General features: G+C 42.2%; 11 protein-coding genes across 27 annotated transcripts in view; 6 read left to right on the forward strand and 5 right to left on the reverse strand.

The window, feature by feature from the left end:
- Window positions 1–22,839: 22,839 nt before the first annotated feature.
- pex5la (peroxisomal biogenesis factor 5-like a) lies at window positions 22,840–111,396 on the forward strand. Of its 4 annotated transcripts, none has more exons than XM_029121369.2 (15): window positions 22,840–23,387; window positions 62,015–62,119; window positions 72,061–72,172; window positions 74,772–74,984; window positions 76,223–76,346; window positions 77,066–77,159; window positions 77,478–77,507; window positions 79,097–79,192; window positions 94,524–94,640; window positions 96,802–96,945; window positions 98,625–98,695; window positions 101,691–101,909; window positions 103,940–104,102; window positions 106,522–106,679; window positions 106,989–111,396. In XM_029121369.2, exons 1-15 carry the CDS (start codon window positions 23,367–23,369, stop codon window positions 107,188–107,190), a joined length of 1,869 nt encoding a protein of 622 aa, XP_028977202.1. In that variant the 5' UTR covers window positions 22,840–23,366; the 3' UTR covers window positions 107,191–111,396. The 4 variants fall into 4 exon arrangements, with proteins under 4 accessions (XP_028977202.1, XP_028977203.1, XP_028977205.1 ...); XM_029121370.2 differs by having other exon boundaries at window positions 101,691–101,900; XM_029121372.2 differs by having other exon boundaries at window positions 103,940–104,131; window positions 106,989–107,129.
- A 537-nt stretch (window positions 111,397–111,933) lies between these two features.
- usp13 (ubiquitin specific peptidase 13) lies at window positions 111,934–147,047 on the reverse strand. 2 transcript variants are annotated; one of them, XM_010871303.4, is made up of 21 exons: window positions 146,723–147,047; window positions 145,004–145,129; window positions 141,995–142,055; window positions 139,992–140,113; window positions 138,992–139,134; window positions 137,903–138,087; window positions 136,685–136,779; window positions 136,290–136,495; window positions 135,954–136,025; window positions 135,231–135,324; window positions 133,607–133,732; window positions 132,193–132,346; window positions 131,338–131,512; window positions 130,937–131,025; window positions 127,211–127,333; window positions 126,217–126,237; window positions 124,545–124,688; window positions 118,217–118,386; window positions 115,944–116,148; window positions 114,943–115,027; window positions 111,934–114,675 (listed from the first exon to the last, which is right to left on the reverse strand). In XM_010871303.4, exons 1-21 carry the CDS (start codon window positions 146,831–146,833, stop codon window positions 114,579–114,581), a joined length of 2,604 nt encoding a protein of 867 aa, XP_010869605.1. In that variant the 5' UTR covers window positions 146,834–147,047; the 3' UTR covers window positions 111,934–114,578. The 2 variants fall into 2 exon arrangements, with proteins under 2 accessions (XP_010869605.1, XP_010869604.1); XM_010871302.4 differs by having other exon boundaries at window positions 135,219–135,324; window positions 146,723–147,046.
- Window positions 147,048–150,136: 3,089 nt separating this feature from the next.
- ndufb5 (NADH:ubiquinone oxidoreductase subunit B5) lies at window positions 150,137–152,062 on the reverse strand. Its single transcript, XM_010871304.3, has 6 exons — window positions 151,917–152,062; window positions 151,227–151,312; window positions 151,085–151,151; window positions 150,870–150,931; window positions 150,534–150,640; window positions 150,137–150,365 (listed from the first exon to the last, which is right to left on the reverse strand). The coding sequence occupies exons 1-6, from the start codon at window positions 152,032–152,034 to the stop codon at window positions 150,245–150,247; spliced, it is 561 nt and encodes a 186-aa protein (XP_010869606.2). The 5' UTR covers window positions 152,035–152,062; the 3' UTR covers window positions 150,137–150,244.
- A 225-nt stretch (window positions 152,063–152,287) lies between these two features.
- On the forward strand, window positions 152,288–154,923 carry mrpl47 (mitochondrial ribosomal protein L47). The gene is given in 7 exon segments (NM_001303992.1): window positions 152,288–152,427; window positions 152,562–152,710; window positions 152,952–153,012; window positions 153,126–153,222; window positions 153,758–153,888; window positions 154,346–154,441; window positions 154,702–154,923. Coding segments are annotated over 7 exon segments (777 nt in total). The 5' UTR covers window positions 152,288–152,296; the 3' UTR covers window positions 154,814–154,923.
- Window positions 154,924–157,496: 2,573 nt separating this feature from the next.
- LOC105011348 lies at window positions 157,497–166,213 on the forward strand. 2 transcript variants are annotated; one of them, XM_010871307.3, is made up of 7 exons: window positions 157,497–157,544; window positions 157,983–158,087; window positions 159,328–159,364; window positions 159,476–159,852; window positions 161,317–165,718; window positions 165,863–165,947; window positions 166,081–166,213. In XM_010871307.3, the coding sequence occupies exons 2-7, from the start codon at window positions 158,080–158,082 to the stop codon at window positions 166,149–166,151; spliced, it is 4,980 nt and encodes a 1,659-aa protein (XP_010869609.3). In that variant the 5' UTR covers window positions 157,497–157,544; window positions 157,983–158,079; the 3' UTR covers window positions 166,152–166,213. The 2 variants fall into 2 exon arrangements, with proteins under 2 accessions (XP_010869609.3, XP_034149858.1); XM_034293967.1 differs by lacking the exon at window positions 157,497–157,544 and adding an exon at window positions 157,749–157,835.
- A 153-nt stretch (window positions 166,214–166,366) lies between these two features.
- Window positions 166,367–176,334, reverse strand: actl6a (actin-like 6A). Of its 2 annotated transcripts, none has more exons than XM_010871309.3 (14): window positions 176,156–176,334; window positions 175,510–175,586; window positions 174,937–175,111; window positions 173,283–173,383; window positions 172,775–172,872; window positions 172,331–172,425; window positions 171,489–171,595; window positions 170,645–170,734; window positions 170,400–170,461; window positions 170,017–170,131; window positions 169,851–169,931; window positions 169,552–169,647; window positions 167,523–167,609; window positions 166,367–166,959 (listed from the first exon to the last, which is right to left on the reverse strand). In XM_010871309.3, the coding sequence occupies exons 1-14, from the start codon at window positions 176,178–176,180 to the stop codon at window positions 166,879–166,881; spliced, it is 1,290 nt and encodes a 429-aa protein (XP_010869611.1). In that variant the 5' UTR covers window positions 176,181–176,334; the 3' UTR covers window positions 166,367–166,878. The 2 variants fall into 2 exon arrangements, with proteins under 2 accessions (XP_010869611.1, XP_010869610.1); XM_010871308.4 differs by having other exon boundaries at window positions 171,474–171,595.
- A 505-nt stretch (window positions 176,335–176,839) lies between these two features.
- On the forward strand, window positions 176,840–197,858 carry LOC105011350 (guanine nucleotide-binding protein subunit beta-4). 4 transcript variants are annotated; one of them, XM_010871313.5, is made up of 10 exons: window positions 176,840–177,065; window positions 189,502–189,592; window positions 189,891–189,929; window positions 190,630–190,736; window positions 192,475–192,538; window positions 194,431–194,593; window positions 194,770–194,836; window positions 195,049–195,250; window positions 196,386–196,602; window positions 196,758–197,858. In XM_010871313.5, exons 2-10 carry the CDS (start codon window positions 189,536–189,538, stop codon window positions 196,862–196,864), a joined length of 1,023 nt encoding a protein of 340 aa, XP_010869615.1. In that variant the 5' UTR covers window positions 176,840–177,065; window positions 189,502–189,535; the 3' UTR covers window positions 196,865–197,858. The 4 variants fall into 4 exon arrangements, with proteins under 4 accessions (XP_010869615.1, XP_010869613.1, XP_010869614.1 ...); XM_010871311.5 differs by having other exon boundaries at window positions 176,841–177,065; window positions 189,464–189,592; XM_010871312.5 differs by lacking the exon at window positions 176,840–177,065 and adding an exon at window positions 185,357–185,637 and having other exon boundaries at window positions 189,464–189,592.
- A 2,653-nt stretch (window positions 197,859–200,511) lies between these two features.
- mfn1b (mitofusin 1b) lies at window positions 200,512–218,684 on the reverse strand. 5 transcript variants are annotated; one of them, XM_010871315.3, is made up of 18 exons: window positions 218,611–218,684; window positions 217,697–217,828; window positions 217,442–217,577; window positions 216,765–216,927; window positions 215,703–215,827; window positions 215,379–215,487; window positions 212,334–212,441; window positions 211,826–211,979; window positions 210,070–210,137; window positions 208,083–208,204; window positions 207,532–207,658; window positions 206,993–207,097; window positions 206,702–206,804; window positions 205,072–205,298; window positions 203,903–204,070; window positions 203,332–203,528; window positions 202,463–202,597; window positions 200,512–201,969 (listed from the first exon to the last, which is right to left on the reverse strand). In XM_010871315.3, exons 1-18 carry the CDS (start codon window positions 218,615–218,617, stop codon window positions 201,900–201,902), a joined length of 2,256 nt encoding a protein of 751 aa, XP_010869617.1. In that variant the 5' UTR covers window positions 218,618–218,684; the 3' UTR covers window positions 200,512–201,899. The 5 variants fall into 5 exon arrangements, with proteins under 5 accessions (XP_010869617.1, XP_010869616.1, XP_010869619.1 ...); XM_010871314.3 differs by having other exon boundaries at window positions 217,697–217,833; window positions 218,611–218,683; XM_010871317.4 differs by having other exon boundaries at window positions 218,493–218,663.
- A 5,457-nt stretch (window positions 218,685–224,141) lies between these two features.
- palm1a (paralemmin 1a) lies at window positions 224,142–266,227 on the forward strand. 4 transcript variants are annotated; one of them, XM_029121739.2, is made up of 10 exons: window positions 224,142–224,562; window positions 239,605–239,638; window positions 242,167–242,247; window positions 250,157–250,278; window positions 252,262–252,373; window positions 254,092–254,113; window positions 254,274–254,348; window positions 254,843–254,920; window positions 262,197–262,328; window positions 263,677–266,227. In XM_029121739.2, the coding sequence occupies exons 1-10, from the start codon at window positions 224,558–224,560 to the stop codon at window positions 264,273–264,275; spliced, it is 1,260 nt and encodes a 419-aa protein (XP_028977572.1). In that variant the 5' UTR covers window positions 224,142–224,557; the 3' UTR covers window positions 264,276–266,227. The 4 variants fall into 4 exon arrangements, with proteins under 4 accessions (XP_028977572.1, XP_010869621.1, XP_010869622.1 ...); XM_010871319.4 differs by lacking the exon at window positions 254,843–254,920 and having other exon boundaries at window positions 224,143–224,562; XM_010871320.4 differs by lacking the exons at window positions 254,843–254,920; window positions 262,197–262,328 and having other exon boundaries at window positions 224,144–224,562.
- A 3,191-nt stretch (window positions 266,228–269,418) lies between these two features.
- Window positions 269,419–285,623, forward strand: misp (mitotic spindle positioning). Its single transcript, XM_010871322.3, has 6 exons — window positions 269,419–269,527; window positions 270,034–270,243; window positions 280,822–283,240; window positions 284,457–284,719; window positions 284,930–284,968; window positions 285,063–285,623. Exons 2-6 carry the CDS (start codon window positions 270,226–270,228, stop codon window positions 285,150–285,152), a joined length of 2,829 nt encoding a protein of 942 aa, XP_010869624.2. The 5' UTR covers window positions 269,419–269,527; window positions 270,034–270,225; the 3' UTR covers window positions 285,153–285,623.
- Window positions 285,624–287,374: 1,751 nt separating this feature from the next.
- map1sa (microtubule-associated protein 1Sa) overlaps window positions 287,375–288,358 on the reverse strand; it is a 29,704-nt gene continuing 28,720 nt past the window's right edge. Inside the window, exon 7 of the mRNA XM_010871325.3 lies at window positions 287,375–288,358. This exon is cut by the window's right edge and continues 2,549 nt beyond it. The gene's annotated coding sequence lies outside the window, so the exon portion shown is untranslated.

A 288,358-nucleotide genomic window follows, 5' to 3' on the forward strand; every position in this document is an offset into this window, starting at 1 on the left:
TTAGTATCTCAATCTCTTTATGCTCATGACACTAACCCTAATACAACGGAGCACCCATTGAATACTGTGCTGTCCAGCATTGCATTAAAAACATCCCACATGCCTCCTTTGACCTCCATCTAATCCATAATATACCACATCATACAAAATGCCCCAAAAAGTTAATGTGTGCCCTGTAATTGTAGCCTAGCTCAAACTGCCTGCTTCCCAAATGTCCTCGTCACGCAGTGGTTCTCAACGTTTTATGGGCCAGCGCCCTCTATCCATTATCCAGGTCCCCCATCAAATAAGATGTAGGCTAATTGCCCTGAATATTTATTATTGTGATGATGAGGATGAGGATGAGGATGATGATGATTATTGTTGTTGTTGTTGTTGTTGTTGTTGTTACTATTATTATTATTGTTGTTAGCACATCATTGAATGACAAACAACAGATTTATGGGTTACCACTACAATAACTAGGTGTTGTTAAGAATTTTACGTGTGTCAGAATCTCTGAAGGTGGACAAGGCTTTGGTCCGAATGAGGATTTAACATAAAGATTTATTAATTGAAAATGATAAGTCAGAATTCTTGAAATACACTGCAGCAATCAAATACTTGTTTTAACTCTCAAGCTTCCACAAATATTTCCCCCGAATGAAGATTAAACATTGGTTTTGTTTCTCACGCCACAGGGGTGGTTACTTTTCACTGTCGTGAGTAAAACCCATCCTTATTGGCTCTTCGTTGGCATGGTGACATGTTGGACGAATCTCTTTGTTTTCGCTGTCCAATGAAAGAAGGGCATGCTCTAAACTCTTCCCCTTTGGGGTTATTTTCGGTCACAGATCAACAGGTTCTTGCATACAGATGTGAAATCTTAACAAGGTTACAGTCATTTACATTCTATTGTCCTAACCTAGACTCGAACATCAGGGGGCTGGAGACAGAAGATTTCATTTGTATGTTAATGGTTGGGTTTTAATCCTGTCTCTCTAAACAAGACAGGAGAAAAGTCTGAGTAAGTGTAAGACAAAAGGTGGTTTTGACCTATTCTTCCCAGAGATAAGGTGTGCATAGAAAGTTATTGTATTCAATCATTTTCCTAACCTGACTGCAGCGTACAATTAAAAAAAACAAAAACATAAAAATACATGGTTATTAAATCAGCATTATTTCAACTTAATTTATCTCAACAGTGTTCACAGTGTATCCCTCAGAGAAATGAACGCTTATAAGAAAAATACATTCTTCCACGAGTGATACCAAGAAAGAGATCATCCATTTTCCAGAGTTTACACAGTAAACGCCATGTGGGTGATATTTAATAGATGATACTCTGATGTCCGGTTCCCGTGAAGGCAGCACGGAGCTGCGCCACAAGAAGCTGACAGAAACACTGAAGAGTTACGATACACCGTCTCGTCCAGTCGCAGTGGCGTAACTGTCAGGTTTTAATGTTGCAGACCACAGTTTTTTGCAAGTAATTGAAACTTCAAACTCGTGTTGTGAATTTTTGGTGTAAACTCGCCTTAAAACAAACGTGCCCAAGGGCACCTCAAAGCCCCCCCTTTCCAAAATATTGCTTCCAGCGCCCCCCGTCATCCTCTGAACGCCCCCTGTAGGGTGGTACTGCCCCCGTTGACAAACACTGATGTACAAGAATGGGTGAGTTATGGTAATTTGATATCGGCAAATATCTTGGTATATCGTTTTAGATATATTTTAAATGTATGTCCGAGGTACAGGAGTCCTATCTATGAAATATAAATAAAAGTGGTATTATTTACTTTTGGATGTGTTCTTTGTATAACTTCCCTTGAAAATACATTATTATATTTTTTGCAAAAGTGTGTACTGTGAGATTCAGTTATTAAGCAACAAATGTATTCATGAGTTTGTGTTTTAGTAATGCATTGCTAGAGTCTGGCACCATTAGTCCCTTTGTAATGGTTTACTGGCCCTTGGATGGGACAGAACATAAAAAGGAGAAGTTAACCAGTTACTCTGGTAGGGCTTACCTGGCACCCCTGACCGAAACCCATGCTAAAAGTGAAGCAGACCATTACAACTGTTTAAAATAAATAAACATCAATATGAATTAAAGACATGCCAATCTGGAAAAGGTTCTGACCCCAGCAAAACAATAACTAACTTGTCAAATGTAGTCAAAATGAGAATTGGTTTGCAACTAACTAGACGTTAAATAACGACAAAAAAACAACAACAAAAAAACTGTAATATTAGGACTGCTTCCATTTCAACTGGCACTGGTTAACCATTTGAAATACATTATTTTTATCTTTGAACCTAAGTTTGGTGCAACTTGGGAATTAGGGGTAGTAGTGGGAAATAAATCAATATTTTCTTTATATTGAAGAAAAGGCTTGAGATGGAAACCTACATCAGAATTGACCAAATTGCACCACCTAGCTGCTACAACAGAGGGCTTCAACTTGAACAGATGAAAGTTATTAAATTTGCAGGGCCACTCTTTTGATCAGTATTATTGCCAAGTTATCACAGTGCACCACAGAAACAGACCATTTATAGACAGAAACATGAAATCACTGTTCTTGCCCTTTATCATTTACGATACTTTCCAAGAATGGCCAACATTTTGCAGTTTCCCATAGTACACTGCAGTTTCCTGAAGGGCCAGATTGAGAGGATTCTGTCAGTAATGTTTTCAATTGAAAGTGTACTTGCAGTGAAGGAAGTACTTGGTGGTAATATTCAGGGACTAGTCCCATTTAGACTTTGTATTTATGTAAAATGTAATGGCGTTCATAGGTTAGTTGGACAAAACTGGGAGACTGATAATTAAAAATAATAAGTACTAGCCTGCTGTAATGAACAAGTTGAGTGACTGAGAGGCTTAATGAAGTTAACTTTGCATTTCTACCAGGAAAACAATCAAAATCTTTATTTTAATGACCACTTAAAATATACAGTATAAGTAACACAAACTGTCAGTATCTAGCGAAATGCAAGTAATTAGAAGTGCGGTCAAATGTCCTAAATTACAGCTATTAGAATGACGGAGAGCAATTGTGAAAGCAATTCTGCATGTTTACCGTATCTTCTAAGTCCTATTCGCGCACACAGGTTCGGTTAGGGCTGGAAACCAAACCAATTTATTACGTAAATAATAATCACATAGGCGCTTAAACAGGTTTCATACATACAGAAATAACAGAAAATAAAATGTTATGATTCCATTGCTCCTTCTAAGCTTAGTCCGTTCTGGCAAGTGCCTTATGGAAATTAGATCTTGCAGTATTGCCTGTGCAAAGACAAATCTGGTGTTTCACTCTGGCCAATTGAGCGAGCCTCGTTTCCAGGCCAAATATTTATCCCTGACCCAGAACCGCTGTGTCTTGTCATACCTGGTGTTGCGGGCATGGTCTGAACCATCCAGATAAAAGTCTCACCGACTGAATTACCTTTGATGTTAGCAAACCCAGCCGACTGTTTGATACTGCTGCAGGGCGTGCACGCGTGTGCACACAGACATACACAGACACACACACACACACACAGTGCTGATCAAGACATCTCCAGCCTGGTCTGTAATTCCCGTTGTCACTCCACATCTGTCGTGGTGAAGAGGTGCTGCAGGGGACAGAGGGACAGTGGGTGGCTGAGGACCCAAAGAACTGTCCCCATCAGACACGTTAAGCTACAACAACTGCATCTGTCTTGACCGCCACCACGTCTGTCTTTTTTACACATCACAGTAAGCCAATCCGAATGATTTATATTAATTTATATTAATTTGTCTATTTTTAACCAGGAAGCGCATCTAGTGTCAATTGCTCACAGTGCAGATTTTACTCAGTAGCTTTTTTCTCATGGCCAAACCAACTCACAGACTGGTGTTGGTTCTGTTTAAAAACCTATAACTACTACCAGACTGGTACCATATATAAACCTATAACTACTTCCAGACTGGTACATATATAAACCTATAACTACTACCAGACTGGTACCATATATAAACCTATAACTACTTCCAGACTGATACATATATAAACCTATAACTACTACCAGACTGGTACCATATATAAACCTATAACTACTTCCAGACTGGTACATATATAAACCTATAACTACTACCAGACTGGTACATATATAAACCTATAACTACTACCAGACTGGTACCATATATAAACCTATAACTACTTCCAGACTGGTACATATATAAACCTATAACTACTACCAGACTGGTACCATATATAAACCTACAACTACTTCCAGACTGGTACATATATAAACCTATAACTACTACCAGACTGGTACATATATAAACCTATAACTACTACCAGACTGGTACCATATATAAACCTATAACTACTTCCAGACTGGTACATATATAAACCTATAACTACTACCAGACTGGTACCATATATAAACCTATAACTACTTCCAGCCTGGTACATATATAAACCTATAACTACTTCCAGACTGGTACATATATAAACCTATAACTACTACCAGACTGGTACCATATATAAACCTATAACTACTTCCAGACTGGTACATATATAAACCTATAACTACTTCCAGACTGGTACATATATAAACCTGTAACTACTACCAGACTGGTACCATATATAAACCAATAACTGCTACCCGGCTGGTCTTGGCTCCATATAAAAACCTGCTACTAACAGATTGGATGAATTACAGCCTTCGTTGATAAACCAGTTGAGCTTGGAGACAATGGAAAAAAAAAGGACTTTTACTCAATATGACAAGCTTGAATCTAGTAGGTATTATAATCACGCAGGATTCATTCCAACAGCCGGGCATGGCCTGTGTCTTGCACCATCTCTGGCTTTCCCATGTGCAGTGTGTTTATGTTCTAGATGTTCTGGTTCTATGTTCTGTTTGTATCCCTTGTGTTCATGGCTTTCACCTGTGTCCTGTTAAGTTTTGTCACTGGTGCCCTGTTTAGTCTTGTCACCTGTGTCCTCTTCAGTCTTCTTATCTGTGTCTCATTTGCCTCTCATTACTTCCCTATTTAGTTTCCCAGGTTCCCTGTGTTTTTGTCGGTCGTTGTTTTCAATTGTTTTGTCTCGTTGGAGTTTAGTCAGTTGTTATTGAGTCTGTTGATTATCTGCCACGTCTGTTGCCTGTGTCCTGCTGCTACCCTGCCCAGCGTTACGTTCATGATTATCCAGGTACATTCAGAACCTCGACGTGGTCTTTGCATTGAAAGCACGGGATTAATTCCTTTCCTGTAGAAACGTATTAGAAAAACATCCAATATAAAAGTCAAAATGTTTAAGTACATTTTATACTTCAGCTTCTCTGCTGCAGCAGCAAATACTTTTGATGTTGACTGTACCTGCTATAATCTGACGTTTGGTTCTTTAGGTTGTCATTCTTGACTTGGGTCACAAACTGGGTCAAATGCTTTAAATGTTCAATACCGCTTTTAGTAATGGAGGTAGGAATAAAGACTCCTGCTGATGGAGCAAAAAATTAAGAAAGACCTAACAAAAGACATGTATTTCAGCATTTTTCCTTCGACGGGTGTCTACCAGGAACTTCTTTTTATTCTTGTAAGGCATTGGGCACGCCATACTTTGTCTTACATCACTAGACAATGGAACAATGGACTGAAGACAAATCTTTTCTCCAATAACGTGTTGGAACTCTGTTCCTCGTTCTTCTTGAATTAGAGATGTGAGGAAACTTGACGCCTGGATTCTTTTTATCCTTGAAGTTAAAGGCAACATCTGCTCAAGGCAACATGAAGTCTTGGTAAGTTGTTAAATTACTCATCAGAAAATAAATGTCGGTCCTGAATATTTCCCTCGCTAAAGGTCACATACTAAAATAGTAACAGTAAAAATGCTGTGCAAGATGTTTGCAAATGACGTGAAAGACCTTCAACCATGATATCTGAACACTGATCGACTCCCTCAGGCAGCAAATTAGCATGTTATCACAGACGTTGACCTGTGTGACTTCCTGTTTGGATGTGCGAAAAACTAGGATGGCTCAGCGCGGAGGCCTAGGAGGAATGCTTGCTGAAAACTTCAACTCTCCTCACTCTGTTGAGAGCAAGCAAACAAGTTTATTTACATAGCACAATTCATACATAGAAGCAATTCAATGTGCCTTACAAAGAAAAAGAAAATATAAAAAATACAATAGCACAAAAACAAATACTCAAATGAAACAATCAAAACAACATCACACTAATAAAACATAGAAGAGTCGTTGCAATAACTTGACAAATGTTTTTAATGCATATTATATACATGTACAAAAAAGTGTCAAACTGATATGTACACTAATAACCACTAATAAAAGCTGAAAAGGATCTACTTAAATTGTGCCTATAACATTTGGTCTTAGATAAAACAAAAGTAGGCACATTTATAAATAGGCACTTTGGGAGGATTGAAGTACCACTGTGCATTTTCCCACTCTGCCGACCTACGAGCACAGAGTGAATAGCTTGTTGATGAGTCCACTGCAACACAGTGAGTCTTTTGACCTGTGAGCCAAATGGACCGGGGTGACAAATGGTGCTTCCGGAGAGTTCACTCAACACTGGAATTGTCCTGCCAGTGGCATGAGGGAGGGGTCATGGTTGGCCCCACCCAGTGTGTAGCAAAATAAATGGAAATCGGGGGGGGACCGCTTGGAAACAATTAGTTGGTCCAGACAAGCCGCGGAGATAACGCTTTGATGTAAATTACATGACTGGTATTATTCCCTTGTCTTCATTTTTATTGTCTGTGGAGTAAACAGTCATTTCTAATTTCAACAGGATTCTGTAATTGTTGTTTATGTTTTGATTTTCCATTACCGGCTCACAGTGATTATGACAGTAGAGCTAGCCATTTCCTTCCGTTAGCGGAATCTCGACTATGGCCGAGCAGGAAGTTATGGCTTTACAGTTGTAGTCTTTTAGCAAGAGGAGAAATCCTGAAACTTTGTGGATTTATCAACATATCCGCTGATAGGAACACCGTTAGCAAAACAATATATATTTTAAAGACTACCTAGGAGTGTAATATCAAAATTGCATTTCAATGTATATTATTCACTCAGTGCTACCAACAACCTGACAGTAGCACACAGTGACGTTCCCTCAGTGGCTCACCTTGCTGACTCTTAACTGGCAGCAGCCCAGATCTCAGCATGAACCAATCACCTTTAGGACACCTTTAAGACTTCATCTTAAAATAGCAGGGATTTTCTTGACAAGATTGTATCAATTCAAAGCAACAGATTACAATGGTAATGTTTCTAACAACTCTTCTACCAATGAAGGGAAATTAATCACTCATCACATTTCTCTGTGTACATCCCACACTCACCAAGTAGTGCACTTCTTTTGATTAGAGTCCAATTGCCGTGTTAGAAATGAGTGGACTATACTATAGGGAACAGGCTAGGGTGCCAATGGGGACGCACATCTCTTGTTTGCTCTACGCAAAGAAAGGCGACGCTCTAATTGCCCAGTGATGAGATTTGTTTAAAAGAAATGCCTATTCACTCCCATTGTCACCCTATTTACTGCTGTTGCCAGATCTTGGCTTGAGACCGTAGTCAAAGTAGATGCAGATGAAAAGGATATGAAAGCCCTTATGTTTGAAATGCAGAATAATTAGACTGCATGTTTGTCTGTGTATGCAACCATACGCTTGTTGCCAGAGAGATTAGCATTTTGGAATTGTAATTCAATTCCGACATTTCATTGAAGGTCTGTCCCTCCCAGACCATAGATTCACAATGCTGTGCGGATGTAATGAAATCAAATTTGAGTTAATTAAACCGACACAATTAGATCTGGAAATGGAGGTGACTTTACCACGCAATAAAATATCTTCTGATGCCACATGTCAATTAAGGCAGTGTCTTCTGTTCCCTGAAGCACCCTGGAGAGTTTGAATGATCCTCCTGGCTAAATTATTAAAATGGATTAAAAGAGTACACAGACAAACCATTCTCTGTTGCAGACAATAGACAGCGGCTTTCTGTTTCGTGGGGAGAAACTGACATGCTCAGCCCCAAAAGGATTGTAGGGAAAGAAAGGTGTTTAACTGCTGCCCTGCAGAGGCAGTATAATAGAGTTAAACTGCTCCCTCCATACAGAGGCAGTAGAATAGAGTTAAACTGCTGCCTCCCTACAGAGGCAGTAGAATAGAGTTAAACTGCTGCCTCCCTACAGAGGCAGTAGAACAGAGTTAAACCACTGCCTCCCTACAGAGGAAGACTAGCAGGCCATTTTTTGAATTTTCCACTTTACTGAAACAAATTGTTGACAAGAAACAAGCATATTAATTTCTTCCTTTTTACTAGTGATGTTAAGGTATTTATACACCGATCCGCTTTAACATTATGATCACTGACAGGTAAAGTGAATAACACTGATCATCCCGTTATCATATATTAGGCAGCAAGTGAACATTCTGTCCTTAAAGTTGATGTGTTAGAAGCAGGAAAATGGGCAAGCGTAAGGATCTGAGCGAATTTGACAACGGCCAAATTGTGACCAAAACAAAGAAAACGATAAACCCACCCCATCACCTACAGCCAAGGTATCTCTCAGGTATCTGTCACCATAAAATACTCAGATCAGCCATTACATTATGACCACTGACAGGAGAAGTGAATGACACTGACAATCTTGTTATCATGGCACCTGTCAGTGGGTGGGATATATTAGGCAGCAAGTGAACATTCTGTCCTCAAAGTTGATGTGTTAGAAGCAAATGGGCAAGCATAAGGATCTGAACGACTTTGACAAGGGCCCAATTGTGAAGGCAATACGACTGGGTCAAAGCATCTACAAAACTGCAGCCCCTGTGGGGTGTTCCTGGTCTGCAGTGGTCAGTACATATCAAAAGTGGTCCAAGGAAGGAAAAGCGGTGAACCGGCGACAGGGTCATGATTTTGTGGGGAGTGAAGGCTGGCCCGTGTGTTCTGATCCAACAGACAAGTTACTGTAGCTCAAATTGCTGAAAAATATAATGCTGGTACTGATAGAAAGATGTCAGAACACACAGTGCTTCACATTTTGTTGCATATGGGCCTCCATAGCTGCAGACCAGTCAGGGTGCCCATGCTGAGCCCTGTGACCAATGCTGAAAGCACCTACAATGGGCAGGTGAGCATCAGAACTGGAGCAATGGAAGAAGGTGGCCTGGTCTGATGAATCACGTTTCCTTTTACATCACGTGGATGGCCGGGAGCGTTGCTTACCTGGAGAACACATGGCACCAGGATGCACTATGAGAAGTAGGAATGCCGGTGGAGGCAGTGTGACACTTTGGGCAATGTTCTGCTGGGAAACCTTGGGTCCTGCCATTCATGTGGATGTTACTTTGACACATGACACCTACCTGAGCATTGTTGCAGACCATGTGAACCCTGTCATGGCAAGGGTATTCCCTGATGTCATTGGCCTGTTTCAGCAGGATAATGTGCCCTGCCCCAAAGCAAATATGGTTCAGGAATAGTTTGAGGAGCACAGCAAGTTCAAGGTGTTGACTTGGCCTCCAAATTCCCCAGATCTCAATCCAATCGAGCATCTGTGGGATGTGCTGGACAAACAGGTTCGATCCATGGAGGCCCCACCTCGCAGCTTACAGGACTTAAAGGATATGTTGCTCATGTCTTGGTGCCAGATACCACAGCACACCTTCAGAGGTTTAGTTGAGTTCATGCCTCGACCGGTCAGGGCTGTTTTGGCGGCAAAAGGGGGACCTACACAATATAAGGCAGGTGGTCATAATGTTATGGCTGATCGGTGTGTATGCATTCTTAGACATCAATCGTCCATTTGATCGTCCTCCAACTGAAACCTAGTTATCTTATCACTGGCTTCAAACACGTGTGGTCTACCACTACACATTCCATTGAAGAGCATGAGTCCATTCTATTCATTTGAAATTCAGTGAAAATCCTTGTCACACTGACAAAAGCCACACAAGGACAAATACAAATAGCTGAGTCATTACCAGTCCACATCTGTGACTGACAGGGGATAAAAATGCAATCCCAATAAACCTCACATCACAGCGTGAGCTTAAACACAAACCACACATTTTCATATTCCTCAAATGAGGTGAGTGCGAAGGTCTTGGAAGGTCGCACGTAATTGGCTGCTAGCTCATCCCATGTGTTGATGGAGGGGAGATGTACCGCAATCTCCAACGACTCTGTAATGTATATGACCCCACCACCCCACCCCCAGACACCTTCTAATTTACAGTTTGTGCAACAAACTAATCAACTGCTACGACGGAATTAGCAGTGAATTACCCTCTGCTATGCTGAGTCACCTGAGTTATTTATTTTTTATCAAGAGCGACTTACAGGTGCCGCATATATTTTAAGACAGCTGGGTTGAACAAACACACAACTCAGTATTGGATAAATGCAGTGAATCAGCAAACTAGAAAGCAGACAAGAAAAATGACAAAGTGTGGTGGTGGTGGGGTATGGAGTTATTTTAGATACACTATGAAAAGGCAGAGTTTCAGAAGTTGGGTTTACTGTATACTCTCTGTATGTCAATGTCTTACAGCTTTTCCGCCTGTACTTCAGAGTGCTGATGTCCATGAAAATGTATACCTCAGCCCGCATGTGTGTACGACTGACGGTTACAAATGTGAAGGAAAGGAGACAGGACACCAAAAAGAAATAGTGCGCAAAGGTTAAAGAACACATCCACATAAGCTTCTGATAGGCTACTTTAGTCTGGAGATGAAGTGGATGAAGAAACGTTTGTTGTCAGCCATGACCAGGATCTACACATTCCTGATTTAAAAGGCAAGACTGTTGATCAGCCCTTCCGTGAGACACAGTGTGAATACAGACCCTGAGCTTTTATACTCTCCCTTCCCTAAATCGCTACTCTTCAATTCTAAGCCAAATGTTAGGCACTCTAGATACCGTTGGAGGTTCATTGGGTTCGAAAGGTCATAACGTATGCGGCGTACAAAGACAATGGAGGCGGCCTGGGTTAAGTGGGGCCGCGCCAAGTTTTACTTACTAGTACGTTCCGTGACATGTTAAAGGAATCTTCGTGAATATATCTTAGTATTAAGTAGCAGAACATTGAACAGAGAGCTCAACAATCTCTCCAGGACTTTAGCGGCTGAATTTTTACAATAAATAAATCAAAGCATTGTACAATCTGTGTCAAGACTGGTAGCTTTTTCTTCAGGGCGGCCAGAGCGTGAAATCAAAAGACTTTTACCGATGCATCTTTTCCGACACGGTCTCCGTGATTTGTAATAGCCGGTGGACGCCAGACTTGGCGCCGCAGAGAGGAGTTGTAGTGAACTTCATGCCTCGATAACGCAGTATCCATCTCATTCATCAGATGTTCCCGCAGTCCGTCTGTCTGATGCACAATACCGGTGTACACAGAGGCACTCTCATTGATTGTGCTCATCACACGCATGGTTATCTCCATTAACATCACGCCTGGATCAATGTCTCATTTCTGACTGGATTAGTTAAAAGGCTGATATTGAATCCACTTGTACATTTAGCCAACGGCAATGACTTGATGTCTCGGGTGTTATTTCACATTGCGAAATTGCAAACAAACGCAGAGCGTAGTAATTACTATAGAAAGTTTAACTTTCAGATGCACGCGAGCTCTTACTGTGTACGGGTTGGATTCAGAAGTCTGACTTTGGGCTGCGTTCAGACAGGAAGCACACGTGATTTTTTTTTTTAAATGTATTGAGGCCAATCAAATTGTTTCTGAGAAAGGTCTGATGTGAAAATGTCCAATGAGATTTCATTGAACATTTCACACACGACCAATCAATGGAAATAGACTCAGTACTGGAGTGCCTGTGCAAACAACCGTAGCGTAAAAATATGTTTTTAGATGCTTATTTGGGATGGATTCAAATCAGGCCATTTAACGGAGTGACACAGTAACGCTTGAAAACACTGTTTCGCCGTGTTCTTTCGGAAATCTCACACAGCGTGTTGTTCTGTATTGAGGTGGTACTCATACACGTTTTCATACACACCTAATGAAAGACTGAGCTTGGAAGGTAGGCCTATTTCGCAGCGGCCGGCAAACCCTGCCAGGCAACACACATTCTAGGGACGTCTGTGAAGTTCACGCTAATAAGCACAGTGTCTGACAACTGAGTACTGGAGTCCAAGGTCCTGATGACTGAGCTGCTGTGCCCAGTTACATCTCAGTGGACGCAGGTGCTGCCAACTTGGTGATTTTTAGATTCCAACGTTTCTGCACCGTCTTGGGAAATTACTGGTATCAGCGTGTCTTGTCATGCAGCTAAGCTTAACAAAATTAAGTGTCAGATCCGTCCCTAATTAGAATAATACAACAATTCTGACTGTTTACAGATTTTTTTTTCAGGTGTGCTCAGATTTCAGCAATTACAAAACACAAACAGCCAGAGATCTGTGGGAGGGGTAAATGTGTTATCTACCTCACCACATGCATGGCATTCACACAGTCTGATTGATGCTGGACAGACACCTCCGTGCGCACACACACACACTCAGACAAATGTGTGCAAACATGCTCTTGAACACAGTGAAACACACAGGGTGAATTTGGATGGCCAAATGTTTGTGTGAGTGGTCACCATTGGGTAGCTTCAAGTCCACCACATTTATGGAGGACAGAGACGTCTGCATTTTGGATGTGCTGAGACTGTGCCGGGGAGGGGCTGAGACTGTGTCGGGGGGAGGGCTGAGACTGCGTTGGGGGGGGGCTGAGACTGCGTTGGGGGGGGGGGGGCTGAGACATTAATCCATTTCTATGGGCAATCGGAGGACCAAGGATGCATTCCCGCTCTATTTGGAGTGTCATGGCAAAGGTTATGAATACCTTTTGTACGTGAGATTGCAAAAACTATGTTTCACTTTGTCTTTGTGGAGATTTGTGTGTAGATTAATAGCTAACATATACAGTTGTGCTCAAAAGTTTGCATATGCATGTCTTGTTTCTTAAGGGATTCACATTCAACTGTAGGTCATCACAGAAGGGCACAATCATTAAACAAAACATGGCAACAAAGGAAAAATTTCCTTAGTTCTTAATACTGTGTATTGCCCCCTTTAGCATCAATGACAGCGTGCAGTATTTTGTAATAGTGGTCTATATATAGTATATATAGTATATATAGACCACTATTACAATATATAATAGCGGTCTCAAATTCTTGCAGGTGCTATAGCTGCCCATTCGTCTTGGCAAAATTCCTCTAGGTCATGCAAAGTCTTTGGTCGTCTTGCATGAACTGCCCGTTTGAGATCTCCCCAGAGTGGCTTGATGATTTTAATGTCAGGAGACTGTGATGGCCACTCCAGAAACTTCACCCTTTTCTGCTCTAACCACTGGAGGGTCAACTTGGCCTTGTGCTTAGGGTCATTGTCGTGCTGGAAAGTCCAAGAGCATCCCATTCCCAGCTTTCGTGCAGAAGAATGCAAATTGTCTACCAGTATTTTTTGATTACATGCTGCATTCATCTTGCCATACATTGGTAAGATGCAGCCTGTATTTCTCCTGAGGTTACCTGTGGGTTTTGTCTTTGTATCCCAAACAATTCTTCTGGCAGTTTTGGCTGAAATCTTCCTTGGTCTACCTGACCTTGGCTTGGTATCAAGAGATCCTTGAAATTTCCTCTTTTTAATTAATGAACAGTACTGACTGGAATTTGCAAGGCTTTTGATATATTTTTATGTCCTTTTCCATCTTTATAAAGTTCCATTACCTTGTTATGCATGTCTTTGGCAGTTCTTTTCTACTCCCCATGGCTCATATCTATCCTGCTCACTGCATCCACGTGAGTGCTAACAAACTCATTGACTATTTATACACAGACACTAATTGCAATATAAAAAGCCACAGATGTGGGAAATTTACCTTTAATTGCCATTTTCACCTGTGTGTGTCACCTTGTGTGTCTGTAACAAGGCCAAACATTCAAGGGTATGTAAACTGTTGATCAGGGCCATTTGGGTGATTTCTGTTATCATTATGATTTAAAAAGGAGCCAAACAACTATGTGATAATGAATGGCTTCCTATGATCACTATCCTTTAATTTACGGAAAAGAAAATTGCACGATCAGTTATATTTTCAAAATCAATGCCAAAAATGTCACAATTCCTGCCAGGGTATTCAAACTTATGAGCACAACTGTACATTCATTTGCAATGCCTGAATAAGTCAGATTGACTGGTAACAGTTGACGAACATATTCGCAGATTCTCCGTTCTGCCGAGACACAGGAGATGAGCAATGTTTGGGGACTAGTGCCGTTCAGCTGTTGAATTAGCAGTAATGGGTTGGAAGTGTCTTGATTTGGGGAGTTTTTTCCTGTTAGTCTCTATGGGGCAGATGGCTGACCGTTGAGGCCCAAGGCACAGGGAAAGGAGACAGAATGACAGAATGTTTCCCAAAAATGTTTTAGTCCCTATAACTAAACCATCAATCCCTAGACAAAACATGATGCTAATTGACATTTGGACATAGGGCCCCTGTGTCTGATCCGTCACCTCTGATCTGTCCTGCTCTTTGGCACAATGAAACGGGTGCCTTGAACTTCATCCCAAATGTCTTCCTGTTCCCTTCATATAGCGCAGTGTTTTGGAATAGAGCAGTGCCAAAGAAAATAACGCAAGCACAGCCCTATAAACGGAGTAGGGTGCCATTTAGACCTGGGTCGTCACCTCATCGGTTACTGCTGGTTGAACGTACCTGTTCTGCTGTACCAATATTGACCGATGATAACGAATCCTGATTTGGCTTTATTTCACTCATCCATTCTGCTCTGGTTCATTGGGAACAATCAATGTCTGGATTACAGACTCCGGTATTGTTCGATCAATGAGAATCAGACGCCGTGGTCATGGAGAGTAGCTGTTGAGTCAGTGATATTTCCAGCGTAATTGGCTTAAAGTTGGACTTCATCAATACATTCGTAACAATGTACCTTTATCTTATTTTAGACCCTAATCTGAATTTTGATAATAGACTGCAAATTCACATCTAATCTTATCCCAAAATATAATTTCTCAAGAAACCCCTTCTCTCAGCCATTGACTTTGCTCTCAGTTCTACCAACGACAACGTCTAATTACAGGCTACACCAATTCAAAGGTGGAAAAAGATCAAAGTTAACTGCCCGTTAAATCACCTGAGTGTCTCTGAGGCATAATGTGATTGTGGCCGTGTTTTTAAGGAGGGGAGGCCTGGTTAATGAGGCCCTCCTAGCAGATATCATAATGGGGATGGATCTGTCTGGCTCAGAGGGTGTGATATCGGTTTAATGGATGGCCCTCAACTCTCTCTCAAACTTCATTAACAGTGTGGCAGTTGGCAGAGTGTTTCTGCTGCCTGATGTTTCTTCTCGATTCACAGGGTTTATGCACCGCCAAAGGCAGGAATGGGTTTAAGTGAGAAATGGCATTGGGGGGACTGGGAATAACAGAATGCACTCAAAAAATCCTCTGAGATCTTAAAAAGTGTATATGGTTGTTATGGAATACTTGGTTGTTGTTGAATAATTGCTTTTTTGAGGTGAATCAAGCACAAAGGAAACTCAAACCAACAGTGTTCGTCTGGGATGATTTTAGGCAGGAGACTTTTGTAGAAATTAGGTTAATTGGAGCGTTGTCAGCAAAACTCAATCATAATTTTACAAGAACAAATTGGAAGCCAAAGGACTGGAACCAGACAAGGTTGTGACCATGTGAATAGTTTCATTTATTGAGCATCAATGATGCAAGAAAAAAAACTACTGTGTGTGTGTGTGTGTGTGTGTGTGTGTTTGTGTGTGTTTGTGTTTGTGTGTGTGTGTCTGTGTCTGTGTGTGTGTGTTTGTGTCTGTTTTTCATCTGTATGTGCTAGTTTTTGTTTTTTTGTTTAGTTTTTTATGTTCTGTTTGTGTTTATGTTTATGTGTGTTGTTTTTGTTTATAAACACAAACATCCATTCAGATTTCAATAATAATACCAAATTAATACATTTTATACACTAATAATGTGTCTGGATGAGCGTGTGGCCAGTTGATCAAGGAAGTCAGACAGATCCAGTGTTTAGAGTCAGGTCAGGTGTTCCGTAGAGTCAGGGTAGGTGATCAGACAGGCCCAGTGTTTAGAGTCAGGTCAGGTGTTCCGTAGAGTCAGGGTAGGTGATCAGACAGGTCCAGTGTTTAGAGTCAGGTCAGGTGTTCCGTAGAGTCAGGGTAGGTGATCAGACAGGTCCAGTGTTTAGAGTCAGGTCAGGTGTTCCGTAGAGTCAGTGAAGGTGGTGAGACAGGTCCAGTGTTCTGCAGTCTGACAGCTTGCAGGTAGAAATTGTCTCTGAGCCTCTTTGTAGGAAATCAAATGTTTCGGTTGACCAGTGGTAGGCAATTGAACAGTGTGCAGGTGTGTGTGTGCGAGCCTGTTTGTGCATGCGCACTTCAGTGTGTGTGTTACTGTGTATGTGTGACTGTGTATATGTGTGTGTGTGTGCGTTCTGAGGGTGTGAGGGAGGGCTAAGTCTTCCCAAACTAATTATCCCTTTGTGACAGTGCTGGAGGGAGGTCAGGGGAGCCTGACAGACTGACAGGCCCCTCAGTGATTGGCTCTCCCTGCTGAGGGGATCAGAGTGTCATAGCTTCTGCCAGAACCAGGTCCACTGAGGAAAACCAGCTACGATGCATGGACTGTCTTTCTGTTACTCTCTGTTTGTCTTTATTTCATTCCCTCCCTCTCTCTCTTTCTTACTCCATCTCAATATCTCTTAGTCTCCCTCTGTGTTTTTTCCTTCTCCCTTCTTCGACATGTTTCCCCACCTCTCGTACTGTCTTCACGCACAACTTCCTCACTCCATCACTCTTTCATTGCTTATCTCCCCCTGTTTCTCTCTTCCATCATTCTGTCTTTCCCCCTCTTCCTCTGTCTTAGTAGATGTTCTCCAGCGTCAGATCGATTGATTAATTGGTTATGCCTTGTATTGCACCTTGATTTGTGTCCAAAGGCTAGTGATAGTTTGCCCAATGGTCAGTTGTTTACTTTTACTCATAGCCAGGCGTCGGCGTTCTGAGTACTCTGATGATGCACCTTCATTGAATTGCAGTGTGTTGTGTAAACGGTCAATTTCACTGGTGTTTAATGGTTCCACATCGAGCCTCATCAAGGCTTTTGATATACAAGTCATTGGTAGTCATTTACAGACACAGTGGTGAATGAAATTAGACAGTCTGCAATATATTGACTGATGTGTGAATGTCTTACCGTGTCATATTTTCCTAGTTAACATAATAAACGTTCAAAACAAGGACGAGGTCTAAGCCTGCATTGTTTCTGGGGATCAATTAATGTGGGTCTAACACTGATCCGCAATCCTTTTTGTTTAACTAGATGCTGAAAAATGTAAACAATGAAATATTTTAAATGAACGTAAGAAGTATGAAAACAGAAGTGTTAAAATCCCACCCTGCAGCCCACCATCTTTACCAGTCTCCCAAAAAGGATTTTGCTGTTTGTCTCAAAATCACTTAGCCACTGAGCTACATTTACAAACAAAAACATTGCATCAAAAAATGCTTGTGATCATTATTGATTTCATTCATCCATCCACATTACATTTGCATGAAGTATGAATGAGGTTCCAAACGTGCACGTCTCTTTATCTGAAGGAATGTGCTGAGACCTATGAATTATGGATACCCTGCAGTCTACAGACCGCCAGTAATGAAGCTGTAAGAACAACTGGATAGACTTAATATTTAAAGACTCCAGATCCTTTTGTGGACATGTCATCAAGGCATTAAAGATTTAGTCGTTACAGTCGTCCCAACATCAGAGTGCTTGGAGGGGATCTTGAGAATGTAAGGGTGTGTCCTGGTTTCATTCTGTGACTTTTTGCCGGCGACACTGGCAGGCAAATTGTAGTCGGTTGAGCTGCTGCAATGTGCCGAGTCATTACTTTGAATATTTTCAAAATATTCTAAACAAGAAAAAAAACTGTTTATTTATTCTTGTTCCTTGACTTTGACAAAACAGCTGAAACAAAACCTGTGACCAGCTAATCTCTCTTATCACACTGGGTCAATACGGCTTCTCTTCTGATTTCACCACAAAACACACAAATGTTTCATTCCCAAATACTTTCATTTTTTTCAGTCTCTGGACCGCTTTTGACTGAATGCCAAAGCACTGCCTGTTTGAACTTCCTGAATTACAGTGATAGACAGAGGAAAGATGGATATTGAGCCTTTGCGTTCTGTTTACTTGGCTGCTCCCATAATGAATAATGAATAGGAAGGAAATCTAAGCTATATTATCATGGTAATCAAACTGTGCGGGTGGTTTCAGATGTGTCAGTACAGTCAGCACCCCGATGAATAAACTAAAGCTACACATTCTTTAACAGTCTCCCATGACAACATAGCCTACTCATCTGGATTCAGGTCAATTAAGATTTTTTAAAATTTATTTAATTAAATTCTGAGACTAAATTTGAATTGGCAACGCCCCACAGGAAGCATTCTTTGAACTTGAACTGAAGGAGAATGATAACATTTGGAACTGAAATTAGTTCATAAAGGCAATCCTTGGGGAAGATGGCAGTGACAAGGGTTGCGGTAGATTTCTGAGAAAATCCGGGGATTCTGCTAGAATGAAGGTGAAGCTGGTTTCAACATTGCTGTGCCATGAGAACGGGTAGTTTGGACTGGGCTGAGCTCAAGCTGCCCTCTAGTAAGGGATGGCCGACCAAGAGACGGGGGTGGGCGTGGGGGTGAGCAGAGCCTGAAGTTAGGAAGAGAAAACTCTCCCGCTGCTCCATAGGGGAGCCTTATAGTTATGGTGACACCAGAAAAATGAAAGGTTTGACCACCAAACCGGCTGAGGCATTCTGGGTAGGTAGATTGCCAGGGTTTGGTGGCACTAGCAGGCAGCATTACTAACAGTGAATTGCAGTAGCCCAAGCTTGTGCTGACAGCTTCCTGGATTTGTACCTGAACGGCTTCCTGTGTGAAGTGAGGTTGCATTCTGCAAGCATTGTGAAGAATGAATCTGGGAGAACATCTCCCAAGGAAGATCAATTCCGTCTTGTCACGGTTGAGCTTGAGCAGAGATGGGAGAAGAGGAGACGGCCCAGATCCAAGCCCTGGGGGACACCAGTGGTGAGAGCCTGTGGAGTAGACACAGATCTTCTCCATGTTACGTGGTCGAAGCGACATGCCAGGTAAGATGAACCTGAGACTCCAAGTCCCGAGTGGGTGGACAGCAGGATCTGACGGCTCATAATGCCAAAGGCAGGAGCTATGAGGATGAGATCAGAGGAGAGCTTCAGCTTGGGCAGTGCACTGTGCCTCTGTGAAAAAGAGAGGAGAGCAGTCCCAGTTGAGTGAACAGTCCTGAAGCCTGACTGGTTAGGGTCAAGGAGATGGGCGTTCTGCGAGAGATGGCAGGAGAGTTGTTCGAATGCAGCATGCTGACGTATTTGTCAATGAAAAACCAAAGAAATATTGGTTTTTGAGGTCAGAGGGGTCAAGTGTGGGTATATTGAGAAAGGGCATGACTATTTTGAAGTCAAAGAGCCAGACTGAGTCTACCACAATACACTAGTATGTAGCTAGCCAAGAGGAATCCCATAAGACACTGTGGTATTTTTGTGCTTGCGCAATTTTACTCTAAATAATTGACAGGTGTACCTAATGATATGATGTTGTGAGACGTGATACATATACAAAACAAAATACATGCCCTAAATTATTTTTTTATTGATTCTTCTAATAATTAGAGGCATTTGTAAATCAGAATTTCAAGATTGTTTTACTAAGTGGACCACAAAAAACATCATTTATGTCAAGAGTACGTTCCAAAGTCGATGTGTTTATTAGTTGATGCCATAATCTATATTTTCTATGTTTTCTCCCACATACAGTTCACCAATCCATCTCAAATATGCTGGTCTTTAAAAACAAACCGACACAACAAAAAGATGTGTTCTTTACTGTATGAAACACATATTCAGATCAATCAAATCTAAGTTGCAGTATGTTTCATTTCATTGCACTGTCTATGATGAAATCCTGTGTCAGTTTCTTATTGATGTATTTTTTATATGTGCCATTTGTTTTAAACTATGACCAAAGACGAACAATGTTCACTCCCACCCATCTTGTGATTGGCTTGTTTGTTAAAACCGTTGTTTTCTCCCCTGGCCAGAAAGTGTTCAGTTAGGATTGAACCTCTCTCTCAGGTAGACGGTGCTGGACCCTCCGTAACGTAATCACCCCTCTCTCAACAACACCGCTGGGTGTGAAAGTGTTCAGTCAGGATTGAACCTCTCTGTCAGGTGGACGGTGCAGGACCCTCCGTAACGTAATCACCCCTCTCTCAACAACACCGCTGGGTGTGAAAGTGTTCAGTCAGGATTGAACCTCTCTGTCAGGTGGACGGTGCAGGACCCTCCATAACGTAATCACCCCTCTCTCAACAACACCGCTGGGTGTGAAAGCATAGGCAAACAAGAATGATGGTGGGTGGGTGGGGGGAGTGCAATTTCCTGTCCAGCAACAAGGAGAATATAGCCAGAGGTGTGCTGATAGAGTGAAATACTCTTGTCCCTATTGGTTTTGTTTGTGCTACTACTGGGCATCTGTACTATGTACAGGTGGATTTTTTCTGCCCATGAACATAACAGACAAAATAGCAGGGACTGTTACTTTCTTTGACAAAAGGAGATTTCTGTCCTCGTAAGATAATGCAGTTACATTCTGAATGGACTGCATAGAGCTAGCTGGTAGCAATCTGGCTCCATAGAAATGGACCGTGAAAACAATGTAATTTAATTCACCAATCTCGCCCAATAACACCATTATATCCAGCAGCTATTATGCATTGAAGAAGCATGGGTCTAATTGTGCATGAACTGGCAATCATTTATTCATACTGAATTCACAGTGTACTATGCTTTGGACATAAATATTGAAGTGCAACTTGGACCTGCTTTGCAGTATAAAATTAACCAACTTTGTTCAAACCGTTAAACCACACCACAGCTTTCAGGCTAACTGAACTGGGGGATTTAATAGAGTTTTGCATTTTTCATTGGTCTTATTCGTCACATGAAAACTATTTATATCAGTGATTGATAACGCACTTCCAGTCTTTCTATTTTTACTTTATATTAATAACCCTTGAATTGATTTACTAAGTATTAACGTCTTTCATTACACGGCTGTGCAGGAGGTTGATGTGTTTGGTCACGGATATTTCACTACTGCTGCTTCCCCGACACTAAATCACCTGGACACACCTGTGCTTTTACTTCGTACGGAGATGGTCATTAGGGGAGATTGTTATATATCTATGTATTTATAATCTCTATTTAATATTGATAAACTGTAAGAAATTAAATTTGCATTTTTATAGCTAATTAATTCCATTAATTGTTGGTGATGAGGGCTAGTCATCACGTAGCCAGGGTTTGAGTCCTGCTTGTGGATTAGCCCAGTGGTCCTGGAGAGGGCATTGCAATTGGCCAGCACTGTCTGGGTTTGGAGTAGAAATCGAATGTTTTTCCTGCCGTTATTGCGTTCTAGCGACTCCTTGTGGTGGATTGGGCACCAGTGAGCTCAATCGCGGTAGAAGGCCAGAGGGTGACCTCCTTCTGGTGCATAAGGATTCCAGTCTAAACTGCCAGGTTGAAGCAATGAAGCGAGACCTTAATCATCTATTGAATATCAGGAAATTGGAGAGAAAGTGTTGTTCATGCACCTTTCAACTCATATGGTTTGACTAGGTCATTGTGTATCCGGTGTCAACTCACATGTCACTTCACAACCTCAGTCAACACAGATGTGTTACTGTGGATTCATTCTGGCCATGTTGAACCCTGTTAATAAACCACAATGTTAGTGAAGGGTTCATGTGAGTGATAGTTTGGCAAACCATGTGAATGTTATATCATCTTATTTAATATAATGCAGATTAAGATAACTGCGTTATCTGTTTATCAAATAGCACTGTCGCTGATATCAATTACAACTGTGGCTTGCATGTTTTGGGGTATCATTCATCGCTACCGCACAATAGTAATTGGTAGCCTAAAGCCATTGCCCTACATTTCTGTTGTTTTTATTTCATGTTGATTATTTTCTTGTTACTCCATTGCAGCACTGATTAGTGGGTACTGATGCCTTATTATCACTACAGCCAGTCCCACAAAAGAAAACCTCCAGCCTTACTTCTTAATTGGGCAAGAGAGACATCTCCTTTTCTGGTATGCGGGGCCTCAGTCCACTCTTTAGTTTACATAATCACGATTACCTTGAAGGGAATCGTCTGCTTTGCATAAATCCTTTGTAATTCTTCCCACCTCCACTAATTGGACAATGTACCTTACATAGCTGAGTAGCTGGCCAAAAATAATGTTGGCCAAGCAATCTTTTTATTATGACTGACACCCACTTATCCAGCATTACTTTAGAGTGAAGGGATGTGTCACTTAATGTCTATTGGAAATGTCTAGCAAGCTCCTTGATTGGGTTGTGCTCTTGCTAACATCTTTGCTCACTCCATTGTAAAGCCAAACTCTGCCTTCTATGGTGTTTTTCCTATTCACTGCGCATTAACTTCTGCTTGCTCTTTGGAGCTTCGTATAAAACTGAAAATATAGACGATGTAGGTAGAAAAGCTGTGTGTGGAATATGAGTAGAGAAATTATAGCAATTACCTCACTGTACCTCACTGTGCAAAAACTGCCTCAGTCTAAAAACTGCCCTAAACTGCCCCCAAGTTCAGCTTGTGCTTCCCGCAGAACACGTGAGACCAGGAGGCGGCTCCAGCGAATAGAGACAAGGAAGGCTCGGGGATTTGGCGATGAGGAGAGAGGAGTGCTGTACAATGAAAGGATGAACCCGAAAATCGTTAAAACAATTATTAAACGACAGTCGAGAGGCGGGGAGTGGTAGTTTCCACAACGATGACACAACACGGCAGGTTTTACTCCACTGACTAAATCCTGATTAGCCGAATCCAAGAACCCTGACGCTTCTGACAGCTGGGTGAAGATTTCTGGGCGCCTCGCGTTGTAGGGGGTCTGGTAGAGAGTACACTTATTTCGCTTATGCTGGCGACCTCAGTTAAAACAGACAAAAAAATACATGTAAAAAATTATTGCGTTTCAGCACTTGAAAGGAGGACAGCGCCTTTCTTCGACGCAGCCTTCAGAGACTCAACTAATGCCGGAACTTCTGAGCGAATTGAAACACTCCGCCTCTTGTGCAAGAACTCATCGAACAAATGAACACTTCCAATGTAGCTTACTGTACCTGTACTGCAGCGCATGAAATAGTCTAAAATCCATCGTCAGAGAATCAGCTGTTCACTTTAAGCTCAATATGTACCAGGGGCATTTGCAGGTAAGATTTGTTGTTGTTTTTTTAAATTAATGAATAGATGCATTTGATGTGTATGGGGGATATTGAACCGCTTAGCTTACAGTAAGTCAACAGTATAACGTTGTTTATCCTGTACAGCCTAGTTAATGTGAAGGACATATCTACACCGGGGATATGAGGTAATCATGGGTTACTAGGAGACAAGATGATCTCTGTGCCGTGCTGTCACGGAGAAAATAACTTTCAATTTGCCGTTTTATTTGAAAGCATTCATACTGAAAGCGAGTAAGTTTTTTTTGTCCCGTTTACATTAATGAATAACGCGTGATAGACGAAAGACTAATTACATGATCACTTGAACTGCATAAGATAATGAAGATGAAATAAACAAGAAACAAATTAAGTCATGATACACAGTTACACAGTTAAGTCATGATAAAGGTGTTACGCTGGGAATAACTGACTTCCGGGATCATTTTATTATATGTTTAATGAGCTGTTCATTGAACAATCTAGAAAGGAGAGCACAAGGTATCGTAGACTAAAGGGCATTTGAGCAAGTGGAAATGCTATAACTTCCCATTTAGATTAAATCTGTGCGGTGCATGTTTCCAACCTAGAGGAAAGAATCTGTCCCATGAGTATATTTTATGCATGTCAAAATAAGAGGATAATTGCGACAGCAAGCGTTCCGATTATGGACACGTGATTGGAAAAAAATGTATGGGATATACTCTAATCTGTCGACAAACTATAGGAAATAGAATATTAAATGGTCAAGGTGAAGTGTTCATTTTTTGGACACTTACACGATCTTGTATGGAAGTGTCATCGTCGTAACAAAACGATTTGTAAACTTGTCATGACGTGATACATTACATTGTTTTAGATAGATGAACAGTAGTAAGTTGATAACATTTTTCAAATGTATTAAACAACCCACTGGTAACATAACAATCATAGTCAGTTCTTACAAGAGCCCTTCACTGCAGAGCATACAGCATTCAACACCAGTTAAGTATTTCATATCAGTGTATCATATATTACTCAAGCAGATGTGATCTGACACACGGGTAGAGAAGCCAAGTTTTTGCTGTTAGAGAGTTAGAGATGGCAAAGACATAATGTTGAAAATATTAAACACTAGCCCTTTGATCTGATCTCTGAAGCCAATAATAATGATGTTATCAGATAATTTCCTTACTATTTCCATTCAGGATATTGTCACTGATACATATGCTGTCAGAAGTCAGTCAAACTATTGTCATGTTTAATTAATGTATAGAGGCCATTTCATCTTTAAAATAGGACAGAAAAACTGATATATCCTCCTGATATACTGTACAGTCATGTAAATGCATTTCCTTTTTGTCATTTCCAGATTTGGAAATATGGATAGGTATATTTCATTACCTCATTTAAAAAAAGGACAAGTAAAGGTAACCTAATTTGACAAATTACACAAATCAAATATATTTGCAATCATCAAAAATCAACGGAAATGTGGTTTATAGTGCGGAAAAGGTAATTACTCCCCTAGCTTCAATAATTGTTGTTTCCCTTATTGGCTGAAATAATTTCATACAGCCATTTGTTGTACAACTGTCCTTCAAGTCCCCCACAACATTTAGATTGCGATCTGGGCTATGACTTGGCCGTTTCATAAACATTTTGTCTATTTGAACCATTTTTTTGCACCTTTGCTAATGTGTTTTGGGTCATTGTCCTGTTACAAGATCCATGGTCAGCTTCAGCTTTTTAACAGATGGCCTCACATCTTCCTCAATAATTATCTAATACAATATGGAAGTTATGTTTGGACCTCTTGTTAGATTACACATTCTAATGTTTTTCTAATAATTTGCACCTTTTTTGGTGCACCTGATTCCAATTTCAGACGTTTTATGTGATGTTAAACGTAGGGGTGTACTAACCTTTTACGCATGTGGTTGGAATTTAATCCAAATAAGTGAAAAAAACTCCCAGGAAGTGTACTCACTTTTTAACATGACTGTGCTATACTACTCATTGTATGAATTAAAAAAGTAGTTAAATCTTCTAGTTTACCTGCCGCCATTAAATGTGTACGTCAGTCTTGTCTATGAGTGTTTGTGCTGTGCGTTTGCATGCACATTCAAATTTGCATGCATGAAAGAGTGATATGATCAGCTTATTCCAATAATACAGCACATAAATCCTACAAATAACTAAGCTTCTGTGCAAGACAACCAATTTAATGACAGTTATCTGATTCTCTTTAAGTACCCCATCTCCTGTCTGCAGCACAATTGCCTATGGCTTTGCTTTTCACAGATCATAGTATGCAATATAATTGAATACGCTTTCTCTCGATTGTGGAGGTAATTTATCTCCCAGTGTTACGTCAACACACACGGGACTCTTTATCCGTCAGTTTTGGAACTCTTTGCTACATCGCACAGCTTGCCTGTGTAAGGGAGACATTTTGTCTTGACAGTGATAACACCATTCTCTTTCAGGCCATTTGTCATGTTAAGAAGCAAACTGCATTTTTCTAGTATTCTTTACTGTCTGTAGTATCTTCTAATCATACGATTTATGTGAACTCAGTATTCATCGCTGAATAAATTGCGGTGCCTGGAAGGTAAAAACAAACACCCAAAATGTTAGCAAGTGAGACAGTGTCATTTTAAAAGCCGGTTCCATTTCAATTCCAGTCAATATAAAGAGTTACACTAACATTCTGAATCCAATTCTCCTCAGTGATTTTCAGTGAGGAAATATTTCAGTTAGAGATTTTATCTTAATCGCTTGTTTGGCATAAAAGTGAAATTGACCTACACCCTGTAGATTATGCTGAAAGGGGTTTTTCGCCCCAGGTTTGGGAAATAACATCCCATCATGCTTAGGGTCATGTGTAAAATGCTGTGCAGTCTCAGGCTAGAAGAAGAGATCTGCGAGTGACTGATGTTGGACAATGTGCCAAGACCGTCCTGGTCACAAGACATCAACTCAGCTGAAAACTTATGGGAGATTCCATAGTGACACCAAAGACAGCATTTTCAACTAGCCTCAACAGAATGGTGTCACAACCCCCATTTCATTTGATTTGCTTCATTGCCTGTACTGAATCATATCACCTAAAAGGTACAATTTAGTTTGAGGCAGCGTTTTCCCAATGCGACACCTTTTATTTCCAGAAGGTGCAAGGTGTTTCAACTGTGATTGCCAGAACAGTGTAGAGAGTTGAATGCATTCTGGGTAATCTCATTGATTGGGATGAACCGAGTTGCCTGGCACAAATCTGATAGAATCCCCTTTCTCAACCTCTCTGGCCCCGGTTATTTATAAGCAGACTGATTCATGAGAGACGATATATCTCCATCCATATTTGAAGAAACACCTCTGGGTCAGTGAGCAACATCTACAGTATGCCAGGCGATAATAAGCAAAATGTGTGTTTACCCTTTTGTCCCACCTGAATAGCAAGTCTGCACTCTTTGAAACTCCTCCAAATACTTTTATAAAAGCTACCTATACGATGTGTTAGATATGTTTTTTTAACCAAATTATTAATCAGAACAAAATGCTGTCAGTTTCAGAAAAGCTCTTCTGAGGTCACTGTAAATGTTTTTTTTTCCCCCCTGAACATGATTTTTGGATTACTTTGATCTGTTCGTCAAATGAAATTTAGCATGAAGTTTAGAGAGGTAGCAGTCGCGTGGGTTGCCAGTTCTAAACCCAGGTCTGATCGACAGTGAGATTCAGGAAGGGACTACATCAGTTGAAGTATAACAGACCATTCAAAGGTTGCTTGCATCAGCATCCCAGCATTTGTTCTTCTGTGGTTGGGTTCCACGTAAACAATAGATTAAATCGCTCAGCTTGGTCTCATAGACAAGAGGTAGCATTATCAACGGAAATTCAGGACACATTCAAATTAGTATAATAAGTCAATTATACAGTCACAACATGTGGGACAATTGTGACCTGCCGTTTTGCTTGGCTGTTGACAGAACTTTGACTCCAAAGGGGGAAAATTGTATGGATGCCTAACCTCAGAATTTGTAACATAGAGTGTGATACATTTAGCATATTGCAAAAATGTCGTAAGTTTAGCATGAGGTATCGTGGATATTTCCAATTCTTTGCATATTTGTATGACCGCTATTCAAGCACCCTAATGTAATGTAAACAATACTAAATAGAGTGTCTCGGAAATATGATTACAATAAAAAAAAAAACTGCTAGGTCAGGTTTGCCCCAAAACACTGGCAATATAAGTGTGTTATATGCAGTGAAGATGAAATAAACACTGAAGAAGACTGTTAAACTGAAACGCATGGTTGTCTTGACCCAGAGACACTGACAATAATCAAAAAGCTTGATGATGTTTGCAACCTATCACAACTCATCACACTTGAAAACAAATTAGTAAATACATATCAGGGTTTTAAGTGTTAACTGATCTTTGAGCAAAATCCTTTAATCAGTTAAAACCCATTGGAAACTAAACAGTAAAGTTTTTGTCTCCTAGTATTTTTTATTACTTTGGAAACTAAGCCATAATACTTCACAATACAGACTCTTGCTGGTAGCAAATCTTGATATTTATTATAACAAAAATAAAGTGGATTTAAGGAAGTGAAACATTGTTAAAATTAATTTCCTCCTGATCCTCAATAATTTTGACATTTTGTAGATACAGTACTTGATAGCAACACTGTAGATACAGTACTTGATAGCAACACTGTAAATATAGTACTTGATTGCAACACTGGATAGAGTACTTGAGAGCAACACTGTAGATATAGTACTGTAGATACTTTCTCTGCTGGACAATATAGTACTACAAGAATTGTTTGAGCATACTGTGCCCTCCATACAAATTTTTTTTTACTCTTGTTTATGCCAAAACCTTTCATTTCAAATCAAAGAATTACACGTTAAGATTAAAATAAAATAATTTAAAAAATATTTGGGGTATTTGATGGCACATTGTGGGGTTAGGAGTGTACTTATTTTTTCCACACCATGAAATTGCATTACTGTTGATTCTTGATTAATAAATAATTGAAAGTATAATTTTCCATGTCAATCCCCAATTTCCCCCTAATGCAGTATTTAGTGTTTTTTTCAACATTAGTCAACTAGCTTAAAAAACAAATATTGTCCCATTATAAATAGATTTTGATGGCACAATCACTATTGAATGCTTGTTTTCTTGCATGGAGGAACATTTTATGATTTTTCTTGACCCAGTCTGTTATTTTTCACTGATTTGACACCGATGGTAAGAGGGAGAGTGCAACTTTTCCATTCGTTGATGGATACGTCCAAAACATTTTCAACATTGCATGAATACTGTAAAACACTATCATTCTACAATTAATACAGATATGAGATGGACTCTTTTATTGGTCTTTGAAGTTATGTCATTAGCAAACAAATGGAGTGGATTTAAAACTGAAGATAGCCTCGACCAGGCAAAAAGTTTCCCCTTTTTGGAACTGAAAAAACCCAATTTACTATGGCCGTATTTTTTGGATCATTGTCTCGCTGTGTTTTGAAATGTGAGTTCGTAGGCATTTGCTTGTATGGGAGGAGAAGAATTTCTGTTCACTTCAGAATTCCTCCTGCTGCTGCTTTCACCAGTTACATCATCTGTGAAGACAGGTGATCCAGCTCTTAGTGGCAGCTGTACTGCCCAAGTTACAACACTCCCTACACAGTATTTCACAGATGAGGTGGTTCCTTTTCTATCCACATGTTCCTCCCGTCATTACTCCGGTACGTGTTCGTCTTTGTCTCACCTGTCCACACAACATTTCCCCAGGACTCCTCTGGCCCTTTTAGGTAGTTTTTATTCCATACAATGTAGCCTCTGCAGTTCGGCTGGTGAAGTCTTCTGCAGTTGCTTCTGACTGACCTCCTGGGGTGTTCCTGATCTGCCAGACAGTTCTGTTTTTACTTCATGAGGAGCATCCCTGGGTCATCCTCTGAAGGACACTGCTTTGGCCTACCTGCTAGTGATTGCTGATTGCTGATTGCTGAGCTCAGCAGTACATTCATTCTTCTTACCGATGTTCCGAACTGTTGTTTTTGGCAGTATTTCAAATGATTCAGCCCTGTCAGCCTCGCGACAGCCTCATTTCACTGACTCCTCTTTGGTCCTAATGTTGACAAGCACCAATGATTCCAAAAACAAACCCCTATGCAGCCATAAACAAGATTCCTTGCTCCAAACAAATGGACGACCATAGATGTCTAATTGTATTTATATCTTATATGGACGTGATGGACAGTGATGGCCTGGTCTAGTCAGCGAGCACTGACCAATTCTTTGTTCATAAGGATAAATACCGCCACCTTGGTGTGTGTTTCTTGTAGGGGCAGTGCTTCTACCACCTCACCTTAACCTGGAATGACTTAAGGAAACATTATTTAAGTAGGTCACTGATTCCATAAACCTATTGCTGTTGTGTTACAAAGGCAGTTCCATGAGCTCATTATTTTCCCATTGTTTTTCATTGTTCTCGGAGGTTAGCGTGTCCTTGTGTTTTTAGAGGCAGGTCTCCATTGTATTGCCATTTCCTGTTTCAGAATTCCCCCTCAGGCTGCCACTTCTCTGATTTCCTTGTCCAACTGTCCGACTTGCCCCTGTGACAAGCCTGTCCCTTCCACTCTGCCAGAGGGCGGTGATCAATTGCTCTTATCCATTTATCTGCCCCCGAACCCTCTGGTGTGATGTGATAGGAGAAGTGTTGTGGGGGTGACCAATTACCACACAGACCACCAGACACATAGAGCAAGCTGCAGTGGGCTGCAGTAGCCTAGATTAGCTAACACAATACAGTATGTAATTTAGTGAAATATTATCACAACTGGACTGCACGGCTAAACTGTCTCAGAGGAGCATCTCTAATACCAGGGGGAAATGATGTTGTTTAAAATTGGAACTGTTCAGCGTGATGAGTTGGATCAGATTCATGTGGTCTCTGGCGGGAACGGAGGCCTGTGACAGGCAGTGCTGTTCCCCCGGTTCGCCACAGCGGATTCTAACCTTTTGGTTCAGAAAAAACATAGAGTTTTAATGGTGTTTAGTGTCTCCTGGAAAGCAAGAATAAGAACATCTTGTTCTTCATGTCCTTTGCCAGACGGAGGAGAAACCTTCTGCAAGGTTAAATTGCATGTTCAAATTCCTCACTGAGGATCCTAAGTCTTCTCCCTTCTAAAAAAAAAGTGTTTACAGGACATAGGGCCATGTTGCCAAGCAGACAGATTATATAGAACCGGACACATAAGCATGAATATCAGCAGCAGTGCTCAGCCATCCAGTCACAGACCTATTTGTTTTAATCCGGGACGTAATCCATGCCTCAGTATCTTCTGGATCATCTGGTGCGACTCCACTGGGGGATTGTTTCAGTGGCTGAGGCCTGGAGCTCATTACTTCTCCTCCCGTCCCGTTGACACCTGCCCGTGTTCGATTCTCCTCCCGTCCCGTTGACACCTCCCCGTGTTCACTTCTCCTCCCGTCCCGTTGACACCTGCCCGTGTTCGATTCTCCTCCCGTCTCGTTGACACGTCCCCGTGTTCGATTCTCCTCCCGTCCCGTTGACACCTGCCCGTGTTCACTTCTCCTCCCGTCCCGTTGACACCTGCCCGTGTTCACTTCTCCTCCCGTCCCGTTGACACCTGCCCGTGTTCACTTCTCCTCCCGTCCCGTTGACACCTGCCCGTGTTCGATTCTCCTCCCGTCCCGTTGACACCTGCCCGTGTTCACTTCTCCTCCCGTCCCGTTGACACCTGCCCGTGTTCGATTCTCCTCCCGTCCCGTTGACACCTGCCCGTGTTCGATTCTGACAGCGGTCCTGAGACTATGCGAGGCAGGTGGGCTGCAGTTCGTGCGGGGCTTCCCGTTAGATGTCTGTGTGTGACTGTCAATAAATGTGTGTGTGCATGTTTCTGTGCGTGTTTCTGTGTGTGTGTGTGCATGTGTGTGTGCGTGTTTCTGTGTGTGTGTGTGCATGTGTGTGTGCGTGTTTCTGTGTGTGGGTGTGTGTGTGTTTCTGTGGGTGTGTGTGTGTTTCTGTGTGTGTGTGTGTGGGTGTGTGTGTGTTTCTGTGTGTGTGTGTGTGTGTGCGTGGGTGTGTGTCTGTGTGTGTGTGTGTGTGTGTGTGTGCGTTTCTGTGTGTGTGTGTGTGCGTGTCAATAAACGTGTGTGTGTGCGTGGGTGTGTGTGTGTCTGTGTGTGTGTGTGCATTTCTGTGTGTGTGTGTGTGTGTGTGTGTGCGTGTCAATATATGTGTGTGTGTGCAAGTTTCTGTGGGTGTGTGTGTGTTTCTGTGTGTGTTTCTGTGTGGGTGTGTGTGGGTGTGTGTGTGTGTGTGTGTCTGTGTGTGTGTGTGTGTGTGTGTGTGCGTTTCTGTGTGTGTGTGTGTGTGTGTGCGTGTCAATAAATGTGTGTGTGTGCATGTTTCTGTGTGTGTGTGTGGGTATGTGGGTGTGTGTGTGTTTCTGTGTGTGTTTCTGTGTGGGTGTGTGTGCGTGTGTGTGTGTGTGTCTGTGTGTGTGTGTGCATGTTTCTGTGTGTGTGTGTGTGTGCGTGTTTCTGTGTGTGTGCATGTTTCTGTGTGTGTGTGCGTCTACAGTACATGAAAGCAGCATCCGGCACCTCCCTTGCTAGCGGAGGCGCTGTGTGATGTCAGTGTGAACGGCTCTGCACGTCCGCCTTTCAAAACAGCCTGATGCCAACCACCTGGACTGCAATGCACTCTGGGAACTCTCCGACCTGCATGAAAGACCACTGTTGAACCTTTCAGACCTGCACCACATTGTAGAGCTCCACATAGACACCTACTAGTATTTTTAAGAGCCTACTCAGTATACATGTACATAAGACAGACGTGGTGGGCCCTTTTACTGGTAAAATTGTAATATTCAGAAAACTGTGTATGTAAAACCCACCTATCTGGTGTTGAAAGCAACTAGCAACTGACTTGAAGCAGGTGGATTTTAGGAAATGCAGACTGGAAATAACTGTGCTTTGGGTGTACCTATATTTATTTGCATGGAATATCAGCCAACTGAGACAACTTCAGAAACATTTGGAAAAACAAATAATTTGTGCATTATGGTGTGAAACTAGGAGACCATTTGAAAATGCTTGTATTATTTCTTTTCTTCATATCGTTTTATGGACATGACCCTGAGGGAGTCTACTTCAGACGTTCACCGACTGGTTCATTTGTGTAACTGCTTTCAGTGTTGTGTGTGAGGTTGTGTGTGAGGTTGTGTGTGAGGTTGTGTGTGGTAAGCACAGCCTAGCAGTGAGGGGAGGATAACGACACGCTTGATAGAGCTATTAGCTACATATGGTATTGAGCTGAACCCATAGGATGATCACTAAGTATTAGTAGTCAGCATTTGGTCAGATAGGACAGATAGATCCACTCATGGCTCTGTTTGGAAAAACATCGCAATGAGTAGTTTATGAATGATAGCGCAATGTCTGTCACTTTCAGTACTCCGACTCTGACAGGACCGTCCCTTTTAGAGTGGGGAATCTCCTTCATATAAACTGTTATAGTACGTAATCCACTGACAAAAGCTGACTTGCGTTATGATGCTGAGAAAGGTATGATGAAAGGCACGAACATTTAGATTTTCTCACGATTTGCGGGAAGCTTTGCTGACGTGGTCGTAAGATGAGTTACGTTGTTCTTTTGAGTGAACTGCTTATGATGTTCGTCTCTTCAGGCCACAGACGCATTACAATACCCAGCACAAAACCCATTTGATGCAATCAGTGGTTTGGTGGCAAAAGAAATTAGGTGGGTAAACTCTGACCACCAGTCAAAGAAAGCTCTCTGCAAATACATATTGGGTTAGGTAAAATCAAAGAGGTGGGCAAACTGCATTTAGTTGTATTTTGCCCCCATTACAGAACTGGACACACTTGACTAGGGGGACTCAACTCTTACCCTGCGAGGTCCGGAGCCTGCTGGTTTTCTGTTCTACCACATCATTAATTGCACTCTCTGGGTATCACAGGGATAAATAAGTCCCTGATTAGGGGGTTGCAATGAAAAAACTAAGTGGTACTGGCTTTGAGGTCCAGAGTTGCGTTTGAGGGCACTAGATTATGCTTAAACAGTTCTCAGAGGGTCAAAATATGAAGGATCTGGAAAACACTGAACCCAAATAAAAAACAACATAAATACAGCTCTGGAAGTAATTAAGAGACCACTGCAAAACTTTCTTTCCTTTCCAAAAAAGTGGAAAAGGAAGGTTTTGAGTGAGGAACAGAAGGGTTAAAATGAAGAGATCACTGAAAATTGGAATTCTGTTCCTCATTCAAAACCTTCCTTTTCAACTTTTTTGGAAAGGAAAGAAAAAGGTGCAGTGGTCTCTTAATTGTATCCGGAGCTGTATGTGGGTTCCAGCCACTTATATGTTACATCACATCCTGTAGTTTGATTGCCAAATTATCCAATCAAACTACAGATTCACTAAACATGATGCCTAAATTCAAGTCAAACACGACCATGCACCTGATAAAGGGCTTGGTAATCTCTATATCAAGACTAGTCCTATTTAGGGTAATTCAATTGTATCAACATACATTTGGAAAGACAAGTAGTATTTAAAGTATTTTTTTTAAATGTAGAAAAAGAGGTATTTTTTACAGTCAAATATGTTTGCAATTACTTCAAATAGAAGGCTTGGATCCATGCCACAATTAGAAAATACATGTATTTGATCCCAGTTCTGACGCTGTTGAGAAGGCAGGACATAACTTTAAACACATATAGCTAGGAAGACTGACGATATTCTCATGGACTGCACAGATAATCTCTGGTGGACAGATTCTCTCGGACAGATTATTAAACAGTGAGAATCTGTCAAGAAGCACCGGGGTTCCCAGGGCCAGATTAATCCAGGGGCTTATCGGGGGCCGAGGCACACAAGGGGCCCAAGAGGTAGAGAAAAAAGCGTGTACACGTTCCTGCAACCAATACTTGGGTAGTTAGGATTTAGGCAGCATGCGAGACAAACACAGAACATTTTGCTTGTTGCATTGTTACCATAGACATAAAATATAATGTGTGTAGTCCCCATTAAGCCATTCATCAAGGTCGGCCAGAGCATACATTTTTTCCTACATACACGCTTTTGTGTTGGATTTCCTTTGAGGTTCCATACCCAGCATTTCATGACATGCTTGCCATGAACTCACCCCAGTGATGTTATATAAGACTTGAGGTGGGGATTTTCTGACCTCCACAACGGAAGATATTGTTAACCACTGCTTTACTGCGGCCGTGGAGTACCGACAGGAGGTAAGCGGTGATGAGACAGGCGTTTTCATCCCATGCCGTGCTTCTGTGGATCTGTGACTAACAAAAAGTGACCTTTACAAGCGAGATAAAGATGAAGAGGTCCCGCAGATGTTTTCCAGTGATTGTGACTGGTGTCGCTAGGATCCGAACATGTTCCATATTGGTTGAACTAAATTTGTTATCTTGGATTCCACATTCCCATGTCTTGAGGCAAAACAAATGGCCCTATCATTTCAAATGATAATAATTTCCACTCTGCCTCAGTCCATCTTAAATGAGCTTGGCCCTAGAGAAGGCGGCGGCTGTTCTGGATCTTGTTTATATCGGATTCATAATGGGCATGTATCGTTCCCAAAAACAGTAACATTTCTCAGTTTCAACATTTGATATGTTGTCTTTGTATTATTTTCAATTAAATACAGGGGTAAATGATTTGCTCATCATTGCCTTGGGTTTTTATTTGCATTTTACACAGCGTCCCAGCTTTTTTGAAAACAGGGTTGTACATGGACATTAACTTAGGGAGTATTTAATAACACATACATTTACTTAGGGGATGTGAAGTAAGAACCGCGTTTGGCTTTACCATCAGTACCAATTTCTGGCGACCCCTGAACATGCAGGTGGTGAATGTACAGGTGAGCTTACATTCACCGGTAAGGTCACCAGTAATAATGCCTGGTAAGGTCACCTGTACATTCACCACCTGCAAATTGGTACTGATGGTAAAGCCAAACGCGGTTTTTACTTTACATCCCCTAAGTAAATGTATGTGTTATTAAATACTATAACAATGTAGTTCTTAACATTGACATATTTAATTTCTGGAGATAAGGAAATTCTCCAATTAAAGAGCCTTTAAAACGTGACCACTGAATTTATATATATATATATATATATATATATATATATATATATATATATATATATACATAATCTATAATTAAATCTATAAGTGATGGTGTACATGATAACTAAGCTGTAATAAGTCATGGAATTGAGCTCCGGTCCTCATTCTGCATTAAGCTCCTTTCAGGGCCAGTAACAGAAATGTCGCAGGTTTGAATCCCTGAACACACAAGGTGGAAAATCAGTAAGGGTGCCCTTAAACAAGGCACTAAGAAATGCACCTGGAGACAATTTTCCACAGAATAATTAGTCTGTGGAGCAAGTATGGATTCCTTCGCTATGGATGTCCCAGTGGGCTTTGTTGCATACGCTAGCTTATTTTGTCCACGTAGACTATTTGCCATGACCACTCAGCCACCCATCTCATTCCAGAAATCTAGGCCAGTCCTTGGCATTGCTGCCTATCTGTTAGATGGTAGAAGGCTAGATCATCCATCTATCCGAGCCACCCATTCATGAAAGTCAGCCCCGGTAGTGAGGAACTAATTTTCCCCAGAACCGGGCCACTCAGCTCCAGGAGGAGAACATATGTCCTGCCATTTGGGGACTGGTTTTGTATGGAATATGGCTTGGGGCACATAGACATTTTATTCAGAGTGGCAGTGAGGTCCCTGTGTTATGCCATGGCTTTCAAACCTCTCACTAAGTAGTCAATACTACCCAGTGGCCTGAACCGACACCTAGCCCAGTGGCCTGAACCGACACCTAGCCCAGTGGCCTGAACCGACACCTAGCCCAGTGGCCTGAACTGACACCTAGCCCAGTGGCCTGAACCAATACCTAGCCCAGTGGCCTGAATCAACACTTAGCCCAGTGGCATGAACCAACACCTAGCCCAGTGGCCTGAACCGATACCTAGCCCAGTGGCCTAACCAACACCTAGCCCGGTGGCATGAACCGACACCTAACCCAGTGGCCTGAACCGACACTTAGCCCTGTGGCCTGAACCAACACTTAGCCCAGTGGCCTGAACCAACACTTAGCCCAGTGGCTTGAACCAATACCTAGCCCAGTGGCCTGAATCAACACTTAGCCCAGTGGCATGAACCAACACCTAGCCCAGTGGCCTGAACCGATACCTAGCCCAGTGGCCTAACCAACACCTAGCCCGGTGGCATGAACCGACACCTAACCCAGTGGCCTGAACCGACACTTAGCCCTGTGGCCTGAACCAACACTTAGCCCAGTGGCCTGAACCAACACTTAGCCCAGTGGCTTGAACCGACACCTAGCCCAGTGGCCTGAACCGACACCTAGCCCAGTGGCCTGAACCGACACCTAGCCCAGTGGCATGATCCAACAGCCGGGGAACAGGGCAGATAATTGCAGGCCAAAATCGGGCAAACTACAGACACTCATGTAATTAACATGATGCCTGACACAACACTTGGAGGCTTCTCATAAGCATTGCTGTGATCAACAATAATGATAAGGAAACACATTCTGCTCATCCCCCTGCTGATGAACAGAACTCAGACCATCTGGAAGAAGAAATGGCTCTTGACAAACGGTAGATGAAACAACAAACAGAGGCTTCTGTGGCTTATTTCTCCCCCCAAATGAATTTCTATGTCTCTATTTGCCATGTAAACCCATCATTCTAGTGTCAAAAAGGGGGACATCTGTGATGTTAAGATAAGTGCTACTTGTGGATAATGATTCAGCACCGCTGAAGCTACCCCATTGTATTCCTCTGTTTGGGACAGAATCTGAATAAGTCATAGAAAAGTGTCCCCTCGTGGAGGAACCAAAGAAGGAATTAATATCAATTGATGTCTGCGTTGATCAAGAGTTTGTCTAGTGAGGGTCTAGGCAGGACAGTGGCGGATGTGAAATATGTCTGCATAGAGCTGTCAAGACGTAAGGCAGGACAGTGGCGGATGTGAAATATGTCTGCATAGAGCTGTCAAGACGTAAGGCAGGACAGTGGCGGATGTGAAATATGTCTGCATAGAGCTGTCAAGACGTAAGGCAGGACAGTGGCGGATGTGAAATATGTCTGCATAGAGCTGTCAAGACGTAAGGCAGGACAGTGGCCCTGTTGGCAGACTATTTAAAGGGGATTCATCGCTGCAAAGAAATGCTCTCTGAATGAGAAATAATAGGAGGGGGAACATAAAAAGGATTATTTTCATTTCCGAAGCAGCTCCCTGAGAATTCAGTATCTTCTCACACTGTACTCTCACTCCGCCTCTATCGCCAATTACTGCTTCTTAAAAATATATACGCTCCGATGCTCATTGCACGGTGGTGCATGTTGGCGAGGGCACGAATGGTGGGTTGGTAGCGGTTCTATAAATACCAGCTCACCTAATGGTTTCTTGGGAAGCCATTATGAGTGACGCAGCCGAAACAACAGCTAGAGTCCTGAAAGGGATGTGAACCTGCGTCTGGACAGATGGGCTGTATTCAAAGTTCAAGGGTTCGCCAGCTGATAAGCCCAGAGGGAGGCTTTGAACTCCCTTGTTAGCAGGGCAATGTCCTCACCCTGGCTGCCCCTCACACATTTCCCTTGGGTCCCATCTGCAGCTGTGTGTGTGTGTGTGTGTGTGTGTATGCATGTGTGTGTGTGGTGGGGACATGAAGTCTATACAAAGATAGTAAAACCTGAAAAATCTGTCCACACAAGGGAAAATGTGATTTCCGAGTTAAGGGTTCAGTTCAGGCATTACGGGTAGGGTTTAGGGATTGGTTGAGTTAAGGAATAGGTTGGAGAAGTTTGGGTAAGGGCCAACGTTATGTTTAGTGCTAGGGAATAGGGAACATGGATTTCTGGCTCTTAGGTCCCCACAAGGATTGAAAGACATATATGCATGTGAGTGGTATTAGAGCAAAGTTTTGACTTTACCTTGTCTTATCTGTTGTGCTATGCCTTTAAGAACCAGCTCATATTACTCTGGAACTGCCCTGATTGTCTTTCTCATATGAAGCCTGAACAGCCATTTGTTTGTGCCATATTTCACCTGAACAGCCCTGTTAATTTATTTCATTTTACACCTGAACCGCCCTGATTGTCTGATATCACACCTGAACAGCACTGATTATCTGAGTCATATTACGCCTGAACAGCCCTGATTATCGGTGTCATATTACGCCTGAACAGCCCTGGTTATCTGTGTCATATTACACCTGAACAGCCCTGGTTATCTGTGTCATATTACACCTGAACAGCCCTGGTTATCGGTACCAACAATGACAATCAAGAGTCTGGCCCAGGCTGATAGTAAGTGGCAGGCCTGTACGGATGCAGCAGCCAGTGAGGTACTGCTCTCTGTCAGCGGTCATTGGCAGCCTTGTGTTGTGGACCACATTTCATGAACCCTTAGATGTCTACCATGAATCGTAGAATTAGAAAAAAGTATCATCTGGAATCAGCCGTGACTGTGTGTGTGTGTGTATGTGTGTGTGTGTGTGTTTGTGTGTGTGTGTGTACGGACTGTTCTGGGATGAGCTGGTTTCTGTGTGGTTCTTTTCTTGTACCAGCTGACAAGAGAGAACACAGAGAGAAGGGTGTTCATGAGCATAGGGGTCAAAGGGGAGACATTCCATGGCTCCTCCCCCAGCTGGGGCCAGGGGGAAGAGCCATGGAAAGACAGCCACAGGCATCTCCATTTCACACACACAAATGCACATACAAACAAAATAATGCACACAGAGTATTTGTTGATGGATTGGAGTGGTACCATTTCATGATCAGTCATCAAATAAATCTTAATGTTTTAAGTTTGATGTTTATTTGTATGTTCATCAACCTTTGCAGACTAATTAATTGAGTAGAAAGCACTTACTATTAAACAGTGTGGTTTTTTCACTACTAAACAGTGTGGTTGTTTCACTACTAAACAGTGTGGTTGTTTCACTACTAAACAGTGTGGTTGTTTCGCTGCTTAACAGTGTGGTTGTTTCACTACTAAACAGTGCGGTGCTTTCACTACTGAACAGTGTAGTTTCTTCACTACTAAATAATGTGTTGGTTTCACTACTAAACAGTGTGGCGGTTTCACTACTAAACAGTGTGGTGGTTTCACCTAGCTCTTTTAAAGTTTTTGCACTTACTGTGTCGCTCTGGATGAAAGCATCTGCCAAATGACTAAAATGTAAAGGTAACAACCCAATTTACAAAATGAGCTACTGAACAAACCCTCAGGTCTGTGAGTTAACCTGTCAAATGTAACAGTTTATTTGTGAGTTTTAACAATAATTTCACAGGTTAAATCATATGTTGTTTTAATTTCTTAAAACAAGTGATTTGTGCTAACGGTGCTACAGTATCGGGCCCAATTGTAGAAGGTGAAAGACAACCAGGGCAATGAAGGAAACATAGTTTCTAGTAGGCCGATGCATTTGGGAAACGGATGTTTCTCTAGGGCCGACGTTTCTCACACATGATGAAAGGGGGAACAAAACATCTGGTGACCGCTTACGTTAGCTGCTGTAGCTACTTTCAAAGACAACCCGGCGCCGGGCATAAAAGTTTAGTTTCATGTTTAAACAGCGACAGCCTTTCTAGCCAACCACTACCGTCTGCATTGTTGTGGGAACGGTGTTACTGTTCAGCTGTGCACACTCAACGTTCCCCGTGCACACTCAACGCTCCCCGTGCACACTCAACGTTCCCCGTGCACACTCAACGTTCCCCGTGCACACTCAACGCTCCCCGTGCACACTCAACGTTCCCCGTGCACACTCAACGCTCCCCGTGCACACTCAACGTTCCCTTTGCACACTCAACGTTCCCTGTGCACACTCAACGCTCCCCGTGCACACTCAATGCTCCCTAGGCAGACAATGCTTGTCCTCTCTGAGCCACCCGCATGGTCCCAAAGCCATCTGTCATGCTTTCGCCTTTTAATTGGGAATAGTTGGCTTGTTTTACTGTGGTGACTTATCCATGTCACAGTGAATAGGCTGGCTGGGTTTCCTTTATAAACACCTGGCAGCAATAGTTAGAATCCTGATTTAACGTATTATCTCTGAAAATAGCAAAGTGAGGTGGGACTTTCGATATGTCTATAGATTATGTGGTATCTTTAACAGCTGTGCCTTCAGGGGTCTTTAATCTTTCAATGTAATGTTGCTGTGTCAAAGGAAGGCATAGCTGTTGCCATTAAACACTTCAACCTCAGCGTCTTTATACAGGTTTCAGATGGTCTAGGATAACCAATGGTGATGCATATTCATTTTTTCTTGTATAAGGGATGTTGAGGGACTTAAGAAGAAGCTTGGTGCTGTCTTGATTAAATATGTCTGGAATACATTCCGCCAAAACCCCAGCAGGCTTCCTCAATCCCATGATGCCTCATTACATGAGACAATTCCAGACATCTTCATATACAATGATTTATCATACACACTATCTCCTCATATATTATCTGCCACTTTAAAAATGCTTCAAGTGCAGTTTACAGCTTCAATTAAACTCTTATTGCAAGCTGTGTTACATCGTTCTTTTTAATATTTCATTTACTAAAATATTTTTTATTGCAGCCATCACCCGATAGTAGCAATTTGCAATTTACTGCCTTGCAGTTAAGCCGCGTCACACATTTGTGAACCCCAGTCATGGCATCTCCACAGTCCCAAGGAGTTGAGCAGTGTACAGTATGTCGGCTGTAACAGTTATTGAGTGGAAGACAACGTTTATTCACACAGAGGAATTGGATGAATGCGTAACTTTTCCAATGAAATCATTTAAATGCCCCCCAAAAAAAAGTGGTCAACCGCTTTCTCGCAGCAATATACAACGAACTTCATCCAGAAGGTCAATGAAGCGTGGAGCTAAACTGCAGTACCGCCCTGTCCCGGCACACATGGGTGGAGGGGACCCTTGAGATGGGAGGTGCGTGGGTTGAATAAATCCCGCACACCATTACCCAGTCAAAAAAGGAGGCTGTGGGAGAACCCACAGGAAGAAGTGGAATTAGAAAAGGTTATTGGGAGTAAAGGCACACACAATTGGGTGCAGTGACACAGTGAAACATAGGAATTCAGTGTGACATTTTCTAAATTGACCACACAATGTATTGTCAGTGGTCCATTCACCTCCAGCGCTCAGTACGATGTCACCTCATCATGTCTCTGTATGTGTGGTTGCCTCAATAAGATGGAGAAACTGTTGAATCAGTTGTCAGTAGTATGGTGTTGTTGTAGTGCTGACGCTATACTTTCACATTCAAAGCAAATTGTATTCAATATGAAAAGCATTATTTGTTTTCGTCAGTTTGGTTTTCATCTTAATCCAATTTGATCTTACTAAGAGCTTTCAACCACATATTCGCCGGATGCCAGCAGAGTTTCCTCGAGGGCATAACCTTTCCAGGTTTCATCTTGTCATTCCATACCTGTCTCCCTCTTTACATTGCACTGTACCGTGTCAATTAAAGCCTACCCTCCAGCATTGATATATCCACGGGCAGTTGGAGGAGCTGCCACGGAAAAGGTCAGTCACGACCGTAACCTTGCCAAGAAGTCATCTTGTCACAGACCAATATTATTTTCAACAGGAAAACAACAGCATCATTTATTAATCCCTCCATCCTAAATCCCTGCAGTGATATTCCATTTGATCCACCTGTCATGCAGTTGATATTATGCTGTAAAATCTGAGTAATTGGCAATTAAAAAGCAGTACTGCGCAAGCTTGACAAAGACAACACACTCAACTTTCATCACCTTGCTTCCTGCTTTTTTAATGGAAGGTTTGGCACTGATGAGAGACTTGTTAATGACTTGTTAATTTTTTTGAGGTTATTCAGTACTGGGCTCCTCTGTTGACTCAGCAGTAGCTTCCACCCTTTCCCAGCAGCATCCTGCAAATGTTATTTCGCCACAGCTAAGCAAAAGCTTTGTTGAATTGAACCATCACACAGGAAATGGTTTCTTCTGTAAATAAATTGCAGGTGAATCAACAAGCAATCTTCGCACATTCACACCCAAACCGTATGTCAATGGAAATTGTAATACTCAGAAATACATTGGGGCGCCTGTCTCTGCAAGCCGTGTTGGAAATGAAAAAGGATGGCGCTTGTTCGGTCACACAGCTCCTGCTGTAATCGGGGGCTTCTGTGGCCTGATCGTGGCTGAAGAGTCTCAAGTCTAGTGTGCCGCTGATGACCAATTTTCAAGTCCTCAGCGCTGAGTGATTTGCTTGGTTCGTGTGGCACAGTATTGCGTCAGTATCATGGCTCTCCATACAAAACCAGCGCCGCAACTTAACACACTCGGAGAAGCCTCATGCTACATCTTGTATCACTTACACCTAAAATCCTACTGACTTCAGATTTTTGGGGTAATTTAGAACAGTGCCTCATGGGCAAATAATTCTCCAATCAATTTCTGTGGGGCTTCTGAATGGCACTGTGGGAGAATCTATGAAATTATCACTGAACTAGCTTTTGCAGAGAGGTTTCCTGGATTTTGCATCGGAAAATAAAGCGTTGTGGGAAGATTAAACGTCTCAAAGCATTTTCAAAACATGTGGTTACTGTCTGGTGACGTCAATCGAGGAGAAATCCAGTTGGGTTGTTTTCTTGACAGCATCGCTTTGCTTTTAGCCACCAAGCATGAGTAGATCATGATGCTCAGTAGATGCTACGAGCCAAGCAATGTTGCCACTAGATGTTCATCAAATTGTTCATGACAGCCTGAGCCAATGGCTTTTGTTAAATTTTTTGCTCACAGTTAAATGTAGCTCAATGCGCTTCAGTGGATCTGGCATCTGTGGTGAAGGGCCTATTGGCATGCAAACATTCCCTGAAATAACAACTCTGATTGGCTGTAACTTGTCACCCAATATCATATTGACTGATAACGCTTAACGGGTGGAACTATATGATCTATATGAAAACAGATTTCCCGGGAACCCGGTATTTTATCTCTAAAGGTTTTATGACTGTTCAACTTTGAACAAAAGCCATCCCAAATTAATAATTGCAATAGCCCTGGTCAAAACATATGTTTTGTAATCAATCATGCTCATCAATAAACAAATGAAAGAAAATGTCCAAAGCTCAGTATTTAGTCGGAAACGGGCTGTTTCTTGATAAATTAGCGAGTAATCTCCACTGAACCATGTTAGCAGCTTACATAATGATTCAACGCTTGCGGCTGTATCTGACTGGCAACTTAAACGTTTAGATGGCGTTGGGCTTCAGTAGAAGAAGCTTGGCACATCCCTAAGTGTGCTCTGCAAATAGGGCCCTGTTGTGACCAATCTGGGCGCATTAAAACGATTCAGACTAGGATTAGGCTAGTTGTTGCTAAATGCCTTCCTGAAATGACATGCTAATGCCTTGTCAAGAGCCATGGAAGTTCACTGTTCAAGCACATCGACGCATTGTCATCCGCCATGTACCTAAGTGGGACTGTAAGTGAGTTTGCCAGGGGGTGACATTTTAATATATTAGCATAATTATGTGGGATGCTAATGCGCTGTTGGCTAACATGCTAATATGCGGTTGGTGATGAACTAATTAGCCTTACTTTGGCTGCAAAGAGATTCACTTATGGCCACAGAGATTTTTCTTTTTAGGCATGTCAAGAAGAATTTCCTGAGAAAGTCAACGGAAAAAGAAACGTGTTAGCCACAAAACACTCACTGGTCAAGACCAGACTAACCCAGCACACAGAGAGTGATGGTTCAGGAGATAAAGCTGTCATCATGGCATCGTGAATGGCGGCTGTTGTTGCAATCTGTTTTCCAGACATAAAACTTAGTGTGTGGCCTGCGATCATTTCTGGTTTACACAGGGAAGTCTTTCAGGATCAGGTCAGTGTTGCCCTCGGTTAACCACCCGGCTTGTTAATGCCACATTAAACGGCAATGATGCCAACGCATCTCCATGACCATCACCAAGAACCATACCCTATTGGGATTATCAAATGGGTTTACGGTAAGATGTTGGGGTTGTCGGCGTTTGTTTCTCTTTTTCACATAATTGGTGATTTCTCGTCACACTGGTCAATCACAGCATCTTGGGTGAGATGAGTCGACCTACACAGGTCCAACCTCCCATCATTTAATTGAATCGCTCGCCCGGCCCCCCGCCAAGATCAATGGTTCTGAAGGGGTTGTTTGTCTTCGGATGGATTTCTCATGATTGTGGCACAGGACTAATGAGCCACCCACCCCACCAGCTTGTGCACGTCAGTGCCGGCTCTTGATTTTTGGGCGCCCTAAACCAAACTGGATTTGGGGCCTTTCTCACCCCTAGTGGTTCAGTGGTTCACTACCAGTCGGGGGCCCTAAGCAACAGCTGATGTCGCCTGTGCCTAGAACCGGCCCTGTGTGAGCACACAAAACAAATTAAACACACACACAAAACACATACAGAACACACACATAGAAAAATACACTGGAGACACTACAGAGCCTCTGCTGTTTGGACTTCCAGACTGATAAGCTGATCCTTATTTCTTTCAGTAGGAGACCACTATAAAATAGCTCTACAGCAAGACACAGTTCATAGTACTCTTACACTGTACCCAACATGCAAGAAACTGGGGTATTAAAATAGGAAAGTAAATTCAGTGAGGGTGGGTGAATAGCTCTTTTATTAGGGGAAATATTTTGCAGCCCAGGCAGGTAACTGCAGTGTCTTTTAATGAAACCCCAGAGGAGTTATTCTGTTCCAAATGTTCATGGCGGGAAGCCACACTGCTAACTATTAACTGCCAATTCATCAGTGTTCAAACCGAGTGTTACATTTTGAACAGTTACAAATGAATGTCGAGAAGTGAAAGTCATTCAGTTTTCCATGTTGAGTGAGAAAGAAGCAAGAACTCACTCACGACTCTTCAAGCTGTGTGGAAACGCAGGCAAATAAAACCCAGTGCTTCGTTGACGATTATGATAATGGAAATAAAGAACCACCGAACTGATGGCAGGAAAACTAGCACACGGTCTACTTTAGGGATTTCCTTTCTTTTCAGGCATTTCATGTCTGCACCCCCTGACGAGGTTCTGAAATGCACTTTTGCTGGTTGACTGCTTATGATACATGCACAGTGAGACACATGTCATTGCTGCCATTGGGCATCTGACCGTTCGGACATCCGTTCGCGGGCATGGTGAGCATTACTACCTCCGATGGGCACGCGTCGTCTGTCCGTCCCAGGTGCCACCCGTCCATTCTCACCCCCCGAACAAAACACGTTGCCTCTGCTGTGCGCAGACCTAAACATCATTCAAATGCACTCAGGCAATTACATTTTGTCTTTTTCTCTGAGAGTATATGTAATTAAAAAAACTTAAATGTAAATCTGGAACCAGGAAACATAAAGCTCTAAAAAAATGGCCTTAGATTTTAGTTTTTACAGAATTCAGGAAGTAAATCTTAACAGGTTTTGTAGTGACCTCGTTAGAGCTGTTTATCAACCCAATTTGACAAGACATATTGTCAGATGTGTATTCCAGTACTTTCTCTCATACATAGTGAAGTCCTCGGGAGAAGCTACATGGGAGAATAAAAGCATGTGACTAAATAAAGCAACAACAAGAATATAATTTATTTGAACTATTACAAAGACAACAATATGTTTAAAAAGGCATTTTCAAAGGTCTGATGAATTCAATTAATATTTTCAAAGATGAAAACGCCATCATTATAGTTAATGTACATCTAAAGTGGGTCCAAAAGATTGCAGCCTGTGTTGTCGATCTGAATGTAAAACAACTTGTACCTAGGTCAAACGGTGCCACTCCCAGCCTTTTATGTAAACGGCAGGACAGATTTGACATGTAAATGACACTGTCAATGCAAATGAGTGGTTCTGCTGTTGACACATGGAGCTAAAAGCTTTTAAATGTCAATGTCAATCGTTTGACCATTTATTATTTAAAATTAAACAGCCTGGGAGCATTTTTCTACACTCACATGTCTCTTAGTTGTCTCTCAGAAAGGGAGGAAAAGATAACGAGCAAAACCTAAGAGAGTGAAAAGGAGGGCAAAAGTTAGAGAGGTTGAGGGACGACTTGATATCACGAGAAAAAGGGAGAGAAATGAGAAAGGGGAAGAAGGCAAGGGAGAGAGAGAGCAGAGACCGGAGAGAGTGATATGCCTGCAGTACTTAATCATTTGGTTCTGTCTAAAAATTGGTGGTCCAGAAACCTTATTGTGGTGATTCTGCAGATAGGTAAGACAGAATCAACCCAAATAGGGATCTGTACAGATGGCATGCTTTGCGTTGCTATGCTTGATGAAAGACTGAACAAACGGCGTACTTTAGAATACCACTGACTGAGACAGACTGAGCAATGGTTTTGTTTGATGTTTTCTGCGTAACCTGACTACTGACAACATCCTTCTGCCACTTGAAAATGGAGAAGGAAAACAAAAGGGGAGTCAGTTTCAGAGGTCCATATATACACATTCCCAGCCTTTTGGTTGGATGACAACAGCTTTGTGATGACATGCAGTTTTGAGTATCAATGATACGATGGATATTGGTTATGTTTACAGTGTGGTTCAGGCTCTACCAAGTTTGTTCACGGCAACGTGAATCTGTGATTGCACAACGCATTATTTTGCCTTTGAAATACAGGCAATGTTGGATTAGATTTAAAATGTTGTTGTGAGTCTGTATGATGTAACAAAAATATTTGTCTCAAATGTGGAAATACACTCAACTGGAGGTTAAGAAGTGCAGCTCCATTTCCACCTCATTTTGAGTGAAGTCTGCGCCAAGTCTGTCTTTTTATGGGTAGCCAGGTTTGTCAATGGAGAGGTATGGCAAGTTCTCCTGGGCTTTTGTGGGATCTGTTTGGGTTTCTGAGCGGCTGGCTAGTTCTCTCTATCTAATCCTTTCCCTCCCGGTGCCCGCTCTCTCCCTTCCATCCCTCCCATGGCCCTCTATCCACCCGCTCTCTCCCTTCCATCCCTCCTATGGCCCTCTATCCACCCGCTCTCTCCCTTCCATCCCTCCCATGGCCCTCTATCCACCCGCTCTCTCCCTTCCATCCCTCCCATGGCCCTCTATCCACCCGCTCTCTCCCTTCCATCCCTCCCATGGCCCTCTATCCACCCGCTCTCTCCCTTCCATCCCTCCCATGGCCCTCTATCCACCCTCTCTCTCCCTATCCATGCCTCTTCTGCTCTCTCCCTCATCTCTCCCATCATCTCTCTCTGGGTCTGTCCATATCTCCTCCTCCTCCCTCTCTCCTCCCTCTTTCTCCATCCCTCCCTCTCTATTATATACTGAGGACATGGTGTAATGTCAATGCTGCTGTGCATCATTGGCACGTCCCACAACAGTAAGTGGCGAGCGGCAGCCGGTCTTGCTTGCACAGCAGGATGCTTCCGAGGCCGCCGTCCATTAAGATGTCGTTCCGCAGAACCAGAACAGGAGCCAGACGAGGGATCAGCTGCCAAGCCCAGGGAGGTGGCGCTGATGCCAGCACAAAAGCTAATCTCCACAGCCCTGCTCTGCTGATGCTGTCTTCAGATTGTTTAATTGGCTGAAGACAGTCAAGGTAACCAGGGCTGCGCGGGGCGGTGTCTGGACCACCTGATGGCAGCAGGTGACTCACTGTGTGCGCGTGTGTATGAGTGTGTGCGTGTGTGTGAGCATAGGGGAGGACTGAATGAATACAACCTCAGGGCGCTGAAGTTCGACACCGTTCAGGCATCAGAGCGCTGACTGCGGTAAATATGTCGTGAAGTCACTGACCACGGTGATGTCATCGACAAGGTTTGTTAGGAACTACGATTATAAATGTTGCCACCGGGGGCAAACAGGGGACAGACACACTGTCGGCCTATAGGGTCCTGGTGGGCTTTTTATTAACATAAGTAGGCAGGCTGTGTATCATCAACTGAAAGCGAGCCACTGTCCCTCGGCTCCTGTGCTGGTCGAGCTGTGGCGAGGGCAGCAGGGCTTAACCGTCCTTCCTTCCCTCACCTCCTGTTCCTCCTCTTTTCACCCCCGTTCGTCTTTCTCTCCATTTGTTGTCTAGGAGTGTTTTTATGCCTCCCTGGTCACGATCCCGACGGGACACTGCAGAGGCAGGGCTAGCACTCCTGGGTGCCCCTGGAAGGTTGCAGAACATTCACACCCTCCTTGGGGGTTTTGGTGCGATACTGAGCAGGTGGGGTGGGCATTCGCACCATAATGTCAAGCATTACCCCCCCGCCCCCCCCCATTTCTTTTTTTAATTCAGTAGGTGTGCTGCGATTCCAACATGCAGGGATTACTGCCAAAACCTACAGCACGCCAGGTTTACTTTCATAGATGTTTGAAGACTTATGTAAACAACTTGAATGATACTCTGTCTGACAGTAAATGGCTAAATGCAGCTACTGCCTATCAAGACTCATTTTTTATAAAAGACTAGATATGGTTTCTTCTCTTATCCGCTGGCTGATGTTGGTGTTTACTGGGGGGGGGGGGGGGCAGGGGGATGGAAATAGTGCTCTTTCATGTTCACCTAAAAGATGTGATTAAATAAAATAGCACAGAAGGGTCCAAACCAATCCTCCCAGCTCCTTAATACTGGGCCCATGGAAGTTGTACGACAGCCTAGTGGCTTAGACGGCTTTTATTGTCCAGCTCAGCACTAATGGCCAGTAATGCACTGGAAAGCCTCCTCTGTCATGCACTTCGAATGAAACGTGAGCCACACATTTTATAGACACACAATGCATCAGAAGAGGTCCTGATAGGAGCATCTCCTGTCCAAACAGTCGGCTGGCCTGACTCATTTTCCACACCAATGACAAGATTCACGCCGTAAGTTCAGACGGGCCACGCCTCATCATTTTCACACCACTAGTCCCGTTGCCTACCAAACTGTGCTTCCCCTGAAATATTTTGGTTCTCAGCAAAGGTTACGGCTACTACCGCCGATGCATAAACACGCCTGTCTGGCTCGCTGTCGGATCATCGAGCAGCGTAGCGCGGTTGCCCGGTAACGCGGTTGCCGGGACGTCTGTGTCGATCAGCACGTGGGAAAGCCTGGGCCTTTCTACCGTGGGCCAGGGAGGCTATTGTGTTGCGCGGATCTGGGACAGTGTGAGTTGACGAGGTCCCTGACGAGAAGGAATTGCCGTTCCAGACTCAAACCCGGAGTAATCGGGTCACTTCAAGCGCGGCCCGTCGAGGGGGGATCTCCCGGCAGAGCGCTCTGCCTGCAAAATTGAGAATCGGCATGGCAGTAAGTAGAGGCCCTGGGCCAGTGTGTAGTGAGATATACTACTCTTTCTTGAAAACACTGAAGGCCCTCAGCGTTCAGAGGGTGCCCGTTAATAGGCGATTGGAGGTGGAAAGGCCGAAATTGTTCCAAGGAGGGACAAAACGGAGCGGATTGTGGGCAAGACTGAAGGGTTCATAATTAGGTTGTGTTACTGTGACTACACCCCACACACTTCCTGCCCTGTCTTCCAAACCTCACCCCCCCCCCAGATCATTTTATTTCTATAAATGACTAATGTTTGAGCTAAACTCCATTGAGTCAGGTAATAATGGAGTTGCCTTTCAAACATTCTGATGTTGGGTTTTTGAAGTGTCCCCAGGTCTGGTAGAATGCCGGAACTGTTGACAAAATGTCTGTATTGACAGCAGGCAAAAACGGTTTTAGAACCAATAATGTTGACATTACCAAACGGGCCAACCCAGCTCACGAAGTCATTATGCTGACAGTGTGTGTTCGCTGTACCATCTTGTTATATCGTGTCTAAAATGTGAGCTTTAATTCATGGCCTGTGTTGCAGTTGTTTGGTCAAAGCAAGGTCAGTTCTGTCCCCGTTTCATCCTCTCTCCTCTGATACCCGGAGATTAATAGGAGCTAGGAATGTGCGGCGGAGGCAGAACCGGGAGACTAATAAGAGTGTTGCACTTCCACAAGCCTTACCTGACAGGTCATGTTATTGTTCTCAGCTTGAGTCTGGCTGCGGGGCTCTCGGCCCACAACAGTCTCAGCCCACATCCTGTTCTGATTGGAGACCGCGGTGGCTCAGGTGGCGGAGAGGCTAAAATGAGGAGGTTTGCGTACTCGTCTTGTACACTAAGAAACATGGGCATTATTCAAGTGCGCGGTCTGGGCAGTTGTGTTGTACTGCTGGTTCAAAATAGGTCTTATTGTACTAAAGTACAAGAGTAGTGTTTGGTAAGTTCTGACCCCATTTTGGGAGTGACACCAACAACGCTCCTTGTATCCCCTCTAACCTGGTTGCCTATTTAGAACTAGAAACATACATCAGTGAACCTCAAAACGACATGTAAGCGCTGAGCTGGCTTAAGAGCAGCCGGTCATTCGTCACACTAATGTGTTTCCTGGTTCCCCCGCCTGCCTGCCTCCCCTCGTCTCAACCAACGATAACAACGACATGAAAAACGATGTGCGGCTGGGCATATTTTATTTTCTATAACACACCTGCTCCGGATCCTTTTAGGAAAGGGGATGACCGCGGCCTTCTCTGTAAAAATTGGAACGGATAAAACGGGATCAGACTGAGGTTTTCCCTGGCTTGGATTGCATTCCATTTATTCTGTTCTAGATGTTATGAGCTACCCTTTGTTCAGAAGCCCCCTGTGGTTGACATTGGAGGAGTTGGTTCATCTCTCTGGCCTCCTGGGTCCTGGTTAACCTGGTCTCTGTTGGTCAGTGACCTCTGTAGACACCATCATTTTGAGCAAAAATGGCAACCAACCATAAAAAAAAAAATATTGGGCCCTTATAATCACTAAAGCTAAAGAATTTAAACATGACTTGGCAAATGTTTAGGAGTTAATTCAGAATAATTAAAGTACACGCTGAAATTATTACTTGCATGTTTCTGCTAGACAGTGCTGGAGTATACTGTATATTTCTTTAAAAGATAATGATAATCACCACAGAACACAGTACCAATACTTATAACAGAGATACACTGATCAGCCATAACATTATGAACACCTGCCTAAAATTGTGTAGGTCCCCCTTTTGCTGCCAAAACAGCCCTGACCCGTCGAGGCATGGACTCCACTAGACCTCTGAAGGTGTGCTGTGGTTTCTGGCACCAAGACGTCAGCAGCAGATCCTTTAAGTTCTGTAAGTTGCGAGGTGGGGCCTCCATGGATCAGACTTGTTTGTCCAGCACATCCCACAGATGCTCGATTGGATTGGGGAATTTGGAGGCCAAGTGAACACCTTAAACTCGTTGTGTTCCTCAAACCTTTCCTGAACCATTTTTGCTTTGTTTACACATGGTCTGCAACAAGGCTCAGGTAGGTGGTACGTGTCAGAGTAACATCCACATGAATGGCAAGGTTTCCCAGCGGAACATTGCCCAGAGCATCACACTGCCTCCGCCGGCTTGCCTCCTTCACATCCTGGTGCCATGTGTTCTCCATGTTAGCGACACACATGCACCCGGCCATCCACGTGATGTAAAAGATAACATGATTCATCAGACCAGGCCACCTTCTTCCATTGCTCGTGGTCCAGTTCTGATGCTCACTTGCCCATTGTAGGTGCTTTAGGCAGTGGACAGGGGTCAGCATGGGCACCCTGACTCGTCTGCGGCTACGCAGCCCCACATGCAACAAAATGAGATGTACTGTGTGTTCTGACACCTTTCTATCAGTACCAGCATTTACTTTTTCAGCAATTTGAGCTACAGTTGCTCATCTGTTGGATCGCTCCCCACATGCATCAGTGAGCCTTGGCCGCCCATGACCCTGTCGCCGGTTAACCACTTTTGATAGGTACTGACCATTGCAACCGGGAACACCCCACAAGGGCTGCAGTTTTGGAGACCCAGTCGTATTGCCTTCAAAACGTATTGCCCATTTTTCCTGCTTCTAACACATCAACTTTGAGGACAGAATGTTCACTTGCTGCCTAATATATCCCACCCACTGATAGGTGCCATGATAACGAGATGTTCAGTGTTATTCACTTCACCTGTCAGTGGTCATAATCTTATGGCTGATCAGTATATAATGCAAATTACAGTAAAACGGGCGGGTTATATAGTAATATGTGAGGTTGCTCTCCCAATTGGGATGGGTTCACCAAATTCTGGGGGAAGAAAACAGCATAACTGACCAGCGACACCTCCCATCCATCAGTGTCCCCCCCCCCGTCTCAGTTCCATGGTGTTACGCTGCTATATTATTGTGCTGGGGGATATGAGGAATGCACTTTCTAACATTTGTCAGTCTCTTCCAGTTTTAAATTTTAGGAGGAGATGAGGTCCTGGTCCACACCTGCGATGTACCTGGTTTGGGGGGCCCATTGCCGTCCCTGTCCTTGCTCACCTGGTCATACTTTTGACCTAGTCTAGAATCAAATAGACTCTGGATTTAGCCCAGAGAAACGTATTTATTATTCTAATTGGACTCTTAATATCTCACCCAGCACAGCCAGAATAGGACTGGTCACCCCTCTGAGCCTGGGTCCTGGCATGGTGGTAATGGGAGAACTGTAAACTTTACAGGGATACTCTCTTTTTGCCACTTTCCGTCTCTACCTGTCTTTCTAACTCTCTCTCTGCCGTGGTTTGACAAGAAAGTAGCAAGTTAAGAATCCCGAGGAGCCCATCGATTTTCCTCTTACCGCTTCGAGCGGGCAAGACAAAACAGGGCCTATTATTTGTTGCCACAGTGCCTGAAAAAGGTTGAGATGTCGCTCTGTCAAGGGGACTGGAAAGTGTGGGATAGAGAGAGAAAGAGGGAGAAGATGTAGAGAATCAAGAAACAAACACGGCAAAGTGCTCAGCTAGAGCAGCTGCGACAGTGCATTGTGTTCAACGACAGGACGATGTTGTTGTTTCGTATCCATTTCACATGCTAACTTTGATATGAGCGATGTGACGGGCATCAGGATGTTGTGATATGACAAAATGCAAATATCAGTCATTCCCTCAGCTTCACGGGAGTCTAATATGCAGACAACTCATTGTTTTCTTTTAAGGAAGGATATGATATTGTGCTTCTTAGCGTCAATATATGAGAGGTGAGTTGTATCAAAGCGCCAGGAAGTGTAGTGTTTCTTTGATGGTTTAATTTTCTGCAAATTTGCTTGTGTCCTATATTTCAAACCAGGCTCTTGAGACAATATGTGTTCAAGCCCTTGTACCATTAAACTTCACATAAAGAGTCACTATATTCAATCATGACTGTAAACAGAAAATATCCATAACTCAGAAGGCTCTGTAATTAAATTAAAAACGTTCGCAAATCCTCCTGTTTTCCATGTCAAATTACATTTAAGTTCATTAAGCGTTCATTTCTTGGAAGATTTCTCCCGCCAGCAATCAGACAACCCTTTACTTAGGCTGAGGGCTACATTTCACACTTACAAGGCAAGTTTCGGCAGCTGTTTTGGAAGTGTCCTAGGGTCTGGGGGTACAATGTCTTCTGACATCAATATCCATTGGTAAAGCACAGATAATTGTCTTTGGCCCCTATCGGTCCCAGGAGTTGCTATACTCTCAACCCAGGTGTCTCAACAACAGCATGCTTTTTGCATGTCAATATTTTATATCAACCGAGGGCTGTGTTTCATGTTTCATGTTTGGTGTTTCCTTGAAGGCAGACCCATTGGCAGTGCCTAACTGGGTCGTGTCTAGCAATGTGTTCCTTGGTATTGGTTTGGACAGCTGCAGGCCTCAAGTGGGTTTGATTCAAACCAATTGACTAAGCTGTTAGTTTATTAAGTGTCGCTACTGCTTGTTGTGGAGCTGACGTTACACATCTACTGCGAGGTGTTTTCTAATCTGTAAGTCTGTGTTCTTTCTCACATGTATTCCGCTTGAAAGTCTCTCCTGACCGTTTGAAGTTAACGGGAATATGAATTTATATTAAAATATTAGCTATGTTCACACAAAGCCCAATAAAGCTGAAAACAAGCTGAATCCATCTAATCCCTCATATCCCTAAACACAGGTGCATTTTGTGACTCTCTGGCAAATGTGTTTCAGCTCTGGGGAGAGTTCTTCTGTTGCAGTGGAATAATGAATGAACTCAGCATTTCTAGGTTTAGGGTTTGTTTGCTTTTTAGCTTGGATGTCTTTTCCTGCTCAAGCTCTGTTGGGCCTTAGATAGAATGCCTTGACATATCAACATGAGAGATTTGGTAGAAAGGAGGTTTCAAATCTTAATTGGCTGCTACAATACACTCAAGACTTCAGTGAAGAGAGAGAGGTGGTCAGTGGTCCCTTTATATTTGTCTGTGATGCTGTTTTGGTGGTGGTTCTCATTAATATATAGCGCTGCTCCCTGTGAGAACTACAAAGACATTTGTGTATGGCGAACCTTTTGACAACTGAAAAGAAGAAAACCTGTGGAAAACCAGCACAATGGTATTAATACAAATACAATTATTTGGAAAATGAAAGAGTGAAATATTAAACAAATATTATTTTATTTACTTACCAAAATATCTTTCTGGCATAATTTTCAATGTGTTAGATTAGATTAGATTACACTTTATTATCATTAAACAGTACAAGTACAGTACAACGAAATGCCGGTAGCATCTAACCAGAAGTGCAAACAGAAGAGGGCAGTAATACATTTACAAGTAATAAGTATAGCGTATGTTACTAGTGGAATGCATAGATGTGCAATGAAGGCAAATACAGAGCAAATGGCAATTCGAAATGAGCAATGAAGGCAAATAGGGGAGGGCAGAAAATTAAGTGGCAAATGAATAGTGCGATGAGGCGGATCCAAGAAAAATGGGGTGATGGTTAGGGTAACTTTGATATCCTCCCGTCGTCACTTCCTGTGAGTGGATGCAGCGCGACTTTGACAGAACGAGTCCCACCAGCGCAGCAGAGAGAAGGTCGTTGCCATAGACCGTGTATGCCCGGCCGTGAGTGGGCGAGGACAACGACCTGGCAGAGAATGCCTGGCATAGCCACGCTCCTTCGCTCCGACTCCCCATTTAGGCAATTTACTCAGCTGCCCCGCCACCCTGCGGCAGCCTCTGGCCCACGGGGACATATTTCCCAAACCTCCCCACCCATTACGCAGCATTACCGTCCCCTACCCACTGAGGAAGTGTCACTTAATGGCGGTTGTAACTCCACAGTCGCTGGTCATCTCCATGGGGAAATACACAGGCGTCCGGAACACAGGGAGTTTAATGTTGTCCCATAATATGGCTCTGGGCAGGGGGCAGGTTAATTCCGTACGTTTTGGGCGTGAAAGCCGCAAGCTTTGTCTGCCGGGCAGAGACAAGCCGTGGCAGAGGTCGGCTTTTGCTGTGGGAACCCAACCGGTCACATTTGGAGACAGTATGTACCCACTGAACGTCAATCTTAAACCAGCCCTTCATTCCCGCCAGGACGCTCCGGAGGTCATTCCTTGTCACGTGTTGCTGACAAGACAGATGAGGGGATCAATAAACCCATTCACCACGGGGCCAAATTTTGACTTAAATGATCTATTTTATTATTTCAAAGTGGAACTCGAATCACATCATTCAAGTGAAATTCTAATCCCTCCTGCCCTTTTACAAGATATAAACCTAAGTACCCGTGAAACATTTAGTTTCAAGTCTCAAAATCAGACAAACAAAAGGGAGGGGCCTCTAGAGGTTCTAGAGACAAGATATACTGTTCCCATTAAAGCATCCTATCTAAGAAACACTGTGTTTTCTGCTACATAACAAATTATTTATCTCTGCTTGTTGCTAGCAAATAAAATCCATTGTGTCATCAAGGGAGAGCTAGTTCAATTCAGGACATCCAAAACACATTCAGGGAGAACTGGTGGAGCTTTCAGAAGCACCTCATCAGTATATTAGTGTTTCCTCCTATCCGTTATCAATGTGATTGATCTGACATTTGATCAGCCAAGGATGTCCCACATTACCTGCACTGTTCAACATGGCCTCCTGAACGTGTACACAAACAACCAGCTTTTAGCAAAGCTCTGCAGTGAAGGACTTAACTCAGGACCGAAGCATGAATCCACACAGACCTCACCATCCCGGCAATATGGAAAGGCATTGCTGTTTTGAAAACATGTTTCACACAGATTACTGGCTTCATTATCACAGCTAGGCACCAACCTGCGCGCGGAAAGGGAGTAGGGATTTCAGATGATGCTACAGTAACAGAATGACAGAAAATCCCAAAATGCTAAGAGGCTTGTGGATCATATTCAATATTTGTAGTAGCTGTAGAGCACCAGGGATGAGTGGTAGAGCACCAGGGATGAGAGGTAGAGCACCAGGGATGAGTTGAGATGCCACAGTCGCATCATTGCCATTGGTTGCGTCAGTCATGCAGTCCCCTGATAGGGGTGTTGAGGGCCTTTTTGGTCATTTACTTTCACTTTTTAACGTTAGGTTAAAACAGTTCCAGGTCCCAATGAATCTAGATTCCAGGTGCAGCCAAACTAACTGGGGCAATTTCCTTAGAGCCCAAAGTTGGATTCCTTTTCATTTTTGGGAGCTTGTCGCTGAGCCGTGGCCTGTTGTAGTGAAAAGATCCCTCAGAGAGATTACTGTAGTCTCATTACGTCTGCTTTAAGCATTTTCATAAATGTTTCATGGTGGCACACATGATGATGAGAGATGAACAATAGAGATAATTAAACCAGCCAATTCTGCCTCAGTCTCCCATGGCTCTGATTAGTTCAGAAGCCCAAAGAGCACTCTAGGAAATTAGAATAATGGAAATTATTTTAAGATCAGAAAAAAGCATTCCGTACTGTTACATTCTATTTGGGTCAAATTACTGTACACACTCCAGTATTTGGAATGTAATGGGGATAATTTAGCATAAAATCGACAACACAGAGTTGTGGGTTGCAATAGAAGAACAGTCGCTTCAGTCCCTGTGATATCCAATAGGACTTTTCATGGCTGTGTTTAGTCCCATGTGCTTTCAATAGTTTGACGAACATTTTGCATCAAGACTTTGCACACCATTTTGTGGGGTAGCTCAGGAAGCCCCATAACTCTCCGAAGATGAGCACCGGAGGCAGAGGTTTGTACTGGGATTTTAAACTGTCCGGTGGCAGAAGGCTTGTTAAAAGTCAGTCTGAAACGTAGCCGAGGGATCGCGTAAAGGGGGTTGGTGGGTGGGTGTGTTTGGGTTGGGGGGGGGGGGGGGGGGGGGGTCAAACGGCCAGCGCTGTCAGGGTTTGACGTGTTAGTGGTCGGTTGCCTTGTCTCATTACAATTTAGCTAATTCTTGTGGTGGCTTGGGCATCTGGAAGCTCAATCGTTCCAGACTTTCTGGTTGAGTGAGCAGCTTGATGGGAACCAGAGCAGCATAGGATATGTTTTGGAAGACACATCCATTGCCCATGTCCACTGGGAGTTGCTGCGATGAAGCCTGGCCTTAATCACAAGTTTAACATCAAAATACTGGGGACAGAAAAAGGGTTAAAAGAAAACATTTCAGTCTGAATCAGTTCAAGGCTTTGCCAGTGGCAAACATTTCAGTGAACACTGATCCAACACTGGTAGTACATTGAAACAGCAAAAGTAGCCATGTCATTAATTTATGTACTACATTCTATTATTTCAAATAGAAAATCAGCGCCATCGAAGTTCATGAACCGACCACATAGCCATGCCATCGAGAAGAATCCACCATATGGCCAATCTGAGGCCAAACACGTGTCTGTGCTTTACATCAACGAAGGCAGCATTAATAACAAGGGAGAGGTTCTATGAGTCTGGCATCAAGCTACAGCTTGAACATCAGCGGTGTGAATGCCCCAGAGAGGAAGCAGGCCCGAGTACCCAGAGTGCTCTAATAAGCTAACCCAGAGCCAAGCGGACAGTCCCAAAGGGACAGTCCAAACATCAGCAGAGTCTCCTAATGGGTGGCCAGAGGCAGAGTGTGGGGCATTGATTATGTGCCCGTCCGTGTGTGTGTGTGTCCATCCGTCCTTCCGTGTGTGTGTGTGTGTTTGCGTGTGTGTGGCCCTGTGTGTGTCCGTGTGTGTTTAAAGAAATGTGTGTCAATTCAACACAGCCGACGGCCAGGCCGCCTGGTTGCAACACCACCAGTTTGGACACGATGGAAATGTCACTTCTCATGCGGAGTGAACGTGTTCATCTCGTACCCGGGTTGTTTTGGAGTCCCGACCGTTTCCGTCACTGCTTCCCTTTACGGCCTCAGTGTGCATCCAGCAGGCGAGGCAAGGGGCCACCTGGAGCAAGTCTGGAAATGCAGCAGACAGCGGCTGTGCATTTACAAGGCTGTGCATTAACAAGGCTGTGCATTAGCAACGCTGTGCATTAGCAACGCTGTGCATTAGCAACGCTGTGCATTAGCAACACTGTGCATTAGCAACACTGTGCATTAGCAACACTGTGCATTAGCAACACTGTGCATTAGCAACGCTGTGCATTAGCAACGCTGTGCATTAGCAACACTGTGCATTAGCAACGCTGTGCATTAGCAACACTGTGCATTAGCGTAGGAGGGACAGTGCGCAATATGGCCGGACCCAGTGGCTGTACTTTAGATCTATAACACTCGGAAATGGGGAAGGCTGAGGTGGTCGTTGTGTTGATGGATAGTGCCATCCTGTATTGCGGGGAACATAATATATGAGAGTCTTTGTCTGAAATGTGTGCAGATGGAAGATAGACAATGCTCTATTGTGGATAAAAGAACGAGGAGTTATTTGTTTTGATGTCATTTATATATTCTGTGGGTTATATCACCTTGCCTTGGTCTGTTTTGTAAGTGATTGGTTTCCACACAGCTGGAAATGTCACTGTTTTCAGTTATATAATATATTCAGTTTAACAATACAGAACATATCCTCGAAACGATCTCCCCTCAGTTGAACTCCCCCCCCCCCCAGTAGAAGATGTATTTCAGCATTTTCATGAATTATGCATCCGTGTTAAATCATACTATTGAATCAAGGCCTACATTCACAAAGGGTCTAATCAATGCATACTGATCTGTATCAATATGAAACATATCATCATCACTTATTCACTACTAAGCATTGGAATAAGAAACAATGGAATGAGGACAATCCCTTGAATTTAGCTGGCACTGGGTAGCCCTGTGTTTAGGGCATCCGGCCAGGAATTGAAAGGTTGCTGGATCAAATCCCTAAACTGACAAGGCGGAAAATCTGTTTTTCTGTTCCTGAGCAAGACAGTTGGCCCTGATTGCTTGTCATGCCTCTCCAATTCAGAGGGTTGAGGTTAAATACAGTATAGAAGTAAAATGTTACTTGGAAACAAATATGCCCTTTTCCTCCGCTTGTTGTAGAATTGTGACATTGCAATGAACCAAGTTGTTGTAATCTGATTGAATACCACAAAGATATGTTATAATTATTGTAATATACAATGATATCCATCACCAGATAAAAAATATCCAACTAATAATTTTATTACTGAGACTACATCCATGGTCAGACCATTTTCAACAGTGTAGTTAAGTAAGCATTTGTTTTTCCCCTTTAGTTTTTTTTAACAAGATGTGCTTTCTCTCTCTCTATTATTTCAGAATAATGAGTTCGGTCTGGTGGCCAGAGAATTTAAAGTGTATTTACTCAGAAACTAAACAGCAATGTTTATTTACTCAGCCACCAAACACCTAATCATCTGATTAGGTTCTTGGCATAGCACATTTTCTGCAATAAGTAGCATGCCGGAGTTGTTACTTTACGGAAGGGGAGAGAGGGAAGGAGGAGGAGAGAGGGAAGGAGGAGGAGAGGGGGAAGGAGGACGAGAGAGGGAAGGAGGGGGAGAGAGGGAAGGAGGAGGAGAGGGGAGGAGGAGGAGAGAGGGAAGGAGGGGGAGAGAGGGAAGGAGGGGGGAGAGGGAAGGAGGGGGAGAGGGGGAAGGAGGGGGAGAGAGGGAAGGAGGAGGAGAGAGGGAAGGAGGGGGAGAGGGGGAAGGAGGAGAGAGGGAAGGAGGGTGAGAGAGGGAAGGAGGAGGAGAGAGGGAAGGAGGAGGAGAGAAGGAAGGAGGAGGAGAGAGGGAAGGAGGAGGAGAGGGGGAAGGAGGAGGAGAGAGGGAAGGAGGAGAGAGAGAAGGAGGAAGAGAGGGGGAAGGAGGAGGAGAGGGGGAAGGAGGAGGAGAGAGGGAAGGAGGAGGAGAGAGGGAAGGAGGAAGAGAGGGGGAAGGAGGAGGAGAGAGGGAAGGAGGAGGAAAGGGGGAAGGAGGAGGAGAGAGGGAAGGAGGAGGAGAGGGGGAAGGAGGAGGAGAGAGGGAAGGAGGAAGAGATGGGGAAGGAGGAGGAGAGAGGGAAGGAGGAAGAGATGGGGAAGGAGGAGGAGAGAGGGAAGGAGGAGGAGAGAGAGGAACAGGACATATCAACAAACAAAATTACAAATGAGGAAATATGATCCAAATTGCACACCCATGTAAGTGTTATTTTCGTTTCCAATCCATCGTTTATTAATTTTAGAAAGATTAGAAAAACATTAAGAAGCTATAACGTGCAAATACATCATTCTTTAGAGACAAACTATGGTAAAACTACTGGCAGAGCAGAGGGTCTTACTGCCATACATCATAGTTTGTGTTTCATTCATTACAGACACAACGTTTCTCTGCAGTTGTAATGTGACAGAACCCTGAAATGTTAGTTAGTGTACACTGTCCTATGACACACTGTATATGGACACAACACCTCCCTAACACAGTCCACAGATCCGCATAGGGCTTTTGTATAATGTCATGCTTCACAATTGCCCTGTGAGGTATGTGAAAATCTGGCTAAACGAGGATGCACTACAAATGTCCTGCTATGCATTTATGAGCCATTGTAGTCACATAGGCATTACAGTGCTGACCTTCTCTGACCACACATCTATTGGAGACACTGGCAACTCCAATGGCAGTTCAGTTCCGTGAAAGCAATTCACGTCTTTTGTTACATTTCTGATGGTTTTACAGTGTAGAATCAGGCAACAAAAAGAGTGGTTGAAAAAGGACGACAATGGGCTTTTGAAATCAATTCGAACCTTTTCATAACACCGCGTTGTATTAATCAGCCTGGCCCGGGGAAGGGGCGTGGGGGGGGGCCGGGCGTTACGTTGTTGCAGGGAAAGTCATGGTAGAGGTCCCAATTAAAAAAAACACTGCTAACTTCCGGTGTGTCTATATGTCTCATCCTTGCTCATGCAAAAGACCCGAATCGAGTTTAGTGGCCCACGGGGATACATCAAACAAATAAGAGATGGACTGGAACATCCCTCATGGTGTGATCCAGTCTGCATCTCGTTACTAGGAGACACTAGCTAATCTGAGATCCATCCGCTCTGGGTAAAAAGGGAACTATGCTCATCAGCTTAGCGTGCCCTCCCTGGCCACTGTCCTGGGTGTGTGGATGTGTTTTCCGTCGATGCTGCTGTTTTTATTTCTCCCAGATAGCTCACCCTATCGTGTAGTCCCGTCACCGTGAAGCGGAGCTGATCCTCCACCTCAGGGTAAAAACCATTGACTGAACCAATTGTCCTGACCCAAGTCGTTGTTGATTTCACCTGTTATAGGAGAGGCACGCTAGGGCTGCAGATATCACTGTTGCCATGGTGCTGAAGGAGATACCCAGTAAGGCGTCATCAGAAGGGAAACCCCTCCAATCAGTGACAACCAAGGTGGGCAGAACCATCGCAACCCCCCCCCCCCCCGACCTCTCCCCCCTGCTCACTCCCTCCCCTCCCTACTGGAGGTTACTTCTATGGTAAAATCAATGGCAAGGCTTTGAACATCCCATATTTACCCCCCACTCTTTAGTCTTACTTGATCTGTACTGCCTCACGATAGCAAAAAGGAAAAGTGCTGATGTAATTGCTTTTCTTTCAGCTGCTCATATGAGGTATAAAATGCATGCTACAGTTTTTCTCTCAGTCACCGACCAATGATGTAAACCCATTAAACATTTCATCTGCTGCCAGGAATGACATTTCTTAATTTTTTTAAAACTTTTTTTACTTTAATTGGAAATGAAAAATACTGCACATTGCTCAATTTCTTCATTGAGTCAGTTGACTTTTACCACTTCTGCCTAAGGAAACAATAACGGCATGTACCTCATCAGGTACTGTAATGTTGGCACTGTTGGGTCCTACCGGGCAAAATCTGGATCTCACTTTCCCAAGGCTGTTTTGGAAAAAAGCGCACACGATACAATGCAGATTTTTACACCTCATAAGCAGCTTTACTTTGCTAATGCATTTCCCCACTGCAAAGCCTTGTAGCGCAGCATTAGGCAACAAGATAACTTAAGCCCTCTGTTTGCCTGGTGGTGGTCGATGTTTTGTGTGCTTCATAGTGTTTCTGCACTTTGAAGCGATGTGGGAATGGCGCGATGTAGGAGACGCCATTGCACACTTCTGACTCGCCCCGAGCTTGTTGTGAGCGTGCGTGTGTGCACGTGTGTGTGAGTGCGCACATAAATAAGTATAGTATTGTGCTGTGGTGATAATGTTGTTTTGCATCGATCTAACTTATAACCTACAGTTATAACTTATAGGTTATGTACTATGAACTGTAGGTTATAAGTTAAATTGCTATTTGTTTGTTTTATTCAATGAAAATAATATTGAATAGATTATTATTTTTTTTGTTAGCTATATTTCAGTAAAACTCTAGGATTATCGAATATCGAGTCTATTAACATTCCAGTGTTTGTTGACTTTTCGTTCCTTGGACGTGTTTAAAACAACTGCCCTTTATAGCTTTTGGAGGTTTAAATTAAGCTCAACATTCTTGCTGAGTCATTCCATAATCAGATGGGATCTGGTGCTTATTTAGATCTGATTTATTTATTTATTATTTAATAGACAGGTGTATTAAAGGACTAGTACTATCTGCTCTCACTAATCAGAGAAGTACATTGCAAAACGTGACACAACTGCAAATTGTTACGTCCTTGGGATTTGTTATTACACACATTCAACATATGGCAAACATATCACAAACATCTCTCAACGCATATCGTCATGTCACAAAGCTAGACAGATGGCTGTTGTGAAGAGTTAAAAGACTGAATCCGTTCATTTGATGGAAGTCCTTCCACAAGGTCATCGATAACAAATTGGCATTTACAGCAATGACCTTATTATTTCCTGTCTACAACGTGGGGAGGTGGGGGGGGGGGGGGTGGGGTGCTGTCTGCCTCCCACCAACACAGGAGTATATTCTATTCTGCATACTGGCACGATCCTTCCCTCAAGGCGACCTATAGCAACACAGATCAATGCCCGACTAGAGTGCCTCAACCAGGTGAACAGGAGCCTCTATATAACAGTGCAGCATCATCAAATACCAGTTCCAATGTGTGCTTCCACAAGCTACCCAGCTGACACCAGAGCTTTCAGCCCGCTGACGTCCCTGAAGGAGGACTGGTTCAACAGCCCCCCCCCCCCCCCCCCCCCCCCCCCCCCGCCCACCCCCCCCCCCCACCCCCCAAGCCCGCCCCGCATTGTTTGTCGTCCTCAACAGGATTGTACATCCGTGTTGGTTATGTAACTGACCAATGTGACAGAGTGTTTCCTTCTTTAAGTACAGGTTGAAATTTACACATCTCCATCTAATTCTGTGTGTGTGCGAATCTACTGTGTGAGCTGTCTGCAAGATAATGTGCCCCCCGATGTCCCCAGGCAATCTTGAGCGGTCTCTGTCTCTCATTCACATAAACACACATTACAAATGCTCACCAGTTCTCTCTCTCTCACACACACACGCGCACACCCACCCACACACACACACACACACACACACGCACACAGCAGTCTCCTGTTCAAACCGCAGGTCTTCAGCAAGCAGCTGGTGCATATGTAATGTCTGAACAGTTTCCTCTGGAGTAAGAGTGTGGATTTGTAGGTGCATTCATGATCCAGAATTAAATATTAAAACCCATAGATTTTGTTTAATAGGATTTGTAGTTAAAAAAAACTGTTTGCAGACAAGCTGGGCCCTCCCGATTGCAAGGCCCATTATGGGACTCTTTTATGGGCCATTTCATAAGAATCTGTTCAAATGAACAGTTTATGCCTCACTGGTTTATTAAGGCACTCGATTCTGTAGCACTGTGAAGCACAGAGGGGCACAAATAGAGAATCCTTCTAGAACAGAATATAGAAGAAAGAAAAGATAGATTTTAAAGAAAAGATAAACAATAAAACACAGTTTTTGTTTACATTCAAAGGATATAAAATCCATGATTAATTTCATTACCCTCTTATTCTTACAGAACATTCTAGAGGTTAATGGAACTTGAGTCCAATGGAAAATTCCTCATTGCCTCCAGCTAAAACTGTCTATATTTTGGCTGTTATTATAGTGTATTTCACACTAATTTGTTGAGTCACACCAATTTATGATCGTGTCGTTACAGCTAGAAACTACTTTAGAAACTACTTTTTTCAGAAAATACTTCACCACCAATCTAGTGAAACTATCAACTTCTTCATGCTAGCCCTTCTGGTCTTTCAGAAATCATGAATGACTTTATGAATGGTCAATTATCCATCATTTGTTTTCACTGTAGTGGCAACAACAATGCTCTAATATAATGACCTTTCATCACTTCATACCAAAATATCCTCACTGTGCCAGCTCATGTGGACCTGAAGAATGAATCTGTCCCTAGGGCACAGAAAAAGATCTGCTGAAGATGACTAAGCCTGATGATGCTAATGGTGGTTACAAACACGGAGCGAGACATACTACATCAGCGTCCTCAGGCTGGCTGACGTCACTTCTCGACAGGAGATTACAGGGAAACGACGCAGGTGTGCTGCCACGTTGAAACACCAGCTCAAAAACCCCTCTAGCGTGCCACTCATTTAGCCTCCAGGTTATCACCCTCTGCATGACTTTTCACAATGAGACCTTATCAGAATACATTAAATGTACTGCTCCCCAATGCCTACTGCGCACAGACAAACGCACACCCCCACATGCCCCCCCCCCCCCAAGACTCCTGTAGGCTTACCCGGGTCAGGGTTACACTGACAACACAAACAGCAGATCTTTTGTAGCCGTGCCTGTGTGGCACAATTAGCAGTTTTTCCATTACATTATTTCTGGATTGCCCCGGGAGCGCTTGTGAACAAAGCGGGAATGTGATTCATTTTGCACAAGACACAGCGGAAAACAGCCCAAGGTGATGTGCCGAGAAATGGCAGCGTCCACTGTTACAAAAGGCGACGTTTGGAAGGGCGAATGTGGCCAAAGCTTTGGTAGATTGGTGGAATTCCATTCCCGATTAACTGTATGACGACCAGCCAGGAAGATGCGGAGGTCTCCGTCATGTTGTAAAAAATGGGTAAACCGTGCTAGATCATTAGTTTGAGTTATTACAGTAAGGGCTTTGATGACACTAGCCCAGAGTCTTCTAAACATAGTTTCTGAGCAGCAGAGGAAATATTACCCTGATCTTAGTCTATTTGCTATTTTATTTTCCTAAAATAAAGAGCCACCTTCAGTCAAAACCACCTAATTGACATAACCAGCTTTACGGGTTAACATGTAACATTTAAACTTCAGTAATTTAGTCGACACTCTTATCCAGGCCAAGTGACATATTGTTATTTTGGTGAAACAGTTTGTCCAGAATGAGACGTTAATGTTAAAATTATGCTTCATAATTCCCATCATTACCAAAGTGTGTGTGATTTAATGCTAAAACACTTTAGGTTTCGTGGCCGGGTCGTCACACAGACGTAATGTCGTTTCAGTGAGTTTCTGCATAATGCATCTTTTCGTCTGCAAATGTCCTCTGCCGAACATTACACAAATGTTATGGAAATAAATCGTCATTCGTTGCCAGATGTTCCTCACTGATCTTTGTTGGCAAATTTAGGACTGTCAACTCTTACGCAGGCACAAGCATCCATTAATGTCATTTACACTTTGTATCGCAGATCTCAAAGGGACTTCTACGATTAATGTGCATGTACTGCTTGCTACATCCACAGGGTAATCCCAGCGTCTCTATAATGGAAGCTTCGAATGGAGCATGGAACAGATGAATAATATTTTTCTCTACCGACATGCACAACCTACAGTGGATATAAAAAGTCTACACACCCCTGTTAAAACTAGGTTCTTGTGACGTAAATGAATGAGTCAAAGATAAATTATGTCAAAACTTTTTCCACTTTTTATGTGACCTATAATGTGAACAATTCAATTTAAAAACAAACTGAAATCTTCAAGGGGGAAAAATGAAACATAAAACATTACAATTACCTGGTTGCATACGTGTGCACACCCTCTTATAACTGGGATGTGGCTGTTTTCAGAATTAACCAATCACATTTAAACTCATATTAAATAGGAGTCATTACACACCTGCCATCATTTAAAGTGACATTGATTAATCACAAATAAAGTTCAGCGGTTCAGCTGTTTTCCTGACGTTTTCTTACTTGCATCTCAGAGCAAAAGCCATGGTCCGCAGAGAGCTTCCAAAGCATCAGAGGGATCTAATTGTTGAAAGATTTCAGTCAGGAGTAGGGTACAAAATAATTTTCAAAGCATTAGATCTACCATGGAACACAGTGAAGATAGTCGTCATCATGTGGAGAAAATATGGCACAACAGAGACTTTACCAAGAACTGGACGTCCCTCCAAAATGTATGAAAAGGCGAGAAGAAAACTGGTCAGTGAGGCTTCCAAGAGGCCTACAGCAACAAAGGAACTGCAGGAAATTCTGGCAAGTACTGGCTGTGTGCTACGTGACAACAATTTCCTGTATTCTTCATATGAATGGGCTATCGGGTAAGGTGGCAAAACAGAAGCCTTTTCTTATAAAGACAAAACAACAAGTTTGCAAAAACGTTCTTACAAGTTTGCAAAAACAAGTCCCCCTAAACCACGTGGGAAAATGTTTTATGGTCTGATGAAAACAGTTGAACTTTTTGTCCACATAATTCCAAAAGGTATGTTTGGCGCAAAAACAACACTGCACATCACCCAAAGAACACCACAACCACAGTAATGCATGGTGGTGGCAGCATCATGCTTTGGGGCTGTTTTTCTTCAGCTGGAACCGGGGCCTTAGTCAGGGTGGAGGGAATTATGAACAGTTCCAAATACCAGGCAATTTTGGCACAAAACCTTCAAGCGTCCGTTAGAAAGATGAAGATGAAAAAGAAGTTCACCTTTCAGCACGAGAACCACCCAAAGCACACATCCAAATCCACAAAAGCATGGCTTCACCAGAAGAAGATTAACATTTTGGAATGGCCCAGCCAGAGCCCAGACCTGAATCCAATTGAACATCTGTGGGGTGATCTGAAGAGGGCTTTGCACTGGAGATGTTCTCGCAATCTGACAGATTTAGAGCCCTTTTGCAAAGAAGAGTGGGCAAATATTGCCACATCAAGATGTGCCATGCTAATAGACTCCTGCCCCAAAAGAGTGCTGTAATAAAATCAAAAGATGCTTCAACAAAGTATTAGTTTAAGGGTGTGCACACTTGTGCAACCAGGTTATTGTGAGTTTTTTTTCTCTCTGTTTTTTTCTCAAAGATTTCAGTTTGTTTTTCAATTGAATTGTTCACATTATAAATCACATTAAAGGTGGAAATAATTCTGACATTATTTATCTTTGTCTCATTCTTTTACATCACAAGAACCTGCCATTTTAACAGGGGTGTGTAGACTTTTTATATCCACCGTAGCTAGGACCACTCTGTGCAGATACTGTCAGTTCATCTGGACAAGGACATCTGCCAAACAGCTAAAATGTAAATATAGATGTCACTCACAGGCACGTACACAGGTAAGGCTCAACCTGTGCAGAGCACATGCCCATTTGCTAACTAGTGCCCTTTCCAATTGATATGTGCCCTTCTCCCCTGGCGAGGCACACCGACATGCATGCGTCGTCCGTTTTCTTTCACGCATCACTCTCTCCGACACATCGTCCGTCCGTGTGAGCCGACAACTCCGCCCACTTTTTCAGATTCAACACATGCCCCTCAGAAGGTCTGTGTACGGTACTGGTCACTCATATGGTCAAATGTGCTAGCAGCACATGTAAATATGCTGTGCACTGAACGTGGGTTGCTTTGCACAGACTTGCTCCCCGGAGCAACAACAATGACACTTGTATACAACAGAAAATCAGGAAGGTTTCTAGCAGTGCTGGTTGTGTGTTAAACAAACTCCATTTTCACTTTGGTGACCGTGGAACTACGAATTAATGTAGACTACCATACCGATGACATGCAGAAAATGAGTGACACTGAGTTAGATTTCATTTAGGGTGTCTAGAATAAGCCAACCTTAAGATTGAAGTTGGAGCAAAGAATTTGAAAGCTTTCCACTATGATTTCATCATAACTGACTGGTGACATAACAATAGTGTAATTTGCTGTAGCTCTTGCTGGACCCAAGGTAGCACACATTCACCCTAAAATACCTGAGGTAGCACACATTCTCCCTAAAATGCCTGTGGTAGCACACATTCACCCTAAGATACCTGAGGTAGCACACATTCACCCTAAGATACCTGTGGTAGCACACATTCTCCCTAAAATGCCTGTGGTAGCACACATTCACCCTAAGATACCTGAGGTAGCACACATTCACCCTAAGATACCTGTGGTAGCACACATTCTCCCTAAAATGCCTGTGGTAGCACACATTCACCCTAAGATACCTGTGGTAGCACACATTCTCCCTAAAATGCCTGTGGTAGCACACATTCACCCCAAAATACTTGAGGTAGCACATTTTTTACCATGGGGGAGGCAAACTGTATTCACTCTGTTTGCACAGGTGCACAAAGAGCTGACAAACGCACTTCCACTCTGCCAGCCCGCCTTTTGATCATAGCCTTTAAAAGAATGAATGAGGGGCCCCACAAAAAAACAGACATATTTCTACGAAGACACATTATAGCAATGAATAAGTAATAATAGTGGGGTCCGTGAACAGAAACAGTTTGTTCCTCTGTGCCCTGCACATCTAGAAGCATTGTTTATGTGAGCCATCTGTGGTAATACTCAGATAGGGTTGATTCCCAATAATTATCCAGTGATCTTTTCATATTTTTGCCAAACTGAGGCTCCTCTTCTAATACAATATAGAGGGATCATGAAATGGTGTGCCAGGGGACCTAAAACTTTTAGAAAATGATTTGCTTCTCTCATTAGGGCTCATATTCTGTTGGCAATTATGCTGCAGAAAGTAGGTATTGTATTCCTTTAAAAAGCCATTAGTCAGGCTTCCTGACATAAGTTGGCTCCACAGAACACTTAGCTATTACAGTTTCAGAATCTTGGAACTTAACGGTTAACATACTTGTCAGGTAGCTTAACAGTTGGCAGCCTAGCAGATGGCAGCCTAGCAGTTGGCAGCCTAGCAGTTGGCAGCCTAGCGGTTAGCAGCGTAATGATTTGCAAGGTAGCGATTAGCAGCGTAGCGGCTCAGAACATTGGGCTGGTAACAAAGGTTTTTAGATCAAATCCCAGAGCCAACAAGGAGATCATATTTCTTGTCAATGGCTCCTGAGGCGCCCACTACGGCAGTCTCCACACCTCCCCCATTCGGAAGGTTTGAGTTACATGCAGAAGCTACGTTTTTGGCTGATCATTCAATTTCATTTGAAACAAATTTATAACCATTTGACAACCTATGATCGTGTCCAAATAGAAGTAGTTGAAGCGTCATAACCCCCTAAAATCTAGCGGAAAAAACGTAATACTGGTTCTTCCGCATTTCAGCATTCATCCTATAAGGACATTTAGAATCGCTTCAGATAAGGTCTGTGTTTTGTTTAGGCTTAGCCCAGCTCAGTGTTTTGATAACCGTGTAAATCTCATCAGGACAAAGTGACGTTTGTCAACACATTTGCTTTAATTAACACAAACAAATATATATATATATATATATATATATATATATATATATATATATATTTGCATAGGGATTATGACTGATACTATTTCAGTCAATAGTCCAAAACAGTTAGTCATACAACATGACATTCAGTTGTTATTCATGCAGAACAGGCAGTTGATTCCGAAGCTCTTATATTCTCTGCACTCTGTCGATAACAGCAGGGGGTGAATCAGGCAACTAAACTGACTTTCTTACAAAGCATCAGAGTCTCTGAAACAGTGCAGCACAAAACACAAACATGAATATAACTTTAGGTTACTGAATGTCTTTGTCGGTGTGAAACTATTATTCGAACACAGAAATTTGATTTTTGTGTATTTATTTCTGTGAGGAAGATAAAAGTCAGTAATTGAGGAATGTATATACATAAGTATTTTACCTCATGTTAGGTAAATTCCCTATTCACTATTGCCCCCAACAATTATAGAATTACAAATTAAATTGCCTCAGGCTTCAAGGCTAATGATATCACTGTTCAGACAACCTAACTGTACTGGAAATCTACTCTAGACATACTGTTAAAATATTTAAAACAAATCCTGCAGTTTACTTAATTAAATTAATGCAGTAAAAGAAGAATTCAGTTAAATTAAAGATGATTCATATTTTTTATAATCTTAAGTAGCTCCTGTTCCATAACATGAATATTGTTAAAATTCTAAATTAATTCAACATATATTTTTTAATTCATAACTGATCCTATCAGATTGACAGCAGTGTCTCCGATTTACAAGTGACGAGAAAGACTTTTACCAATCGACAAAAATAGTTGCTGAGATTCCCAATTTAATCATTCATGGTGGTGTCCACGTTTTCGTTTTGAATGTGGCTTTAAATGTCTGACAAGCAGCCAGTTCATTAATTCCCAGAAAGTACAGTTGGGAGAACATCTGTCACGGCCAGAGATACTGCTTGAACACATACGGCCAGGGTCAGAAAATCCCAGGCAGCACCTTCCATATCAAGTTGTTGCCAAGCCGTACACACCCTTATGAGTAGTAATTAATTTTGTATCACCTTCATTAACATTCTTCCTGCACACATAGCTCCAGAGAGCAAGGGATGGCAAATGTCATGTTTCTTCATCAGCAGCGCTATAGACACAAGCAGGCGGTGGTTATGGTGGATGTACGTCTTTGTCAGTTTTTATCAAATTTTTTCATTGCTAAATGAACCCGGGGCAACTACTTCTGGGTAACGATAATGGATTGGGATTTGACCTGTTTCGCCGCAGTGTTGGCCAAAGCTACAGCAGTGGCCCACAATGCCTCAAGGCCAGGGTGGTTAACTTTGGCACTCGGTTTGGGAAGAGAGAATAGACACTGCTAATTGCAGTTACTTGGGGAAACACGCGCAGGAACTCTCCTCAGCTAGAGTCTTCTGCCTAGACGGGCACTCGGACAGTCAGCTTATACATCTGCATAGCCACTGTAGCTCTTGACTGAGCTGTGGGCTATGAGCGAACGAGACAGGGCTACCATGAACTGGCGGGGGAGGTGGCGTGTTGGTGGGTCAAGTCATGCCATCGCTTAATGTGTGTATATCTTTCCGGATCTCTGTCTGGGCGGTAGGACTCAAATAAAAAACCTGGCGCGGTGATACCACCTGACAGCAAAGAGTAAAATGGCATGTCATGTCTGAGTTTGAGCCGCGTGATCTCTGTTTGCTCTTTCAGCTGGTGAGTGAGCAACAAGAGAGCCGCCCCCTGCTGAGCCCCTCCATCGACGACTTCCTCTGCGAGACCAAATGCGACAGAGCTGCCCGTCCAGTGACTTCGAACACAGCAGGTACCTCCGCGGACCGCCTGCTCAGACCGCCTGGACTGGGCCGCAGCGGTCAAGCCTTCACGCACTGTCCACTGACGCTGTGTAACATAGTGACGTAACACTGTGGCCCATTTCCGACAAAGAGCGGAGTGTGTTTCCAACAGACCCAAATTTAGATCTTTCTTTCAGGTGTGCTCACGTTTCACCCAGCAGGCTTGAATGAGGTTGGAGGACAGGCTGGGTTGTCGCGTTGCGGCGGTCTTAATATTTGATGACCGCATTGTGCCAAGTTGTGACACATTCTACAGTTGCGTGTTGTAATTACTAGCGTGCCGAACAAAGTCATGTACCTTAAAGCTTAGCCACAAAGCATGCTGTTATCGTGGCTGAGTTCAGAAGTTCATGTCTTAACGCCCTGCTGTGTCCACACGCTGAGTAAATGGAGATGATCCAAGATGGCATTCATTTAGATGATAGGTGTCCAGCTGAAGGTCAGTTGCTCCGCAGACAATGAGAATAAGGGAAAGCGACAGTGACTTACTTCTCGGTAATATCCACAGGTACAGCTGTACTCACACAAAAGTCTGTCACGAGCTTAGTTCCTGACAACAGGAATAACAAAAGTTTATGCTCAGTGACAAAAAAATTACGTTCTTGCCCGAAGGACCCACTGTTCCCAGTGGAGTATCTTCCCCTTACATAAATATATTGTCATCAGTTTTGAGCGTATTACAGTATGAAGACACGCCAAGTCTGCTTCTCCAGTAGGTATTTTTGTTAGACGTAGCAGCATAAGCCCAATCAGAGATATTTGACAGAAACAAATCACTGGATCAATCGGTTCTGATTTGTCAAACAAAGCCATTCTTTCGATGTATTCAGTTTTTTACAACAATTAAAAGATGGCAATATGGTTTGTTACGTTCACTTACTTATAGTAATGACAGTTTCAACTCGAGCCACTGGCTTGAAGTTTTGCATGTAGATTTCAAGATGGAAACTACTGATTTCTCCCTTCTATTGATTTGTGAAACACGAAACCCAGAGTCCGTTTCGCATTGTCCTGCCTCTGGGTTTAAAAACTCTGTGTTTACCCAACCACAACAATGGGAGTCAATCTAACAACTCAATATTGCAATCAAAACACTACAGTATAGATACAGTGCATGTCCCTTCATACACATACACATCAAATACTCAATCAGATACCAAGACTGTTCAAAGGAAATCTTTTCAAGGCAGCCTCATCATCTTAAGTTGACTCATGGGTACCGGAACAATTCATCAATCTTGGGCACGATGCTTTTCCTGTGACACAGACAACACTTGAGAAAACATCTCCATTCTCCCACAAGCCTACTTAGTCTGATTTCTAACTGCATTTATAATTTAGGGAGCAGAGAGTTGTCTTAGAGCGCCAGACGTCTCTTATTACCTACACATTACATTCAGAGGAGCGTGCCTGTTGTTGACAAGACGTCAATGATCGTGTCAGAAAGATGTGTGCTCATGGTGATCATACACACAGCTCTTATGCATTCATTAATATGCTACATTTACATGAACAAATTGGCCGCATCACACTTTATTCTGAGTCTCAGTTACAGAGACTGTCAACAAAATCTCAACAAACTATTGATAATCAACTGCTTGTTATGGTTAGGGTAATTAAGGTTAGGGTTAGGGTTAGGTTTAGAGTGAAGGTTAGGGTAATTAAGGTTAAGGTTAGGTTTAGAGTAAAGGTTATGGTAATTAAGGATAGGGTTAATACCTATGAGGTTAGTTTAAATGTTACACATTTTTGTTGTAGCCCAGGACAAGCACACCCATTTTAACTCAACGAGAGCCTGATAATTAGTTGACAAGTTGAATCAGCTGTGCTTGGCTGGGGCAACAATGTAAATGTGTACTGTTGGGGGTACTTGAGGACCGTAGTTGGGAACCACTGCTGTAGAGCATCTAAAGAAACACTTTTGGGACTCTTTAATAACATCTTAGCAGCAGACAGCTGAATGCAAGCACATAATTCTGAATATGTTAAAAGTTTATTAATTCACAGACTGTATAATGTACACAGTTAAATTGTACATTAACCTGTATGAAGACAAAAAAAACATTGTTGCTTAGAAAAGCTGCCCACTTTACTGGTCTGGTGACCTGGGTTAGCTAAAATAGCTTAATTGGCCAAACAAAGGAGCTCCCCCTGGGCCGCGTTAACTGTCCATACCGTGGTCATCAAATAATACTTAGATCAGTGAGGTAGAGAAAATCCTGTACCAACCAGAGGGTAACTGATGACACTTATACCCTTGACATCAAAATAGCTGGCAAACTTTGGATCTTCAGGGTGCGCCGAAAAGCGTATAAAAAGATGTCCATTTAGAACAAGGCTTGTAATAAATACCAATAAAGTTATGGTATATTCAATTTTAAAAAAGGATTCTGAAATTGTAATTTCTAAAGGATTTACCTTGACCAAAATGTATCAACCCCTACAAATAAAATTACATCAGTTATGATCAACAAAATAATTCCTATTCCCTTATTTATTTCCCTGCTGCAAGAAACATATTCAAGTTAAGACACAGTATCTGTGAACTAGTACGATGTTTCCCACCAGTTCTGTCGTCCACTCTGGACCTGTTGGACCTCAGCGAGCCCGAGGAGCGGAGAACCAGCAAGCAGGACAAGAGCCCTCTATCACTGCGTGGAGAGGGCCCGAAGAACGGGCCACACAGGAAGAGGACGACAGAGGAGACTGAGCTGATTCAGGTGGACGTGGAACAAACTGCACACAGCTCGCTCACTCCTGAGACAGCATCCCTAGACTCAGGTACAAACACCGGAGTAGATCGTTCACCACTATAAATTGACTTACAGAAGTGTTGAAGCTTCTTTTCTAAAACAGATATTTCTCAGCCAATTCGTTTTAAGCGATACGCAAATAAATGAAGGGTGAGAAAGGTAAAGAAAAATAGAAAAAAAAGAAAACTTAATATAATCAAAAACATCATCCGTAATAAGTCCTACTGTCCATTCAGAGTGATGTCCCTCATCATGATGGAATGTACAGCATGAATCCTCTTAAGGTCCAAGTCAAGAGCTTCGGTTTGGTTATTTAAAGTAAATATCTGTCAGTTACTGGCTTGTAAATATGTCCATTACCATGGAATCATCCTTCCTCTGCATATTGACTAAAGCAAATGTCACGATTTAGGTAAGGCAAGACCCCAGGCACAGAGTTAACAGACACAGACGGATTTCATGACAAAACTAGAGCAGGTGAAGAGCAGGACATCAGCAGGACATCAGCACCGGCGAGGCAGGGACCCCAGGCAGGGACATCGAGGCAGGGACCCTGGGCAGGGACATCGAGGCAGGGACCCCGGATGGGGCCTTCGAGGCAGGGACCCCAGGCAGGGCTATCAAGGCAGGGACCCCGGGCGGGGCCATCGAGGCAGGGACTGGGATGACCAGGCGGGACCAGCCTGGGAGGCTCTATAGTTCCGGGCTCCCCCAACGCTGTCTCCTGCTCGACCCCCTGCGCCGGCTGTTTTTAGAATGTTGAATCAGGATTGGTGTTGGCCTCTGTTCTTCAGTCCTCTATAACAAAATTGCCAAACCACAATCAAATGTTCATGTTCGAGATAATTTTTACCATATTGGTCCAACCCTGTGTTTTTGTTGGAAAAAACACACAAGAGGTAGTACAATGAAGGATCAGGCAATCGTCAATAATGAACACATCATCTTCAAAAACATAAAGAGGCAACAGCTGATTAAATTCCCATTAGCAAGTTAAGGAGGTTAGTAATTTACTCTTCAACTGATTTCTAATGATGCATAGCAAGTCAGAGGAGGCTTTGTCTTATTACTTCATGACAGAGAGCTTGATAACACCCGGTGCTGGCATTTACAAAACAAATTAAAGTTCCTGTCATGACATGATCCAGACAGCCGTGTATTTGCGCTTTGTTGTTGTTGTTTTTCTTTGCTTAGCTGCTTAAATTGCATTGCACAGCTATTTCTACTGCAGCCCTCCGATGTTTTAACTGTCACTGGTCTTCACAGTTAACACTGCACACCCTTTGGAGAAATGGGAGGAGCTCAACGTCCACCCTGAGGGAAATGGCTGCCGAAAGTGGAAACAAGACAGACGACGTTCATCAAAAAACTCCTCCAGTGAACTCCTGTGGTAAGAACCTTCCTGCAATGACTACAATCTGAGAAACCATTCTCCACCCACCAATACTTCAGAAAGGTTCTTCACTTTTATTCACTTGAATTCTGAAGTAGCTCAAAGAATGAGAGGATGTTTTGACCTTAGTGGTGCCCACATCCATACAGTCGCTGTTCTCAAGAGGGAAGCCTGTACCGGCACCCCCATGTCTTTCGCTGCATGTTGAAAAGGTCTTTTACACTTCAAAAGACATCCTCCGATTTTTATCAGCAGCCCTATTGTATCTACCGTAGACTGTTTTTAGAAATATCAAAAACCGTGAACCTTCTTTCAGCCAGTATCTCAGAGAAGGTAACCAAAAGGCACACATCCGACAGGTTCAATTCACTGCTAGTTAAAACAAATGGCACTATAAAGATTAAAACATTTTAAAGAAAGCGACGTGTGATGGAGGGGTGAGGAACACAGGCTGTACCTCCTTAAGTTAACCACATCACTCACAAAGAGTTCTCCCACCATGTGAGTCGGTCTGATTTGTAACTGAACTCCAACATCAGGAACTGACGTGAATGTGTAATACCTCTTCAAATAAATAGCCCCTCGCAACATATGAGTGCTGTTGCATAAAGCAGCGTCAAGACAGCTAAAGAAAGGAAACTGCCCTGAGATTCAACCGTTTGAGGGAGTAATGTATGCAAAATACATTACTTGATTCAACTGTCTTTCCTGGGCAGGTCCATAGAGTGCAAAACACAGCCAGAGCAACCTTCCAAGACCTCATTTGAATTGGATACCAAAACAGAGGCAGAACCAGCTCTAGCGTATCAAGTAAGTGCCTTTCTCATTCAGTCCGGAGTACTCATCGCAAACAAATGCTGTCTTCACCATCTGCTCTTGAAATCAGCAGTGTCTTGAAGTGGGAATCTTTTCACCCCGTAAAATGAATGGCTGTGATTAGTAAAGCGGTAGGCTTCTTTGTGACGTGAGAATGGTTCTATTTCGTTTGATGAAAAGTGATTGGGATGCATGCGAACATTAGTGGGCATTCCCGTGTCCTGATGGCAGTCACTGTGCTGTATATCCCTGTGATGGGGTCATGTTTTAACCCGCCACGCTGTGCTAACGCCTCATGTTCTTCCATTGCAGCTCAACCGACAGTATATTAGTGGAAGACATGTAAGCCCCTTCTTTGCTTCCTCTTCTATGACATCACAATACATTTGCACCAAGCCAACATCACCACAGAATCCAATTAGAGTAGCAGAAACGATGTGTCAGCCGTTGCTCCGGCGACAAGGGTACCCTTTAGAATGACAGAAGGGCCTGGTAGTTAAACTGGGCGAGTCCCACATTGGCTTTTGAAATTGTCCCTTTGTAGTACTGCGAGGTCCAAATGTCAAGCCCTCCTTATTGCTTGTGGTCTCTATACAGGTTTAGCTGACGGTTGTGTTCCTAGTCACCCATTATTAGATTAACAGCTCATGAATAATTCAGCATTATCACTCCAAGCCCACTAAGGCCAACAGTGTCCAAGTGACCAGTTAAGCATGCATCACCTTTCAGCATCCGTGTAAATAATAGATTTCGGTTTATAATAGATTTCCCTGTCCCAGAAGGAATTAAACGTTATAAAACACAGTATTTGTTCTACCACAGGGGGCTCAATACATCATCAACTGGCTTTGGTTTCTTGTCCACTTGGCAGTTAATTTAACCGGAAGAAGGAAACCTGTGTTGAAATAATATTTCACACGTCGGCCTGGGTTACAACAAAAGCTGCCTGGAAAACGTCAAAGACGACTAACATCCTGCACACCTCCCAACAGCTTCACTGTAACATTGTGACGGGATGTACTGTACACAGCGGCGTGTGGAACGGCCCGAGAAGTTTGGAGAGAAACCGCAGACACTGCCTGTTTTACTATTATCAAATCGTGTGACACGCCGGCAGCTAATCCTCTGGAGCCATTCATATCCACACACGCCGACTTCAATTAGGCCTCACGGAAATCAGGTCTCTAATCACTGGCAATGAAGATGAAAAATGTAACGTCACAGGTAATAGGCTGACACGAGGTCTTACGGAACCGATTACTCATCAGAACCCGACAGCCAGACGGCCTTGGGGGGGGGGGGGGGGGGCACCGTCATGCGTTCTACCCGAGGGCTACAAAATGGCTTCCCGCGTGGAACATGTGCTTAATTCAATTAATACGCCTCCATAATTGACTGCCTAGCCTCAGGCTTCAGACGCCGCCAGTTACTCCAGTAATCAGAATAGATCCAAATACAATCATGCAGCACAGTTCTTGCGACCAGAAAGTCCTGTAACTGTATAGCGTATCACACGTTTCTAAATGCAGCGCTTTTCAAAATCAGCCGTGGCTGGGTGCTACGACAACACTCTCATCATTTACTGTCAGAGTTATGCTAATGCATGGAAAGTATACCGAAGGTCATGCCGGTAAAGAACTAGAGCTAGACCCTGGAGAAGGGAGGATTCATCTGATTTTGACAGGAGGGTGAAGGGGACTGGGTTAGAGTGGCACTAATCACAGTCAGAAAGGTGTTATGGGGGCTGAGAGGAGCTGGCGGAGGCACTGGCCGTTCCGAGCCGTTCTAAGCGTGTCAGAGACTTCTAAGCGTGTATTTACCTCTACCGGTGAAGGCAAAGATGGCCGACTCAGCTGACCTTGCCCCCCCTCTGCCTGCCTGCCCCCCATTTTCCGTGTGTGTGTGTGTGTGTGTGTGTCTGTGTCTGACAGGGCCATTTGAGTAAAGAGCGGATCGGTGGCGGTGCCATCCTATCCAGAAACCAGTCCCTTGAGGAGGAGTTTGAACGGGCCAAAGCGGCCGTTGAGGTAAGCGGATGGGTTTAGCCAATCGGCCGTTCGCAGAAATGTGATTGTCATAGCGATTCACCAATGGGTGCTTTGAACCGTATCCAGCCACTAGAACCTCTGTCGAGCGCAGTCCAAATCTCAGCTTAAGCAACATTGTGAAAAAGAAAAAACTCATCCCTATGCTACTGCACGTGAACATGGCTCAGCAGCCATTGGAGGTTGGCCTTGGTGGGAGTGACTGTCATCTTATAGGAATGACCTTAATTAGGGTTTATCATGTCTCGATTTTAGCCAATCAAAATATTGCAAGGCGCGTCTCCAAACGGACTGGTATTGCATACAATTTATTAGGGCTGGGTGATATCCACTAAAATCTGCATCACGATAAGTGGACCCAATTACCACTAACAATTAACTTTGTGTTAAAAAAGGCTAAGTACAATTGTGCCATATTCCAATGCAGTTTAGACATTCTGTTAACTAGTGTAATTAACATGAAAAAGTACCTTGATAACGATATATACTGTTATCGATGTAATTGATTCCTCTTATCGCGATACATATTTTTATTTATATCGCCCATTATAAGGGACATTTGTTCACTGCATCCAGTTTTATACTTCATAAAAGATCTCTTTGTAATATTAATTGCAATTTTTTCTGTTCACACTGAGCTATAGTTTTAGAACTAATTAAGTAAGAATATCCAGCTAGCTGTTCACCCACCATCTTGGTTCTTCTAGCTGTCATGTCTGCCAAGCAGTGCCTTCTGCTCTGAGACGAGGACAGATGTATGGATTTGCTGATTGGTTCGAGTCACTAAAAACCCATAAGAAACAATGTTACCATACATTACATTACATACAGGAGTTGTTGACACTGTTTAACACCAAAAAGGTCCATAATGATGAAGGGAAACATTTTACAATTAATAATAAAATTGTTCTAATCGAATTACAAATACAAAACAGAAAATGATTGATTGCAAAGGTATTTACCTCCTTTAATCAGTATTTCCCAACAGGCACCATGGATGTGTCTTTGCTGGCTTTCATTTCTGAATACAGCAATTTCTGCTCATTATCTAACTCTGTCAAGTTCGAGGGGGACCTTTGGTAAGCAGCAATGTTCAACTCTTTCCACAAATTGTAAATTAGATTGAGGCCAGAGCTTTTGCTGAGCCTCTCACCAGTCTGAGGTTCTGCGTGCTCTGGATCAGGTTTTCTTCAATGACTTTGCTGTATTTTGCACCCAATGCTTCCCTCAATCCTGAACAGTCTCCCAGTTCCTACCTCTGAGAAGCATCCCCATAGCATGATGCTGCCACCATCGTGTATCACAATTGGAATGGTCCTGTCAGGATGAATGGCAGTGTTAGGCTTGTGCCAAAGTGTTGAAAATCTAAATTTTGGTCTTATCAGACCATATAATCTTCCTCCACTTGGTCTTAGAGTCTCCCGCATGCCTTCTGACTAGTGCCATAATTGCCTGATAATCAGGTTTCAAGGATGTCCTAACACACAATGTAGATACTTCCAAAAGTCTGGAATACTTTTGAGAGCCACATTACAGTAATAGTGGACATCCACTGTAAATAACAGTTTTTTTATAATTTAATCTCATATTCCTTCACCCCATATGCTCACAACAAAGCGTATTGTACAATAAACGTATTTCGACTTCAGTACATTCTGTGTAGTCCATTCCTATTGCTCATTTTGTCTCTGTATGTTTTCTATCACAAGCAGCAGCTTTACAATAAGTGCAATTCTGGATATGTAAATGTACTCACCAAATAAAGGTGATTCCAATTTAGTTGTTAGCAATAAATACATCCATGAAAATAATTGGAATAACTTTGCTGTTAAGGCCCATAACTTTATGGCCCATAACCATCTGAATGAAACTGGTAAAATTGAACTATCTACCAAAAGCCCTCTTATCTCCGTTCAAAATTATATCTATTGTATCTGCAACTGTGGGCTTTCTTGTTCCGATGACAGGCGTTGACATCTTAATAATCCCTAAATGCCTGAACTCAGGTTCACTGAGAGTTTGACCTAGAAAATGTGCACGTGTTTCCACAATCTAACAATAGGAAGGTAAATAGGTCAGCCATTTTGGAGCCAGACATATCAGGTATCATAGAGGAAGGCGCAGTTGGAGTAATTAGAGATAGTTAGGCAGGTTCATCATATGACAATGTGACCATAAAAGCTTTTTAGCCCTAGTGCTCCCATCCATTGAAAGTGAGGAGAAACTATGTGAACAAGGCTATGTGTCCCATTAGTTATACCAGACAGGCTGCAATTTTTTGAAAACAGGGGAATGTCTCAGAACCTCTTCTGTGTTCTACTCATGCTGTCCCTGCCCACCACATTTTGTTCAAAGATGTTCAAAGATTATTGCTGTTAGTATCTGGTCCACAGTTTTCACCCTTGAAGGAGGTCCCTTTTCCTGAGCCAACATGTATATCATGGTCTACAATAACATGACGACACCTTCGTTAGATCCTGATATTGTTTTGGGGGTGGGGGGGTGATGATGGGGGTGGGGGGGTGATTAGGGGATGATGCAATCAGGGTGCCCTTTGCCAGGCCTACAGGGAGTCCAGTGGTCTCCGGTTTGCAGCGTACGTCTGAATCTTTGATCACTGCACCTAAAACTCCTCTTTCTTTACGGTAAAAATGAACCATTTGCAGATTTCATGCAGTCATCAAATGCATAGGATTTGTATACAACTATTAAATATGGCGTCTTTTTTCTTTTTAAATTCTGTTAATTTTCCCATTCACTCCTGTTCCTCTGAAACGGTGGGACCATGTATGAAAAGGGCTGTAATTCTTATTCAGTTCACAGTTTATGGCTGTAAATACCAGCATATTAAAGCTGACCATCTGTACTTCACCATGTAGCATTACATAGGTGGTATTGAAGGCTGCAGGAGGGTGTTGCACAGGGAGGCTTCTGGCATCTGTAAAGGTCAATAGATAATAGAGAAGAGATGCAGAGACGGTAAGAAAGTGAGTGAAGTTTTCCCAAAAAAGAGCGTTTCCTCCCACTCCTGGGTCCCAGCATGAGTGTTAAAGTCAGAGTAAACAATGTCTCGTTCTGAGCCTTCCTCTTGAACCATCTGGGTTAGTATATAAGTGCTGGCCTTGGGGCAGGTCATCCTGAGAAGTGATGAAACTCGGTGAGGCGGACAAAACGGGGGGGATCGATTGTTTTCAGTTTCCCAGGAGCTTCGTCTGAGGGCCTGAGCCACTGGCTGGCACTCAAAAGAACGTCTGATGTGAACAGTCGGCCATTTTGTTTTTCAGCTGTCAATATCAGGGCCCTGCAGTCACAGATCCCTACCCTAAGCAGGCGAGCGTATGCATAACCATTCATACTTACCCGTATGAGGTGGCTCGGGTGGCCAAAATAACTGTCTGTGACACAGATGCAAGCTGCCAACCTATTAAATTAGCTCAATGACTAAACGTCTGGAATACAGCAAGACAGAGCGAAGGCACAGAGGAGTGAAGCCTTAAATGGTCATCCATTTTATAATAGACAAGACGAGTAGTCGTGGATTTCACGCGTTTCACATAAAACCATTAAACGGGTGTAATGGAAGCGGGCTGAAAGCCTGAGCCCTTCAAATGCCTCAACTGTGCTTAATTTTGACAGACGCTGATAAAAAGTCTTGACCGCTAAAGCCGTTTGGGGACGGTGGCAATCACATTGGTCTGATGAAAGCACACCGGTCTTATTAAATAAAGAGCCTGATGGAAGCTACAAAGCCACCAGGTCAACTCCTGCTCCGAGAAGCAGTGTTTTGCCGCGAGGCAGAGATAGCGGTATCCCGGTTCTGATAAAAGGCCAGATCAAGGTAACCGTGGGCCATGTATTTGATTAAACCAGCTGGGGACAGACTCACCTTTTTACGACTTGATTTTCCCCCGCGGCTCTTGTGGTTGGGAGGGAGAGTGCTGATGATTCGGTCCTGAGAAAAAGTTACGGCAGGTCAGAGAGGAAGCTGAGTATGAAGAGAATCTCTCACTCGGAAGAGCATTGCAGTTTGAGATGGAAAAGACATTTGTCATACATGGTCCAGTGCTCTTGAATGCTGTGAACATTGTGGGACTGAGAAATAGGTCAACATCAAAGCGACTATAAATCATCTCTGTGCATACCATTGCATTAGAGATGTTTTCTATGAATTTCCATGGCTGTATTTACTCAAGCAGTGTAATGTCCTATCTTTTTTCTACACTACTGATCTTTTGACCAACGAGCCCTGAAAAATATCTGGTGTGAAAATATCTGATGTGCTTGGTCAGAAGACCAATTAGCGTATGAAAGAGCCTGATGAATCGGGCTGCCCATGTAAAGGCCTGATGAATTGGGCTACCCATGCAAAGGCATGATGAATTGGGCTGCCCATGTAAAGGCCTGATGAATTGGGCTGCCCATGTAAAGGCCTGATGAATTGGGCTACCCATGTATAGGCCTGATGAATTGGGCTGCCCATGTAAAGGCCTGATGAATTGGGCTGCCCATGTAAAGGCCTGATGAATTGGGCTGCCCATGTAAAGGCATGATGAATTGGGCTACCCATGTAAAGGCCTGATGAATTGGGCTACCCATGTAAAGGCCTGATGAATTGGGCTGCCCATGTAAAGGCCTGATGAATGGGGCTGCCCATGTAAAGGCCTGATGAATTGGGCTACCCATGTAAAGGCCTGATGAATTGGGCTACCCATGTAAAGGCCTGATGAATTGGGCTGCCCATGTAAAGGCCTGATGAATGGGGCTGCCCATGTAAAGGCCTGATGAATTGGGCTACCCATGTAAAGGCCTGATGAATTGGGCTACCCATGTAAAGGCCTGATGAATTGGGCTGCCCATGTAAAGGCCTGATGAATTGGGCTACCCATGTAAAGGCCTGATGAATTGGGCTGCCCATGTAAAGGCCTGATGAATCGGACTATACATGTAAAGGCCTGACGAATCGTGGCTACCCCCGGAAGGTGGAACAGCGTTTTCCAGCGGTTTCATTGACATTTGTCTGGCGTCCACTGCCTGTATATCTCCAACACACCACAGAGGAACCTGCCCATGCATAACATATACCACAGCTGTAGCTTTGTAAGGATTACCCTTTAACTCATGGTTCACACAACTACATCATGTCTTATTAACTACTGAGAGGAAAATAATCAACCACACACAACTACTGAATGAATCATTGAAGTTGGGACCCCGTTGTGCTCACTTGGGGGGAATACGCAGAGTTGTGGGTTTGATCCCCCATGGAGAAGCAGTAGGGTAAAATGTATTCACTCGTTATTTTTCATCACTCTGGATAAGTTACTTCGTAATAAATACGTTAGCCCCATGGGAATGTCTTTGATTAATCCTCAAGTTTGCTTCCTGTTCCTTTTTAACAAGGGATATGTGGCCCCAAGATTCAGCATCCACATAGGCCACTGTTCATTATCACGGCATAGCTCTCTGTCAGTCAGCTACTGACTCCACCTGCTCTTGGCGTTTGTGACCTATAATACATTAAACCTTGTTCAACTAGTAAATTAATGGCACATTTCACATGGTAGTTGAACTGAATTCAAAGTCTGTTTGTGCAGCTTACTAGTGAAACTATGCACTACTTTTATTGCTAAAATTATTGCAATGCACCTACCAAATTCTCATTTGAAACATTGATAACATCGGACTAATGTGATCTGACTGGGATTTGAATGTGACAATGTATCACAAGGTTCTATGGCAGTAGTGAACTACATCAGCTAAATGTGCATTCTGGGACTTTCAAACTTCTGTAACCCCTTTACCACAGGCTCAGATAAACCACAGAATAAATATAGTGTAAAGGAACATCACAGTAATGATTATCCTTTGTAATTAACTAGCTTGGAAAATAACTACTAGAGGACCAGGATATACTACAGATACAATGTATTAAAAGCAAATGATACACTGTACAAATACCATCACAACATATGACATTACAGTGGAAAACAAATAACTATTAGAGTTCACTCTTTACACTAATTTGGCACACTTCCTTGGACTTCAAACACTACACATTATCAGGGGTGTAGAATTAAGAGGGGACAGGGGTCATGATCGGTCTCAGCGCTCCGTTTTTCTATTGAGTCAATGGTATCATACCACCTTCGGTCGTTCCAATTCTTTCCGTTCTGAGTCTTTGCTTTCCTGTGCTGTTGTTTCATTTTCTTATTTTTTTTTAGGGATCGGTTTGTTTGATCGAATGAAAAACATTAAGAGAGAAGTTGAACCCGTGACTTATGTGTCATATGAACCGAACAACGCAGCGTCATCCTGTACGATGAAATTCGTATGACATGGCACCCGACAACTACGTAGTGGGAGTTAAGGAGAAGATCAAATATAGCCAGACAAAAGAATAATAATAATAAAGCAAAAATATACATAACACTCTATACTAGCAGCAGTTAGCATAAATCACTGGTGTTGCCCTGTACCCTGGTAAAGCAAGAGAGAAAATTCAGCAAATGTTATCATGCACTTTCCACAAAAAACTGCGAGGAAGGCAGAACTTCAGCAATTGAAAAACATGTCAAAAAAGAGCCTTCATCTTTTGAAGTCTGAACATTTAAGTAAAACTAAATTCAAAAGTATTTAAACCATATTTACTATATTTGTAAGGAATTATTCTAATGCACAATTCCAAGAGTATTACACTTGGAATTCCATGGAAAACTGAGGTTTGATTGTAATTCTACTTATAGATAACGCACATATAATTATTTTTTTACAAATCCTGCACAAGTGGGAGGTTAAAAACGGTTGTTAGTTTCCTGAATTCATCTTTATGTAAACTGCATTTTTCTTAAGGATAGCTTTAGTGTAGCGTAACGTCTTTCAGTGCAAATGAATTGGTAGCTTGGTAAATTATACTTTCTGAGTAGCTTCCCCAAGCACCTGTCTAGTGCAGAATGGAGTGATTAATTACCCTAAATGCAGCATTCATTTAGGGCTTCAGCTCAAGTTAAGTGCCTGCTTTTTTCGGAGGTATATTCAGCGTCCTGACGATTAATGAGGGTATTGTAAAATAATCATCTGGGCAAACTGGTTAAACAACAACCAATGTTTTATTCGGTTCTCCACTGAGGGCAGGTTATAGACTGCTGCAGTGTTTCCCCAAACCTCTTCTTGATAGTACCCCCTCACTAATTAGATCAATTCCAATACCATCACACCCAATTCGTCTAATTGAGAGCTCAGTGATTAATTAGTAAACCAGGACAATAGGGTGTTGTAAGTACTGCAGTAGATCTAATACTTGAAATGAGGCCGTGGCTTGTAAACACTGCTGTGTTATAGTGGTGGATCTCTATTAAGAGGTTCGGCCTAATGGGTGTCTCATGGTGACATGGTGGTTAGGACATCTGACTAGTGTCTGAAAGGTCTTTTTATTTTTTAGGCTGGACCTAGAAGAGCAAGAGCCGGCCTAGAAGAGCAAATGTCACTGACAGACTGACTGACCCTTGGTAAATAGTGTAGTGGTTTAAGATGTGACTCCCGTCACAGTCAAAACACATCATGTCAGGACGGTCAGGCACCAGTGGCTACAACCCTCAGAAGCTATGTAATAAGAAGCCTAAAATAAAACAGTTCTGGTGGATATTTGGATTTGTTTAGGATGGACAAAAACTTTGCTGGCTACAACCTTCAGTAGCTATGTTATAGGACGCCTAAAGTGAAACTGTTTACTGTTGTATTGCGACTATTTCTGGTGAATTATCTTGTTATGTCTTAGGATTCTCTCGTCTTTTCACTTGACAAAAGTCTGTTATCGTCACCCATATTGATGCAGTAATTATTGTATCAATGTCATTCACGAGTGGCTGTTAAAAGGGCCATAGATGTTATTTCTGGTGGAGGTAAACTTAATAAGAAACGTTTGTCAGTTTACACAATGGTGAGTGGTGTCTAACGAAATATTCAAACTTGGCGTGATGTTAATACATGACAAAATTATATTATGTCAAGAGGCTATACCGACACCTGGCAAGTGTACAGCTCTGTGGCGTAGTGGTTAAAGACACAGCCTTTCACGTGGGTGACCCAGGTTAGAATCAAAGGAGCGCAACAATGATCAACGCTTTTTATTGCAGGCCGGCTGAACTAGGCTTCCCTGGTTTCTTGTTTACATCTTGTTTACCATTACTGTTATTTTCACAGATTAATCTAAACCTTACTTTTTGTAAAAACTGAGAACACATTCTTAGTTATCAACAACCTCAGAGCAGTTAGAGTTAACTGTCAGAATGACAGGGTTTACACCTTAGAGAAGTTAGGATTAACTGTCAGAATGACAGGGTTTACACCTTAGAGCAGTTAGGATTAACTGTCAGAATGACAGGGTTTACACCTTAGAGCAGTTAGGATTAACTGTCAGAATGACAGGGTTTACACCTTAGAGAAGTTAGGATTAACTGTCAGAATGACAGGGTTTACACCTTAGAGCAGTTAGGATTAACTGTCAGAATGACAGGGTTTACACCTTAGAGAAGTTAGGATTAACTGTCAGAATGACAGGGTTTACACCTTAGAGCAGTTAGGATTAACTGTCAGAATGACAGGGTTTACACCTTAGAGCAGTTAGGATTAACTGTCAGAATGACAGGGTTTACACCTTAGAGAAGTTAGGATTAACTGTCAGAATGACAGGGTTTACACCTTAGAGCAGTTAGGATTAACTGTCAGAATGACAGGGTTTACACCTTAGAGCAGTTAGGATTAACTGTCAGAATGACATGGTTTACACTTTAGAGCAGTTAGGATTAACAGTCAGAATGACAGGGTTTACACCTTAGAGCAGTTAGGATTAACTGTCAGAACGACAGGGTTTACACCTTGGATTAGAACCAGCATCGTTTAGTTTAATGGCAAAACACTTTTGACCACAAATTTATCCTGCCGCTCCTGTATTTACAACAGCTGTGATATGTGCTTTTAACAACTGGCTATATTAAGACGAATGCAGTAAGCATTGTACACCTGATTTGATGCATTTGATAGACTTGGTTTTGATTTTTTGGCATATGATGCTAGTTTCTCAATGTGAAGAAATGCCATATCTTTCTGTGTCTACCAACCTGCAAAGTCAGTCTCACACTCTTGGACAAAAAAATAACTGCAACAAGATGAAGTTTTAAGGAAAAACTGCTGTAGGATAGATTACACTAAGATGTGTATTGCTGTCCAACTTTACAGTTTGGCTGAGACAGCAATTATTTTCTCCTCACATTGCATCAGCTGTATACAAATCTGTTATTACTAGATAAATTGCCTCATTTCAGTTGGGTAAAGCAATAATTGCATTTCAGGGACAAACTACATTTGCAGGTCTCTTCATTCATTCATTCTTAGTTCCTTCTGGGCCAAGACAGATATTATCTCTGACTGTACGTCCATCATTACATATGTTGGAAATAATGTATTTGTGAACTACTGTAGCAAAGCAATATACCAGGTTCATTTAAATGCTTCCTGGCATGTTTTGACAGGCCGAGAGTATAAAACTTACTGCCATTCGATTCAAATTAAAAAATTGCTTCAGAGCTAATGACATTAGAGTCACAGAGAGGGGCTTGTTTCATTGATACCTGGGATAAAAATGACTTTCTATCCCAATGTCACGTCTGGGAATGGAAATTCAGATCTGTGAGAAAAATTTCAAATAATGCACCCATGTGAGTAACATTGAAGAGCATTGGTGTTTCCAGATAGGATCTTTTGGTAATGGCGTAATAGGATAAATAATAGAATGCTTTACAAGTCACAGTTTTTCTCTCTATAGACATAAAATGAGTAGCAAGGCTTAGGTGTTGTACAAAGTCTTTCTCTTGTAGAAATATAATGAATTTGTTATTTGTGTGGGTTGTTCAACAGCAAACCGTATGTGGATACCAAATGTGTGTGGATACCAAATTTTTGAATTTCAACAGTTTTTGAGAAGAAGTGGTACATTATTTAAATAAAGTGCAAGGTTGCTAACACTTTTGGCCACGGCTGTGTACATACACTCACCTAAAGGATTATTAGGAACACCATACTAATACTGTGGGATGCACATCCAGGGCACGAAGCTCCCGTTCCACCACATCCCAAAGATGCTCTATTGGGTTGAGATCTGGTGACTGTGGGGGCCATTTCAGTACAGTGAACTCATTGTCATGTTCAAGAAACCAATTTGAAATGATTCGAGCTTTGTGACATGGTGCATTATCCTGCTGGAAGTAGCCATCAGAGGATGGGTACATGGTGGTCATAAAGGGATGGACATGGTCAGAAATAATGCTCAGGTAGGCCGTGGCATTTAAACGTTGTCCAATTGGCACTAAGGGGCCTAAAGTGTGCCAAGAAAACATCCCCCACACCATTACACCACCACCACCAGCCTGCACAGTGGTGACAAGGCATGATGGATCCATGTTCTCATTCTGTTTACGCCAAATTCTGACTCTTCCATCTGAATGTCTCAACAGAAATTGAGACTCATCAGAGCAGGCAACATTCTTCCAGTCTTCAGCTGTCCAATTTTGGTGAGCATGTGCCTCTTTTTCCTATTCGTAGTGGAGGTGAGTGGTACCCGGTGGGGTCTTCTGCTGTTGTAGCCCATCCGCCTCAAGGTTGTGTGTGTTGTGGCTTCACAAATGCTTTGCTGCATACCTCGGTTGTAACGAGTGGTTATTTCAGTCAAAGTTGCTCTTCTATCAGCTTGAATCAGTCGGCCCATTCTCCTCTGACCTCTAGCATCAACAAGGCATTTTCGCCCACAGGACTGCCGCATACTGGATGTTTTTCCCTTTTCACACCATTCTTTGTAAACCCTAGATATGGTTGTGCGTGAAAATCCCAGTAACTGAGCAGATTGTGAAATGCTCAGACCGGCCCGTCTGGCACCAACAACCATGCCACGCTCAAAATTGCTTAAATCACCTTTCTTTCCCATTCTGACATTCAGTTTGGAGTTCAGGAGATTGTCTTGACCAGGACCACACCCCTAAGTGCATTGAAGCAACTGCCATGTGATTGGTTGATTAGATAATTGCATTAATGAGAAATTGAACAGGTGTTCCTAATAATCCTTTAGGTGAGTGTAGGTGGTTGGTGACGAGGTTAAGCGCGGTCTTGTTAGTCTCTGTGGAACAGATGGCCAGTTACTGAGGATAGAAAGCATGCTGGCTCGTCTTCATAATGATTGACCTGTACTGCCAGCCTTCCCGCCGTCTGCTGGAGAACCTTTTTTGGAACACTGGATGGGAGGGGTCAGTGATGCTTCGTTGCCGGGGAGATATGTAGCACCTCGATGCAGGACGGCCGGTAGCCAGTTACACTTTCTGCAGACCAGACAGTGTGTTGCAATTTAGCCCCACAGCAGGAAGACTCAGACCAAGACCAGATGTTGCAACGTGATGGAGTTGAGAATGGACTGAAGCGTGAAGGCGGATCAGAATTGACTCACAGATATATTATTGGCAGCCCGGGGGTTGTTTTTGACGTTTTTGCTTTTACTGTTTTGAAAGTTTTGAATGTTTTGAATGTTTTGAATGTTTTGATTGTTTTGAATGTTTTGATTGTTTTGAATGCACCAGCCAACAGCCGCTAACGAGTCCACGTTCTGTGCTGGTGGTGTTGAATGCAGAGCTGAAGTCCACATTAAAATAAAGCATGGAACCACCTCTATAGCTGGCCTTAGGTCTTAAACACATTTTTTTCTATCATAGAAATACAATGAAAAGATCAGGCTTGGACTCAAACATATTTATTTAAAAGGAGGTGCATGCTCTACTCGTTATATGGTGGGTCTCAAAGAGGTATTTGCCTCCCTTGGAACAAGTTGAATATTGCTGTTCATCTAAGGTACCCATCTAAGATGACGGTGCTTGAGAAATTTTGCAAAGAAGAATGGCCAAAAATTGCTGTGCTTCCTTGTCCAAATAGACTTATGACTAATTGCTTCCAAAGGTGCCTCTACCAAGTATTAACCAAAGATAGTGAATACTTATGCAATCAATAATTTTCTGTTTTGTATTATGAATTAATTTAGGAGAAACCTGATTTGCATTATTTTCATATTATATACTTTTTTTTGTTTGATCAGTGGCAACAACTTCTAATTAAATCAGTTTTGATTTCATATTGTAACACAATCAAATGTGGCAATGTCTAAGGGGGTGAATACTTTTGTGGGCCAGCGTTTTTCTCTGCATTCTGTAGCTACATACACTGCTACCACAAGAGCTAGTTAATATAAATGCTCTGCAAGGTTACTGTCCCTGAACAAAATCAAGGCTTGCTGTCATTCACCAAATTGCCTCTCTCAAAGACGTAGTAATTTTAATCATAAAATGACCCTGGATCAGCGCTGGTTTAATTGAGAAATAAAGTGTAGTTGTATGACAATGATGATTGTTCTAACATTTTATGTGTACTTGCCAATTACTGTGAGAGCTTAAAAGACTCTATAACAATGTCTGTTGATAGAATGGCATTGGCAGAGCTGACAGGTGTAATAGATTGTAGGAAGCTTTTTATGGCAAATAGTGAACTCTTTACGGCTTTATGATTTAATGCAGTTAGCATTAAATGTCCTTTGGCTGATTTTACCATGACAAAATATCCCTATAAAATCATTTTCTCAGTGTAAAGAAAAACAAGTCCCACACTTATTTCTCAAACGAATGTGATGCGGTAATTATCTCAATTCCACAATTTTCCAACCGTCACCTGAACACCGTCTATGCCCTGTTTGAGGCCCCTGCTTTTGTTCAGGTCATACCAGAGACAGCCACTGAAGTATCACTTCATGATCTAACAGGCAATTTGCCTCAAAGCAAGGCGGCCAATTAGGTAGGTGGCACTCACCTCCGGTGGGAGAAGAAACAGAGTACTGACCTCCCGTCACATACACACACACACAAACAAACAGACACATAACTAACTCTGCCCATGAGGCACTTAAGCAGCGAGCTGCAGTGTCACGTACAGATGAGCTCCTCACTGCAGAGGACTCAACAGCGCACATGGGGCTGTCGTCTGTTTTCTTCAGTGTCTACATTTTGAGCTTCGTTGACAAGAGACAGCTAGGAATCATGGGCCCAGTCAGCTGGAATAGAATCCAATTTGGCCGATTAGCAGGGTACAGCGAGGACATAAAACATTTACTGAGTACTTTCCACTGCTTATGTAGGTTAGATCCTGTATTACAGCACAACTATTGTACATATTGCTGTTTTAGGGCGCAAAAGACTCCAGATTTTACATGGGTGTGCAACTGATGAATACTCTTGAGGGGTACCCAGTGTTGCGTTTTCTTCAGATGTTTTTGGGGGGTTAAAAATTTGATCGTTTCTGTCAACAGAATTTTTGTCCGCCTTGATTATTCAGATTTTTCTCAATCAAAACCACCACTGGTACCTGTGAGTTTTAAAGAAATGCTAAACGTCCTACAATCTCTGATTTAGAGTTCAGATAGGATGACCAAATTTATATCCCTGAACAATTCTGACATTTGATCCTATTCTCAGGACTGTCTGCTACGTGCTGGCAAGATTCTATTAAACAGAAAATACTGGAGGATGAAATGGGTGTTCTTCACTGGTGTTTCTCAAACCTCCCCTTTGGGACTCATTGCCTTTCCATGTATCTGAACCCTTGCAGAGCTATTGCCTTCACTCAGCTTGTAAGCAAATAATCAATGCCTCGATAAGCCAGTCAGCTGCCCTAACATACCTGATGTACATGTAGGTCATGAAGTACTTGCTAATTAGCTGATCATTTGAATCAGGTATGCCAGGGCAGGGAGAGATCTAAAACATGCAGGGCAGGGGGGCGCCCAGGAGCAGGGTTAAGAAAAACAGCCCCAAGGAGTGATTTGAAAACAACTGTTTACTGTTTCATGTTATTGCTCACCCCCAAGATGTCAAGAAGCGTCTCTCAGCTAAATAATTAGTCTTTTCCACCAATGTCACATCCTCATTGTAATGTCAGTAACCATTGAGGATGATTCTTTGTCTTTCCTTTAAACTTGCCAAGCTGGCAGCTCAAGGCAAATCATTTGCTATTGTGTTCGAAGATGAAAAAATTATTACATTCACATTGCACAGTGGAATCAGAAAATCTTGTCACCTCTTACAAAAATTATAATTTTCTGAACTTTCTCTCTGTGTTTGGAGTTCCACCTTTAATGGGACACATTTCTTCATAACTGAGAATGAAGAGACTTCCGTCCAAAAATCGGTATTAACATGTAGCTGTTAGCATGAGCCCTCTGCTTCACGACTGACGCAGTGAATGAGGCTGCGTTAATGGGTCTTGACCTCTGACGTGCCCTGTTGACCTGAACTCACGTTGAGATGTCACAGGTATCATCCAATTATCCTTAATTGTCCATTTAGCTGAAGGCAATGCACAGGGGAGCAATTAACCATTTGAAATGAAGCAAAAGATTGGTCTCTAGCTGGAGCTGTGAATCAAAGAGCAATCAGCTTATTTGGAAGCTTTAATTGTAGAATTTGTTTTGGAGGGAGTTTGATGTACCAGACTGAGACTTGTCAAAATGCACCCAATTTTTTATGCCTGCAACGTTTGATATTTAAAAGCCAGCACCTGGGGCCCTCAAACGGCGCTGTCTAGTGGTACATTTGCGGCCAAGATTTCAAACACAGATTGTGGAATATTAACGATGCCTCTGGGGTCAAGCCGAGGGCAGTGCCACTTGGCTCACCTCTGCCTGTGATAGACATGCTGTCAAAAGAGAACTGCCTTGTCTTGCGGCAGAGAGACTTGCGCTGCTCGTGTTGGGCTGGGCGCCTGAAGGCTCATGGTTGCCGTCCTTTGAATGCACACTCAGTGGAATGCCCTGGTCGCGCCAGCAGTTGGTTGTGAGCACACACACACACACACATACACACACATACACACACACACACATACACACACACACACACACACACACATACACAAACAAAGCCAATTTGTGAAGACGTCCACTCTCAGACATCAATCCATCAACGGAAATGTCAGCAATTGAAAGGTCAAAGCTCAAACTAATTTTGGACGTCACCTTTGAAAAGCAATAGTCATGAGTCATCAGAGGTCTACATTATACGACCCGCCAGCTAATAGGCCCTCAACAACCTTTCCACTGTGGGAGGATGCGGTTTTCTCAAGGTATCAAAGCTATCAGTCCTCTGCACACTAACCATCTCATCACCCTCTACCCTCCCTCCCTCTCTTTGGGTCTGTCACGCCCTCTTTAAACAAAAACGACGACGTCCCTCCGCAGTCGGACACGGAGTTCTGGGACAAGATGCAGGCGGAGTGGGAGGAGCTAGCGCGGCGTAACTGGTTAACGGAGAACGAGCAGGCACAGGTCCCCAGCAGTGTGTCACCTCACGAGAAGGTTACAGTTCTAACATTCAACCTCTGTGTTATCATGGTCCTGTCTGTCTGTCCCAGTCTCGTCTGCATGTCGTAGTCCTGTCTGTCTGTCATAGGTCTGTCTCTCGTAGTCCTGTCTGTCTGTCATAGTCCTGTCCAGTGCGTCGGACCGGGGGGGGGTGGGGGGGGGGGGTAGGTGTACTAGGTATATAGGGCCCTAATGTGTAGAGCAGCCCTAAAGAAAAGTTTGAATCTTGAATAAAGAGGGGAGGGGCCTTCAAAGACCGCCTATGTACAGGGCTTAGAGGTTTGTGCTACACCCCTGGTCCTGTCTTGTCTGTCGTAGTCCTGTCTGTCTTTCGTAGTCCTGTCTGCATGTCGTAATTCTGTCTGCCTGTCATAGTCATGTCTGTCTGTCATAGTCCTGTCTGTCTGTCATAGTCTTGTCTGTCTGTCATAGTCCTGTCTATCTGTTGTTGTCTTGTCAGTCTTTTATAGTCCTGTCTGTCTGAATGTCTTAGAACACATCTGTTTTCTTTAGTTGTGGACATGTTGTGCATGGGAAATATAGCCCATGAACACGATGATATAATGTTTATGATGTATGTCCTCATTTAATTGAGGGGGGGGCTTTTATGTTTGCAAGTGTTTGTCCCCCTTGGGAATCAAACCCACAACCATTGCAAGCACCGGTTGTGGGTTCGATTAATGTACACTGGCTCTCTAAATTATTCACCCCCATGGACTTTTCCACATTTTATTGTGTTACAAAATGAAATCAGAATAGATATCATTAGTTTTTGCCACAACAAGGTTTTCTATGCAAACAAGTCTATAATTTCAAAGTGAAAAATTAAATCAACACATTGTTCCAAATTAATTATAAATACAAAACAGAATTGATTGCAAAAGTACTCACCCCCTGTGCCATGAAAAGTGAAAGGGGGGTGAATACCTCTGAGAGCCACTGTAGTAAAGTGGACATACCATGATAAAGCCACAAATCCCACTAAACACTGCTTTCTGAAATCTCTTTGCTTTCGTTGTGAAAAAAAGTTATACATCTTCATGTCCTTAACAGTAATATTTAAATGAAAATAATATTTTAGAAGATCAGTGAGCTGTCTTTATGCCGGACTGCATGAGCGGAGCCGGCTAAGAAGAGCGAATGTCTCTTACTGAGTCAGTGAGTGAGTGAGTGACTGTCTGACTGACTCTTGTTAAATAGAGTAGTGGTTAGAGACATGGGCTCTGAAACAACAGGTCCTGTGTTTGCCTCCCGTAACAGTCAAAATGCATTATGCCTGAGGTTCAGGACAGTTCTACAACTTTACATAGCTACGTAATAGGCCTGACATAAAACGGTTCTGGTGGATATTAGGATTTTTTCAGAATGGACAAACTTCACTGGCTTCACATTTCACTTGTCTTTTCACTTGACAAAAATAGTCAGTTATCGTTAGTGATGGCCATTCAAGGCTTCATTACCGTTCTTCCAGCAGCAGGATATTATGCTAGCAACGCTAACTCAGATTTTCTTTTTCAAAATAAAAGCCATAATTGAACTATATAAGTTAATGTAGTTAATCTTGTCTGTACATTTTATGTTTAATGTCCGTTCCAATGTTATTCTTGTCTGTTCTTTTTCACAGACTAAATTGTTAACTATATTGCCTTATACATTTCAATTATGGCTTTTATTGTGATAAAGATAACCTGAGTGCTGCCAGCATAATATCCTGCTGCAAAAATAACACTAATGAAGCCTCGAATGGCCTTCACTAGTTATCGTCACCTATATGTATCTATGTCATTCACAAATGGCTTATTAGCTGTTAAAACGGCCAGTGGCTAATAAGGCTCAGCATGAGTGCTGTTAGGTGGTGTAGTGGTTAACAGCAATTCCTTTCATGTGGGTGACCTGGGTTAGATTTTTAAGAGGGCAGCCACAGTTAATACATTTTATTGCGGGCCAGCTGAACTAGGCTAGCCTGGTTTCTTGTTTAGTAACTGTTACTACTGTCTGAAAGAATTTGGCGTTTAACAAGTACAGCAATCCCTGAGGAAGTTTTCCTCAGTTTTTTTTAAAAAAATGAAACAACGCAAATAGCTTTGTTAGAAGACAATCAAGGAGCTGATGTTGCTTATCCTCCCTTTATATCATGTTGTTTCACCGGTATCAGGGCTACTACTTCCACATGGACAACCCTTACAAGGACTGGCCCAATGCGTTTGAGGAGGGTCTTCGAAAGTCCAAAGAAGGAGACCTGCCGAACGCCGTGTTGCTACTTGAGGGGGCGATCCTGCAGGACCCGCAGGATTCAGAGGTAAACAGGTACACGGGAGGGGCTGTTGAGATATACAGAACCAGGACGTACCCGCCTCAACTGCCATTCGGTGTGTTTAGACGACACACAGTGAAAAGGACATCACAAATCGTGTGAGTGGTGGACACTCAGGGAGCTCTGGGTGTCTGGCGCTCATCACTAGGTGGCGCTTCGGTGGAGTTTGCAGTGTTCTTTTTTGACGATAGCAACGTGAAATTTTCAAAATTTCACGTTTTCCTTTCCCAATTTACTGTAAAATCAGTGTCCTCTTAAACAGCCTCGGAGAGACAATATTAATAGAAACAGAAATCGGGGAATCCTGTTTCAAAAAAATACTATCCCAATGGAAGGATTTCCCCTCAGCGTGTGGATGGAACTAATGGGATTCCATTATTGCTTAGTGGCTGAGTACACTTCTGGGTAGTTTGTTGATATTTTACTGAGTAGTTGATTTATCGTTTTGTGCTGTGCTGGAAATTGGCTCTCAATGTCACAAAGTAAACCAGCATGGAGGTTAGCCTATGTAGATCCATTCCGTATTTCACAGGATGGACAATGACTCCTCCCGGGGTCGCTGAAGATTGTAAATTCAGCTCATTGCTGTCCGAACGCGCATGTCCTAGTATGATATGGAGATTAAATATGAGGTTCAAAAAGCCTAACTCCCAGTCACAATACCGAACTGTGACCTTCTGCTGTGTCCCATGCATGATTCATTGACCAGTAACTAAGCCTGACTCATCACATTCACCCAACGAATTTGGCTGCTTGCCCAAGACTGAGAAGTCCTCACCTCGATAATCATTCAAAGCCTTAAGTGAGCCATGTAAAATATTCCCCACAACCTTCTCATTTATTCATTAGCATTGGCAGGACATATCAACGGGCATTTTTTTTTTCAAAGTGCCGTCCACTAGGCAAGTTATGTGGTTATACATTGTGTAGCCGATAAAACTGCCCAGATAAATAGTCTGCATGTCGCCGATAAGTATTAATCGCACTTAGTGAACAGTCCTCAATATAAGAACGCACACTGTACTATCTGAAACTATCCTACTGGTGACCTTCGGATATAAATAATAAAGATTAAACTCCTTATACTCCTAGGTCAGATTGGATTTTCAAATCCTTATCTATTTCCAGAGGATCAGAATCGTGATGGGCCAACCAGGCACAACATCCTGATCCGTCCACATAGTAACGAGGATTACCAAATATTTGTCCCTATCTGCTGGATCAGAATCACATTTTTCAGTTTAAATTAACCCAGTGCTAACATTTAATCCTAGCCAATTGGAATAATCCAATCAGATAGCATTTAAAAAATATGGCCCTGAATAAGAAACTCTGTATACCTCAGGGAAGAGGTGGCCTTACTTTCCAAAGCTACCCTGGAAGACAAATCACTACTGGCCCTGTCAGAGCAAAAACCTTAAAGCTAATCACCTTGCCATTTTAACGCTGTTATATTGTGACCTAGCTTCAGTTGAACCTCAGTTTGTAATACGGCAACTGCTTGAGATGGTTCACAATGGCTCCTGACTGTTCTGGTGCTAACTGATTATGAGTTGACCGGTGCCACAGAACAGTGGAGATCTCTGCTTCTGGGACACACTCTCTCCTGACTGACTCCTCAAGAGAAGGGTGTTAAATGACAGCGATGCATATTGTCTCCCCAGGCTTGGCAAGTGTTGGGGACCACCCAGGCCGAGAACGAAAATGAGCAGGCAGCCATCGTCTCCCTCCAGAGGTAAGGGGATGCTACAGCATAATGTGGGATCATAAAGCTGTACCACAAATGTGACAGCGCACAAACCACAACTTCTCTGTTTCCAAACATTTCTTAGGCGCTTTAGAAATTGTCTTTCAAACGTATATAGCCATGTCTCAAGTGCTTTATAAATAGTGTTTCAGAAGTGTACAGCCATGTCTCAAGTGCTTTATAAATAGTGTGTCTGAAGTGGACAGCCATGTCTCAAGTGCTTTATAAATAGTGTGTCATAAGTTTACAGTCATGTCTCAAGTGCTTTAGAAACAGTGTTTCAGAAGTATTGTGCCATGTCTCAAGTGCTTTAGAAACAGTGTTTCAGAAGTGTTGTGCCATGTTTCAAGTGCTTTAGAAATAGTGTTTTAGAAGTGTACAGCCATGTCTCAAGTTCTTTAGAAACAGTGTTTCAGAAGTGTAGTCCCGTGTCTCAAGTTCTTTATAGTGTGTCAGAAGTCTACAGCCATGTTTCAAGTGTTTTAGAAACAGTGTTTCAGAGGTGTAGTGCCATGTTTTAAGTGCTTTTGAAATAATGCTTCAGTAGTGTATAGCAATTTCAGTCAAAAAATAATAATTTCTCTGAATATACTGAGGTCCATTTTCATTACCCTGTCAGAAGGCACAATCAGTAAATCAGGCAAACAGCAGATCATAAAGCAATTTGATTCATCTGAACTAGAAAGCTAGCTCTGTGTGCATCCACAGTTATAAATAATGAAATTGCTGATCCAATTAAACACACAATTTCATAAGATCCAAGTCTTGCTTTATAATCTGTGCAGATGAAGGCAACCATGCCAAATATCTTTTATTAATTTGGGTAAATTAATAAAAAAGCTTTTACATAATATTTTCTGAATGTCCAAGTAATCCCACCTAAACCAATATGAACCAAGTTGTAGTATTATACCCCAGATTTATTTTCTATAGTTCACTATGTTGACCTTATATGTGCCTCTACACATGTACAACAACCCTGTTTCCCAAAAAGTTGGGATGCTGTTTAAAATGCAAATAAAAACAGAAATAAAAAAGATGTATCCCTATATATAATAAAAAAGCACAAAGACATCATATCAAATATTGAAACTGAGAAATGTTATTGTTTTTGGAAAACTATATTCCCATTTTGGATTTGATGCCAGCAACATCTTTGAAAAAAGTTGGGACAGGGGCATGTTTATCAGTTGCTGTAGTTTTGAAGGTGTAAGGTATTCAAATGTTTGCTTAATGTAGGATTTCAGATGTTCAACAGTTAGGGGTCTCTTTTCATTTCATAATGTGCCAAATATTTTCAAAGGGTAACAGGTCTGGACTGCCGGCAGGCCAGTTTAGCACCAAGACTCTTTTACTATTTAGCCATGCTGTAAACAGAATGTGATTTGTCTTACATAAGCAAGGCCTTCCGTGAAAAAGACATGGTCTGGATGGCAGCATATGTTGCTCCAAAACCTGTATATATTGTCCAGCATTAATGGTGCCTTCACAGATGTCAAGTCACCCATGCCATGTGCACTAATGCACCCCCATACCATCACAGATGCTGGCTTTTGAACTTTGAGCTGATAAGAAGCTGGATGGTCCCTCTCCTCTTTAGTCCGGAGGACGCGGCGTCCATGATTCCCAAAAATAATTTCTAATTTTGATTTGTCAGTCCACAGGCCAGTTTTCCCACTTCGCCTCAGTCCAAAGTGATGGCAATTCTGGATCTTGTTTATATTTGGTTTCTTCTTTGCATGGTAGAGTTTGTGGATGCAGAGACATACAGTGTTCACAGACAATGGTTTTCGGAAGTGCTCCTGAGCCCATGCAGTGATTTCCACAACAGAATCATATCTGTTTTTAATGTAGTGCCGCCTGAGGGCTCGAAGATCACGGCCATCCAGATTCTCTGAATCTTTTTATGATATCATGTAAAAGAGATGAGGAGATCCCCAAAATCTTTGCAATTTTACGATGAGAAACGTTACTCTTAAATTGTTGCACTATTTCCCTGCGCAGACATTCACATAGTTGTGAACCCCTCCCCATCCTCACTCCTGACAGACCCATTTTATGTTACTGACTTGTTGCCAATTGACCTAATTAGTTGTGTGATATTCCACCAGGTTTAGGTTTTTAGCATTACACAACTTTTCCAGTCTTTTGTTGTATCTTTTTTGAAACATGTTGCTGACATCAAATTCAAAGAAGGCATATATTTTTCAATTAACAATAAATAATTTCTGTTTCAACATTTGATATGTTGTCTTTGTACTATTTTCTATTGAATATAGTGTTTATATGATTTGCACATCATTGCATTCAGTTTTTTTTTTACATTTTACAAAGCATCACAACTTCTTTGTAAACGGGGTTGTAGACCAGTTGATGTTTTTGTGGATTAGAGAAGCAAGAGGCAGATTGCCAAGTCCTAACCAGAAGGTTTCTTGATCAAATTCCTTATCCAGCAAGATGAAACATCTGTCGTTTTGTATTTGAGCAACACAGTTACCCTAACTGCTTTAGTAAGTTGCTCTGGATAAGAGCGTCTGCTGAATTACCAATAATGCTGTTTGTTATTTTGCAGCTGAACACCTGTCACAGTCCTTCATGAAACATAGTATTATATGTCTTCTTCTAATACCAATAAAACAAATATTCCTAAAAAAATTATGTACTATACAACAGCAACACTACATACTGCATTGTGTTATCTTTAAAGGTGGACAACAGCAACTGTAATTGCTTTGGCTATTTTTACACCCGAAGTAACACATTTACCCACTTGCTGTTGAATGCAACAGGGTCTCTGGGATACTTGACTGTCATCCCATGAAGGGAGTGGTTCTTGCCACCTGACTCCCGGCATCATTAGGTGCCTCCTGATGTTCCCTAGCTGTGGCTCGTCCAAATTCATGTCCGTAAAAACCTTTTGGTCCCCTTTGAAGTGCCCCCCCCCAGCCCCGTCACCCAACCGCCCCCGTCTCTGCATCATCAGGTGTCTGGAGCTCCATCCCAACAACCTGCCGGCCCTCATGGCCCTGGCGGTGAGCCTGACCAACACTGGCATGAGGCAGGACGCCTGCGAGGCACTGCTGCGCTGGCTCCGTCACAACCCCAAGTACCGGCACCTGCTGAAGGGCAAGACGCACCTGTCCGGCTCCCCGCCCTCCCAGCGTAGGATGTCCCGTGTCTCCACCGTGGGCAGGTACGAGAGGTAGAGTATAAGGCCTGGATAGGACAAGGTTAGATACCGTGTGTAGAGGTTACCACACGGTCGTGAATGTTCTTTGTTATAAAACCAGGTGCTTCGAATCCTGAATGGTGATTGGCCGATAGACGTGTTATATGAGGCTGTGTACCACGGGTATGACATCACAATTTTTTACTGCTCTCATTTTGTTGGTAACTGGTTCATAATAGCAATCAGGCATCTCAGGGATTTGAGGCGTAACGCCAATATACCACGGCTATGCGCTGTACCCAGGCACTCTTCAGTGTGTCGTGCATTAAAACAGCTGATAGCCATGGTATATTGGCCGTATACCATACCCATTCATGCTTTATTGCTTAATTGTTATTATTATTATTCTGGAAGTGTGATACAGGATGGGTGATAAAGGCCATTCAGGATTACACAATTAATATTGGAGTAGGATGATCTATCAGGGCACCTTCATTTGACAGCACTAAAGCTGATACCTTGCACTGTAAGTACATTGCAGTCACTCTATCTCCTTTCCAGTCTCTTGGTTTGAGTACTGTGACACTATTAGAGAATGGCTCATTGGTGCATATTTTATTTTTATGGTTTATGTCGCCCACTCAATTATTTTTAACCGAGTTGTTATAGAAACTAATTTATTTCCTTTATTTCCTTTACCTCCCGTCATCAATGAAAGGAAATGGTTTTGGTCTTTCAGTCACAGCACATCTGGGTGTCATTTTGATGTCCTTAAATTCTCTCTCACACATGTATTCTTTGTTAACAAAGCACAGTTTACGGGTTATGTTTGCTAATATACTGATAGAAAGGAATACTTTCTATCAGAATATACCCCTTAAAAGGATATAATTTTCTTCCTTGTTAAAAATCCTACTTTTTCATATCAAATGAAAATTTAAATGATCAGTTAGGAGCAAATATGACATATGTTTATACACTGAACAAAATTATGAACGCAACACTTGTTTTTGCCCCCATTTATCATGAGCAGAACTCAAAGATCTGAGACTTTCTCTATGTACACAAAAGGCCTATTTCTATCAAATATTGTTCACAAATCTGTCTAAATCTGTGTTAGTGAGCACTTCTCCTTTGCCGAGATAATCCATCCAACTCACAGGTGTGGCATATCAAGATGCTGATTAGACAACATGATTATTGCACAGGTTTGCCTTGGGTTGGCCACAATAAAAGGCCACTCTACAGGGCCAAAACAAAAGTGTTTCGTTAATAATTTTGTACAGTGTAATAAAAAGATCTCCATTACAAAAACAGATATTTATCAATCCATAAGCTCTAATTCCTGCTGGTTGTCATAGGCTCTTAGTCCTGCTGGTGGTCGTAGGCTCTTAGTCCTGCTAGTGGTCGTAGGCTCTAATTCCTTCTGGTGTTCATAGGCTCTTAGTCCTGCTGGTGCTCATAGCCTCTTAGTCCTGCTGGTGGTCATAGGCTTTAAGTCCTGCTGGTGATTATAGGCTCTTGGTCCTGCTGGTGATCATAGGCTGTTAGTCCTGCTGGTTGTCATAGGCTTTAAGTCCTGCTGGTGGTCATAGGCTCTTAGTCCTGTTGGTGGTCATAGGCTCTAAGTCCTGCTGGTGGTCATAGGCTTTTAGTCCTGCTGGTGGTTGTAAGCTCTTGGTCCTGCTGGTGATCATAGGCTGTTAGTCCAGCTGGTTGTCATTGGCTTTAAGTCCTGCTGGAGGTAATAGGCTCTTAGTCCTGCTGGTTGTCATAGGCTCTTAGTCCTGCTGGTGGTCATAGGCTCTTAGTCTTGCTGGTGGTCATAGGTTCTTAGTCCTGCTGGTGGTCATAGGCTCATAGTCCTGCTGGTGGTCATAGGTTCTTAGTCCTGCTGGTGGTCACAGGCTCTCAGTCCTGCTGGTGGTCATAGGCTCTTGGTCCTGCTGGTGGTCATAGGCTCTTAGTCCTGCTGGTGGTCATAGGCTCTTAGTCCTGCTGGAGGTCATAGGCTCTTAGTCTTGCTGGTGGTCATAGGCTGAGCTATGTATGTCTGCCCACAGCAACCTACTGGCTGACGTCAAGGAGTTGTTCCTTGAGGCGGCGCAGCACAACGCGGTCACGGACCCTGACCTGCAGACGGGCCTGGGTGTTCTGTACAATCTCAGTGCCGAGTTCAACAAAGCTGTGGAGGCCTTCAACGCTGCCCTGTCTGTGCGGCCAGACGTAGGTGGAGGGTGGAACCACAAAACACTGTAATCACACTCACCCCTCCACACGTGCAGACAAACACACGATCTTACACACACACACACACACACACACACACCCACACGCACATAAACATACATTGAAACAGACAACTTGATCACTGTCACAAATTCCCAAAATGCGACCCTCCCCAAAGACTGCCGGAGACAGGGAGACTTCATGCAAACCGAGTCACTGAAGCGCACCAAGCTGTCACACAAATCACTGAAGCGCTCTATCTCGAGCTAGATAGCTTTGAGCCGAGAAAACCCGTCTCATGAACTCCTGATTCAAACACACAGCACTATAATCTCTGCTCTGAGCAGCTCAAGTCCCTATCTTTTCACCCTGTCCCACAGCAGTGGGCATATAAGCACTGGCTGCTAAATCCAGTCTTTCTCTATTTGACTTGGTAATGCCCTCTCCCTTGCTGGGTCCGTGCCGCAGAATGCAGTAAGAGGTAGTGATAGCATACTGCTGGGATTGGAGCCGAATGCGAAGCCGCGTCGTATAGGGCCTCGCCACTGTATACGTGGTTCTGTCCCCGGGAGGGAGTCACGTATTCAAGGAGTGAAGGACAGGTGTAGTGATGTAACCAAACCGTCCTCAAAGGATCCTTGGAACTTCGCAGTTGCTTGTTTTCATGGGGTTTTCGCAACGGGAGTTTGAAGGATTTTGCCACAGTGCATATCAGCCCCATCATACCACAGTACCTACATTAGTCATTTATATGCCAACAAGCAAAGATCTGGTACATATATAGTGTCTGTGGATCTGCCCTTCACCTTCTCCACCTTCTTGTGGGCTTCATTTTGAGTTGCTTATATGTATTTTTTTGCCATCAGTCCACACAGCATAATGACAGCTATAAACGCATTGTCAGCTATTTTTTAAAATGCATTATTTAAAATAATCAACTTAAATATTTCTGTATCTCATACACTACCAGTAAAAATGTTGGATACATTTACCCAAAATCTACCCATTCAAGTGAATGATTAGGTGTGTGCAAACCTTTGATTGGTACTGTATTCAGACCCTTCATTCAGTATTTTGCAGAAACGCCTTTGGCTGTGTTCACAGCTTTGTGTCTTCTTGGGTTCCTAGGCCAGTCTTCCACACCTGGATTTGGGCAGTTTCTTCTATTCTTTCTTGCAGACCGCGTCTGTCCAGTCCGATGGGGATTTGCCCACAGAGGGTTAATGGGGTTCAAATCTGGGCTCTGGCTTGGCCACTCATGGACATTCACAGACTTTTCCCTGAAGCCACTCCAGCGTTGTCTTGGCTGTGTGCTTCCGGTTGTTGTTGTGATGAAAGATTAATATTCACCCCAGTCTGAGGTCCTGTGTGCTCTGGATCAGGTTTTCTCCAAGGACCTATCTGTATTTTGTTCCCTTCATCCTTCCCTTAATACCGACCAGTCTCCATCAAAGCAGAGAATATTTGCTGTGTCCTTCAGGCGGCTTATCATATGCCTTTTACACAAGACTGGCTTCCGTCAAGCCGCTCTTCCATGAAGGACTGATTGATGGAGTATTTCAGAAATGTATACCTTCAACATAATTCTGTTATTGGTCTGTGAAGAGTTCCTTGGACATGGCTTGGTTTTTGCACTGACATACACAGTGAAGTGTGAGACCTGTGTGTGCCTTTCTAAATCATGTCAAATCAATTGAATTTGCCACAGGTGGACGATAGACAGACATCTCAAGGATGATCAAAGGACACATTATGCATCTGAGCTCTATTTGAAGTTTCACCGCAAAGGGTCTTGAAGGGCCTGGATACTTATGTACATTAAATATTTTAAATTTTCAATAAATTGGCACAAATATCAACAACAAAAAATCACTTTGTCCTTATGAAGTAAGCTGTGTAGATTGGTGGCAAAAAAACTTATGTAGTCAATTATAAATTATTATTATTTAAGTCAACCCAACAAAATGTGGAGGGGACCTAATACTTTCCAAAGGCACTGTATGTATCCCATCTGAAAATACGTTGTTGTGGGGTCTTAGTTGTGATTTCAAACATGCCTTAATATTTTAGACAACTTGAACCTTATTTTACTTGCGAAACTTTACCAAATCAGACAGTTAGTTTCTGACTGGACCTCCTATTCCAGTCCAATTAGCATTAGCACAACAGAAGTCCCATTACTTAGCCTACATACACGCTATGAATTTAGCAAGTAGGCAACGAATCGTGAACAAATCGTCCAATGCACCGCATCACCTCAGTTGACAGTCAGTGGGATCACAATCTGTGACACCATCTGACAACTGTCAGAAAACAAACATCAAAACCAACCAGCGTACAGAGACCCCTGTTTCGCCCCCCCCCCCCCCGCCCACCCCCCCAGCGTTGACACCTGCTTCCTGTTTGTCCCCTTCAGGACTACCTGCTGTGGAACCGCCTGGGGGCCACACTGGCTAACGGAGACCGGAGTGAGGAGGCGGTGGAGGCCTACACCCGGGCCCTGGAGCTCCAGCCGGGCTTCATCAGGTCCCGCTACAACCTGGGCATCAGCTGCATCAACCTGGGGGCGCACAGGTGGGTGAGCGGCGGGTGTGGCGGAGGTGGAGGGTTGTGGGGTAGGTTTGAACCGGCTGTGGCTTTCTGAAACGGCAACGGGCACTGTGGAAGAGGCCGTTGAGACGGCAGAGTGGGCTGAGGTGAGGCAGGAGTACCATTGGGCTTTACAACGCAGCTTCTTAAGCTTTTATGGACTACTAACGTTAAAAGGATCAGTATTTAACTTAAAATTATTTATTTGAACCTTCATTCTAAGGTCGATAATCATATTTGCAGCTACTCACTCAAGTATTTTCTAACATTTAACCCCTTCTGCTTGTCTCAAAGGGAGGCGGCCAGTAACTTTCTAACGGCCCTGAGTCTGCAGAGGAAGAGTCGAAGTCGGCAGCTTTCGCACCAGCTCATGTCGGGAAATATTTGGGCCGCCTTGCGGATCGCCCTGTCCATGATGGATCAACCCGAGCTGTTCCAGGCAGCCAACATCGGAGACCTAGACCTCCTCATGAAAGCCTTCCACCTGGACATGTGAGCCATGCTGACGAGGTCGCTCCCTCGGAAAAGCCAAAGTGTACAAATGGAAAAAGCGCCGTTTTCTCCGGTCAGTGAAAAGTGTGTGGTCTTTTTTTTGTTGTTGCACAGACTACGAACTACCCAGTCTTCATTATTCCAAAGTACCTCTGCAGTCTTCTGGGTTACTGCATGTGCTCAGAGGAGAGACTATTTCGCAATGGATTTACACTGCAATTTGTGATTCCCCAGACGAGCACAAGGACGGGCAAAGATTGTATAACTAATGCCTTAGAGAACACAGCAATTAAAACAAACTTATTGAGTGGAACTGAGCGTGAGAGAGAGTAGCGCAGAGAATGCTGGTGTTGAATCGCGTTCGGGTTTGACAGGAGCGGAGGCCTCATCTAATTACTTTTCAGAGTGTTTGGATTGTCACTCTGACCTAAAGGAAGGATTTTTTTTTATCAATAAAGACTACACCATTAGCTGTGGGACTTTTAGGCTGCAAATCAATAGATCCTCTTTTTAGGGAGGAACAATAGTGCATGGAAACTTAAGCATTTTACTAAATGGATTCAGATGCACTTGCCTGAAACTAGAATCATTTTTCCTTTCTTGGAGTCTGCACTTTGAAAAACTAACAGATATCTTACTGAAATTTTCACAAGACAGATTGTAAAGCCTTACTCGAAATGCATGCTATACAAAAAAAATATTTATTTCTACTATTTTTATGGCAACCAATGTGCCATTTTTAGATTCTGTTTTTGGACTTCCTAGAATATTTGGAATCCTCTTAGTCCTTTATGTTTTTTTGGTGTTCTCAGCTGTTCACTTAACTTTCTTTACCTATTTTCTCTTCACCCTCGCTGGTTTTGCCCTCAGAGCTGCAAATGTACTTCACGTGTCAGAAAGTCTTCCTGCTGAATCTGCCATGTCTCTGGGATTACTTTCAAACTGTCACATGACTTTAAGGCGTCATAACCGTGCTAGAAAATGGATTCCCCCAAGGTAAAACAGTCTTTACTAGAAGAAAGCATCTTTGTGTAAAACGTGGGGTAATGCTTATGTAGTGGTAATGTTCAATGCTGCCCAAAGGCCTTTCAGAGTGGGTATAACATCCCATTAGCTAACATCAGTGTTCGGGTTAACATCGTTTTCACAGTGACAAAACAAGTAGTTGTTTGCTTATGTTTTAACCATTGGGGAAACTGGTAATGGTGATCGGCTTTACTGATGTCCCAGCAAACAAAACTGGGTTTACAGGATGTCTCCGGAACGGGGAAGTATGTTGTCCCCATGGTCTATCCATGGTCTAGCCCCCCTTTAAAAAGAGATTCCTACAAGATCAAACAAACGCTATCCCTTTAAGTGTGCTTAGTCTGTTGATGGTTTATTGGTCTAGAAGCGTCACAGATGTTACTCTGAAATTCAATCTTACATTGGTGAAACACAGGTCACCAAGCGACGGAGAGTATGTTGACATTTTCATCATGGTACTGATGCTCATTTCTGGAGTTATTTGAAGGTGGGAGTGCTTACATTTTCCATATTGGCCCTCACCAACAGAGCTACAGAATCATGACAAAGTAAATGACATACTGTAGATGGACACTGTCATTTACTGTCATTTACTTTTGTCATTCACTCTTCAGTGCCATTGCACTTCCGTGTTTACTGTCATGCCTGCTGTTAGGACGAGGAAATGTGTGTGATTCAAAGATCCAATGCTAAAGGTGGTTGTTCTATGCTGCCATTTCTAACTGCATAATTCCCCTGACTCAAAAGGAAACACTTTTCTTTGCTTTGATGGAATGCTATCACAGTGTGACAGAGAACCCGTCGCCATGGCGCTTTGATGTGATTTGTTCATATAGGCCAAGATGACTCTGTCAGAGGGGGAAAAAAAGAGACTAAACCTTTTTGGAAAGTTGTTGCTTTTTCTACTGAAAGCACTTTTAATTCGCCCTTTACTTTTATTGCCATTTGGGGAACGTTTTGGCACCTTGTCAGCAGAAATGCAGACATTGTTTACAAGGAAAGAAGGTCAGCTGGGCACAGAATTCAAATGCTGATGAGAAAATAGGAAACTGCCATTCACTTTAGCAAGGCCTTCAAGTCTTTGGTACTTTGGCATAGCATCATGATACAGGGGTCAGTTTCATTTAATACCGACACGTTCGGTTGAGACCGGCTTACGGAGGGCAACTGTAATGGAATCCTGTTTTACTATAGCAGTCCGCTGAAAATTCCTGTACAATTCAAAGACATACTCTTTCTGTCACTGTACACAAACTCAAGCTTATTGAAGGAAGGGTTCCCTTGTTGGCAACACTGAAAAACTGATTCATTTCTGTTCTTTTGTATTGAACCCATTACATTCAAATAGTCTGAAAATGCAATGGAGATCATTTTTCCACTCAGGGAAAGGGTTGGAACAAGTCCAGCAGCAAATGCCAGACGAGAAAGACATCAGTTACAGTAAGTCTTCATTCAATCACTGCGTCATTACGTTTCCAACATTAAGAAGCCAGAGGCGTTGTCTGCTCAGGCGTAGCACACACATGCACCACCACGAACAGGCTGCCATCTTGGTCTAGCTTTGAAGACCAGAAACGCGTCGGCGACTGTTGAATATCGAAAGCCAACTGGGTCAACGCGATACGGCGTCGTTTGCATTTGTTAATTAGTTTAGTCTGGAGGCCGGATGCCCTAAATTAGATAATGCGCATTTACACACACTACCCTTCACACACGCTACCCTTTACACACACTACCCTTTACACACACTACCCTTTACACACACTACCCTTCACACACGCTACCCTTTACACACACTACCCTTTACACACACTACCCTTTACACACACTACCCTTTACACATACTACCCTTTACACACACTACCCTTTACACACGCCACACTTGATAACCCCGACCATAAACCCACCCAGCGAACAATGGCGGTGGAAATCTGGATGTAAGGACGTTAAAACGCAACGTTTTAACTGCTTGGCCCCTTGACGATCAGCTGCTCGCTACTGACTCATGCAAAGGCAACTATGAACTCTACTCAGTAAGTTCAGGTGACTAAGTGGTGAGAACGGTTTTGATTAATTCCAAAGAGAATGATTTGCCGTGCGTTTTCCTCTGTCTGGGTGTCTCTTGCCGTGACTGTGTGCATGCAGCACAGCATTCGGTATTACAATTAGTTCATTGCTGAAAGCGGGATTTCCTCTACCTTGTGATTTCTTTCAAATCACTCTGATTTCTTATGGTCTAGTAAGCCTGTGCTTTATGCATTTTGAAAAAATACAATGTAGTTATGTTGATGTTTTTTTTTTTTTATACAAATCTATAGTATTGTAGAATCTATATTTGTTTTGCCTGGTGATAAAAGTCCCTTTTCTAGAACTGTTTACCTTCTCAGGTGTGAGGACCTAGCTATACCTAGCATGCAACAAAAGAACTCAAGATGGATCGCATGCTAGATCTTCTAAGCTTCATTCTGAATGCCCTTTTGATTTTATGCATGAATTGCAAACCATTAAGTACTTTCTTTGCCCCTTTATAAAAACATAATTCATGTTACCTGGCAATATTTCTTCAATGCACTTTTGATCGGCTACAGTTATAAATTGTTATATCTATCTATCTATATATTCAATATATATTGTACACAAGATACAATAACAAGTACATTGCAGTAAATTTGGCAAACTGTTTTGCTAAAGGATTTGGAACCTTTGGTGACAGTTGTATAAACTTTAACTCACAGATGTAAACAACCTTAGACCCCAACTCTTCGCGGTCAGCACAATGGCATTAGGCCTAGAGGAGGATGGTTGTTCAGCAGGGCCGGTTCTAGGCATAAGCAACCCCCAACTACAAGGGGAGAGGGGGCCCCAAATCAAATTTTGCTTAGGGCCCCCAAAAGGCTAGAGGCGGCACTGTTGCTCTGTATCCTATGTACAATACCTTTATCAATTCTTACCTTTTGGACTTACTCATTATAAAAGAGGCTTGTTCACTCTAGTTCATTTCTATAGCCGACGTTACAGGTATGAATTGAGCAAATTATATTTTGAGGCAAACGAGTGACTTAAAGAAATTAAATACTGAAATACTTTATAGTGTACTTAAAATGCATACTACTCTCCTGATAATCACTTGTCAAGCATTAACACCTTTCAAACAAACTGTACATGAAAGTTAGCCTATCTTTTAAAATAAACAGTTGTTATATATTCAAAGTGTTTGTGTCTTCAGATTTATTGTTGAATAGATGTATCATTGTCCACTGCATTTTGACCAGGTTTTGTGAATTCCATTGTTTCGTTGGAAAGAGTCTCCTATGGCTCTCCTTTCCTATCTAATAACGTCTCCAGAGCTTTTGTATCATTTCAACCCGTAGTACTGAATGTAGTGCACAATAGACAAAATAGGTCAGTTTTCTGGTGAGTTACATCACCCACCTGACAGCTATTGTGTATGAAATTACAATCTGCAAATGTTTTTATTTTTCAAATTTGCATATTAGAAATTTGCTGTTATATTAGGAATTTTGATCTTATGAAGATCTTGGAGTGCATATTTAAACCATTATTATTATTTAAAGTCTGCACTAAGGCCTGCTCTTCCTCAGCTTTCAGAGTAAAACAATTCTCTGAAAATTGGAAACTTGAATGTGAAATCATCATGAGGAACAACAACCAATCTGCACTACTTTCTCAATGACAATTAACAAACTCAGTTAAACAAGGGTCAAAATCATCAAGAAATGTAGTTTATTGAACTATCCAAAAATTGTACGTAGCCAGTGCCATATATGATGTTATACAGGTATTCACAAAGTTCATTACAATACTGGATCCTACATAAAACAATATTTGGATAAATACATTACAAAAGTCAACTTAAAATAATCTCTTCAGGGAAACTGTGTAATGAAAACTACACAAATGGCACAAACTGGCAAAAAGGCAAAGAAAATGTGAGTAAAAACAGGTAAAGTACCATTGAAAAGGTATTTAAATGAAATAAGAAAATCACGCACAGAAGTACAATTGTACAATCCAAATGACTAAATGTCAACTGCACATGCTGACAGTACCCAGGCGTGACACAAAAAGACAAACCATTACCTTTCACAACCTCAAAAGGCAGAGATAGAGATGAAGAGAATGTGTGATGGAGAGAGAGCAAGAGAGAGAAAGTGTGTGTGTGTTGGAGGAGACCGATTGAAGAAGAGCTGAGAAAGCAAAGAACTAGACATTCTCCATACAAATCAATCCACAGTAAAAGGACAATCTACCAGTCTTACTATAGCCAGAGTGACAGGAAAGAACCTAGATGAGGATAAATATGTAGAACTAGAATGCATAGATGTAGAATGCACAGAACCCCGTTTCACGGAGGACCGATACGACCAGTTATCTCACATAGAACATTGAAACCAAGGGCTTAAGGTAGATCTAACTATTATATGGGTTTTCCAATGGTCCAAAAACACGATTCACCCTGTGGCAAAAAGTATGTTAGCGTGTGTCCTACAACACTTTCCCTCACACCAAAACCAAAAGTGCATTATTACGACGCAAGGTTTCCAGGAAAACCTGTTTGATTGAACAGTGAGGGAAAACTAGTCAAATGAGGGAAAACTAGTTAGAAGGGTATTGATAAGCAACATCTCCTTGTCGATATGTAACTACTAAGCATACATTGAACTCTAGGCAACACTGCAGCTGGGGATTCCACAGCGTCATCAGACAAACTCTTCCTGTAAGAGTAGGCTCTTAAGGACAAAACGTACACATGCATTCACTCAAAGGTGTGACTGCTGGACACAAAAATCAGAGCAGGTGTACACAAGCAGAGTGTGTTTGAATAAAATGGGGAATACAGTACATTCACACACACACACACACACAAATATTTGCCAGTAGGGCCAGTTGTGTTGATATGCGTTTCATTTATAACGTCAAAGCAACAGAGAGGTTTCAGTTGCGGTGAGCACCATCAGGGTTAAATGCAGCTGTGCCCTACGTCTTGAAAGTACGAGAACACATTGTACAGTACAGTCTGCACCCAAGAGATGACATCAATGTCCCAGTGCGTATTGCTGTAATACCAAAACACGGATGGTGGTGTTTGAATGCATACATTCTGCATTAAAAAGTTAGTGGTGTATCAAATATGAATAGAAATATACGGTAACATTCAGAGATTGAGGGCTACCATAATGAGCAAACATTTACCTCAGGAGATAGTATGTTGTCTGTCCTTCCACAAAATGAAATTATATTATATACATATATTAGGCGAGCAACCAAATACCAACCAGTCTCTCGTTAGATTGCCGTAGTCAATAGCCATTTATTTATAAATACAGTATTATGAAAAAACTGGTGGTCTTTTATCCAATGCTTCCAGACTATAAGTCTCCAATGAATCTGAAAAATCTGAGGAAATATTATAGCAAAATGTATAGCTGAAATTACAGTCGGTTATTGGCTTCTATAATAATCTGGAAATGCCAGTAATATCAGTTTAGGTTATATGTTCCATGATAACTTATATATTTTTTAATCATGTTCTCTTACTATTATTAACCCATCTCAAAAAGTGCTTTCAGATTTAAAGAAAAACCTGTTCTCCAGGGAACTGAAATAAATCGTCCGATTGTCAATATGCCGAAAAAGACTTGATTCTCATAAACTCAGAAAAATAATCTGCCACATGCTAGTTAAAACCAGACAGAAAGCCAATTACACAATCATCACATGGCATTGGATTTTCCAACAATGATTTTACATATTAATGTACTCAGTGCCGAACACAGTGAAGCACTGTTTTTGAAATGTTTTTCCCTATTCTGAAACTAGCCTATGCAGGCGTTTCTCTCCATTCAATGCCATCACTTTCGATCCTGCATAACATCTTAAAGGTTGCTGATTCTCCAACGCCCCGTACTGTATGCAAAGCTCAGGAGAACTGTCATGTCTTTTGTCACATTTTGGTTGAGCGAGTTTTCAGGGCTTGCAGAGACGCGTGGTCGCTTCAGGACCCCACTGACACCAATACAACTGGCACAGGAGATGAAGACGTTCTGGTAGGCTGATACAATTAGGGGTGGAGCACTATAATGGCTGACATTGCACACATTCCTCTGTACAAACACTAAAAACAAATAACACCGTAATCACCGAAGCATACTAAAAGGACGTCGCTTTCCCTTTTTTGATCATTCTTTCGGTATTGACATACACTGATGTTGCTGTTGAGTAACTCCGAAGAGGTGAGGGGTTCCTCTTGCAATTTGGCTGGTCTGGGGTATGTTTTCTCTTCCTGTCCCTGGGTTGTGAGGCTGTGGTTCGCTAAGGTCAGAGGGTGGAGAGGCAGAGTTGCATCTATCTGCTAGACAGCCGACGATAAAAGTAAATGTATCCCAAGTCTTTTGGAGGACGTTCTGACAAACACACTTTGTGGTCATTGAAGATCACCCATCTGACGTTGGGGGTAAAAATAGAAGAGTTAACAGGTTAAAACCTTCTTCTAAATGCTACATTACAGAATACCAATTACAAAATAATATAGTCCATGTGTTGGCGCAGTGATTCCAAATGTGGCCTGTGACAGCCATCAACACATTTTTTACTAGCAAACCTAATTTAACTAGTCAAATGTATCATGATTGATCAGTTCAATCAGGATATGCCAGAACAAGATCAACAACATTCAGTGCAGTGGCTGGTGGACTCATGATAGACTTACCTTCCTTCTTTTTTTACGTGGCAAATATAATGACCAGACATCGTGGATGCTCCCATGTGACTGATGAAGGCAAAAAGTTCATAACCTGAAAGGAAAATGGAGGTCGTGCACAGTCACCACACAGCGCTAAACAGAAGAAATCCATCGTTAAGTCTTGTAAGGCACAATCACAACACAGCACTAAACATCAGCAGAAATCCATCGCCAAGGCTTGTAAGGCACACAATTCAGTATCATCATCCATCTAGTCCCCCTCTGATTCTATCCATTGAAGCAGGGCACATCTTTCTCACCTTGAAAGCATGCTTTCGGTACTTTGCCAAACTTTGGTTCATGACTTCCACATGGAAGTTGAAAATCTAACTTTTCTCCAGACAAAGCCACTCCCTTATTTGAAAATCAAAAGTACAATGATCAGCCATTACATTATGACCACCTGTCTAATATTGTGTAGGTCTCCCTTTTGCCGCCAAAACAGCCCTGACCAGACAAGGCATGGACTCCACTAGACCTCTGAAGGTGTGCTGTGGTATCTGGCACCAAGACGTAAGCAGCAGTAAGTTGCGAGGTCCAGAAAGTTGCGAGGTGGGGCCTCCGTGAAATCGGACTTGTTTGCACATCCCACAGATGCTCGACTGGATTGAGATCTGGGGAATTTGGAGGCCAAGTTAACAACTTGAACTCGTTGTGTTCCTCAAACTATTCCTGAAACATTTTTGCTTAGTGGCAGGGCGCATTATCCTGCTGAAAGAGACCAATGCCATCAGGGAATACCGTTGCCATGCAAGGGTTCACATGGTCTGCAACAATGCTTAGGTAGGTGGTACGTGTCAAAGTAACATCCACATGAATGGCAGGACCCAAGGTTTCCCAGCAGAACATCTGAACAATTTGTGCGCAATTCGAGTCCTTTTTCTAATTTCTGTCTGTCGTTTTGTTCGTAATGTTTATGGTTAGGATTGGTAAGGAGAAGCTCAGACTAAATCAGTCTCATCACTCACGTCCAGGTCCATCTTTGACACGGGGTCCTGAGGGGTCCTGGTCTGGGGACAGGGTGGAATCGCTGTTCGTGTTAGCGTTGGAGAAGACGTTGTCGTTGGGCTCTGTGGTGTCGGCCATGTCAGACAGTGCGTCGCTGGTCTCCTCATCCTCCTCCCTCTCGGGGTGGGTGAAGATCCAGTCCAGCGCACGCTCCAGGTTGTTGTTCTGGAGAAAAACAAGGTCATTATTCAGAACCCCTGTTTACTGGTAGTACTTCCTGGTTCTTGGACAGGTGGACTTCAGTAAATCCCTCTGAAAAACACAGTTCACTCTACCCGTTTATCAGTGTCTTTGTTCACGTAATGTTTGTTTCTTCACTGTTTCTTTGGTGTGTATCCGTGTATAGCAAAGCTATTAACTTAATTATATAGTGTTTACATTTTAGTGTTCATTATCTTCTACCTACGCCTAATATATTCAGAGCATGTAACATTTCTAACCTTCTGTTATGAACAGGGTTCCATGTATTTTAACTATTCCACCGCTAGCCCATCTGATTTAAAATGTTAAATAATTATACAGACCCTGAATAGATTAATCTGTTGAGTTGGTTAGGGCTAAAAATGTTCAGCTTCAACAAGTTCAGTCTTCATTGTGGTTATTTAGCCAGAGCAACTAACATCCAGAGCTCCTTATTTAGTGGGTACATCTTAAATAGCTCCAAGGGACCAGTCTGCTCCTGTCTGCTAGCTATGGTAGTTGGTTTGGCTAGCTTCCTGGTTAACTTCTAACTTCCTAATTGAGCAGGAACAGCATATAACATGTTCGACCACATGAAAAAAAATGTAACAGGGTTGGCATGAGAAAAGCACTTACATTATTCATATGGAATTTATGTTGGTTATGTCAACTGTGTACATTTTTTTGATGGGTTAATATTAAAACGTGGCTCTCCTTCACCCACGTGTGGCCGATTCCCTCATTTAGCCCTTAATCCAAAATAGAGGTGTGATTCATTCATGGCAGATGCCAGTGCCGAGAGCATGTGGGGAGAAACATCTGAAGCTGTCTAGGCAACCCAATGAGGTAAAACACTTCCTGTATGTTTACTGTCAGTTGATTGGCTATTATTAAACAACCGAGAGAACCCTTCTGCATTTTACACACCTCCTTTACCCATGAGGATCTTGGGCTTTTTTTTGTAAGAGAAAATCCTGAACCGAGATGTTCGGGGGGTAAACAAAGAAATCAGGGGTTCTGTTTTCACAGAACATATTCTTTATGCTGACAGGGAAACAGTGCTGATAGAGATTTTTAAAAGTGGCATTACTATTATCAAATGTAACATTTATATTTCATTTTATTTTCATTATTTTTTATGACCTTTGAGATTATTCTAAATTATGAAAAGCTCTCTACAATTATTATTATTATTATATTTTGTGGTGGTATCAATAACCCAAAAGAATAATACAATGCAATAACTGTGTTTTTCCTTAAGATATCAACAAGGTACATAAGGGGAATCAAACTAAATAATTTAGCAAGCGACTGTGATAGGTGCACTTATGACAAACATCTGACTCATAGACCTTTAAAAGCTGAGTATGACTCAAGCTACACAGTATTTCAAGCCTTGTGCTGGGACTACTAGTAGCTGTAACAGCATGTAGATCAGGGACCTCAAGCCGCCAAGGGGTTATAAAAATGTATAAATACGTATGTCAGCCAAAAGGTTTCTATCTGAGGAGATTCTCAGGCTCTCCAGACAAAGCCACTCCCTATCTTTTCTAAATCAATGGCACCGTGTCTGGCCATAACAGTGAGTAAATAATCAGATGGAGAAATACAACATAAATGTCTGAGAAATGAAGAAACCTAAAACATAATGTTTCCTTTGGCATTCTTTTATCTTTTTCTTCTATTTCAGGATGGACGCGCCTGTGGAGCGTATCCAGGGTCAAAATTATAGGTTTTTATAGTAACAATAAAACATGTCATCTTTTAACTTTAAACACAAAAAGTCACTTTTCAGTGATACTCATTAAATCACTCAATAATAAATAAATTGGGCAAGTAGTAAAGGTCTGCAATATGCTCTTAAGCAAGGAAAACAAATCTCTCACCACTTTCCTGTCTTACAAAGTTTGAAATTCTTCAAACATTTAATAATAAAACAAATATAAAACAGAGGCAAGGACCCATGAAATTACACTAAACATAAAAAGGCAGGCCTAGCAGGACAGACAGCAAACGGACGTGAGTGTGCAGGCAGAGTGAGGGAAGGACAGACCGAGGCTCTGAGGGCCTGGACGGTGTGCCGGCGGGGGAAGCCCATGGAGGTCAGGATGGCGATGCTCTCCTCCGGTGGCTGGTTGTCCAGCGGGGTGCCGGCCAGACCAGGGCTGGCCATGGAGGTGGCCGGCTCCATGAAGGACGGCAGGGCCAGCGGCTCAGCGAAGTCTGGGGGGGGGGGTCAGATGACAGAAAAGGCTCTACTACAAACATGGACAGTCCAATCAGAGAGCAGCCCGGGTGAGTAGCTGACAGCCACTGACACTTGGCAGTGCTTTGATAACATTTAGAAGTTTGTTTTGCTCAAAGCCTCAACTACCTTATAACCTCCAGGCAGTAATTTGGGATGGCACGGTACTGTGGTCAAATGGTTGAATCATCTAACCACTACATTTACCCACCAGTCATTTAGTAGAAAATCTTATCCAGAGCAACTTCATTTTAATGAGCTAGGTGGAACAAATCAAGCAACTCAGTAGTATTGGTAGGTACATACAGTACTACTCAACTAGTTACCGGCAGAGGTCATTGCTGGAATGGCACAAATAAAAACACAGAGGTTATTTCACAAAAGCAAAAGAAGAGGAGCGTGGCAGAGTTATTTTAGGTCTGGAAATAGGCAGAGACTGATATCTCAGCTTCAAGGGGAGATGGTTCCACCATTACGGTGAAAGGACAGAGAAGGTTTTTAACTGGGCAGATCAGGATTTTATTTCTTGCCTGAGGGTAGAAAGGGGAAGCACCATGGAAACGTAGCGGATGTAAGCTCCAACTGGAAGTCAGCTGAGTGTGTGGAGGAGAGGGGTGACATGGGAGAACTTGGGAAGGCTGGACACCAGGTGGGATGTAGCGGTCCCACCTGATGTCCTGTCCCTGGTGGGGTCAACCAGTAGTGGATTGAACACTGACCTTGGGGCGGTGCTGGGCAAACAGGACCCGGTTAGTCATTATGCTAAGATCAGGATTCTGGAAAAACTGTACCGGCAAGGCATTCAGAGACCCCCACCCGTAGTAAATCTAACCAAACATTAGCACAGAGTCTCCAAAACCACTGAAATGATAATGTTGCATATCAGAGGGCAACAAGACTTGCTGAGACCTCATGCATATCAAAAAGCATTAAGAATTTAGGAAGAACTAAAAGAAAGAAACAGATGGCAGCTTTAAAAGGTTACTACAGCAACACCACAACATCTTCACAACACATCAGTTCTCCATAAATGTTTGATGCTCCCATTTCAACGAGCTGTGGCCTAATTCATTTAAACAGCTTTTACACACCTGTGGGCCTTGACTGTGAGTGCTATTGTTAAATCACACCTTACACACAGACTAGATTGGTTGTACTGCGTGTGCGCACAAGCATTGCAAAATAAATGTAAGGGTGTGGACACACCAGCAAAAGCCACATGGCCTGTTCCTATTCAAATGGAAACGTAGCGTCGACAAGTGAATTTGGCAGTGGAAAGCAAAGCAGCGTGATTCAGTCTTGGGAAGCAGTTAACTAGTTCGCCGACATCTTTACCCTCGCATATACAGTTGTGCTCATAAATTTGCATACCCTGGCAGAAATCGGAAGTAACTGAGCAGGATAGATACTGAGCCATGGGGAGCAGAAAAGAACTGTCAAAAGACCTGCATAACATGGTAATGGAATTTTATAAACATGGAAAAGGATGGAAAAGGATATAAAAAGATATCCAAAGCCTGGCAAATGCCAGTCAGTACTGTTCAATCACTTATTAAGAAGTGGAATTCTGGGATCTCTTGATACTAACCCAATGTCAGGCAGACCAAGGAAGATTTCTGCCAAAACTGCCAGAAGAATTGTTCAGGATACAAAGAAAAACCCACAGTTAACCTCAGGAGAAATGCATGCTGTTCTGGAAAAAGACTGTGCGATTGTTTCAAGGAGCACAATACGACAATACTTGAACAAAAATGAGCTGCATGGTCGAGCTGCCAGAAAGAAGCCTTTACTGCACCAATGTCACAAAAAAGCCTGGTTACAATACGCCCGACAACACCTTGACACGCCTCACAGCTTCTGGCACTCTGCAATTTGGAGTGACGAGACCAAAATAGAGCTTTACGGTCACAACTATAAGGCTATATGTTTGGAGAGGGGTCAACAAGCCCTATAGTGAACAGAATACCATCCCCACTGTGAAGCATGGGGGTGATTCACTGATGTTTTGGGGGGAGCTCTAAAGGCATGGGGAATCTTGTGAAAATTTATGGCAAGATGAATACAGCATGTTATCAGAAAATACTGGCAGACAATTTGAGTTCTTCTGCATGAAAGCTGCGCATGGGACGCTCTTGGATTTTCCAGCACAACAATGACCCTAAGCACAAGGCCAAGTTGACCCTCCAGTGATTACAGCAGAAAAAGGTGAAACCTGCATGAATTTGTCCCCCTACCCAACACAAAACCTCGGCAAAATAGGCTCAATCGTTTGTGCTCCGTTTGTGGTGATTCCAATATGTAAGGGGGGGGGGGATATTTTGGCAATTATAGGTTATAGTCAATTAAGATCTACATACATGTTCAGTTTCTAAACGCCATTTCTCTGTATCATTTCAAAACAGATTTACGGTCCTCTTGAATTGCCAGTAGGCTATAGCAGAAAATCTTAAACAATAATTTTAATGAATGGAGATTACTACTTTATGTAGTGGCCGCCTTTTTAACCCTTGAACGCAATAGGCTACTTTTACCAGTTTAAAGTAACTGATGGTCAAAACAGCAAACGCGGGACGATTTCCCCGCTTTTGCGCTGGATTTACACCGGGCGCTTCTGCGGTGCGATCCGGTTCCGATGAGGTTTTGTTCCGTCCACCACGCGGTGTCATACCCCACCAGGAGCATTTCAGAAGCGGAGCGCTGCGAGCCAGCTGTATTGGTGGGATCATGATATCAACAAACTACGTTGCCTGTCCACCATTGATTCCTTTTGTTTATGTATTTTTTCCTTGATTTTTTTGGGTTCTACCATGAAGTTCTTCTATAGTTCCAGAATTATAAAACATATTGGTAATGAAGTAACAAAAGCTGAAAATCAGACAGTCTAACATTTTGTAACACAAACTAGGCCTACCTGAAAATAATCTGTACCTTTGGCTATGTAATTATTTCTTGATATAGAAAATCTCACATTTTAATGGGTTTTCAAAATACTGAGTGGCTCTATACAAGTAGGCTACTTGTCATAATCACGTAGGCCTCTTATGAGAAGGATAATTAGGTTAGAGTACTCACTTTCTCTATTTGAACTGCGACATGAACTATCCGTGCATGTCCACTATTCCGGTGCGCCTGCTGCCTGGGACGGATACAATTACATTTCTATGATTTGCGTCAAGGCGCTGTTGGGTTTGAGCAAACCATCTCCGGAAGGCAGCGCGGCTGTTTGAGCTGTTGCGGCGTGTGAAGAAGTTGGGCCACGGTCAATATTATGCAAATGAATCCGGGCTAACTCGAGGCGTTTATCCAATGGAAATATAATATTTCATAAACAAGAGATGGTCTTCCTTGTTGATCCTTCGTTGTACTGCAAAGACACGTGAAATATTTTTGCTCCATGTGGACCGTTCTGCTAACCAACTAGAGGAAATGCAAATTATAGCGGAGGACAAGCGAAATAATGCTTGGAGGATGGTGCAGATGTTGGTGTCTCAGGTCAGTTTTATAAGGTTGCTCTGTGTTATTAAGTGCGGTGTTTTTTTAGCATTGAGTTTGTTTTATATGGCAGCACCACAGAAATATGTTGCCTGATAGCATAGTGGTCATAACGTGTCTTTTTATTTTGCCACATGAGTGAGAATTTTGTTTGGGTTGGATTCATATTAAATTAAAAAAAGTTCACGAAGGGATGTCATTACAGCCAACCCCCCAGCTCTCCCCCAGAGCGGGGAGCTGCTTCTGGGACGCATTTGAAACGTGCCTCCGCTCATCTGGTGGAATCACAATCTTTGACTAGAGTGGCCGCAATCAACTCCCGCGGCCGCATCCGAGCAGGGCATAACGGTGCACTGTCCTGATGGAAATACATTACAAGCTGACAGTCTGCACTTCCAACTTCTTGTTCATCGTTCAATTTAAAATCCTGTGTACCGCCGTACAGAGCCAAAACTACAACACTTGTGTCACTGTTGAAATAATTATGGAGCGCACTGACCTAATTAAACATGTGCGTTCACAAACTCACTCAACAGCTCTCTTTGACGTAAAACCATTGTGTCACGCAAATTTACCCCTAGCATGTTCCTGTCAAAGTCACGTTTCCTTTTGCATTTCTTCTCCACAGGAGCAAGTTAATCATCAGAACATTAACAGATGGAAGTGTACATCATCAGCACACATGTGTAGCAGACGCAGGCAAGCAGGCAGACGCAGGAAAGCAGGCAGAGGCAGACACAGGCAAAGGCACACGCACGTACACACACTTGTGTATTTCTAGCTCTTCTTTTCGATGATTAGTAGAATAAAAGTGTTTGTAGCCCAACACAACAGTGGAAACATGTCTGACTAGTGTGTAAAAAAGTCCTGAATGCAGCATTTCAGGATTGCTGATCAGGTATCATTTATGTGGGAAAGCAGAAAGGCTGTTGTTGCTGTGACAACAATAAAGGTAACGATGCATTGCCATCTACCTGGGGGAAACTAAATATCCAGGAATATTAAGGTATGTCAACATAGAAAACTGGAGATAAATATTTTGTAACCTCCAGACAGCTCACTCGGAATTGGTGCAGTGGCTTGAGAAACTACTCATACTAAAGTGTTATTAGAAAGTAACAATTACATACAGGGACAGAGCTGAATAACAGATTATTAGAAAAAATTACTCCATTGGCCTTATAGAAGTTTTGTTAAGAAAAACTTGAATTTTGGACAAACTATCCCTTTAACAACCTGAAACTTTCTGTGGATACTATACAGTTTGTTGAGTTACAAAATGTTATTGTAAGCGATTCAAGCCCATGTGGATGGCAACCACTCCTAAACCACCCTAGAGAACAGAATGGATCAACAACACTAGTGACTCCCCAACACTGACCTAAATGATGGAGTGAAAAGAATATCTGCAAAGACTAGGATGTTTTTCAGGATGAAAAATAAACCCCACTGTATCTCTCAGAGGACAAACCTGCATTAATTTACTTTAGACCAGACAGTGGGAGAGGAATTCAGCAGGACAAAAAAAATAAAAAATAAAGGCAGAATCTTCAGTGGTGTTGCTTACTGAGAACAAAGTGAATGTTCCTGAATGGCCAAGTTACATTTAACTTCAAATCTATGCCAAGAAAAATATATGAATATTCCACAATCGAGGTGTGTAATGCTCTTAGAGACCCAAGAAGACAACTGTAATCAGAGGCAAAGTTGATTAGTCAAAGTAAACACGTTTTGTTTTCCCCTCTCCCTCATTGATATTACATGTGCTGCGACTCTAAGACCTGATATAGTCAAATCTGACAGTCAAGATTTGAAACAGTCAAATTAAAGAAAAATAGGGGTTTGTGTTTAATTGTTATACCTAGCAGAGAAGTAAAGAACAGAAAGAAAATGGAAGGCTTTCTTGGTGTTCAGTCTGTTGGCACTTCTAATGGTGGAGCCCTAGAGGATGTTCATTTCACCTATTCAAAAAAAGCTTCAGTTTCCATTTTTGGTCAAACTGCACAAAAATGGGGAGGGACCTACCTGAATTTGTCCAGTAAAATCTCGATAACAGATAATGGCTACAACAATGCAAATCTCAAATGAGAGATAATGACTATGAAAATGCAAATCTCAATGAGAGATAATGACTATGACAATGCTGAACCAGGATAGGAAAGTGATGGACATCTCAAGTTGTAAGATGCACCTCCAGTGGCAATGGAGGAAAATGGGTTGGTAAGTAACACACCTTGCTGTTTACTATCACCAGAACTTCCAACTGTCAGTACCTCAAGCTTTAGAATTTGACAATAAAACTATCGATTTATCTTCTCTGTATGCCAATTCAAGCCTGTACTTATGTTACACATTGTCAATTGTGCAAATATTTCAGTCCTTGAGATATCAACGAGCCTCAGGTCTTTCTCTCTAGGTCTGTGCGTGTGTGTTGTATCTCATGTAGGTTTGCAAAGGTCCAGAAAATTCCTTGTATTTGTTTGATTTCTATTTTTCCAGAAATCCTGAGTTAATTGAAGGAATCCCTAATTTCCAACATAATGACTCATAAATCCAGGAACCTTCCAAAACAGCCGGCCCGGCAAAGCAGGACGTTTGACAGGAAGTGTGTGGAATTTTGCAGCTCCAGTTTCACGTCTCTTACCAGGCTCCTCCATGTGGGCTATGATCCAGTTGAAGGCCATCTCAGGGCCCATGTTCCCTGTGTAGTAGACAGCCTTCCGACAGGCCTCCAGGGGGAAGCCCATCTCTGCCAGCTGCATGGCCGCCGACTCGTCTATTTCTGGGGCTGAGGATGAGTGAAACACCACCAATCAGAATCGGAAGCTGGCTAGCAACCGCCCTCTTCACAATCCTCACAGGCTCTGAGGTGGTTAATTCTCTTTGGGCCTCATTACAGGGGCCGACGAGGGACATGCTGTACCATGTCTTGACCTGGGTTTACCAAAAACAGGCTAGAAAAAAATAAACTGCCTGCTTCACCTACCCCCAAAGAAAGGATTTGCAGCTGGTTTTCTAACAGGCTATATTTTCACTGCAGTATTCATCACAGCTTCACAATCAGCTTCATTATCATTGCTTCACAGTCATACATTTGTTAAGAAATACAGTCGTGCTCAAAGGTTTGCATACCCTTGGAGAATTGGAAAATATATGTACCATTTGTAAAGAAAACATGAGTGAGCAGGCAAAACATGTCTTCTATTTCTTATGGGATTCACATTCAACTGTAGGTCATAACAGAACGGCACAATCATAAAACAAAACATGGCAACAAAGTAAAAAAGTAACTGACCTCTGTTCAAAAGTCTGCATGCCCTTAGATCTTAATACTGTGTATTGCCCCCTTTAGCATCAATGACAGTGTGCAGTCTTTTGTAATAGTTGTCTATGAAGCCCAGAATTCTTGCAGTTGGTATAGCTGTCCATTTGTCTTGGCAAAATGCCTCCAGGTCATGCAAAGTCTTTGGTCGTGCAAAATGTCTGCCAGTATTTTCAGATAACATGCTGCATTTATCTTGCCATCAATTTTCACAAGATTTCCCATGCCTTTAGAGCTCACACCCCCCCAAAACATCAGTGAGCCACCACCATGCTTCACAGTGGGGATGGTATTCTGTTCACTATAGGCCTTGTTGACCCCTCTCCAAACATAGCGCTTATGGTTGTGACCAAAAAGCTCTATTTTGGTCTCATCACTACAAATTACAGAGTGCTAGAAGCTGTGAGGCCTGTCAAGGGGTTGTTGTGCATATTGTAACCAGACTTTTTTGTGACATTGGCGCAGTAAAGGATTCTTTCTGGCAACTCCACTATGCAGCTCATTTTTTGGATATCTTTGTATATCCTTTTCCATCCTTATAAAAGTTCCATTACCTTGTTACGCAGGTCTTTTGACCATGGCTCAGTATCTATCCTGCTCAGTGCATCCACGTGAGAGCTTACAAACTCATTGACTATTTATACACAAACACTAATTGCAATTTAAAAAGCCACATGTGTGGGAAATTCACATTTTTACCTGTGTGTGTCACATTTTGTGTCTTTAACAAGGCCAAACATTCAAGGGTATGTAAACTTTTGATCAGGGCCATTTGGGTGATTTCTGTTATCATTATGATTTAAAAAAGGGCCAAACAACTATGTCATAATGAATGGCTTCATATGATCACTATCCTTATATAAAATACATTTTCTTTGCATGATCAGTCATATTTTCAAAAGCAATGCTAAAATGTAAATTTTTCTGGCAGGGTATGCAAACTTATGAGCACACCTGTACACTATATGTTTGGGAAGGATAATAGAATACTTACAATCTGAGGAGTTTGAGTTGTCTGAAAAGTAAAGAGAACAGGTAATTACTTCAAAAATAAATATCAGTGTAGCTATTGTATGAATAAAATCTGAAAATGTGGTCAAATAAACAGTATCCCTACTATTCAGGTCGCAGTCAAAAACATTTAACTAGTATAAACTTTTATGGATTGGGTAAACTTACTTGTAATGGTTTTCCATTAATGAAACGAGGTAACGTATATTAAATCAATATTAAATCTATAAAGCTTTTTGATGGCAAATGAAGCATTACAAGGAGAAAAACAACACATTTGCTTGATACTTGGAAATCAATCGGAAGTTGTAGAGCATTGTCTGATTCAGAAATATAATTAGTATCTGTAATGACTCAGGTCCAGGGATAGTGGGCCGGTCTTTATGATGTGATTTAAAGAGCTCACCCAAACACTACATAAATCATAAACACTTCATAAAGAAAAGGGAACAAGGATTTACACTGAGTAGGTAGGGCAAGCCTTGCCCTGATACCCATCCGCTAAAAGGAAGTTTTAACTCTTATGACCTGAATCATAGTTTAACAAAGTTGAGGCAGCTTCTACAAGCAGCAAGAACAAAGTGTTTTTGGGTCTAGGCTTGTACAGCACACCATGTGTCTTGTGCCTGTTAAAATATGAAGCAGGTACACAGACAGACAGACGCAGACTGTGGCTAAATCCATCCCAACAACCGCCTCCTAAAGAGGAACGGAGATTCAGGTCCCAAAGGAGGCAGAGGGGTGATACTAACTGAAGAGTCAGAGAAACAGAAACAGACGCACGTTTAACAAGATAGAGGAGGGGAAATGGACTGTTAACATCCCAGCTCCACGACATCCATAATGACCGGTGAGACAGTTGACAGTGTTAGATGGATTTAGCTTGTCCAGAATGCCCTGCTTTCCATAAGGACCAAAGACTATTGGTTCTACAGTCTAAACCCCTTTTCCCAGGAACACCTGAAATTGTCCCTCACCTCTGGTGTCTTCAGGAAGCACGATGGGCGGTGCGAGGTCAGGAAGCTCTTCCTCTCCTGCCTGCAGCCCAGTACCCCGGAAACGAGACAGGTCCAGGAAGTCTGGAACCTCTATGGATAGATCTGTGGGTCCACAGCAAGTCAAAGTTAGATGGACCTTGAAAAGCTGTCTTGAGCTGATATGATGGCAAGAGGAAGAGAACTTAAGGAAGAGAACTTAATAAGGTAGGACTTGTAGGAGAGCCAATGAACTCATAAAGCTAGACTGTTTGACAATAGTTATCTATTTGGTTGATAAAAACGAAAATATCTCAGAGGCGAGGGCGTAAATTCCATTGAATGGCATCCGTGACTACAATTCTGTTTCCAGAAAAGTTGGGACACTAAAATGTAAAGAAAAACAGTAGGCTATGATGTGCAAATCATTTAAACCTTGTTCAATGTAAAATAGTACAAATACAAAATATCAAATGTTGAAACTGACAAATGTTGTTTCTTGAAAAATATATGCACACTTTGAATTTGATGCCAGCAACACGTTTCAAAAAAGCTGGGACGAGGCAAAAAAAAACTGAAAAAGTTGTGTAATGCTAAAAGACGGCACTGCATTAAAAACAGACACGATTCTGTAGTGGAAATTACTGCATGGGCCCAAAAACCATTGTGTGTGAACACAGTACATCGGTGCATCCACAAATGCAAGTTAAAACTCTACCATGCAAAGAAGAAATAATATATAAACATCTAAATCATATATAAAAATCTAAAACCACCACTACCTGCTATGGGCCTGAGCTCATTTAAGGACTGAGGCGAAATTTGAAACTGTCCTGTGGTCTGACAAATCATTTAAAATTATTTTTGGGAATCATGGACACTGCGTCCACTGGACTAAGGAGGAGAGGGACCATCAAGCTTGTTATCAGCACACAGTTCAAAAGCCAGCATCCATGATGGTATGGGGGTGCACATGGCATGGGTGACTTGCACATCTGTGAAGGCACCATTAATATTGAACAATATATACAGGTTTTGGAGAAACATATGCTGCCATCCAGACAATGTCTTTTTCAGGGAAGGCCTTATTTCAGCAAGACAATGTCAAACCACATTCTGCATGTATTACAACAGCATGGCTCTGTAGTAAGAGAGTCCGGGTGCTAAACTGGCCTGCCTGCATTTCAGACCCGTCTCCCTCTGAAAACAGTTGCCGCATTATGAAATGAAAAATACGACAAAGTGTTGAAAAATTGAAAATGCCCCAAACTGTTGATCAGCTGAAATCCTATATCATTTTCAAAACTACAGCAGTTGGTCTCCTCAGTTCCAAAACGCTAGTATTCGTAAAGGAAAAGGTGACACAACACAGTGGTAAACATGCCCGTCCCAATTTTCTTGAAACATGTTGCTGGCATCAAATTCAAATCAAACATTTCTCAGTTACAAAGACATTTGATGTCTTTGTACTATTTTCAATTACATATAGGGATAAATTATTTGCACATCATTGCATCCTGTTTCATTTGCATTTTACACAGCGTCCCAACTTTTTTGGAAACAGGGTTGTAGTTAATATTCCTCAATCCTAGTTGGGGGAAAAGTCAGTACAAATTCAGGGCCATGGGAATGGTTCTGGTAGAGGCTAGAAAATAATAATTTGGGCAGTGGCAATGTTCTCATGGCCTGGTCTGATTCCCTTCATAAAATCGGTCTGTTAATTTGGATACAACCAAAATCAAATGTTTGCTGAGTTCACAGTTGACCGACAGTACAGTTTTTCCCCGACTGCTTACAAGCATCGAACAATACAGAAGTTAGAGTAACAAAACTTCACACAGTCAGCAAAACGGAAGTGTTTGTGAACCAAACTGTGAATAATTTCTCATTGCCTTCACACAAAAAGCACTTAATGAACACATTCCCCAAAAACTATTTTCTCATTCAAACTCAACCACCTACAAAACAATATATTCACAGCACATGTTTTCTCAAATGCTTACACACTGTTCTCAAAATGTTTAAAAACACATTTAAAACAGAATGAATTTCTGCAGTAACCAGATTGAAATATAAAGAGAATGTTTGATATTTGTTAACATTTTTAAATGCAGGGGAAGAAATGTGATTGGATAGAGAGCCACCGTGGATGTCCCAGGCCAGAGAGGAGCTAACATCACAATGTGTGCAGCACTGTCCAATGATGGTTTCCTGTTACTCAAACCACTCATTGGCCCCTGCAATACACAGAGACTAGTGATTATACTATACTTGATGATGTTTGTTTGTTTTTGTTGCAGCCCTGGAATTTGGGTACATTTGTTTTTTGTTTGAACTTTTTTTTAAATATATAATAACACGTACCATATGCAAAGATGTAGACAAAATAAAGGATATTCCTTCAAATTCCTGCATTTGTGATTCATTCTTGTTCCATATACTTTAGTAGTCCTTAAAGTGAGGTGTTTTTCTTATTCTATGATAAAATACTTATAATTAAAAAAAAAAAACTACAAAATAAAACTTCGTTATTTAGGTAATGATCACTGTTGTTAGTGTTTTTTAGGTCAGTGTGTTATGAGTGACAGTGTGTGTTTCTGAGTGAGAATTGTTGCCAGTGTTTTGGTGGAACAAGCTTGTTTTGAGACATGTATGAAGCGTTTTGGTGGTTTTTAGGGGTGAGATTAACTACGCATGTTGGTAATGCACACTGTGTGAAGAGTTTTGTTATTGTGGTTTAAGTATTGAGAAAAACTGTAATTACAGTGTGACAGTGACCTCTCCTGGGGGTCCAAAGAATTGACTTTATAATGTCCCCATTTGACAAGAACTATTCTAGAGTGACAATCCAGAAAGCAGGATTAATAGATTCTGCCAAACATTTCCAAATCCAGAATTATAAAAATTATGAAAAGCATAATCAATATTGCAGGTTTTCCTAACCTCATTGGTTATATAGATGTCATAAATTGGACATATCCCATTCAGAGACCATCTGAATCGAGCAAAGGTAACAATGTAAATTGAAAGCCTTCTAACAGCAGAAACATACTTCCGTGGGGTCACAACAAAATGCTTCTAGACTGGCCGTCTAATTCTGATCTTTTCGTCACTTATTGTTCTGTTGACCAACTGGCTCAGTTCTGAAAAAGATCTGATGTAAATGCAAATGCCCTAAAATATCAGAATTAACCTGCCTGTGTGAATGCAACCAATTAAACAATGATTTTTTTTGCCAGCACTGTCATGAAACCCACTCAGAAGTACTCTACATGGAAGCATGTACTCATGTTCACAGGCCTCCGTTGGCCTACTGGAATAGTACCACTTGGCATATTTTTCTACCGTGCTTCCTCTTTGACAGGGCTGCTGTATGGCGTTGTCACAAATGTATGCACTCTCCATCTCTACCATTATTTTTTTATGTCATCAAAATCAGGACATATTTTTATGTTGCGTGCGCACATCGGTTGTAGGATTAATCCGCTCTTCGCCTAATTACTTAAAGAAGAAGCAGGCTTTCTGGAACCGAGGCATCCCGAATGCCCTCATCTGGTTAATGGAAGCCAGAATGCTGAATTTGTTATGGTTGAAAACATCTCCCAAGAATAACACTTGGAAGAACCCTTCAGTTACATTTTTTAATTTCACAATGTTCAACAGACATCACTATGGTAACACTGCTGGGAAATGAATTATCATTCTGAAAATTCTGTTTTTGTCACTTACCTAATTTCTTTGGAACCCAGTCCACCCCGAAAGTGAACTTCTTAATCTGCATCACCAGATACTCTGGGAAGGAAGCAAAACGGGAAGTCCTGGAACAAGAGGGCAACACTTTAGGATCTCCTCTATATGTCTGGGGTAATTGTTGTATGCTTGATAAAATTGTAAAAGGGTTCGTTTTCGCTGTGGGTAATTCAATTTGAACAGGTATATTTAAATTTTGAAGTTAACTCTGAGGTCCAGATACTGGTTTTATCTCAGAGGGCTAGGCATTAACTTGCAATTACAAAAATCTAAGTCAGGAGAGAAAGATAGATACCTCACACAATGTTGAATCTGCAGCAGCATTCAACAGTGTGGGGTATTGATCTTTCCTCCAGTGATCAGACCATGTCCTTCCTTACTTGACTCCAGCTGACTTGGCCTGCAAAGCTGAACTCCAGAAGTCTGGGACATTCTCTGGCTCTGTGAAGGCCTGCAGGCACGCTGTGAATGGGATCCGGGCCCTCACAGGCTCAGGAGGGGCCCTCATGTTCTCCTCTGCTTCTTTCCGCTTGGCCTCATACGCTATCAGCTCCTCTGTCACACACACACAAACAAAACTATTGAATAACTATAATTAGCCGTTCAACGACATTGGAGCGTACACTCCGGCGTTTCTCAATTGTTATTTCGTACCTCATCTTGTTCTGAAAACCAAGTGGGTGAGAAAGGTAAAATGGTTCTCAGAAGGAGGCAAGGAGAGAGAAGATAGAAGGCAAGGAAAACAACTGAGCACAGGCTGGTTTTTTATACTGTGTTGCTTAAAAATCCACTATGTTCCTTTGAATGACAATTTAGAAGAAAACGTTTATGGAAAGTTTAGTCAAACCACATTCCCAAGTTTTTCAAGTAACCAGCTGGTCATGCTAATGTAGCTTCCCTAAAATGATTTTCAGTATAACAAGGAATCAATTTTCAGCTTCTATTTTTATTGTAGTTGTAAGGTAGAAAGATTTAGCGGTATAGATATTATTTGTTGCAGAAGACGACTAGCCTATAGTTCACTATGAAATTAGACTGCGGCTGGGCAGCTGTCATGTCTTCTGAGTAAATCTCATCACTGTTTGACAGGTCTGAAAGATTGTTGTTCTTTGTAAACACAGGTTCTTCCTTCCCTATCGACAACCCAGAGTAATTCCTTCATTTCCTTGAACAAAGGGAGTAATGTGGGGGCAGCTAGATGTCATGGGGGGGTAGGCGGTGGGGGGGGGTCTCACCTCTGTTGGAGGCGGCCTCCATGGGGGCAGGCAGCTGCATGACATAGTCCACCTTGTGGGTGTAGCGCACCCGCTTTGTCTGGCAACACTGCACCCGTTCCTCCACCAGGTGGCGGAACACGTCGCTGGGGTTCTCAGAGCCGGCACTGTTTCTCTGGATAGAACGGCACACATGAAAAGGACATCCTGGATACAATGAGTACATATATCCCCTCAGTCTGTGGTACTGAGATTACTGTCTAAAAACTGGCCAGCTGTAAATCCAAAACGGGCTACTGAAGAACATTCTGACTCTCGGTAACTGACTGAATGCTCGAACAGAGGTAATGTCTACCGAATCAGACATCTTCCAAATTAACACCAGAGGGCCAATTGCCAAAGCCTCTTCTCTTCCCATGTGGATAATTACACAGCGTTAAAGCGAGAAACACGGAAGGACAGGCGGGAAACTCAAACAAAAACACGTATGAAGTTGTTTATTTGCTACATTTATCCTGGTGGGAGTGGGGTCATCTGGGTTGAAACCTGTTTGTTGTATTTATTTAAGGTCTCGTTGGGCAATGGCTCCTGAATTAAACCCATGTGGCTTGTATGGAGTCCCATGGCAGCAGTGGTTCTATTCCAAGAGCCTACAGAAATACTCAGGTTGTGTTAATTTTATTTTCAACACCAACAAAGTATTCCAGCCAGCTGGCTGGTGGGTAGACTTCTGCCTAAACTTGCTGATGGAGGGTTACTGGAAGAGTCTGAATATTTCTGTCCAAGCAACTCGGTTCCTCACACAGACTAAGGACAGCTGAACATGCAGAGAAATTATACACTCAGCTAGCCCCTTTCCCTGGAGGACACGTATGGCTTGGTGTTATTGTTTGTAGTACGTCTAAATCTGACAGGGTTTTTTTGTTGTGTAAAGGGGACAAGTGCAGAGGAACTGCCCGGGTTTTGAGTCTGAGCAGGTTTCCTTGTGGACACCAGGTAGAATAGGAAGCGATATCTGGCCTGTGTAACCGATAGGGGAGGTCTAAATTTAACCCGGTTGAGAAAGTCACTTCAGAGCACGAGTGTGTCGGCCAAGGGGACAGCGTGCTGCGTTTCATCGAAAACAGTCCCGCCTCTGTTTTCCCCCCAAGGCCTCCCAACTGACCGCGTGTGGCAAAGGGTCAGAGGAACAATGACAGGCCAAAAAGCTTTCACGGTAGCCATTTCACGAAAGCGGGGATGTAACCTTTACCACTGGCATCACTGCAGGACAACAGACAAATGCACTGTGTGTAACATCAAGCCGAAAGGCCAGTGTCGATAGACATGCTCACTACATGGGAGATTTCATCATTACCATTTGGTCATTTTCATTGTATGACACAGCATAACACGGTCCGACTTATAGATACTGTATGAAGCCGCTAATACACACCTCCACCAGGTTGATGAGGTGCAGGAAGAACTCGTGTGCGTCTTGCTGTCTGTTGGAGGAGAACTCTGGATGTCCCCTACTGATCAGGGCTTTGAACATCTTGGGGGAAATTCCCTTCGGCTGGTGCTGCAATGAGAGCAGGTTATGACACACTGAGGGTGACCAGTAAACAAACAACACACGAAACTCAACACGTCACTTGTACCACGCACAAAAAAACAGGTCGTTCTCTAATAAATAATCTGATTTGAGCTACTCAACTTAGGATTTGGCTAGTCTCTGAAGAGGGATGTACTGTCTCTGTTTTCCATTCAATAATGAACAGAAAGTCTAGCAAAAACGATTACAATTTGAACACCAGTTTAGAATAATCCTTGAGACACAAGGCACGACATTAGGGGCAAGGAAACTATGAATGATTAAGAACCCAAGACAAGCTATGCTGGCATTTATCCTCAAGATCCTTTACCCACAAAACAAGCAGGCGTCAATGTGGCTAATCTAGACTGACTAGATCAGCAACAATTCCTGTAACACCGCTCATGCATGACCAGTAGGCACTCAGCTGGATGACACCAAGGCAGTAGAAAGGCCAGAACGGCACAACACTTTCTAGATGATAAGAGTAGTATTAGAATAGACAACATTTTATGTCACGGTCGGGGTGGTTATTGTAGGATTCTGGAAAGGGGTGGGGACATCTTGGCCATATTCAACTGTATTTATGCACATCCCTTCATTTTCAAAACTACATGGTAATGACGTAGAAGCAACAATGAATATTGCCAGAGTTCCATCCCCACTCCTCCCTCTCCATCCTCTCAGGCAACAGTGCCCCAGCTGTCGGTGTGCCCAAAACATGCTAAATCTGCATTGTTGCCACAGAGGCCTCTAGCCTTCTCCACGTTGCAAACATGAGGGTGGCCTCAGAGAAGACAAATCCTGCTCTGTAAATTAAGGCATCCCTTTTCCTCTATAGTTCAAAACTGCCAGTAGCCTCAAAGAAAACTCAGAGCTCATTCCATTTTTACAATCGAGAAATGTGTGCAGAATAATGATAGAGCGAAACAAAATGTCCAGGGGAAAGTTGTTTTTCTAAGCACTCATTCAATCTCCTCAGGACAGACTACGTAAACATAGTACTACTGTAGATCTGTCATGATGCGCCAGAGTACGTGACATAACTAGCAGCATCATTTCCTGTGTTTTGGACCAATCACAACTTGGTATTTGTTTAAAAAAAAAAATATATATATAATTTTCAAAAGGGGAGGGACATTTGGCCCCATAGACTTTGAGGCTTTTCAGTTCAGTTTCAGATCCACATCGAAACCAGAACTTAATAGTCCATCTGACAATTATTAATGCTAATACTTATTATTGCTCGTTTTTATAATGAGGGCAGTTGGAAACCAGTAATATTACATACTGGCCTGAATGCAGACTCCTCAATATCTGACACATGAATTCTTAGGAGATGAAAAGCTAGCGACTGAGTATTGATTCACGGGGAATAGAAGAGTATTTGGCAACCGCAAAACATATTTTTTCCAATTCTCAAAGCGTCAGCCTCTCATATGGCATGCTCCCATTAATATTAAGCTGGACATACCCAGTCTAATACCTTGTGTTCTTCTTTCATCACCTGTTCAATGAGCTCTGATTTTATTGGCGGTTTGGAGAACAGGCCTGACAGAAGCCCGTGGCCGAGTTTAGCCCTGGTGGAGAGATGAGGAACAACAACAACAACAACAGATTGGTGATACAGACAAATCAACACTGCCTGTCCTATTACACAACCTCACGTTGAAATAGCTGCACAGAGCAAAATAACTTGGTCAACTCAAACTTACAAATAAAACAAAAGAATCGGAGCAATGGAAGAGTTGAGAAACATATGGCTAATTACAACGTGTGCTTTATGACTAGCCACTTTAACAGCAGCTGGTGAAGAAACAGTCATTGGGCAACAACAGCTGTAAACAGCTAAGGTGGAATTGCATCAGATCGACACGGTGAAGGTCATAAACATCACTTTGCAATCTGTCTGTCTGGGTCACAGCGTCTGTGTATTATTGACCAACAAGTATCACCCACTTTAAGGCCCTTTTGGTTTTCATCAAGCCAGATGAATGGTTTAGTACATTCTCAGACATCAGATATAGCCTCAGCAGTACAAGCAGAGTTGGGTGGGTAAGGTATTTCAGTTATGGAACACAATTATATGAAAAATAAAGTATGGGGTTCTAGTTGAGTGCTATCATGAGGGAGCAGAATGACCCTATACGTATAATTTACATGATACTCATGATGTCATCAAACGCTACATAGCAATGTAAAGGCTCACATCTGTGTGTTGAAGTCTGTGGTGGGGTCAAGCGGTGAGTAGTCAAATATCCTCTGTAGATTTCCAACATACCTGGAGATTCAAAACAGGTCTCATATGGTACATTTGGTGAACATGCCCAGGTAAAAGACAACTCAAAATGTTTAGAGTGAAAATCCGAGACAGGCCTGTTCATTCATCAATGCAGCAAAATCACCCATCACTCAACACCCATCACCCGTTCATTACAACCACTTCTACAGGGTTGAGTTGGCCCTCCGTCACAGGCCTAGTGTTTTGTACGTCTAACCCCCAACCCCACCCCCAGAGACCCCCTCAGACGGTGGTTGCACTCACGCCCTCTGGAACTCTGGGATGCTGAAGAGGACCTGCATTGTGGTGCCCAGGTAGCAGCTGTTGCCCAGGTTCTTGATGCCCGTGAAACCCGATCCGTAAACCGCCTTCAGCTTCATGCCGGCCTCCTGGATGACCTCCCACTCGCTGACCCGCGGCCGTGCGTCATTGGAGTTGTCCGTGTTGTGGTGGCCATTTTCTGTCCCGTTCTGTCACATCAATTCAATAGAGAGGAGGGATTTTCAAAAACAGTCCGACAGGGACATACTGCAGACGAGCCTAAAACAGCGTTCTACGTGAAATGGAAGTCACAGTTGGAAACTGGTCACCGGAAACCACACGCGTGTGTTAGGAAGCAGGAACAACACAGCAGAATGACAGCTGGTGAATTTCTGTACCCGTTGCATCTGCAGCATGTCAATCCCAAAGTGTTGCAGGTGTTCAGATATTTGTGGGTCCAGCACCGCTTCCTCTTCATCGAACGAATAAATATCTGAGAGGCGGGAAAACAAGTTCAGCACACCGACTAGCCAGCTATTTGATGTTGCCATCTTTATTTTTTTTTACTCGGCATGTAATCCCACAACAACACAGGAACTGAAACGACTGTTGATGTTGAGGGGTTGGCAACTTTCTGTACACCAGGGATCCGCATCTCATTTTTGTTTTTTTTATTTCTAATTACAATTATTTCTTTACCTGGAGAGACAAAAGCACTAGTTGTCAATCTGTCACAAGGCAAAGTCTGTAGAATGGCTTAAAAACATGCAAAATATTATTTTTAGATTAGATTCAACATTACTGACACGGAACAGTACGAGTACAGTACAACAAAATGCAGTTAGCATGTAACCAGAAGTGCAAATAGAAGAGGGCAGGAAATTCATTTAGTATTGAATAGAGTGTATGTTACAAGTGTAATTTATAGATGTGCAATGAAGGCAAATACAGTGCAAAATGGCAATTCAAATGAGCAATGAAGGCAAATATGGAAGGGCAAAAAATTCACAAGTATATGTACAGCTCTGGAACCAATGTACCTTTTTCGTTCCTTTCCAAAAAAAAGTTGGAAAGGAAGGTTTTGAGTGAGGAACAGAAGGGTTAAAATTAAGAGACCACTGCAAATTCAATGGTTCTGTACCTGACTCAAAATGTTCCTTTTCAACTTTTTTGGAAAGGAAAGAAAAAGGTCCAGTGGTCTCTTCATTTCTTCCAGAGCTGTATATGCAAGTGGGAATGAATAGTTGTGCGATGAGGAAAATGCAAATACAAATGGCAATTCTGACTGTGCAGTTGCACCACAGCAATGTGTTGAATTGCAGAAAATTAACAATAAAAAAAAATGACATTCTAACAAGAGAACCCAACATTCTAACAAGAGAACCCAACACTGCCTGTGTGGGTATGGATGCTGGACCTCTGACCTCCAAGCTGATGTTAATTCATGATACATTTTCTGGCCCCGATCAAAGTTGCCCATGCCCAAATAACCTTCTGGATCAGTAAACAAGTTAAACATCAGTTTCTATTTACACATGCCCATCTTGTGTTTTCCCAGAATTCCTTAGTGCTTATGAGGGGTTATTACAGATTTTTTGTAACATGATGTAACTGACCTGCTCCATCTGGGGTGATGTTGTCCAGCTTGACTGCCAGGGGGAACTTGGTTTCTTTATAGTGTTCCAGAGCATGGCCGTTTCCTCCAGCACCGTCAAAGAACCACTTGCCACAAAGCACTGATCCATCCGTCAAGTTCAGCCACAGGTTCTCTCTCATCTCACACTTCTGACACTTCCAGCCGCTGAGGGACCACAGGGGGATCGAAATTAGCTAAATACCTTAACGGATATCTGTATTTTCTTAGTTTTCCATCACAAAATATCTTCAACATGTAAAAAAAATAAAAAAGGGAAGGACATTCTCTTTATTGAACACCAGTTAGAGAAAGTGGAAAAGAACCATAACAGTGCTTCATAATGCTAAATAATAGGGTTAACTTCCTGGCTGGGCAAAAGACACAGTAACGCTACAGAGATACTTGACTCCAGATGCTAAATGAAACTACTTGCAGATTTGCTGAGAAATGGGTCATCCAAGTCAACCCAAGTGCTTTGGTGTGTCCCATAATGGTTCGCAAACCTCAAAGAGTGACGCTGTTGATGCAGCTGAACACAAGTATCCCATCTGCAACAGTCATCTATATTTAGCTCAGTAACCTTTAGTCTCATCTACAGGGTCTCCCAGACGCATTCAGAACAATCTAGTTTTGACACCCTTCGTAGTTCAGCATCCACAGCACAGGACATTTACAGAGCAGTTGATGAAATGTCTACCTGTAGTCTTAAGCTCAACAACAGAAGGTTAAGACAGTGTAAAAATGTCATGGGAGGCATTCAAACGTTTTTTTTTTTTTACAAATTCACGGGACCAGCACAGCTGGTGGATTCTACAGGATCAGCATCCGGAAATTTTTGTTGGAGCATGGCTGCAGATTGTTTTCATTAGGTCTGAATAAATACAATATAACAGTAGCAAAAAATACCCGCTAAGAGTTCAACAAATAGCTTGCCGAAATTCACGATGACTGAGTTTATTTTTAAATTCTGTCCCGCCATCGTTCCCGACAGGCCATTTGGAACACAGAGGCCGGCCCCTCGTTGAACGGTTGCTGTGGTCCGTGCGTGCGCCCACATCCCTTCAGATACCTGGGAGGGATCCTCACGCCGTTGTCCAGCTGCCGGAGGCCCCGGGAGTGTTTGGACGTCTGGATCTCCTCCTCCCAGGAGTCATGCTCCTGTTTTTTGTAGGCCGACACGGCATTCAGCACGGCGTCACAGGCTATTGTCACCTGGGGGTCACAGGTCACACGGTAACCTTCGGCACTGGCACAATAAAGTCACAGCCACTGTCCACAGAGCATCGGTCATCATTGCTGCTCTGGGATCAGTTACTGTTCTTAGGTAATAAAGAATGAGAGGAAAAGCTGTGTTACTCTGATAGGCTTTGTGGGTTCAGGCCTAAGACCAGTGACAGAGGTACTGTAACCCACCGGAAGACGGATAAACGGATCCCATTTGATCAGCGATCTTGTCATGTTCCTTAAACTGTCATAATTATATGGTAGGTACCGGACTGTATTACATCTATGATTTTCTATTTCCCTGTCACAGATGATAACGTAATTATAATCATGCAACCTTTGATGATGTTAAAGAATTACTTTTTTAGTTTATACAAGTAATTCTATTTTTTTTTAAATCAATTTTAATCTGATATTGGAATAACTGGTTCCAGATTTGGTTAACATTCTTCAGGTTCTTTCTTGCATGTAATAATTTGATGAATGTAGTATAATTGAAATCCAAAATGTTGTAAAGTAATAGGTGGGAATTAATCCATTCTTAGACTAGTACTGACTACAGGGATAAAACGGTCCTGCATATTCAAGACATATTTAGTGATGAGATTAACAGAACTACTGCTACTTAGTACCACTAAAATCAACACACAAACAAAACGTTTTTTGCTAGCGGAAGCTCCTGTGATTAACAACACAGAACAACACGCACCCAGAAAAAGCACGGGATACCAATGGCAAGGGTAAAATATCAAGCACGGCATTGGAAAACCCGAATGGCAAGACGGGCAGCATCAGAACAATTTCCCCCAGCATGCACAGTGCACCGAGAAGGCATGGACACTCACCAGCGCTGGCAACTCCTCAATATTCGGTAGAGGAATCTCGTAGTGGTCTGGGAATATGACAAGCTTGGCTTCGTCTTCACACTCATATTCGTCTCCGTTAAAATCGCGGTTTAGTTCTAGATCTTCAAGAGAAGAAGCAGAAATTCAGTCACCATGAGACAGTGACTGATGAGTAAATGATTGGCCCGTTCCATTCAGTGGATCTTTTTACACTTAAGATTTAAGTTAGAATCCAGTCACTTCTGGAAATGCACACACTTGGAATATGTTAGATCTGTCATTTCTGAGGTCGTGATTTGTTAGAAGACAATGACAGGTATCCAATAATATTTTTATTTTTTTTGTGTGTGCACAGCCTTTTCCATGGAGAGTGACAATATCTCCCTGGGACATTTGTAGTTGCTGAACTCGTCGGTTCATGTTGGTTATATTAGGTAAGCCTAAGGTTTTGGAAATGTTTCTCATTTAAAAAATTTCAGGGGTACAAGATGCTGCTGCAGAACAGAGGTTAAACGTAATATAGTTTTCCCGTGTCAACAAGACAAGACGTTTTTTGAGGTCATGTGAATCTTACGATTTAATTAGATGTTGAAAATCCGAGGCAAATGATTGAGTTGGTAAGAGCATGTGTGTGGGAGTCCTTGTTCAACAATTTCAAATTATTTCACAGAAGAATTCACAGAAAACCCGGCAGTGCATAGGTGAGACAAATCAGAACATGTTTGTTCTGTCGTCAGGACATCCGAGATAGCGCTCGTAGAACCCTGTGTGTAGAACGTACTGAGTCCTTTATTGTTCCTGGAATGTCGTCAAACTTAATGCAGTCAAAATAATTGATGATGAATCAGCGAGTCCTGAATTAAAATAAACTGCCGCCCTTTCCTTGGACTCCGGTCCTCTCTCGCTCAATGTTTTTAATTTAGACAAACCCTCTTTACATGTCAGGGCAGGGTGGGCAGCTGGCCGATTGATTAGATCATCAGACTGGTACGAAAACGCCAACACAACATTACGTTTCAGCGTAGAGTTCCACGGCTCGTCCAACACAAGAAGGGATTTGAGAGAAAAGGGGAGAAATGTGTTTACGTCAGTCTGGAGGGACCGCTGTGTTCAGGCCTGCAGAGTGACAGATCACAACCAAGGGTGACAACAGCAAACACTGTCTTCCGCGTATGAAATCCGCACGGAGGGAGGGCGCTAAAACACTGGTTACCTAGCATAAGTGGACAGTGGAAGGTAGGAGAATGGGTCAGGGGTCGTGGGAGGTTGCCAGGAGAGATAACTAACAAGCGTTCATTTTTTTTGCTTTTTAACGCCAGCTATGGCCCACGGCAACCTGGCCGTGCCTGGCATGGGTCACCGAGACCAATGGCAGAAGTGTCAGCTGGGAGGTGGGGGGGGGAGGTTGACAGGGCACAGCAGCTGAGGAGGGCCGAGCGTCAGGCAGGGGCGGGCCGCTGTAAACCATCCCCCCTACATGAGAGGACGAGGCCAGGCAGAGCATGTGGCACTTTGAATTTAGAACGGTTACTAACTGCAAATACAAATAAATGAGCTAAATTTAGAGTTGAGCAAAAGGAAAAGGCCAGGTCTTTAGGGTTGGGATATGGGAATATGTCGCTTTAGGCAAAGTTGGTCCGGTTCAGGACCACTTCCAAACAACCAATTAAACACAATAACAGTGACACTATCAAACACGATCAAAAATTCCCAGAATAATCGTTAACTCACAGGGCATAGAAATGACTTGAATACTTTTAGCATATCAAAGCTTTCTTACAGAGAAAGTGATTATTTAGGTTAATGATAATATATTTACCAAATGTTGTTAACGCTTTAAGATTTGAGAGTTTTCCATTTCAAACTTGTTTTGTGTACACTGACACTTGACACCCACTACAGTGTAATTACAAAGGTGGACATTTTTATAAAGGGGGAAACAATGTACTGTAAATACGCCATGAGACAGAACTAAGAACACTACAGTCCAATGCCGTGGTTACCCAGAAACACTTTTCCATTTCTTCTTCGGGGGATGGCCCCTCCTGCAGCACCCGGGGATTTCTGTGGAAAACACAATCAACAGGAAGAAAATGTTACTAGCGGCACAAAATAAGTCAATCCATCAAAGCCAACTGGACAGATTAATGGATGAAAGTGCATATTCAGATGTGTGGCAACAGTAGAAAGAAACAGAACAACATTAATATCTGAATTAATATATAACCATGTCCTTAATAAAAACCAGAGTAGTCAGTATATTGTCGATATGTTAAATCCATAACTGGGCTATCAGCCCATTCCCCGAGAAATGACTGAACCCCTTAAGCACCAATCGGGTTTAGGTGGACGACCTATTATTCAATTGGGTAAGGAGGCATCAACATCAAACAGACAGGAAAAATGCTGACACACTGAAACCAACTGGATCATGGGAAACCAGCAGACAGAGAAGAGGCAGGAATGCAGCCAGCTGTTTTTGGACAGATCCAGGGATGGAAATAGAAGCACTTACGGTGGGCGGGGCATATCTAGGGTCAATTTGAAGCAAAAGGAAACAATGGCACCTACGTTTTTTTTTCTGTTGACAAATCAGAGTGCAATCTCTTTACTCTGATCAATTCTAAACATCTAGATTGTTCTGTGGCTGTGAGATTAAGGGAATATCTACATCGCTTCAATGAGTGCAGTGCAGGTTTGACTTCTCCCACTTCCAGTGTCCAATCCTAACATATTATTAGTACAGGCCTATGTCTGGGTGCCAGATAACAGCCAGATTCCCTGATAGCCTTCCGTAAGAGGATGTTTAAATTGTTCAGGGTTTCAGAGAGAGCAACCGTCTTACTGAAACTAAATGGGGGGGGGGGGGGGTGTCACATTAGGCAAAGACTGACCAGAAGGACCTGAACCAGGGGACGGGGGTTAATATTCATACCTCCCTAATGTGTCATTTGTTGTTTAATAACCAATATCTACTATCAAAACTCCGTCAGCCATATTCCAGGTTTGAAAGTAAGTGTTTTTGATGACATGGAGCTAATATCCCCACATACAGGCCATCCCCACATACAGGCCATCCCCACATACAGGCCATCCCCACATACAGGCCATCCCCACATACAGGCCATATCCACATACATGATACGATACACCATTCCAGGCAGAACACTTTGGCTCCACGGTGATACCTTTACAAGCAAGTGCCAAAAATCCCAGAATGCATCTTTAAGTTGGATGTAGCACATCAATTTGTGATTTTAAAAGCATCAGGCCTTCATTTTTTCTACCCGCCCAATCGTTGCAACATCCAATTAGCAATCACAGCCTTGCTTTATCGCAACAACTCCCCATCAGATTAGGCAGGTGGAACAGCGGCACTTCCACTGCACATCAGGCCAAGCCATTCAGTCCCTCATCACACTGCCCGTTCAACAAAGAAATCAATTTGCACCAGTCTCTGCTGAACCCCATGGCACAGTTGGTACACTGCTACCAGGATTTGAACACTGGTCCACAATGACAGAGATGTATAACAAGGCCCTGTAGTGACTACCGCGCCACTACAGGGCCCATAATGCAACATGTTTCTGCACGGACATTAGAGGTTGAAATCATAGTGTATTTTATTCTGTACCATTCTAATCATGCAATAATTAGCCTGACATCTTTGCAGTCCAGTCCTAGTACAAACAACTCCTGCCTCGTATCCTGTTCATTTTAGCGAGAAGAAATCATTAACTTCTGTCTTAAAGCCCAACTGGGCAGATAAACAAGAGAGAGCGCTGTTAAATTTTTATTTTAGTTATTTGGCAGACGGGCTTATCCAGAGTGACATACAGTTACACTATAACGCAGCTAGGTAGAACCACCACACAACACAGTAGTAGTAATTACAAGATAATTAAACAAGTTGCTATCAGCTAAGTCAGTTCTGGACAAAAGATAATTTATTGAAAAATGGCAAGTAGCATAAAGACACATGAATATCACTGTTAGAAGAACGAGGGGCAGGGGAAAGATGAAAGAAAAAGATTATGTCCTCTTAAAACTCAGAAAGATCTGCAAAAGTCCTGTTTCTCTGTCAAACCCCAACGGACATCATCATTGAGGGCTCCCACAATTTTAAAGTAGTCAATTGGGTCGGACATCCAGTGCTTAAGTCACATGACTCCAAACGTGTAATCCAATAGGGTAATCAGGAGGGACCAACCAATCAATGAAGATGGAAGTTCATTGCTTCAAACGTCATAATGAGAGACGGACACAGAAATGTCATGTCCATGTCCAGCCGGTCAATGATGGTTTCATATACAAAAACACCTGCAAGTATACATTTCACTGGACTGTTAACCCATCTGGTGTCCAGTGCATGGGATAGATAAACGTTAATTTGAACATCTGTCATTGACTGAACTGAAGACTGCACAAAGACGTGGTTGTTACCAGGGAACTCACAAAATAATAATAAAGTGGCAATATGACAATGAGTGATCAGTGTCTCGTGATTCTGTATTTTAATTTGATATTCACCAGAAACACATTTACATAACATCATTAATATTAAACAACGAAAACGTTCTCAAGCATTGCAGAACGGAATATGTTAACTAGGGCCGAGGTGATTCCTTGTTCTACATGTTTGTCCTACCTTTTTAATATAGAAACATGTCATGTTTAAACTGGTTGATTTTGTGGTGTCAATGGAGATTATGAATATAGGTGAAATGTCCCTTTAAGATCCACTAAAGTTTATCCAATAATTTCCTTCAAAGTTTTGTACCAAAGCCCTAACACACAAACTTGTTTCATAATTTCATAAAAAGTTTACCAATTACAATGCAAAACTGATACAATATTATAAAATGAACAAACAAGAAAAAATATTAAAACAAGCAAAGAAACGTGGCAAACAATATTAACAAAGTAATCCTAACAAAAGGAACAATTTGCCAACTGTGTATGGTACGGACATTAGGTGTCAACCAGTACAGGAGCAAAGGTTATGGCCTCACCTCTTTGACGTGCCTTTTAAGGTGCATATACACACTCTGTCCGGTTTTGCGATAATGTCTTTCCACGTGTTCTCTGCCGAAGCCCAGGAATGTGTTCATACACACATACAAGCCTCCCTCAGACTCCTGTGGACGAGAACAGTACTAGAACAAAATGTGGAAAAATAAACACACCCACAAAACAATTGCTTAAACACTTATTGTATTATTTTGAAATGTATATTTTAAGTGCAAGCATGTGCAAGTTGGTATATGGTTAATACACCACCGCTAAGGACTGTTCCACAATGCTGAGTGCCTGGATACAGTGCTTAGATGTGGTATATAGGAAATATACCACAAACCCCTGAGGTGCCTGCAATTATAAACTGGTAACCAACAATTTATAACAGTTTAACGTTCTATTTTTGTCATGTTTAATGTGGTACACAGTCTCCTGCAAATAAGCATTTAGGGTTTAAACCAAGGAGTTTATAATATGGACATTGTAATCCTGCCAGTTTGCTGACATTTCCATTCCTGGTGCTATCAATATGTTATATCCTTGAAGTGTACAGAGACTTTAGGGGTTCACAAAGGACTGTCTAGCCAGTCACAGTTTCCAGGATATTGGGATTTGTCAGCCAGGTAACCTGAATACGTTTCAGGTTAGGAACAGTGGAACTCCAGTTGGAATACAAATTGTATAAATGCGATTGCCTACCATCAGCAAACAAGCAACAGCCACTGACTATCAAGTTCTCACGTGCTCAAGAAACTGGCGGGACCTTTTCAACTGACACTCAAACAAGTTCGAGGCACAGGCCTACAGCCTAATTCTTACACAAAATTCATGTAATGTAGCATGTTATGTTTTAGCAACAATATATAATGGCATGTATTTTTAATGGTACCTTTATCTGCTATCTGGAGTACAGGCCCACAAAACTCTAATGTCACTCAGTGTGACACACGAGCTTCAGCGCGCGGATATAAATAACCACGCTGCAGTCTTCAGCCTGACATGATAAACTCCAGGCAGCTGAGTCACATTTAAATTGGTTCCGGTTAAGCAATTATTGATAATAAAATTATTATTTTTACGTAGGAATAGCAACAGCCAAACACATGGTAGACTCAAGACCGAACATAACGTTCGTAATAACGCGCCTGCGTTAGCCTCGAGGTATTAGGGTAACGTTGAAAGTGACTCGAATATTGAAATGAAAAGCTTGACAACAATTTAAAAAAACAATTCGTAATTCCACTAATACAAAAGCGTTTGATAGGTCCAATAAAAAATATTTATTGGTTGTGTGTGGCTGACGAATCCTGCTGTTAATATTACACATAGCACCCTGAAACCACACAGCTTCAGTGTGTAAGAAATGTTCAGTGTAGCTTACCATATTGCGGAAATAAAATAATCGTAAATACAATAACACAGCCCACACGTGTAATATATAAAGCAACGCTGACACAAAACACTCAGCAGGCTTACTATGACATGCTAGAGCCTTAGTGCCTTTTCACAAAGGCAATCCCATTTCACGGATGTAAACAACATTTAATTATTTAATATTGTCAGACTCGCGCTCAAGTTCAAGACAATTGTTCATGGAATCATTAGATCCTCGTGCCACTAAACCGCGTAGCTATATTCACGTGTGTTCGTGCAGCTTACGGGAATCAGGATGAGTAAGGACAGACAAACAACCCACCACATTGGGACACACTTACGGGAGAATCGTAGGAAAAGGCACATTCGCTCTTGAAAACCCTGTCTCCTGTTCTGGGAACTCTGATGGTGGGCATATATGGGACCAACAGCTCTCCTAGATCTGCAGCCATCTTCGCATTCCTGCTTCTCGCACCACAATGCTACGGGAGTCACTGGAGCAGGCTGTCAGAGAGATGATGCTATTTTTAAATCATTCCGTCTCGACATTCCTCCAGCGACGGGGGATATGACGATAAAACATCAACGCGAGGAACTCATAAACAAACACATAGAAGGCACTGACGTCTGCTAGGACAATTCTTACAAAAATTACACATATATTTATATATATTTATGTATATTTCCAATTGCCTCTCTTGTGCAAGAATTGTATTCCTGTGTTTAACATGACGCGCGTTCACTGAACGGTTTGACTCAAGGGGTCCCACCCTCTTAATTGATAAAAAAAAACACCCACATAAATGGTAACACCCCCTCCATTGTTTTCTCTGAAGATCGCAAATTAGACCACAAATTACTCCTCAGCTGCTGGTAAAGAGATTACATAAAATAAGTACAGCCACCTCTTCTGTTGCCTTCATGAACTAAAACTTGTCTTGTTTATTTTGTTAATCATTGTATTGTCTTCTTTCCAGCACTCACTTTTGCCAATTACGTATGTAGGTTTACCTATTACCCTATAATTTAAATGTTTCCCCCTCAAAGATTTTTCAATTGAACTGTTCACATTAAAAGTGGAAAAGGTTCTGACATGTTTGTCTCATTCTTTTACATTACAAGAACCCGGTATTTTAACCAGGGGTGTGTAGACTTTTTATATCCACTGAATATATATTATTTTCAATCAATCAATCAAAACCAATCAATCAATCAATCAAAATGTATTTATAAAGCGCTTTTTACAACAGCAGTTGTCACAAAGTGCTTTACAGAGACACCCGGCCTTAAACCCCAAGGAGCAAACAACAGTAGTGTTGAATTTCAGTGGCTAGGAAAAACTCCCTAAGAAGGTCGAATTTTAGGAAGAAACCTAGAGAGGACCCAGGCTCAGAGGGGTGACCAGTCCTCTTCTGGCTGTGCCGGGTGAGATATTAAGAGTCCAATTGGAATAATAAATAAATTTCTCTTGGCTAAATCCAGAGTATATTGGATTTTAGACTAGGTCAGAAGTATGACCAGGTGGACAAGGACAGGAACAGCAACGGTCCCCCCAAACCAGGTAATCCGCAGGTGTGGACCAGGACCTCATCTCCTTCTAAAATTTAAAATTGGAGGAAACTGAGAAAAGTTAGTTTGAGATGTGAGGTATAATCAAAGTAGTTTTTATTAATAACTTGGAAAAAAGGTCATTTTATTAAGATTGCAAAGGCAAACATCACATTTAGCTTTACAGGAACCAGTGGACATTTGCAGTCTCAGTGAGGAAAACGAAGCTGACTATACTAGAGAGAAACTCATATTCGATAATCTGGCAGGATGGCTAACAGCTTTTGAAGTGGTCAGATTTCTTCTTCCCCACTGGCATATCTGTCCACATTACTTCAACCAGTGTACTTTGGGCCTCAACTACAAATCACGTAGCATTATGAATAACAACTCAATACAATGTGTAAATCCGTCCCAATGTACAATTTACCCAAGATACATTGCCCTATTGATCCTAAATGATCGCCACACTTCCACCCTAACACACCTGACTGCAATAATCAATGGAGGATCTTCAGGTTAGAATGCAATTTGTTCAATCCCCAGTGTTTGGTAGGGATTATCAGAAAGTGTAACACCACTTTGACCCAGGACTGGAATTACACATCCCTTTAACTGAACTAGGGCTATGGTACTATCAAGTGCACCATGGATGGGACATGATTCATGCGTTAGGTCTGACCTGGTTGAAACTTGGTAGCTTGTCTACATTGGTTTTTGAGACTTCCTCTTGGGTGTAAACCAGGTGCTGGTATCAAAACAAATGTGACACCCTGTAGATTAAAGACCCAGTGCAGTATTATCTTTTTTTTGTCATTGTATTTGTCTAATAATTAACTTTGTGTGAAAATAACTGCTAAATGTTTTTTTCTTTATTTTCTTGAGCCTCGTTTGATTGTTGATATGTAAATTCTAGTTGCAAGGAATATTGTGTGTGAAGGAAACCAACTAATTCCAAAGGGCTCACATCATTTTCCTTGCTACTGTACAGCTCCAGAAAAAATTAAGAGACCACTGCACATTTTTCCTCACTCAAAACCTTACTTTTTAACTTTTTTGGAAAGGAAAGAAAAAGGTGCAGTGGTCTCTTAATTTATTTTGGAGCTGTATAATTTGTACAGTACAGAATATATTTTGGAGAGTCCTCATAAACCCCAGATACCAACGTGTGTGTTAGGGCCTGGTAATATTGCTTAAATATTGTATTTAGTACTTTTTATTTACAGTGTATACATACAGAATATGCTAAAATTATAGGATTATGTATGTTTGTAACATGTAGCGTATTTCTCTTGTATTTACATCATTGTTACTGCTCCTGCGGGTGGGGTTGTGGGACAGTTGCGCTCCTGTGTTTGAAGACATTCTGAATACAGCCCTGGCTGTAATGGTAGGTTATAGCCCACCCGGTTGCCCAGATAAATAGTCATTATAAAAATCTGATCAGATTTATCAGAAATATAAGCAAACAGCTCTTACACAAAAATAGCATAATCATCATTGGCAAAAACAATGTTTTATGTAGACCACATCGTTTAGCAACATTGTCAAGCAATGAGTAGAAATCCGTTTTTCCAGTCAAATGTGATTAACCTTGTTGACAACATTAACAAGCAGCACAGATTACTGAAGTGGGAAGGGTGAAGCTCCCTCACTCCTTTTACTTGGCCCTGTCTCAGGCTAGAAGTGGACATTTAACGCAAATTTTATAAATACATTATTTTCTAAATATAAACAAGTTTTAGTCTCAACACAAATTATATGATCATTTAGGTTACCTTTATTTAATATTTTATCTGATAGGTGTCTAAGATTTGCAAAAAATGTAAAGGTAGCAATAAGTGTTTTTCAAATAGGGATGTTTAAATGAAGCTTCACGGTTTTCTTGTCAGTGTAGTTTCCTCAAAGTGATGCCCTCTGGTGGACATTTGTGAGTGATTATTTTGACAAGGACACTACTAAGGATTAACAGGAGAAAAAGAATCATACAATAGATTCAGGAACAGGGTAATTACAGTCACCAACTAGTGCTAAATGGGAGCAATACCTAAAAAAATACTGACTATCACACACCACTGTGGTGTGAGTGGGCCATTCACTGAGTAAGGTTCCGAAAGTTCAGCCAAACTAGCATCCCTGTTAATGGTCTTTGCAATTAATTGTGATTATTTATATAAATACTGTAGAGGTCAAGAGAAAACACAGCATTTCAGAGTATAGACATACACTTTATTTTTGTCATGAAGAAAATAATTTACAAACAGTGATCTATCAACACAGGGTGGTGACAGTTCAGACTGGGTACACTGAGGTGCTTAATTGTCAGGTGTTGATTTGACACTGTGGTCGATCAGATTCTTGTCCAGCGTCTCAATCTGAAACCAGGGCCCATCCCCATTCATTCTCATGTGCTTCCGCACCTCTTGCTGTTTCAATCTGCAGATACAAAAAATGGGATTAGACGGTAAATACTGTGTATGACTACAGATTACTGATTTGTATTGTCAGTTTTGTCTGCTTAATTGCGTCCACCCACACTAGTAGGCAAACTTGTCGTAAAATTGTGGAGTTGAATTTAGTTGGATACAGCACTGTGACTCTCACCTCATCTCTGCCTTTTCAGTCTCGATATGGATCAGGGCCATCATTTTTTCATAGTCTTTCGCCGGGGAGTCAAAGAAGTTTCGAGTGATCCATCTGGTGATAGGATGCTGCAAGCAGGGACAGCAAAATCAGCTTAGCTAGTCTCTGTCCTGGCAACCCAACGGAAGGACACGCTTCTTTCTAAAGTCAGCTTAACAGAGTTCCTTCCAGTCTTCCAAAAATAAAAAACATCTGAAAATTCTAATTTACCTTTTCGGAGGGGTAAATAACCATCACCCAGACACTCTTTGGATTGTAATGAGAGATAAAAGCTGTTACATAAACAGGTCATAATACCTTGTAATACTCCCAATGCTCAGGTTCATAGCCTTCAGGAATTTCAGCCAGCTCAGCTTCACCTTAAAACAATAATAATAATAACAAAATAAAAATTATATTCAGTTTAATTTATGATTTCTTATTTCAAAACCACCCAAAAAGTGCAAGTGTCATTTTTCCGCTGGTACCACAAAACATGTTATATAGAAATGTCTGGACATTTGTACACATACCAACAAACACATTCACGGCTGTCACAATGACCGCAACAGGGATTCCGGTAAGGAGGATGTAGAATCTCTAGGAAGAAAATTGAGGTGTTAAGTTGAACTACAGTCGTCAATGTTATGGACAGTGTTCAATAATTTGACTTACCAATAATTTCAGAAACCTCGTATCATAGTAGCCAGTGGGCTTAATGACAAACATCTGCTTCCCGTGGCTTTCCCAGCGGACTGCCACTGCAAAGCAAAGTTTTCCAGGATGTTAAGCATGGCAACACATTGTTCTAGTGATCATATTATGCCTGTTGTATTACCGTATTTTTGCACCTCGGGTATTTTTGAAAATAGCTGCCAACCATTTACAGAAGAATTGTTCGGTGTAGAGTTATGTACAGAAATATGACTAGAATCAAAGTCCCCATTCTAGAAGGATTTGTTTGTTAAGTAAATTCTACGTTATTCTTATCAGATATACGAAATCAAAATACATGTGTTGTATGTGTATTCAATTGTCAGCTATAGTACTATACCCTAGACTAGGTAGGTCAACACACAAAGTTCAAAACATCTATCAATTAAATTACATTTGTATTGTCATTTTCAGTGCCGCATTATTTAGCAGGACAAACTTGACAGAACGATGGCCAACCTTCTCATTGTTAGTTAGCTAGACAAGTCATTAGTGATCATTAGTAAATACCTACAAATACGCTATCTGTGTAGCAGGAAGCTGAATTAGCTTGCTAGCCACACACAGAGAACTAGCCACAAGGTCACTACATGAAATGTCCACCACGAAGAAAGGCGTGAGGGATTTGGGAGGCGTTCGTTTGTCATTTACCTTTATCAGTGCGTATTGCAGTTCTACTGAGCAAGTTCGGCGCAAAATTTCCTGATTTGAGAGGATTTAGCCTGGCTGCAAAAGCAGCAGCAGACCGAAGAACACTCATGCCCACCATCGCTACTCAGGGCAGGCAAGATTTCTTACGGCTCTGTGATTGGTCCGTAAGGATTATGTGAAGCCATATTGGCCATTCTAGGTAAGGGAAAATAATATGAGAATAAAGGTTTCACAAAGGAAAATATTGAACGTTACATTTTCATTTTAAATATAATAATTCTGATATTTTTTGTAAATTATGCAAATAACCAATCGCATTGTAATGATATTTGGTGGTATTTCTTTTTGTGATGCATTATGGGTAGACCACTACATCAAAGATGGCTGCGACCTCAGCAGGACGTGTTTTGACTCTTTGCAGACAATTTCAAAACGCTTGTAGGATATCTACGACGTTATCAGCTCAACAGTCTACTGTCACTTTGACAAAAGGTCGGTCTTATCCTCACAGGTAAGAAATGTATTTTTTTTTCGTTACAAAGCCTTAGTTTCGAGCCCTTCATTTTGGTGAATGGATGTACCGCATTACAGTAGGATTACATAGTCGTTTGCCCGCTAGTAATCTTCTGTGTTTCACTCTGTTAGGTTACCATCTACGCTTCTAAGTTCAAGTTGGAGTTGTAATTTGGACCTTGCGGTTCAGTGTCGGCCTCTGCATACCACCATCAGCCGAAGAGGACTTGAGGAGTTTTTCGACATACCTGAAAACTGGGGGGAGGCAACAGTAAAGTCAGGTAAGAATTTTGAGCAGAATATCTCCTCTGAAATGCAGGTACTACATTTTAAATAAATGTAGTCCAAAGAAGGAACTGGTTTAAATTCCACACACAACACCATCACCTTGAAACATGGAACTATTGTATTTTTGTTAGGTGACTTCTTTCAGAAAGATAATCATGCAGTAACCATGACAACGGTCTTAAGTTTAGGCATGTAGCTGAATTTAACATTGATTATTTCCATAATTAACTGTAGGGGCACCATGGACTGCCAAGCAACTAAGGACAAAAAGTAATGAAGACTTGCACAAGCTCTGGTAAGTGGTGAATGTTGACAATTAATGAAAACCTTGTGCCATAGGAGCCTGACCTTCAGATTTAACACTAACCTTCAAAATGAATTTAATTTAAGTGTTTAATGCTCTCACAGGTATGTTCTGCTGAAAGAGAAGAACATGCTCCTTACCATTGAGCAGGAGTCTAAAAGGCAGGGACAACAAATGCCAAGTCCAGAGCGATTAAAAAAGGTAGACGGGCTTGTACACTCTGAGATTCTGGTTCAGGGAGTAAAGCTACCATTCATTTTCCCTGTAATATTTCACCAAGATTTCCAGTTACATGTTGAATAAGTGTGACAATCTCTGTTGTGGTGAAAAATAATGTAAAGGTTAAGCAATCACTTAAATCTTACTATATAGATGGAAAAATGCATCAGTCCATTGCATTTCCCGAACCGCTATGTGGGCAGAGCACTTATCACAGCACTTCATACCAGGTATAATTAACAAAAAGAACAGTTTAATTGAAGCACTTCACTGAATGGTCAGTTGAAAAACTGGTTCAGGGAATGCTTTCAGCATGGCCCTTAAATACATCAGTGATTCTATTAATGTGGTCCAGGTGACCGTGCACTATAAAAACATTCAATGAATGAACATTCAATAGCTGAAAAGGAAAAAAACATGTAAATGACAGCTGTCGATGGGTGTTTTTTAGATGAGTGTTATTGGTCAGAGTGACACCTTGAATATACCAAAACTGAAAAGATCTGTATCTCTTCAGATCGACAGGTCTATAAGGAGGCTGGACACCGTGGTGAAGGAGAGGGAAAATGCCCTCCGTCTACTTCAGACAGGCCAGGAGAGAGCGAGGCCCGGAGACTGGAGGAAGGACGTCTTCGGACGGATCTACTGGTATGGGGCTTCCACACGCTACACCGTCACCTTCAAACATGTCCGAAAGTATCCCCTTTTGCCATGACCCAACTGCTATCCCGCTACGTGACTTCAACGTGTAACGGGCAAACGAGGACTGTTGAAAACTGCATGACGTGTTGGACTGTCTTTGGGAAACGTGTCAAGGGAGAAGGAATTAACTGAGAAGCCAACAATTTTAGTTTTCATGACTTATTAATACTTCTGTGGCCTAGGCCGGTCGCACGGTTCATGTTGCTTCTGGTGCACATGTACTGCTGCAGCATGGTTTGGAGTAAGGCCTACTGCTCTTTTCAACAAAACTTCCCATCAATTTTAACTTTTTGGTAAAATAGCAACTCAGTCTATACAAATATTCAGTTGATAAAATAAGTAGGTGTTTAGGTAAGGTTGGGTGTTATTGCACACTGCAATCATTACTACTTTTTCCTTCTAGGTATCGGTTTAGAGAGCATGCTCTTCCCTGGTACATGAACCGGAGATACAAACGAAAACGGTTCTACACACCAGCATTTGTTGCCCCCCACCTAAGGTAATGTTGTTGACTACTTTTTTTTTTGTTGAAAAAACTACTTTAGGCAGAGAACTTCTACTTTTTAAATGTTTTTCTTGCATGAAACTTGAGACTCTGTGTTGATAGTTGTGAGTTGGAGGAAGTAATGTTTTGTTGCATATCCCAGCTCTCACTCGGACTACCTTTGGAGAGTGAAGTCACAGCCATGCTAAATTTTACTCTGGTTATAAAAGTCACAACACTTTACTGTTGTGACAAGTTGTCTTTGTTTCTTCCAGACTTCGTCTAGAGAAATACCTCCGTGCTAAGACCAGAAAGCAGAAAAAAGAGAGTGAAAACCAAGCTGTGCTCAAGGAGAAGTTTCCCCAAATGCAGGCCAAGTCTCAATGAGAGCTTTAATGAGGAATCATCATTTTCCTCACTTACGCCATTAACATTGGAGCTTGTGACTGTATTGAAATAAATTTACATCAGGTTTTGTATAAACAACTGCCTGTCATCATGATTTATTTAATTTACTTTTTCATGTTGTACTTGCCCTCATCAGGATCTATGCTTTGACTCTGGTTATGACTATATTCCATGTCATCACTTGAAAACTAAGTAATCAGTGTAACTTCTAAGAATAAATCGTGAGTGAATTATATTTACACTCTCATTTCTGGAACGCTGAGTTTTAGATAAATGTATCATTGCACATATTCTGAAACATAGGACAGAAATTAAGCCTAGTTCGGGACTAAGGATATCTAACTCAATTGAGATTTCCACTGAGTTTGAATGCTTATCTGGTTGTTTTCATTGCTTTTACATCGCTCAGACAATTGTGATAAACCTTAAGTGAACGCTGTCTAACGTCAGGTTTTAGTTATAGGATTTAAAGAGTCGTTTATGTACGATCAAGCCGAGACGACCTTGAATTTCTAAGCCATTTCATAAATGATCAGTGGTAAAAACCCATAAACAGTAAAACGCATAGCAAAAGTTGTATTTCTAATTACATTATTTCTCGTGGTACATTTACTTGACAATGGACTATATTTTTCAAAACGCGCCGAATTTGTCAAGGTAGCTTTGTGATGTCAAATGTAGCGGTAACTCGGGTAACCATAGTCAGGCTACATAAGGAGAGAAACGTCTGAAGGAGTCAAATGCTCCTAACGACGAGAATATGGTACGTATATAAACCACTCGTTTAAGGTGAATATTATAGTGAAAAGTAACTAAGTAAATTCAGTGGGACAATGCTGTATTCTATTGAGGTATGACGATGATGCAACCATGCCAGTGATCTATGCTGTAAAATATTACATTTGTTCTCTTTTCTTCAGCTATTTTTGGTCTCTGTGGCAATTCTCAACTGATTCCGGTTACTACCCCGACTAACATGCAGATAAACCCATAGGGCACGTGCCTTCGCTTTCGCCATCTTGCGTAAAAATCCTACAGACGCGATGGTCATGCGGGGCAAAACACAAAATCAGATGTCGACCAGCTCTGTACATTTAGGAACCGGACTAAACATACGTGAAACAATTACAGAAGCTAAGATCACTTGGCGTTGGTAGTATTTGACTTCGAGATAAACATTCCTGCGTTTTGTCTTACTTGTAATGCATATATGAATGCACAAACATATATGAATCCACAAACTTAAACAAAATGAACGTTTTTTTAATAGCCTTCTCCCTTCATTTATTTTTGAGTGACCCACGTGTAGTAGAATGTTTAGTTTATGTCAACCAATGAGAGTGGGACTTGTGCGTTCAGCGTCTCAAATAGAATCAGGTTCAATTTGAGCGCTTGGCAACGGAGACTCACTGACGCGTGAGATCATTTTAAATATAATAATTTAATAACAAGTATGGTTACATTTATTGCGACGCCAGCGCACGCAGCGTGACCGGTCTAGTCTGTTTTACGGATTATAGAGTTGACTTCGGTGAACGGAGAAGTTTCTCGGAATAGGTACATCAGAAATCCTTGCCTAAGTGAAGGGGGGAACAACTCAATTCTACAGATTTTCTGGAGGATAGAGGGTATAAAGCTATCGCCACTGTCAATCACAGTAGTCAACACTGTTTTGACAACACAATAGACAACACTGTTTTGTTCAACACCCAAGCTACACACCCAAGCTTGATACGGACAGATGCCAATGCAGACTACAACTGGTGGGAGGACTAAACTCGTAGAACATGTTGGGCAATTAAATTAGATTTAAAACGTATGATAGTCATCCACTATTTTCTATGTACAGCTTATATACTGAATGGCAAGTTCTCCAGAAACTGTTGTGGGGTTATTGAGTTCTGGGTTGGTTGCTTCTCTGTTAGTTTAAAATAAAACATTGTTTTTAAAAAATTTTTAAATACATTTGTTGTGGAGATTTAGACACTGTTTTTAAAGTGATACTCTTATGATATCATGCATTTTCTTGGTCTTAAAGCAGTGGTTCCCAAACTATTTCAGTTACTGTACCACAAACAAAATTTTGCTCAGCTGGAAGTACCCGCCCATGTTAATTTTGCTAGTAAACCTATGGGGTCAAGTGTTTAACATCTCACTCAACTAGGCTGGTCTTACAGGCTGGAGTCAGGTCACTTCCGGACCACTGCCTAGCTGTGTGGGCAAGCATATTAGCCAATTGTAGTGGGCCCAAATACAAAGAAGCACATAAGGCACTCAGGAAGAGTAGATGCCGCATCTTCACAGTGTGGACATCAGGTAGAGTAGATGCCGCATCTTCACAGTGTGGACCTCAGGAAGAGTAGATGCTGCATCTTCACAGTGTGGACCTCAGGAAGAGTAGATGCTGCATCTTCACAGTGTGGACCTCAGGAAGAGTAGATGCTGCATCTTCACATTGTAGACCCCAGTATTGCAGTATTAACTAGAGTAATGACTACATAGGACCGCGTAAATGGACCATGAATAGACACCCACACTTTTAATATTTAGTATTAATTACAAAATCACATTTGTTTGTGACATGTGCCTGTTAAAACCAGGATACCGTTGTGGCTTAATACGGAACAGATCAATGGAATGGGAAACTGCATACTTTCAAGGTAGATGATTGATGACCATTACAGAGATCTGTGGGTGAATCTAAAAAAAGGTAAAACACACAGTGTTTGTAACATGTACACGCACTCTGATTATGTCCTAATTGTCTGTATGCTTGGCTGTCCTTAACAAATGTAGAGAATACTTTTACACTACAAGAACCTTATTAGCAAAACATTTTGAAAGGATTGGAACTGTTCCCACGTTTCATAAATGGTTCAGATAGACATTCACTTTCAGTTTTAGAGAGACCATCGCAGGACTGGGCCTAGCTACTGCAGCTGACATGTCCCGGGAAGACATTGATCCACCAGAAAGATGTTTCTGTTACTGAGGAAGTAAGGTATGGCTGTCCACACTGTCCACTTAGACTGTATGGAAATTAGAAGAAGACAATTTCTAATTGCCTAGGACGCAGGAGTCAAGTGTGAGACCAGTTTACCAGAAGGTCTGTTTAAGGTCTGCTATTCTGTTGTGGTTTCCTCCACAGCCCAGAGACAGTGACTATAGGACCTTGTCCCAGTCTACAAACATGCCTTGTCTGTATGGTGAAAGACCCACTCCACTCTGAAGCTGTAAAGCCGTAAATGAAATGGTAAATTGTCCTTTTAATTTCATTTCCCAACCTTAATCCAACCAGGTGTTTTTAAAAAAAAAAGCCATTATTTGAAACGTTCACATTCTACAACCACCTGTACAGTGAAAGTTGGGATTCATCCGTGAAGAGAACACCTCTCCAAAGTGCCAGATGCCATCGAATGTGAGCATCTGCCCACTCAAGTCGGTTACGACGACAAACTGCAGTCAGGTCGAGACACTGATAAGCATGCAGATGAGCTTCCCTGAGACGGTTTCTGACAGTTTGTGCAGAAATTCTTTGGTTATGCAAACCGACTGTTGCAGCAGCTGTCCGGGTGGCTGGTCTCAGACGATCTTGGAGGTGAAGATGCTGGATGTGGAGGTCCTGGGTTACACATGGTCTGCAGATGTGAGGCCTGTTGGATGTACTGACAAATTCCCTGAAACGCCTTTGCAGACGGCTACTGGTAGAGAAATTAACATTCAATTTAGGGGCAACAGCTCTGGTGGACATTCCTGTAGTCAGCATGCCAATTGCACACTCCCTCAAAACTTGCGACATCTGTGGCATTGTGCTGTGTGATGGAACTGCACATTTTAGAGTGGTCTTTTATTGTGGCCAGCCTAAGGCACACCTGTGCAATAATCATGCTGTCTAATCAGCATCTTGATATGCCACACCTGCGAGGTGGATGGATTATCTTGGCAAAGGAGAAGTGCTCACTAACACAGATTTATACAGATTTGTGAACAATATTTGAGAGAAATAGGCCTTTTGTGTACATAGAGAAAGTCTTAGATCTTTGAGTTCATCTCATGATAAATGGAGGCAAAAACAAAAGTGTTGCATTTATAATTTTGTTCAGTGTAATTATGTTTGTTGTATATGGTAGGTTTGACTCCATTAGCGCCAACATTTGAGACACTTAATGTTTATTCCTATCAGGAGCAGAGCAATTCCAGCGCTGTGGATCCCACAAATGAAGAGAACTTTGAGAGCTTGGAAAGGCTTGAGCCTTATTCATTGTTTATTGACTTTCTGCAGAATCTGACTGAGGAGTATGTTCTTATGTTTTTGGTAGCGCTATAAAACTTAGAAAAAACAATAGTAAATGTGCTAGAAATATACATGACGTAAGTGTTTCAAGTTAATTGCCAATAGCAATTTTTATAATTATTCAAATAATTTAATTCACCTGTCTGATGACGGAACTGCACATCCTGATACTGACCAACACTTCTGACAATTTTTTTAGGCAGTGGAGCAGGATTTGTGACGAATTGTATGACCCGGTAAGAATCATGTTACCCACAATTCCACCAAATCTTTAACCCTTGTTCATACGCTTTTGAACAATGCAATATTGAACATTTAAAACATTTCTTCTGTTTTCCATAATACAGCTGACAAAACAACAGCTTGCAGACTTGTGTCTGAGGATTGTTCAGTTTTTATCAGACAAATTGATGGAGATAATCACCCCAGGGCTTAACATACTACTGAGCATACAGCATTCCTCCACATCTTCCAGCTCAGCGTCAGACACCTGCTTGAATGATGACCATACTAATGCTGAGCTGGGGCTTCCAGAACAGCGAGGCTGTCGAATGCTTTCTGCTAGCTCTCGAAACACGACTCTCTACAATTCATCCCGCAGCATGGAGCAAGAGGAGGAAAAAGAGTGTGAATTTAAACTTTTGAAGAGTGAGAGTGATTCCCTGCCTAAGGAGGTACACAGACCAGCCAGTGGTGGAAGCTACATTCCCGTGACGGCTGTAAGGTATGCTCCTTCCTTGTATTGACAGTAATGTCCTGAATCAATACTAGATGTACACTCACCTAAATGATTATTAGGAACACCATACTAATACTGTGTTTGACCCCCTTTCGCCTTCAGAACTGCCTTAATTCCACGTGGCATTGATTCAACAAGGTGCTGAAAGCATTCTTTAGAAATGTTGGCCCATATTGATAGGATAGCATCTTGCAGTTGATGGAGATTTTTGGGATGCACATCCAGGGCACGAAGCTCCCGTTCCACCACATCCCAAAGATGCTCTATTGGGTTGAGATCTGGTGACTGTGGGGGCCATTTCTGTACAGTGAACTCATTGTCATGTTCAAGAAACCAATTTGAAATGATTCGAGCTTTGTGACATGCTGCATTATCCTGCTGGAAGTAGCCATCAGAGGATGGGTACATGGTGGACATAAAGGGATGGACATGGTCAGAAAAAATGCTCAGGTAGGCCGTGGCATTTAAACAATGCCCAATTGGCACTAAGGGGCCTAAAGTATGCCAAGAAAACATCCCCCACACCATTACACCACCACCACCAGCCTGCACAGTGGTAACAAGGCATGATGGATCCATGTTCTCATTCTGTTTACGCCAAATTCTGACTCTACCATCTGAATGTCTCAACAGAAATCGAGACTCATCAGACCAGGCAACATTATTCCAGTCTTCAACTGTCCAATTTTGGTGAGCTCGTGCAAATTGTAGCCTCTTTTTCCTTTTTGTAGTGCAGATGAGTGGTACCCGGTGGGGTCTTCTGCTGTTGTAGCCCATCCGCCTCAAGGTTGTGCGTGTTGTGGCTTCACAAATGCATTGCTGCATACCTCGGTTGTAACGAGTGGTTATTTCAGTCAAAGTTGCTCTTCTATCAGCTTGAATCAGTCGGCCCATTCTCCTCTGACCTCTAGCATCAACAAGGCATTTTCGCTTACAGGACTGCCGCATACTGGATGTTTTTCCCTTTTCACACCAATCTTTGTAAACCCTGGAAATGGTTGTGCGTGAAAATCCCAGTAACTGAGCAGATTGTGAAATACTCAGACCGGCCCGTCTGGCACCAACAATCATGCCACGCTCAAAATTGCTTAAATCACCTTTCTTTCCCATTCTGACATTCAGTTTGGAGTTCAGGAGATTGTCTTGACCAGGACCACACCCCTAAATGCATTGAAGCAACTGCCATGTGATTGGTTGATTAGATAAATTGAACAGGTGTTCCTAATAATCCTTTAGGTGAGTGTATATAACAATTTAAATGTTCTTAGAGGACAGACATTGCCATCTACGTTTTCCATTTTATATAATTACTTGACGCTAAATAAATGAGGGACTTAAAGTAGTAAATGTACAGGCCACATTTTCATAGTTTCTGAGCCATAGTTCATTGTTTTTATTAATGTTATTATTTGTTTATATGAAAGTAATGATTTCTTTGTTATATTCAAGCTCTCAAACCTCTCTGTCTGAGGAGCAGAAAAAGGAAACCGATTCTGAGTGTCTCCACATCACTCTCTCGGAGGACACACTCATCAGCTTTGTGCAGGACAGCCTTGAACACTCCCTCTCCAAACTGATACGCATGTCTGATTCTTCAACCAGAAGCTCTGACTCTACAAAGATAACCCCTGCTGTCATGGAAGAGGTGGTTGAAGATGTCAAGTTGGCTGTGTCTGTGGCTCTTAGGAATGTCTCCACAAGTCAAACCTCTCGAGTGACACCTGGAAGAAGCAGAGACTCACAGACCAAGAGGTCGAGTTTAACAGGGCAAATTATGACGACAATCTCTGACACAATTATGTTTTTTATTGATGAGACTGAACAGGGATTGCTAAAGGATCTGACCAAGAAGATCAAGTTTCTTGCATCGCAAAGTGGCTTCACTGACGATTTTGATGCCCTGATAAAGAAATATGAGAACATCCACAAAAACATCGAAGCTGGTTCCTCCTGCAACCTCACATCTAACAGCATCCAAAAACTATCTAGCCTGGGGTTCCAAATGTCAGCAATAGAAGCAGTGAGTGGAGTTATTGACAGAAATGTCAGTAGTTTGACATTTCTTAGTTCAGTTGTTCAGTCTGAGTTAACCAACTATGATCCAAAGTCAGAGTCGGCTCTATCCATTGTCCGATCAATTCACCCTGGGAGCTCCACAGCATCAGTAGTTGTTCAGGCTTTTGTGACAGATATGAAGTCTTTGGCCAGCTCTAAAGAGAGTCTGCCAGAAATGAATGTCTGGTCTGCTGCAGTTCACACCTATCATAGGATCCAAAACCACTTGAGGGATTATTTCAACAAGCTTCAACCATTTGCCCCATTTGTCCCATCTAAGGAGAACAACACACATGCTGAACGTAAGGAGACAGTGCGTCTACCAGGCCTGGACAAGAAATATGGGCCTAGCAAGAGTGAGCCTCAGTTCCCAGAGTCTAATGTTGAGATTACTCTACGAAGGGCCCTAAGTGAGAACTCTAAACTTCTTTGGACACATACTGACTCAGAGGAAGACAAGCTCCTTCTAACAACTTGCACCAAAGAAGTTATCTCTGAGCTTTTGGTCTTGTACAACAGTGAGGTGTCAAACGAGGACCACCTCTCAACTACTGGGCAAAGAGGATCAGATGCTTCTATTGAGAGACAACAATTTGTAGAGGATGTTTTGAATCAGCTTGGGGATCTATCCCATTCCAGGAAATCATCCCTTTGTGGTTTCCCCTCTCAAATTAAAGACAATATCGACAGTAAAGCCACAACCTCGTTGACCAGTCTGTCTGATTGCTTCCAAAAACTCTCCAGCTGGGAATTTCAAGCATCAGCAATAGAAGCAGTGAGTGGAGTTCTTGCCAAAAAAGTCAGTTGTTTGAGCTTTCCAAGGTCATCAAATCACTCTGAGTTTACAGACACTGTATCAACTAAAACAATACCTTGCATTGAGAAAACAGAGCCTGGTCTATCTATTGTCCAGTCAGTTTACCCCATGGGCTCGGCAGCGTCTGTCATTGTTAATGCTTTTGTGACAGATATGAAGTCCCTGGTTGAATCTGCAGAAAGTTCCCCCACAAAAAGTGTCTGGTCTACTGCAGTTCACACCTACCATAGGATCCAAAACCACTTGAGGGATTATTTCAACAAGCTTCAACCATTTGCCCCAAAAAATATGGTCCCATCTGTGGAGAATGCTGAACGTAAGGAGACAGTGTCTCTACCAGGCCTGGACAAGAAATATAGGCCTAGCAAGAGTGAGCCTCAGTTCCCAGAGTATAATGTTGAGATTACTCTACGAAGGGGCCTAAGTGAGAACTCTAAACTTATTTTTGCACAAACTGACTCAGAGGAAGACAAGCTCCTTCTAACAACTTGCACCAAAGAAGTTCTCTCTGAGCTTTTGGTCTTGTACAACAGTGAGGTGTCAAACGAGGAACACCTCTCAACTACTGGGCAAAGAGGATCAGATGTTTCTATTGTGAGACAACAATTTGTAGAGGATGTTATGACCCAGCTTGGGAATATATCCCATTCCAGGGAACCATCACTTTGTGAGGTCTATAAGGCCACAGCCGACTCAACTAGTGTGTCAGATTGCGTGAAAAAACTCTCAACTGAGAAGTTCAATACAAATGCCTCTGATGCAGTGAGTGAGTTTCTAGTTAATAAGTCCACCAGTAGCTCATCTAGTCCTCAGCCTGCTTCTTCTGTAAAGGCATCCAGGTCTAGTTCTATTCTAAACCAGAGCCCCCTGCCAAGTGACAACTATGCAGATTCTGCTGCCTTTGGCATCATTGAAACATTTGTGGAGAACCTGCAGAACTTGGCACAAACCCCACAGACAGAGTGTAGAGGCTCTGACCGATTGGACAATGCACAGAAGCTACAGGGCAGGATCTGGTCTGCTATCACTAGTTCATATAACAACCTCAAGAACAGCATAAAGTGCTTCAGCATTTGCCATAAGAGGTCAGACATGCAGAGCAGAATCTCCAGCCATTCAGCCATAGATGCCACTGAACATCTTGGGGAGAACCTTTTTATGCCAAGCCATGGGCTGAGACAAGCTAGTATGCCTCACCTAATCAGTTTGAGTCGAAATATTGCTCTACACAGGGGTGCTAGCGAGAGTTCAAAACTTATTTGGACTGAAACCGATAATGCTTCTCATGAAAATAGTCACAAAGAGGATATTTCAACTACCTTGACCTCATCTGACAATCAGACATCAAATGAAGCACACAATATAGGGAGAACGAAACCATCTGATGTCAACAAGCTTGTAAATTCTGTTCTGTCTCAGTTGAAGGATATCTCCTTATCGAGGTCCATAGACATGTTTGAATATTCCCAAGATCCTCTGAAGCAAACCCCTCTGGTTAGTCCAGAAGGTGTTCAATCTTCCCACAATCTTTCAGCAAAGAGCCTTCAGAAACTCTCTAGTCATGAGTTCCAAGCCAAAGCTGAGCAAAGAGTGAGATATATTCTCTCTAGATCATTTAAGCTTATGGAGGAAGGCAAAACAGATACACACCTCCAATCTGTATCTAGACCCACCATCTCTACTGATATAATCCAAAACATGGTGAAAGACCTGCAGGAGCTAATCCAGCCCAGTAAATCAGTGGATATGGTATCAGGCACCTCCCTGCTCACAGCTGAGAAAAAAATCTGGTCCGTAGCTCTTAATATCTACAACAGTCTGCAAAGTCAGATTGACGAATATCTCATGAAAGATCTGCGAAGATCAAATACGACACTCAGTTCGATGCATATCTGTCCGCGTCAAAGCAGACCTGCGACGCAAAGCACCAGTCTCTGTCAACACAGAAGAGTCACACCCGTCGGAAAAGAAAAGGCCTCCGTGACCACTGAGCTCTTGGGATCCGTGCTGGAGGATATGGACAGCCAAAAGGCACGAAACAGCTTTTCTTCACACTCCATCTCACCAACACCTATTTCCACATCAAGCCAGTCCGAATGGGACTTCTCCTTACCCGGTGCTCCTATAGATACGGAGTTACCTGCTCAGAGTTCCGGTCCAATTGTAAGAAACACCATCATTGAGGACTTGTTTTGCACAGAGGATTTGCTCCCCCCACACTTTGTGGACAAAGTCAGACAAGCTGCTGGGGTCGTAGTGGACAGGATGGTGGGAGGTGTTAAGAACACCCAGGGATATGTCCATGTTGCTTCTCATCCTGACGCCCTACGATCTGCTGTTCAGAAATGGAGAAGAATAATTTCCACTGGGACTATAAACGTTTTTACATATGAATTTGTGTGTGAGGTTATAGCTATTCAAGACAGCGACAGTACTCCACATGTACTCCTAACACTGATGCCAGCCAGAAGTGCTTCTGACTCCATCCTTTTAAGTCTCAGATGGGGAAAGGAACAGTGCTTATCCAGGAAGCTCTCCTATCATCTCCTCCATATATTTGCTGAAGAGTCAGCGAGGGGCTTCCTAAAACAGTGGTTAGATGCATATGAAGATGTTGACCTCAATGTCTCACTCCAAAATGAACCAAGCAACTTAACCTGCATGATCATTCCTATTCAGCTCAATCAAAGCAGGCGAAAGGATAGTGACACAATGAATGAGCTCATTGAAATTATGGTTGACCGAATGATGGACGCCATCTCGGCTGGCTCAAATCCTCAAATCACCAAAGGCACTGCGAAATGTTCCTTGGAGTCCGGGGCTAGCATAGCTATCAGTGACTGTCTCAGCTTGTTGTTGGATATGATGAAGGATGACCGCAGCAATACTGGACAGCAGAGACCTAAATTCAAGGCCCAGAAGACCAAAGCCAGGTTGAACCTTCTTCCTAAGTTTTCAAAGTGCACCTTTAACTCAAAGGTAGAGTATTGTAAATATTCCATTAATCACATTGCCTTTAATTATGTTTATAAAATGTGGTCTTATCCTGAGTTATTTTGCCATGAATATACTGTACTTTCAGTGATAGGATTTTCAGTTAGTGTGCTCTTTTCCACCTGCAAGGTTTCCAAGAAAGTAGAACAGGACATCTGTCCTAAAGAGCCTTTGTGTCTGCCTCAGAACCTTTCCCACATTGTGTACTTTACAGGTAAACAAGGATTTTTTTTGGTCTTCTGCTACTCTGGACTAATTCATTCACCCCTAAATTTAGAATTTGTACTTTTTATTTTAATTGTTACATTGTTTACTGTTTGACATATTGGGTTGAATTTTTTTTGCAGAGACCATGACACCAGAGAGGGAAGATATTGCATCTTCTATTCCAGATGAAAAGAGGGGTCGTAAACCCTGACTTAATCAGAATCTGTAGTGTTGTAAACCGGCCTTTTAATTAGAATCTGTGGAGGTATTACTGAGCGCTTCTCCAAAACATTCTAATCAGAAGACATATGATAAATTCTTCTCATTAAACGACTGTTTGCGATCCCTTGGGTGTTGTTTGGTAACCAAGCACAACATGATAAAATCTAGATTGTTCTGCTGAAAAATATTTTACATAAAACACTATGTTAAGAAATCATTTTATTTTCCAAAGACAACAGCCAATCAAATATCAACATTGGTAAAATTAAATAAGGATTTAAATTGCAATTAATGTCTAGTGAGAAACTCAATGACAGCAATTCAATGACACTGTTAGGTCACCTCCAAGAACCTTTTTCACCAGCCTCGAAATGAAAAAGGCTTACAAATTACAGTCACCTGACAACACATTGGAGAATGCACAGACAATAACACTGCCCAATCGTTTCACACCTTTCAAAAGGTTTGATATAAAAAAATAAAAATAAAAATCAAGTTAACCATACAGAAAATGGAGTCAAAACGTTCTACACACTTCATAGCAAATCAATATTTGACAGTTTGTTATAGTCAATAGTCTGCATAAAATAAGAGTCAGACTATTTTTTTGTTTATCTACAAGAACAGCGACCGTCCTTTGGTGTTCCTGAGTCCACAGCATAAGGTTAACTAGACAGGTTGCTGGATGTACTGGAGGCAACCTTTTTGGCGGTGGATCAAGGACACTTCCTGTCTACACACTGCTTCCCACCCTCCTCATACTCCTGTTTCGAGATCCACATTTGCTGGAAAGTTCCCTTGAATAAAAAAAAATATAAAAATAAACATGACATATTGCAACCACCATCCCAAGAACAGAGTGCATTAGGTCGCAGTAACAGGCAACATTATTTTAGAAACATTTTGATATCCAACCTAAATCCTAGTGAAATTGAATCCAACGGAAATGCAACTTCTGCCCTTGCAACTCGCCTTCCCCAAACACATAGATCAGCAGTGTCAATGTTGTGCAAGTGCCAACAGGATCTGTTCTCAGCGACCCACCTGCAATATGAACTGGTAACTACCCAGCTACTGGTCCATCTCGTTACCCACTAATTTAGCACCCACTATCCCCCTCATTGCGGAACATTCACATTGTTTGCAAAATTTTGGATAGCCAACTCCAGCATCGCCTAGAATGCATCGTTTGCGGGCGAGCTAGCATCACAACAGCAGTTGTTTATCAAGGTTTGAGCATGGCAAATTTGTATGAAGGAAAGTCAACATATTACAATGGTCAAAGTTGGAATAGAAATATATTTTAATACATTTTTACATTTTACACATTCTACAAAAGCAAGTTTGATTGCAAACTCACCAGTGATGCGAGGATGGATCCTCCAATCCAGGCACTGAACCGGCGCTCCACTGTGGTGTTGTTGGCTATCAACTTCAGCCTCATACTCTGAACAGAGAGCAGAAAAGTTAGTCCTAGACAGGAATAATGTTTAGTAACATTAAATTATGCAAAGTTTTGACTTAATGATACAGTCTTGGAATTTTGTATGGGGCATATAGTACATGGCATAGTACAATTAGTTTAGTTTTTTCTTTGGCTTGACAGCTGCACTTTAACTACAAGTGGCCAAAAATTCCAGTACAGGTGCTGGTCATATAATTAGAATATCATAAAAAAGTTGATTTCAGTAATTCCATTCAAAAAGTGAAACTTCTATAATGTATACATTCATTCCACACAGACTGATATATTTTAAGTGTTTATTTCTTTTAATTTTGATGATTATAACTGACAACTAATGAAAACCCCAAATTAAGTATCTCAAAATTGTGAAAAGGTTCAATATTGAAGACACCTGGTGCCACACTCTAATCAGCTAATTAACTCAAAACACCTGCAAAGGCCTTTAAATGACCTGTCAGTCTAGTTCTAGGTCCTTGCTAAAGAGGCTGGCTGTTCACAGAGCTCAGTGTCCAAGCACATTAATAAAGAGGCGAAGGGAAGGAAAAGATGTGGTAGAAAGAAGTGTACAAGCAATAGGGATAACCGCACCCTGAAGAGGATTGTGAAACAAAACCCATTCAAAAATGTGGGGGAGATTCACAAAGAGTGAACTGCAGCTGGAGTCAGTGCTTCAAGAACCACCACACACAGACGTATGCAAGACATGGGTTTCAACTGTCGCATTCCTTGTGTCAAGCCACTCTTGAACAAGACACAGCGTCAGAAGCGTCTCGCCTGGGCTAAAGACAAAAAGGACTGGACTGCTGCTGAGTGGTCCAAAGTTATGTTCCCTGATGAAAGTAAATTTTGAATTTCCTTAGGAAATCAAGGTCCCAGAGTCTGGAGGAAGAGAGGAGAGGCACAGAATCCACATTGCTTGAAGTCCAGTGTAAAGTTTCCACAGTCCGTGATGGTTTGGGGTGCCATATCATCTGCTGGTGTTGGTCCACTGTGTTTTCTGAGGTCCACGGTCAACGCAGTCGTCTACCAGGAAGTTTTAGAGCACTTCATGCTTCCTGCTGCTGACCAACTTTATGGAAATGCAGATTTCATTTTCCAACAGGACTTGGCACCTGCACACAGTGCCAAAGCTACCAGTACCTGGTTCAAGGACCACGGTATCCCTGTTCTTAATTGGCCAGCAAACTTGCCTGACCTTAACGTTATAGAAAATCTATGGGGTATTGTGAAGAGGAAGATGCGATACACCAGGCCCAACAATGCAGAAGAGCTGAAGGCCACTTTCAGAGCAACCTGGGCTCCCATAACACCTGAGCAGTGCCACAGACTGATCGACTCCATGCCACGCCACATTGCTGCAGTAATTCAGGCAAAAGGAGCCCCAACGAAGTATTGAGTGCTGTACATGCTCATACTTTTCATGTTCATACTTTTCAGTTTGCCAACATTTCTAAAAATAATTTAGCATTGGCCTTAAGTAATATTCAAATTTTAGATACTGATTTGGGATTTTCATTAGTTGTCAGTTATAATCATCACAATTAAAAGAAATAAACACTTGAAATATATCAGTCTGTGTGTAATGAATGAATATAATATACAAGTTTCACTTTTTGAACGTAATTACTGACATATTCTAATTATATGACCAGCACCTGTATATTTAAGTTGACATACACCAATCATATTCCAGATAATTGTCCTACCTTAACATGGCAGTCTATTAAAGCAGTTTAACTATAATTTTCTGGTGACTGTGCAACCAATGGAAGTCATTCTCTTACACCGTGTTATACGACTGAGTCTTGCTCCAAGTTTGAAGTATTCCACGTACTGTTACATTCACCTCATCGTTTAGCGAACATCCCCCGTTTCTCATCTGAACTAAGAACAATACAAACAGAGAATGTTCCGGCACACTCACGGGAGGGGTTTTCTGAGAGAGTTCTCTAGTGAGTCGGTCTGTGAAGCCCTGGATCAGCGTGTTGCCGCCGGTGACCACCACGCTGCCGTAAAGACCCTGAGACAAAGGTCAAAGGTCAGGTCTGTGGAACCTCTTGGTTGAGGTGGTGGGGGGGAGGTAATATGGCCACAATATTGCTTTACGTGTCACTTGTGAATAACAACATTAACAGATTAATCACAGCTCACAATGTAAATAGACCTGGTAACCAATAGCAGTCAAAACAAGTAAAGCTATTGATCGTGACCGTGTGAACATACCGGCCGAATGTCGATGTCACACATTCCTACACTGGTGGTCACCACATGGCCGACTCCCAGCATGGTGTTGCCGGACAGACCCTGTGGAGGACAACATTTTAAAACACTTCATACAGGTCTGACCACAGAAAGGAACAAGGCCTCATGGCATTCTGGGTATTTTCACCTTGGCATTGGAGGGGTCGAAAAGGCCTTCTGGAATCTTCAGCCTCTCCGCTCCAAAGTCACAGTTGTATCCGTTTGGCAGCTCATAGTGAACCGTGGGCATCTGGGCTGCAACCCTGTCAAAACCAGGAAAACAATTAAACACAATGAGAAGTAAACTTTTAAGGCTCAGGTGTCAAACCGATTCCATGGAGGGCCTAGTGTATGTAGGTTTTAGTATTTTCCTTTCAATTGGTGCCTAACTGAACCAGGTGAGGGGAGATCCTAACTTATTAGTGACTGCAGACACTCAGCTCTCTGTGGAACTGGTTTGACACCCGTACTTTAAGGGGAGTCAACTATTCTATGGTTACTGTAGAATGGAGGAGATTACAGGGGACTTACTGTTCATCGTAAGGCGAGTCTGAAACCTGCAGCACAGAGGCTTGGAAGTCCTGGATCACAGTCTGGAGGTAGGACAAGAGAATATCAAAGGCTGTTGTGACATTGCAACTACATTTTTATACGATAAAGACACTGTCAAACTCATGTTTAGGCTACAGAGTCCTGCTGACAGAGCCTAGTATCTACCTGGGACTGTTTTGGACTTTCGGTTTACAATGGCGCGCACACACACACACACATCTTACATTACACATGTAGTTGTGCCAGGACCGAGTGACTTGAGGTAGTTTTTCTTTCTTCTTCCAGCTGGCTGGGGCTCCTTCGCGCACCGCATCCTACAGTGGAAAACAGTGAGGTGAGCAGCGGTGGAGGACACATTCTGTGGTGAGAAATTAACGTGTGGAGGATGAATGGAACTCTTGTCATTCAGGGCTCTTCCTCACAGGGGCCATTTGTCTTTAATGCCAACCCAATACATCTTTCAAAAGTCTTTTTAGTTGCATTGGACCCCAGGGGTGTTTTAGCCGACAACAGGTCCGAAAAATGGGGATCCCGATAAATGTTTTTATGTAAACAAAGATCATAATATACGCATTTCAAAGCAGGCAATTTGACATGCATATGGAATAACTTTAACGCAAGTTTAGAAACATTATAAACGGGAATTTCAGTCAACAACACCATTGTAGGGCTTTTTGAAAGGGATTTATCAAACGGATTGTGTCCATCCTAATTGAATGGCGATTGGATGTTCGTGCCATGCAGTTCATGAGGATTCAATTAGAAATAAATCAATACAACACACACAAAAAGCATTAAATATTACATGCAGAATCGTAAACAGACCCAAAATAAAATAATTGTATAATAGTTCATACTATGACAAACAAAATGATTGAGACAAAAAATGTATTTAACTCATTATGCAACAGACAGGTGGAGGAGAACCAACATGACATGAAATGTTAACATAGATATTTAAAATATCTGAGTCCTTTACTTACAACACCCCACCACCGCAATAGCACCAAAAAGTGAGATGTGGAATCTCTGAAATGAATGGTTTTGACTTACTTTAGCAGGTCTCACCTTTGATGCAATCATGTAAGGAGGAACTATTTCAACATTTAATTCCTGAAATAGCTCTCTACATTGCATGCTCATGAAGTCCCCCGCAAGAGGAGATTTGACAATGCCTGAAAGAAAAGACAGGGGGGGAAAAAACATGACATGCAAAGCTTGGGCGGAAATATTATTTAGCAACATTCTTTGGTTGTCGTCAAAACCAAAACACATATCTAGACCAAGTAGTGTATCACCTAATAGATTTTTTTCTCTTCACGTAATTTGAGCAAATACACAAGACTGTAACAATTCTGAAATGTAGTACACAAGAAAACAACCCCGAATCAACTGGGCCCCAATGTTGTAGAATGTCCTTGTCTGTCCTTCAGTGACCCTAACATAATACTCCTTATCCCGAAATAGCAATCCCTCTTCTTATAGTAACTAAAAATGTCTCCATTGATTTCTGGATCACACCATCCCATATCGCTTGCCAGTGTTGCCCCTAGTACCCTTCTCACTGCAGAAAACTTCGATGCGTTACCAAGATGGTGGACAATACCTCGTATTCTCAAACATCTACATTTGGCATAAGGAGATTGAATCCTCCCCCTTCCCTACTTTTTATGAAAGTTGCTACAGGAGACTCGAAGTGAATTTCGGGTTTTCACTGGACTGAAGTGTAAAAATCACTATATTTCTACTCACTTCCAGAGATATGATGGTTTTAATTAAATGTATAGGTCATAGTCTTCCAACGTTGTCCAATGTTGCTTCTTGTGACTCACCAGAAACCGGCCATAGTTCACTCGACCCTTATCAGACATAAGTCTGTGGATGTAGCCTGTAAAGAACAGACAGTTTACCTTGCTGAAGAACGTAACCATCGTGCACTGGAATGGCAGTTGTGTGTGTGGCCCCGCTGTCTAACACTAATCCTGTAGAGCGTCCGTTGGCAAAGCTGGGGAACTCTGAGTTAGGGAACAGAAGGGCCATTTCTACACAGTTGAGATCAGATGTATGAGATCAAATGTAAACCCTGGGGTCACCACAGCAATAATGAAACTACATCTCTCTTGTGAAAAACCAATGGTCACAATGAAACAAACCTGGAGGTAAAAGCAAACGCTTTCAGAACTCTTGAGAATGTCGGAGTCAGTTGTCTGATGATTGACCGTGATTTTATGTCACTTGACAGCTGTTTTATGAAGCCTTTCTTCGTCAACCTTTCAACAGCTTTCTGGCTTCATTTTAATTAACCCTGTAAACCAGGTTAACTGACCCTGTAAGCCTGGGTGGCGTAAGGATACGAGGACAGCACAGCCGTTTTGCACAGGAAGAATGCAGGAATGTTGTAATGTTCAAACATCAGCTCGGTCAGCTTCTCCCTCTTGGCTCGCGTGTTCCACTGCCCAGATATGAGAGAAAGAGGGGGAACTGAAAAAGAAACCCTTGACGACAACATTTTCTACAAGTGTCAAGATCATTAGGGCACACCGTAGAAAAATGTTTTGCAACTCAAAACTTGAACAAAAATGTCTTACATTTAAGTAATTCACCAGAAACCCTAAAACAAAGCAACTTGAAGTAAGGAGTTTCTACTGTTTAAGTGTAACTATTCCATAGCGGTTTGTTGTCATTTAAAATCAGGGTTGACACACTTTGGACACGGAGTTCACAACACAAGGCTCACATCTTCACAAGTTTATCACAGAACCTGCGTACATTTTAAGGTGTATGCATGATGGGCTATGTGTTATGTGCCTGTGTTACGAACAACCTGAGCATGATTCCAAACCGAAGGTGAGGCCTACTCACCGAGGCTTCTGACATGAGTACGGGATGCATGCTGGGCTCGGACTTGAAGTGCATTTTGTAGGTGTGGTCTAGGATGGCCTGGAAGCTGTCCCAGTCCTCGACTTTACAGGCGAGAGAAAACAAAAGGCATAGATGAACCAAGTCAGTCAAGCTACTTGATCATTATTAAAAATGTACCACGAGGAAATGTTACACAAGTAGGCCACAGTTGTAGTTGTTTCATCGTGTAAAATATCCTTCATTGATTATATAGGTCATTGACTATGTTGACATTTTAGTAATACAGCAGAAAATTTCATTTAGAGTGACTTACAACTAGTGCATACATTAACACATCTAGTAGGAACAACCACACATCTCAGTGGCAATAAGTACATTCTACTAAATCCAGGTACAGTTTAACAGTTAATCCTTAAATGCATGCATACGTCAATGTGACTGAATTATAATAGGGCGAAAAATTTAATCTCCGTTGCCGGGTCGAATACTGGAGGAAAAAAAAGTATGATGAACTTTGCTAATTTCAGCAAAGTATGCGAACAATGATCCAGGTCTGCTCCCTAAGGGGGTCTCAGCTCCCCTGGCGCCATTGCTCGGCGTCAATTAAGATCACAGTCACACTTTGCTCTAAATAGTGCAGCCCCCTGCATCATTCAGAATCTCACTACCGCCACCCACACTACCCAAATTGACTGCTCGACGGGCTTGGATTTATAAGAGATAAATGACCTGTTCAGGCATCCAATCTGCACCATGGACTGCCCAGGGGTTAGACAACCAACACCTCAACCATGGTGGACCTTAGTCCAGCCAACCATCATATCTCTACTGTATACAGGTCTTTATAGTCAAGCAGTTAGAGCTTGAGGTTGGTCAATCAATGAAATGTATTTATAAAACCCTTTTTACAACAGCAGTTGTCACAAAGTGCTTTTACAGAAAAACCCGGCCTTAAACCCCAAGGAGCAAACAACAGAAGTGTTGAATTTCAGTGGCTAGTAAAAACTCCCTAAGAAGGCCGAAATTTAGGAAGAAACCTAGAGAGGACCCAGGCTCAGAGGGGTGACCAGGCCTCTTCTGGCTGTGCTGGGATATTAAGAGTCCAATTGGAATAATTAATAAATGCATGTGGGCTAAATCCAGAGTCCATTTAAATGTAGCATGACCAGATGGACAAAGACAGGGACAGCAACAGGCCCCCCAAACAAGGTACTCCGCAGGTGTGGACCAGGTCTGTCAGGTCTGGTCACTGGACGGTGTGTCTTTGACCAATGCTCTTAAGCCCACGTATATGTAGAGCAAAACAAATATAGGCACCCCGTATTTATGTCATCCCTGTAGTTTATGACTGTTCATTTCAACACTATAATGCTGCAATTTGATGTTACAGAAAGATTCCCATGTCAACTAAAGAAATGCCAGCCGCCGACACAAAGCCAGCAGTCCTAACAAGGATCCCCTCTCAAAACCTGTAGCCACAGATACCGAAGGCGTCACCAAGCCCGGCATTCCCACACTAGTCCCATCTAGGGATATAAAACGCTGGAGGGACACTTTAGACATCCCGCATTTAGTCCAACAACATCTAGGTGGAATGATGTCAATCTAATGTCCAGTATGTCCGCGGTCACGTGACGGGCGGCGAGGGACTCACTCATGCCGTTTTTGAGCGGTGACATGACTTCCATGTTCTCGCGGGCAACTCTGAGCTGGTTGGTGTCGATGAAGTAGTTGGTACCCTGCTTCCCCTTATCGCCACCATCGGTCTCCATTGGAGTGCTTCCATCCTCCCTGTCCAGGGTCACACCGATCACTGTGGGGAAGTCAGCCTACAGGGCAGAAAGGAAAATTTATATTAATGTCCATTTAACACTGTCCACTCCACCTATGTGACACCAATCCTATGCAGGTGACTTTCTAACATGGGCCCAACTCAAAGGAATGGAGCAGAAACACTTTTTGAAGGATAACAACATTAGCATCTATAAAACAACTATAGCCTGGTCCTAAGCTTAGTGGCACATTCTTGACAACTTGATAATGACAGAGGTCGTCAGAGGCAAGATAGACAGGGAATGTCAGAGAACCATCTTGACTTTACTACCTAAACCCATGCTAACCGTCACGTGGTTGTCAGTCCTCAATTCCTGACATTGACATACCCTCCAGAAGAAAATGAACATGCAAAGATGCACAATTAATCAGGTCAATAGACTAGAACACTTACCTTGGGACAGTCTTCTCCAGCATAGCCAGCTCTCACTGTGTAAGAGCCTATGTCAAACACCAGTGCACCAACCTCATCTGCAGAGAGCATGTACAAAATAGGAAATTATAGCTGCCTTGAATATAAATTTCGGCAGTTTGGATTTACATCAATAAACTGTTAGATTAATACTGTACACTTGCCAACTAGTTACATATTTACTAAGAAAGCAGAAAAGATAACATGTAAGTGTATAAAATCTTAATGTATAAACGTGTTTACTTTGTATCAACCTGAGATCAACTAAGAACTAACTAGCTAACGCTAGCTAAAATAGCAAGTAAGCAAGGTGAGCTTAGCTAGCTAGTTAATTAAACTGCAACGACATGTTATGGTCCTGCAACGTCTTTTAGTTCTCTTTACTCATTAGTTGGCAGACATGCAGTCATTGTTTATTAATTACAAAGTAGTTACTAATGCACTAAACAAAACAGTATGCCTGTAGTTTATAGCCAGCTAGCAAGCTATATGCTAAATAATGCGCAAGTCTGCACAGCACTCGCTAACATGCTAACGTTAGATTCCGAACTAGCAAGCTTGTTGTAGCATCACTAAGACGCAGCATGACGCCTTATTCATTCATTTATATACTCAAATTCCCACTCACCGCCTCCATACACCCCGCCACTCATCCTCTCAAAAAAAATCGAAGAAACTGATTATCTGAATAATACGTTTAGGGGAATAGTTCGGCAGCTAGCTAAACGTTTAATCACAACAAAAGAAAAGCGTTCACGTGAACCAACCTAACCGGCGCCATTCAGCTTTGCTGGGCTATCCAATCAAACTTTGAAACGGCATTACTAGTTCCGCCTCTGTGCCTGACGTCAAAGTTAAGTTTCTATGAGAATAAGGGATAGTATTTTGGATGAGGGGTGCATGGACTGAATCGTAACCTCGAACAATCTTTGTCATTGTGTAAAATGTATAAACCAGTGTCTAGAAACGTGTAAAAATAGCCACGAAAACGTAGTTATCGTTACGTTCGTTTATAAGAGTAACTGGCTTGTGTATTTGATTGTGGCTGGAAGTCGCCATGGACCTAAATGGGCGCGACCAGAAAAATCTGAGTTGAGTGATTTCTGAAACCGTTGTGACTTGTGTCGGAAAACTTTTAATCGAATCGTTTCAACACAATGTACAGTAGTGACAGCTGCGGGTCAAAATATATATAATATGTTTAAGCCATCTAACACTCAAAAAGAAAGTTCTGCCCCTTTAAAAACACTATAAACACTACTCGCCCTCTGTTTTCCTCTTGGGCTCAACATCACACTCACTTAAACGCTCGTACTCTATTTCCCTCCCTCCCTCCTTATTCACTCACGCCCAGCCCAATGCATGTACGCATCAGTTGTCTCTGCATCACGGTTCTGCCTTGCAACATTTTAAATCGCTGAGCATAGAGGAAGAGCTGAAACCTCCAACCGTCTGTCTGTTTACAGTCCACGCACTTAATGACTTCTGTGGAAAATTCCTACTTCCTCTCCCACTCATCGATCAGCGCTGAAAAAAAGGTAAAAGTTAAACGCATTTCAGTATCAGTCCTGTTTTTTTTTTTATAAATGTGTGTATCAATTCATGGGTTAAGCTGTTTTTGCGGTAGGCAAGTCAGACATATCAGCTGTAGTGTGGCTTTATGTTGTGGGGTGTGTCTATATTTGTGTTTCTGTTAACAACATTGCTACACTGTTCTGGGATAATGCCTTGCATTGGGTGCACCAAAATATCAAATGAAATTAATCCCGGGTTAATATTTACAATTTAATTAGTAATTAGGGACCACAGGATTCAGAATGTGAACAAAAAAAATCAGGCTTCTCTAAGGTATACTTTTTTTTGAACGCGTCTTCACGTCAATAGAATCAAAAACAGTCATTTCAGAATTGCAATAACATTTTATTATTTAAGTAAAACATACGAGGAACATCAATATATATGATGTATAAATGAGGAACGCTGAATTTTGCATTTTTAAAGTTTTAACATTTTGAGTGCTAAAAATTGCACGACAATTTTACTTAAGGAATCCCTGATTTGAGCAAGTCGAAAAGTGGAATTCCCCTGGACTGCCACAATCATTTTCTCACTTCTCCGAGTCCATTTCCTCTAGAGCTTCCTCACTGAAAACAAACCCACACCCGTAGTTAGGCCTACTTCTAGTCATGGTAGTTATTGTGTCGTTAATGAAATAGATTCACTGCTCTTATGTTCTTAAAAAAACAGGGATAGTTTAAAGCATGCAACAACAGCAATTGTAACACTTATGTGCCTGTTATCCTAACACGTGGCATTGTAGAATGGTGGGCACCTGTCCTGCTCAATCTGGCTATAATTTTCACACTCATTGGGTGTGAGGTTCCGACGCGGTACGAAATATGTTATCACAGAAATGAAGAGGTTACTTCAGCGGGTTTCCACTGTGACATTCCGAGTTGACAGCGTCCACTGCCTAAAACCACAGAATCAGTGGGTCCCTTTAAAATTGTTTTATCCGTTTTCTGATAATGAACAGGTTTTCCTATCTACGATTGCGAGGGCAGGGCCAAATTTCTGCGTGGTTAGAAAAATACTACGTGTGCGCGTGCGTGCGTGAAATTAGTGTGCACGTCGCAGAGAGAAGCATTTTGTTAACAGTCACCGAGATGGTTCATCAGTTGGCGAGATGTTGGTGAATAATGGTTCCGGACCGCTTGTTTCAAATATGTACGGCTATTGTGCAGGGAAAGCGTGTGGAACTTCGTGTCAACATCTATTTTCCTCCACCAATATGAGTTGTAGAGAGAAGGGTGCTTGGCCAGAGAGGCACGTACGGTAGTTAAAGTCACTTTAGCACTCTTCAAGCGGACCTTTTTTCCTTTCAATGATCCATTATGCATAGCAGCTCTTCCCCTCCCCGGTCTTGTACCTTCTTGACGTCAGTTGCCATTTGTGAAGGTTGCCCAGGCAACGGCCATCCTCCCCTGGAGATATTTCTGGTGGATAAGACGGCCCAATATAGCCTTTTAAGGGGTTTACTGTTTGTACATGTTTTAATTGCCTTTGATAAACTGGCAGTGTTACATGTAGGTCATTGGACTCCATCGGAAGTGCAAAAAATGGGAACGGGTATAAAAATAGTGTCAAAAGCTATTCTGGCATGATATCCCCCAGTGCTCCTCATCTCATCTCGACTTTGGCACCTAGATACAGTATGTGTGTTAAGGGTTGTTTCAGGGTCCATTCCTCCAAGGGGGCTGTGTGTGTCCTACTGGTTATCTAGTTCAACGTGAGATCTGAACTGGTATTATTGCTTGCGGCAAGCTCTTCTTTCTGTGTTAGCTGTTGTGTTCCAGTAGTATATATTCGATTGAAATAGGCCTCATTTCAATGTAAGTTACTTCAGTAATCAACGGGAACTTTGGTAATAAAGGAAATCATTGCATCATCTATATCTTCAACAAGCTATTCAGTTAATTCACCAGTATAAGTGTAAACAGCACCCATTCCACCAGCAGGTTAGGATGTGTGCAAAAGGTTATCTGTCATGGCTGAAAGATAATAAATACCCTCTACATTCAGGTTGCTTGGTTTAGAGCTCCCGGGCTATATATAGCCTTCACAGCATCTTTTTTTTCAGACACCAAGCTATTGATGTTCTATTTTTACAGTATAGATTTGCTTCCACCCTCCTTTTGGTTGCCAAGCAATCAACTAAAGGACCTGATTGGAGAGTGATGTGCTGGTTGCTGGACACCTTGACTAAAATGTTGAGTTGGCTAATGAACTCTATCACGAGATGGCCTGGGGGTGGTCCACATCTTTTATGAAGCCCTTACAAGCACATGTACAAAGATGCCATTATAGTTCAGATCACTGACTTGATTGCCACTATCAAATTAAAGGTACAATGCAATGAGCCACCAAGTTATGAGTTCACATAGATGAATCTGAATTTGTGTTAGCTACAGACGTGCAAACATTTTCTTGTTTTTTTTTTTAAGGTAGGATTTTGCTGCTTCTGAATCTGAGCCACTTCCTTTCGAGTTTTTTTTCTTCACAATGTTTAGATATGGCAAGGTTAGCTCTGCCCAAGACAGAATATTGAAGGTTGCATTTTTGCATTTAGCCACACCCTGGGTGCAAACAAAACATGAATGTAAAAAAATGTAATTTGTCCTATGTTGTGTCACAAGGGATGTGACTAACCCCTCTCTATTCCGAGAAACTTCTGTATCAACCCTGATACCATTTCTGGTTTAACACTGGTCCTAAATCAGTCTTATATTTTATATGTTGAAGACTACTTTCCAATATAACATTAACAGTCTGCATTGTATTGCATTATACAAACCCGATTCCAAAAAAGTTGGGACACTGTACAATTGTGAATAAAAACAGAATGCAATGATGTGGAAGTTTCAAATTTCAATATTTTATTCAGAATACAACATAGATGACATCAAATGTTTAAACTGAGAACATTTATCACTTTAAGGGGAAAATAAGTTGATTTTAAATTTCATGGCATCAACACATCTCAAAAAAGTTGGGACAAGGCCATGTTTACCACTGTGTGGCATCCCCTCTTTTTTTTATAACAGACTACAAACGTCTGGGGACTGAGGAGACAAGTTGCTCAAGTTTAAGAATAGGAATGTTGTCCCATTCTTGTCTAATACAGGCTTCTAGTTGCTCAACTGTCTTAGGTCTTCTTTGTCGCATCTTCCTCTTTATGATGCGCCAAATGTTTTCTATTGGTGAAAGATCTGGACTGCAGGCTGGCCATTTCAGTACCCGGATCCTTCTTCTATGCAGCCATGACATTGTAATTGATGAAGTATGTGGTCTGGCATTGTCATGTTGGAAAATGCAAGGTCTTCCCTGAAAGAGACGACGTCTGGATGGGAGCATATGTTGTTCTAGAACTTGGATATAACTGTCAGCATTGATGGTGCCTTTCCAGATGTGTAGGCTGCCCATGCCACACGCACTCATGCAACCCCATACCATCAGAGATGCAGGCTTCTGAACTGAGCGCTGATAACAACTTGGGTTGTCCTTGTCCTCTTTAGTCCGGATGACATGGCGTCCCAGTTTTCCAAAATGAACTTCAAATTTTGATATGTCTGACCACAGAACACTTTTCCACTTTGCCACAGTCCATTTTAAATGATCCTTGGCCCAGAGAAAACACCTGCGCTTCTGGATCCTGTTCAGATACGGCTTCTTTTTTGACCTAATAGAGTTTTAGCCGGCAACGGCGAATGGCACGGTGGATTGTGTTCACCGACAATGTTTTCTGGAAGTATTCCTGAGCCCATGTTGTGATTTCCATTACAGTATCATTCCTGTATGTGATGCAGTGCCGTCTGAGGGCCCGAAGATCACGGGCATCCAGTATGGTTTTCCGGCCTTGACCCTTACGCACAGAGATTGTTCCAGATTCTCTGAATCTTTGGATGATATTATGCACTGTAGATGATGATAACTTCAAACTCTTTGCAATTTTTCTCTGAGAAACTCCTTTCTGATATTGTTCCACTATTTTTCGCCGCAGCATTGGGGGAATTGGTGATCCTCTGCCCATCTTGACTTCTGAGAGACACTGCCACTCTGAGAGGCTCTTTTTATACCCAATCATGTTGCCAATTGACATAATAAGTTGCAAATTGGTCCTCCAGCTGTTCCTTATCTGTACATTTAACCTTTCCGGCCTCTTATTGCTACCTGTCCCAACTTTTTTGGAATGTGTAGCTCTCATGAAATCCAAAATGAGCCAATATTTGGCATGACATTACAAAATGTCTCACTTTCAACATTCGATATGTTATCTATATTCTATTGTGAATTAAATATAAGTTTATGAGATTTGTAAATTATTCCATTCCTTTTTTACTCATAATTTGTACAGTGTCCCAACATTTTTGGAAACTGGTGTGTATATTATTCTTATTTTTATTATTATTATAATTTTTTTATTTTTTTTTTTAATCTAGCCTTAAGTCTTCCAGGTGTACTCTCATTATAAAGAGAACTGGCCTAAATCTCAGCACAGAAAAGGTTACAACACATTAAAACATCATACACAAATACCCTTTGTTTGAAACATCAAGTTACACATTAAGATTCATTGGGGAGGTGTGGTGGTGTGGTGAAGCTAGGAGTCAAAAACATTGACAAGCCCTCACCTCACTGAGCCTATTCAGACTACACAACAATTGTTGTGACAATTTAATTTAAATAGCATTTACATAACGTAAACAAAATGTTCTATTCACACTAGCAATGAGAAACATCCTGCAAAGATCACGCATGCAGAAAGTTGGCCAAACCCCAGACCTGAAAGGCCTGTTACCTTGTTACTAACCTAATGCTCTGTCAAACTAGTGCTGTGACTGGTGATCGTAGAATGCCAGTGTGAGATGTTTTCAGATGCTGTTTAAAAAAACAAACAAACATACACTTAGGTCCGAAAATATTTGGACACTGACACAATTTTAATAATTTTGGCTCTGTGCGCCACCACAATAGATTTGAAATGAAACAACCAAGATGCAGAATTTCAGCATTATTTCAAGGGGTTGAACAAAAATATAGTATGAAACGCATAGGAATTGCAACCATTGTCATACATAGTCCCCCTATTTCTGGGGTTCAAATGTAATTGGAAAAATTAACACAATCAAAATTAAAATTGTTATTTTTAATACTTTGTCGAGAATCCTTTGCCGGCAATGACTGCTTGAAGTCTGGAACGCATGAACATCACCAAACGCTGGTTTTCCTCCTTTGTGATTCTTTGCCTGGCTTGGTGATGATGTGGTATGCTTCGGCTCATGAGCCGTTCCAAGCCTTCTCCATACTTTTTTCTTCACATCATTCTGGTACAGGTTGATCTAAGTTTCTTCTGTCCAAAGAAATGCTGTTCCAGAACTGAGCTGCCTTTTTTTTTTTGATGTTTTTTGGCAATGTCTAATCAGCCTTTCTGTTCTTGAGGCTTATAAATGGTTTGCACTTTGTGGTGAACCATATTGCAGCGTAAGGATGGCCTGTTTCACTTGCATTGAGAGCTCCTTTGACCGCATGTTGTGGGTTCACAGCAACAGCTTCCAAATCCAAATGCCAAACCTGGAATCAACTCCAGACTGTTTACCTGCTTAATAGTTGAGGAAATAATGAAGGAATAGCCCACACTTGGGCAACAACCGTGAAACAACTTCTGAGTCAATTGTCCAATTACTTTTGGTCCTTTTAAAAAGAGGGGGCTACATATTAAAGAGCTGCAATTCCTAAACCATTCCTCCAGTTTGGAAGTGAATGCCCTCAAATTAAAGGTGAGAGACCGCACATTAAGCCCATATTTGTTATTTTACTGTAACTTGAAAATATTTTGGTGAACAGCCAAAATAGCAAAACTTGTGTCAGTGTCCGCCTATTTCCGGACCTAACTGTTTATTCTGTGTATGAAGACAGAAAAACATCAAACCCAGACTTTCTATGTCACAGCTCATTCCACATGAATCCACCTTGAGTGGGTCCTTGTCTTTAGACATTAGTGGCTGTAGAGGATGTACCCCTGAAAAGATTTCATAACAATAATCTCTCATGCAAAACAAGTCTCATCTAAATAAAACTATTGTACTGTAAAAACAGACATTGTCCCTAGTTATTGCCAAAATATCTTTAAACTCACTAAGGGAACCTAGCTCCTCCCCTTTGTGATTTATAGAGAGGTTACAGTGATGATGAGGGCCAACCCACTCTCATATAGAAGCTGCAGGGATGATGAAGAGGGTGAAGGGAAGAGGAAGGTCAGCCCACCCTCATAGAGGCTGCAAGGATGATGAAGAGGGTGCAGGGATGAGGAAGGTCAACCCACCCTCATATAGAGGATGCAAGGATGATGAAGAGGGTGCAGGGATGAGGAAGGTCAACCCACGCTCATATAGAGGCTACAGGGATGATGAAGACCACCCCACTCTCATATAGAAACTGCAGGGATGATGAAGAGGGTGCAGGGATGAGGAAGGTCAGCCCACCCTCATATAGAGGCTGCAAGGATGATGAAGAGGGTGCAGGGATGAGGAAGGTCAACCCACCCTCATATAGAGGATGCAAGGATGATGAAGAGGGTGCAGGGATGAGGAAGGTCAACCCACGCTCATATAGAGGCTGCAGGGATGATGAAGTCCAACCCACTCTCATATAGAGGCTGCAGGGATGATGATAGCCAACCCACTCTCATATAAAGGCTGCAGGGATGAGGAAGGTGAACCCACTCACATATAGAGTCTGCAGGGATGATGAGTCAACCCACTCTCATATAGAAGCTGCGGGGATGATGAAGCCCAACCCACTCTCATAGAGGCTGCAGGGATGATGAAGAGGGTGCAGGGATGATAAAGCCCCACCCACTCTCATATAGATGGTGTAAATGATTAAGGCTCACCCACTCTCATAAAGAGGCTGCAGGCATGATGAAAGCCAATACACTCTCGCATAGAGGCTGCAGGGATGATAAAGTCCAACCCACTCTTATAGATACTGCAGGGATGATGAAGGCCCACCCACTCTCATATAGAGGCTGCAGGGATGATGAAGAGGATACAAGGTTGAGGGTTTTACATGTTGATCTCCACACTATATTTTTTTAATCCTAATCCCCATAATGCATTTAGGAAAAAGGGATTGGCTGGGGTAATCTACTGCTGTGTGAATTAAATTAGACTTAATCTGACCCCATGCCATTCCAAAAGGAAACTGAGGGCTGTGCAACTTTCATCTCCCTTCATTGATTATAGCTCTTGCAGAGATGAGGAAGATTCTATCCCACTGTTCCCTTTCATTGGCCTTATTAAAGATTCATACTGTCCTAATGGAGAGGAATCCTGTTCTACTGTTTATCTCCTTAACAACAAAATGAGAACAGGCACCTTTCACCAGTGCTATAAAAATATTAGTGATTAAGAAATACAATATATAAAAGAATGAATGAATGAATGAATACAACATGAATCACTTGACACCACTTAACTGCAATTGGGGTTCAATGTTCTCAACCAGAAACTGTTTACACAAGCAGCCTAATTGTGATATTTTCCCTACTAAATGGTAATTTAGAACCAATCTGTTAGCTCTGAAAAAGATCTTATGTGATAATAACTGAATGCGGGAAAAATATCGGAATTGAGACGCCTGTTAAAAACAGCCCCACGGAAGCCAACACCTTTAGCCTGTAATAGTAAAACCTAAGAATGTGAATTGTAATGTTAGTATTGAACTGTTGTAATTTAACATGGCCATGTTTTGCATAAAAAGTGCACAAGTGTGGAGGACTAATAATATGACATTACCAAATTCCTCACATTAACGTGAATCACTATTTATGTACATTTAGTACACACTGATTTAAGTTGTGGTTTCCTGATACAAAAGCACTGTAAATTGCACGCCTTTATTACACACTTCACTTCCCAATGCTCAAGCCACGGCTGTTACATACAACGCAATGAAAGACTGTATGTCGTTTGTGATTTGAATTCCAACGGAGAATAACACTTCAAAACTATATAAATGTGTCCAGACTACCGCGATGGCTGTTCATAGATCAATGTAACTATTTGTTTCCTGTACGCTTGTTCTTTATGTTGAGGGGAGCCCGACAGACAAAACCATTTTCCTGTGGGTATAACAAAGCTATTGCGACACGATGGAGTTGCTCACTCTTGTACTAGAAAACCTGAAACGTATCTAGTAGAGCCAAATGACTGACACAAATCATGAAAATATGTTAAGAATACGTTTGGGCATGTTTTAGGAAGAAGTAAGAAGAAAATACACGACATCTCCGTGAATGCACCCCTCGGCGTAGGCTGTTGCCATGTTCCCAGTTTCTTCATGGGTGTGGTGATGAGATTGCTCGTGAAAATTTAGTCAAATCCTGGTCGAGTTGCGCGAGCGCCTGGCCCTTTAAATTTGTTAAATTGTCTTAAAATTAATACCGCTATCTTGAAATTTCTTGCACCGCTGAAACCATGTATGCTTTTTGAAAGCGGACTATTGTGACAGATTGGAACGACGTTGACAGTCATAGAAATCCAGTTTCAGGTAATAACGTGTGCTCTGGCGAGCTGTATCTCTTGGCATTTTCTTGCCTTTATTTCCTGCTTTGGGTAACCGTATACAATATGGCTTAACGTCGGCCTTTGTTTTGCTTGTGGTTGTGGAACATTAGGAGACCAATTGATACAATAAAAGCAATGTATTGGAAAGTGGTAATCTCAATAACTATTAACATTCATTTCAGTGCTTGTTGTTTTTGTCGCCGAGGCGTTTAATTATAAAATATTGTGTTATCGAAACGCGGCCTTGCACTGTCAAATTACCGGTTGACGGAAATAAACTAGCTTAATCTAGGCTAAAGGATTTAAGTGAAATTTGCACAAATATACCGAAGCCTTTTTCAGATGTGTAGAGCATGATACCACGGATATTCGTGTAGGCTATATAAATATATATATATATATAATGTATTATTGGTTATATATATAGATATAGATATAGATATAGATATAGATATAGATATAGATATACATTACATTAATCAATGTTAGGTGACACTCGAGCAACTTATACGAAGCTCGATTAAGTAACGGGTGCACATATACGTTAATTTGCTTAACCTTTTGTCTTCAAAATGCATGCCAACATCATTGACATGGATTTGGAGAATAGGATATCCAAATATTCATTTTGTTAAAGCAACACGTGTCCGAGATTCTGTCCGAAAACTGAACATAGAACCACAATTTTCTGTGTAGTAGTGTTACAATGTCGTATTCGACCATAATTGCATAAAGTTGGCACTTCCATGACCCCCCACCACCACACACACACACACACACTATTAACAGAGATTCCGAGGTCTGCCATTTTCTTACAATAAGAAACTATATTACTAACATTCATTGTGTTTACGTGCAGTATTATTTCAAGCTCCATCCTGACCATATAGGTTTAACAATGCCCCTAACCAGCTCACTGAGGTAATGAAGGGCTGTTAAGAGTGGAGTTACTATCGCCGTTATCGTAGCTGGTTAAACTTTGACCCTGTAACACCGCGTCCCTGCGTGCACTGGCAGGCAATCTACAAATCTAAACTTCACTTTTAGATATAGAATTGATCTTCTTTGTTGTCATAATTACACTGTATTTTTGATCAGCACTAACATTTTTGTAGATAACATGAAGATCGAGTTAATATCCACATGTCATATATTGAATGTGTTTACTTATCTGCACTTTGTTAGTGTAAATACTATATTAAATATTGCTTGTTTAGTAAGTCAATAGATACATCAGTCATTTTCTAAATGTTTGGAATAGTAATTCCGTAAACCAAACAAGTTGACACCTGGTTTGGCTGCCCGGTCTCCTTTCAATTTTGCTCACGTTTGGGTCATGTCCTTGTGTCTGCAGAGAGGTGTCGCCCTGTTAGATGTAGAACACAATACTGTACGTGTTCATAGGTCATCCCAATGTTCACAGCCTCAACTTCTCACATTCCCACTCACACAATATTGGTTAATTCCCCAAAGACTTCCATTTCATGTTACAGCATGACCGGATCAAAATTATTGACCAAACGTGCAAACCTTTACAACATTCTCACGAATGTTACGTTTCGCCACCTACAGTGGTTCAGCCAAAATGCTAAACCCTGTATGCTGATGGGCTCGAAGCCGTCATATCAGACATGCATCAAGGTTAGCATGCTAGCTTTTCCTGTAGACTGCCAACTGCCCAAATCGCAAACTGACGTTTTAGTAAGTACTATTTGTGACCTAGAGTGGTCCAGGGTTCTAAGTTGTTGCCCCTAGAGCACTTCTAGCGCAGCATGGGCTCGATTCCGGGCCTCTGCTATTTAGGAAAGCTCTGTCCCCTATTAATAAAGCATTAAGCGCCCAAATCCATAAAGTATGGATTCAGCCAGTAATACCTATTCACCAAGACAATGTTATTTTGACAAAGATCCAGTAATTCATATAAAGTAAGATCCGTTGCCAAAAGAACATGTAATCTTTAAAACAAGTGTAACTTTGTGACCTTCCCAAGATGGGTCGAGTTAATGGTCATGTGACTGTAGGAGGACATTGGGCTAAGGCACATACACTGGTATTACGGGGAAAACATTTGAACTGAAAGTGGGCGTGCTAATTTCAGACGTTTCGGTGGAGTGCGTGTCAGGAAAAAAACGCCACTAGGTAACATGATAACGCCCAACGGAAAGGCACTTTGAGGACATCTGGTCGAAATTCTAGCAACAGTCCTGTTTTAACCCAACAGCGTGTTCTGTGTAATCTGTACGTGCATTTGTTCATGTATTTCCCCTCGCTTCGTGATTGATTCGGAAGTGCATAACGGCGGTTGCGCCGGTGCCTAACTGGACCGGCGGGTGTCATCCCCGGGTGGAGCGGAGAGCCTCCCCCAGTCCGGGCCCGGGTCCCCGCGTTCTGGGGTGGTGCCAAGCAGCGCTGCCACCCATGTAACAATGGGGAGCCAGTGCACAGCTTCCCTTTGTCGCCCGCCTGTCGGCGCCTTCCTCCACATGCCCGTTCTCCCGGCCCCCCTGTACGCTGCCGCCACCAGAGGGTAGAGCTGGGCGAGTCAGTCAGTGTCCCACACATCCCTGAGATGAGGGCCATAAGATTCGGGAAGCTGCCTTGTAAACGGAGGAGAGGTTGTAGAAATGGCGTGTGATTCAACCACCAATGTCGTGTGTAAAAAAAAAAAAAAAAATCCAGTGAACAGTTCATCAAACGGTGAGGGGCAACTTTTTTCACAACCCTTTATAGAAATGTTGTCCTGCCCCATATTGAGTGATTGAGGGATTTTCACCTTTGAGCTGTTTTGCATTTTTAATCAACTAAAAGCTCCTACACCCTGTCTCCTGCTTAATGGTTGACCGAAATGAGCTTATATATTGGCCTGGGAGACATGTGGGCCAGTGTTTAGTGGATTAGTACTCTGAGGAACGGCACTTCAGCAACAAGCTTGAAATCAGGGGTTCTGTAGGGGGCTCTGCCTGGCGTGCGCGTTATGACGGCAGCAACAATTCCCAGGTCAAAAGTGTTTTTAGTTTTTCTCTCTCAGCTGTCCTGCCGTTGCCAGTGCTGCCCGTTTCCGCTCACTAAACGGACGCGGGCGTTATTTTAACACTCGACACTCGCAGCTGTAGGACACCGTAGGGGGGGTGGGCCTTCTGCGTGGGGCCGGCCAGCTGTTGGAAGGGAACCCTGTGTCCGTGGGGGTTGTATGGGAGTGGTGCGTGAATTGAGCCTGTGGACTGAGGAGGATTTCACATGGGTATCGGCGCACTATCTTACCGGCCTCGTTGCTAAATTATAAAAATGAAAGTGAAATATTTTTCCAGGGTTGTGTTCTGGATGACGTCTTGGACAATGTGTGTGGGTGGGGGGGGCGTGTAAGTAGAGTAAGTGCTCTGTGACCCAGATTCAGGCTCCCTTAGGTAAAAGCATTGAGACACGAGACACAGACAGAGAGACAGACACAGACAGACCGTACTGTTAACTGTTACACTCTACGTTTGCATGGCAAATCACGTTCAAACCAAGTCAGTTGCAGGAGTGAAAACAGCACAATGCAGCCCTCACCCCCCCCTTGACTGGAAAAGGTCAGAGGCTTAGAGCTCTGTGGGTGTACATAGTCTTCCGAACTGGACTGGAGGGGATTTAAAGGGGGCTGGGCCTCCCTTGGGTTTCTGAGCCCAGGTCGGCATGGCGCCCCCCCCCCCCCTCTGCCGCCACCCAAAGCAGCCCCATTCACAGGATGTCCATGTTTTTTATTTTTTTTGTGTGTTTTTGTTTCAGCCAAGGGAAGGGCTCATCTGAAGGGTTGTCTGTCTGTTCTGCAGGTGTCAGCTGGTCTGTGTTTGCTAACCCTGTGTTCCAGGTGGAGTGTGGTCTGAACACATCACAGAGGGACAATGAGCGAGCTGGAACAGCTACGGCAGGAAGCAGAGCAACTACGCAATCAAATCCGGGTATGGGGCGTGTGTGTGTGTGTGTGTGTGTGTGTGTGTGTGTGTGTGTGTGTGTGTGTGTGTGTCATTGAGTTGAGAAATCTCAAGAGTAAAGGTCTTCAAGGAATATTGTTTATGAGCATTTGATTTTGTTCCCAGGTATTTTTTTAATTGGTTCTGATCAGCCCTTTAAATCTTCTGCCAATATGAATACGAAACCACTTTCTTCAAGATTTATGCTGTTCCGTTAGCACCTTTTTTTATTTTTCTTCAGTCTTAAATGTTATGAATTGGCTCATGTTTTGTCGTTTTGTTACAGGATGCCAGGAAAGCTTGTAGTGACTCCACCTTATCACAGGTACAGGATTTTGATTGGCATTGCGCATTTACTAACACTACGTAGAAATCATTTTTAAACCTTAAAATGCTGCCGAGCATGTCTACATCACAAGTTTCAAATTCATTCCATTGAGGTACGTGTGTGCAGAGTGGTTGATTGGTTAAGATTATTTATCAAGAACACCCCTCATGGATGTGTGGGTCTTTATTGGACACTAATTATAAGAAAAAGATACCAGCAGTTACTAGCCCCGTGCTATTCTACTCTGGTCCTGAAGGACTCAACTTTTTCCCCCAAGTTGTTACTATCAGGTGTCCCAGGTCTGTATCAGACCCTTAATAGAAAGACAAGATATAAAAACAAGTGTGACAGTTTGTGTGACAGTTTGACACCCCTTTGTCTAGATGAACATGACATTCTTCTGGGTCTTTCTGTCACAACCAGCTGGCGGATCTCCAAGTTACGGTTGTTACTGTTAAATTCAAACCGTTGAAAACTTAAAATAATGGGAGTCATGTACACCCTGGATCAGTTGTGACTGAATACCTAAGACATAAAACAAATGGCCTAGCTATTAGGACATTAAAACTAACATTGACATATTTGGATTGAACTCCAGGCTAGCTTGTAGTTTGTGAATGACTGCTGGGTTTTGCTGATGTTTCCTTTGGGTCTGGCTTCTCTGATGATGTTTCCTTTGGGTCTGGCATCTTGGCAGATCACAGCCGGTCTGGACTCGGTGGGCCGGATACAGATGAGGACGAGGCGCACGCTCAGGGGCCACCTCGCCAAGATCTATGCAATGCACTGGGGCACTGACTCCAGGTCTGACAATACTACTTCTACTGGAATACTTCTAGCACCAGACTACTAACACAATACTTTGACTACTACTAATACAACACTGACTCCTACAATACTACTACTATAATGCTTTTTCTCCAATACTTGTGTTGTTCATATATTACTACGACTACTTAATAGTATACTTACTAAAATACTTCTACCACAATACTACAAAACAACTGATAGAGTATTTCTACTACTACAATACCATTTCTGATATTATGCTTTTACTACTACAATACTACTGATTATATGCTCCTACTGCTAAAATACTACTACTGATAATATAGTTGTACTGTTATTGTTTTACCCTCCTTGATTCTAAATTGTTTTTGTGTTCTCATTGTTGCCTAAGTCCAATGAGGTAACTAATGATAAACACTTTATAATAAAACAATGTATTACTATTACTACCAATATTACTACTACTTCTGCTACTACTACTACTATGACTAATATATTATTACTGTCACACTTGCTGCTATACTACCCTATTACTAATACTACTACTACTAAGACTATTACTCATACTACTACTAACTCTATATTCTTAAGCACTGGTTGCAAGTGTCCCATGGGATTCGGTCAGTAACTTTGTCCCAAACCAATGGGATTTACATTTCAATAACAAACAAGACATAGGTTCTTTAGATGGTTGGAAACCCATAACTAGCTAGGTGTCACTAGTTGAAAACCATGACTTAACTAGCTTGGTGTTACCAGTTGAAAACCATGCCTTAACTATCTAGGTGTTTCTAGTTGAAAACCATGCCTTAACTATCTAGGTGTTTCTAGTTGAAAACCATGCCTTAACTAGCTTGGTGTTACCAGTTGAAAACCATGCTTTAACTAACTTGGTGTTACTAGTTGAAAACCATGCCTTAACTACACATGGACCAGTCATAGTGCTGTTACCAGGTGGACTAGTCCAGTTGAACCAACTGATACAGATTGATTTAATTGTGAACCGTAGTACTGCAATATGAGCATGCATGCTTACCTAGTTATTCGTGTTTCTCCCAGATACTTGAGTGTGTGTCTGCACTCTTGGTGAACCTCCTAGAGGACATGCAGCCTGTGTTTATTTTATATACAGCAGTTGACATTTGAGGGGCACAGCTCTGCCTTCATTGTGCGCTTAGCTTGCTACAGACTGTTGACAACCCACTTCCTACCATTGGAGAGACAGACACATGGGTGGCAACCAGGGGAATGGAGGTGTGCTAGTCTCTATTTTGCTCGCTCTCGCAGTCTTATCCTTTCTTGTTCCTCCCAATTTCTCTCTATTACAGTTCCATCCATCCCCCTTTGTTATTCTGTTTCTGCCTCTCCTTTCCTCTGCCTCTCCCTGCCCCCTCTTCACTGTGAAACTTGTCAGATAACTGAGACAATGAATATTACATGAAATGGTTAATCCGAAGTGGCTGCTGTCCTTGACGGCTGGCACAGTTATCCTGTCATGTGGGGTCTCCCACCAGGTTGGGGGTGTGTGTGTGTGTGTGTGTGTGTGGGGGGGGGGTGGATGGATGGATGGAGGGCTCTGTAGTACATACTGCATTACAAATGTTGTAAAGGGGATGCTCTTCTGGCCGCATTAGCTATGCATGCATTAGGCATGCCCTAACTAGCTCCATGGCTTTGTTCCTAAAAATGTATGCTAATACAGTGTATTCAGTATATTAATACCGTACTCTCCCCCTCGTCCCCTGGCATCTAGGTTACTCGTAAGCGCATCCCAAGATGGCAAATTGATCATCTGGGACAGCTACACAACCAACAAGGTGAGATTTACATTGAACATTCCCTGCACAACCTCTCGCTCCCATTACCTCGCATGCACTAGAAGTGTGGGGTGATCTAGCCCCTCTCTGTGGCGATCATCCTCATTGTCCTTGCATGTCCTATGCCGACTGCCCCCCCCCCCCCCACACACACAAACACACACACACACACACATACATCCTGGGTGATTGGGGCTACCACGGCAGTGGTCCATTCAATACCGGGAGAAGACAACGCTGGTAAAAGTCAGTAGTAAGTCCGCAAAATTGCCCGTCTACACAGAGTTCCCTCCTGAGAAGTAGTCCGAGTGAATGCGACCCTCACTAATCGGGACGAGGTGCTAATTGCTCTCATGTCCGAGCCCAAACCGAGTGCCTAGATGTGTCCGAGCTGTTAGCGAAGGTCTAGAAAAATAAGAGGGTCATTCAGCGTATTAAATAATCTTCCGTTTCTGGGGATGCATTCTCATCAGAGTTAAAGTCCACAGTGAAACACGGTCTTAAAGCTAACAGGCTGCGGTTGTACTCCCTACCTGCGTAAGAGGCTCGCACCTGATCCTTATCAGTTTCGGGGAGCTTTGGAACGTCACTGTAACAGACTGAAATGTGGTGGTGTTGCCCCTGACTAACCCAAATCTACCGGGGGGTTGCTGCAACATGGCTGTTGTTGGACAACAGGGACTTGATGGGGGGGGGGGTCATCAAGCGGCCCTTGACTAACTGGTTCTGACTGTCCTGTAAGTCCTGAGGATTTAGTGCAACTAGTTTTTGATTAAAGAACAAAACACAGACATAACACAGATGATGGACTAGACCAGTCCTCCAGATCTAAAATACAATCGCACAGCTGAAAAACTGAGTACACGCTCAGTTGTTGATCTCGGTACAGTTCTCACAGTACCATGAGATGCTTTATCAGTCTTTTACAGGTAATTTTGTTTTTGAATCATTGAGGATGGGAGTTCAGTGTGGTAATGGCTCAGTACAATAATGTACTAAGACGACCCGTGTCGGGCTGTCTTGTGGGGTATACATGAATATCAGAGTGTATGTTATTGGATTAGCAGTCAATCTCTCATCAATCTCTCATGCTCTGTTTGTGCAGTTAAAGGCAATGCGTGCTGCTTTGTTTCTTATTTGTTTGTCCACCCGACCGTAACACTGGACTGGAGTTGAGATAAAATCAGAACCTGAATAACTAGTAAAATGAGTGTTTGTGTGGGAAATGCAAGCATCTTTTTATAACCGACAGTATTTTCCCTGTCTTACATGTTTGTCTTCATTAAGGACCAACTGAGTACTTTTCTTAGTAGGTTGGCCTCAACGTCCTGCTCAATGACCAAATTCTTTATGCTTTGTGAAAAAAAATCAATGCACGCATGCAATTTTATGGATATCTCATATTTAAAATTTCCAGGAATAACCAGAAATGTCAGAGAATGCTTGTAGGAGACGTGACAATAAACAACAGAGGACATGTTTTTCACTTTCATTTACTTGCCAAACCCCATTAAGCTCAGCCGTGGGCATTCTTTCTGGGAAGTCTTACACTGTTTCACCGCTGAGTTTAGAAACTCTATGACAAAAACAACGAGAAAGTAGCCTACTTTCACACTTTATTTCCAATTGGGACGTTGGAAAGCAAATCTGTAGAATTATCTACTAGAAAGTTTGTTTTACCATGTTGATCGTGAACTCGCGTCAGGGTGGACACGAACACCAGACCTGCATGTGTGCAGATGCCAAGTTAGGATTGTAGTCCTTTTGAATTTCAAATGCAGCCCCGGAGCGAACAGAAGCTGACTTTGTGTGTGTGTGTGTGTGTGTGTGTGTGTGTGTGTGTGTGTGTGTGTGTGTGCGCGCGCGTGTGCGCTCATGCGTGCGCTTCATAGATGCATGCCATCCCGCTGCGCTCCTCCTGGGTGATGACTTGTGCCTACGCGCCTTCTGGGAACTATGTGGCCTGTGGAGGCCTGGACAACATCTGCTCCATCTACAGCCTGAAGACCCGTGAGGGCAACGTGCGTGTCACCCGGGAGTTACCCGGACACACAGGTAGGAGTGCTGCTTTTTCAGGGGCTTCTTGCTACAGGACCCGCCCCCGATTACATCACATCTGTTGTCAAGGGGGGGGGGGGGGGGGGCTGCTGCAATGTACCCGGGGATCAGTTCATTCATGTTAACTGTGTGGATTTGGTGTGCATGTTTTATTTTCAACCTCCATTTTTCAGGGTATTTGTCATGCTGTCGTTTCCTGGACGACAACCAGATTGTCACTAGTTCTGGGGACACTACCTGGTGAGTGTGTCGATTTTTAGCACGGTGGTGGTGGTGGTGGGGGGTGGGTTATTTTGGAAACACGGCGTGCGTCGAAGATGACACCCATCCTTCACCTGTCTCCACCACCAGTTGAAGCCATCCATAAATTTTTTGTGTCAACGTGTTCGCTGTTCCCTCACGGGTCGTCTCTCTTTCCTCCCCTCCCCTCGCCCCCCCCCCCTCCCTCCCAGTGCATTGTGGGACATCGAGACGGGTCAGATGGCCACCAGTTTCACAGGCCACACAGGAGACGTGATGAGCCTGTCCCTCAGTCCGGACTTCAAAACCTTTGTGTCGGGCGCCTGTGATGCCTCCTCCAAGCTTTGGGACGTCCGAGATGGCATGTGCCGACAGTCATTCACAGGCCATGTGTCTGACATCAACGCCGTCTGTGTGAGTAGGCTACACACGGCCTTTCGATAGGAAGAGCTTTCAGTTGTAGGTACAGCGCGCACACAGACGTCTGTCACTGAGGAGTTTGCCATAACCGGTGCCTACTCGTTTTGGGGCGCTTTGTGCCATTGGCATTGGCTTTAGCCGCTTAGTGGACTAGCCAATCGTCTTCCTTCTGACCCATGTCAAGCCACGCCATGTAGTCAAATGATCTAAATTAGGATAAATGCTTTACTAGCCCGTGTCCACTAGGTGTTTCGCATTTTCGTTTGGTTCGCTGGGCGCTTGTAGGTATGTTTGTCTGTTCCGAATTTTATTTTTTTCTCAAGAAAGGAAGTTACATTAACTAGCTTATGTGGCTAGCAGTACTGTGATGTCAATCCACTTTTTTGAGCACAGGTAAAGATAATTAGGTTGATGAAAACAAACCAAATGAATAATAATAATGTTCTTTAGGAGAAGAAAGTAGCTACAGGGCAGTGTAGTGTTTGAATATTTTATGACTACATATTATATTAACTAGCTATTACCATATGAAATGTCTTCCTGCTCAGTAGTAGTATTTGAACAGGGACACATTGTACCGCTCTGGAAATCCGGACATCACTATCATAAATTGTTCCTCCATGTTGGTTGTAGAATGTTGAGATATTAGGCTATGGAAGGAACTTTCTACAGCGACACTGCGGAAAGGAGGAACGTGCACACCGTTTCTGATTGGCTATTGCCCAATGCCGGTTAGCGAAATGTGTCACAAATTTGCATATTATAGAATGGAGCCTCTCACACCAGCTTTGCGCTGCCAGGTATCACACACTGCCTCGTGCACACATGACTCCTTTGACAATTCATTGGAGGCAAAATTTCGGTAGCCGAATTTCGTCTTTAAAATGCCTCATGGACACGGCCCGCAAGAAAGGTCCAGTCACTCCTGTAGAATTCTCCCTGTAAGGTGAATATGGAGTTGACGATATCCCAGGAGTGCACAACGGCCAGGGATGAAGTCAAAGAAACATTGATAAATAGGAAAACATTAGCCGCCACATAGCGCAATGAGTTCTTAAAGACAAAACTGCTGTAAGAAATGTCATTTCACTGTATCTAACCAGTTTTAACCCCTATCTCCGCGGTGTAGTTCTTCCCCAACGGCAACGCCTTCACCACAGGCTCAGATGACGCCACTTGCCGTCTGTTTGACCTGCGCGCCGACCAAGAGCTGATGATGTACTCGCACGACAACATCATCTGTGGCATCACATCAGTAGCCTTCTCCAAGAGTGGGCGCCTCCTGCTGGCGGGCTACGACGACTTCAACTGCAACGTGTGGGACACCCTGAAGGCGGAGCGGGCAGGTACGGTCCCCCCGACAGAGAACGTCCACTAACTCACATCCACATTGACTCCAGTATATAAAAGGAATGTCTGTGCTCCCTCTCTTTGAGGCTTGAAAGCACTGTGGTGGAAGGCCTCGTGGTCAGTGGTGTGTTTTCTTTCCCTGTCTCTCCAGGTGTTCTGGCTGGACATGACAACCGGGTCAGCTGTTTAGGTGTGACCGACGACGGCATGGCCGTAGCCACAGGCTCATGGGACAGTTTCCTCCGAATCTGGAACTAAACCGTCCTCTTCAAATATGCCCCCCCCCAACCCTCCCACCCATGATGCTGGGCTGGACCTGAGGGTGAACACTGTCTCTGCTCCCCCCCCCCCCCCCCCCTCGACCCATCACCAACTCCACCCCACAGGCAACGCTGTCAACCTTCTCCCTCCCCTGGCACCCTCTGCCCGGCCAAGACACAGTCAGCGCCGCTGTGAGAAAGTAACAACTCCCTCTCTTCCTTTCCAAGTGACGTTTTTTTTACCCTCCTAATACACAAGAGCTTTTCAGTACGTACGGTTAGTGTCAGTCAACAACAACAAAAGAAAGACAAGATTTAAAAAACAAAAAAACAAACCCTGGCATCCCCTCTTGTTTTCGGACAGGGGGGGGACTAGAGCGCATGTTACCGTGGTTACCGCCAATTTAGAGGACAGTTTGTGTGATATGTAAATGTATATAAAAGTACAATATATATATATATCATTATGTGTGTATATATGCATCATATATGCATATATAATGTGTATGTATATATTTTTGTAGTTAATTTCCCACCCTTGAGGTTTTGTTTTATATTTTTGCCTAATGTTTTACTTGTTTAATGTATATATTATTCACAGTACTACACGATAACACAATTCCGATATTTTATTTTTATTTTTCACTTGCCTCGTGTCCAACATTTAGTACATGTCAGTATGCGTGTGTAGTTGCGTGTTACATACACGTACAAAGGCATACACACACGTGTGCTATAACTAAAATACTGTATGTTCATATGTCAACTGTAGCGTTATGAATTGTGTCCTGTTGGCATTCCTGGTTTTCTCTCCAAAACAGAACTGTTGTGCTCGTTTGTACAGACATCTTCTAGACTAATGAGGTTAGGTTGGTTTTGTTGTTGTTTTTTTTGTTAGTTTTTTTTTGGTCTTGGCGCAGTTTTAACCCTTTCCTTGAAACTGGTTTAACCAGAACGTGACACACAGCCACTGCAGTTGCTAGCAGGACCACTAGCAGGCGGCTTCGAGTGACGGCCCAGGAAACCCACAAGGGGCCCGCTTTCATGATCGCAAATGGCGTTACGCCGCAGCCTTCAGATGAACAGCAGTGTGACGCGCTGATATGTTTGCGGTTATTCACTAACGAATAGGTGAACGGCGTGTAACCCGAAGGCCCAAGCCCTTTTGTCTCTCCACGGAGGATGGAGAACAGACTAAATACAAGGGCCCTGAACTGACAGAGGTGTGGCGAGGGCGGGGTTAACTATCCAGGAGCGACTGGGAGTTAGCGGAGGCCAGTTTTAAAACTGAAGAAGTACTGGATAGTAAAATATGCTGGCTGTCCAGTCTCTTCGAGACACGTCGTGAGATGCGTTGAATGGAGTGACCCCGATGTCCACTTCCTATAAGAGGACTCGAGGGAAGACTCCTGTAATAGCTTCTTGTTTTGTTGTCTTCAGTTCTTGATGACCATCAATAGGATGGTGTTGTGTGTGTGTGTGTGTGTGTGTGTGTGTGTGTGTGTGTGTGTGTGTGTGTGTGTGTGTGTGTGTGTGTGTGTGTGTGTGTGTGTGTGTGTGTGTGTGTGTGTGTGTGTGTGTGTGTGTGTGTGTGTGTGTGTGTGTGTGTGTGTGTGTGTGTGTGTGTGTGTGTGTGTGTGTGTGTGTGTGTGTGTGTGTGTGTGTGTGTGTGTGTGGGTGGAACCTCATGCTCAATATCACAACAGTGCCAATTACAAGCCAGTAAAAAAAAAAAATGCTTCTAAAAATGTTGTTCCCTGTATTTAACACATTTTCTCCCCAGAGAAGATCTTATGAACAGATTATAATATTGCTAGTAATGAAATGTCACTCAGTAGAAGAGTACACTTGGTAGATATAGATGACAATAGTTCACAACAAACTGTAGTCCAAATATAAGAAAACAGCACACACAAAATACACACCAGTAGAGGACAGTAGGTTTCGCTCACAAGACTTTGTTTGTGCGTCTTCCGTTTTCCCTGCAAGAAAACGTTGGTTTGATGGCAACACTTGAATAAGGGTGCCTATTATTTTTGTTTGACATCCTTTGAGATACTAGATACAGTACCTGCCTTGAATCCACAGGACTGGTGTGGCTTGACAGTTTATTCTTCATTCTGCCTTATTGTACATGCTACAAAGCCAATACCAATGCCAACAATAACTGAGACTGGGTCAGGGACTTAAATATTGGGCCTGCTGTGACAAAGTTAAATGGGCTGAAATGAAGCCATGGTGAAGCTCCAAGACCCATCAGAACTGTAGTAAACACTAAAAGCCAAGCTTACAGACCACAAACGGACACAGCTTCCAATAGACAGGAGTGCTCAACATTGTTTTATATAATAGTACTTTCTACCGTACAAATAGTTGTATTTATTACATTACAAAGAAAACCCTTTGGTCATATTGTCAGTTATCATAGCCTTTCCATTAGTTGCACATTTTGTAGCTGCTTACCTGGCTTTGCATTAAGTAATTTTAGAATGTGTAAAAGAAATGGCTGTCTGTTTATTAGGCCCAAAACACACGTCCTTGATGGGGCTGGGATGTAAAATATCAGTTTTGTAATTCTTACTGATCTATGTTGGAAACCCGAGTACAAACCCTTATTTAGTTTTTCTATTTGTTACCCATGGCTGTGAAACCGCAAAAACATGTCGCCAGTGACAGTTCATTGCGTTTCTTTGCTTGCTTACAGAACGTTCCGGCCTTTTTCTCAATAACAATAATGAATCAAATAATGTCTGTTTAATACACTTGGCCTGTCAGAACGGCCTTTGTTGCCTGAATAAGGTGCCCAATAAAAGAGAAGTGCCAAGAACTTTCAATTCCTTCTAATCACTCGGTAAATGTGAACGAACCACTTTGTTTTGCTTTCTGTTTTCCGCATTAAATGAATCTTGTCCCATTGTGAAGTTTGGGGATTCAATTACAGAAACAAGGCCGTTTTTAAAACAGGAAAGACAGATCGGATATAATCACACTTTGGCGGATCGAAGTTTTAAAATGTCTCTTTCCCACCTCCTGAAAGTACATTTGACCGTGGTGTTGATTGTACATCTCCAGAAATAAAGGTATATGCTTTAACACAACAGGACAGAGGCTTTACATCGGTGTCTTTTAGGGTCCAACAGTATTTTTAATCTGAAATGATTAGCCGCATTAAAATGTGCCTGTGCAGATCCACCAATTGTGTCATTCAGCTTGGACCAATATTTCCAGGCTTTAATAGTAAAACGTGGTTAGCCTCCTTGTTTTCGATCGTGTCGTCGTCTTTCCTTACCGTCGTTTCCTGGCAGGATAGGGTCAATTCCAGTTCTGTTCCAGTCCTTAAGTTTACTTTGTTGGAAGGTCACTTGGATGGAATTGACCCCAGCCCTGTTTCACCCGCTGCACTAGTCACATGAAACCCGTGTCGTGAGGACAGGCAGCGTCCAGACATGTGAGACGCTTAGCCTAAGCCGGCACGATGTGTTCCATCTACTTGACATGGTCAATATCATCAAACAGCTTGAGTACGCTCGGTGGGGGAAAAAGGAACCGAGACACCATCCGTTGTGTTCACCCGCGGATTGTGTCGACTGAAGTGGAATATTAGCCGTTCGTTAATGCTGTGTTTCTACCAGTGTCGCCCTTTCATTTTGTGTTGTTTGGACAAATCTGAAAACGGAGGAGCGCATATCGATGGAAACAAAGATGATCTAATGTTGAAAATGCAACCACCGCCCTCCTTTTGATGAGCAGCGTCTCATCTGCTGATCACCACAAACACTGACACGAATTAATGCACTGCCTTCAGGCTCTCCGATCTAATAAGTCTTATTCGATTTTTCCTTAGTGTTTCTAGCCAGTGAAAAAAAACAGGGACTTGGTGCCATGATTTCTCTTACAGTGCTATTGTGTGGACATTATAATCACTTGTTATGGAATAATTTTTATAGTCTTTTTCACACCAGATTTTGTTTGTTTTGTATTTGTACAGTGGCTTGGTGATACAGATACGTTGCCATGATATTGTAACCAATAAAAAGCTTTTAACCAAGGATTTGTGTTGAAGCAATGTTGGATGAAAAGTTATGGTTAATAAATTACTTTACTAGTTGCTTGAATGCTACCCACCTACAATTCCATAAAAGCTTGGTTCTTTTTTATGCAATTGATACATTCCATTTCAACCAAGAATGTGAGTTATTCATCTTAGGTTGTGTCCATTAAAACACCAGAATCACTTGACATTGTGTCCATGGACACATTTTCTTTTAATAGATTCTGGTAACTCAGGAGATATTTCAATTCACATTCATCAAAAAAAAAAAAAAGAACAAACTTTTTATCCTTACAAAGTGGAGATTGTTCAAAGGTAATCATGGTAAACATGACAGATCAAAACAGTAGAAACTGCAGACAAACTTATAAAAGGCTTATAAAATGCTTTCATTTAACACCGTTTGTATTTCCTTGATCGGACATGAATAGGTTTGATTCTTAAAGAATGCTGCTTACGAAGAGTACAAAGGCCTTTGTGTCAAGCCCAATATCTATTCGCTGAATTTTAGGGAACGACCTTCACAAAAGTTTTTCCTGCAATGCGGTACCAGTTTCAAGGTTCATCCTGAACAAATTTTGCTCCAAATGAAAGTCACATTTTCCCCTTAGGAGTACACAAACTCACCAGCAGGTAGTGAAAGGCATATTCACAGTTAGAAGAGGAGTCAATACACAGTCCAGAGCACCTGATCCCATACCAACCAAGGTTTTACATCTCAATCTTCGGTACTGACGCACACAGTTTGTTCCCGGCAAAGTGCTTCTGTGATTTGTATGAAAGACCGGACACACTTGCTTATATCTTCTTAGAGAAACAACTGTTCAAGATGTGGGGATATCCCAAGAGGAATACTACTGTCAAGGGTGGTCTGGACTTATTTCTGGGGAGGTCGGCGGCAGGGGGGCCAGGAATTGGTATTCAACACCAGATGCTGGGACTGAGGCTCCAAGGAAACGAGTAGCGCCAGAGGCCCAGTCCATCATTGATGGATATTCAGATACTGGTTCGTAAAATTCTCCAACTGCTTTTCCAACTCCGTGGCTTTATGCCTTAAAACATAGAGGGGAAGATGTTACACATGGGTCAAATCTATTGGCACAATATTAACCAATACTATCCACCTGCTGGCACAATATTAACCAATACTATACACCTGGTGGCACAATATTAACCAATACTATCCATCTGCTGACACAATACTATCCGAATTAACCAAAATGCCAGCATGCTGTGCCATCTACGATACAATAAAAAATTAACAAAAAACTAAATTGAAAAAAAACATTAAAAGTAAAAAGCAATACAGTGGCCAATATTTAAGGCATAGCTAGAAGCAAATGTGGCTGCCTTAATGGTAATTCCAGACATTTTATTGCATAGCATTACTTAAATGCTCCCCGTGTACAGTTAAGAGAGTGGTTAACACAGCTTCTACAGAATGTTCAAGTGTTGAATAAAGCATAATGCAGAAACCACAAAAGCAAATCCCAACAAATGACTGATTTAAATATGAAACCAAACACTGAAGGTGCTGAGGCTCACCGGAGGATCTTGGATCGGCTCTGGACGGTCTCCAGGGTCTGGATTTTGGCGGTCAGTTGACTGATCTCCCCCTGCAGCTCCCTCTGTGTCAGGTCCACCTGCTGGCACAGCCGTGCAAAGGTCGTGGCCATCTCCCTGGGCAACGCAAAGGTCAAATCCTATCATTTATTTATTCACCACTTCACAGAAAAGCAGATTTAACCCATCAGTATTGAAGGGGTTTATATATGAAGCGTGTTTCAAAATATCTACAACAAACAAAAAAAAAGTTTGGTTTAAACAGAAGATACATCCACTGGTACTACAGGGCCATTTAAAAAGTATTACCCCCTTTTTCCTTTTCCCAGTTAGTTTCGCCACCATTCTGCATCCAGAAAAAAATCGCAATCTCCTTTATTTGCAAAATACATTTAAACACCACAATATGTACTTGCTGTAAAACTGTTGCTAGTGGCAGACAACATTTAAAAGGAATTCAGTTAGGGCTCATTTCTCTGACACAGATTAAACCTAGTCTAGGACATTATAAAAAATAATTCATGACTAATGGAGAACTCCAGAGAGCTTGAGCTTTTTAGTCCAGGACCAGGCTAAATCCACAAAACCAGCCGTAAATCTGTAAATTTGTGTTTACCACACCTGCAGATAATGTATTTCCTAATGCAGAACAGAATCTACTGGACCGTAGACTCAATATCTCAAACCTGGCCGTAAATAGAAAACTTTCTATTTTAGATGTTTTCCCATAGATTTCACTGAGGATGTCCATTTAAAAGCCTACTCTTATTTCAGAACAAGCGTTTTACGAAAGCCTTGTGAAAAATCTGAAACTCATCTAGAGTTGCGGCCCACACCGTTACAGCACTTACTGTTGGACCTGATGGCTGCAGTTGGAACTGGTGAAACTGACGATGAGCTGCAACTTCTCAGTGGCGTAGTCCACAAACTGGCGCTTGAGGGCTCTCTCCTTGGCCTTGGTGGTCCACGTGAGCTTCTCCCAGAGGTAGAGCAGGCCGTACATGGAGGCCGACAAGGCTATGAGACGCCAGCCCACAGTCCGCCAAACCTAGGACACACAACAAATACAGACGATTGTCGTTTATCAAGTCTGCCTTCACGGGTGTTGGTGGTTCCAAACTTCTTCTATCCTTTAATAGCCTTTTTAGTATCTTTTAAGATTCTGTGTGTGCCTGAGAAGACTTCTTGTGAAGTGAAGGGGTCTCAATGCTTCCCAAAGCCTCTTTATATACAGCCCGAGTAACACTTTATTTTTGATAATTATTATTTTTAGAGAGTATTGGCAGAATGAATTCACAGCCTGGTTGCAAGGTTGTTGACAAGACAGAGGGTGGGTGTACCATCACCACCACCACCACTACTACCAATACTACCACCACCACCACCACCACCACTACTACCAATACTACCACCATCACTCACCACTCCTCCAACGATGACCATGCTCACAGATGTGCGGGAGGTGAGGGAGGCGATGTTGGTGACCATGGCCATCATCAGCTCCTCCTGGGAGACCACAGCTTCCTGGGGCTGGCTCACTGCCAACGAGGAGGGGCCACTGGAGGGCGTGGTGGACAGAGAGCGAGTCATCTGAAAGGGACAGAGGGAGTCCAGACACGTTTAGAGTACAGAGAATTCCTAATGTTAACACTAAAGTAGGGATGTTGTCGAGATGATGAAAGAAAGGAGTGACCAGTTAATCTACCACATCTAACATAACCATTCCTCACCAAAGACCAATGAATGTTCCACATACTTTTCAAGCTTTGCCAGGCTGGTTCTGTGATTTTGTTGTAGGCAGAGCAAAAGGGCAATAAAATAAACACATATTGAACTCGTCACAGACCCGCTCACTTTGGGCTCCAATGAGAAGAATTCATGTAACTCAAAACTGAGTGGGACCAAATACGACCTAGGGAGAGAGTTAGATTTACTCTGCAGCTTTAACTGTGCATTAACTATTTGTTATTCCCATGAAAAAAATTAAAATAACTCTCCCCTTTCAGTTTTGTGAATGTCGTGATTATGGCTTTGCCTTGTTGCAATGACTCAACAGCAAGTGTCGGTTCAAAGGTAGGCTCCTCCTAGCACATCTCACCAAGACACTGGTTCCTATCACACTGCCAGCCCAGTCAGGATATTTTTTATTCTAAATCCACAATTGAGTGTCACAGGCACCCAACCTACATAAAGGAGTCGTTAGAGGCACGACCTTACAAGGCAGGTCTGACTAACATCCCCAACCCACCGCAATTTGTACTGCAGGACAGCAACGGAAGACCACTGGGCTCCTCAAGGGTCCCTAACATGCCTATTTCTAACACAATATGCATAAATTACCAGGACATATTCAGCAAAGTTGTGGTTAAAAAAAAAAAACTGGAGTGAAAATGTGCTTCCACTTCACCACATCACTTGCCATCATTTACTACTCATTTTATTGTATCTGGCTGAATTAGCTGACACTGATCCTGAATCAGTATTAAATCTTTCCTACTAACGAGAGAACTTAGAACTAAACAGGGGAAGCTGACCCTAGATCTGTACTAGGTACACAGCCTGGAGCATAGAAGCGTTCTTAACCGCATTACCGGAAAGTTCTTGTCAACCAGCATGAGAGCCCGCTTGGCGTTGGTGGGCCCCAGGAAGCGGTTGACCAGTGTCGTCCAGCCCAGCGAGAACTGGAACTCTATATTCTCCTGGAAGTCCGAGCAGAGTGAAGCGCAGTTTAGGTCGTAGCTCAGGTCAAACTTGTGGCTTGGCACCAATACCTGGATCTGGTCCTGGACAGCAGGTGGCAGCAGAGGCTGCATACTCTCTGGTGGTGGGAGAACAGACAGGGACGGGGGACAACGCTCAGGTCACTAATGCCGCGTTTCCACTGGTGCCAAACACTGGCGTTTTACCCTGAAGTCCAGGAATGTTTCTGTTTCTACTGACATGGGCCAGCGCCAGTCGGGTAGCCCGGCTCTCACTTGGTGCCAAGCCCCGGACTTTAGGACTTAGGGCGGGGTTTGCGGGTTGACACGTTACGCGGTGTGAAAATGCGGCATGTTGTTCAATTCGAATGGCAATGTGTATTGTTTGCTTTAGGCACCTCGTAAGGGTTTTCATCCGATCTAACGAACAGATCCTTGATAAAATTAAGAAAATGAAGCAACATTACAGTTAAGCAAAGACTCAGAGCAAAAAGAGCTGGAACGACCGAATGTGATACGATATTGACTCAATAGAAAAACGGAGCGCTGAGACTGAGATGTAGCCTGCAAAACCTTTAACAACCCAAAATTACCACAGAATTCTTCCAAATCCTTCTATTAAATAACGAATACACTGTCTTACAGTTGCAGTGTCACATTGGGAAGTGTAGGTGGAGAAGGAGCCGGTCGCAGGAGTTTGAGGAAGAAATTAGTTTTATTTCTCAAGTTCAAACGGGGTATTGTAAACAAACTGAGCATGGCCTTATTGTTTATTTTATTACCAGAAAAATATCGCCTTTTATATTTTGTAACCGGAAAACTAAATCGCGTTGATAGTTTACTCCTCCCTCCCCACCTGAGCCCCTCCTTAAGTCCTTGGTACCAAATGTGTATTCCAAATAGCGTGAATTCTCCCCTGATTTTCTCGTTACTGGAAGTCATCAGGTACCACAGACCTGGATCAGCATGTAGTACAACCCTCCCTGAATGTTTCCTATTTGACTGTCAGATCACTTCACAGAGGGGAATATTTCAACATGTGACAGAGGTTAAATGAGCAAGCCACCTGAAATGAAAAAAATGTTGAGAAGCAAGCAAATAAAAAATAAAAAACGGTTTCCTTTTCTCATCTATGTGGTTTACTACCCATCGGCTCAAGGCTCAGTGCTAATGCCCATAAAAGGTCATAACAACCCAGTCAGGACCAGTTGCTTTGATAGCTGGTGAGTGCCTGTGTGATGACCTCACCGTAACGCAGGTCTGTTTACATGGTCCTACAAATCATACAAAGACGCTTGACCACAAGAGTTCGCAAGTCAGCATTAACAGACCGGCCTAATCCTGACCTATGACCATGCTAATCATGACCTATAACCAGGCTAGTCATGACCTATGATCTGGGACAAGGCAAATCATGACCTATGACTTGGGACCAGGCTAGTCATGACCTATGACCAAGGACCAGGCAAATCCTGACCTATGACCTGGGTGGTGTTACGCAGGGGGTGCCCTGAATACTTACCGATCATGTGTCTCTGGGATGACTGCACAGAGGCGTTGATGGCGTTGGAGCAGCGGAAGGCCAGGTTTTTGCCCATGCCCTCCTCGATGTGGCTCAACAGCTCCTACACAAAGGGGTCAACCAGGGGCCAAGGTCAGAGTTGAAACAGCCAAGTGTCTTCATGGAACAGCCAGTCATGCAAGAGAGTTCACTATTGGGATGCTCAAAACAATTTCAAGTGGTTGTTGCCACAGAAATGAGGCGTGAAATCGGTCCCTGGGCGGGGATTGCGGCGACGGACATCAAACTCACAGACTTGTAGAGCTTGAGGACATGGTGCGATGGGTGGAAATCTGAGTGGAACTCCTCGACGAGAACGTTTAGACGACAGATCTCTTCACCCATTGCACTGGAAACCTGAGGAGAACAGCTGTGTCAGTGCCTGGCTCAAGTGACAACAGGCCTCACCTGGAATAACTCCTGGAATGTATTGGTAATTATTGCAGAAATAATTTGATAAATGTTTACTGCAGTTGGGAGTATGACCCGGGACATTCAATGTAAAAGATGCATTCTGGGACTTTTGCAAATAACTTTGTTTTGGGTTTGATGTGTAATTTTGTTCATATGTATTGATGTTGTGCCTAATTTAAGTAGAATCACTATCATGCCTCAGTCAGCTATGAAATTCAAAGTTTGAGGGCAAGTTGTTTTGGATGAAATTACATAGAGCACTATTTTGGAGGAACGGTTCTGACTCGACAGCTCAACTTTAACCAGTGGCCCAAAAATCATGGAAGTTGGCCGTGGTTCACATAAGGCAGACACGTCATCAGACTGTTGTGGTATACCTTGCTCTCCACCTCTGACGTGATGGCCTTGATCTTCTTCTTAATGTCGTCCATTAGTAGGTTGAGCTGGTTCTTCACAAATTCCAGGCGGTCAATCTGGTACTCACGGTCCTCCAATGAGGCCACTCTATAAACACACACACGCAAGTCAGAAGATGAAACAAGTGAAATCAGTGCTTTGACCAAGAAGTACATCGGGTTCCAATGTCCCGGCCAGCATACAATACAGAAAGCAGAATTACATGCACCCAATGTTTCAGCTAACCGAGACATCGCCAGTGAACATTCACACCAACAAGGACTTTTGCACCGTAAAAGTAAAAAGGAATTTAATTGGAATGCAATAAATTATTAAAGAAAAGTACTTGGGGATAAAATACATAAAAGTAATTTCAGCAGCAGTCTAACACAGAGCGATAGTAGTGGTCATCCATTTTCATTTTATTTCTGTACCAACTTGTGCAATCCACTTGTGGACAATATCAGTGCAGTAATTCTCAGATCGACATTACAGAATAAGCCACAGGCAGCCCTGTTCCCAGAGTACCCACCTCTTCTCAGCTGCCTCAATGTTGATGGCGTCCATGATGGCTTTGACCGTAGCAGTGATCTGTTTGGCCCTGATAGTGTGCTGCTCAAACTTTGTTTTCACTGCTGACTGCGAGATACACTCCTGCGAGGCCACATAAATAAAGACGTTACTGTGAAGGGCGGCTGCGGCGACGCCCATGCCGGGTGCACACACTGCGACGCACACGCACCACGGTGTGACAAAAAAAGGACGAGATACACAACTGCTGCTGCGATTTTGGAACGCCACACTGAGGAACCGAAAGAAACGTGATCGCCGACAGCAGCTCTGTATCTTGAGTCAGACCATTGATTCTTAGGTTCACAGTAACGTGTTAAATTATAGGAAATAAAGTTAACACAAGAAACAGAACAAATATAGTAATAAAAAAATTTTTTAGTAATAATAATAATAATAATAATAATAATAATAATAATAATAATAATGGATGCTCAAATAATTCCCAAAGTTTTCTCAGAAAACATTGGAGGATTCCGAATATCCTACATGTTCCTTCTGGAAAACCGTTATTGGTGGAAAATACACTTCAAGGTTTGTAAAGACCCAGTATTTAAATATATAAACCAAAAATGCAGACAACTGAACACAATGGAATCAAACTTATAAGACAGGCAAATGAATGAAAACTGAAATGAAACAAACAGATGACCCTCGCCTAAGCAAATCTAGACTTCAGCAATGAAGATGAAGATTGATGCCAAGATGCACACTGATTGGTATAAGGGCGGGCTTGGTTGGTTTTGAAGATGTGTAATTGGTGCAGAAGAGCGTAGTCCAGAGACAGCATGGAGGTGGAGACTAGAGAGGACTCTTGCAGCACAGGATCATAAAAATAGAAAAATTAGAATGATGCCCCTCCCCTGGCATGGGATTTAACAGAGGTTCTCCAAAGGCTCCTCTGGGACCCCTCGCTGTCCCATACATTTTACCAACTCCAGGGCTAGCACAGCTGATTCCGCTTGTCTACTACAGATCAAGCCCTTAATTAGTCTGTGTATGTCTGTGTGGTGCCTAAGAACAGCCTTTAGCGGTGTTATATTGGCCATATACCACATCATATTGTGCTAATCACTTAAATTTATAAATTGGGAAGTAACAGCAAATTAGAGCTCTTTAGTAAAGCAGACTGTCTCGGTTTACAGAAAACATAATTAAATCTTCAAACACGGTGGAGGTTCGGTAAAGAACACCTCCCCACAGTGAAACATGGAGGAGGTGTGGTAAAGAACACCTTCCCCACAGTGAAATATGGAGGAGGTTCAGTAACGAACACCTTCCTCACAGTGAAACATGGTGGAGGTTCAGTAAAGAATGCCTTCCTCACAGTGAAGGTTAAGTGTTGCTTTCCTGCCTCTGGCACTGGGTGCCTTGAACATGAGCATGGCATCATGAAATTAGAAGAATACCAAGTCATTTTGCAGTGCACCAAAACCAGTGTCAGAAAGCTGGGTTGCTATCAAAGATAATGGGTTTTCCAGCAGGACAATGATCCCAAACGCTTCAAAAAGCATCCAGGAAAGGTTCAAGACAATACGCTGTTCTGAAGTGGCCGGCAAGAGTCCAGGTCCAAATCCTATTGAAAACCTGTGAAGAGATCTGAAAACAGCAGTTGGGAAATAGACCAAACTGCTGGTACTGAGGTGCAGGAAGCTCATCCATGACTACAGGAAGCACTTGATTGCAGTTATTCTGGCCAATGGTTGTGCTACCAAATATTGAGTCTAGTGTCAATCTGGTCAATGCTATTTCTGTTTGTTGTCTGATTTAAGAGGGTCTGTACTGAGAACAATTATCCTATAATATTAGCAGTGAAATTAAAAAATTTGGAGACCAAATACTGTCAATATCAACTTATTTTTGAGACAATGTGATTTATTTGAAAAAAGTGCCATGGTGGCAATACTTTTGGCCACGACTGTAGATACAAACATGCCTGAAACACTTGCCTCAAATATCCTTTCAAAGTTTTGAAACTCCTTGAGCCTCTCCTGGAAGCCTTCGGCCAATGCACCACCTGGGGAAGAAAGTAGAACATAGGTCATACAAACACCATCTTTACTTTATCATTAAACATTTTAGTCAAACATCTGAAGTATTTTCTGAGTCTTTAATTCCCCATCTTCCTTCAAATGGACCTCAGTTTTTGGTGCCTCAGGGATAAAAGACTGGCACCAAGCAAAAAACATTGAATATGTTATAAAGTGATGAAGTGCCATCTTTAACCCAGACTGACAAGGGGTGGATGCCAGGCTAAAAGCAACCGAGGCCAAAACATTTAACCAAAATGCCATTTCAGGACATGTCGTGTAAAGAGAGTGTTAGCCAGATTTGATAAGGTCCCAGGTTGGTTGTTGTACAGCTCGTTCAATGAGTTGTTGGTTTGATGGTACCCATCACACGTTCGGCAAGCACACTGTGTCCTGGACACAAAGGTTGGCCTGCGTGAGCTTGGTCAGTGCCAACTACACACACCCATTCACCCCCCTCCCCGATCTGTACACAGATTTATTCACACAATCAACAGCTGATCCAGACACAGACTGACCTACCAACCACCGTATACTAGGGTACGTTTCCATTAGATTTGTTTACAAAGAGCACATGGAACGAACATGACAATACGCCAGTAATTAGAATGAGAGGTGTAGTAGTTCATTTCATGAGAGAATATTTGCTGACCTCGGATTACGGTGTTCCTAGTTTAAGAATGCAGATGGTAGTAAACTAAACAGTGTTTATTGTTTTTGTAGCCCTCAGTCTTGGGGGTCTTTTCTGGCCTAGGGGAAGGGAAGTCATGTTTCTCCTGGCGGTAAAATACTCCCAGATTCCTTTTCCCTATGAAAATGTTTGTGAGACTGCTGTTCTTGGTAGCCCTCTGTGCCAACCAGTTCGACAGGCTTCCAGCATATATGCATTTATGAGACTCAATCAGGGTATCCAGTTCTCCAATTTCTGTGTGGATTTCCACAAAACCATAGAAAGTGTTGGGGGTAACGCGTTACAAAGTAATGTGTTACAGTAGTCAGACAACCTTTTAAAAGTAACAAGTAACATAATGCGTTAGTTATTAAGTAATCCCTTACTAATTACATTTTCAAATAAATAATGCATTACTCAGTTCCCCTCACTGCTTTGCCGTAGTATAGATAGTCTCACGCTTGATATTTCACAGATATTCAGACATTCAAAGCTCAATGGCTAACAAACAATTTAAGCTACAGGCCCGAGTTTAAAAAAACGAGTTAGTCTCATTATGAAAGAAACGAGTTAGTCTCGTTATGAAAGACAAAAGTTGGACATCACTGCTCAGGTGTGCACTCCAACAGGCAATATTGTAGTCAGTCACCACATAACCAACGAATGTCAACAAATTGCATCGTCACTGTTTTCAAATCTCAACAACATCACCTATAAACCTCAAACCAATTTTAAACTGTTCAGGAAAAAAACGAAATGGGCTGCTCTTTATAGATTGCTAGACTTTTATATGGATAATATAGATATCAATATATTTTATATGAAGACATTGAAACATAACTGTACATATATATAGAATGACCTACATGCTTTAAATCAATGTTGTATACTTCAGAGGGAAGGGTCACATTTCACAGACACACACAGACCCACCCGCTTTCAGCACAATGGCTTGCCAGCCGTGCCATAAAACACACAACCCTCTTGGTTTGACCAGCATCTTACCGGCCTCTGGCATACCCTGGGCGCGCTGCATGCGGGAGTTGAGCACCTCCTTGGCCGACACAAAGAAGATGCGGTTGGGTGCCTGCTCCCTGTCCACCACCTTCAGCTCCTCCACCAGGAAGTTCACACAGCGGTCTGTGTGCTGTTTCCGCACCTGCAGGAGTAGACCAGCGTTACTGGAGTGTGCCTGAAACATTACTGTAACAGACATGTAGAAAATACTAAAACAGTCCTTTTACAACAGAAGCCCAGTGCTGAAAGCCCATAACTAAACTCACAGAGCAATAACCCTTAATTTGCAGTTTCTCTGTAAAGTAATACTTGTTCAAACCAGGTGGCAAGTTGTGAAGGGGAGGTTGTCAGCCAATAGGAATTGAATAGGACACACACACACACACACACACACACACACACCAGTTTAAAAAATAAATAAACGAAGCCAACTAATGAGAACGATGCGCCAAATGACAGCGCGTAAAGGCCTGGTTATTCCTGGCGAGACCCTCACCTCCTCCATGTACTCCGGCTCGTTGGCCGAGGCGTCCCAGCGGTTGTTGAGGATAAAGACGTTGGGTTTGGAAAGCTTCGCGTTCACCTTGTGGAAGAAATGCTTCTCCTGAGCAAACAAGAAAAATGCAATCAGAAAGAGACCACAGCTGAAACCGCCTTCCTTCGCTAAGCACGTCGACACTGAATTTTAGTTTGTGTAAAGGGGCTGCTAGTCGTAGACACGAATACGTGGTAGCGCACTAACCAAGACGAAGTCAGCACCAGACTGGCGGCATGTTAACCTTTTATGAGGTGAACTCCTATTGTGTTTAATGGGTTTTAATGGGGGGCGTTGCAAGGTAACCTTGATATAAAACCTCCCAACCTACACCAGAAATAATTGGACACTGACACAGGTTTTGTTATTTTGGCTGTTTACCAAAATATATTCAAGTTACAGTTAAAGTTCAGTTGGGCTTAAAGTGCAGCTTTACTTTGACGGTATTCACATTCAAATTGGAGGAAGGGTTTAGGATTTACAGCTCTTTAATATGTAGCCCCCTCTTTTTCAAAGGACCAAAAGTAATTGGACAACTGATTTAACAGCTGTTTCATGGACAGCTATTTTGTTATTTCCTCATCAATAACACAGGTTAAAGTTCTGGAGTTGATTCCAAGTGTGGCATTCGCATTTGAAAGCTGTTGCGGTGAACCCACAACATGCGGTCAAAGGAGCTCTCACAAGTAAAACAGTCCATCCTTAGGCTGCAAAAAATAATAATCCATCTGAAAGATAGCAGGAACATTAGGAGTGGCCAAATCAACAGTTTGGTACATTCTGAGAAAAAGCTTTGCAACACAAAATGGTCTGGACGTCCACATAAGACAACAGTGGTGTATGATCAGATCCTTTCCATAGTAAAGAAAAACACAACATCCAGCCAAGTGAAGAACACTCTCCAGGAGGTAGGCATATCATTATCCAAGTCTACCATAAACAGAAGACTTCAGAAGAGCAAATCACCACAAGGTGCAAAATAAGCCTCAAGAATAGAAAGGCCAGATTAAACATTGACAAAATATATCTAAAAAAAGACAGCCCAGTTCTGGAGAAACATTCTTTGGACAGATGAAACTAAGATCAACCTGTACCAGAATGATGGGAAGAAAAAAGTATGGAGAAGGCTTGGAACGGCTCATGACCCGAAGCATACCACGTCATCTGTAAAACATGGTGGAGGCAGTGTGATGGCATGGGCACGCATGGCTTCCAATGGCACTGGGTCACTAGTTTTTAATGATGATGTGACAGAAGACTGAAGCAGCCAGATTAATCTGAAGTGTATAGGGATATATTATCTGCTCATATTCAGCAAAGTTGACTGGACAGCGCGTCACTTTACAGATGGACAATGACCCAAAACATGCTGTGAAAGCAACCGAGGAGTTTCTTAAGGCAAAGAAGTGGAATATTCTGCAATGGCCAAGTCATTCATATGATCTCAACCCGATCGATCATGCATTTCACTTGCTGAAGACAAAACTTAAGGCAGAAAGACCCACAAACAAACAGCTGCAGTAAAGGCCAGGCAAAGCGTCACAAAGGAGGAAACCTGTGTCTGGTGATATCAATGCGTTCCAGACTTCAAGCAGTCATTGAATGCAGAGGATTCTCGACAAAGTATTAAAAATGTACATTTTATGAGTGTTAATTTGTCCAATTACATTTGAGCCCCAGAAATAAGGGGACGGTGTCTGAAAATGGTTGCAATTCCTAAACGCTTCATAAGATTTGTGATCAACCCCTTGATTTAAAGCTGAAAGTCTGCACTTCAATTGCATCTCAGTTGTTTAATTTCAAATACATTGTGGTGGCGTACAGAGACATAATTATACAAATTGTCAGCATCCAAATATCTCTGGATCTAACTATTAATCAGAGATAAGTTAAGGTTATATACAAACAAGTGACTAATTCCCCCAATAGATTTATAGCATTTCGCACACTCTCACTTAGTCAATAGTAAGGAAAAGGGCACTTTTTGACACGCTAGGTATGTCATCACATCGCTAATTATAGGAAAATGCCAACATTTATTGAAACAATATTTTTAATAAGCATTTGAGTGTATTTTCAAAGCAAATCTTGGCCAGCACAATATAACACATTTTGTGATTTCATCACCAGAGACTGAATATTGGTGCATAGTCAAGCACGAGTGAGCTGCCTGGAAACAAGGCCTGTCCACTGAAAATATTTGGAACGAGCTCAGTGACTGAGTATGTGTCCTAACATACCCAGAATGCCTGGGCAGACATCAACAGAGCACGGCCTGAGTGCTGAGCCAAATGGAGCCGTCCGTGTCCTTGCAATGCTAAGAGCAAAGTTTGGAAAAACCTCCCTTTCCTCAAAACTAACACAGGTTACTTCCTGATTGATGACATTGTCCATCACACACTTAATTCAGGTTATATTTGCTTTTGATGTATATGTAATATTTACAGTACAGACTGTCCTATTTTCCTAATTTGTGCCCCTTTAGAACAAAAAACTATTGACAGAATTGTTAAGATTAGTCAACCAAATAATATTGGTGTTTCTTATCCGCAAAAGAATATTGGATATATTTTCAGGCATTTTAAGCATTATCAGATGGACACAGGGGCAAAAGACAGATGTGTTTTTCAAACTTTTTTTACTCCTAAATATATTTTTATATTGAGCCTCCTCTGGGTCCTGAACGATTTAGTCTGACTATGTGGACGTTAGGAAACCTGTTAAAGATTTTTCAGTGGATAGGGTAAAAGGTCCCAAAATATTTGGTGCACCATCTGTTTGAGCTAGAGTAAGTTACAACTACTAAGAAAAAAAGCACAGAAAACACACTAGTCTACATGATTTCTAGCTATCATTTTCCCTCTGCATCTAATAAAACAATGAATTTCAGCAAAGTTATGAACACAGAACGACAAGACAAATGACTATGCCTGGTCTAAATCTGACTGGGATTGGTTAAATCCATCTGCGCTCACTGAGTTTACGCATGCTTGTGGGCTCTCCTACCGTGTTCATGAGGGTGGACTCTGAGTTGGCCACCAGAACGAAAACGTCAGCGTCCAGGCAGAACTTGTCTATCCAGCTGTCCAGCTGAGTGGTGACATCCGTCCCAGGGCTAAAGAGGAGGACGAAAGGTCACAGCTCCTCCTAACAAGACAGCTCAGTAAACCTCGGCCTAGTCATGGATAACATCTTTCAATGGAACTCGGGACACTTACCAGCTCATCACACTGTCACACAAAAATATCCGGCAAATTACCGATTAGTAAAGACCAGGTGTACAAGTGGTTACGGAGGCGTGAGGCCATTGGCAGCGTCCTGCTACGGTACCTGTCTACGAGGACCAGGTCGTCTCTGAGCAGGGCACATTTGGTCTTAGGCCAGAAGACGCGCACCAGGCAGCCGGCATCCAGACTCTGGTCCATGTGCAGCGCATGACCCAGCTGGTTGACGGTCTAGGGGAGTACGGAGTGAGGGGAGGGACTGGGTCAAGGTGAAGGTATCGAAGGCAAGATCAAATTTACAATAAGGTCTGCTGGTGAATTAAAAAAAAAAAATGGTGCATGTGATTGCGAGGCATGTCTTCTAAATGAAATCATTACTATAATACAAAAAGGTTGAATAACACATTTGCAGAACAGTTACACTCAGATTACTGCCCTGCCCCCCCCCCCCGACCTTGCTGTGGAATGTTGAATGAGGTGCTCCTAACTAGCTGCCGGGCAATTCCACTGTGACCGAGTGGCAGTGAGACTCAGAATTGTATTAACAGACTTATTAACATACAATTCCATGCTCATGGACCACTTCATTTCCGTTCAGATATAACACTGACCTGAAGAACACTGAACAATGCAAAGGCTCATTAACAGGGCTATGCCGTCCCTCTCAGAGGAACGGGCACCGGCTCTTGATTACTGTTTACCTTTATCTGGCCCATGTACATTGGGTCACTGTTGACAGTGACACTAATCAGCTGTTCCACAGGGCGTGACATCTGACACCATGGTCAACATTGGCGTAGAGTTCATATATACTAAAATACACATCAATGAGAGATGTTATCTGAGCTACTAGAGTTGTAACTCAGGTCCAAGTGAAGACTCTAACAACCATATCTGGACTATAGCAATTGCATAAGTTCAGAATGAACACAAAAAATAAAATCTGGCGATTCTGAGACGTCAGAGCTGTGGATCGCCCAGTAACGCAATCTGGTATTTAGTTTCCAACCTCGCTAAATAGGGGACGGACACCTTTTTCTGACTCACGGGCCAACACCAAACGTTCCTCAACGGAGGGCAGTGTAATTGTCTTCGTACGATATGTCACGTATCCAGACATCCGAAATATCAAATCCCTTTATATCCACCACACCTCCAGGGTGTATACCTTGATGCTCTTCTCCTCCTCTGAGCCCTCGGTCTTGAGGTAGGCGTGGTCTGCATCCGTGCCCTCCACACTCAAGAAGCAGTTGGTGGTGTGGCCCATGCCACTGGGCAGGACCCGGTCCCTCAGCATGGCATTGACCACGGTACTCTTCCCATTACTTGTCCTGGACAAAGAACGCAGTGTAATTCATCTTGCAGTGATTCCTCACATACACATACAATCTCTCAAGGTAGTTATTAAAGGAGTCAGAGTTTACCTGTTATGGCTTACTCGCTCACAAACAAGTGATTTTTCCTCCGACAGAGTCCTGCCCGATAACTTGTTTGTATAAACAGTGGTAGATAAGCGCATAGTTTAAGGCGCTTCAAATAGGGGATCCATTTTGTAAGATAAAAGTCTAAGGGAGTGGAGCCGTTTCAATGAAAGTGTGCTTCAATAAAATGGCAATAAAAAGGAACCTGAAAGCCAAGTCACACAGCCCCATTTCTTCTTTATCTACAATTAACATTGGCAATGCTCAAAGCTGCTACAGTGCCCTGTAGGCTTTGTGTAACCATAATCATTCGGCTTTGCCCCTTGTTCAACTGTGACATCTTTGTTCCAGTCTCTAAGCTGCATACACTCAAAATACACAGAACAGCAAAGAATCCAAAACCCATCAGAATGTACTTATTTACCTGCCAAAGAAGGCAACCTTCATGTGCCTGCGAGCTAGCACGTCTTTGATTGTTTGCAGTTTGTTAAAGTATTCCTGAATCTGCTCTTGTTGGCCCAGACTTGCAATGTTCTCCAAGGCTTCATTCTGACACGTTTCTGAGAATTGCACACAGGAAAATTTTGAAAATACTGTACTGCATAAGAAAAACCAATGCACTTTATTAATTTGACATTGAAATGTGGCAGGAAAATCTGATTATTAATTTAGCACACACCTTGTACAAACAGTGTGCCTTCCTTCACATATTCCAAGAGTTGCTCAAACACCTCACTGATCTTCTTCTTGGCAACTACAAAGCGTTTGAGTGGAGAGAAATCCCCCTGAGCCGAGTCCATTCTGTAGCTATCTGATCTTGGAAAGGGAAAGTAAGCACATTACAGGTACTGTCAAATTACACCTAATATACAGCACACTACAAATGGCCTTTAACTAACACGTTGTCTGATACTTGACTAATTGAATAGCCCCGGTGCCTCACTATGTGCTAGATGAAGTATAAAATAACTACGGTACATGTTTTGCTCCTCAGGGATACACACACAATCTACTCTAGCTAACTCACATTCTCACAAGCGGTTTCAAAATAGTAATTATATAAATATATAAAATAGCTATATACATATAAGGTGCCAATATGTAAGGCCTATTCATTACATGTAGAGTACAGTAGGCGGATAATTATTGTCATTGAATAACAGCAACGAACATGTCTTAGCAGAATATGGCTAACTAACGACAACAAAAGCAGCTAGTTGCACCCAAGTACATAGCTAGCTAACTATCCTTAATAAGTCACTGGCGGGTGTCAACAGTGACATTTACTTTCATTACAAACGGTTATCTACCATATTGCTAGCTAACTAGTTTTATTTCGCATAACAGAAATGCCGCTGGTTTTCTAACGCCTGCAATCGTCTCGTGTCAGCAACCTTGCTAGCTAGCTAGTACTGTAACAATAATAGAACCAGCTAGCTTTCTTCATGGTAGTAGTACATTGAAATCCCTCTTACCACAACTCAGGGCGAGATGGCTAAAGATAACTTATCATACAACAACAGGCATAAATTCCCTGGCAGATAATGAAGTTAATCAAAATAACTGATACGTGTAGATGACAGGCCGGTTAACCTTCCATCTGTTTTTCCGTCCCTGTAGCTCATAACTGCGTCGGGACAACCCGGTGTGTAGCTAGGTCAACTTCATGACGCGTGATCATTGACACGTCCAATGAACGGCCAAAGAATGTAGCCAACCCCTCAGAGTGCCCCTGGGCCTGATATTGACATTTCAGTGACCCCTAATTCATCTTGAGAGAGCGCATCACAAAATCTGGGTAAAATAGGAGAATGGTCTGTGCTTTAAGTCAGATGTACTGTATGTAATGCATGTGACATAGAGAGGGTTTATGCCAAGGTGATTAGATGACCACAATCAGGCACAATGTCCAGTCCGACTTGACAATATGCAAGTGCAATCCTTTATCCTTTAATCCTTTATAAGTGCAAACTCAATATATTGGGACTATAAGGAATACATAGGTGACATGGAATATGGCAGGCACTGCCCGCCATATTTCGTGTTCCCTTTCAATCAACTGTGTATTTTTCAGAAAATCTCTTTTTCTGACATGATTTATCTTTGTCTCATTCTTTTACATCACAAAAACCTGTCATTTTAACAGGGGTGTGTAGACTTTTTATATCCACTGTATATTCTCCTGCATATACAGTATACATGTGATCATAAAGACTTGGTATTGAATCAGCCTGTGTTGCACAGTTGGTAAATTCAGTGGTTTTTCTGACAGATGTTTTTGGTTCGAATCCCAGCTGGATCCAGTAATATTCTACTTAAATGTTTTACTATTTTAGGTTGGAATAGTAATTCCCTGATTTTGTTTATTACATTCACTTTCTACTCTAAAGTGACATAAACATTTTGAATGTGTTGGTGAGGAAGAGACACAAAATAGAAAAATACATTTTCTGAAAATAACACTATTTACGGTGGGCAGTGGCTGTCATATTCTGTAAGCACATGTTCTCCATAAAGAAGCCATTTATTACCTCTTTCTTCTCCCGTCCTTGGTTTGGTTTGTGTGTAAAGCTCTCTACTTATATTGTCAGATGTTGTTGGTTCGAATCTCATTTAAATGTATTCTATAGCGAAAGCTACCTGTTGATTTGCTGGTGAGGGTGATACAGAAAACAAATTTGAGTGAAAAGGATTGCAGTGGCTGACTGTCAGAATGGACTTAAAGCAGTTCCATGCAGAGCTTGTGGAACCTCAGTGTGATTATACTGGCCATTGATGCTCAGTGTATATTGTGAATCCACTAAATACCAGTTACTGATAGTTATTGGTTGCTATCGGCAGCAATGCCATTGGTTATTGATTCCCAAATGCAACAATGTAATCCTTTCTTCAGCACAGAAAAGGTGTGTCAAAATTGAGCAAAGAGGGGTGAACCCCCTGGGCCAAAGAGCAACCCCCGTACTCCCCCACCCCACCCCCAACACACATGCATACTCTTATCATGTTGTCCTTTTAGCATAATGTAAGTGGAACACAAAGCCACACAGATGTATGCACATGGATACACATACAAGCAAATACACAAGCTAAGAAAATTACAAACAAACACACATAAACTTTACACACACACAAGTCCTCCTCTGCCAATCCCTTTGAGATGAAGGGTTTCCAGGGGCTTTTATGAAAACCTCCCGATTGATCAGAGCAAATGGAGATGTGTCAAGTTACCACGGCAACTGCCAAACTGACTCGGTTCTGCACGCAAGCTGTCGGAGAATCTGTGTGTCGGAAAGACGGACGGGGGCCTTCTTGAGGAAAAGAGAAGCAAACAAGGAGAGAGAGAGGAAATAAAGGGAGGAAGAGAGACAAAGAAGAGGGTGAGAGAAAGATGAATCACTTAAGAGATGTGATTTCCCCTCAAGAATCCTTAGGGAGTTTTTCCTAGCCACTGAAATTCAACACTGCTGTTGTTTGCTCCTTGGGGTTTAAGGCCGGGTGTCTCTGTAAAGCACTTTGTGACAACTGCTGTTGTAAAAAGCGCTTTATAAATACATTTTGATTGATTGATTGATTGAATCCACCTTTTGTCTTGGGGGAAAATAGAGCTTTGCTTTCCTCAGTCTAGGGGATCATCATCCATGTTCTCTGAAAGGGGGTTGTCTGGAATGACTGAGAATACATTAACATGACTATTCTGCTGAACAAAGGATTTGATTTAAAATATATATTTTATTCATTTAGTAGACCTCAGCAAATAGTATTCCTTGCTCATTGTATTTTTTTATCTATCAATAAAAAAGCCCTTTTATTACAGCTGTTATTAAATACTTATGTCCACCCTTCCATAATCCTTAAGAGCAAGCAACAACGAAACCTTCGACAAAACCTAGAGAGGAGCTTGTTTATGAGGGGTGGCATTCTGTTATGACCTACATTTGAATGTGAATCCCATAAGAAATAAAAGACATGTGCTTTGTCTGCTCACTCATGTTTTCTTTACAAATGGTACATATATTACCAATTCTCCAAGGGTATGCAAACTTTGCAAACAATGCCTTCCCTGAAATATAAGTTGTCTGGATGGCAGCATATGTTGGCCCAAAATCAGGCATCCATGATTCCAAAAAATAATTTCAAATGTTGATTCGTCAGACCACAGGACAGTTTTCCACTTCGCCTCAGTTCATCAGTTTCAACGTCTAATTTATTGTCTTTGTACTATATACTATTGAATATAGGGTTTAAATTATTTGGACATCATTGCATTTTTTTGTTTTACATTTCACATAGTGTACAAACTCTTTTGGAAACTGGGTTGTACTACTGTAAGAGCTATCCATTACAGACAGGACTATCCACTACTGAAAGGACTATTCACAACTGACAGGGCTATCCATTACCCACAGGACTATTGACTACTGACAGGACTATCCACTACTGACAGAACTTTGTCTTCATTGCTGTTGTAATGGATACAGATGTAGGAACAGACACAACACTTGTGTTGACTGGTGGAGTTATTTGTAAAAACTAAATAACGGAGCACTGATGATTTTGAATAATAACCCATATTAGTGCTTTAATTAGTATTTTATAGTTAGGCTTTGAATGGTCTTCAAAGTATTTTTCTCTCCAAAGCGAGAGCAGCCTCCTAATTGTGGGTCACGCTCAGGTGAAAACCTCTGCAAACTCCATCTCTATGCCAACCCCGCAATCGGCAGGGTTCCCTGTTTCAAATGCAGCTACATGCCTCCAGTAGGTGGTGCCCTCCTCCACAAAATATACGTTGATTTATGGCGGCTGCAGAGCCATCAGTAAAAAGATTGATTTTCAGACGAGGAAAACCCTACCCTGTATGAACATTAAATGTTTTATGGATGTCATGTTTGAATTACATTTGGAAAATTGGATGAAGATGAGTTCAAAGAAAGTTTGTGTTTTATCCAGGTCAGTAACACTATGTTTTCAACAGTAAACACCAATAAACCAGATACTAATAATTTAGCATACTATATTTCACCCCCTTTCAGTTTCTCTTTATTTATCATTAAAAGCCATAGTTTGCTCAAATATGAATTGCATGGGTCGATTAACAAATTACTAAACTATTTTATAGTGGGGGACTATTGTAAACAATGACCTAAAACAAAAAGATCCTAATTAATTATTGTCTTTGAACATATTATCCAGTGCCATGATCTAACATTGAGATCCATCCACAAGAAGACTTTGACCAGTGTTACTACATCCATTATTGTCACTGAATAAAAGAAACAGGAGGACTTCACTGTCCCAAGAGTTGCACTGCAATCACGTGGCTGCAGTGATCAGTCTTAATGAAATACAGGTACTACAGAATGAAATAATTTAAATTTAAATTAGAAACTTGCCATACAGACCTCTGTGTTAACAATGATGCCAGTATATAGATCTGTATCATATCTGACCATCTAACACTGCTCAACCAGACAAGTAAGAACTGGGTAAGGGAAGTGATCCAATGGCCACTCTAACTGAGCTTCAGAGTTTGTCTGCAGTGATAAGAGAACCTGCCAGAAGGACAAGCATCTCCACAGGACTCCACCATTCAGGCCTTTATGGAAGAGTGGTAAGTCAGAAGACGATCCTGAGACAAAAAGCACATACCACTGAAATGACTGAAAACATGATGGTCTAATGAGCAATATCAAATTATTAGGCCTGAATGTCAAGCGTTATGTCTGGTGAAAACTCTCTGTTATGGACTTTACGGAAGTTCTCTGAATATGATTTCAAAAATAAGGACAACAATTTTACCTTAAAAGGTTATATTTCTAAATATCAAACTGATAAACAACAATAAAAACAAGTAATTTCTAATCTTTACAGAAGGAGCCTAATCATTTATTTAGATTGAAATGTAAAGACCATTGCAGAAATGATTGGCAAGAGTAAAATGCTCTTCCCAGTGATGTCATTTGACTCCATACATTATAAACATTGACATCATAATACTGTAGTTACTAGTAATATTACTGTAATATTACTGTAGGACTGTAATATTGCGTATGCATGGGGTTAAACAAATTGAAATAATTTTTTTTCGATCAAACAACTAATGGTATTGAGAGTGACAGAGTTACGTTTCTTGGCTCAAAATGGCTTCTGCTCCTCATGTGATGAATAACTGGAGACTATATAGCATGCATGAAATTAAGACATTGCATAAATTTTTGCAGTTAGTGGTGATAAGTAATAGTTTTTCATCTCTATTTCATGCAAAAACAAAAATCTTGAGCTCGATGACCCCAATCTAACAGTAAAAGTCTTACAGAGTTACATACATAGAAACAATTCTCTCTTTGTACTATGTCGTGTAGAAGACTGATGTTTTAAGTTGTTAATGTCACACAATGATTAGTTCACAGTTTTTATGGGGGAGGTTTGTTGGCCTAACAGGGTTGAGGGAAGACTGAGCTCATTTTAAACATTTACCCACAAATAGATTTTTACATCAGGGGCAAAATGTATGTAATATTTTGCATTTTTATAACTTTAACTACAAATTCTGGGTCAGGGTCATGGAGGGCGTGACAAAATATTTGGTGTCACTTTTTGTAAAAACACTTTGTGACAACTGCTTATGTAAAAAGGGTTTTATATATACATTTGATTGATTGATTGACTTGAAACTTTGTATCATATTAAAGATCAAATAAATGTTCGTTTTTTTTACGCTTGATTACAGGGAGAATTTAAATGTATATAAAAAGCTTTGCAATTTAGATTTGGGTGACCCAATACTTAAAACATACTTTTAGAGTACCCAAAAAAATGTCAGAGGCTCATAGTTTGAGAAAGGCCATTTAACTACATAAGTATTTACCAACTTGCAAAGCAGTTAATGAGTAAAGTAAATTAAAAGTAATTAATAGTTTGCATAGTTTTACCCTTTACATGGAACAATCAAAGTAGACTATTGCAAGGCATGCTGCAGTAGACATGAAAATACTGTATAGCCTGTTAAAGCAGAGACGCAACTGTAACAGGAGGCGCCACCCTACTGTACATTAGTGTCCTATCATAATACAGTTCTATATCAATCCTATTCCTCCACTGTATTTTTATCCATGTGGGGGCGTATAGCCTACCCCCTCCTCACATCAATGGCGCGCGCTGCGAACAGATGATACAGCATTGCGCCTTATGAGCTCAAACACGGAACAAAAGACGTCCTCTTATCGGAATGGTGGGAGCCGGAATGTGGGAAGTATAGAAGTTGTTGTGAAGGCATTATTGAAGGGGAAATATTTTTCGGGTCGCTGATTTAAAGGGCTGTACGTGTTGCCAAATCCGCGAGACGCGCGTTACTCCCCACCAAGCTACAGGGGAGGGACACCGCCGATTTTTTGACTTTGCGCTCTGGCTGAAGGGGAGGGGGTCCGCAGACCGAAATTGATGGTAGTGGGCTACTGAGAGACTACTCCTGTTAAATAATAAAGGCAAAATACACCTTTCAGTCGAATACAACAGAGTTGGTGAAACGGGACGGTGGTTAAACATGGAGTAAGTAGGCTAGCCCTTTCAATTACATTGCATGTATCCAATTTGTATAGGCTATTTTACTGATACTTTGGTTCGGGATACATTTGAACGATTTTCCATTGGCTGCCACACCTGCAAAGGAAAAGAAAGGTGTAGCCTAGCCTAGGCTAGCTAATTGCTGTAAGCCTCTTTTTTTTCTTCTTTTTTTTAAACCTATGGGATGTTTAGTGTGGAAACAGCGATGTTACTATAAGTGAATAGTTGATTTAGTAATTAAAACATCACCAATATCCATTTAACATTCAATGTCATTGTGTTTGCTTGCATTGCTTATGTTGTATCTTCGGTGCTCAGTGTTGGACAAGAGATCAATGATTTCTAAATAGCCTCCCTTGTGTGCGCCTATGCTGTGAACGACATTAGACCTATATCCAGACAGGGCAACGCCGCATGCCCAATCGGAAGCCCACATAATGGATATTTAGCTATCAGCAGCTGGAGATTCGTGTAAAATAAGACATTTGTCTAGAATATCCTGTCCCGACGATATTTACACGTGTGTAATTTGGCTACCCTGAATTTAAATGGCCAACCTTAAAGACAATGCGCAATTAACCATCGATGTCGGGATTTGTCTTTGAGGGGATCAATGGGGGAATGCGAGATGTAGTCTACGCTGCGCACGTTCCTGAGTAATTGCGCGCTCCATAAGGTAAAAGTGTATCCTGAATGTCTTAGTGCTGCGCTGTGCATGTCGTGCTCTATGGATATCGGATGGAGAGGGAGATTTCTGTACCAGCGATCCGTGCTTGCTGCAACTGTGCATGCTGTGGGCGTGCATGTGTAGGCGCTGGGGCAGGCGTTCATTTTCTCTCATGTTGACAGAAATGGGCAGTTCCAATGTAGATGAGTGCGCTAGTGTGATTTGTTTTAGTGTTGCCTACACAAACAAAGTGAAAGGTTTTGTGTGAATCATGACTGTTTTATTCCTTTGTTGTTATTGCTGACTAATTATTTGTGGCAAAAAGTGAGGCTGACAGTATTGACTAAAAAAAGATAATGGTTTTTAGGCCAACACAAAGGGGAAGACAAAAAATACATATTTCTTTTTCACTAAATTAAATATTTCTTTTAATTATACTATCAGAACAATAATGTACTACTAAAAATGGTTGATAAACCCCATAACAGCCGAAAGGTTAAGATATCTATACTTCAAATACATTTCTGTTTCACAAAAGGTACGTGAACTGTCATGCTAAACAAAAAGGTGGGGGAATTATGTTTAGTTCTGTTTACACCCACTTCATCATTGGTAAAATATTACTTTTTACTGTCTTTCCTGTCCAGCCTCAATGACAATCAAATCTGTAAATGTGCAAACAGCCTTTGCACTTGCCATGTGAAGTGATATTGGAACAGTTTATAATGCACATTTGCACATAACGTCATGGCTTCCATTTGACTTACACATAGGAAAGAACCTGACATACCATCCACAAGAGCACCCAACAAACAAAAACTGTCTTCGCTGTTGATATGGTGGGAAGGGGCTGAGAAGACAGGCTGGTTATAAGACGTTATAGTGAAGAGCTAATAGCAGACAAAGAGCACATTGGATATTCTTCTTGAGGCAAATGACTTGAAGAGCAGCTGTGAATGTCACAAAAGAACAAATTCATTTCAGTCTGATTTGAGTAGAGCTTATCTTTTAACTATTTACTTGACAGTTTTAACATCTGGTCAACATTGACTTAAAAAGAGTAGACATCTTAGTTTCACCTTGCAAATTGATCACTGCCTTAGAAAGAGACACAGAGCTACAGAGTGTTATTCTTGCCCAGCGTCAGACAGAGCTACAAGTCATCTCACCGTTAATGGCCAGCCATGTGCCATTCGATATAGACCGGACAACCACCATTGTGAATGCATGGGGCAACTTTTGGGAAGGCACAGGGGCTTAGGATAGTGCTCTAAATCCATCCAGCTTTTCCTTCAGCCTCTCCATCTCTCTAACTCTTTATCTCTCCCTCTCTGCATCTCTTTAACCATGTATCTTTCTCTCTCTATCACACACATTCCAGTCATTAAAGACGGATGCCTTCCCTTCCATCTCTCCAGTCATACCTTTTCATACTCCCCTGCTTCTCCTCTCTGCACTGGACCCTCCTTCCCTTTTTCTTATTCCATTTGGGCAAAAAAGAGCACGATTAGACGCAGTATCTACAATCAATAAATCCAGACTTCCTTGGAAGAAGGGCGACAGAAGCCGTCCGGTCCCGGTCAGGCCCCACGCGTGGGATCGTTGTCCCATGCCCGGCCCGTCACGTGTCAGTCACAGTGACACACTTTCGCCGTAGCCTCGGGGACAGGCCACGCGAAGCGAACAGGGAGAGTCGCGGTGCGGTGTTGCTTGTCTTCCTGGTGGTTAGTGCACAGACACATTTCAGGCTAACGAGCAGGCTAGGTCAGCCGGCCTAGTGGGACAGAGTTTCGGCCTCCAAGAGGTCCCAGACTGGCGATGCCCGGTCCCCTCTCCCTGTCACGTGTCAATGGGTGCCACGTGTGTCTGTCATGGGGCGACCTGGACATTTGAGGACTGTTTGAACTGACCTCAAAGGGGGTATTTAGCTTAGGTGGCCCTAAACTAGACATATCCAAGATCGTGTACGTTTGATGTACATTATAGATGTGGAGCTTTAATATACACTGTAGTAACCGTGCGAACTGACACACAGATGGAAGCGTGTTTCGATGTACTATGCAAACCTGTACTCGGTACTTTAGCGTTTCACTGGTTTTAACCGGTTTACAACGGCTAGGGTTCAGGAAACGGCCAGGAGGAGCATTGATTGATTTTTTGTTGCTGTTTGGGTTTTCCCAGCACAGCAATGTGTCCTACCAAATTCTTTTTTTGCAGGGAAGGTCTCCATAGAAACCATGGCAGCATTCTTTCAGCCGGCTGGACAGTTTTGTTTAGTTTTCTTTATATAACAGCTTTACAGAAACACACAACAAAAATACATCATTTAAGCACAGTGCTTTATGTGGTTGGACACATTTGGAGGAGGTTTAGCCTCTAAATAAGAGATATCTATGACAATGCATTTACATAAAATAGTCTACATTCAGTATCCAACTTTTAAATGGGTAGTTCAGCCTTTTTCCTGATGCATTGATTCACTCTCAGGTACTCCAACATCCTACAAAAACCGTATCGTGCTTTATGAAGTACTTTTACATTTAGTGCATGACAAAAGAAATCTCCCAAGTTCCAGCATTCGTCTGAAATATTTCTTCTAACAATTTCACAATGATATTTCTTGAGAGCGTATTTGTCTCACGAAACTTCCACCCCGTATGTGTTATACCAATGCATTGAGAACGGTATATTTCTCACTGTGCTCCTCACAATATGTGTTTTGGGGCAGATGCTAAAGTTGATGGTTGACCGACGCTAAAATCATTTACCCCAGTCTGACTCTCCAACACGATCACTTTCTTGTAAAGAAACATTTCCATTACTCTGGTCTCCTGCTAATTCATGCCCCACGATCATATGTACTTTGACCTTGGTCAGACCCTGTGTCCTATGTAGGGTGATTTGTGATTGGCTCATGATAGCCCTAGGGCGTCCATTGTATTGAATGGTGATTTGCGATTGGCTCATGCTAGCCCTAGGGCATCCATTGTATTGAATGGTGATTTGCGATTGGCTCATGCTAGCCTGAGGGCCTCCTTGGTTTTCCAATTACTCCACTGAATGCTCCTATATATCATGTTTAAGGGGGCCTAAGGGCCCTGTCGCTGTCCAAGGCCACAGCAACAGACCTAAATACCACAGCCATTGAGATCAGTAATAAATATACTGTAAAGTTTCTCTTTTGTTTGCCCGACGCACGGTCAACTGAGTGGGCTGAATACAGCCGTGTAATGGTGGATTTTCCTCATGTTTTCAGACAAATGAATCAGTTGCAAGTGATTGGGACGCTTTCTTGGGTTTGTTCAGAGTACAATGGAGAGACAGTGATACAGACTGATGCAATGGCAGAATCGATTCAAGGTCGCTTTTCAGTCGTTGCCCTGCTCGTTCACTGAAAGATCACGGGGAACGCTCAGTCTGCTCACATTCCTGCTAAGAAAAGACATTCACTAAGAGGCAACAGGCAGGGAATGCTGTCATATGGGCATCCTTGTTTCTATGGGGCAATAAACAATATTAATTCAAGAGACGTAATCTTATGGAGTTAACAATCACGCACATGGCCAGGGAAACTTACAAAGTTTGGCAAGTTTGGTGAAGCACAGTGATACACAACAGCTTTTGTAGGTTTAACGTCAATCTATTTGTCAAATGTGTTATTGATAATATAACCCTGTTTCCAAAAAAGTTGGGACGCTGTGTAAAATGTAAAGAAAAACAGAAGGCAATGATGTGCAAATCATTTAAACCCTGTATTCAATAGAAAGACAACATCTAAAATGTTGAAACTGAGAAATGCAATTGTTTCTTGAAAAATATTTGCCCACTTTGAATTTGATGCCAGCAACACGTTCCAAAAAAGCTGGGACAGGGGCAACAAAAGACTGTAAATGTTGTGTAATGCTAAATAAAAGCTGGTGGAACATCTCAATACTAATTATTTTAATTGGCAACAGGTCAGTAACATGAATGAGTATAAAAAGAGCATCCCAGAGAGGATGAGTCTTTCAAAAGTAAAGATGGGTAGGGGTTCACCACTCTGTGAAAGACTGCCCAGGCAAATAGTGCAACAATTTAAGAATATATTTCTCAATGTGAAATTGTTAAGAGTTTGAGGATCTCTTCATCTGCGGTACATAATATCATTAAAAGATTCAAAAAAGCCAGAGAAATCTCAGTACGTAAGGGACAAGGCCGAAAACCAATATTGGATGGCAATGATCTTCGGTCCCTCAGGCGGCACTGCATTAAAAACAGACATGATTCTGTAGTGGCCATCATTGCATGGGCTCAGGAACACTTCTGAAAACAATTGTGTGTGAACAAAGAAGAAATCAGATATAAACAAGATCCAGAAACACATCCGCCTTCTTTGGCCCCGAGCTCATTTAAGATGGACTGAGGCGAAGTGGAAAACTGCCCTGTGGTCAATGAAACAACATTTGAAGTTTTTCTTGGGAATCACGGATGCCGCGACCTCCAACTAAAGAGTACAAGGACCATCCAGCTTGTTATCAGTGCACAGTTCAATAGCCAGTATCTGTGATGGTATGGGGGTGCATTAGTGCACATGGCATGTGTGACTTGCACTTCTGTGAAGGCACCATTAATGCTGAATTATATGCAGGCTTTGCAACATATCCTGCTATCCAGACAACATCTTTTCAGGGAAGGCCTTGCTTATTTCAGCAAGACAATGCCAAACCACATTCTGCACGTATTACAAATCCATGGCTTAAAAGAGTCTAGGTGCTAAATTGACCTGCCTGCAGTCCAGAACTGTCGCCCACTGAAAACATTTGGCACATTATGAAACGAAAAATATGACAATGGAGACCCTGAAGTGTTGAGCAGCTGAATCCTTTATCAAGCAAGAATGGGAAAACATTTCACTTTCAAAACTACAGAAAACATGTTCTCTTCAGTTCGCAGATGCTTACCGAGTATTGTTAAAAGAAGAGGTGATGCAACACAGTGGTGAACATGCCCCTGTCCCAACTTTTTGGAAACGTGTTGCTGGTATCAAATTCAAATTGCTGGTATTTTTCCAAAAACAATCACATTTCTCACTTTTAACATTTGGTATGTTGTTTTTGTACTATCATCAGTTAAATATAGGGATAAATGATTTGCACTTCATTGCATTCTGTTTTTATTTGCATTTTACACAGCATCACATTTTTTCTGGAAATAGGTTTGTATATGAATTTGTTGTTTGTGCAGTTTCAGTTTAGATGTGGCAAATGTTGCATGTGGTATCATCTGTAGGCTTTTTACCATATCCTACTGTGAAGATATTGTCCATTCAGTTATGTTGATAGCTTGGATATCTTAGTGGTAAGTGTATTCTGACCAGTAACCAAGAGATTACTCGATTGAGTCCCTGTGCCAGAAAGGTCAAATCTTTTTTCTGTACTTGAGTAAGACCATTCATCTTAATTCCTGATAAATAACTACAAAATAATATGAACAGTTTATATGCTTCAGGATTCTTTACATTTTGTGTGAATTCCCAAATCTTATGATGTGCATATTGGACTTTTATTGTATTGACAGATTATGATATACTGTGTTACAGCAGTGATATTCACGAGAGTTGGTTTCAGTTCAGTAGGAGCTTTAGTGGCATGAATATCCACTATTGTCACAGCAAACACATTTAGGCAGCAATGATAAAGCGGTATAAAATCAATTAAAATTACAGATTAACAATTGCCTTAAAAAATGTACAAAGCAACAAAAACCATCGCTCAACAATTCAGATGTTTAGACAGCTATTGTCTCTTTTTTATAATGCCAGGTCAGGACATATTCGGCTTCAAGATTTACTAAAATCCAAATGTTTTCACACTGTTCTCTTTTCCTAACCTGAAGTGCTAAGTAGAATATCCCAAGTTTAGTCCTACAGGGTAGGTTAGAAGCATTTTTGTGAACACCAATAATATTTTTGCAAACTTCCAGTTGTTATATAGCAGTAGGGCTCTTGTCCCAACTTTTATAATGTAAATTGTATGGGGGGGACAGATTTTGCTCCCATACAAAAGGATCCACAGAAATGATAGCTAAATGGGCTGGGAACAACAGCCTCAGGATGAGGTCACGAGTGCGTAGTCACAGTCACACCTTCCCCAGGAGACTTACTACAAAGAGCAGTCACATCACTTCCATCATTGTTGTTGTTGTTCTTAAGTTTTGAAATTGACTCTGTAATGGCTTTGCATGTTTCCCAAAAGCTGAACTGTGAACGTGTAGGAGCAGATTAGCTGCTGTAAATCAATAAGGGCAATCGAATGAGCTATGTTACCAACTCAAGTAAAGCGTTGATTTATTAGTATTAAGTTAAAGTAGCTATTTTCGGCAAGACATGGCTCGGAACTAGTGATGGTGTCTGGCTCCATGCCCCTTCTTTCATATGACGACAGAAAATAAACCAAGCTCTTCTTTTCTACTGGCTCACTGGTCAGTCTGTGGGATGTGACCCCGCCTAGGCTGTGATTCTGACCTCCCCATGCCCCCATCTGTGTGACGAGGGACACAGTGCCCATCGGGTTCGATTGCGTTACACTGGACTACAGCCCTGGGCAAGTCTTCAGGCTGTCTGGAGCGGCTCTTTAGGGACTCTGCAGAATAACGTCTGTCATTGCCAGAGACAGTAGTGGCTGTCATGAAGCATTAAAGCTTCTTTTTGTCACCCACATGTACGGCCAATTAAGCGCATGGCCTGGAAATGAAGAGCATGAAATGACCTAACGGTGTAAAAAGATGGGTGTAGAAAAGCCTGCACGGCTCTGTCAGACACTGTCCACCTGAGAGGGAAAAACATCTGTTTCAGTTCATTTGTGTTTCTCGTGATTCGTTGGGAATACTGAATAGTTGGCTCGGCTTCTTTATTTTCAATGAGCTGCTTTTTATCAGCCATTTCTCGACTGAATATAAATACTTTCTGTCTCTGACAAGAGTAATTAATACTGCAGAGGAGGTTCACTGCAGACATGTCAAACCAATCCAATGAACATTGAGGAGTTGATATTAACTGTCACCTTGTTCATGTCCAAAAGCGTGGGTCACCTCCCAAGCTCTCAGTCTATATCCCCTGATAATCATAGCATTTAGTTGCTGTGGACCTTGCTGAGGGCAGGATGAATATAATGCCAGTCGAATCATGCCGAGATGGGCTCCATCGAAAAGCAAAACAAAAGCATTGCATCACTGGCTTCCTACATAATTTTTGAACGTATATCAGTGGACAATAACAGGCTAGACGGACAAGTCATTATTAGATCGGTTGAGAGTCATATTTGGCAGAATGTCTTGCTTTTTTGCCATTTACCTTGAACTTTTTACCTGGATGATCTAATCAAACCAAGGGGACATATTTCACATTCTATTTTCTGTTTCCAAAACAAAAGGCTGTGTCATTGTCCTTGCCCTTTCGGAGACTAGAATGTTCAGTGTATCCCACTTAGCACAAAAACATTGATTTAGAGGGAAAATGTTAATCCCTGAAAAGCCACCAGTGTTTCCTAGGAGTAGAATTCCAGGATGTGGAATGCATCCTGGAATGCCAAACGTCCGGGGGTCAGAGAGGAGACAGCATGGAACATGATAACAGCAGTCTAAGCATAAACAGCCAGACAACCAAAACAAACAGGCAGCACCTCGCCTCCCCAACTGAAGGATGACCAGAACGTTGGTGTGTCGTCCCGCTGAGTTGAAAAACTGGACATGAAATATAGCTTAATGTGACATCATTGAATGTGGACCCAATCAAACCCACAGCCCTAACTGGTCCTAATCTGACATGGTCTTGGATCGCCATTAATGGTGGCTGATCCCCTCACTGTAGCCCCACTGTCTGGTGGTCAGATATGCAGAAAATGCAACAATTCACTTGGATTTAAAAACACCTTGTACATGTCCAAAATTGGAAACCCACCTAATTATTACTATTATTTAAATGATGATATATTCATCTGTTTGACTGCAAACCAATGCCACTCATCATTTTTAGAATATTCTGTGTGGGGATCCACAGTAGAATTGCCATGGAAGAATTTCCCGTAGTATATTTCTGCATCTGAACAATAAACGTTGTTGTTAGGCTATGGTATTGGTGTCACTGTTAATGACCCCGGGAGTCGTGTCCTGTCAACTGCTGCATCTCTGTCATATTTCAGGTATGATGCCATGAGCTGCTCCTGCCCTCTGTCTGTACATAGCTCCTGTATACAGCTATGGAGCTGACAGCTTATTACTGCTGGTACTCCTCTGGGATACACCCAGGTAAAAACCTCTGAAAAGCTCTTACATGCTTGCACGGAATTAGGAACATGGGCATGCACACATTTACACAAAGACATACAGATGAGAACAGAAAAATAAAATAAATGATTTAAGCGAGAGAAGAAAAACACACATTGCAAACTCCTAAACCTAAACCTTTAATGTGTAATTTGAATGTCGACCTTAAACCCAAGCCTAAACAAGATCCTAAAATATCACAATCTCGAAAGAGATTGCTCAGTTCCCCAAACAGGAAATACAGGAACACACACCTCCATCAATCAATAAAAAAATTTATAAAGCCCTTTTTACATCAGAAGTTGTCACAAAGTGCTTTTACAAAACACCCAGCCTGAAACCCCAAGAGCAAACAACAACAGTGTGGAATTTCAGTGGCTAGGAAAAACTCCATAAGAAGGCTGAAATTTAGGAAGAAACCTAGAGAGGAACCAGGCTCAGAGGGGTGACCAGTCCTCTTCTGGCTGTACTGGGTGAAAGTTTTTAGAGTTTTGTGTGTGTGTCAGGGTTGTGTCAGGCTGGGGTTATGTGCCAGGCTGGAATCAAGATTTGTTTTAAATTTTATTTAAAATTCAAGCATTTCAAACAAGCTCAAACATTTTCTATCCATGCTCACAGATCAAAGCACCAGACTCTTAGATCAAACTCTCATATTCCACGTTCCAATATTCAATGTCATGAAAAGGGCTAATGCTCCAGTCCATGGTTAGCATGAGTTATATTGGCCATTAGTGTGTAACACACACAGAGGCATTACAGCCAATGTGTTGATACTGGAAGTCCTCATTCACACAGCAATTTAACCTGGTCCGATTTTCTGGGCTCATATTGATAACAGTACATTTACCATCCTAACAGAATGCTTCAAAGGATAATATTGGGCACTGTAATAATTCATGCTTTTATGATTTTCTGGTCAGAATGAGCAGTGTCTTCAGAAGGGGAACAAGCTTTTCTTTGAGAGCGGACCCAACCACAAAACCCCCTGTCGTTGTTTGCTCTACATGAAAATGTGCATGTGATAGAATTGGAATGTGAATTCCCCAAGACATGATCTTTATTTTAGAGAATTCCAAGCTTCCAAAGCAAGCACACTGACTCAGTGAATGCAACCAGGGAGAAATAAAAGTGGAGAGTTAAAGCAAATCACATATACTGTAATTGCTGTAAAATGTCCTGCATGGTTCAGTTGGAAGGGCAATGCACTTGCAAAGCCAAGGATATGGGTTCAGATCCAATGGGGTGGGGGGTGGGGGGGGGGGATGCTAGCACATGCCCTCACTAATGTAAGATGCTCTGTTAAGAGCATCTACTCAATAATGTAAATAGGTGGTTATTGGTAAATAGCTTTTACTTAAATGGTGGAAAGCATTTCATCATTTTTGGATAGGCTTTAAATATTGGTGGATGGCCTTTACTTGATGGTGGATGGCCATTGCCAAACTTTACAGTGCCTTCTGATGGCATTTCGACCCTTTCAGGTTCTCCAAATGTTCTTCTGTTATAGACAGAATTTAGTGGTCAGAAATGACAATGTGAAAAATAAAATGCTTTTAGATATTGGTGACCAGTCCTTTTAGATATTGGTGCCAATTTATTGAAAATTGAAAAAAAAGAATGTACATTAGGTATTCAGACCCTTTATTCAGTAACGCATTAAGGCAGTGATCAAAGCATTAATACTAGAGGTAGTGATCAAAGCATTAATACTAGAGGTAGGCCTCTACCAGCTTTGTACACTGGGATTTGGGCAGTTTCTGACATTCTTGTTTGCGGATCCCCTCGAGTTCTTTCATATCAGACTTTGGATCAGGCTTTCTTCAGGGGCCTCTGTATTTTGTCCAAAAGCATTATGCTTTACCATAGATGATAATGGTATTAGCCAGGTGGTGAGCAGTACCTTGTTTTCACCTGAACCTTTCACTTTGCATTCAGGCCCAGGTTTTGGTGTTTTTACTCCAGAAAATATTTTCAGGCTCCAGTTACCATTGAGTTAATTTCCCAGTTACTTGGTTTGGCCGTGCGGCCAGCTCTGGGAAGAGTCTTGGTGGTTTCAAACTTCTTCTACTTCACAATGATTGAGACATCTGTGCTCTTGGGTACTTTTATTCTTCAGCCTTTTTTATAACCTTCTCCAGATCTATGGCTCTACAACAATTTTATCTTGGAGGTCTGCAGAGTGTTCCTTGGACTTCACGGCTTGGTTATTGCTCTGGCATTATACGGGAGGGTGCCATTCTATATCGTGTTCAATCTATTGAATTTGCCTCAGTTGTGCATTTGAAGTCTATAACCCAACAAAACATGAATAAGGTGAAGGGTTCTGAAAACATTCAGAAGGCGCATGTTAGAAGGTATTTATTATACAGATGGCTGGGCCTGAGGCTTCAAGCACTTGTCACTGTCTGTGTGGTAGTGTAGGACATAAAGATTTACTCCTGTGTCCACATTTACGCCACCCATCAACCATCTTCTAAGTAGCACAGTGTTTAAGACAAGTGAGGCCAATCACGTGTTTAGCTAAGCGGACGACCACTGGTTCGTGCCCCATTTTTGGGCTTGAACCAGTCAGAGGTACTTGTTATGCGGTGTGAGGTCCTTTGCATGAGCGCTGTTTATTTCGTTTCCTGGAGAGTGCTATGAAGCTTTCTGACGAGGCAGCAGCATTGGTGGCCAACATAAGGCTTTGTCCTGTACTGTCCCTCTCTCTCCTCTGTCCCGTCCACCTAAAGCTGCTGACTGGGCACCCGGCAGCAAGCAGGCGTCTCCCCCATAGCCCTCCACATGATGCAGCCCCGCTGAACTCTGCATATCCACGGCCAGCAGTGGCGGTCACAGCTACATAGCATTATCTTTAGCCTAGCGTAGCATCTGAGATGAGTCACACACTTATAGCGTTTTGTGGCCACCAAATAGCGTCCAAAGCAATGAGTGTGCGTTTGGATTTGACAATGTCCTCTCCAGTACACATGGTCCTTGGCTGAGTTCCGCTGGCTTGACTTGTTTAAGTGAAAAGGCCCTGGTTGTGAATTATAACCTCTGGCTCTTCCCTTTTCTCTGCTTACTCTCGGCTCCCTCATTGTCGACTCTGGAAGCCAAACATATTTCACATAGGAGCCCCCAAAAATGCACGATATTTTTACAGGTGGTGTGTGTTATACGGGGTGGGTCAAGGGGGGCTATGAGGGGGGTTCCTGGGGGATTGGAAACACGTGTTGGGGCAGCGGGGGTCCCGGGGCCTGCAGAGAAGGGCCATAGGCATTCCTGTCTTCCCCTCATGGTATGCCGTGCGTCTCGTCTTTCAAACAGGGCGATGAAAGTGTGTGTGTTGGGGGGGGGGGGGGGGGGGGGGGGGGGGTGACGACAGCGCTGCGCCAGTCTGGGACAGGACAGAATAGTGCTAGGGGTGATGGTGGTAACAACTGGGTGGTTGTTGTGAAGCAGAGGGTCACCGGTTCTAGCCCCATGTGGGCCAGTTTGAGCAAGCGGTGTGACACCCGTAACACAGACTGTCCCTCTCCCCTCGTAGCAGAGATCTGAGCTTTTACAGACGGCCTGTCTGTCCTGTGACCTTCCAGGGGACGTGTGGTCAGTCATTATGGCGTGACAGCCTAGTATGTGTAAAGCATTCCAAGAGCACATGAAGCCGGTCCCTGTTGCTGGTCAGCCCGTACTGTGATTACCTTGAGTGCAGAGAGGGTGGTTGAACCCGGCTGTAACTAATCACCGTCCACTGGGTTTTGATGCCTTATTTTGGTATTGGCCGTCTGACACTTCTTGGGGGGGGGGGGGGGGGGCTTGCCTTTTATCGAGCTTGCCAGTCCATCCACCTAGTTCATGGTCAACTAGTCTGACTGATATTTATGAAATGATGTCGTCACGGTTCCAGCCCTCTTGTGTAGCACACTGATAGCCTACTGGGGCATGCGTTATGCGTTATTTTGTTTTCTCCAGGGTTGACAGGCCCGGGAAAGGCTGATCAACCTGGCATTCTCACACCGACCAATCAGTGATGAGGACTGGAGCCTATATGTAAGGGCTGCTGAATAATAGGCGCGGCGAATCAATATTCTGGAACACGGAGGAGGCCAAGCATCCCGACTCACAGTGGCCAGACTGAAAGCAGGCCAGTCCTGAATAGCGCTGATAAAAATGGCCCTGAAATATCCATGGTGGATAATTTGGTAACCATGAACAATGGGTCCGGAGGAAAGGTCTGCAAAGCCACCATTAGATTTAAGTCACATATAACACATATAATATATATATATTTTTAAACATTCAGAAGCGCACTGTAGCTCGCTTACATCATAATAACTATGTAGTTAATCTACGCACTGTATGTAGCTGCCAGCTAAATGCTATGCATAGTTTCAAGGCACTTTTAAGTGGGACCACATGGCATTTATTGTGTGTTAATGTGCTTGGTTGTTTATGACTGTGAATATGTCGTAGTGCATTTTTGTGAATAGGCTGCATCACAGGAAAATGCCTTGTAGGGATTACTTGGCCTAAATATCTGGAGTCAATTAGTCAGGCATGTGATGAAGAAACTTTTTCAACAATACGACATATTATTGCCCGAAATGTATCTCTGTTTTCTTTCCATTTACCCTTGTTGTAATTTCTTCCTGTTATTCTAAAATAATGTATTTCTCTCATACTGATTGCTCATATCAACTCTTATTTACCCACTAATATCTCAGAATAAGAAAAAACAAGGCAGAGAGTAATTTCAATATATCAGTATTTTATTAAACATGTTGGGAGATTAAAAGGCTTTTCCTTTTATAAAATAACTGCAGTGGGTGCTAGCAGTAAAATGCACTGTTGCCAGTAGTTCAATTGTTCAATTGGCTTCATTCCATCTCTTCTGTTCCAGGTGTACATTTTCATTTAGAGCGTTTCTTGATTCTTTAATCAGGCATTTGTCTTCAAATTGACGGACCCTCATTTAGCCCTACTGCAGCCAATAACCTTGCATGTGTTTAATTTCACTAGAATTGTGTCCAGGAAAAGAGAGTGTATGAAAGTAAAGCAGCCACAGGACTGATCTGTAAATGTTCTGAATTCCTCAAGTATGAAAGCATAGATTCATATGTTTCCTCTCCAGTAAAATGCTCAACAGGCTGGAATGAGATATTATGACTGTCAGTGATACATATGGATAAAATCCAGATAAAAATGTAGGCCTCTTGTCCATGTGTATGTGTGTGTGTGTGTGCATGCATGTGTGTGTGTGTGTGTGTGTGGATCAGTGCGTTTCTGTGTGTATCTGAGTGTGTGTGTGTGTGTGTGTGTGTGAAAGCTACTGTGTGAGAGAAGGGAAGAGACTTCTAAAGATCTACTCCTTATCCCTTCTGCAGTGGACATTTCATGATTGCTTGCTCTTTCGATACATTAGGTGTTACTGTCTGGTATGGATTTAGCAGCATGGGGTTCCTCCTGATTGTTTTAAATCAAAGGGGAGATGAGAGGTCTGGTAACTACGATAACCAGTGGTGTGAAGGAATGCACCTTGGCCCCCCCTGTATTTGTCAAAGTCAAGACCCATGGTTTATCTAGCAGATTGTCTCAGTCTGCAGAATGATGTCTTATAATGGCCAGTTGTCTAAAACATCTCTCTCCTCTCTCTGTTCTCTCTCTCTTCTCTCTCTGTTCTCTCTCTGTTCTCTCTCTGTTCTCTCTCTCTTCTCTCTCTCTTCTCTCTCTGTTCTCTCTCTTCTCTCTCTGTTCTCTCTCTGTTCTCTCTGTTCTCTCTCTCTGTTCTCTCTCTCTCCTCTCTCTGTTCTCTCTCCTCTCTCTGTTCTCTCTCTCTTCTCTCTCTGTTCTCTCTGTTCTCTCTCTGTTCTCTCCTTCTCCTTTCTCGGCTCTTTAATCTCTCTGCTATCTCTCTCCTTTCTCTCTTATCTCAATGTTCTCTCTCCTTCTCCATTCTCTTTCTCCTCCTCCTTTCTCTGTTCTCTCCTTCTCTCTATTTTCTTTATTTTTCTCTCTTTCTACTTACCCCTTTGCTATGTTTTCTACCACCATCCCCCCCCCCCCCGTCCCCCGTGCAGGATATCACAGCAGGAGAGACTCCAGGCTATAGCGGTAAGTGATGATGTGCTCGTGACACGTGTGTTACCCTAACATGTTATATTCTCACCCCATGACTCCCTCTACACACTCTCATCTACCCAGCTATACAATAATAACTACACACCTACACACTCTCATCTACCCAGCTATACAATAATATCTACACACCTACACACTCTCATCTACACAGCTAAACGATAATATCTACACACCTACACACTCTCAATCTACACAGCTATACAATAATATCTACACAGCTATACAATAATATCTACACAACTACACACTCTTATCTACACACCTACACACTCTCATCTACACAGCTATACAATAATATCTACACACCTACACACTCTCATCTACACAGCCATACAATAATATCTACACAACTACACACTCTCATCTACACAGCTAAACGATAATATCTACACACCTACACACTCTCAATCTACACAGCTATACAATAATATCTACACAGCTATACAATAATATCTACACAACTACACACTCTTATCTACACACCTACACACTCTCATCTACACAGCTATACAATAATATCTACACACCTACACACTCTCATCTACACAGCCATACAATAATATCTACACAACTACACACTCTTATCTACACACTTACACACTCTCATCTACACAGCTATACAATAATATCTACACAATTACACACTATCGTCTACACAACCTCTCTGATATTAATGAGCAATGGAATGACTGTAACACTTAAGGTTATGTATATGCATGTACAGTTGAAAACAGGCTGTTTTTGGTTTGATAGGTGATTTCCTCCTTCTCTTCATTTCCTTCTCCCGTGCTCCATAAGTGTCTCTCAGCAGTTCCTCTCTAGCGGCTTTAATCATTAATACTTACCGCCAGGAAAGCCATTGATCCCTAAGCCCAGGTGTTTCAATGTCTTACTCTGAGGACAGCCCAAACTCTCTCTCTCCTTATGTCCACACAGCAGGACGTCCAAGAGTCCATGACACCTAATCCTGATGTTCTAGGACGTCTTATCAAAGTTTGCAGGGTAGCATTGTATTGTCGTTCATATCCCAAACCTCACCGTATTTCAATAATTTTGGTTTTCGAAGTAATCTTGAGAAAGCCAAAGGCGTTAATGCAGAAACCCACAGAGGGGGTATTGCAGAAAGCCACAGGGGGTGTAATGGAGACAGATAGAGGGGGTAATGCAGAAAGCCACAGAAGAGTATTGCAGGAAGCCAAAGGCGGTAATGTAGAAAGCCACAGAGGTTGTAACGCAGAAAGCCACAGGGGGTGTAATGGAGACAGATAGAGGGAGTAATGCAGAAAGCCACAGAGGGGGTAATATAGAAAGCCATGGGGGGAGTATAGACATATAGAGGGGGTAATGCAGAAAGTCGAGGCAGGGGGGTGGTAATGCAATGCTCACATGCATGCTCGCTTATCCCAAAAGATTCCACCTTCTTTTTTCTGTGCCTGGATATAAGGAGAGGGACTATAACTCTGTCTTTCACTCTTTCAGTATAATTCTGAACCTGTTTCTGCAGAGGAAAAATAAAATAACATAATAAAGTGCTCTTTGGGGTCATTTTGGATTGATCTAAAGTGGCCATAAACAGTCATTCTGTCCACCTGGGAATCAAATCTTTGTTTTATGAGCTCCACGTTGTGACCAGCAATGATTCTTGTGCCCTTGGCTTTTTTTTCAAAGAGAGTTGAGTCTTTGTTATTCAGGATAGAGAGGAAGTCATGCCCAGTATGGCCAGACCTTTTAAACTTTATTCCCCACCGGAAGAAGGACTGCACGGCCCATTATGTGTGTGTGCATGCCTACAGGTTTAGAAGGTTGAATATTGGGTGCAAGTCATCTTAAGACATAAAAGAGGGAAGCAATGTGCTCTGGTTAACTGTCTTTAACTTCCAAGTAGAGCAAATATTGATTATACATTTTAGATTTAGATTAGTCATTTTATATAATTTGTGTTAGAATTTGCTTTCACACAATTCTTTCACATCCCAATGCCCAGCCTGTAGCAGGGACACTGATGTAGTCTGTGACCAGTTAAGAGCTCTTTGGGGTGGGGGGGCAGGAGAGCACATCTTGGTGGCTGTTGCTCACTACAGCCACAGGCTATTTGCCAAGACTTCGATTTGGTTTCCTTTGTGTTTAGTTATAATCTGTGGTATATTATTGCATTTACTGTGTGGATACAGTGGACTCTATGTATGCAATTCTTTTGTATCTGAGGGTTTTGTTCAATTAAATTATATAATTAGTTTGAGGCCAAGACCAAATAAATGTTTTATAATAATGATACAGTTATGGTCATTCAGCAGACAGTTATATCAGATTTCAATCTGTGCAAGTGGATATGGCCACAATAAAGGCCTTTTGAGGGATATCTCACTGCAGGCCAGCCACTCAGTCCATTTGGTACTATTACCAAATGTATGTACTGTATGAACCTACATATTTCTACAGTCTTTACGTGTTTAATGTCTCCTCCCCATACTCTGACTGAATGTTTTCCCACCCTCTAACAGGAGAAGAGGAAGAGGCAGACAGAGATCGAGAACAAGAAGCGGCAGCTGGAAGATGACAAGAGACAGCTCTCGCATCTCAAGGTGAGAAAGGGACCAGAGCACGACCTAATCCAACCAACTGCCCTTTCAGCAAGACCGCTCTACTACCTCATCAAGCCCTTTGCCTCCATCGAATAGGACACAAGCCTAAAAATGCACCTTTATGAACAGACACTGTGGGGTCAGAGTGACGAAGGGGTTTAACAGTGGCTGCAAGAGAGTCAGAAGATTGCGTTTAGTTCAGTTGAGTGGCATCTCTTCAGAGACGGGGAAAGAAAATGTTTGTTGTGTGTCAGAGCGTAATGGCCTGGTAAGGCTACTCAAACATTCTTTATTTAATTGATCCTAATGGAGCTTGAGATCCAGTATCTGAAATTGCATTAAGTTTGGTTTCCTAGGCCTTTTAATAAATAGTTTATTCATGAGTGCTGCATCGGTGCATCTGTTTTGGGGGGTGGGGGGGGGGTAGTAAGCCATGTCAGTAGGCTTGGCAGTGGGGGTGCTGGGGCTGGCAGAAACTGGGCTTCACTTAAGTCTAGATGGGCCTCTCAATGTAATGGGCTCAGCAGGAGAGCACTGTGGGATCTAGAAAGACTTGGCCGCGGCTGGTAGAATTTAACTCCTGAGTTGGGCATCAGCAACTGTGTGTGTGTGTGTGTTTTCAAGGGTCCTAAAGGCATATGGCTGGACAGAGGGGCCCTTATGCTCAGACAGTGGATCAAGAATCCCTATGAAAAATAAAGTTTGGCTTTAAAGGACATCCTGTTTTGGGGCAGGAAGACACACTTCCCCTTCTAAACATGCAGCTCATTGTCTTGCCTTGCTTTACTTTCAGCAGCTTTAGCAGCATTCTTGCATTGTGAAAATCGAATTCAACTTTGTTGCTTTGGCTTGCACTGGTTTTCTGCTTTTATTTGGTTCCCTGCAAAATCATTTTTTAAATCTCCTTTACTACAGCAATAATGCATCAAAATCACTTTTTAAATCTCATTTACTAAAGTAATAATGCATCAAAATCACTTTTAAAATCTCCTTTACTACAGTAATAATGCATCAAAATCCAACAAAAAATAACTTTACTATAGCTATAATGCATTATAACCTCTTACAGTAACAAAGGCAATCTCCATATTGAATTCTATATTCTGGTCCATTTCTGTTGGTTTGTCCAATGAAGGGATTGTGACCAGGCCTCCATACAGGCAGTCCTTTGGTAAAGGCAACCTATTCTCAACACAGTGCGGTACTCTGGAATTGGGTCCACTGCGCTCTGGTCAAATGTAGTACTCTGTAGTGAATGAAGTGCCATTTGGGACACATACATCAATCAGTAAGGCAGCAAACACAGTTACCTATTTCAACTGAGCGAGAGGGGAGAGACAGCCAGAGGGAGATAACATCCACAAACCAGACTCATTAGCAGTTTCCATGGAGCTCAACTGCCCAGTCAGCAGACCCACTGGAGAGAGAGAGGGGGGGGCACGGAGGAGGAGACAGAAAGACGAAGAAAGGGAGCGGAGTACAGAGAGCGTGAGAGAGGGGGGCAGAGAGGCAGAGTGAGGGTGAGAGAAAATCAGAGAATGAGAGGAAGATGTAGTCAAGGGAGAGCCAGAAGGTGGGGAAAGAGCCAGAAGCTAAATGGTTAGAGACTAGTGATCATTACAGCTGACTACCGACACTGTGCCTGTTCAGTTTGCTAGCTGTCATGGCTCAATCTACACCTCTGCCTTTCACAGACCCGGTGGAATGATTCACACTAATGCCCACACTGATTAAGTCTCGGAGTCCCCATCATTTGTATTGCCTGACAGGCAGGGTTGAAATGGCAGCACTGATTACTGAGGCTAGTACTGAAATATGAGCACGACACAAACATAGAAGACCAGGCTAAAACATGAGACTTAATCAGTGATATGTGGAGTGTAGTGTGTATTGTCTGGCCCCCCGACAATGTTTCTGAAAAGCTGACTCGACTCTACCTTGTTTAGAAAGTGTAATTTGCTGATTTAGAGGAAGGGCCTTGTCCCCACGGAAACCATGCCTGGACAGTAAGGGCCTATTTAGACTACGTCTATCGTCGTGACAACAATTCAATTTAAATAAATTAACGTGGTGTGTAAATAAAATGTTCTATTCACACTGGCAACGGGAAACCCCCGCGGCGCTGTGAGGAGGAACACATGCACACCATGACTCTGGCCTCCTGTCCTGGAAGGCATATAAACCCACTGACAATGTTGTTTACCTGGTGATTAAACTGCAGCTCTACAGCAAAGGGCTGTTTCTGGTGATTGTGGAATTGAATCAGTGCCGATGTGACATGTTGCTAGTTCCTTCCCAGTGGCCAAAAACCTCTGTAGCTGTGGGCTGTATCCTTCTGAAACATGGTCTCCGGACCTGGTCTCCGGACCTCTGTAGCTGTGGGCTGTATCCTTCTGAAACATGGTCTCCGGACCTGGTCTCCGGACCTCTGTAGCTGTGGGCTGTATCCTTTTGAAACATGTCCCACGTTACCTCAGAAGGTGACTTGCAACAATTGCCATTTTCACCTTAAGCACTATGAAAATAGAATGGCTGAAGCAAATCTATCAACAAGGCTCGTTGGTCTATATATGCATTCTTTCAGTTTTTGAGTACCTCATTCATGGTTTCTTTGGATTTGGTCAAAAACGCAAAAACAACGCACATGATACGTCAATGCGTTAAATGTTTCAAAAAAGCAGAACGAATAATATATTCGCCAACAAAAAGCCTACTGCTTACTGATGGTGTTCCATGTAGCTCTGTTAGAGGCAGAGCATGTTGTTTGGAACACCAGGGCTGCGGCTATGATTCCTGCATTTCTATTGTTTGTGTTATTCTGCAGTTATTCTATAATCCCTATATAGTTATGGCGTGTTATGCTATAAATAATGTGGTTTTCTACCCAATAATTATGATATAGTTATTCTATAGTCATGATACAGTGGTGCTATAGATATATATTGATATAGTTATTCTATAGTCATGATACAGTGGTGCTATATATATATATAATGATATAGTTATTCTATAGTCATGAAACAGTGGTGGTATAGATATATATTGATATAGGTATTCTATAGTCATGATACAGTGGTGCTATAGATATTTATTGATATAGGTATTCTATAGTCATGATACAGTGGTGCTATAGATATATATTGAAATAGGTATTCTATAATCATGATACAGTGATGCTATAGATATATATTGATATAGGTATTCTATAGTCATGATACAGTGGTGCTATAGATATATATTGTCTGTTTAGAAATGTAACAAGATTGATGACTCAGTAGCTATTATAACATCAATCCGCTTGTTTGATTCACAGTAAAAAAAAAACAGCGGAATATAAAAACCTCTGCTGAGTCTATTTCTGTGCCTGTTGTCTTTCACATATCACAGAGAGACCCCGGTGATGTGTGTGTGGATATACTGTGTGTTCCTGTCAGGTAGGCTTTGTTTTGGTTCAACAGAAATATTTACCAAAAGTCCTTACAATCATAAGCATTAGGGCTAGGCTAATTCATGTTTTAAGGTAGGTTTGGTTAAGATTAGGTTTATGGGTAGTTTAGGTGTAGGGAGCATATATATTTTTTGTTTTCGGGTCCCCACAAGAGTAGAAATACAGAACTGTACGTGTATACATTATATATATAATGTGCATGTGTACGTGTGTGTGTGTGCGCATTGGTGGGGCATTTGCCTGTTTTATGTGGAAAGGTGTGAACAGGTGATGATGTCACCCGATTGTTGAACCCACCAAGGGAGAAGCAGGAAAAGACAGAGGGAGAGCGGGAGGGGCAGAGGAGACAAACGAGAGCGAGAGTGAAATGGAGAGGAGAGAGGGAGGGGAGGAGGAGATACTGTAGGAGGGACGGATAAAATGGGAGGATGACTTTAAAGTGGTGAACTGGAGAGGATTGTGACAGTCGAGTTTCTCTCCCGGGCGTATTGAAAAGAGGGGGCATAGATGAGGAAACTGATCGTGACAGTAGTTCCTGTTTCACATGCTGTACATGAATAATGGTTTGTAGCACCATCGCTAAAGTTTCAAACTTAAGAGATCAAATTCCCCGGAATAACACAGCGTCATTCTGCACAATGAGATTCTGGTGACATGGCACCCGGCATTAACGTAGTAAGAATGAAAAACAATATATGACGCAAACATATAACAAAAGATAAAGCAATAATATACACAACACTGTAAACTAGCAGCAATATGAGTACTGTTAACTAGCAGCAATATGGTAGTAGTATTGAATATTACATATATGCCAAGTATGGCAATAATATACATAACATTGTAAACTAGCAGCAGTTTTAGTAGGATGGGGAGTATGCACAGTATGCACAAAAGTATTGATTATTATAGATACATATGAGTATGATATGCTTATGAATGGTACATGCAAAGGAATATTCTAATGTGCATTGAATGTACCTGAAAAGACATCAGAGCGTCTGGAATGTTCATGTGCGATCTGTATGATCATAGATACAAATACAGTATATTTTGTTGGCCATTTCTTATCCAGATATGTTGCATTGAGAGGCAGATAGAGAGTTAGATAGGTGATAGGGGAGCGTTATATTCCATTAAAATATCTCAATGAAATCGGGGGTGGGTAGAGCGAGAGACAGGAGAGAGAACCAGACAGACAGAGAGGTAGAGGGGGAGAGAAAGAGAGAGGAAGATGGTTGGGTCATGAGATGGACTGTGTTGCCTGCGGTTTAATGAATAAACAGTGATATTATTCTATGTGGGACACACTGGTGGAGCATGAGACGTTCCTTACTGCAAAAAGAACACAAACCCAGTGATCCATTTCCTTGCTTTTGAAAGAGACTGGATTCCTACAAACCAACCCCCCAACTCTCCTTCTGAGGTAAAACTATGCAAATCCGACATGTTGCTTTTAGATGATTTTAACCCTTTCCTTAATGCATGCTATTGACGGCGCTGCATGTGGCATTCACATTGTGAAACACCTTAAATAAGTTAATACATTATAAACCCTTTTTACAGTTTGAATATGCCTGTGTGTGTGTTTGTGTATGTGTGAGAGGGAGAAAGATCTACAAACTCAGGCTTTTCCAGGACTACCTATTTCTGTATTAAATGCTGTGTCTTTGGTAATATGTAGTTTAGGCTAAAGCTGGCCTAAGGCTGCCCTTACTCTCTCACAGTGGCGAATGGCCTACACTTTCCAGGCCTTAGCTTAGCGATTATGTTAGTTAATATGAATACACTATATAAGCATTACGCCGAAAGTTATATGTTTTCTGTCTGTTTTGTTGTAGTCACATGAAGCATTTCACAAGTCAGAACTGTTTCAAAGTCCTCAATGTACCCACACTAACAGGGATGTAGGGCTGGAGCAGGTGTGTCAGTATGGAACCAGGAAATGGAGTTGGGGGCAGATAGAGGACATAACGAGAGGAAATAAGTCACATCCGGTCTCTATCTCCCTGCCCAGTCATACTTAGAAATACCCAGGTTTGTTAATTTTGGGTTAAATTCAATCAAACCTGATTTCTGATGTATGTATGGTATGCAGTAGCAATTCCAACTGTTAAGTGAACTCAGACTGCAGGTGTTTGTGTCCTGTATTAGGAATGTACAACTACTACCAGGCATGACAGGTGTGTGGGAACGGAGTGAGTGTTGTATTTAAAGACACTGCGTTTACACTGCTGTGGGTGTTGATGATTAGCATTGTTTTCAACGTGGGGTTTTGAGTGGAGGACAGCTCTTAGCTGTGTATATTGGCCATATGCCACACCCCCTCATGAACAGTTTTTGGTTCATGTTAATCATATTGAGCCATGCCTGGTTTCTGATTTGTGGCAGACGGACAAATGTAATGCTTTCATTTTTGATTAACTTTAACTTCCTGTGTTGCGGTAGAGCCGCAATGAGTTTAATATGCTGTTGACAGCAACAGCTGAAATAATTTCTCCATCCCTATTTTAATGTCATTCATTCATAATTTTTATATAATATCTGAATATTATTGCACTTAATCAAGACCCCTGACAGTGTATAACATCGCCGACCAGGATGTTTACCTGGTAACTAACAAGGCGCTCTCCATCGAATCAGTGGTGTTGCCAGTGATGGTATAGTTTTTTTAGTTAATTCCCAACGATGAGATGCTTTTCTGATGTTTCTGTTTATACATAGATAGAGCTGGACGGACCTCAGAACCAGACTTGCTACTTCACTGCTCATGCCACTCCAATCCAATAGACCAGAGTAGCCGGTTGTGTTGTGTGTTGGGAAGTTGTCCCGCGGTTTGTTGGAAGGTGATGTGCGGGTGACGTAATACACACATAATCAAGCCTTACACTTAATTTCCCGACATGTGTTGTTTGTAGTGCTTTAGACTGGAACGTTTCACCAGGAGGAAAGCTGTATTTCCAATACATGAACAAAAGCTTTCTCAATAACCCTGGCTGAAAGCTACAGTTGATCAAATGAATACATTACTTCCATTACTTTATGGTGACCATATCAAAAGGGGATATGGATGGTAAAACAAATGATACTGAGAGGCTAGTATCCTGTACCAGCATCTTGAGTGAGCATGTGATATTCCATTTCATGGCCAATTAAGGAAGTTAGTCAGGCATGTAAAGAATGAGGCCGTATTTTGGTTAGTCAAAAGAATATATTTTGAATGTCTTTGGAGAAAAGAGATCAATCAAGATAACAAATGTTGATCCTGCATTTTATTCATCAGTTTCATACTGTGTTCAATATTAACACAAGGATATGTATGCTTTTGATTGCATGGAAAAGTGTAGTTTTTTTTAATTTCTTGTAAAGATCTTGTCAGATTTGACCACATTTTACTTTGGAGTTGTCATTCTGTATTGTTCATTTTGTGTGCCAGGCTAGCTAGACATCTGGAGGTGCATCAACAACCCTTCTGTGAAGTTGCCTGTTCTGACAATACCCTTCAGCTATTTAAATACATTAGTGTGTTGGATTGTCCAAAAAGTCCTCCTATATTTAAAGGGGTTAAGTGTGCCAGTTTTGGGTTCTCCTTAAGCAGCTGTTATAGTGCTGTCATGGGAACCTGTGCTGAATATTATGACTGCAGGGGCATAGGTCACACCCAGTCTGCCTGTCTATTGTTCAGTCCTGTCGTTTTCTACATTGTCGTTTATTGTGCTTTCAAATCCTGAAAAGATACTGAAATTTCAGTGGTAGAAAGATTAATCGCTTAAAAAAGAAGTAAGCTTACAAAACAGTCATTCACTTTTTTCTTGAAACAGCACAGTTTTCTAAAAAGGGATTACGTTCATTTTGAATGAATGAGTCACCGCGACATTGTCTGTAGCCATTCAGCATTTAGAAGCAGTATAACCAGTAACGCTGCCAAACGTTGACATGGAATATGAATGGTTGCATTTCCCCACTGAACCAGAGTATAGGAAAGAAGGGGCGTGGCATGTGTAACCTTGGTGTAATTGTTCGCCTCTGAAATTCAATAGCATTGCATACCGACTCCATACCAGGGGTCATCTATAGTAAGAGGAACTATCCCAGATCTCAGACAACTGCAATGTATTAATAGGTTGACATATTATTTTTTTTTCCACGTAGATGGATAAAGCGTCTGCTCTCTACTAAGCAGCCCTGTGTTTGAATGTTTGGCACTGTGCTCAAAGATGAACAACAAAAATGTTACTAACGAGCCCGCAACTGGAATTCCTTTAACAGCATTGTTGTTTTTAGAGATCTGTGTGTTTTAGAGATCTGTGTGTGAAATCAGGGTCATTTTTCTTCCCCTGACATACTTTTTCTTCACTGAATTTTCTGTTTTCACGCATTTGTTCGTAAAAGAAAGCAACAAGAAGCAATTAAAATTATTAATCTGTGATTAAGTTGCATGTGTTCTTTTGACCTGTCCAGCAAAAGTCTCTGAGGGAGAGATGGCTGTTGGATGGAGCTGCTGGAACGGAGCAAGATGAGGCCAAGAAGCAGCTGGCAGAGGACGAGGCAAAGCTCAAGTTGATGGAGGAAAGCATCAATAGGTATGTCTGGAGGACAAATCATTAGGTATGTCTGGAGGATGGAGGAAAACATTATTAGGTATGTCTGGAGGATGGAGGAAAACATTATTAAGCATGTTTTTAGGATGGAGGAAAACATTATTAGGTATGTCTGGAGGATGGAGGAAAACATTATTAAGTGTGTCTGTAGGATGGAGGGAAACATTATTAGGTATGTCTGGAGGATGGAGGAAAACATTATTAGGTATGTCTGGAGGATGGAGGAAAACAATATTAGGTATGTCTGTAGGATGGAGGGAAACATTATTAGGTATATCTGGAGGATGGAGGAAAACATATTTAAATATGTCTAGCCTAATCTTGGAACACTGGTTTACCTACTACCTATACATTTGGATTATTCTATATCTTCGTTTAGCCAGTTGATCTTAAAACTTAACTTGATAGAACTAACTATCCTGTCTAACTATCCTGTCTTCATTTTCTATCTTGCAATGCTGCCTCCACTGGCAATGGGGCTTAGCACCTTTTCTACTGATCAGACATTTTGAACACTTCATCAAAACAAATTGAATTGCTGAAATTCTACTCTTACCTCAAAGATGTATAGACATATCAGATGCTGCAAAGCACTCAATACTAGTTCAACAAAACCAGACAGATTTAAACCGAGGTGGGGGGGACAACAGAGGCTGTAATGGAGGGGGGCACGCAATCTAATGGAGACTATGTCTGGAACAGAACTCATCAATCTCTACCGGACAAGCCAGCAGCCCAGACCTATCCATTCAACCAGCACCCAGACCTATCCATTCAACCAGCAGCCCAGACCTATCCATTCAACCAGCACCCAGACCTATCCATTCAACCAGCACCCAGACCTATCCATTCAACCAGCAGCCCAGACCTATCCATTCAACCAGCACCCAGACCTATCCATTCAACCAGCACCCAGACCTATCCATTCAACCAGCAGCCCAGACCTATCCATTCAGCCAGCAGCCCAGACCTATCCATTCAACCAGCAGCCCAGACCTACCCATTCAACCAGCAGCCCAGACCTATCCATTCAACCAGCACCCAGACCTATCCATTCAACCAGCACCCAGACCTATCCATTCAACCAGCACCCAGACCTATCCATTCAACCAGCACCCAGATCTATCCATTCAACCAGCACCCAGAACTATCCATTCAACCAGCACCCAGATCTCCCCTCTTCTTTCCCCCTACCTCTCCTCATCCAACTATTTTATTTTTCACTCGTAGCAAGGCAATGGCATCAATATTTTTCCCCTGGCAGACCAATTTGCTGATTAAATTCCTCCTGGCTGCTACAGCCCAGCTCATGCTGAACGCTGGCACCAGCTATTGGGGCTCGGACTGGGGCTACACTCGTACTAAACTGGTACATTTCCCGATGACCAAAGCAAGCTAGCAATGGCTACCGTCAAAGCTGGAACTGGGAGGAAGACAGAACGGGGGAATGCTAATGAGAAGCAATTGTCTCTATCTCAAATAAAAGCTCCATTCTATCAGACAGGCCAGTGCTGCAGATTAAATGCTTTTAAAGAAGATGTAAAGTAAAAAGCATACAGCTGAAGCTAATTTGTTCTACCTCCATGAGTGAATGTCACTCTCTTTGCTCTGTAAAAGACGATCACTTTTTCACAGCTTTATGTAAAATATATTGAACATATTCTGTGGGCCTGGAGAATGTTCTTTTCTCTGAAAAGTAATTTATGAAAGTGAGAGGGCATGAGAAGAAGGTGAAAAACAACAAAGCATTATCACCTCAGATGGCTCAATTAGTATAAGAAATCCAGTCCTGATAACTCTTATTGTGCGTAGTTGCCTTAACAGTAAACAAATAAATAAAATAGACAATCCAGAATCCTGTTTTGGAATACGGAAACCACAATTTGTGATTATGTTTTTACATGGTTTGTGTCACTAACCATGTCCTTTCTGTCTTCTGTGTTTCTGTTTCTCTTTTGTCTGCAGGATGGAACAGGAACTGGAGGAACTGGAGACGGGCATTTCGGCAACCTCCACCAAAGAGAGCCTCACTGACGCAGCCAAGGATGGGGATGACAAACAGACAGCAGACATCAAAGTGAGCTCCCCCCAGCTTGACACCTCAGGTCCACCAGATGTACACACACACACACACACACACACATGCACAGTGTGAATCTGTCTGTGTGTGTGTCTGTCTGTGTGTTTGTGTGTGTGTGTGTGTGTGTGTGTGTGTGAGTGTGAGAGAGTTACTGGACCAAAAAGAGGGTGGGGTTAGGAGTGGCGTGGGATCTCTTGCCGACTGAACATGCTAAACGTGATGATGCGGCAGGCCCTCCTCATGAACTTACAAGGGAGAAAGGTTTCACTGGCCTGAGACACTGAGGACAACTTCCTGGGCTTCAGGAGGAAGTCCTGTGGAAAACACCGGAAACATTTGTCCCACAGCCTTCAAATGCAAATGATCTATGACATTTGGAGACAAACTGACACAACTGACACAACGGACACAACGGACACAACTGACACTGGCATAGCCGGTGACTGGTTCTGATCCGGTTGTGTCAGATCCCTGTGTAGTTCTAGAGGTTTCGGTTACACCTAATGAAACATCTGGTCCTACGTAGAGGACAACACGGCCCAGTTTCAGACAGATGCTTACAGAACAGGCTGCAGGGGAGACTCTCATTACAGTTGGCAAGGACATTCTCACTAATACTGTCAAGGCAAAGTTCTGGTTTCTACCAAGGAAACTCAGTGTCACAGTTTGGTACCCGGCGAATTACGCAGTTTCAAAGCAGTTACTGTAAGTGCCCTAAGCATACATTGTCAGTGACATTTAGGCAACTCCATCTCAACATTAAGCCTTCAGTAATATCATTGTTGACATTCCGGATGGGCCTGGAGAGTCAGACACACGGTCTGACAAGCATTTCGTGGGGAACAGTTGTTGACAGGAGCTGGTTCTGGCCCAAAGGGGAAGTCCATATTGACAGCACACACTGGGCTGAGCTTTTAACATGAGGGTTTCATAGCAACGGATAGAAAAGATGCTCTGTCTCTTTGTTTCTCCCTCTTGAACTCATTGGCCCATTTTGCTTTCCTCTACAAGTCAATATCCACTTTCTCAAACCATCCATTCCGGATCCACTCTTCTTTAATATGGAATCTATTTTGGCAGATTGCCTAGTGGTTAGAAGTTGCTTGATCGAATCTGAAATATATTGTGCTGCCCTTGAGCAAGATAGCACTAACTGCTCCTGTTAGATGCTCTGATAAGTGTCTGCTAAAATAAAAATTTTTACTGGACTTTTTTGCTTGCTCGTCTGATGTGTTTTACAGCATAATACAGTGGGAAAATATTCTCCTTTCCTCACACTAGGTTTATAATATAATACACTATGTTACATAATCAATTCGTCCCTCATAGCTGTGGGTTGTAAAAGTAGTCCCGTTCACTCAATCTGTGGTAGTATTTTTAGAAACTGCTCCTATTCAACTCTTTGGCTGCACTGACCAATAAACCTATTGATTCATATTTCAGAAACAGACCCACATTCTATACGGTGCAGTAATACAACACTCTTTATAAAAATGAAAAGCCTCCCATTTATCTAACAGTGAACGTGTTCACTACTGTATACAGGCATGACTTTATAATGTATTATTGCCTTGAGACAGGTTTTTCTTAGTTTGGTTGTGTTTTTGATGGTTTTGACACGGGATGTTTGTTTAATGCTGTATGATTCATGGGTTTAAATATTGTTTTCTCCCCCCCACCTTTCTCTTCAAACTCTGTCTCTCGCTCTTTCTCAGGCTCCAAGAAGCAATGTGCAAGGTAATACATCTTCAGTCAGATCCCCTATCTCGACCCAATCTTCTCTATCCTCTTTTACAAGTCTTCAGGTTTTTTTCTCTCTCTCTTTCTCCCCCACTGTCTCTCTCCTTCTCTATCTCTCCTTTTCTCTTTCTTACCCCACTACCATGACTGCTCGTAGAGGTAAAGGAAGTGCTCAAAGAGCACAACAGCCCTCGTCTGGACATACCCAGTGGTGCGTCAGATGGGAGAGCAGGTGAGTCTCAGTACTCTGGGGCTGATATACTGAGACTATGATAGACTGAGATCCAGGAAGACATCTTAGTAAAACTACTTTGCCTTCACAGGCATGTTAAGCATGTTAAAGTGATGTTATTTAGCTTTATGCAAAACAAGCTACAATATGGGCAATTCCTGTTTAACCCAGGAATGTTTTAATTGCGTTATAGTCAATGATTGGACATTATTGACTGATTATATTAACCCTATACTGTAAGTTGTGTCAGGCATGTAGGAGAGTCCTAGCAAATGGAAAAGACCTCATTAAGATCTGATTTGAGTGGATCTATATTCATGTCTTTGTCGCAAGCCTGGGCACCTCTTCTGTCGTTGTTACTTTCTTCCTCCCTCTCTCTCTCTTTCTCTCTCTCTCTCTCTCTCTCTCGTTCACCCTCCTCTCGCTACCCCACCCCCCCACCCTGCCCCCCGCCCCCCCTGTCTCTCTCACCCGACTTCCTTGCCTGCTTATAGAGGTTAAGAAAGTGTTCAAAGTGCACAACAGCCCTCGTCTGGACATATCCAGAGGTGCCTCAGATATGATGAGAGCGGGTGAGTCTCCTGACCCTGCAGCTGACATACTCAGACGATCTAGGAAGACATCTCATGTAGGGGCCACACCAGGGTTTTAGGGATACAGCCCGGGAACAGTAGGTCAGCGCATCCCTTTTAACTGCCTCACCAAAGACGTAAACCGATGTGTGGGTGGAAGCAGAAACTGTAACACAGTTGTTAGCCTGCGAGCGCATTAGTGGCTGTTGGCCAAATCATGTATTCTCCTAGGACAGATGTAGGCGAATACTTCCTAGGACAGATGTAGGCGAATACTTCCTAGGACAGATGTAGGCGAATGCTTCCTAGGACAGATGTAGGCGAATACTTCCTAGGACAGATGTAGGCGAATACTTCCTAGGACAGATGTAGGCGAATACTTCCTAGGACAGATGTAGGCGAATACTTCCTAGGACAGATGTAGGCGAATGCTTCCTAGGACAGTTATAGGCGAATACTGCCTAGGACAGATGTAGGCGAATACTTCCTAGGACAGATGTAGGCGAATACTTCCTAGGACAGATGTAGGCGAATACTTCCTAGGACAGATGTAGGCGAATACTTCCTAGGACAGATGTAGGCGAATACTTCCTAGGACAGATGTAGGCGAATACTTCCTAGGACAGATGTAGGCGAATACTTCCTGGGCGGACAAGTGTGATGAGAAGTCAGATTTGTATCGGAGGGCACACATCTCAATATTTAACTCTCCCCAAACCCTCTGGGAGTAGCTGCTATGAGGACGTTGAGGAAATTAACACTCTTGGTCATTCACCAGGGAATTTACCTATTAATTTGGGGTCACACAGCCTAATGGATAGAGCATTGGGCCATTTCCTGAAATTCTGAAACTGAAATGTTTTGAATCTATGGCCAACTTGGTTAATAAAACTTTGAGCAAAGCACTTAAACCTAATAACTCTGGATTAAACTTTATCTTTTCTAAATTACGTACATTCCGGCTTTAACATCTATAACTTGATTTGGTATTTAATTTATATCTGAGCAATGTGGAACTCATTGTTTGACTGACTTTGTAGTGGTTTTGACAGTGTTGCCAGCAGAACCACAATGTATAATCTGACAGTTCATTGAACCTTCATTTTTTAGGTGCTTTTAAGTGATTGACGGCAGATGAGAGTCAAAATCATAGACTGTATATATAATGGACGACGCCCTTTCGCTCTTTTCCATTGGTGAAAAATGAAGCCACCAGTGTCCTGATACGGCGCTGACATCTTGGACTTGCGTCTGCGCAGATAGCGATCTTGGGACCAGTTCTGCGCAGTAGTTATGCGCAGTAGCGAGAAGGAAGTAAAGCCGTAAAGCCGCAAAATCAACGGCGCCACCCCTGTGCCCCGCCCTCACTCTCCCTCGCAGAATGCGCATACCGTAATCAATCGCAAGTCCAAGTACAGTACAACCTTTGCTTGTTAAACCTAGACGATATGTTATAGCCTAATTTACATCATGTTTAACCTTAATTTAGAATAGGCCTGATACAAAAATAATTGGTAACTTCTAGCTAACGATCACCTGCTAGCTATTAACATGGCTATTAACAAGGCTTGTTGTCTTTTAGCTAACGTTAGCTAGCCCATTACATTTATTTACTAATTAAATAGCTTATAAATGGTACTTACCAAAAAAATTCAAAGATCGATTGGAAATGCCAGATCGGTTATGTCCGTGTGAAATTATATCAATTATAGAAATTTAGAGATTAAATGTAAAGTTCCAATCTCCTCAGTCCTCCGAAGATTCAGTGGCTCCTCGGCTCAGATAGCTGTCAATCACAGCTGTGAATCACGACGTCACACCACCGTTTTTAGAGCATTAAATAACTAACTAAAAACAAACTTATTTTAAAAACAAACTCTTGAATTTACATTAGCGTGATACAAACTACAGTAAATGACAGAAACCAGCTTCGGAAAAAATATATTTGAAGGGTAATTTAATTGTTTAGTTGATCTCGCGTCCCATTGAATAACATGGGGAGGGCGGGGTTTATGACCTATACTGGGACCACTCACCAGGGGGCGATCGAGACGTTTTGGCTTCACTTTTCAGGGCTTGTGCGGCACGCTTGGTCAAAATGGTCAACCACTTTCATAATATTTTAGACTATGACAGAGAGAAATGAGAAAACAAAGGACAAAGTGTTCCTTATTTCACATAAGTTCCATTGTTTCAGTTTACTATGGCATGTAATGACAGACAAGCTGAGAGGTTGTGTGCTAATCTCCTCTCCAGGGGGCTTTTCAGAAGGGTAACAGAAGCGCACCCCACACCTTTCTCCATCTCACGAAATGGCCTGTATTTCCACGAATATCAAAGGTTCGCTTTCATCAGCCTCATAGCATTCTACTGACAGGCTTTTCTCCTGAGTGAGGTGTCAAGAGGTATTCTACCTCTTGAGCCCTTTAGATCTTACATCTAGAGGGTCCTCGAGGGTCAGCGTTTGGTTTCATCGAGAGTTTGTGAAATCCGTGACCACTTACCTGTGTACATGAATAAACAGTAGATGTATCATTGATATCTAGCAGCTAGCTAGAAGTGTATAGGGCTAAAGACAGCTGACAGGGACTAGGTCATCAATATCATGGGACTTTCATGGGATATACACCTACACCCACACACTACACGTATGTGAAGTGTATCTGCATTATATTTTATATATTTAACGTTTCCTAAAAATATGTTTTGAATCTATTTCTTACTGAAAGTTTGATTGTAGTTTAAGAGAATCTAGTCTAGTCTACACTGGTGCAATATGTGGATGTGTGGGTGGGATGGTTGAACAATGTTCCTTGCACAGTCATGTGGGAGGAACTCATTTAATGACAAGCCATAAGGGTATTTCATAATAGCTAAGCACTGTACTTTAACAACAGCATTATGAGAACACAACATCAGTGTAAATGCGATTTGACATGTTAAATTCTCGGGAGTGTTTTGGTATGTGTTGGGTTTCTGTGCTGTATTTTTCACCTAACATTTGTCTTCCGTCCTAATAGTTAACTGCCTGTCTGTTTTTGTCTGCGTGTGTGTGTTTGTGTGAGATAAAGAGTTTGTGTGATTCATTCTTCATTCTGTATGATGGGCTGTTCTTGAGGACATTCAAGCCCGTGGACATGGAGAATAGTATGCTTCTAACGAGTTAGTCAGGATGGTATACTGAGAATCCAGTCCTCACAGTATTTCTGTTGTGTGGGGATGCCCTATATATAGTTCTTATCCAACGATGCAATGTTTCCAAGGAAACAGCTCTGCTAAAGAGTCTACATACATGCTCTATCTGTTGTCATGGTAGCATTAGATTAACACACGATGTGCACATCAAAACAAAATTACAATCTCAGCAGTAGACTAATAGTATCATTATCCAAATTAAATATATTTATAAATGCTTCCTTTTGCACTCAGTTTGACAAACGTCGGCATTAACTTTAACAATAGCAGACCCCAGTCAAAGGGATTTTCATGAAAGATTGTTGACTGATTGAGTGACTTAACATAAGTCACTGGCCGTTCTTATATACACAGTATCTCACAAAAGTGATTACACCCCTCACATTTTTGTAAATATTTGAGTATATCTTTTCATGTGACAACACTGAAAAAATGACACTTCGCTACAATATAAGTAGTGAGTGTACAGCTTGTATAACCATGTAAATTTGCTGTCCCCTTTAAAATAACACAACACACAGCCATTAATGTCTAAACCGCTGGCAACAAAAGTGAGTACACCCCTAAGTGAGAATGTCCAAATTGGGCCCAAAGTGTCAATATTTTGTGTGGCCACCATTATTTTCCAGCACTGCCTTAACCCTCTTGGGCATGGAGTTCACCAGAGCTTCACAGTTTGCCACTGGAGCAAGCAAGCAAGTTTATTTATCTAGCACAATTCATACATCGAAGCAATTCACTGTGCTTTACAAAGAAAAATATATGAAAGTACAATAACATAAAAACAAATACTCAAATGAAAACATCAAAGCAAATGTATAGATCATAATAATAAAAAAATATAATAAGAAAACATATAAAGATTAAAAGTGGGAAGCTATAAGGCTAACGATTAAAAGTGGGAAGCTTATAAGGCTAAACAGTGTGGTTAAGTGCTCAGTCATAGGCACGTGAGAAGAGAAGTGTTTTTAACCTGGATTAAAAAATACACATTTGGGGGCACGTCTAAGATCTTCTGGTAGTTTATTCCAGTTGTGTACAGCATAAGTGCTAAACGCAGCTTCTACATGTTTAGTTTGGACTCTGGGCTCTACTTGCTGACCTGTGTTCATGGATCTAAGAGCCTTGCTCGGTTTATATTCTGCAAACATATCAGAAGTGTATTTGGGAGATTTGTAAACTAAAAGCACCACTTTGAAATCTGTTCTGTAACTGACTGGAAGCCAATGCAAAGATTTAAGAACCGGAGTGATGTGCTCTGTTCTTTTGGTCTTGGTTAACATTCTTGCAGCAGCATTCTGAATCAGCTGCAGTTGTTTTACAGTCTTTTTCGGGAGTCCAGTTAAGAGGACAGTAGTCAACTCTACTAGAGATAAAAGCATGGATGTGCTTCTCTTGGTCTTTTTGGGACACCAAGCGTTTGTTACTTGCTATAATTTTTAGATGATAGAATGCTGTTTTGGTGACTTCTTTGATATGACTGTTAAATGTGAGGTCTGAGTCAATCAAAACACCAAGATTACGCACTTGATCCCTGGCTTTTAGGGCCAGAGAATCCAGCTCTTTACTAATACTTGTTCTTTTATTTTTGTTGCCAAACACAATAATCTGGTTTAATTGTAGACAATTTTGGTTCATCCAGGTATTTATGTGCTCTATACAGTGACAAAGAGAGTCTATTGAGTTGTTGTCATATGGTTCGAGAGCCATATATATTTGAGTATAATCGGCATAGCTGTGGTAGTTAATGTTGTTGTTCTGGAGAATTTGGCCCAGAGGTAGCATATAGAGATTGAACAGAAGCGATCCGAGAACTGATCCCTGTGGAACTCCGCATGTCATAGCCACCCTATCAGATTCATGATTACCAATGGTGACAAAGTAACTCCGGCCATCTAGATAAGATCTGAACCAATCCCAAACCAAACTGTCCCGGAGAGTCCTACCCAATTTTCCAGCCTATCTATAAGTGTTCTATGATCTACAGTATCAAATGCTGCACTGAGATCTAAGAGAACCAGAACTGTTATTTTATCAGAATCAGTATTCAGGCATATATCATTTAACACTTTAATCAGGGCCATTTCAGTACTGTGGTGAGGCCGGAAACCTGACAGAAATGTGTCTAAGAGACCGCTTGAGATCACAAAATTGCTGAGTTGATTGAAGACAACCTTCTCAATGATCTTGGCTATAAAAGGGAGATTTGATACAGGTCTATAGTTGTTCATTATAGATCCATCCAGTGTTTTTTAATAGGGGCTTAATGTTTTTAGAGACGTTGGGAAAATGCCTGATTGCAGAGAGCTATTAACTATTTGCTGTAGGTCCATTGTTATAGAGTAAAATAAAAAAAAAGTCTGATGGCAGTGTGTTGAGACAGCAAGTGGAAGCTTTTAGATGTCAAACTGTTTCTTCTAGGGATTTTTGATCAATTGTATTAAAATGCGACATAATAACCAAGTTATGTCTTGGTGGTCGTGGTGACGGTACAGAGTCCTTATTAGACTGGAGTCCTCTTCCACTCCTCCATGACGACATCACGGAGCTGGTGGATGTTAGAGACCTTGTGCTCCTTTACCTTCCTTTTGAGGATGCCCCACAGATGCTCAATAGGGGTTAGGTCTGGAGACATGCTTGGCCAGTCCATCACCTTTACCCTCAGCTTCCTTAGCAAGGCAGTGGTCGTCTTGGAGGTGTGTTTGGGGTCATTATTTTGTTGGAATACTGCCCTGCGTCCCAGTCTCCGAAGAGAGGGGATCATGCTCTGCTTCAGTATGTCACAGTACATGTTGGCATTCATGGTTCCCTCAAAGAACTATAGCCCCCCAGTGCCGGCAGCACTCATGCAGCCCCAGACCATGACACTCCCACCACCATGCTTGACTGTAGGCAAGACACACTTGTCTTTGTACTCACCTGGTTGCCGCCACACATGCCTGACACCACCTGAACCAAATAAGTTTATCTTGGTCTCATCAGACCACAGGACATGGTTCCAGTAATCCATGTCCTTAGTTTGCTTATCTTCAGCAAACTGTTTGTGGGCTTTCTTGTGCATCATCTTTAGAAGAGGATTCCTTCTAGGCCGACAGCCATGCAGACCAATTTGATGCAGTGTGCGGCGTATTGTCTGAGCACTGACAGGCTGACCCCCCATCCCTTCAACCTATGCAGCAATGCTGGCAGCACTAATACGTCTATTTCCCAAAAACAACTTCTGGATATGATGCTGAGCACGTGCACTCAACTTCTTTGGTCGACAATGGTGAGGCCTGTTCTGAGTGGAGCCTGTCCTGCAGCTCAGTTTCAGGGTCTTGGCCATCTTCTTATAGCCTAGGCCATCTTTATGTAGAGCAACAATTATTTTTTTCAGATCCTCAGAGAGTTCTTTGCCATGAGGTGCCATGTTGAACTTCCAGTTACCAGTATGAGGGAGTATGAGAGCGATAACACTAAATTTAACACACCTGCTCCCCATTCACACCTGAGACCTTGTAACACTAACGAGTCACATGACACCGGGGAGGGAAAATGGCTAATTGGGCCCACTTTGTTGCCAGCGGTTTAGACATTAATTGCTGTGTGTTGAGTTATTTTGAGGGGACAGCAAATGTACACTGTTATACAAGCTGTACACTCACTACTTTACATTGTAGCAAAGTGTCATTTCTTAAGTGTTGTCACATGAAAAGATATAATCAAATATTTCCAAAAATGTGAGGGGTGTACTCACTTTTGTAAGATACTGTATTTATATATATTGGTTGAGTACGGGCAGCCATTGACTTATGTTAACTGGTTAAATATGTCTTCTAATAGAACATTCTCGTTTGGTTGTTTAGAGGGGTTGTCTGAGAATACATAAGGGACTGTGAAACCTTTGAGTCTATTCTTGTTGACATTGATAGTAAACATCTTTGGTACATACTGTATGAGTGGGACAGAGGGTGTAGTGAGGAACGTCTAGATGTGTGAGAAGGCGAGTGTGCATGTGAGAGAGCCAGAGAGAAAGAGAGCGAGAGGAGAGACTTCTTCTGGGCCCTAACCTCTCCTCTGGTTGACACCCCCATGCTCCCAGCCATGTACTCAGTAGAGATCACCGTGGAGAGGGACAATGTCACGGGAGAGACTAAGGTGTTGTCCACCAACACCCTACTACCTGTTGACCTCTGCGGGCAAGGGGTCAAGGTGTATGAGGATTACCAGAAAGGTGATTTCCCAATGTGATGTCAGCGTGATGTCAGCGGCATAGAGATAGGCTCATGCAAGAAATGCCCAGCGAATGGCTTTATGAGAAGTGTTAGAAATATCGTGCGCTATATTAAAACATAGCTTTCACCATCATTGCAATTGAAAGGCCACATATTTGCCATCCAATTAGCGTCGTAATGCATTTTCACTTGGTTAGAAAAGCTTCCACATACTTTAATATTGATAATCATAAATAATTACTGTATATGATATGATTGGCTTGAATCTACCCATTGAAGGTAGGTAGATGTTACTACCTAGATATTACCACTTCTCGTAAAAGAACGAGAATATCAAGTATACGTCCCTAAGCGAAGAATGACACAGTGTTGCAGGGGGACCAGAAAAGCCAATAACTGTATTTCAGTGGTTTTATTTGTGAATGTGGCTTTTATGATTTGGTACAAAATATTCAAACCCATTTGAAATGGTCAGTTTGGTCTCCCAGTACCCAATGTGTTTGCATTCATTTGCTCATATCTGAAATCACAGTTGCCCAAACCCCGCCCCCTGCACCCATCCCCACTCTTCAGCACACGTCTTTGGGAGTACAGTGTTGGGTTTGGACCTCTTGGGACGGTTTCCAAGATCCAGATTGACCCTATTCCATATCAACCCTATTCTGGGACTGAAAAGTACTCTCAATACAGATTCTCTATTGGCTTCTAGTCCATGTCAGGAGAAGGCTTTAATCTGGGTCTGGGAAGCCAGCCAACAGTGCTTAAAGCTGGTAAGAATAATGCCCCGAAGGTCCTGGACGAACCCTCTGCTGCATCGTCAAAACGTAACGTTAACGGAAGCGATCCACCTCAGTATGGAGGCTGGACCTCGGCTCTCTCTCCTGGTCTTCTCTGTCCACCTCCTATTATAGATTTTGCTACTAGACACAGACAGCCAGAACCGGGGCTCCTGATCCAGCCAGCACCGGGGCTCCTGATCCAGCCAGCACCGGGGCTCCTATTCCAGCAGCTGTGGCATTTGCTTTGTTTTTTCTGCCAGCGCTCATTCAGCTGTTCTCCTGGTCTGCTTCTTGTGCTGCCCTGCTTCCTTTGCGAATGAACTGTGTCTGCCCTCACTGCTCAGCTTCAGCGCACGTCACCCTTCCCTGATTAGGGGGTTTGTGGGGAAAACAAGTAGAGCTAAAACAAGCATTCCTCTCTTTGTTTCTCAATGATCTTATGCAAATGTATGGGTGTAGGCCATAGGAACAGAACAGCATCAAATCCATTTTGTTAGAGTTTCAACAGTCGTTCTCCATGCTCTCATGAGGAATGTCCCCCCCCTGTTCCCCCCCCCCTCTCTTGTAGTGGTACATGAGGTGAACGGGGAGAACGGAGTCCACCAGCTCAGCGCCAGCGAGGTGGATGAGCTCATCCACAAAGCGGACGAGTCCATGATGAGTGACGTCACCACAGCCGGGGCCACGGCTCCAGTCGTCCCCGCCCACGCCGAGCTGGCCGCCGAGCAACCGGCCACGCCCCAGAAGGAGATCACGGGCATGGAGGCGAAGGCGGGTGGTGCCAGTCCCCAGTCGGGAGGAGGCGAGGTGGAGGCTAGCGCGGAGAACCCCGTCACCATGGTGTTCATGGGCTACCAGAGTGTGGAGGACGAGACGGAGACCAGTAAGGTGCTGGGTCTGGGGGGGACCGTCAAGGCGGAGCTGGTGGTCATCGAGGACGGCGCGGGCAAGAATGTGACGGTGGGCCCGCCTCCCGCTGCCGTCACCGTGACGGAGGGAGGGGTCAAGGAAGAGCGGTCGGCCCCACCCAACGGCAGCGCCGCCGACCCCGCCAAGATCCCCAAGGAGACGACCCCTGTGGGGGAGAAGGGGGGCGAGCCAGAGGGGGCCGCGACGGAGACCAACAACAAGGAGAAGCAGCCCTGCAAGTGCTGCATCATAATGTAACCCCCCCCCCCCCTCGGGGACCTGACCTTTCAAGGATAAATGATGACAACAACAACAACAACCGTATGGTCAAGAAAACCAACAACAACCCCCCCCCCCCCAACACTCCCAAACAAAAAAGGCATAAATGTTCTGTATCTTTTGATAGCCGGCTGTTGTTTTCCAACTTCATTTACATCTCTGTTTATATCTTTTCATTCTTTTTACTTTTGAGTTATTTTCGGTTTTGTTGTGACTAAAATGGATGCTTCCAATGGTGAGCAATCCCTGGGTTCCCACGCCTTGAGATTTCTGAGGGATTGATGAAGTGGTGATAGAAGAGGAAATTTAGAGGGGGGGGGGGGTGTGAGAGGAATGGCTTCCTTCACTCAGCCAGGATTGCCCAACAACCATCTCTTATACACTGTCATGAATTTTGTAATCCTAACTTTCTGTATGAAGGACAGATATATATATATATATATAATCTCTCTATATATATATCTCTATATATGAATTCTTTATTTTAAAGATATATTTATTTGACTTTTTATTTTTTTTAAAGCCCTCTGGAAACAGGTTTTTGACAAAAGCATGGTATATATTGTGCTTTTTATCCTTTGCTAGTGCATTTTAGATACGAACACGAGGAATTTTCTTTCTCAACACTTGTGTTGGAATATTTATAGCTGATAAAAAGCTGTGAGAGAATTCTCTTGGATTTTGTTTTCCAGAAAGAAAATAAAAAATTAAAGTGACTTTGGATTTTCTGAGACAGACACCCCACTACTAATTGGTGATATACTAAGAGATGTCAGTGAAAGTGAAAACAGTGTAAATTGTACCTGGGTGTGGTTAGGGTCTGTGCATGTATGCTTGTATGAGCAATGCATGAATGTGTATGCGTGCGTGTGCTTGAGTCTGTCTATGTGTGTTAGACTACAATGACCTCATTGGTCCTTATACCATACTACACTACCCAGAGTCCCCATCAGGTCTTTTCTTTCTGGAAGAAAAACAATCCACACCATTTTGCCGCAACCAAATCAAGTAGAGTAGTTCGACACTAGCAATCAATTTAATAACGTGTGAAAGTCTTTCATACCGAAGCTTGAGACTGATGAAATGAATGCCTTTGTGTAAGCCTTAATATTATTGTGATTCACTTCACCCCCATTTAACTACTTTACCCAGAATACACTACCCCTTTAAAATAAATAATGCTGATTACCTCTGCCTTTGTGATATCAGTATTAACTACTTTTCATTAATTTAAAGACATAATTCATCTTTGCCTTCTAACGTGATGACCTAGCTGCCAACAGCTTTTGAAATAACGGTCGGCCGTGACAGCCTCATGAAAGGCCCATTCAATATCCCAAAGAATTTTGTCTGGATAATGAGTACTGTGGAATTGGTTCATAGACCATAGTCCGTTACTAAAGACCTTGGCACACAAGCGAATGTACCAAACTGTGTTGAAAATACTGTTGTTGGGGGTCATATGCCCCCCCCCCAAGAGTTGGTTTCCTGTTTTCCAGTTTGGACGTGACGGCCAGGCCTTTGTTTTGTCATTCAGGGAAAACCAAACAGTTCAAGTAAGCCTATTCATCAAGCAAAACAGGGCATTTCAACATTTTTACATGCCTAGAAGTCAGAATCTCCCTCAAAAATCAAGTTCTCTCCAAATTCAATAACTTTTGTTTACTTACTTTTAGAGAAAAATCTGTGTATTTGCAGTGTGACCAGCTGCGTTTTACTTACCCCCAGCTTTTGTGTTGAGTGCCTCTAGCTGTAGCCATAAATTTTTTCCTTTTTGCTTATTTTTTACTTTTTGGAGCCACATTTCCAGCTGAGCTGAGAGTTACATTGTCATTGTTTGGTGCATTTTTTCCAGTGGTGAGTTGAGTCAGTTGAGTTGGATGTGTCAATCTAGGAGTTGGATCTTTTCAGCCAACACCCTGACAAAAAAATCAAAATGTACTTGTCGTGTGCTTTGTCAAAAACAGGGGTTGACTAAAAGTAAAATGCTTAGTTACCGGGCTTTTCCCGAACATTTAATTGTTGTTTTATTTGCATTCAAAATAAAACGTTGTTTTCAAAGATGGCTGTCTAGTGGATGGTCTGCATAATTATGCATATTGTCATTAGTGAATCTAAAAATTGGGCCCTCTCTTGCCAGAGGTTGGCCGTTCTTGCTTAATATAAACCTAATAGTCATGTAATAAAATAGAATAGATTCAATGGTTTGCCAATTCCCTTGAACACACCTCCTCCTGTGCATTTAGTATGAAGGAAGGAGGCCGGACAGCTTCCTCATTATGTAGTAAGTGATGAGAAACGTGACAAACTGCTGACTGTATTTACGAGTGGGTGCTGATCTTGATGGGGATACAGAAACTAGCGTCACACATCATACACGACAGTTTCATGGGTGTCAATCTAAAACGTGTCCCTCTGAAACTGTTTTCTGTCAGCTCAGGCATCTCTGAAAACCAGTCCTTGTTGAGTTGTATTCCTACACGTCTGAAACCAAACCTATGCAAGAACTTCCATGCAGGCATGCTAATGTTAGCCGAAGCATCATATCCTGTACATGTGGCATTTTAAAAGCATTAAACCACTGCCCACCATTACTTTGCCTGTTTATAAGACCATGTCTTTCCATTTGAGGAAACGGCTAGCTAATTGCAGATACGTCTGGCACTTGACATGGGTTAGGTTTGTCAATTTAAATTTGTAATGTAGTAGAAGAGTTCAATTATGTTGAGGGAATGGGGTGATAAATCATTGATACTGTATCGGGCTGCCGAAGTTTAAATATCAGTTTAGATATTATTTGCAGCAGGTTTTAAAGAAAATCACTGATATTTACATTTGCAATTGCAAAATGTGTAATAATCATTTGCTAGCCCAGCAAGCACTCCTCAGATGTATTTGAAGCATAAAATAGATGTCATGTTGTAAAGGTTTTTCTTAAATAGTGCAAAAATGATCTCAAAATGGAAAAACATAAACACTAAAAAACATCTGTGTTTTAATACAAACTGACTGTACAAATGCACTTTGCATGGCCAACCGACACTGATATGACAGTCCTGGTTAAAGAAATCACCAATGCCTTTATCCTGTAGTCAGAGCAAACACTGGTGTCCATCCACATTACAATGCCATATGGTAACAGTTACCAACATATTCATTATATTTCCTTTGAAACTGACTTTAGAAGAGGACGCCATGTCGGTCAACTTTGCTCTTTTGATACAGCCAACGTTACTACAGCCAGCATTAACAACTCTGAGTGTCCGAGTTAAAGATGCAGTCTGGGACTTTTGTGATGGAGAAACAAAAACATAAATGAACCTTGCGTTTTGGGCTGGATGTGTAAAATGTGGTTCACATGCACATCATCTACCATTAGAATCACTGCCAGCTGATTCTAATACTATCACATGTCAGGTAGCCACAAAATCCACGCCTGGAAGTGCTTGGTTTTCGGGACATGGGGCACAACATTCGTGACATAGTACACAATTTTGGGGGGCCCTTTTCGGCTCGACCGCACCACTTTCGCAACCAGTGGCCGAAAATCACAGACTGCGCCTTTACAAATGGCATTCAGTTACCTTGCATTACCCTTCTGAGATATAATAGATATAATCTCCACTGGTGTCCCAGATCCATCCCACCTACTTATCAGTAGGAGGAAGTCACTCCTAACCACTAACGCTGGGTCAGGTCTGCTTCAGCCTTAATGGCTACGGTTAATATTGGGGGATCGGGTAATCTGATGGATCTGCAGTGATGGATGACGTCCACCTCGGTTTTATATCTGATACCCTTCCTCACTCAGTCCCCTCCTTCTTGCTGTGTGTTGCAGCAGCAGCAGCTTGTCGCCCCTGGCAACCTTTGCCCCTCCCATTCTCTGCACTGCCACAGCCATGGTTACGTCGTGACTCTAGGTCTGTAGCAGCCCCCCCTGTTGGCTCTTATCAGTACTTACATTCCAGTTGTGACTTTCTGTGTCTGTCTCTCTCAACACACCCCCAATGCCTTGTTGCCTGGCCCCGCTGGCCAGGCGTCTCTTTTCTAAATGTATATATAAATAACTACATATAAATGTCATCGTGCAAAACAGATTGTGTGTCACTGTTGTTCTCTTGTGTAGATTCCTAGATCCTTATTGCTTCCCCGGTCACTCTGTGCTTATGGCAGCCAGTCGGTGAAGGGCCCAGGAAACAGAATGAGTGACCTCATGGCTGCTCTTCATATTGCTGTGTTAGTTGTGAAGGTCTGTTTTCTTACAAACTGGAAAGTTCTGTAGGGGAAAGTATTGGAAATGACAAATAAAAATGTGATGTGCTTGAAAAGGTCTCTCCCGCTTCTCATTTGATTTTGCTTCCTCTCTTTATCCTGGAAATCGTTTTCACCTCAGGCAATATACATTTTTGAAAGAGTGTGCATGTGTTTGTTTTCGTGCGTTTGTGTATGTACCTATAGCCTTGGTTCTTGGACTGAAGTTAAAATCCCCCTAAAGGTTTGCAATGCTCTCGAAGGCCTGCATTGTGAAATCCTCACAGTCCTTTTCCCTGTGAACAAAGGTCCTGTACTGTGCACCACAATGCAATGTTTTTACACAGCTAATCTAGGACCTGCTCCATCACTGTCACGTCCATTGTCATTGACACATGTGACCTGGCTACACAGTCACTGTTGGCAGAAGTAGGATTGTGTGTTTGTGTGTGTGTGGGTGTGTGTGTGTATCTGCGTGTGTGTGTGTGTGTGTTTGCGTCCACATCCGTGCACGAAACGCTCCACTTTTGTCTGCTGCTTTCTGATGGTCAGCAGCATTCCAGGGCAATTCTCCTACCCTCAGCAACACACACGGAGGCCGCTGGAAAAAACAACGGACTAGTCACGCCACCCAGCGCTTTGTGTCCTGGACCACCTCCCGCCCTGCTCCCACCCCCTTACTCTCTCACCCCCTCCCTTGCAATAACCGGTTGGTACCTTTTAGATGAGCTCTGGTGGATGGGGGGGGGGGTGGGGGGGTCAGATACTGAGGTGGGTGATGGGGAGTAGCAGGGAGGGGTCTGGTCAGGGCCAAACCCAGGATCCAAACATCAGCAGAGCCCGGAGGACCAGCTGTTTAGCCTGACAGTGGGGAATATGGGGGGGGGCAAACCCAGATGGTGCTAGATCATCTGCTTGAGGCGAGCCCCCGGGTTGGAATGCCAGACACCTGCTGGAGTATCCAGAGGTCGTGAAGGGAGGTGAGTTACAGAATATAGGGCAGGGGGTGTGGTTTGTGGACTACAGAGGTTTAGAAATCGAACTACTTGGTAATAAACTCTCCGTCCCGAACAGTTAGTGTTGTTGGATTCGTGTAGTTAATGTAAGAACAGATTGAAGAGATAGGAAACCCGTGTTATTACTTGTGTGCAAGAGACTTGCCATTTACATGTCTTACGAGAACACTTGCATTAACAGCAACGAATCTACAACAAATAATATAATATATTGTTTCAATACCAGAAGTGTCCCACGTGTATGCAAACATGGACATTTCTGGAAAGTGTACATAGATATTGGAATGCCCAAAAACCTTAGGACTAAATCACAAGTAAAAAAAAAAAAAAATGCATGTATATTTTTTGACGCACATATTTTTTTTGTCCCTCTCTGTAATTTCTAATGTGTTGTCATGTACCTTCTCGTTGTTGACCCGGGTCCCTGCCCTCCCTGACACACCCTCTGTCTCTTCTCCTGTCCATCTCAGAATGAGCAGATTGGGCCTGAGGCGGTCTTGATTGCCCCCCGTGTGCGACGTAGCTTTTGACCCTGTCGCGCAGAGCGTGGATGAACACATTCACCAACACGCGGTGACACACACAAGCTCTCGCTCTCTCCGACAGCCACAGACAGCAGGATGTTCAAGTACACACCTCCTTGGCAGGTGCTGTGTAACAGCATGGAGCACGAGACCAAGGTAGGACGACTCAACCCGAGAGACAGGAAATCACAGAGGTAGAGGCAACATTTGAATACAGATCCTGATTGTACTGTAAGATAGCAATTTGTTTTGCCCTGACAGCATTATAGATGTTGACTCATCTATGATCAACATGCAGTACAGTAATGTATTTGTATCGATTAGGATTTCACACTACAGCCATTTCGGCCATGCACCTCTATTGCAAGTTATCATCAGTTTGTGCACAAATGCATCTTAGTGGTATCCTCTTTGTTTCCTATCAGATGCATTTTATTTGCATTGTATATGTAACAGCATAGGACATTAAAGTAGACCTACTTCTAGAGTCAGAAAGATTATTGTGCCATAATTGACTAAACTAAGATTCATATTATACGTTTTCCATGGCCCTTTATTATCACCTTTTTAATTCTTTATTTAGAGTGATTGAGTTGGTTGAAATACTGTAATGATTTGTGTACATGCACCGGACAGCCAGCGGAGAGCTATAAACCGACTGTCATTGTGTACATCCGTCATTACTAAAAATGAATGCTCTGCTAAAAGGAAAGTCTTCTATTATGTGGCTTCTGTCCAATATGCCATTATCTTATTTTGGCTAAATCACCAAAACTTTACTCAGTATACACTGTATTACCTGAAATGGTCCGGTGACTGAATTGCGAGCAGATTTGTGCCCCCCCCCCCCCCCCCCCCCCCCAAATGACATTGTCACTGCAGTCTATGATTACAGTCTATAGATGAATAGTACTCAAATGCACTTACTTGAGAACAACAATGAAGTTACTATTGTTGGGCTAATAGCAATCCTTATATGTGGCACAGAAGAGCCTCTCAGGAATGGAGGGTAGACACCAGAGCTGTCTTTTTGTTGTGTAGGCCTATAATGGTAGGGTGTGAAAATATAGGAATAAACTCTCGATTTTATTTTATAAAGCCATTTTTACATCGCAAAGTGCTTTTATAGATACCTAGCCTGAAATCCAAAGAACGAGCAAGGGTTAATGCACAGTGGCTATGAGAATCTCCCAAGGGTCCTAAATTAGGAAGAAACCTAGAGAGGGCAGTCCTCTTCTGGCTGTGCCGGGTGAAGATTACAAGAGTACATGACTTTTGGGCCACCAAAACAGCCTAATAGGGAAGACGAATGCAAGCAGGTGAGCAATTTTATCTAGGATAGAGGAGTTGTAGCTAGGATAGAGGAAATGTAGCTACAACCAAGGAAATGTAGCTAGGATAAAGGTAGCAAGGATTAAGGTAGCTAAGATAAAGGTAGCTAGGATAGAGAAAGGGTATCTAGGATAAAGGAAATGTAAGTACAATAGAGGAAATGTGGCTAGGATAAAGGAAATGTAGCTAGGATAGAGGAAATGTAGGTAGGATAAAGGAAATGTAGCTAGGAGTGAGGAGATGACACAGAAATCAGGGAAATGAAAACACATACTACAGAAAAACACACAGGTAGAGCAAGGTACAGGATGTATATTTGAAAAGGTGTCTTCAACAATCCAACGTTTTAATACCTGAAGCACTCCAACCACATAGAAGTAGCCAGGCCAGTGTCACGTTCAAGCCCACCCGTTGCTGAAGCCCTTCACAAGGGCTTCAGATTGAGTGTTGAAATGTTTGGTGAGAGAGGTGCTCCCGCATTGCCGGGGTAATGATTGAAAAACATGATGACTCAAGCTCTTCCATTGCCCTGTACTGGGACTTCCTTTCAGGTGAACTTTAACCCCAAAGGATGATGCCTGTGTTACACGTCTGTGATCACTGATGTGGATATGGTTCCATAACACATGATTGTTAAGTCATGTTAGCGAGACCTACAACTGACCAACAACTAACATATGTTTTGGTTTTCTAATTAAGAGTGACTTTGACACAACATCAGTTTCTAAACATACAAGGCAGCAATCCATCTTAATTCATCCACATGTATTAGACTGGGTGAACGGTACTGGAAAGACAGGTCATTTAGTCAAGTTTGTGGATGAGGGACGGAATGAAAACCTGCACACTCAGTAGCTGTTCAAGAGTCATAAAAACTGCGGTTAAGGCTGCTTCTCATGAGGTTGTCTGTGGTGAGAGGAAGGAACCAGTGACTTTGAACATCCAGTTTCTTCACACAACAAAACATCTCTAGCTTGATTAATTCAATTTTAAAATAGTCCACATCATCAGTTTCATGGCCACATGTATTCCTCGCTGTGGTAAGGATTCTGGAACCTTCTGCGGTGCACTGGCCATGGAGAGATTATTCTCATACATCCAGTGGTTGGTATAACAGTGTGTGAGTGTCATGCACTTTTCCCCTCCTTGGCCAGTGGGCGTGGCTCAAATAACTGACATAATATTGGCGGAACTTTGGCCGCACGGTAGGTTGCTGAAGAGACAGGCAGGCAGAGGCAGGCTGGGTTCACAAGACAACAAGGCAGACTTTACTCTGGTTTACTGTACGCCGGTCTACGGTAGGGTACATTTATCTTTTCCAAATTGTGTACTGGGCAGGTTTCAGATTTAATTTCTAAATATATCCCCACAGAATTATAATTTATCACATAGCCAATGAGTTACAAGCACTTGGATTGTGCTGCAGTTGACTGAGCAGGTGCGTTAATCGAGAACAGACGCTGCGCTCGGCGTTGCTGTCACGTGACCCTTTCAGCATTATTGAATAATGTGAATGTCGAATTAAACACGTGCCACGACTGAGTGAATCAACAATCCTACTGTAGAACAACTTTTTGACACACTTTCGTTGTGTTTACTAAGTTGTGGTGGTTTTCCATGTTGTTCATGCCCCTGTCTCTGTACATATGTACCCATGGGAATACTCCAGCTCATTGTTCCTTTTCCAAATGTTCTGTTTTTTTGATTTGCAGCTTGGATTAGCAGTGTGTGATGATTCTTCCAGGACAGGGTTCGGTGTAGCTCAGTTTGTAGACCACGGTGCAGTGTTGTGGGTTTGACTCCTAAAGAGGGCCAGTATAAAGTGTAAGCGCTAGCTACTGTAAGAGGCCCTGTGAGTGAATGTGTTACCGTTGTGTATGACCAGGTATAAAGGTTATTGTATCAGTGGGACATCTTCATTGTCCTATTTTCAACATGTTCACCTTAGGTCTCCCAGACAGGTTTGTGCTCTCCCTGGTGTGAGGTAATGTGTGTGTGTGTGTGGGGTGGGGGTGGTGGGGGGGGCGCAGTGTGGTATCTTCTGTACTCCACAGATTGCTTCTTTCCTCTCTCAGCCAATAAGCGAATGGCAGAGGTGCCAATTCCAGGAAGTAGGACTGAAAAGAGCTTATCTGTGGTACACAGTTTACTGTCACTCAACTGGTCACACACATGCGCACACATACCAACACACACAAACACATACATACACACACACTAGATAATGCGCTGGGGAGAAGCTAACGTGTCATGGCTTCCATACAATGTATCTTACAATTTGAAGTGGACAAGTGTACATAGGCCAAATAATAAAAACATCTAATGTTCCAAATACATTTACAAAAAGTATGCCAAATATTTCAAATACTTTTTCAAAATGTATTCAAGAAATTGACATTTTGTTTATCTTTAATCCATAAATGCTGCAAAAATAATGTATTTAATATATATTTTCTATCCATCCTGTTTGTATTAGTAGTTACCATCTATCATATTAGGACTCAGTGTACTGTATAAGATTTAAACACATGGTTGTGTATTTTCTGAAGAATGCATTTTGGGTCTCTGATTGAGTGGTGAAATTATGGATCTTTCTGTCAATTTCTGTTTAAAAGTCAGTACTTTGAATAGAGTGGCAGTTTCTGTTCTCATTAGATATCGTGCTTATATGCAGTGTTTTAAATGTGTACAATATTATTGATACTTGGCTTGAAATGTTTTTATTTGAGTTCTTCTTCAGATCTTTTATAGGACTGTAAAAAGTCCTTAGCACCCAGCAGCTATTTAAGCTAGTGTCTTTCTACATGGGTTAATTAAGAGGAAGGTATTTGTTTTCATATAATAGTTGTATTTATAGTACCAGTACTCCCACCTGCAGATCTGTTGTGTGACAAAAGAGTGAACACATTCCTCTTTTACTCCCCCCATGATTCTTCCCATGTCGTCTGACTAACTTGGCACTTTGAAAAGGAACTGTAGACGCAACCACTTTAGGAATTAAACTAAGGGGCTTATGATTGGCTGTGTAATACAAGCTCTGCCAAATAATGACCACATTTGTATATGAACATTTACTTCAAGCAACCAATTATTAAATAAAAAATATATGAATCTTTTAGTATGCTAAAATGCAGGGAAATTAATAGGTATTACTGGCTGCCACTTGCATGGGTTTAGCTAACAACATGACACCATTTTCAGACATTATGTTTAAGTCATCGCTATAGCTAAGCTACTTCCACTGACCACCGAATGATGTACTGTACCTGAAAGGTGGTCAAATGAGAAGCATGGGATTACAAAAGATGCTTGTTGGCTACAGTACATAAAGGCACATAACTCATCAAAATATGCTGCAACGTATGGTTTCATTTCTCAAAACTCAATTGAGTTACTACCTAAGAAGTAATTACCTTATGCATTATGGCCCATTCAGCTTGAACTTTGAAAGTGGTGTTTATTGAGTTCATTGATTGCACAGTCCGAATTCCAAAGTTCTCTAAAATACTCCTTATTCTTGGGTTTCTTGTCTCCTAACCGCCAGCTCAAAAGTTTACCTTCATTGTCAATTTGCTTCAGCAAAAATCTTCCAGACAGTCTAGCTGTGCTTGTATTTAGCTTAAAGAGTTACAAAGCCATGCGTTCTCTTCAATTTCAGTATAAGTATATTTCCTTTCCTATGATGTATGTAATTTTATGTACTGCTTATCTGTTCTCAATCTCTCTTTTTCTACCTCTGTGGTACTGACATGATGATAACAACTATATTGCTTGCTCTTTGGTGCCATTTAGGCAAAACCTGATATAGAGAAATACAGGAATACATCAAAACCAAGTTGTTAATTCCAAGGCCCCTAAGAGGTTGATTAACCCCGTGTGTTTAAAGTCATGCGATTAAATCCCTAGTATCCCATTGGTAAAGCCCTCACAAAACACATTTACCACACTTTTATGAGAATCTTTTAACATTCAAATCCAAAATATTAAAAAATATATTTTAAATATAGATATATGTATACAATCACAAGTTGCGCACTTCCCCAAATGCCCTAATAGGCAGGCTACTACTGGCATGACTCTGGCTGCATATTATTTATATTAACCAATGCTATAATAAATTATAATAAGTATTAGCATTTTTGTGACATAATTATTTTAGTGAAAATATACAAATTTAATGTGGTTTCCTAAAACAAACATTCTAATATTCCAAGTAAAAGGTGCAATGAAATGTGAACTGTAATATTAAATGTAGGAAATACAGGAACAATTTGTTTTTATTGATCTTCATATCACGGCAGTAGATCTGGTAATCTTCCATACAGCAACTCCAAAGTTCGCAATAAATAGAGGCCTGACTGTGACCACTAAACTATGATACCCACCATTTTAGATTTTTCTAAAATGGTTTCTGTAGTTAGATATTATTATCATTGCTGGAACATTATATTGTTGACATTCATTTAGATTTCTGAGAATTTAAGCAAATTGATTGCCACCAAATTTGCCATTTTAACAGAGTATTCAGATTCTCAATAATTGTTGTGCCTTTTTTTCATTTGGACGAGAAATATTTAAATGCAGTATATATTATTTTATTTTCAGGCTTTTATTGATAGAGGCAGTGGGGAGAGGAGGTTTTGATTGGCTGGGTCAAACCCATGCTCCAACCGTTTGTGTCCCAGAGGCATCAGCCTAGACCACTGTATTGCCCAAATTGAATACAACCATCAATTTGGCCACAACCATCAATCTGTAATCCTCATTATTGTAATGGTGCATTAGATGTGCGATTTCCTTTCTAAAAATAAAATGATAGGATCATTTGCATCCAGATTCTACAGTATAAAAACAACAGTATCAAGTTTTTCAGCGCTTTGAGCAGGGCTGAACTTCTGGACAACTATTGGACAGATACTTCTAAGGATTTACTATTGACTAATTTAACAGAAATTGAAAAACTACATGAAACCATTTGAACTGCTGCTACCTCCTCGTCTGACTTGTCGCCTTGTTACACAGTAATATATATTTACTAAAGTCCTTTTCAGCTGTCTACTGTGATAAAGCTAATCCAGATTTAAGGGATCAAACCTATATATCCTTCTACCATTTAAGGCATCTTTGATTAAGGTTTAGATTGAATCATCAAATCCTTATTCTGAGGATCAGAATGTTTCCTTTTATGGGAATGTTATTCATCACTAGGGACATTGGCACAATTGTATGTAGCAATTTACAAAAAAGACAGGCAAACTTGCATCCCTACGTGGGAAAGCAGAAACTGGGATGGAAGGTGTTCCAAAGCACACAGCCAAAGCTACAGTGGAGTGGCTTTGGAAAACAAGTTAGCAATAATTTATTTAGAGAGCCCCAAATGTGTGTTATTGCCCTCACTAGTGTTCCTGATCACCGTCCCTATTCTATATTCCTTCTTTCCTTACGTGTCCTTCCTCCATCTACTATGTTACTCCTAACCTTTACCCTAACCCTAACCCTAACCATACTGTAGAACTAAGCAGTTGCTTATCAACAGATTGGTTACTGTTTTCTTTTTTTTTTTTATTGATAGTATTACTAACATCTACGGATGGAAATTGGACTCAATATAGAGTTTACTTGTATTTGTACTTGGTGGCCCAACAGAGCTGTAACCTAAATCTAATTGAAAATGTGTGGCATGAACCAAGCAACTTGATATAGCTTCTAGCAGATTTGTAAAGAATGATAAAATATCCTACCAGGCTCAACAAGCTGTAATTACTGGAAATATGATGTGTACACTTTCTATAGGCACTGTGTTTACAATTCAGCAGAACGTGTTCCAGAAGAGCTTACTGCTTTGGATGTAAACTGCAGAATAAACAAAATCTATTGTTTTGTGATTTTGCGATTTTTACCTTTGAAGACCATTAAAGTCTATAACATGAAGCCATTGAAACTGCTTTGTAAATAATTTGTTGATTATTTTTTGAATTAGCAGGAACCTACATTTGTTGAAAAAAAGCCAGAAATTGAATGTATTCCAAAACCTTATACATGTTGTGCTAATGAGGCTAGAAACTCCATTCTGTGAGGTTAAATGAACCTGTTAATATCAAGTTACACGATGAGCCATAAATCAACATCACTGAATAATTTATCTGACATAGGAGAAATGTATTTTTACTAACTGCAGGACCCATTTCATTTAATCTTTCTTGTGCTTGAGTTGGAATTATTCTCCTTATCATCTAGGTTTATTGCAAAGGTCGAGTGTCATTCTCATGAGCAAGCAAGCGTTCAAGTTAAGCTATATGTTATTGACAACAATGTTGGCATTCCACAGCAAATATCACACCCTCCTCTCTTGCTTTTTTATTTACCCATTAACAGATTCCTGTAAACCATAAAACTCTGGAATGTACACTGAACAAAATTATAAACACAACACTTTTGTTTTTGCCCCATTTATCATAAGCTGAACTCAAAGATCTAAGATTTTCTCTATGTACACAAAAAGCCTATTTCTCTCAAATATTGTTCACAAATCTGTCTAAATGTTAAGTGTTAGTGAGCACTTCTCCTTTGCTGAGATAATCCATCCACCTCACAGGTGTGGCATATAAAGATGCTGATTAGACTGCATGATTATTGCACAGGTGTGCCTTAGTCTGGCAACAATAAAAGGCTACTCTAAAATGTGCAGTTTCACTGTATTGGGGGGGTCCGAAAACCAGTCAGTATCTGGTGTGACCACCATTTGCCTCAGGCAGTGCAACACATCTCCTTTTGCATAGAGTTGATCAGGTTGTTGATTGTGGCCTGTGGAATGTTGGTCCACTCCTTCTCAATGGCTGTGCGAAGTTGCTGGATATTGGCAGGACCTGGAACACGCTATCGTATACATCGATCCAGACCATCCAAAACATGCTCAATGGGTTACATGTCCGGTGAGTATGCTGGCCATGCAAGAACTGGGATGTTTTCAGCTTCCAGTAATTGTGTACAGATCCTTGCAACATGGGGCCGTACATTATCATGCTGCAACATGAGGTGATGGATGAACGGCATAACAATGGGCCTCAGGATCTCGTCACGGTATCTCTTTGCATTCAAAATGCCATCAATAAAATGCACCTGTGTTCGTTGTCCATAAAACATGCCTGCCCATACCATAACCTCACCGCCATTATGCAAACCAATTGTTGCAGCAGCTGTCTGGGTGGCTGGTCTCAGACGATCTTGGAGGTGAGGATGCTGGATGTGGAGCTCCTGGGCTGGTGTGGTTACACGTGGTCTGTGGTTGTGAGGCCGGTTTGATGTACTGCCAAATTCTCTGAAACGCCTTCGGAGATGGCTTATGGTAGGGAAATGAACATTAAATTCACGGCCAACAGCTTTGGTGGACATTCCTGCAATCAGCATTCAAAATTGCACACTCCCTCAAAACTTGCAACATCTGTGGCATTGTGCTATGTGATGTAACTGCACATTTTAGAGTGGCCTTTTATTTGTGTCCAGCCTAAGGCACACCTGTGCAATGATCACGCTGTCTAATCAACATCTTGATATGCCACACCTGTGAGGTAGATGGATTACCTTGGCAAAGGAGAAGTGCTCACTAACACAGATTTAGACAGATTTGTGAACAATATTTGAGAGAAATAGGCCTTTTGTGTACATAGAGTGTCTTAGATCTTTGAGTTCAGCTCATGATATATGGGGGCAAAAACAAAAGTGTTGCGTTTATAATTTTGTTCAGTGTATTATGCAAGTTTATTTTAAATGGCTCAGTATTGATTTCTCCTCGGCTTTTAACACAATTCAACCTCATATCTTAACCACAAGGCTGCTGGAACAGTTTGATTTAGGTAAAAACCTGGTTGGCTGGATCCTTAACTTTTTAACGGACAGGACACAAAGAGTGAGAGTGAATGGCAGTCTCTCGGAAAAAGTCTGTTCATCAACAGGCTCCCCACAAGGATGCGTACTCTCACCTCTTCTTTTTATCCTGTACACAGATATGTGCCAGAGCAGGTGGGGAAACAGGACTATAATTAAATATGCAGATGACTCAGTAATTGTTAGCCTGCTCCAATGCAGTGAAACAGGTCACAGCCCAGTCATTAATGACTTTGTTGAATGGTGTGAGGCGTCCCACCTTCAACTAAATGTAGTTAAAACAAAGGACATGTTTATCGATTTTAGGAGAAAAACAACTCAAACACAAGAAATTACATCGATCAAGGGTCAACATGTTGAGTGTGTTGAATCGTATAAATACCTGGGGATGGTTATAGACTCCAAACTTACATTTGGTACCAACTGTGAACAAATCTGTAAAAAGGGGCATCAATGTTTGTTCTTTTTGAGGAAACTGAATCAATTTCACATTGATAAGTCCATCATGACCCTTTTTTATCATGCCTTCATCGAGTCAATTTTATCTTTTGCGCTAGCAGCCTGGTTTGGAAATCTCACCTTGAAAAAAAGAAATTTGCTCAATAAATTAGTAAAGTGGTCCAGCCGGCTGATAGGTGATCCCCAGCTTAATGTGGAGACCTTGTACATAAAACAGCTACACCGAATAACTAGCTCGATTTTAAATTATAATTCTCATCCATTGCACACAGAGTTCCAGCTTCTACCCTCTGGGCGTAGGTTCATAGTCCCCAGGTGTAGAACAAAAAGACACAAAAACAGTTTCGTCCCTGCAGCCATTAGTTTTAGAAATAAACTCTAGTTTCATTGTGGTCTTAGTTTATTTTATGCATTTTCCTTCATACTTGAGTATGTGGACTCTACTGTCACTAACTTTATTCTATGTAGCCTATGTATTTATTTTATTCTGGACCAGTAAGAACTTTTTCTCTTTTCTCTTTTCTCTTTTTCTTTTTTCTTTTTTGTATTCTTGTTGATGATTTATATGATGTGTGATATGTGTGAGGACTCTACTGCAAACAAAATCTACCTTCGGGTATAAATAAAGTAACTTGAACTTGAACTTGAGTCCATATTCTGTAGACATACTGGAGTGGAAATAACGGCAAGTTTTGTTATATTCAAGGTGTTGCTGTTGCAGAACCATCTGCAAGAGTTCATGTTATTTTTGAAGTGCAATGATTAATAATCAGAACAAGGGACAAATTGTCTGAGTTGTTGATCAGTTGTGATATGACCATTCAATTGGTTTCATTCTTATGTTGCTTTAGCCCTCAGGCAGTTTTTTACCTTTTAAAAAAACAAATCACCAATAATGTGGACAATGTCTTTTAAATCACTGTGTGCATTTATTTAATAAAAATAGCTCCAAATATAATTTAGAATACTGCTCTTGTTGAAAATGACATGTATTAATCAACAGTCTAAGCCAAGACAGGAGTGTAGATCAATTTTCCTGTTTTTTTGTGTTGCCTACAGAGATTCTCAGTTGCTGCATCTGATGACGGCCGAGATGTGTCCACCCAGGAGAAGGGAGACCTGATAGCGTGCCACTCTCACCAGCTCCCGGCCTCAGAAATCCCACTGTCCGCACAGGAAGACGCCACAGCCCGGCTGACCATGGAGAGCACGCCCAAGAAGTGGGTGCTGCAGACCATGTCGCCCAGACTGGAGCCGGCAACAGATCTTCGCAGAATGCTTAGCCCTACCAACAGCAGTCCCTTCAGCTTGGACAGGAACTGGACCCCGGATAGGAGTGATGACTCTTTCAGGTTTGACAGCATCTCCGTGAGCCGCCTGCAGTCCACCGTTGTTGTATCCGCCCATCAAAAAGAGGGGTCGTCCCGGGATGTGGTGGTACAGGCAAGGCAGGTGGCGGTTTCCGAGGAAGACTGCAGCAGCACCACCGAAGACTGGCAACCCAGTGTCCCTAGCAGTCCTGGCAGCACAGGTTCCCACCGTGGCTTCTACTCTTTTGTGGAAGATCCTGCGAGCCCAGAGGCGGAGCTGAATGAAGCCTGGATGGTGTCCCCAGAGAGACAAGCCATGTTAGCCACCCTGAAAGAGGAAGACAGCTTCACGCTGCAGACGTACACCAGTGGGACGAAGCCAGGGAGTCTATTTGAAGAGGACGAAGACTCCCGCTACCACGTGAACACTTACAATGGTGCCCAGTCGAAAGCAGAGGAGGAGGAGAAGATACTTAGAGAAGAGATTATTCACGGTCAGGCCCCGAAAAAGGCCGCATTCAGGGAGCAGTGGGGTGTGCTTGAAACCATGGATCTTAGCAAATCACCCAAACGGCTGCTAGAAGGGTTGAGCTTGTGCTACAGCCCAAAGACCATCAAATCTGAGCCAGCATTTGTTGCAGAAGAAGGCGCAGTCGATAACAATCAAATCAACTTTAGTGCAGCACGGGAGCAGTTTTTAAAGATGGAAAGGTCAAGGCTCAACTCTGTCTTGCAGAATCCCAGTTCTCCAAAACCACACGGAAGACTGTGGCAATCAGAAGACAGCTTGCTTTCACCCAGGAGCAATAACGAAAAGTATCACTCTTTTCAGTGGTTGAACCGAGGTCCAAACCAAGAAAAACCACATGATGAAGAGGAATTCCATGCTGGCAGAAAGGTGACAGTGTGCCTCACAGAGGACAGCGTGCTTGATGACCTTGACTCTGCACTGGAGGATGTATCAGGGAATCCAAGTGTTGGAAGCACATCCAATGACAACCCTCAGCAAGATGATGAGGACACAAAGTTGGCAAGTGGTTACAAGGAGACACCTATTGAAAGGGAGATTCGTATCGCTCAGGAGAGAGAAGAGAGTCTTCGGAGACTGCGGGGCATAAAGCACAGTGACGTTCAGGAGATGGTGGAGATCAAGACTAAGTCACTGCTCTCCCAGCCAATACCTCTACAGACCGCTAGCAAGACCAAAGAGAAGAACAGAGTGAGCTTCCTCATTCAGCGTGAGATTGAAAAAGACAGCCAGAGGGAAGAGGACCTGCTCCACCAAGGTAAAGTCCCAGGTCTATATGACAGGGGAACTCCCCAGGAACTGGAGGAAAAGAAGAAAATATTTGAGCTGCCTTACCATTCTGGAGCCGAGGAGGAGAAGAGGAAAAGGGATGGGTCACTGCCAGATGCCACTGTCAGGATTACGAGCTCAAGCACAGAAGACTTCCCTTTTTGTTGCCCTCAACAGCATTCAGAACAAAGAGATCTGCAAACTGGCTTCATGAGTTCCACTCCAAGCCTCAATACAACCAGCGAAGGCTGTGATTCCGAGTCCCAAGAGCCCACCAGAGTACTGTCAAGTAACTTCCCAAAGGAGGACATTACAACGAAAGGCCATGAGACCACTGAGGCGGCAAGCTCTCACGTCACAGTGAAGAACACAAGCTCTAGCAAAACAGTTAATGATCAGTCGTGGATATTGGGAAGAAAGGAGATCCTCCCAGCCAGAAGATCCTCCGCAAAAGAAGCATACTCTCCATCCTCCGTATTGGCTCCCTCGTCTCCCACACCCATGGCTTCTTCATTTCAGGGGTCTGAGACAAGTGATGACCATATTCCAACATGGAGAGTGAAACTGGATTCTGGGGGCCTGCGACCTCGAAGGCAAAATGCTCCGGATCTCATCCAGAAGGAGATTGAGCTTGATCTAAAACGTGAGCAAGAGCTACGGGAACTGCGAGAATCCAGTGGCCTATCCATGTCTATGGAAGGAAACCTAGACCATGTAGGACAAGACACAACAGACACGTATCAATCACCAAGCCTACAAAGGGTCATTGTGGAAGAAGAACAGCCTGTGTTTGAGAGCCCTTCACTTCCTATAGCCAAGACACGCTTTGCCAGATGGTCCTACTCTTCAATCACTCCAGCATCTATGCTAGGTAGGATGGTTCTGTCCACGTACCCATGCACACATCTACACAATTTGCTAGTTATAAAATAATGGAACAGAGGAATAGTTATAATGACAAAATTGTTTTTGGATTGATTGTATCTTTCCAGGTACCAACTAGTAAAATTCCTCCCATTTCTGGATTCAAAAGGATGTTGCATAATATAGGAGAGAATTTAATTTGATTGCAAGTTATAAATAACATGCATAATTTGCCTATGAAATAAGCAATGCTGATAACCCTTGATCTGATTAAATCCTGGCCAAAGTCATGTTTACTGCTGCCAGTCTTAGATGGGAAGAAATTACAAACATAACTTGAACTTTGGCAATATATGGGCAAAGGAATCTAACACTGCGTTACCAGCTATGAGAAATCCTTGACACAGAGGGCATTTACCTCAAATAGTACTTTGTTTATGTATGTATAGTGGTTAAAGGAGATATCCCTAATATGCTACAAACTTGTGGAAGCTGAATTTAAGCAATGATTGTCTGCATTCAAACCAGCTCCCCCCTTCTTGCTTACAGGCTACTGTAGCTAGCTTCTTTTTCACTTTTCAACCTTAAAAATGCTTAAAAAAATGCCCAAAATATTTTCTGGCAAATAAATGTGATGCAACACTACTTTCGCTAATATATTAATATACAACCTTCTTTAAACATTACTGACATTAAGTTGCTTTTGTTGAAGGCATCTGCCAAAGGGCAAACATTTTAAATGTACACCTCTGGCACTAAATTAACCATTTGCATAAACCACCATTTTGGGGGATTACCTGAAACAAAGATGCCAATTTACATTCACGTAATATACATTCACATAAATGCATATAAATCAGTCAAGAAAATGTGTGTATCTGACACGTCGAAACACTATTAATGCAAGGATATTAATATCATACACACGCAGATGTACAACAGCCATATGCTTGTCTATATCGGTTGGACATAGATTGATGACATTGCACATGCACTGGGTTATGAGTCTAGCCAAGCCAAGCAATATCTCACTACTGGAATGATATGGACTAAACTTGGGAGAACAATGAATTGAGACCCATTTGGCCCAGGAGGGTGGTGTATGATTCATGGGGGCTGATATGTTTACTGTTGCCTTGTTTCACATGGCAAAACATAACTACAACTACAAGAATTTACCGTATGTGTTAATTTAATCTGGATCTTCCTTAATTTCTCCACAGATAAACCAGACAGTCCATCACCTTTTTCCCCCTCCATTCGCCCCCCTGGCCGGCTTCCATCCTTTTCCATGGTGACCGCCCAGCCATGGGGTTCTCCACGGCCCTCCTCCCCCGTGGTGAGCCGGGTCGGCCCCCTGTTGCCTGCTGGCCCTTGGGCGGAGATGAGTGGCTCCCCTGGGACCCCCACACAAAAGGGCCTGACTGAGACCCTGCTAGATGACTTTGAGGAGAGGAGAGCCAAACTGAAACTGGAGGAGAATGCTGTAAGTGGAAAAGACAGGACACAGGGGAATTTATTTATTTAGTTTTTTAAAACAAGGTCCAAAAATTTGAGTACCTTTAATATCTCTGGCCTACTTGAGAAACCAAGCAGGCTCTGGATACATTGTGTGTTTATCCTCAGTTTAAAGGTTGTATTCTACAAACAGTTGACTACTTACTGAACTGTAAATTATTTTGTCTGTTGCCTTTAGTATGCAGGAATTCAGCCCATCGATGATGTGAACAATGAGGTTAGTGGTTGCTCTCCTCTGTGCTGACATCCACTGTGATTCGTCGAAAAACAGGTCCAAAATTACGTTGGTGCTCTTTTTTCCCCCATTGTAGGTTCTGGAAGCCACCCGAGTCACGAGGCACAAGAACATGCGGGCACTGCGCTGGGAAGCTGGCAACTACACCAACGAGAACGGCCAATGAACATCCCTCTTCCGTGGAAGGAACAGGGAGGAAGGAGACGACGAGATGCAAAGGCATTTCAGAAAAATCGTTGTGCACATCTCAGCACATATTAATATGGCCGACTCTCTCGTATACACTACCAAAATGGCTGGACTGATTGGGAACTTTGTGACAAAACCTCGGACCCTCCACAGCTGCTGCTGGTTCTCCTGAGAATCTGAGAGCATGTGTCCTTACACGATTTCAAAGGGGGAAAAAGACATGCGAACCGAAAGAAATCTTGATTAAAAAAAACATTTTAGCCCAGGATAGAACAAGATTCCAATGGCCATCAGAGCTGCCAAACATAAAGGAATTCAAGGGACAGTGCTGTGCCTGCTTCAAATGCATTGCCTTGTTTTGGGATGAAACCGCTAAGGTCTGGTTGCTGACTGGAAGCGTTGTAGGAGTTTGGCAGTTACTGCTTAGTAGCTTTGACTGGCCCTCAAATGACTGCATAGAAAATAATTGACAAAACTACAGTATTTTTGTCATGTCAGTTGTTGGCCACTTCGCAAAGAAAAAACAAGCAAATAACCATCAGATATCCATGATGTGTTTAATAGTTAACATTTATATAACAATGTCCAATCCAATACAGAATTTGCAGTACCATATTCAAGAGATTAATACTTGTTTCTGATATGAATTACAAAATAATAAAGACCTAGAGCAGATCAATATGTTTGTGTTATTATTTGATTTGAATGTGCTTTACTAAAAACTGAAATCAGAGGAAGGTAACTAAAGTTACACATTTGTTTTTTCCCCACTTAATTCAATCTTTGTTGTTGATTAAAAGATGTAAACATTTATTGATGTAAACATTTGTAACAATGGTAAAAAAAAATGAGTTGCTATATTTTCTTTCCTGAGTCATAATATTTTCTATATGGTACACAGGAAATAGACTGCAACGCATACTGCTCCACATAAAATGTGGTGGACATTGCTCAGGCATGTTTTCTTTATCATCTTAAAACAGGTTTATAGATGTACCTTAGTACAAATAAATTAATGTCAAAGTCTTCTGGAAAGACAAACATTTGAAAGGCAATGTTCTTGCCGTCATGAGACTGCCTTCATGATAACAATGCATACAGTATGTGAGCTCAAATGAAAAACAAGTTATATCACCCTCTTGTAGACTGCTGAAAATAACCCAGGGAATCTAGATTTGAAAACAGATTCTACACCACTACATGACAGAGGTGTGATCCACAGCATACAAGTGCTTACTAAAACAAATGAAATATTGTTGATGAAATGAGATTCTCTGTGTCAATCAAATGAAGAAAAACATTGACACCTGCTGGACAGTCGCTTAAACTGCTTTTAGAGGATTTGAACGAATCACATGCAGCTAAAAACATACTCTTGGTTATGTTACAACACTATTAGGTCAACATAAGCAGCATAGCGCCCTGCTGGTTTGCCTTTGAAGATGAAAATGGAACAATCCTGAACACCCCCTGGATGAGAGACATGATGCAGTGGGGAAAAAAGTCAAATCGCTATACCGAAAATCACTATGTGCTGTCTTTCAGATGGGAGGTTAAACAGATATCCTGACTCTTTGTATTCACTTAACATATATTGGTTAGTCCCATGAGATCTTAAGTAACATAACTACAAAAACATATGCAGTCAAAAAACAGCTAAATAACCAAAATGTAAATGAAATGAAACTGAAGTTTGATTTATTCATTGGCCTACAAAGTTAATCTGATTGGAATAGACAAATAGAAAAAAGAAAACAATATCAGTGTTTTAAACCATTCTAAAATTAATTGCCATTTGCAATGAAAACCACCTGTGTTTGTTTTCAAGACAGGTTCCTGCTCACAGGGCATCTTGCTCCGTAAAGCTATTATCTGTTGTTTTGGGAAACTGGGCGAGATAATGGGCTAGCTTGATTGCTTAGTTTGTAATCTATTTAGCTATTTTCATGAACTGAAGGACTGAAAGAATCCTGACACATCAAAAATGACTGCAATATCAAGCAAAAGCTAACGCAATGGACTGAAGACTCGTGTTACACTTTATGTTGAGTGGCAATTTCCATCTCTCAACCAACTATCAACAAACTCTGCAATGCGTTGGGCCGTGGAACATAGGCCATATACGACACCCCCTCATACATTTCAATTCGTTCTTCAAAGTAAATAAAAAAATTAATAAACACTAATTACAAAGCACAATTTTATAAAAGGGGTATATTTATTGAAGGAAAAAAAAATAGTGTTTCAATACTGAATTATCAATTATCATCCCAATTAGTTCAATTAACCGCCCCACTATTGAACATTTGAAAGACATTCATGGGATTTGGGGCGTAAAATCCAAACACTTGCAAGTGATGAGTGATCCACAGATAGGGAATGAAAATAAACAATGTTACAATTATAAGTGCATGGAAAGGATGTCTCCAAGTAAGATCAACAATTATAGCACCAAATATGAAAAATGCAATGGCTTTAAATAAATCATGTATTCTCTCCCAAAACATCCTGTCCAGCTTGGTTGTTAACAAGCAAACATCCTAAGTGAGTTCATCTACTACATGGCATGACTTACAGATTTGAACACTTGTGATATCCATGCAGTAATAAAGCTGTTTTTATTGAGACTGAAGAATTTTTTTACTGGAGTTCAGACTTATAAAATAGGTATTTCACATGAATCCCAACTACTCACCAGAAGTGAGGCAGAAATGTGGATACTCTTTGTGTTTAATGGCATATTGCTAAAGTCCAATTAGTCTAATACATCTATGAAAATGACTTTCAAAACATTGTGAATGGGAGGTAAAGTTGGTACATTCTGGGACAAAGCTGAGTCACGGTATGGACAGCAGAGGGCATACATGTCCATACAAATGCATTTAGTCCAAATAGTTTAATAGAAACCATACACGTGAAACACACGGTGAGCCCAAGTATATGGACATGATGGACTAACTTGTTGGATGTTTAAAGTTGAGATTATTAGAAGATATTTAGCAAATCCTAAAGTGTGAAATGTTGATAGACGTAAGCGACCAAGGCCAATGAAACGGAATACATTTCCGGTGATTTTTGTACTTATAATAGCTAGTACCAAAAAAACATGCTGCCATTTCAGACTCCTACGAAGGACAAGGCAAGCTCGGTTCTGTTTTGTCTGTCCTGCTATTGGCTAATGGT

Source organism: Esox lucius, chromosome 8 (assembly GCF_011004845.1).
Source record: "Esox lucius isolate fEsoLuc1 chromosome 8, fEsoLuc1.pri, whole genome shotgun sequence".
Classification (NCBI taxonomy): domain Eukaryota; kingdom Metazoa; phylum Chordata; class Actinopteri; order Esociformes; family Esocidae; genus Esox; species Esox lucius.

What these genes read in the sequence shown, in the direction of transcription:
- pex5la (XM_029121369.2), top strand. Translation starts at nt 23,367, where the DNA reads ATGTACCAGGGGCATTTGCAG. An exon ending in TCCAATCAGTGACAACCAAG is followed by an intron (nt 62,120 to 72,060) that starts GTGGGCAGAACC and finishes TTGCTCTTTCAG; the next exon opens with CTGGTGAGTGAGCAACAAGA. An exon ending in ACCGTGGGCAGGTACGAGAG is followed by an intron (nt 101,910 to 103,939) that starts GTAGAGTATAAG and finishes GTCTGCCCACAG; the next exon opens with CAACCTACTGGCTGACGTCA.
- usp13 (XM_010871302.4), bottom strand. Translation starts at nt 146,833, where the DNA reads ATGGCTGCAGATCTAGGAGAGCTGTTGGTCCCATATATGCCCACCATC. An exon ending in ACATGCTGCAGATGCAACGG is followed by an intron (nt 136,496 to 136,684) that starts GTACAGAAATTC and finishes TTGATGTGACAG; the next exon opens with AACGGGACAGAAAATGGCCA. An exon ending in GCCAAGTCAGCTGGAGTCAA is followed by an intron (nt 131,026 to 131,337) that starts GTAAGGAAGGAC and finishes CTCTTGTTCCAG; the next exon opens with GACTTCCCGTTTTGCTTCCT.
- ndufb5 (XM_010871304.3), bottom strand. Translation starts at nt 152,034, where the DNA reads ATGGTGGGCATGAGTGTTCTTCGGTCTGCTGCTGCTTTTGCAGCCAGG. An exon ending in CGAGGTTTCTGAAATTATTG is followed by an intron (nt 151,152 to 151,226) that starts GTAAGTCAAATT and finishes TTTTCTTCCTAG; the next exon opens with AGATTCTACATCCTCCTTAC. An exon ending in AGCCGTGAATGTGTTTGTTG is followed by an intron (nt 150,932 to 151,084) that starts GTATGTGTACAA and finishes TATTGTTTTAAG; the next exon opens with GTGAAGCTGAGCTGGCTGAA.
- LOC105011348 (XM_010871307.3), top strand. An exon ending in ATTCCCGTGACGGCTGTAAG is followed by an intron (nt 159,853 to 161,316) that starts GTATGCTCCTTC and finishes GTTATATTCAAG; the next exon opens with CTCTCAAACCTCTCTGTCTG. An exon ending in CCACATTGTGTACTTTACAG is followed by an intron (nt 165,948 to 166,080) that starts GTAAACAAGGAT and finishes TTTTTTTTGCAG; the next exon opens with AGACCATGACACCAGAGAGG.
- actl6a (XM_010871308.4), bottom strand. Translation starts at nt 176,180, where the DNA reads ATGAGTGGCGGGGTGTATGGAGGCG. An exon ending in TACTCATGTCAGAAGCCTCG is followed by an intron (nt 172,873 to 173,282) that starts GTGAGTAGGCCT and finishes ATATCTGGGCAG; the next exon opens with TGGAACACGCGAGCCAAGAG. An exon ending in AAAACGGCTGTGCTGTCCTC is followed by an intron (nt 172,426 to 172,774) that starts GTATCCTTACGC and finishes AGAGTTCCCCAG; the next exon opens with CTTTGCCAACGGACGCTCTA.
- LOC105011350 (XM_010871313.5), top strand. Translation starts at nt 189,536, where the DNA reads ATGAGCGAGCTGGAACAGCTACGGCAGGAAGCAGAGCAACTACGCAAT. An exon ending in GGAGTTACCCGGACACACAG is followed by an intron (nt 194,594 to 194,769) that starts GTAGGAGTGCTG and finishes TCCATTTTTCAG; the next exon opens with GGTATTTGTCATGCTGTCGT. An exon ending in AGTTCTGGGGACACTACCTG is followed by an intron (nt 194,837 to 195,048) that starts GTGAGTGTGTCG and finishes CCTCCCTCCCAG; the next exon opens with TGCATTGTGGGACATCGAGA.
- mfn1b (XM_010871314.3), bottom strand. Translation starts at nt 218,642, where the DNA reads ATGAGCTACAGGGACGGAAAAACAGATGGAAG. An exon ending in CCAGGGTATGCCAGAGGCCG is followed by an intron (nt 210,138 to 211,825) that starts GTAAGATGCTGG and finishes TTTCTTCCCCAG; the next exon opens with GTGGTGCATTGGCCGAAGGC. An exon ending in TGGTCATCGTTGGAGGAGTG is followed by an intron (nt 203,529 to 203,902) that starts GTGAGTGATGGT and finishes TGTGTGTCCTAG; the next exon opens with GTTTGGCGGACTGTGGGCTG.
- palm1a (XM_029121739.2), top strand. An exon ending in GACAGCTCTCGCATCTCAAG is followed by an intron (nt 242,248 to 250,156) that starts GTGAGAAAGGGA and finishes TGACCTGTCCAG; the next exon opens with CAAAAGTCTCTGAGGGAGAG. An exon ending in TCCAAGAAGCAATGTGCAAG is followed by an intron (nt 254,114 to 254,273) that starts GTAATACATCTT and finishes GACTGCTCGTAG; the next exon opens with AGGTAAAGGAAGTGCTCAAA.
- misp (XM_010871322.3), top strand. An exon ending in CACTCCAGCATCTATGCTAG is followed by an intron (nt 283,241 to 284,456) that starts GTAGGATGGTTC and finishes ATTTCTCCACAG; the next exon opens with ATAAACCAGACAGTCCATCA. An exon ending in TCGATGATGTGAACAATGAG is followed by an intron (nt 284,969 to 285,062) that starts GTTAGTGGTTGC and finishes CCCCCATTGTAG; the next exon opens with GTTCTGGAAGCCACCCGAGT.